The sequence below is a fragment of the Cetorhinus maximus genome, chromosome 7, assembly GCF_964194155.1.
Source record: "Cetorhinus maximus chromosome 7, sCetMax3.hap1.1, whole genome shotgun sequence".
Taxonomy (NCBI): Eukaryota; Metazoa; Chordata; class Chondrichthyes; order Lamniformes; family Cetorhinidae; genus Cetorhinus; species Cetorhinus maximus.
This window is the reverse complement of record NC_135885.1, coordinates 3,268,369-3,481,801: the sequence shown is the minus strand read 5'-3', so window position 1 is coordinate 3,481,801 and position 213,433 is coordinate 3,268,369. Positions and strand designations below refer to the sequence as shown.

Below are 213,433 nucleotides of genomic sequence, written 5' to 3'. Positions count from 1 at the left end.
ACATGGTGTCCTGTCCAGGAGATGGGAAGGAAAATATATATGTCCACGTCAGCCTGGCTACTTTATAAAATTTTTTTTAAAAAACGGACTAATCGCTGGACTGAAAATGGCCACCGCTGACCACACGATGGCAGTTCTGGAAGTTTCTGAACATGAACAAAGGATAACACATCAAATCCCCTGAAATGTAACAGTCCTTGCATTGTAGTAACATTCCAGCCAAGCCAACACAATGGATTAGCAGGCAAGATGAAAGCACCAGCCAGCTATGGACAAAGGCAGAGCTAATTGTGACTCCTCATCTCCAATGTTGTGATAATGGCTCTACAGTTGCCTGCTCAAAACACAATGGGTTTTAAGAAGGGTTCTTGTTAGCTGAATAGCTCAACCTGAAACCACCCTCTGTCACATGACTGGGACTTGAGCTGTTTGATTCCTTTAATTATACAGCTTTTGAATTTTATCTTCAGTTGCGGTTTCACCTCCAAAGAGAACTGGATTCCAGGCAAGCAGCCAGCCTTTGACCTCCATCTCTCTCTAAATCTGATTTCCAGAAAGGACCCTGCCTTTTGCCTGCAGAGTCAAACTAATTTCCAGATACAAGAATACTTTGTTGCATCTTCAACAGAATGGTTCCCTTCCAAGTCACTCACCATCCTGACTTGGAAATTTATCGCCGTTCCTTCATTGTCGCTGGGTCAAAAACCTGGAACACCCTTCCGAACAGCACTGTGGGTGTACCTACACCACATGGACTGCAGCGGTTCAAAAAGGCAGCTCACCACCACCTTCTCAAGGGCAACTAGAGATGGGCAATAAATGCTGGCCCAGCCAGCGACACCCACATACCATGAATGAATTAAAAAAACTCAACCTGCAACCAAGTTCCTAGATCAAGACCAGGAATTCTGCCAGACAAAGCCACCTGAGAGAACCTTCATTGGCCGTTCACTTACTGGATTCTGGACTCATGTGAAACCATAGCTCTTAATTTTATCGTGGTATCTGCCCTGAACCCCTTTCTTTCTCTCATCCCTATTTTATTCTATGAATGCAAAAAGGGATGGACATTGTGAAACCCCCTTTCCTGCATTTTGTTTATGTGTAAAATAAACCAACCCTCTCATTTTACCTTATCTTGAGTTTGCTATGGGGTTATTAATACAGGATAAACCAAAGGGCTGGAGAACATACGCCACTACTTATAAAAGGAGGAAATCAAAAATCAATAACACCTTTCTGTTTACGGATGGGTAGTGGGGGGAGAAATCAGGGCTATTCTAAATTAAACCCCCTCCTGTCTGTAACAGCGGTCTCACTAAAACTCTCCACAACTGTAGCAAGGCTTGTTTATTCTTGTAGTCCAATCCCCTTGCAATAAAGGCCATCAAGCCATTTGCCTTCCTAATAGCTTGTTGCAACTACATGCAAACTTTGAGTTCCTTGTACAAGCACACCCAAGTCTCTTTGAATAAACACTTACAAGTTTCTCATTCTGCTTTTTTATTCTTATGACCAAGGTGATTAACTTCACACTTCCCTACATTATACTCCATCTGCCATCTTGTTGCCCACTCACTGAACCCTATCTATATCTCTTTGCAGCCTCTCTGTGTCCTCCCCACAGCTTACTTTCCCACCTAGCTTTGTATCATCGGAAAACTTTGATACATTACATTCTGTCCTTGTCAGCATGCTCACGTTCCAAGAACAAATGAAAAACAATTAATATCTCTGTAGAGTGTTATCATTGAGTATCTTATAAATCTCTAGACAGGGACCAAATTATCAGAGTTGGGTCAGAGTTATTGCAGTATGATGCCCAACTGTACAGAATCTGATTTATGCCTCATTAAAGTATTGTACATATTTACACAAACTATCTGACAGCCTCCAGCACAGAAAACTTGCATTTGTAAAGCACCTCGTCACATCCTAGGGTTTATCAAAACAAAACTTCCAAAACTTTTAAAATGACTCCAGCTATGTCGGCACACTGCAAAATTCACCAAAAACAGAGAGGTGAATGCCAGCATAATCTGCTTATTGGTGGTGTTGGTTGAAAGGGGAATTCTGGGCAGGACATCAGAATTTCCTGGTCCTATTCAAACAGGGAATCCAAGAGACAGTTTAATGTTCCTCCAAAAGATGGCACCTCCTATTAATTGTATCAGTTAAGTGCACACAGGTGGAGGGCATTGATTGGATGGTCACGTGAGCACATATAAAGAGACACTTACTGACACGAGAGTGGAGTCAGGAGATATATACCTGTAATGTTTCCCTCTCGAATAAAGTAAAAAATTTGTTCTGGCTCCTTCCTTCACTAACTGGCTATCAGGAATATGACACCAGCACTCCCCAAATAACTGCACTGGGAATGTCAGCTTTGATTAGGGGCTCAGGTTTCTGGAGTAGGACATGAGCCTACAGCCTTTTGACTCTGAGGCAAGAGTGCTCCCTACTGAGCCAAGCTGACAGCCTCTTCTTTTTAATTGTTGTTTATTTTGCCATCGCTAAAGTGGAGACCCAGACTGATGCAAATGTTAACCTAGATAGTCTGATCCTCATTACTTGCATGACAGTAATAGTCCATTTGGGTTGCCCCTTGTGTTAAAATGTGAGTGCAGCTCCCACAACACTCAACAAGCTTGACACCAGCCAGGACAAAGCGGCCCTGCTTGATTGGCGTCACATCCACATCATTCACTCCCTCCACCACCGACGCACAGTTACAGCAGTGTGTACCATCTACAAGATGCACTGCAATAATTCACCAAGGCTCCTTAGACAGCACCTTCCAAACCCATGACCACTACCATCTATAAGGACAAGGGCAGCAGGCAGATGGGAACACCTGGAAGTTTCCCTCCAAGCCACTCGCCATCCTGACTTGGAAATATATCGGCCGTTCCTTCACTGTCGCTGGGTCAAAATCCTGGAACTCCCTCCCTAACAGCACTGTGGGTGTACCTACACCACATGGACTGCAGCGGCTCAAGGCGGCAGCTCACCGCCACCTTCTCGAGGGGCAACTAGGGATGGGCAATAAATGCTGGCCCAGCCAGTGAAGCCCACATCCCATGAATGAATAAAAAAAAACGATTAAATACTCAAGTACTGTAACTCTACCAGTGCCGCCTCAGCCCAGAAACACTGGGGCTGGGATTCCTCAGTGCCCTGGGGTGAGGTTTCTCACTCTCCTCTCTGTCCAGCCTTCTCCAAAATCTAAAATTCTTGCATTTATTTATACAAACTAAAGCATATTAATAACTTTATGCAGCAGAAATAAATTCAATTACAATGGAGCCTCCATTGCCCCACTCCAATTATCTGCTAGGATACAGGACTTTTTCACAAGCCTATCATAAGTTTTCATTGCTGTGCTTTACGACACAAGTAACATCAATCCATAGGGACCTATCAACACCCAACTTGTAATATCTGGGGGAGGGGTGGGGGATGGGAAAGATAATGGAAGTTTCAGCTTTTTTGCCACAGAACAATGGAGACAGACACCAGAAAAAGCAAACGAGATAGACTGGACAGAGTCTTTTCTTTATATATATATATATATATATATATATACAGACAGACACAGACCCCTCAGTTCAACTCCCTTTGACACCAATTTCTGTCAAGGTTCAGCATGAAATTTCGCTCTGTGCAAACGTTGGTTATGTGACTGCTTTCTGCTTTTCTGAAAATTATTCTTCAGCAAATTCTTTTCCTTAAAAATTATTATTTTTTATATATATATATATATATATATATCTTTTTGGCAAATATTCCTCCTCGAAAGAATTTAAACGGGTTAGGAGGAGCCTAAGTGCTTTACTGGGTTTAGTAGAAAGTGTATTAACAAAATGTCCACTTGTTTCATTAGTTCAATATTGTTTTCATACAGAAAATCTCTTCATTTTTTTCCACATCGTTACAAAAATAGTTAGCCCTTGTTTTGATTTCCCAATCCAGCGTAGGAGCCAATACAGGAAGTAACTCAAATCGACAAGAGTTTAAATAATGAATTATCACAATACAACAAATACTGGGTGTAAACAAGACACACATTCAAGAGGCAGATGGGGGAAGGAATAAAGTAGGATGGGGGAGGCAATGTGGGGTGTGAACACTGGCATGAACCTGCAGCACCAAATGGTCTGTTTCTGTGCTGTAAAGTTGATATAACCTCATGAGGATAAGTCATGTACACTGACACCTGGTTACCTGCAGGTTCTATCCCTGATCTCCTCCCTCCTTTGATTATTTGCATTCCAAGTTCACATATTAACAGGTTTTGCCCCAGAGAATAGGTGCAGGTGTGACAAGGCAGCAAGTACCAGGATCTTGGCACCTCTTCATGCATCTCGTGTGCCTCAGGAGTCATTGCCCTAGCTGCCAGATCAAAGATAGGCAAAAATTGACCTTTTGAATGGTTGCCAGATTCTCAAGTTGTTCCTCACTTATTTCTCACTCCAGAACACATCCACATTTAGCACCAGAAGGCTGGGATAGCTGTGCAGGAAGGGGAGGGGAAGCAGTAAAGTTGGGGAGCTCTAGGACAAACTGCCAGTAAACTGCTTGAATATCAATAATGGCAAAACTACTGTTTTGTTTTAAAACAAACTCCAATTCTACAAAATGGTGCAATGCTGGGATACAATGAGTAAAGAAAAAAGCATGGCTGCAGAGTGGCAGCAGATGCTGTTATTCTCTGCACATCTGCGTCAAGCAGAAACAGCAAGGACCTCACTCAAAGGAATAGGGAAACAGAGGAAAAGGCAAGTGTCACCCTTCATCCCTGCACCCACCCCCCCCTCCCCTCCCCATTCCCAGCAAGGAAATCAGCAAGCAGCCAATTCTGACTCTCCCTTTTCACTAAAGAGGCATGTATGAATTGGAGAGGGTGGAGAAAGCAACTAGTCTATGTATTGGCCTGAGAGTTAAGAGAATCGGAGAAAGTCAAGCCCTACGTCGATGTACTCAAAACCCAGAGATTACAGAGTGCTCAATCAGTGCCGACAGCTCAATATGTGTACCAGGTTACTTTATCTGCAGGTTTGACAAGAGGCACAATGTCTAAAAAATATTCAAAAGGAAGAACCCTGGCAACTTTCTATAAGCATGGCAAGTACTTATTACACTGCTAGACTTAAAGTATTAAACAGCACAGTTAAGGTGAACTGGACTAAGCCAAAGCTACTCAGCAGGTTCAGTGGAATTTCTGAAAAGTACAAAATTTTAAACAATGTTATGAAAATAAACTCTTCACTCAAAATGGTGATTTAACAACCTTCATGGAGCCAAAAGGTTTAGGGGGAGTTCTGGATACCAGCTCAGTGAGTTGCAGTTCTAGGATTCATTGTACCAAACAAGCTTTTCTAGTTTATCCTTAGTTATTCTCTTGGCTTCAGAGTAGCTCTAGCACAGCCTTACTCGCCTTAGACAGAGAGAATTATACTGGGGAGTGCTGTTATTATATAAATACACAACACATTGGTCAGATACACCCACTCGCAGGAGAGTCCTCGGAATACTAGAGAGTCACAGACGTAAAGGGGGTGGGGCAGCCTCCTATTCGATAGGAGGTCAGGAGGGCAACAAAATATCCGATCATCATCGATAGGTGGGATTCTCAGCCCTCTGTAAGGGTTTGGGAAACGATGGCCTCCCACACAGTTTCCATCATCTTACACAGAGGCTGGGGGACTGTTGGGGAGGAAATATTTCATCATGTTCCTCTGGCCATCATGATATGGGCTGGGGGGAGGCTTTATGGACCTGCTGGTCATTTCCTGCTTGTCAATTTCATCTGTTCGTAAGCTCCAGTTAAGCTTGGAGAAAAAAAACAGACGCAGCATCGGGATACAGAATTGCTGGGGGGGGGGGGAAGAGCAGGAAAGAGGAGGAAAAGGTGGCTCTTGGATGCAAAACAAACCCCTGACACCAGTTGCGACTTGGTGGATGGGGGTTGTGGGGAACGTGGATCTGTGCTCAGACCAACTCTGATGCGTTGTTTGAGTCAGGGACATGTGCTGACAGTGTTAAAACGCTCCTCTCAATATGGTGAGGGACAGATCAGTGAGGGAAGTGGAAACCAGGAGAAGAGGTTACAAAAGCAAAATTCCCCTCTTCCAACCCCAGAGATCTGATCTTTTAAAAGAAAACTATAGATTACAACGAGGTGACTTGTGGGTACAAGACCTGTGATGGGACTTATTCTACAGTCCATTCTCCACCCCCCCCCACCCCCCCATCCCTCTCCACCACCCCCACCACAACAATCTCACTCCAACAACATGGCCACAGTACTGCCCAGGGTAAGGGTGGGGAGAGGGAGGTGCTTGGCCTGGGAAGGGAAAAGGAGCCACCAACATGAATCGTGAATAATTGCATACTGCTCGTGTGATAAAATGGGGCGTTAAGGTTACATCAACCGCTCGGGGTTGGAGCTGGAAGCTTGTGACCTTGACTGATCCGTCGATTAAATTGCTCTCGGTCTCAGGGAGGAGAAGAAAATCAGACAGTGAAATCACAGTTAGCAATTCTGCAGCGACAAAGGATAAAGACCAAGGAAAAAAAAAACAGCAGGAACTGAAGGACTGTATTATTCCTGTATGGGCTGCATATCACAGACTGGGAGCAGGAGGCAAGATGCCCTGAGCAAAGCAGAGCAGAGAGGGGATAAACCATCCCAGTCCAGCTACTTTGCTTTGAAGTTGGTCTTTGTCCGCAGTGCGTAACCATCCTCACTGCCCTTCTGTCGGTTAACCGTGGTCCGCTCCAAATCAAACCGTCGCTGCAGCCTGAGCGCCACCTTCCGGTCTTCCTCCTCCTGCCGCCTGTGGTCCAGAGAAGTGGGAGATGCCAGGTTGGTGCTGCTGGTGTCCCCTGGTGGGTTCCACTTTGCCCGTTTGATTCTGGACGCTGCCGTGTGCTTGGTCTTGTGGTGTCTCTTCCTGCCGCGGTGCGGCTGGGAGGATGAGCCTTTTGCTCCGTTTCCGGCGCTGACGAGTCTTTTGCTGTGCTTCGGGTCAGAGTGGGTGGGAATCGAGCCACTGGGGTCATGGCGAGGCCCATTCTCCTGCCTTGCACCCTCTCGCCAGGCCACGCTCGACTCCACGTGGCTGTCCGTGAAGTTGTTCCACCCCTGGGAAACCTCGAGGCTGGATTCCGGGAGCTCACCAGATTCCGAGCAGTCCATGGGCCGGAGAGCACTTAGCGAGTCTAAATATCCGGGTCTCCTGGGGGAACAGGAGGGTGGAGCCAATTCCATCGCAGTGACCTCACACCCTGCCACCAGCCTGCCAGCAGCATCTTCACCCATGCACTCCCCGTCCTCCTCCTCCTCCAAGGTCAGGGTGCTTTTGGAAGCCATCTTCGCCTCATGACGGTCCTGTAGGATCTGGCCCCACTTCTCCAGGAGATTGGGGTTCACGTCATACGTGGTGGTGGTGGTTGGTCTGTGGAAGCCGCAGCCCAGGTTCCGGGGGGTGGACTTGACAATCTTGGGTTTCATCACTCTCCCATCTGGCAGTTTCTTGGGAGGGGTGCAGGGGGAGCAGATGATGGGCTTGAAATGGTTGAACTCCCCAGAGATGCTGTCATTGCTGTCAGGGCTGGCTGACCGCTCCCTCTTGCCTGGGCCCGATGGCGCTGTGTCGCTCGGGGGCCGCTTCTCCGAGCTCAGGTTGGGGGCAGAGTTGGAGCGGCTGTTTTCGGAGGACGCCAGGATGTTGATTACGTTGTTGGTGCCGAGTGAATTGGCGGAAACCGATGCTACCTGAAAATAAAAGGGAAAAAGACTGGAGAGGAACCATCACAGATAAAATCATTGCATAAAACACATCTGGAAACCGCACCAACACACTTGAAACTCGCCATCATATGGAGCAACTGATGAGAATCATATCAATTCATAGAAGAGGAAGCTGGGTGAGAAAGAGAAGGGTATGCACTAGGGTGAGATGAAGATAAGTGGGAGGAGGTTTATATGGAGCATAAACACCCAGCAGGGAGCTGCTGGGCTGAATGGCCTGTGCTGTAAATACCATGTAAATCCATGATAATCAAAGATATATGGGCCTTGGATGGGGTGCAGTGCATATTCATCAGAATGGTACCGGGGCTAAAAGAGTACAATTATGAGGACAGGTTGCACAGACTAGGCTTGTTTCCCGGGATTTAGAAGGTTGATCCAATAAAGCTCAAAAGGTCATAGGAAATAGGAGTAGGCCATTCAGCCCATCGATAAGATCATGGGTGATCTGATTGTGGCCTCAATTCCACTTTCCTGTCTGTCCCCCATAACCCTTGACTCCCCCTATCAATCAAAAATCTGTCTAACTCAGCCTTGAATAAATTCAGTGACCCAGCCTCCACTGCTTTCTGAGGTAGAAAATGCCAAAGAGAAGAAATTCCTCATCTCTATCTTAAATGGAAGACCCCTTATTTTTAAACTAGGCCCCCAAATAGTTCTAGATTGCCCCATGAGGGGAAACATCCTCTCAGCATCCACCCTGTCAATTCCCCTCAGAATCTTATATGTTTCAAATAAGATCGCCTCTCATTCTTCTCCACTCCAATGAGTATAGACCTCATAATCTGCTCAACCTTTCCTCATAAAATAACCCCTTCATCCCAGGAATCAGCCAAGTGAATCTTCGCTGAATTGTTTCCAATGCAAGTATATTCCTCAAGTAAGGAGACCAAAACTGTACACAGTACTGGTGGAATTGAAAGCTAGTCTCAGTTATGGTGACCATGAAACAATCATCGATTGTTGTAAAAACCCATCTGGTTCATTAATGTCCTTTAGGGAGGGAAATCTGCCGTCCTTACCCGGTCTGGCCTACACGTGACTCCAGACCCACAGCAATGTGGCTGACTCTTAACTGCCCTCTGAAATTAGCCGAGCAAGCCACTCAGTTCAAGGGCAATTAGGGATGGGCAACAAATGCTGGGCCTAGCCCACACGCCATGAAAGAATTTAAAAAATGGATAAACCAGATAATGAAATGCCCTCGTGCCCACTGGGAACTGAATCACCCATGTTTCCAAATGACTGGCAATCACTTCACCACCTTAAAAAAAAGGCGCAGCAAAGGAAATGCGTTGCGTGGCAAGTTGCCACAGCGATGCTATCCCAGTCACTAGGGCCCCGCTGAAACCGTGGATACCTTGGTTCTGCTGTCACTGCGAGGGGTCGGTCTTCGGTTCTGGTCATTTTCCACTGGAGTGCTCCAACTTCGACTCTCTTCTGCGTTGCCACTCAGCATACTGCAACAAGGAGTCAAGAGTGAGGGAAAGGCAGCACGAGGGGTGATAGGTTATCGGGGGTAGGTGGGATGCAGATTTCAGGTTACGATCTTATTAAATGGCGGAGCAGGCTCGAGGGGCTGAATGGCCTACTCCTGCTCCTTGTTCGTATGTTCATCCCAGGTATCTTCAACAACAACCCGCATTGATATAGTACCTTGAACGTAGCAAAACATTCCAAGGCGTTTCACAGGAGTGATTATCAACACAATCTGACACCAAGTCACATGAAAATCTTGGATAAAGAGGCAGGCTTTATTAAGCATATTAAAGGAGGAGAGAGAGAGAAAGAGAGAGAGAGAGAGAGAGAGAGAGAGAGAGAGAGACATGGAGAGGTTAGGGAAGAAATTCCAGAGCTTGGCATCCAGACAGCTGAAGGCATAGTTGCCAACAGTGGGGCGGTCAAAAGTGGGAATCCCTAACCGGCCAGAACTGAAGAACGCAGTGATCTCAGAGGGTTGTACAGAGATAGGGAGGGGGAAGGTGGCCATTTTAACACAAAGATGAGAATTTTAAAATCGCGGTGTTGCTGGGCCGAGAGCCAACGTAGGTCAGCCAGCACAGGGGCAATGGGTGAACAAGATTTGGTGAGAGTTAAGGGACAGCCCGCAGAGTTTCTGTTAATGGCCTGCTCCTTCATTAAAGCCGTGTGCTCGGCCAAGAGACCAGGGCTCTGGTTACCTTATAAATCGACCAGAAGTACTGGAACTCAGCTTGGTGTTGGTTCCTGATCCCCACTGTCGGGTAGTCATGCGTTTGACTGGCTCCTCGTTCTCTGAATCAGACATGTTGTCAGTAGCCTGCGGGAAAACAAAATCTTGAACGTTTCATCTCATATCTCAATGAACAAATAGTGAAACATCCCCATTAAAAAAAAGCCTGATAATCCCTGGGTAATACATTCACTGGAAGATAGTTTCATTTGTAAATTGGCTCAGTCGGTGTCAATCTATCCTCACATTCCAAGGACTTCAGCCGATAATCCAAGCTGGCACTCCCAGTGCAGTACCGAGGGAGTGCCCCGCTGCCGGAGGGCCCGTACCGAGGGAGTGCCCCGCTGCCGCAGGGCCAGTACCGAGGGAGCGCCGCGCTGCCGCAGGGCCAGTACCGAGGGAGCGCCGCGCTGCCGGAGGGCCAGTACCGAGGGAGAGCCGCGCCACCGCAGGGCCAGTACCGAGGGAGCGCCGTGCTGCCGGAGGGCCAGTACCGAGGGAGCGCCGCGGCGCCGGAGAGCCAGTACCGAGGGAGCGCCGCCCCGCCGCAGGGCCAGTACTGAGGGAGTGCCCCGCTGCCACAGGGCCAGTACCGAGGGAGCGCTCCTCTGTCAATTCTGCATTCTTTTGGATGGGATGTTAAACCGAGGCTCTGTCTGCCCTCAAGTGGACAGATCCCAAGACACTACTGAGAAGCTCGGGGGAGTTCTCCTTAATGTCCTGGGCCAACACCATCATTATTTGGACATGCCATCTGCCTGTCAGAGTTTAAGCTTCCCAACACAAATGGAAGACAAATTTGGCCTTTTAGTGAACATTCCTCCTCAGCCAGCATCAAACCAAATTAACTGGTTGTTCATCTCCTTCCTGATTGTGGTGTGCTGGTTTGCTGTCACGTGCCTTGATGTAATGACATGTGGCTGCCTTTGCCTGGGATGGGTTTTCAGGCATTCCAGCTATTCTTCTTCTTCCCCAACTTCCTTGGTCCTGAAGAGGTGATTCACTTTGGTTCTGTAATCTCACCAACACTTGCAGGCCTCCAGTAGCCAAGCACCAGCCCAAATAATGAGAGGTCAGCTATTTGATTGCAAGCGGCATTGCCATGGGGGCTTGTTCTGCGGAGAGACATGAACAGCCAGCAAGAAACTACATTTGGTCAGGGTAAATGGGAGCCAATAACTAGCTTGAACAACAGAGGTGAAATATATACCCCCATGACCCACAGCAGCATCAATATCTCACACCTCTGTTAATATGAGAAGCATCAGGGTCCCTCAGTGAAAGGTTCTGGGTCTCAAGTAGGCCATATTAGTCCTAAACATGGTATAAAACACTCAAAACTTTAAATGTTAGGTATTAGTATTGGGTGGTGCTGTACTTAAGTGCCAGCCATCTTAATCTCTAAATGCAAAGGCAAAACAGAGCCTCCCTCCCCTTACAGCAGAGGGGAGGAAGGGAGTGAATGAAATGGGGTGGGGGTGTAGGGGAGGGGTGGGGGGGAGGGAGTGGCAGGGAGCGAAACAGCGGGGAGGGGGCGAAGGGGTGGGGGTGGGGGGGGGGGGGGGGGGGGGAAGAGAAGGGCCAGAGGATAGGAGGATGGAGGAGAGGGAGAGGGAGAATGACCAAAGGAGAGCAAGAGAAAAGGGAAAATGAAAGGGAAAGACAGAATTTAAAAACACTCACAAATTCGCGACTCCATTTTCTCGCCAGCTCCTCGTCCCTCTTCATTTGCTCCACGATCGTTTTCTTTTTCTCCATTTGTTGCTTCTCTTGCTCCCCCTCGGCCAGAATAATCTGAATTATTTCCGCCGTGACCGTCTCATCATCTTCCTTCAAGCTCTCCTTCTCCGCCTCGTACTGGAAGGGGAAAAGGTTATAATCTGTCACCATAACCCACTTAACCCTCCCCCCAGCCTGCAAAGGGAGCTCAGGAGGGGAGGGGGGGGAGATAAATGGGTGCAATGAGGAGAGATCGGCATGAGGGGCAGCACACATTGTCACTATTAACAAAACGGATTCAAAATCAAGAATCTGTCATTTATCCAGCAACTTTAACCTTGCAAAACACACCCCACGTTGTCAAACGATCACACTCCTGTGAAGCAATGAGTCACATAAGGAGATATTCAGGTGGGTGACCAAAAGCTTAATCAAAAAAGGTGGGAGAGGTTTAGGGAGGGAATTCCGGAGCTTAGGGTCCAGGCAGCTGAAGGCACAGCCTTCAAACGGTGGAGCGATTAAAATTAGGGATGCTCAAGAGGCCAGAGCTGGAGGTGCACAGATATCTTGGAGGGTCACATATCTCGAGGACAACGTACCCTAGAATTTATTTCTGGAGTGTATGGTTGATTTATTCAAGTGCGTGGCCCCTTCAAATTTTTTTGTTCAGCTGCACACCGGCAGTAACTTAAAGGAACCTACTTGGGCATGGCTGCATGGATGCTCTGTGGCTGTGTAGCTAAAGAGGTAACATTGGTTGTGGGACCGGAGGTTACAGAGATTGGGGGGGCGGTGTGGTGGCGAAGGCCACAGATTCCGCCTCACAAAACGTAAAATTGATTTTCAGACCCTGCACTCTGCTAGCTCTCTCGCTGCACCATCAATGACTGCGTGTTGGCTCCATCCTTTTCCACTTTGCTCACTCCTTTCCTCTGACTATTCCCATTCTAGGAGGAGAGCAAACGTGAAATATTAACAGCAGGAATCGCAGAGTATGTAATCTCGGCAGCCACTCCATTATGGAGTGTTGGATTTTGAATGGGACGCTAACCCAAGGGACCTGCCTGAGTGGATGTATAAGATCCCGGGACATGAGTCATACACAGGACAGCTGGTACTTACCCCCCTGGTCTAAGTCCACACACAAAATCATTAAACTGGTCATCTCATTGCTGCTGGTGAGATCTTGCTGTGTGGAGAATAGCTGCAGCATTTTCCTAAATAGCAGTCTACCATCTACAGGATGCACTGCAGCAAATTCCCCTCCAAGCCACACACCATTTTGGAAATATATCGTTGTTCCTTCACTGTTGCTGGGTCAAAATCCTGGAACTCCCTTCCAAACAGCACTGTGGGTGTACCAACACCACATGGACTGCAGCAGTTCAAGAAGGCAGCTCATCACCACCTTTTCAAAGGCAACTAGGGATGGGCAATAAATGCTGGCCCAGCCAGCGAAGCCCACATCCCATGAAATAATTTTAAAAATTCAAAAATTTGAAGTAAAATTTCTATGATGCCAGAACATCCCAAAGCATTTTGTGGTAAGGTAGTCACTGTTGGATTACAGGAAACACAGCAGCTCATTTACACAGAGCAAGTTCCCACAAACAGTAATGAGGTAATGACCCAGATAATCTCTTTTTGTGATGTTGACTGACAGAAAAGTACTAGGCCCAGGACAGGAGTGAGAACTCTCCTGCTCTTCTTTAACATAGTGCCAAGGGATCTTTAAGATCAACCCAAGAGGTCAGACAATGCCTTGGTTTAATGTTTCACTTCTGGCAAAAGGCAGCATTTCTGGCGGCGCAGTCCTCCCTCAGCACCCACCCTCTGATAGCGCGGCGCTCCCTCAGCACCCACCCTCCGGCGGCACGGCACTCCCTCAGCACCCACCCTCCGATAGCGTGGCGTTCCCTCAGCACCCAGCCTCCGGCAGCACGGCACTCCCTCAGCACCCACCCTCTGATAGCACGGCGCTCCCTCAGCACCCACCCTCCGATAGCGCGGCACTCCCTCAGCACCCAGCCTCCGGCAGCACGGCACTCCCTCAGCACCCACCCTCTGATAGCACGGCGCTCCCTCAGCACCCACCCTCTGATAGCGCGGCGCTCCCTCAGCACCCACCCTCTGATAGCGCGGCGCTCCCTCAGCACCCACTCTCCGATAGCGCAGCGCTCCCTCAGCACCCACCCTCCGGCGGCACGGCACTCCCTCAGCACCCACCCTCTGATAGCACGGCGCTCCCTCAGCACCCACCCTCCGATAGCGTGGCGCTCCCTCAGCACCCACCCTCTGATAGCGTGGCGCTCCCTCAGCACCCACCCTCCGATAGCGTGGCGTTCCCTCAGCACCCAGCCTCCGGCAGCACGGCGCTCCCTCAGCACCCAGCCTCCGATAGCGCGGCACTCCCTCAGCACCCAGCCTCCGATAGCGCGGCACTCCCTCAGCACCCAGCCTCCGATAGCGCGGCACTCCCTCAGCACCCAGCCTCCGATAGCGCGGCACTCCTTCAGCACCCAGCCTCCGATAGCGCAGCGCTCCTTCAGCACCCACCCTCCAATAGCGCAGCATTCCCTCAGCACCCACCCTCCGACGGCGTGGCACTCCCTCAGCACCCACCCTCCGATAGCGCAGCGCTCCTTCAGCACCCACCCTCCGATAGCGCAGCTCTCCCTCAGTACTGCACAGGAAGTGGCTGCCTGTGTTTATGGGCTCAAGGACCCCAGGCCCTATTCGCTGCCTGTGTTTGGACTTGACAAATGGCAGAAACTCTACAAAGTTAGAGGTGCCGGGGGAGGTTTTTTTTAAACAAAGCACAGCAAGAAATAGTTCAAACTCATGCACAAGCCACTTATGAAGATCCACCTCTTTGGCATAACAAGCAGAATGGAAGCTTCAAGACGTTAACAGGTCTGACACAGAGGAAGTTCTGTTGTGCGGATGGTTGGGTTCGTTCTGAACAGAGTCCAGTTCCTGGCTCCCTTCCCACCTCTCCTCCCTGTACAGCTAGTCAGCCCTGGCCCCTCTCCAAGGGTGTCAGGAACATGCACAGACTTGTTTCCATAAACAGTCAGAGAGAAATAGAAGAGCAGATATGTAGGCAAATTTCAGAGAAGTGTAAACATAATAGGGTAGTAATAGTGGGGGTTTCAACTTCCCCAACATTAACTGGGTTAGTCATAGTGTGATAGGTTTAGAGGGAGCGGAATTCTTAACATACATCCAGGAAAGCTTTTTAAGCCAGTACGTAGAAGGTCCTACAAGAGATGGGGTGGTCCTAGACTTAATTTTAGGGAATGAAGCCGGGCAAGTGGTAGAGGTATCAGTGGGGGAGCATTTTGCAGATAGTGATCATAACTCCGTTAGATTCAAGGTTGTTATGGAAAAGGACAAGGATGGGCCAGAAATCAGAGTTCTAAACTGGGGGAAGGCCGATTTTAATAAGATCAGATATGATTTGGCCAGAGTGGACTGGGAGCAGCTACTTTTAGGTAAATCTGCGTCAGAGCAGTGGGACTCATTCAAGAAGGAAATAGGGAGAGTACAGGGCCAACATATTCCAGTAAAGACAAAGGATGGGACCAACAAATCCAGGGAGCCCTGGATGTCGAGGGTATACAGGGTTGGATAAAGAGAAAAAGGGAGGCTTATGGCAGATACCAAGGGCTCAAAACAGCGGAAGCCCCAGAGGAGTATAGAATGTGTAGGGGGGAACTTAAAAAGGAAATTAGGAGAGCAAAAAGGGGGCATGAAAAAATATTGGATTTTCCTTTATTTTACCTGCCAAAGTTATTTTACAAGTACATTAAGAGTAAGAGGATAACTAGGAAAAGAGTAGGGCCCATTAAGGACCATAGTGGTAAATTTGCGTGTGGAGCCAGAAGACATAGGTAGGGTTCTAAATGAAAACTTTGTGTCGGTGTTCACAAGTGAGAGGGACGATGTGGGTATGGAAATCAGGCAGAAGGACTGTGATATAATTAAAGAAATTAGCATAGAAAGGGAGGAGGTTCTAAGTGGTCTGGCAGGCTTAAATGGAGATAAATTCCCAGGCTCGGATGAAATGTATCCCAGGCTGCTGAGTGAGGCAAGGGAGGAAATAGCAGGGGCGCTGGCAATAATTTTCAATACCTCTCTGGCCACAGGAGAGGTGCCAGAGGACTGGAGGACAGCTAATGTGGTACCATTATTCAAGAAGGGAGGGATAAAACAGGGAACTACAGACCAGTCAGTCTAACCTCAGTGGTGGGGAAGCTATTGGAAGTAATTCTGAGGGACAGAATTAATCTACACTTGGAGAGGCAGGGATTAATCAAGGACAGTCAGCATGGCTTTGTTAAGGGGAGGTCATGTCTGACCAATTTGATTGAATTTTTCAAAGAGGTGACCAGGTGTGTAGATGAAGGCAATGCATTTGATATAGTCTACTTGGACTACAGAAAGGCTTTTGATAAGGTCCCACATGAGAGACTGGTAACGAAGGTAAGAGCCCATGAGATCCAAGGCAATCTGGCAAATTGGATCCAAACTGGCTGAGAGGCAGGAAGCAGAGGGTGATGGTCGAGGGGTGTTTTTGTGACTGGATGCCTGTGTCCATTGGGGTTCCACAGGGTTGGGTCCCTTGCTGTTTGTGGTATATATAAAACGATTTAGACTTGAATGTAGGAGGGTTGATCAGTAAGTTCGCAGATGACACGAAAATTGGTGGGGTGGTAAATAGTGAGGAGGATAGCCTTAGATTACAGGAGGATATAGAGAGTCTGGTCAGATGGGCTGAGGTAGCGGGACAGGTAGATAAGGTGATTAAGAAGGCATATGGGATACTTGCCTTTATTAGCCGACGCATAGAATATAAGAGCAGGGAGGTTATGCTGGAACTGTATTAAACGCTGGTTAGGCCACAGCTAGAGTATTGCATGCAGTTCTGGAATCCGCATTATAGGAAGGATGTGATTGCACTAGAGAGAGTGCAGAGGAGATTTACCAGGATGTTGCCTGGGCTGGAGAGTTTTAGTTATGAGGAGAGATTGGATAGACTGGGGTTATTTTCCCTGGAGCAGAGGAGATTGAGGGGGGGCATGGTTGAGGTGTATAAAATTATGAGGGGCATAGAAATGGTAGATAGGAAGGAACTTTTCCCCTTGGTGGAGGGATCATTAACCAGGGGGCATAGATTTAAGGGGCAGGTGGTTTAATGGGGCTGTGAGGAAGAATTTTTTCACCCAGAGGGTGGTGGGAATCTGGAACTCACTGCCTGAAAGGGTGGTAGAGGCAGAACCCCTCATAACATTTAAGCCATGGCATACAAGGCTATGGGCCTACTGCTGGAAAATGGGATTAGAATAGTTAGGTACTTGTTTGACCAGCACAGACTCGATAGGCCGAAGGGCTTTTTTCTGTGCTGTAGGCTTCTATGCCTCATAAGATAGGGGCCAGGCTTTCCACCAATTAAAAACCCAGTAGTTGTGTCGGGATAGTTGATAAAGACAACATTGTTGTGGAAGTTTCCAGATCTGTGGCCTTGGAGGAGGCCATTCAGCCCTCAAGCCTGTTCCAACATTTCATTAGATCACGCTGATCTGTATCTCAACTCCATTTACCTATAGCTCTATATTCCATTGTACTCCTACCCAAAACATCTATCAATCTCAGTCAGCAAATTTCCAAATGGCCCTCCACCCTCAACAGCTTTTGGGGGGGTGGTTCTCGGTTTCCACTCCCCTCTTTGTGTGGAAGTGCTTCCTGAAATCACCCCTGAATGGGCTGGCTCTCATTTTAAGGTTCTGCCCCGTTGTCCTGGACTCTCCGCCCACCCACCAACCCCACCAGAGGAAATAGTTTTTCTCTATCGACCCTATCAAATCCTTTAATCACTGTAAACACCTCTATTAGATCACCACTCAGCCTCTTGAACTCAAGGGAATACAAGCAAAGGTTCTGCAAGCTGACCTCACAATTTGCCCCTTAAAAGGCCAGGTAACATTCTGGTGAGTCTGTGCAGCAACCCTTCCGAGGCCAATACACTATATCCTTCCTGAGGTCTAGCATAACTGAAAACAGTTATTCTTGATGCTTCAGACAACTGATGCATACTTTCTCCTCTTTACACTCCAGCCCCATCAAGGGCCTTCATTCTATTAGCATTTTTGATTGATTTTTCTAGGCTAATATCGAAGGACTAGTCAGCCTATCAGTTGGGCAGGAACAGGGTTATTAAGGACCCCCTAACCAGTGCCTCCCACTGGGGAAGAGTGAGACAGACTCCATGCAAACTGAACTGCACCATGATGTTCCTCACCCAACAGCTCATCCAGGGTCACACATGAAGAAATGGAACTTGGTGAGAAGGGGAATTTTTTTTTAGTCATTCACGGGCTGTGGGCATCGCTTGGTAATCCAGCATTTATTGCCCATCAATAATTAGCTTTGAGAAGGTAAGCCACCTTCTTGAACTGCTGCAATCCACGTGGTGAAGTTAGGCTAGGAGTTCTAGGATTTTGACCAAGTCAGTGAAGGGACAGTGATATAGTTCCAAGTCAGGATGGTGTGTGGCTTGGAGGGGAACTTGTAGGTGGTGGTGTTCCCATGCATCTGCTGCCCTTGGCTTTCTAGGTGGTCAAGGTCACGGGTTTGGACGTTGCCGAAGGAGCCTTGGTGAGTTCCTGCAGTGCATCTTGTAGATGGTACACACTGCTGCTACTGTGCGTCAGTGGCGGAGGGAGTGAATGTTTCCGAATGGGGTGCCAATTAAGTGGACTGCTTTGTCCTGGATGGTGTTGAGCTTTGAGTGTGTGGTTGGAGCTGCACTCACCCAGGCAAGTGGGGAGTATCCCATCACACTCCTGACTTGTGTCTTGTAGATGGTGACAGGCTTTGGGGAGTCAGGATGCAAGTTACACGCAGTAGCATTCCCAGCCTCTGACCTGCTCTTATAGCCACAGTATTTATATGGCTGGTCCAGTTCAGTTTCTGCTCAAAAGTAACCCCCATGTTGTTGATGGTGGGGGACTCAGTGGTGGTAATGCCATTGAATGTCAAGTGAAGACAGTGGCTGATGGCTGGGGAGGCGGGCTGTTTGGGAGGGAATTGAAAGAGGGGAGCAAAAACAAAAAGCTCAGCTGGGCAAAAAGTGGGCCCAGAGAAAACAGCAGCCAGTAAATCATGCATCTTCTCAGCTCACTGTCTTCCTCTGCAAAAAAACATACTTGACTTCATCCTCACCAACCTGCCTGCCACAGATGCATCTGTCCATAACAGTATCGGTAGGAGTGACCACCGCAGAGTCCTTGGGGAGACGAAGTTCCGCCTTCACATTAAGGATACCCTTCATTGTGTTGTGTGGCACTACCACTGTGCTAAATGGGATAGATTTTGAACAGATCTAGCAACTCAAGAATGGGCATCCATGAGGTGCTGTGGGCCATCAACAGCAGCAAAATTGGACTCGAACATAATCCGTAACCTCATGGCCCAGCACATCCCCCACTCTACCATTACCATTAAACCAGGTGATCAATTCTAGTTCAGTGGAGAATGCAGGAGGGCATGCCAGGAGCATCACAAGGCATACCTAAAAATGAGGTGCCAACCTGGTGAAGCTACAACTTAGGGCTACTTGCATGTCAAACATCGAAAGCAGCAAATGATTGACAGAGCTAAGCGATCCCACAACCAACTGATCAGACCTAAAGCTGTGCTGTCCTGCCACATCCAGTCATGAATGGCGGTGGACAATTAAACAATTCACTGAGGAAGCGGCTCCACAAATATCCCCATCCTCAATGATGGAGGAGTCCAGCACATCAGTGCAAAAGATAAGGCTGAAGCATTTACAACAATCTTCAGCCAGAAGTGCAGAGTGAATGATCCATCTCTGCCTCCTCCACAGGTCCCCAGCATCACAGGTGCCAGTCTTCAACCAATTCGATTCACTCCACGTGATATAAAGAAACGGCTGAAGGCACTGGATACTGCAAAGGCTACGTATGGGCCCTGACAATATTCCGGCAATAGTACTAAAGACTTGCGCTCCAGAACTTGCTGCACCCTTAGCTAAGCTGTTCAGTAGAGCTACAACACTGGCATCTAACCGGCTATGTGGAAAATTGCCCAGGTATGTCCTGTACACAAAAAGCAGGACAAAACCAACTCCGGCCAATTACTGCCCCAACAGTCTACTCTCGATCATCGGTAAAGTGATGGAAGGGGTCATCAACAGTGTTATCAAGCGGCACTTGCTTAGCAATAACCTGCTCACTGACGCTCAGTTTGGATTCCAGCAGAGCCACTCAGCTCCTTACCTCGTTACAGCCTTGGTTCAAACATGGACAAAAGAGCTGAACTCCTGAGGTGAGGTGAGAGTGACTGCCCTTGACATCAAGGCAGCATTTGACCAAGTGTGGCATCAAGAAGCCTAAGCAAAACTGGAGTCAATGGGAATCGGGGGAAACTCGCCACTGGCTGGAGTCATACATAGCACAAAGGGAGATGGTGATGGTTGTTGGAGGTCAATCACCTCAGCTCCAGGACATCACTGCAGGAGTAGTGGTCAGGGTAGTGTCCTAGGCCCAATCATCTTCAGCTGCTTCATCAATGACCTTCCCTCCATCATAAGATCAGGAGTGGGGATGTTCGCTGATGATTACATAATGTTCAGCACAATTCGCAACTCCTCAGATGCTGAAGCAGTCTGTCCAAATGCAGCAAGACCTGGACAATACCCAGGCTTGGGCTGACAAGTGACAAGTAACATTCACGCCACACAAGTGCCAGGCAATAACCATCTCCAAAGAGCGAATCTAACCATCGCCTCTTGACATTCAATGGCGCTATCATCGCTGAAACCCCCATTATCAACATCCTTGGGCGGGGGGGGGGGGGGGGGGGGGGGGGGGCGCGGTGGTGGTTACCATTGACCAGAAACTGGACTGGAGTAGCCATATAAATAACGTGGCTACAAGAGTAGGTCAGAGGCTAGGAATTCTGCAGAGAGTAACTCACCTCCCAACTCCTCAAAGCCTGTCCATCATCTACAGGGCACAAGTCAGGAGTGTAATGGAATACTCCCCACTTGCCTGGACAAGTGCAGCTTCAACAATACTCAACAAGCTCAACACCATCCAGGACAAAGCAGCCCACTTGATTGCAATCCATCCACAAACATTCACTCCCTCTACCACTGATGCACAGTGGCAGCAGTGTGTACCATCTACAAGATGCATTGCAGGAACTCACCAATGCTCCTTCGAAAGCACCTTCCAAACTTGCGATCTCTACTACCCAAAAAGTCAAGGGCAGCAGACACATGGGAACACCACCATCTGGAAGTTCCCCTTCAAGGCACACACCATCCTGACTTGGAAATATATTATCGTTCCTTCACTGTCACTGGGTCAAAATCCTGGAACTCCTTCCCTAACAACACTGTGGGTGTACCTACACCACATGGACTGCAGTGGTTCCAGAAGGCAGTTCATTACCACCTTCTCAAGGGCAATTAGGGATTGGCAATAAATGCTAGCTTAGCCAGCGACGTCCACATCCTGTGAGTGAATTAAAAAATGCAAATGTGCTAGTGACTGCCATGACAGTGTGGGGCTCCTGAGCTGCACCAGGCAATGCTTAACACAGAGTTGACCACCATGGCACAAACCATCGTCTTATGAGACAGAAGGCTGTCAATGTACAGCATTGAATTGGTCACTGCCTGGCACTTGTATGACACCAATGTTACTTGCTACTTATCAGCCCCAACCTGAATAAACACAGGAAACATCAATGACAAATGGTGATCGTGCAACTTATTCAAGGTTGACTGGAAGGAGAGGGTGTGAAAGTCATTCTTCACCTCAGCAATCCCTGCTCCATGCCCCTCCCGTTTCCCTCCACATTCTGAAAACAGTTGAAGTAATTGAAGTGACAGAAGACAGTACCTGTCGGAGCTGGTTCTCAAACCCCTCCCGGACATCGCCTGCTTTACTCAGCACCAGGGGAGCACGGAACACAGGCTCTGCAAGTACAAAACAAAAAGGCAAACTCAACTCCCTTCTCACGAGGCACCTGAAGTGGCTGTCAGGCTTTGCCCATTTAAGCACAAGAACCATAGAATCACACAGCATGGGGGGGAAGTAAGGTCATTCAACCCATTGTGTCCATGCTGACTCTTTATCAGAGCTATCAAATTAATCACACACTGCTGCTCTTGCTGCACCACCCGGAAAGGTCCCCTATTCAAGTGTTTATCCAATTCTCTTCTAAAAGTCATTTTTGAATCCGTTTCCACATCTTATTTCCCCCTCTGGTTCTTTTGCCAATTATCTTCAATCTGTGTTTTCTGAATACTGACCCTCGTCAGCAGAAATGCTGCTACTCCCCATCATCTCTGCCTAATTCCCTTAGTTTTGAATACAGATAAGGTTTGATATAAACCCAAGCCTGCCTTTCACAGCAGGTTGTGGGGACTCTAAGGAAAAAAGGAAACTATTTCTGTGCTCACTGAGTGCAGAGATCGAAGAGTCACTCCTCGGAACGTGGCAACAGGGAGGAATTGGAGGTGCATCTACAACAACATAGTAAAATGTCCCACAGTGATTCACAGGAGTGTTATCAAACAACATTTGACACTGAGCCACAGAGGGAGGTATTAGGGCAGGTAACCCAAAGTTTGAACAAAGAGGTAGGTTTTAAGGAGTGGCTTAAAGGAGGAAGGAAAGATAGAGCAGTTTAGACAGGAATTCCAGAGTTATGACCTCAACAGCTGAAAGTACGGCTGCCAATGGTATGATGGAAATTGGGATGCTCAAGAGGCCAGAATTAGGAGGGTGGATGCTTTGGAGAGTCGTGGGGCTGGCGGAGGTTAGAGTTAGGGAGGGGAGAGGCCATGGAGGAAGTTGAAAACAAGGATGAGAATTGTAAATTCCAAGCGTTGTCGGACCGGGAGCTAATGTACGTCTACTCCTGTTAGCATCCTGTCTCCTCACCCTGACCCGGCAATGAGTCAGACATCAAAATACACCGAAGGACACCATGTCTGCGTCAGTTGAAAAAGTGTCCAACCTAATGTAGTGCCCAGGTCCGGGACTGCGGCCTGAAATACATCACATACTGAATTCCATTCGCAGTGGAAGATTTACAGTAGTGCAGTGGTTATGTTACTGGGATAGTAATCCCAGCTGGACTAAGAATCTTGAGAATGAGTCCCTTTTTAAGGGTTTGTAAACATCTGGAAATAAACATCTAGTTTCTCTAAGAGTGACCATGAAGCTGGTGGGTAGTCATAACAATCCATCTGGTTCACGAATGAACTTTAGGGAAGGAAATCTGCCATCCTTACCTGGTCTGACATACACGTAACTCCAGCCCCACACCAAGGTGATTGCCTCTAATAGCCTTCTGAAGGGCCTAGCAAGTATCACCACTGCCTCAAGGGGTAACTAGAGATGGCCAATAACTGCTAGCCTCGCCAGCCACATCCCAAGAATGAGCCTGGGGAAACTGCTTGGTTCAGTGCTGAATGGAGCTGATTTAGTGATTTCAGTAGCAATACACTAGAAGGAAAGAAAAATAAATTGCCCCGTATGCTTCCCGTCTAGTGTTTCTATCCAATTCCATAATCACCCAGCAACAACTCCGTAATCACCAACTCTCTCCATAACAACACAAATTTGGAAGGGAAGAATCTATGATCAACTGCCAAAGAGTGGTGGGTGGGTGGGCGGGGCGGGGGGTAAGAATGTGGGGAGGCTGGGATGGGAGGACAGGTGAGATGGGGTTAGAATGGTGTACCAGACATGTCCTGATGCATTTCCCTGAAATGCAAGTGATAACACAAAATGAGCAGCCACTCCTTCCTTTTGCAAATATACTGCATCAGTTCCGGCCACTGCAAGTCAGGATGGTTATATTGGCCTTGGGAGGGGGTGCAGAACAGTTTCACCAGAATAAATATTGAACTAAAAAGGATAAATTATGAAGACTGATCGCACAGATCTGACTTGAATTCAAGGGAGTACAAGTTATGGGGTGATCTAACTAAGGTGTCTAACATGATTAAATCAGTTGATTTGTCTTTACATTCCTTTCCAGGATGTGATTGTCACTGGCAAGGCCAACATTTAGTACCCATCCTTAATTTCCCTCGAGAAGGTTCCCTTGTTCTTCTAGATGGCAGAGGTCATGGGTTTGACTTGTGCTTTATTGATCGTGAACAGGCTTTGGGGAGTCAGGAGGTGAGTTACTTGCCTCAGAATTCCCAGCCTCTGACCTGCTCTTGTAGCTACAGTGTTTATCTGGATAGTGCAGTTCAGTCTCTTATCAATGGTAACACCCAGGATGTTGATAGTGGGGGATCCAGCGATGGAAATGTCATTGAGTGTCAAGGGGAGGTGGCTTGATTCTCTCTTGTTGGAGATGGTCATTGCCTGGCACTTGTATGGCACAAAAATTGTCTGCCATTTATCAGCCGAAACACCAATGTTGACAAGGTAAATAGAGCAAAACTATTTCCTCTGTTGGGCAGGGGGAGGTATAACCTTAAAAATAGAACCAGGCCGTTCAGGGGTGATGTCAGGAGGTGCTTCTTCACATGAAGAGGATTGGAAATCTTGCTTTTAATTTATTCTTTCATAGGACGTGTGCGTTGCTGGCAAGGCTAGCATTCGTTGCCCATCCTGCTAGGCCCATTTCAGAGGGCATTTAAAAGCCAACCACATTGCCGTGGATCTGGAGTCACATGTAGGCCAGACCAGGGAAGGGCGGCAGATTTCCTTCCCTAAAGGACATTAGTGAACCAGATGGGTTTTTACGACAATTGACAATGGTTTCATGGTCACCATTACTGACACTAGCTTTTAATTTCAGGTTTTATTAATTGAATTTAAGTTACACCAGCTGCTGTGGTGGGATTTGAACCCATGACCCCAGGGCATTAGCCTGGGCCTCTGGATTACTAGTCCAGCGACATTACCACAATGCCACCGTCTTCCCCCAAAAAAAGATGTTGTGGGTCGAATGAAAATTCCAAACCTAAGACGACAGATTTTTGTTGGGTAAGGATATTAAGGGTTATGAAACCCAGGCAAGTAGATGTAGTTAAAATACAGCTCAGCTATGATTCAACTGAATGGCAGAGCAGGCTTGAAAGGCTGAATGGCCACCTCCTGTTGCCTCCCAGGTTCCTAACAGAGACCACAGGTTTCATAAATATCTCCTCGATAAAGACACCAGAACAAGCAAGAGGCCCTAACTGACCAATCAGAAAACAATCAATGCTCACAGATCCATAAAGGACATAATGAGAATTCAATATCTCTCCTCTCACTTCAAAAGGAGTTTGACACTTTGTACGACATCACTGCTGAGCAGCTTCCAGCACTGCTCCCTGATTTCCAGGCATAATTGGAGGTCCAAACTATTCAATTTACACACAGATGCACAGAGCTGGGGTAGCACCTTTCACCATCTGAGCAGGTCCCAAAGCACTACACAATAGCTACTTTTATTTTGAAGCATAGCCACTGTTGATAATTAGGAAATGTCACAGCCAATTTGCACACAGCAAGGTCCCACAAACCGCAATGACCAAGTAATCTGTTTAAGTGAGTTGATTGACTGGTAAATAATGGATGGGACACTGGGGAAGAAGTTCCCTGTTCCTCAGGGAATCTAAAAATTGAGGCTGGCCCTCCCAGTGCAGTACGACGGGAGTGGTGCACTGTCTTTTGGATGAGACCTTAAGCCAAAGCCCTGTCTGCCCTCTTAGGAGGGCATAAAAGATCCCATCAAAGGAGAGCAGTGAAGTTCTCCCCACTACCCCCGCCAATATTTACCCCTCAAACAACATAACTTAAATGGATTATCTGGTTATCATATTGCTCGCTGTGGGATCTTGCTGCGTGCAAATTGGCTCCACATTTCCAACATTACAGCCGTGACTACACTTCAAAAGTACTTCATCATTTGTGAAGCGTTTTGGACTCTAAGTGTTTTGTTACACGTAAATGAAAGTCTTTCTTTTCTTCCAATAGTGACATGGGAACTTTTACATTCACCTGTGGAGGAAGGTGGGGCCTTGGTTTAACATCTCATCCAGAACACTACATCACCAACCATGCAGCACTCCCTCATTATAGGCAAAGGAAGAATCAGCCTAGATTAAGTGTTCAAGTCTCTGGAGTGGGGATTTGAACCCATGACCTTCTGAATCAGAGGACAGAATGCTACCAACGGAGCCATGGCTAACACAAAGCAGTAAATTTGAGAGACTGGAGTTAGTGGTGTGGGGCCTGTGCTTTAGGCAAATTTCATACTCACTCCAAGGGTCTCAGATTTGCACTTCCCATGGAGACTAGGCAACGTGACTTCACAAGAAATGCTATGATCTTGCTGTCACAGCCTGCCTCTAGAGACAGGTCACGCTGGGTTACATTGGTTGGGGCACTGGGGAGAACTCCACTGTTCTCCTTCGATGGGATCTTTTCTACCCTCCTAAAAAAGCAGACAAGGCTTTGGTTTAAGGTCTCATCCAAAAGACAGTGCAGCACTCCCGCAGTACTGTACTGGGAGAGCCAGCCTCAATTTTTACATTCCCTGAGGGCACAGGGTAGCTTCCCTCATTTTTAAATAAAGCTTGTATAATATTCAGCACTTTTTAAAGGCACTTATTTTAGCAGAAACTTATTAGTTGATGCATTGCTTTTAATTTTCCAAAACTCTCTGGATTCAGGGAAGATCCCAATAAATTGAAGGAAAGCAAATGTAACTCCATTATTCAAAAAGGGAAGGAGACAGAAAATGGGAAACTACAGGCCAGTTAGCTTAACATCTGTCATAAGGAAAATGTTAGAAACTATTATTAAAGAAGCTATCGCAGGGCACTTGGATAAGTTCAAAGTAATCAAGCAGAGTCAACATGGTTTTGTGAAAGGGAAATCATGTTTAACCAATTTATTGGAGCTCTTTGAGGAAGTAACATATGCTGTGGATAAAGGGGAACTGGTGGATGTACTATACTTAGATTTCCAGAAGGCATTTGATTAGGTGCCACATCAAAGGTTATTGCAGAAAATAAAAGCTCATGATATGGGGGTAACACATTGGCATGGATTGAAGATTGGCTGGTTAACAGGAAGTAGGCATAAATAGGTCTTTTGCAGGTTGGCAAGATACAACAAGTGCTGTTCCACAGGGATCAGTGTTGGGATCTCAACTATTTACAATTTATATAAATGATTTGGATGAAGGAATTGAAGGGATGGTTGTCAAATTTGCTGATGACACAAAGATAGGTAGGAAAGTAAGTTGTGAAGAGGACATAAGGAGGCTACAAAAAGATATGGATAGGTTAAGTGAGTAAGCAAAGATCTGGCAAATGGAGTATATTGTGCGAAAAGTGAAATTGTCCGGTTTGGAAGGTAGAATAAAAGAGAAGCATATTATCTAAATGGTGAGAGATTGAAGAGTTCTGAGATGCAGAAGGATCGGAGTGTCTTAGTGCATGAATCACTAAAGGCCAGTATGCAGGTACAGTAATTAGGAAAGCTAATAGAATGTTATCATTTATTGCAAGGGGAATTGAATACAAAAGTAGAGAGGTTATGCTTCAGTTATACAGAGCACTAGTGAGACCACATCTGGAGTACTGTGTACGGTATTGTCACCTTATTTAAGGATGTAAATGTGTTGGAAGCAGCTCAGAGGTTCACCAGACTAATACCTGGAATGGGCAGATTGTCTTGAGGAAAGTTTGGACAGGCTAGGTTTGTATCCGCTGGAGTTTAGAAGAGTATGAGGCAACTTGATTGAAACATATAAGATCCTGAGGGGTCTTGACAGGGTGGATGTGAAAAGGATGTTTCCTCATGTGAGAATCTAGAACTAAGAGTCACTGTTTAAAAATAAGGGGTTGCCCATTTATAACGGAGATAAGGTGAAATTTTTTCTCTCAGAGGATCAAGAGTCTTTGGAACTCTCTTCCTGAAAAGGCAGTGGAAGCAGAGACTTTGAATATTTTTAAGACAGAGGTGGATAGATTCTTGGTAAGCAAAGGGATGATAGGTTATCAGGGGTAGGCGGGATGCAGATGAGGTTACTATCAAATCAGCTGCGATCTTATTAAATAGGCTCAAGGGGCCAAATGGCCTACCCCTACTCCTTGTTCATGTGAAACATCTAAGCTTTCAATCTTCCAAAGGAATTCTGAGGAAGACTCATATTGGAATCACAGAATCTTAATGGCACAGGAGGTGGCCTTCTGGCCCATCGTGTCTGCACCGGCTCTCCAAGTGAGCGTTATGACCTAGTGCCATTGCCCTGCCTTTTCCCAGTACCCTTGCACATTGTTTCTATTCAAATAATTATCTAATGTCCTCTTGAATGCCTTGATTGAACCTGCCTCCACCACACTTCCAGGCCGTGCATTCCAGACCTGAACCACTCGTTATGTGAAAGTTTTTTCTCATGTTACGCTTGCTTTTTTTGCAAGTCACTTTAAATCTGTGCCTTCTCGTTCTTGATCCTTTTACGAGTGGGAACAGCTTCTCCCTATCTACTCTGTCCAGCCTCATCCTGATTTTGAACATCTCTATCAATTCTCCTCTCAGCTGCCTTCTCTCCAAGGAGAACAGTCCCAACCTCTCCAATCTATCCTCATAGCTGAAGTTTCTCATCCTTAGAACTGTTCTTGTAAACCTCTTCTGCACTCTCTCCAATGTGTTCACATCCTTCCTATATGGTGCCCAGAACTGTACACAATATTCCAGCTGAGATCTAATGAGCATCTTATATAAATTCAGCATAACCTCCCTGCTCTTGTACTTTATGCCCCTATTAGTAAAGCCACTATATACTTTATTAACTCTCTCCACTTGTCCTGCCACCTTCAATGATCTATGCACATATACACCAAAGTCTTTCTACTCCTGCATCCCCTTCAAAATTTCACCCCTTTTGTATTGTCTGTCCATGTTTTTCCTACCAAAATGCATCACCTCACATTTCTCCACATTGAACTACTTCTGCCACCTATCTGACCACTCTGCCAACTTATCCATGTCCTCTTGAAGTTCTACGCCATCCTACTTGCAGTTCACAACATTTACAAGCTTCATATCTTCTGCAAACTTTGAAATTGTCCCCTGCACACCAAGATCTAGGTCATTAATATATATCAGGAAATACCCCTGGAGAACTCCACTACAAACCTTCCTCCAGCCTGAAAAATATCCATTGACTATTACTCTCTGCTTCCTATTTTTCAGCCAATTTTGTATCCATGTTGCTACTACCCCTTTTATTCCACGAGCAATAACTTCTCTCACAAGTCGGTTGTGTAGTACTATGTCAAATGCCTTTTCAAAGTCCATGTACACCACATCAACAGCATTACCCTCATTGACCTCTTCAAAAAGCTGCAGCAAGTTGGCAAAACATGATTTCCCCTTTAGGACTCGAAATGTTAACTCTGTTTCTCTCTCCACAGGTGTTGCCAGACCTGCTGAGTTTTTCCAGCATTTTCTGTTGTTACTTAAGCTTTCAGTCTTTATGGGTTACCTGAGTGTGCGACAGAGAGCCACAGAAAGTTTAAATCCCTGTCCCCATTACTTTTCAACTATCAGATTGTGGGGTCTGTTTTAGGACCACAGCATCTTACAACAGAGGACAAGGCTATTCAGCACAATGTGCCAGTACAGCTCTTTGAAATTATTCCCACGCTTTCTGCTCTTTCCCCACAGCCCTACAATTTTTTTTTGTTTCCAAGCATTTATCCAATTACCTTTTGAAAGTCATTATTGAATCTGCTTCTACCGCCCTTTCAGGCAGTGCTTTCCGGATCACAACAACTCGCTGTGTTAAAAAATTCTCTCCTCCAGTTCTTTTGCAAATTATCTTCAATCTGTGTCCCTCTGGTTACCGACCCCTCCTCCCAATGGAAAGTTTCCCCTTATTTACTCTCTCAAAGCCCCTTATAATATCAGAGCATTGAGCTCAGAAGTAATGCTAAACATGTACAAATCACCAGTTAGTGTACAGTTAGAATATTGTGTAGAGATTTGAGTGTTCTACTTCAGAAAGGATGTTGATACCATGGGGAGATCATAAAAGAGATTTACTAAGATGACGCGAGGCGACTTAGAGAAATAGATGCTCTTTTCATTCGATCAGAGACTCAACATTTGAGAGATTTTGATAACTTCAGGGCATATTTTAAAATCATCACTAAAAGCACAAAGGAAGAAGTTAAGAGAATTTTTTTTTAAACACAGGTCATTGTCAGGACACGCAATGTCTGACCAGAATCGGTGGTGGAAACAGAATCTAAATTGGTCCTTTAAGGGATAAGAAGAAATTATTGGGGGTAAAAATTAAGATGATGTGGGGATCAAAGGGTGGGGGTGCAGCTTTTTCACAGGGGCAGCTAAAATGCGGTGGGCCGAATGGCCTTCTCATTCTGATCTAGCATTGTACACGTCAACTTTAACCCAACCAAAGTGTAGATAGTTACATGCCTGGACAAAGCCTGCATGAGAAAACTCAGATGCAAACGGATCCAGTACATGATTCAGCTTTGGGGCCTGACTGACTCAAAAATCACTTGACAGATTTAAAACAACAGTTTAAAATATTCAGAAATTCTACTGCGGTATGAAGTAAGATTGTAAAAATTCTCAGCTCCCCCATCCCATCCACCCTTTCTCTGTTAGCCCACAAAACTCCCATTTCTTTAACCGTGTAAGACGGCCCCTTTTTCTCTTTCTCCCCCACCCCATCACTTCTCACCCAAAAATCGTACCCATTCCTAGAACATTCCCTTGGTCTCCCTCTCTCATTTCATGGACCTGTTCCAAGCACCAACCCCTAATGTTACCCTGGCAAAGCCTCTTCCCACTCAGCATCTAACTCTCCTTCATGCTCAATATCAGATTCCTGATGCCAGCCTTGTACCCCAATTTCTTGGCAACACATCCCACCCCCCCTCAACCCCTTTCTTCCCACATTTTAGTTTTCAGAGCCACTGCTACCTTTCATAGTGCTGTCCCCTTTTCATTTCTCCCTCCCTAACCGAGGGTGGGGGCAGGAGGTCATCAGGAAAAGTGGTGGAATAAAAGCAGAAACACCGAATATCCAAAATGGAAACAGGGGCAAAGGCAGGTTAACAACAGGGGTCAGAACTCAGCTCTCACTGAAGGTCCATGGCCCAAATCTGACCTCCCCCCATCTCATCTCTGGGGTATGAGGCTGGTGTCAGGGAGAGTGGAGATGTGGTCTGATATTGAACATAAAAGGTGATGAGTGGGAGAAGAGAGCAAATAGACTCGGTGGGGTGGGAGTAATGTGCGCACGCCAGGGTAAGGAGCAGTATCAGGGTGAAGAGGGGGTGTATTGGTGGGAGAGGGTGGTTATTCAGATTTATTGCTGTTTGGGGGTGTTTACTGGAATTCATTGGGGCTTTGGAGGGGGTTCATTGGGGCTTTGGAGGGGATTCATTGGGGGGGTTCATTGGGGCTTTGGAGGGGGTTCATTGGGGCTTTGGAGGGGATTCATTGGGGCTTTGGAGGGGGTTCATTGGGGCTTTGGAGGGGGTTCATTGGGGCTTTGGAGGGGATTCATTGAGGGGGGTTCATTGGGGCTTTGGAGGGGGTTCATTGGGGCTTTGGAGGGGGTTCATTGGGGCTTTGGAGGGGGTTCATTGGGGCTTTGGAGGGGGTTCATTGGGGCTTTGGAGGGGGTTCATTGGGGCTTTGGAGGGGGTTCATTGGGGCTTTGGAGGGGGTTCATTGGGGCTTTGGAGGGGGTTCATTGGGGCTTTGGAGGGGGTTCATTGGGGCTTTGGAGGGGGTTCATTGGGGCTTTGGAGGGGGTTCATTGGGGCTTTGGAGGGGGTTCATTGGGGCTTTGGAGGGGGTTCATTGAGGGGGGGGTTCATTGGGCTGGCTGACCCCCTCTCCCCTTACCCAGCTGTGTATTTGGCGGGCGGGGGGGGATCCCAGAGTCCATGACCAGGTATAACGCCGCCTCCCTTCCACCGAAGTCCCCGGTTCCCCCATCCCGCTCCTACCCGGCTCCAGCCGCTGCTCCGCCGCCTCCTCTTTCTGCCTCCTCCGGCCTTGCTGCTTCCTCCTGCGGCCCCGCTGCTGCCAGAGCGGCGCGGCAGCGGCGGCGGCCCGGGCCCGGCTGCTGTCGCTGTCGGTGCGGCGGCAGAGCGGGCAGGCGAGGCCCAGGTTGAGGCCTATCCCGGCCTTGGGCACCACTCGGCTCAGGCAGCCCCGGCAAAGGCCGCTGTCCCCGGCCTGGGCCGGAGCCTGGAGCCGGACTCCCTGCCGCCCTCTCCGGGCCCGCTCCCCACTCCCGCTCCGGGCCGCCATCTTGTGATGTCGGAGCCCCGCCCCCGCCGCGGGAGCGCGCGGCGCAGTCGCGGGGCCGTGCCTGGCCTTGGGTATGGGTAACTAGCTGGTCCCTTCTCTAACCCAACTCTAACTCCTAAACCAATCTAACTAGCCCCATTCTACTCCAACTAGCTATTCCCTTCTCTAACTAACCCCTACTCTACTCTAACTAACTGTTCTCTTCTCTAACCTAACTACCTCTTAATCTACTCTAACTAGCTGGTCCTTTCTCTAACCTAACATATCCCCTGTTTACAATAATTCCCTTCTCCAACTAATTCCTAACCTACTCTAACTCGCTGGTTCCTTTTGTAACCTAACACTAACTAACCTCTAATCTACGCAAACTAACTGATCCTTTCTCCAACTAGTTGGAATGTGACTCTTTCTGACTCTGATCCCTCCTCTAACCCGGAACCCGGCTCTAACCCGCTGTAATTCTGCTCTAATCTACATTAATCAGGTTTGTAACCTGGCTCTAATTAGTTTATCGAACAAAACCAGCTCTAATCCTAACTCTAAAATAAAAGCAAAATACTACAGATGCTGGAAATCTGAAATAAAAACAAAGTGCTGGAAAAGCTCAGCAGGTCAGGCAGCATCTATGGAGAGAGAAACAGAGCTAACGTTTCAAATCCAATGTGACTCTTCAGACCTGCTGAGTTTTTCCAGCACTTTCTGTTTTTATGTCAGATCTCCAGGATCCGCAATATTTTGCTTTTACTAAAGAAATAACTTGTTTAAACAAACCCACAATTGAAAAAATCTTTCAGAACCGAATATTGAATCTGACCCAAAGCAACACTGACATTAACTAAGCGTAATCATTTGGTCTATAACCCACATTACAAATTACCTCTGAATGAATCTGGTAAATGTGGCATAAGAAATACAAGAAGGATGGAAGCTGAAGTCCCACTCTCCAATCACTTAAATTTTCTCCTAGACCTTTTGCATTTAAATCCTGCCCTGGCCTTGCACCATCACCAACTCCCCCACCCCGCCAAACCCCAACCCACCACCCAAATTCCACAGCCTCCTCTAATTTAACAACCCTCCCCACCCCTAATAACTCCCTGACATGAGCCTGTTGCATACACCCTCCACTCAGTTCACCCATGATCTACCCTTCCTAAACCTCTCGCTCTATCTTTTGAGAGGCGTTTGAATACTGTACTCTTTAACCAAGCTTTTGGTCACCCGTCCTAATAACCCTTTTCCTTGCCTCGGTGTCCATTTTCCCTTATGCACCCACCCCACCTCCCAGCAGCATCTGCGAGATGTTTCTCTACATTAAACGCACCGCGCGAAGGCAAGTTGCTGTTGTTGAGTATCTGTCTCTGAATCTTCTGATAAGACCGTGGCCATATAAGGACTGTATCTAAGCACTCACGGCTCTTCTCCAACTCTTGTTTCCACCCGGAAACGTTGGATAAATGCAGCCTAGGGGCCGATGCCCTGGAACAGCTTTTCACTACATTTTACTCCAGCCACACAGTGGCACACCCTCTCCCTACCCCACCCCACCCCACCTCACCTCACCTCCCCCCATGCTCCTATTCATGATGTCACTGGAGTGGAACATTATACTGTCAGAATGAAGGGGGAGTTTTATTAAATTGTGAAACACAACTAAGAGCCTACAGTGCAGGGCAGTACCATAACTGGAAACTGTTGAAGAGGAGGTAAACTAGATCAACCAAGAATGGTAGCATGGTGATTATGTTACTGGACTAGTAATCCAGACATTGAACTAATAATCCAGAGATATGAGTTCAAATCCTACCATGTTAGCTGGAAGAATTTAAATTCAGTTTATTAAATATATCTTGAAGGAAAAAGCCAACATTAGTGACGGTGACCATGAAACTACCAGATTGTTATAAAAACCCCTTTGGTTCAATAATGCCCTTTAATGATAGAAACCTGCCCTCCTTACTCGGTGTGGCCTTATGTGACTACAGACGCTCAGAAATGTGGTTGACTCCTAACTGCCCTCTGAAATAGCTGAGCAAGTTGCTCAGTTGGTGGTTCACCACCACCTTCCCAAGGACAATTTAGGGATGGGCAATAAATGATGGCCTAGCCAGCGACACCCACATCCTGTCAATGAATTTTTAAAAAATTGTTGCTGAGGCTGGGCTGGGTGTGGATTATGGAGATTTATGGAGTTGGAGATTGTTGTGAAGTGAGGAGTTCCAGAGTGTCCAGGTACTAGGAAGCAGTCAGTTAAGAGTAGATGATTCGCTATTATCTGGCATCTTTAATCTAACTTTGTAGCCAAGCCAGAGACCAGGAAGATCTCATGGTCCAACCCTAGACCATGTTGATCTAGCCAATCTCTTTTGCCAGCATGACAGCAAGTGTTACAACTGGCCAAAATATTTGGGCTGGGGTTTGGAAAGTTTCCTTCAGGTAACCTGTCCTGAAGGTACTGATTCCTTGTTGGGCTTTTGTTCAATAGTTAGGGTAATGCCATGAGAGTTTGCATGGCAAGGAAGTATCTTCAGCTCACCGAGCTCTGGATTCCCTCCCTGCTCTCTCTCTCTCTCTTTTAAGATGCTCTACCTCTTCACCAAGCTTTTAGTCACCTGCCCTATGGCTGGGTCAAATTTTGTTTGATAACACTCCCTGTTTTGGGATATTTTTCATGTGAAAGGCTTGTTGTAACTGTAAGTAATGAATCTGGGATGCGACCTCAACCTAAATCTTAGGCAGGAAAGGCATCACAGATGACACCAATCTTCTCCCTAGCCAATCCCTACAGGCATAATGTTCTAGCAGTGGACAGTGATTGACAGCAGGATCCTGGGCTGAATTTCCCAATCTTAAACTAGGGCATAGAGACTTATTGTTACATAATACTGCTCTCCAGTTGAGATCAGAGATTTACCAGAACGGTATGAGGGATGATGGACTTCGGTTCAGTGGAGAGACTAGAGATGGGATCGTTTTGATGGAGTCAGAGTTATACAGCACAGAAACAGGCCCTTCGGCCCATCATGAGCACAGGTTTAGGGGAGATTTAATGGAATTGTTCAAAATTATGGAAGAGAGTAAATAGAGCGACACTGTTTCCATTGGCAGGAGGATTGGTTAACAGGACGTACAGATTTAAGGTGAATAGGAAAATAACTAAAGGTAAGATAAGAAAGGAAGGAAGGCGAAAGATGGTGGCGTAGTGGTAATGTCACTGGACCAATAATCCAGAGGCCCAGGCCAATGCTGGGTAGGGGGGGCACATAGTTTCAAATCCCATCACAACAGCTGGTGGAATTTAAATTCAATTAATAAAATCTGGAATTGGAAGCAAGTCTCAGTAATGGTGGTCATGAAACTATCAATTGTCGTGATAAACCATCTGGTTCACTAATACCCTTTAGGAAGGGAAATCTGCCATCCTTGCCTGGTCTACATGCAACTCCAGACCCACAGCAATGTGGTTGACTCTAACTGATCTTTGCAATGGCCTAGTAAGCCACTCAGCTCAAGGGCAATTAGGGATGGGCAACAAATGCTGGCCTTGCCAACGATGCCCACATCCCATGAAAGGTGGTGGAAGTAGATTCAATAAATTACAAAAACTTGACGGGAAAGTATCGCAGGATTATGCGGAAACAGCAGGGAAGTGAAGCTAATTGCATAGCTCTATCATCTCAGAAAATTAGGGATGGGACATAAATGATGCCTTGTCAGTGAGACACATTCCATGAATGAATAAAAAGAGGGCTGAATAGCTCCCTTCTGTGCTGCATTGTTCTATGAACAGGAAACTCTATAGAGGTCAGGGATTGAACCCTACACCTTCACTCAAAGGCAAAATTACTTATGCAATACCCTTAAGGTAACGAAGCTTCTCCTCACAGAGGGGCTAGTCCAGCAGAGCAGAGATTGGGAGGTTTGGGGAGCCAACTGCAGATAAGATCAAACAAGTGAGTTTGGAGGACATTTTTGAGAAGGTGAAGAGAGAGGCAGTGAGGGACAAGATGGCTGAAGTCTTTGGCAGCAGCAGTGAAGGGGACTGTAGGGGCATACACAGTATTCCAGAGGAGAGTGGACCTAGATATTAGGACTAAAGGTTGCAGAAATAGGTTAGCATCGAGTCCATGCAGGGATTTTGAAATGAGTTCTCCATTTGCCTCTGTGCCTCAACCATACTTAGGAAATCCCTCTCTAAAGTTGCCTTTCACCTCCCACTCCTTTTAAGACCCTCTTTAAAAGTGCCCTCCAAAACCACGCTTTTAGTTACCGCTCCTAAAACCTAATTCTTTGGCTCAGCATCCATTTCCTTTGTGCTTTTTTTGTTATTTTCAGGTCACATGGAAATTATTGTGTCTGGCAAGAACAAGGACTTGAGCATTACCAGAGTTACGGTGAGTTTACGATGCAGGTGCCAGAGTTTTGGATGAGTTTGAATATATGCAACGTAAAACTTGGGGAATCATTGGTAAAATTGAATTTGGAGGTGACAAGAGGTTCAGCAGTAGTAGAGAATAAGGAGGGATGAGAGTTGGCACAGCTGTGGTCATGTAGGATATGGTTGGTCACTTAGACCAGGGCAATCTATTGGGTTCAAGACCCATTTCCAGGGACTTGAACACCATCTAGACTGACACTGCATTACAATAAGTATATCAAAACACATGTGCTTTGGAGTGAAGGACCTTAGCTGCACAAGTTTACACTGGATAACTTTAGTGGGTTTATTTAAAAATAACTTTTATTCACATATCATAAATTTTAAACAGAAAATGGTTCATAGGGCTATTCAAAAATCTTGAACTTCCTCCCAACTCAACCCGACAACAACCACTCCCTCCACCCATCCCCCAGCTAGCCCAGTTCTGTTTACAAAGCCTAAAATACAAATGAAATGAATTCTTAAAGTCGCATGCCCATAGCATTTAGGACTCCCCTTAGGGTTTGTGAACTCTTCCTTAGGCCAATGACTGCCCCCACCCCGCCCATAGAAACTGCCTATTATTATATATATAAAAATCTGGCACTGGCTATATCTGTCCGGTGATAGACTGGTGAGGGGAGGGACAGGTATCCCAGATCCGTGCAAGGCTGGTTATTTGCACAAATATCACTAGATGCTTGGATCATCTCAAAGTTTGGGCACCCTCAGTCTACACCTAGCCCCAGAGAAATATGATAAATAAGAAAAAATGAAAATAACCCCAAGAACTGCTCGTTTACAAATATGCACCCCGCTCCTCAGGGCCACATCCAGTTTTCACAATTCCCATTGTCGCTTCTTGGCTACTGAGACAACAGGAGAGTTGGTGATCAATACCAGTCCACTGTATCCCATCCCAGCGTTGGAATGCTCAGACCTAGTTGAGAGTCAGGATGAATTGCTCTAATTCGGGCAGCTAAGTGTACCAAGATGAGGACTCAAATTTATCAACCTCTTGTGATTGAGAATTGTCTGCAGTTGTCTGAATACAGTCAATATGTATTTGAAAACATTTCTTATAGCTCGCTTGGAGGGGATCTCAGAGGATAAACGTAACCATCTGGTGCTGACATGGGAGTTGCACAGATTAGGTTGAACCTCAGCATTTGAGTGGGGAGGGGGGGAATGGTGGTTGTTAACTTATTACCTGGGGCAGTAAGTGGGGTGGGCTTAGTGCCTAATGAAGGGAAATGAAACTAAATCAACTGTGTCTGCACTTGCACTCACTGCCCAGTGATTTGTCCAAAGTGCACAACACTGTGATGCCCTTTACAATCTGTAGGCATTCACTACCCCTGCTCACATAGAGGAGGAAGATAGACATGGGTCATTGTGTGACTGTGAATCTGTACCCAGTGTCAAATTTGGGGAGGAGGAGGAGGAATGTTCCTGAAATGATTCTTAAAAGCAGTCCTATGACCTGCTTCTAAGACTTTACAGGGCTATTGAGGGTATTCTACAATGACACAGAACAGTGTGTAAGGCAGTAAAGTACATCAGTAACACATGTTGTAACAGCACAGAGCCCCAGGCAGCCTGCAAAGTAAAGAAGCTTATCCTGCTGAATGAAGAGACTTCAACCCGACTGAAACATTTCACAGGCAGGCACTACTTTCTTCTTTTACAAAACCAGCTGCACTTTGATTCTGATCAAAAACCAGGAGAGAAGGAAACAAACTTTAACATTTTCAGCTGAAACAGACTCAGCCAGTGAGATGGTTAAAGCTCAACACCATGGTTCTGTAGCTATCATGCATACTCAGGTTTGCATTTGAAACGCTATTTATGTCAGTGAATTGAAAAGAGTCTAGTTAGTAGGTATCACCCCTGTGAGCGACCAAGAAGAAGGGTATAGAATAAAGTTTGAAGATTACTCTCAGAAAAGTGAGGGAGAATAAAGACTCCTGACAATACGCGATGTTTAAATGTGCAATGTTAAACAGTCTCTAGAGGTAACTTCACTCTGATTAGAGTATATGAACTGCATCTCTTGGTCTAAGGTGACCTTTCCCAAACATTTGATTTGTCCAGCACCAAGTTTCCTTTAGACCGTTCACCATTAATTTATATTTTAAGTACATTAAGTGTCTATGGTTAGCTTTTCTGAACTCCCATTTAGTTCTCAATGTCTGTCCACGATGATTGATGATGCACATGCAATACTGGGTGAGAGAGCCTGGGTCAACATGATGAAAGCTGGAACTAGGTGGCCTTTTTGAAGAATCCCATGATGGATGCCTGCTTGCCTGCCCTGTTGGAGGCTGCTGCTTTCTTCTCCTTCTGCTCCTTTGGATGGTCTTTGCCGCCTGCCATGCTCTTCATGCCGGCTGCTTTGGGCGCCGAGAGATTTTTCGACTCTTGTTGCTTGGCTGCAAACTCGCTCTCGCTGTCAGTACACGACTCACTCTGGTAAACCTTTTCGGTCACTGATATAGGACAGGGTGGGGGATTGGCGGGGGTGGGAAACAAATGGAGGAGAACAGATGGTTACGCTGTCATAGTCATACATTGGGGAATATATTTTAAACTTAGTTTGCATGAATTTCAACAGCTTCAGTGGACAATGGGTCAGGTTCTACAGGCACATCAACAACACCCAATTCTACACCCTCCCTCAACCCCTCCACTGTCTGTGTCCAACATCCAGCCCTGGTTGAGCCACAAGCTTCTCCAGTGAAATGCTAGAATGGTCTAAGCCATTGCTTTGCATCCACCACCAACTCCCACAACTCCATGCTCTTGCCACCGACTCTATTCCCCTTCCTGGCCACCATCACAGACTAAACAAAGACTCAGCATCCTCTTCAACCCTGAGCTGAGTTTCAGACCCCATACCGTCTCCACTTTGAATCCCCAAACCCTCTCCATCAGGACCCCCCCCCCACCCACCCACCCCGGCAACTCCTAGGCTGTTCCCCCCCTCCACCCATGGCCTCTCCATCAGAAGGACCGCCTCCCGCTTACCTCTAGGGCCTCTCCATCAGGAGGACCCCCCTCCATGGCTTCTCCATCATCACCCTGACTTGGAAATATATCGGTCGTTCCTTCACTGTCGCTGGGTCAAAATCCTTGAACTCCCTCCCTAACAGCACTGTGGGTGTACCTACACCACATGGACTGCAGCGGTTCAAGAAGGCAGCTCACCATCCACCTTCTCAAGGGCAGTTAGGGATGGACAATAAATGCTGGCCTAGCCAGTGATGCCCACATCCCATAAAAAATGACTGAGCAAATGGTATAGAGATGAAGAACCTTGCAGCATTTGGTAAATCTTACCCATAGCGCCATCTTCATCCAGAAAGGTCTTGGATTTGAGAACTCGTCGTCGTTTCCTCCGTTTCACTCCCACTGCCTTCTGGGGGTTGGGGGGGGGAAGTAGAGCAAGATAATGTGAGGCTATAACATTGACCCATCTCTCCCAATCCAGATGACGTCTGACCAACCAGATGTGTATTTCCTGCTTTTGGTTTGGTTTTCAATGTTAGCCCTTTTCACCTTGTGTTACATCTGGAGCCTCAACACATCCCAAAAAGAAACTGTTTCCAGCAGCAAGAGGGTCAGTAACCAGTGGACACAAATTTAAAGTGATTGGCCCAAAAAAAAGTGACACGAGGGGGAATTATTTTTTTTAAGCACAGCGACATATGATAATCACTGCCTGGCAGGGTGGCTAAAACAGATTCAATAGTAACTCTCAAAAGAGAATCGGATAAATGATGGAAAACAATTTACAGGGCCAGGATTCACTGGACAGCTTTAGAAAGAGCTGGCACAGACAACATAATGGGCTGAATAACCACCTGCTGTGATGTGTCATTCTATGATTCCATGAAAGGCTCTCAAGTATTTCCCTCTTCCCAGCCCCAGACATCCTCACTTAATTATTTCCCCATTCCCTGTCTCTGCCACTCGGTTCAAGAGCATTTAGGGATGAGCAACAAATGCCATCCTTGCCAGTGATGGTCACATCCCATGAAAGAATAGAGGAAAAAAATCCTCCACACAAGACAAACACAGTCTTCACCACTTGTAAAGGGTATGTTGACATTACGACAATTTACCCACCTTGAGCCAATCGCCACCCACCGTGATCTCTGTTGGCTCCACTGGTCACTAAAACACTAACTGGATAAGGGGCACGAGAACTGTGAAAGAAAATTAGATTTCCTGATGTGGTGGGGTGCAGCAAGGAGTTGAGTGATACTTTAAAAAACTTAGTTGAGCTTTCCAACAGGCTACAGTCATGGGGTGCAGATCAGCCTGAGGGCATTAAATGATTAAGATATGCCTCAGGTCTGTTCTCATTTAGAGGGGATGTGATTCAGATGTTGATTATTTTGATTTGGGTATTGATTATGAGAGAGATATGGGCCACATTCGAGTGAAAGCACTTGCGGTCATGGTAACAGAACTGGGTAGAATAGAAGGCACCATGCAGCCTGACAAAGTGCCAGGGTAGGGTGCGGGGCGGTGGGGGTACAAGTTTGGATATTTACTTTTCTCACGATTCTGGAGCAGGTGGATGAGACTGTTCCTAAACCTTTACGAAGTTATTAGATAGATTTCTCTGGGTTTTTTGCCCTTCCCATGAAGTTGGAATGGGAGGGGGTAGGAAGGGATGGTTGGCACATGGGGGTGAATTAAAGAGTAAGTCGAACAGACACGAGCTCAATGGCCTTTTCTCATGGGTACATAAACGTTGAAAACATCATATCTTTTATTAAGAGTAGCAGCCAACTACACGAAGCAGATACAGGGAAAAGAGCAGGGCAGCAGACTTAGCGATTGTTCTACTGCAGATCTGATTGGTCAAATGGCCTCCGGCTCCCGGCCCGGTAATGCTCATAGTTAAAATTTTCATCCTGGTTTTCAAATCCCTCTTTGACCTCAGCACACCATCTTCCCACTACTATCCCCTCCCACCCTCCGCCATCACTGTAACCAATTCCAGCCCTACCACCCTCCAAGATCACTACACTCTTCCAATTATGACTCTTGCCCACCCAGGGTTTTCATTGCTCTGCCTTGAGTGGTTGTGTCTTCAGCTAAAACAAAAACAGAATTACCTGGAAAAACTCAGCAGGTCTGGCAGCATCGGTGGAGAAGAAATCAGTTGACGTTTCGAGTCCTCACGACCCTTCGGCAGAACTGAAGTATAGTTAGGAGAGAGGTGAAATATAAGCTGGTCTAAGGTTGGGGGCGGAGGGGAGAGAGAAGTTGAGGGTGGGGTGGTTGTGGGGATAAGCAAGCAGTGATAGGAGAAGATAATCAAAAGATGTCACAGACAAAAGGATCAGAGGAGTTGAAGGTGGTGATATTATCTAAGAAAAGTGCTAATTAAGAATGGAAGGCAGGATACTCAAGGTACAGCTCTAGTGGGGGTGGGGTGGAAAGACTAACAAAGTTTTAGTTTTAGATTTAAAAATAATGGAAATAGGTGGGAAAAGAAGAATCTATATAAATTATTGAAAAAAAAGGGGGGAGGGGGGAGAAACAGGGTGGGGATGGGGATGGGGAGTTTAAGATCTAAAGTTGTTGAATTCAATATTCAGCCCGGAAGGCTGTAAAGTGCCTAGTCGGAAGATGAGGTGCTGTTCCTCCAGTTTGCGTTGGGCTTCACTGGAACAATGCAGCAAGCCAAGGACAGACATGTGGGCAAGAGAACAGGGTGGAGTGTTAAAATGGCAAGCGACAGGGAGGTTTGGGTCTTTCTTGCGGACAGACCGCAGGTGTTCTGCAAAGCAGTCGTCCAGTTTGTGTTTGGTCTCTCCAATGTAGAGGAGACCGCATTGGGAGCAACGAATGCAGTAGACTAAGTTAGGGGAAATGCTGCTTCACTTGAAAGGAGTGTTTGGGCCCTTGGACGGTGAGGAGAGAGGAAGTGAAAGGGCAGGTGTTGCATCTTCTGCGTGGGCATGGGGAGGTGCCATAGGTGGGGGTTAAGGAGTAGGGGGTAATGGAGGAGTGGACCAGGGTGTCCCGGAGGGAACGATCCCTATGGAATGTCGCCGGGGGGGGTGAAGGGAAGATGTGTTTGGTGGTGGCATCATGCTGGAGTTGGTGGAGGATGATCCTTTGAATGCGGAGGCTGGTGGGGTGATAAGTGAGGTCAAGGGGGACCCTATCATGTTTCTGGGAAGGAGGAGAAGGCGTGAGGGAGGATGCAAGGGATATGGGCCGGACACGGTTGAGGGCCCTGACAACGACCGTGGGTGGAAAACCTCAGTTAAGGAAGAAGGAGGACATCTCAGAGGAGCTGTTTTTGAAGGTAGCGTCATCAGAACAGATGCGACGGAGGCGAAGGAACTGAGAGAATGGGATGGAGTCCTTACAGGAAGCGGGGTGTGAGGAGCTGTAGTCGAGGTAGCTGTGGGAGTCGGTAGGCTTGTGATGGATATTGGTGGACAGTCTATCATCAGAAATTGAGACAGAGAGGTCAAGGAAGGGAAGAGAAGTGTCAGAGATGGACCATGTGAAAATGATGGAGGGGTGGAGATTGGAAGCAAAATTAATACATTTTTCCAGGTCCCGACGACAGCATGAAGCAGCACCGAAGTAATCATCGATGTACCTGAGAAAGAGTTGTGGGAGGGGGCCGGAGTAGGACTGGAACAAGGAATGTTCCACATACCCCATAAAGAGACAGGCATAGCTGGGGCCCATGCGGGTACCCATAGCCACACCTTTTATTTGGAGGAAGTGAGAGGAGTTAAAGGAGAAATTGTTCAGTGTGAGAACAAGTTCAGCCAGACGGAGGAGAGTAGTGGTGGATGGGGATTGTTGGGGCCTCTGTTCAAGGAAGAAGCTAAGGGCCCTCAGACCATCCTGGTGGGGGATGCAGGTGTAGAGGGATTGGACATCCATGGTGAAGAGGAAGCGGTTGGGGCCAGGGAACTGGAAATTGTTGATGTGACGTAAGGTGTCAGAGGAATCACGGATGTAGGTGGGAAGGGACTGGACAAGGGGAGAGAGAAGGGAGTCAAGATAACGAGAAATGAGTTCCGTGGGGCAGGAACAGGCTGACACGATCGGTCTGCCAGGACCTGTCTCTGTCTCTGTACATTGGAGAGACCAAACGCAAACTGGGCGACTGCTTTGCAGAACACCTGCGGTCTGTCCGCAAGAAAGACCCAAACCTCCCTGTCGCTTGCCATTTTAACACTCCACCCTGTTCTCTTGCCCACATGTCTGTCCTTGGATTGCTGCATTGTTCCAGTGAAGCCCAAAGCAAACTGGAGGAACAGCACCTCATCTTCCGACTAGGCACTTTACAGCCTTCCGGGCTGAATATTGAATTCAACAACTTTAGATCTTAAACTCCCCCTCCCCCCATCCCCACCCCGTTTCTTCCCCCTCCCCCCTTTTTTTTCAATAATTTATATAGATTCTTCTTTTCCCACCTATTTCCATTATTTTTAAATCTAAAACTAAAACTTTGTTAGTCTTTCCACCCCACCCCCACTAGAGCTGTACCTTGAGTATCCTGCCTTCCATTCTTAATTAGCACTTTTCTTAGATAATATCACCACCTTCAACACCTCTTTGATCCTTTTGTCTGTGACATCTTTTGATTATCTTCTCCTATCACTGCTTGCTTATCCCCACAACCACCTCACCCTCAACTTCTCTCTCCCCACCACCCCCCACCTTAGACCAGCTTATATTTCACCTCTCTCCTAACTATACTTCAGTTCTGCCGAAGGGTCGTGAGGACTCGAAACGTCAACTGGTTTCTTCTCCACCGATGCTGCCAGACCTGCTGAGTTTTTCCAGGTAATTCTGTTTTTGTTTTGGATTTCCAGCATCCGCAGTAGCTTTTAGATTTTTGTTTTTATCTCCGTGTCTTCAGCTACCTCGGCTATAGACTGCTAAACTCAAATGAATGGACTAGTAATCCAGATGCCTGGACTAATAATTCAGAAACATGAGTTCAAATCGAACTACGGCAGCTGAGCAATTTAAATTCAGTTAATTAAATAAAATCTGGAATATAAAGCTAGTCTCAGTAATGATGACAACAAAACTAACAGATTGTTTAAAACCTATCTTATTTCCTTTAGGGAAGGAAATCTGCCATCTTTACCTGGTCTGGCCTACATATGACTCCAGAGCCACAGCAACGTGGTTAACTCTAAAATGCCCTCTGAAATGGCCTAGCAAACAACCCAGTTGTATTCAAGAAGATGGCTCAACCCCACCATCTCAAGGGTAATAGGGATGGACAATAAATAATGGTCTAGCCAGCAATGGCCACATCCTGCGAATGAATTCCCTCCCTAATTTGCTCTGTTAAGACACTCCTTAAAACCTAGCTCTTTGACAATCACTTCGTGGCTTGGCATCAAATTTTATTTGATTACAGTCCTATGAAGTGCCGTGGAATGATTTCCTGAGTTAACGGTGCTATATAAATTCAATTTATTTTTGCAGATTGTGGTTTTAAAATTGCCAAAGATGAACCATTCTTAATGGTACGAAACCAGAATGAGTTATTCAAATCAACAGGAGAAGTCCCAGGTGCATGCTTAAAGACTGATTTCACTACAGTAGCTTGCTTTGTTCCTTTCACATCCAGAGAATTGCCACAGCTCTGGGATAGAACATTCTTTGTGCCATTTTGCTGCAAATTATTCTCTGCATAAACCAGCTGAATAATTTCTGTTGATAAAGACTTCATGCTGGAGAAACTGCCCAGTACCTCAGCTCTGTCTGCACTTTCCCAACACGTTGGCTTAACCTCAACATCTGAAAGGCACTGAGGTGATCTATCCTCTTCCTTGACTGGCTCTTCAGGGGGTGGTGATGGAGTTTTTATATCACAAGCTTCAGGAGAGTCTGGGATTACTGGAACAGAAAAGAAAGAAACCGAGTGACAGGGAGAACAACCCCAAACTGCTCAAGATAAAAAGCAAAATAAATCTGATATTGAGTTATGGTCAGAATTGTTCAAACTGGACGCAGGCAAAACCAAAACCTTCTTCCCTGCCTCCCCACACCCCCCAGTCTCTGAAAACTCTAAACCTTTGCCATCAACAGCACACTCTGAGCTGTATGAAACCTTGGGCACCCTTCTCAAGGCACAGCTTAGCTTTTAACTCTGCATCCTATACCCATCGCCCAAGATCACTTCCCTCCCTCTTGTCAACATTTCTCATTCATACCTTCTCCCCCCAATTCTTCCTCTGCCCCTCACCAAAACCCTACAGACTCAACTTCAACAAGGCCCTCTACACCAGCTCTTTGGACAGGCCACCCAATTTAATTCTACATTGCTGTTAAAGAACATATCTTAAAATGGGTATGGTGGTTATGGCACTGAATTGGCAACCCAGAGTTGAACTATGAAAAGACATGGAATTGTTGGGCTTCATGACATTTTTTGGTTTATAAATATCCTTTAGGTATCCAAAATAGATGACCAGGTGTCAATAAGCAGTCTGCTTGATCAATCTGGTCTCTCGATGTGGGCGCTGCTGGCACATTGATCATTCATTCCTAGTTTCACTGGAGTAGATGGATGATGGGCCACCTTCTTCAATCACTGCAAACCCTGTGGTGATGGTGCTCCCACAGTACAGCCCAGGGCTTTCACCCAGCAACAATGAAGGAACCGCAGCACGTGACCAAGTCCGAATGGTGTGCGACTCGGGAGGTGATGGTGTTCCCATGACATTGCTGCTCATCTTGGAAGTGAAGGTCGCTGGGGGAGGGAGGAGCGGCTGAAACAAGCTCACACAACTGCAGTGCATTCTATAGATCAGTAGTTCTCAAACTGGGGTCCGTAGAGACGCTCTGGGGGTCCACAAAATAATGTGCTTAGTGAGTAGGGCTGGCCTTATGGGTGACCGACCACCCAGGATTCCACGGAGTCAACAGTAAGCTAATGGCCAGCGACCAGGGGGGAGTTGGTGTAAGTCAGAAGGTGGGGGCAGTATAGGGCTTGCTGGCTGTCTCGCACAGGAGGGGAGCGCACAAGGAGAGCTGAAAGCAGCACCAAGATCCCCAAGGTAGACCAGCAGTTACCAAGGCTGGTGGTGAGTGAGTTCAAAGTTGTTCATGAGAGCAGAGCTTTTAAAAAATATAATAATTTAAGTACTACTTACAAAATTCAAGTTTTCCTAGGGCGTTAATTTTCCCTAATTTAGATGGGTTGGTGAGTAATCGTCCAAACAGATGCCACAGTGGTAATAGCTGTTTCTGGATTTGTACCCATCTCAAAAATTAAAACTGAGCAAGAATCATTCATGTTTTTTTAAATAAAAAAAACTTATCCTCTGGCACAGAAAGGATTAAAACAATATTACAAGCTTATATCTCACCTTCGTCATCGCTACTGTCTGACTGAGGCTGTCTGATCCTCCTCCGTCGTTTGCTACAAGGCTCCTCCCCTTGACTGGCCAATGCTGCATTACGTTTGGTTTTCTGGCTGCTGTCCAGGGAAAAGTGGTGTTAGAGGAGGAAGATATATTTTAAATTAGTCCGTGGTTTCTGATAGTTTTTAACGGATAAAATAAAAAGTTTACTGCTACTTTGCTGTGTGCTCAATCACATTAAAGGTGCTATTTAAATGCAAGTTTTTATCACAAGAACATAAGAAATAGGAGCAGGAGTAGACCATGCGGGCCTGTTCCACCAACAGTCATGGCTAATATTGGGTTTCAACTTTCCCGCCTGCTCCCAATATCCCTTGGTTCCCTGGGAGGCCAAAAATCAGTCCATCCCGGCCTTAAATGTATTCAACGATGGAGCATCCACAGCCAGCTGGGGTAGAGAAATCCAAAGATTCACAACCCTTTGAGTGAAGTAATATTTCCTCATCTCAGTCCAAAATGATCAGCCTCTTCTCCTGAGACTGTGCCCCTGTGCTTTAGATTCCCCAGCCAGGGGAAAAAACATCTCTCAGCACCTACCCTGTCAAGCCCCCCTCACAATTTTCTAAGTTTCAATGAGATTGCCGCTCATTCTTCTAAACCCCAGAGAATATAGACTCAGTTTACTCAGGCTCTCATCACAAGATAGGGCCCTCATCCCAGGGACAAATTTAATAAACCTTCACTGTACTGCCTCCAGTGCAAGTATATCCTTCCTTATATATGGAGACCAAAACGGCAGACAGTACTCCAGATATGATCTCACCAAAGACCTGTACTCCAATTTCCTTGCAATAACAGCCAACATGCTATTTGCCTTCCTAACTGCTTGCTGTAGCTGTACGCTAACTTTCTGCATTATCCATATTATTCTCCTGGAACTAGAAAAGGCAGTAGTTATATAAGAGATTCAAAGAAAGAAACAGTTCGCATTTAGATAGCACCTTTCGCAGCATCAGGACATCTCCTGTGCTCAGGTCTCTGCACTGGGCCTTGAAGTTCTTACTCGGACGCAAGGGTGATAAACTAATGAGCCACAGTTGACACCCAGCCAAGCAACCCATTTGCCCTCTCACCCCCACACAACACACGCGCCTACTTATACTCTGCACTAACCTCTGTCTGCCTTTTTGCTGCTTGTCTACCGCTTCTTTCTTTGCCAGGGTTTTCTCCTTCTGTGCCTCGGCTTGTGGCTTCTGTGCTGCAGCCTGGCTTTCTTCATCTCCCCCTTTCTCTGAAGCAGGTTTCACATTATACTGTCCCACCTCAGGGGTCTCCCCTCTCTCTGGGGATTCCTCAACGGGTTTGGTCGGAGGGTTTTCTTCCTTGGTGGTTCGGTTGGATGGGGGTGAACCTTTCTCTGTGGGTTTTGAAGAAGATTTAGTTCTAGGTGCTGACAAGCGGCACCACCTACTTTTTGAAAAAGGATTTATATTTCCTTACATAATAGCTGCTGTGCTCCAATGCACAGCACTCAGCTATGTAAGAGACATGATAAGGTGTTTGCATGAATGGCAAATCTTTACATGGATGATCAAAAAATTATCTAACAGAAAAGAGAACTTCAAGTATGCAAAGTAAGCAGTTCATCTGAATGGTGCAAGGAGTGATGTGAAGATTCTTTTTATTCTTTCACATGATGTGGGCATTGCTGGTGAGGCAGCATTTACTGCCCATCCCTAATTTCCGTTGAGAAGGTGGTGGTGAGCCACCTTCCTGAACCACTGCAGTCCATCCTTCAGGAGGAATTAGCAAAAAACTGTCTCTGGAACACACAGGGACAGTCTACAATTTACTACAATAAAAACGTGCATTTGTATTGTAAAATGTAGAAAAATGTCTTCACAGGAGCAATTATCAGTACAAAATTTGACACCAAGCCACATATGGAAACATAATGCTCAGAAGCTTGGTCAATAAGGTCGATTTTAAACATCTAAAAAAGTGAATCAGACAGGTTTAGGGAGGAAATTCTACAGTTGAGCCCAGGCAACTGAAGACATGGCTGCCAATGGATTTTACTTACTAGCACTGGCTTTCAGGAAAAAGTTGCTGAAGCTGTTTCCTTTGCTTGTTGTTTTACTGCCTGAAGGAGCCTGGAAGAGAAGAGGGTGGAAAATCATTCAATGGCATTACCATCGCTGAATCCCCCACTAACAACATCCTGGGGGAGGGGGTTAGCATCGACCAGAAACTGAACTGGATTAGCCATATAAATACTGTGGCTACAACAGCAGGTCAGGGGCTAGGAATCCTGCGACAAGTAACTCACTTCCTGGCTCTCCAAAGCCTGTCCACCATCCACAAGGCACAAGTCTGGATGAGTGCAGCTTTAACAACACTAATGAGGCTTGACGCCAACCAGGACAAAGCAGCCCGCTTGATTGGCACCCATTCCACAACCATTCACTCTATCCACCACCGACGAATGGTGGCAGCAGTGTATACCATCTACAAGACGCAGAAACTTCACCAAGGCTCCTTTAGCAGCACCTTCCAAACCCACGACCACTACCATCTAGGACATAGGCAGCAGATACGTGGGAACACCACCACCTGGAAGTTCCCCTCCGAGCCACTCACCATCCTGACTCGGAAATACATCACTGCTCCTTCACTGCCGCTGGGTCCAAACCCTGGAACTCCCTCCCTAACAGCACTGTGGGTTTACCTACACCACACGGACTGCAGTGGTTCAAGGAGGCAGCTCACCACCATCTTCTCAAGGGCAATTAGGGATGGGCAATAAATGCTGGCCTAGCCAGTGACGCCCACATCCCATAAATGATTTTTAAAAAAAATCATTTGATCATCGTGAAAACCTCTTTTTTAAAAAACATTGTCAGCTTTCAGGACTGATGTCAGGAAGTACTTCACTCACATGCAACATCTGATACGAAAAAGCAGTCTCTGGATAGGGGAGTGGAAGCAGAAGTATATCACCCAGAAAAGCGAAATGAACATTCTCATCCTACCTCCGCTATCCCCTCAAATCTTACAGAGGGTCAAACCCTGCTTCAGAGACTGAAGGTCAAAATACAGGCTGACACTGCAGTGCAACACTGAGGGAGAGTTGCAACATCGGAGGTATTAAACCGAGACCCCCATCTAACCTCTCGGGTGGATGTAAAAGATACATTAGATACTCCTCTAACATCAGCCTGCAATGGTTCCCCTGGTCTCTCCACTTCACATTTGATGGCCATTCTTTCAGCTAACTCACTTGTGTCCCCTGCAACCCCCTCTGCCACTGACACCTACTTTCCAGCTGCCACATGCCCGTTGAATCAGCTTTTTCACATCCAACTGCAAGAATGAATGTGTGAGCACTCAAAGCCTTGGCTGAATTTGACCCAGAGGTTGAGCTCACCATCCTGTCAAACACTTACAGCATTCTCCCCATCTTTTGCCAGGTCTGGCTCCCCTTTCACCTCTTTGTCCTGCGACTTGGCGGAGGGTTTGGCGGAGAACATCCCCATGATTCCCTTGGGTTGTGGCGGAACATTCTTAGGAGCCACGGGTGCATTGCCATTCACCATAGGCTTGCTGGTGCTCGTTGCCTCACTTGAACTCCGAGAGGGCTGCTGCACCGACTTCTGCAGCTGAGCCAACTCCTCAGCTGACCGAGAAACAGCATCCTCACATCGAATGGCACTGTATCTGCGATCAGAAAGAAAAAGTTTCTCAGTACTCATGGCAAAGTGATGGGAAAATTAGCAACTGGGCGTGATCTATTCCAGGGATTCAGAAAGTCACCACATCTCTAACAAGTCTAAAATGTTAGCCATCATTTGGTGGGTCAGAGGTCGTGGGTTTGAGTCCTACTCCAGAGACTTGAGCACAAAAACAAGGCTGACACTCGTGATACAGTGGTGCTAGCAACACACTAAGTGCCAACTTACAGATAAAACATTTAAGCCTTTTGCCCTCTTGGGGTGGATATAAGGGATCCCATCTACAGGAGTGTAAGTGAAGTCCCAGTTAATGCCTTCCGCCAGAACCCAATTAGACATCACTATACGGTTCGCACTAGTGGAAAATACAAGTCTCTATACTTTGCAAATAATCAACATGCCTCAACAGCTTTTGCTGGGTAAGGGTATCAAGAAACCAAGGCGGGTAGATGGAGTTAAGATATAGATCAGCTAAGACCTAATTAAATGGCTGAACAGGCTAGAGGGGCTGAATGGCCTCCTCCCATTCCTATGTCCTGAAGTTCAGTAGAACATCTGCACTGCTCCAGTTTAGTATTTGAATTTGGCAGAAGTGTCATCGTGGATTAAGACTGCCAATTTAGGGCAGTTTTGTGCTGTGACCTTGCACTTACCAAGAACAAGCTTGATGTTGGCGAGCCTTGAAGCCAGCAAAGGAGTGACCTGGCCTCAGTCAAGGTCAAACTCTGCTCTCCACAGTTCTCAGCAGTCTTTTACATTTTCAATCCTTTAATCAGAGTCATAGAGAATAGTTCCCTGTTGACTTGCCAACTACTCAGCACCATTTTCTCCTGTGGTATAAATTGTTGTGATCATTTGAAATTTGTCATACTTGCATTTGTCCTGAGTGCAAGGCAAAAAGCTCTGGCAACATGTCTCTCTTTTCAGCAATAGTCCTTTAATGATTCCCCCCCACCCCAACCTCACACAAAGGCAATGAATCCTACCGAGAATGTAAAAAGAGCAGAGAGGCACTAGAGAATGTGCAAAAAAAAAAATCAATTATGATACCAGAACTGAGAGGTTATGATATTAGTCCTCATTTCTCTACTGAGGGAAAGACCATGGGTGACCTCACCACTACCTCTCGACTCCTCCACTGTTGCTGAGTTATCAGACCACTTATCTGACATTAGCTGACCTTCATTGGCTCCCAGGCAAGTAACATCTTGATTTTAAAATTATAATCCCAGTTTAGGTTACTCCTGGACAAGCTTGATACCAGAGTGGAACTCAGCTTGATAGATCCTAACTTTTATTTGTTTGTTTGGATACGTGGAGAGTAGTACTGAATAGAGTCATAGGAGTCAGCTGATGAACTTTTAACAAAAGAATAAAACATTTATTAAACAAGAAAAGATGAACTGTGTAACAATAGTCCTTCGCCCACAACTATACCTTTACAGATATATACAGATTTGTAAGGATAACACAAGTTACAAAAGCTATCTTATACTCTGATGTTCACAGTATGTGCACAGTCCATGTACCAATAGGCACCCTGTGGTCAGACACCCAACACTCTGAATCAAATGACGCCTGAACCAAATGCTATGGGTCTCTCCACAACTCCCCCCAGACACTTGTCACACCATGAGCCAACTGGTCTCACTGCACTCCGTCTTTCACATGAGGGTTTCCAATCTCCACTCGCAAAGACCTCACCTTTGAATCTTCTCCCAAACCGACTTTCTCTCAGACGCCTTCTGTAAGGGTTCACCTCCAGGGTTTCAAACTCTCCTTATGTTCCTCTTCCCTGGGTCACCTCATGCTTCAAGCTGTCTTCCACCCACCTCTCTCACCGACTCAGCCCTCAACAGTACCGATGCTTCACATGCCCATAGCAAAGAGTTACAGACCTTCAGTGGTCGCTTTGAACTTTTTTGCCTCTTGCAAGTTGTTCTCACTTTAAATCTGCTTTCTGCACCTTTTGTCTCTTTAAATCTGTAGGTTGGAGCCTTTCTTTCTGCCCCTCACTCTTAACTTCACTTAACAGAACCATTCCCAGATTCCAGTGCTACCTTTGACTAGAAGGTCTGCTTGGGACTTTTCCCTGTTCCACTCCCCTGAATTTTTTGGGTTTTTCTTTAGCTTGGGACTTGTCCCCTTTGCTCCAGTCTCTCCTGGGAGCTACTTTCAACCAATTTTATCTTGGGGCTGGCTATCTGTCCCTTCAAGGTTGCTTCCCTGGCAGCTATCTTCAAAACCAGCTGAACTCCAACAGCTTCCAAAACAAACTGCTGTTTCTCTTCTTGTGTGTGTGTCTGTGGAAGGGACCTGCCTCTCTGGACCCCTGTGGCTAGGCAACAGCACTGTTTTTTTCTACTCGTTTGCTTAACTTAGCTTAAGTTGTAAAACTCTCATTAGAAATGCATGCACCTTTTTAAAGTTAAACTAAAACGGCATTTGACCTTTCTTAACACACAAATACAGAAATACAAATCAAACTTAAACTTTAAAACTAAAACTCATTCCTAACAGCTACAAATACCAATATAACTTAAACTGTCTCTATCTCCTAACAAAATTCTCATCCTTGTTTTCAAAAACCACCTTGGCCTCATCTCTCCAACCCTCCGAGATCTCTGGACTCCTCTTCTGCATTTCCAATGATAATTGCTCCACCACTGGCAGATGTACCTTCAGATGCCTGGGCCCCAAGTACGTCAAATCCTTCCCTACAACTCTTCACCTCTCTACCCCACTTACCTCCTTTAAGACACTTCTTAAAACCGACCACTTCGACCAAACTTTTGGTCATCTGATGTAACAGCTCCTTATGTGGCTTGGTGTCATGCAATGATTTATAATGCTTCTGTGAAATACCTTGGGATGTTTAATTACGTTAAAGGTGCTAAATAAGTTGTTGTTGATTACAATTATGAAGATGTTTGATTGGCAAACATGGAGATGATGCTTCCTGTGGGACAGTACAAAAGTAGGGGCCATAGATATAGTCACTAAGATAGTCAGTAATTGATCAAATAGAAAATTTAGGGCATGCACAGATGCCAGTCTTCAACCAATTCGATTCACTCCACATGTTATCAAGAAACGGCTGAAGGCACTGGATACTGCAAAGGCTATGGGCACTGACAACATTCCAGCAACAGTACTGAGGACTTGTGCTCCAGAGCTTGCTGCACCCCTAGCCAAGCCGTTCCAGTGCAGCTACAACACTGGCATCTAGCCAGCAATGTAGAAAATTGCCCAGGTATATCCTGTACAAAAGCAGGACAAATCCAACCCGGCCAATAACTGCCCCATCAGTCTACACTCGATCATCAATAAAATGATGGAAGATGTCAACAGTGCTATCAAGCGACACTTACTCAACAGTAACCTGCTCACTGACGCTCAGTTTGGGTACTGCCAGGGCCGCTCAGCCCCTGACTTCAGTAAAGTGTTGGTCCAAACATGGACAAAAGAGCTGAACTCCAGACATCAGGTCAAAGTGACAGCCCTTGACATTAAGGTAGCATTTGACAGAATGTAGCATTAGGGAGCCCTAGCAAAGCTGAAGTCAATGGGAATCAGGGGAAAACTCGCCACTGGTTAGAGTCATACCTAGCACAAAGGAATATGGTTGTGGTTGTTGGAGGTCAATCATCTCAAATCCAGGAATCACTGCAGGAGTTCCTCAAGAGAGTGGCCTAGGCCCAATCATCTTCGGCTGCTCATCAATGACCTTCCTTCCATCATAAGGTCATAAATGGGGATGTTCGCTGATGGTTACACAATGTTCAGCACCATTCGCGACTCCTCAGATACTGAAGAAGTCCGTGTCTATTTGCAGCAAGACTTGGACAGCATTCAGGCTTGGGCTGATAAGTGGCAAGTAACATTCATGCCATATAAGTGCCAGACAATGACCATCTCCAACAAGAGAGAATTCAACCATCTCCCCATGACATTCAATGGCATTACCATCACTGAATCCCCCACTATCAACATTCTGGGGGGTTTACCATTGACCAAAAATGGAACTGGATCAGCTATATAAATACTGTGGCTACAAGAGCAGGTCAGAGGCTGGGAATTCTTCAGGCAGTAACTGACCTCCTGATTCCCCAAAGCCTGTCCACCATTGACAAGGGACAAGTCAGGATTGTGATAGAATATTCTCCACTTGCTTGTATGAGTACAGCTCCAAAAACACTCAAGAAGCAGGACACCATGCAGAACAAAGCAGCCAGCATAATTGGCACCCCATCCATCATAATATACATTCACTCCCTTCACCACCGACACACGGTGGCAGCAGTGTGTATCATCTACAAGATGCACTGCAGGAACTCACAAAGACTCCTTAGACAGCACCTTTCAAACCCGTGACCTCTATCACCTAGAAGGTCAAGGATAGCAAATGCATGGGAACACCTGGAAGTTCCCCTCCAAGCCACTCACCAACCTGACTTGGAAATATATCACCGTTCCTTCACTGGCGCTGGGTCAAAGTCCTGGAACTCCCTCCCTAGCAGCACTGTGGGTGTACCTACATCTCATGGACTGCAGTGGTTCAAGAAGGCAGCTCGCCACCGCCTTCTCAAGGGCAATTAGGGGATGGGCAATAAATGCTGGCCTAGTCAGCGATGTCCACATCCCATAAACGAATAATTTAAAAAAACCTATTTACCCAGAGAGTGGTGAGAATGTGAAACTTGCTATTCATATATAGAAGAGAGAAAGAAATAGAGGAATATGTTGATAGGGTGAGAGAGAGGGGTGGGAGGAGGCTCACCTGGAGCATAAAAACCACCATGGACCAAGTTGGGCCGAGTGGCCTGTTTCCCTATTGTAAGTTATACTTGCGCTTGAATAGCTTCCTCCAGCAGCTAGTTTGAAGCTGTGAAACCCACTGTAAACCTGTTGTGTAAGCAGTCATGTTACTTACTTGTTACTGTTTTGCAGGTTTTCCTTGATTGCTTCGTAATCGGTGTTGAAGAGGGGGCTACTATCCTTCAACATTGCCTTCTGAATGCTGTAAACGTGGACACTGGCCGTCACCAACATTTTCAGCTTCAGTGCTGTGAATACATGAACATTCAGAGAATGTAACACCACGAGTATCTGGCTTGTAAGAATTTATTTACATTGACATCTCTATCTCCCCTGAAGCCACAGTCCCTTGCTACCTCATCATTCTGAACAGTGTTGACAGTGTATTCAGGCCCGGTATAGCTCAGCCTGGTTCCCATGCTTGATGAACCTCAGGCAAGGGTGTAAAGGTTATGGGGGGGCAGACAGGAAAGTGCAGCTGAAACCGCAACCAGATTTGCCATGATCTTACTGAATGGTGCAGCAGGCTCGAAGGGCCAAATGGCCTACTCCTATGTTGCTAACATTCACACTCTTTCTAGCAGGAGCATACTGAATAGCAATAAGGAGTGAGAACCTGGACTGATTTTGGCTCCTGCCTCCACCGCCTCTTACTAATCCAACTACTGAATAGCCACAGGTGAACACACAGCATAGCCAGGAATCGAAGCTTATATATATTGCTGGAAAGAGATATGTTGCCGACGTTTTTCATCTTGCACTCATCAGGCATCAGGACAAATGCAAGAATGCCAAATTTGAAACAATCACAACAATACTACATGAGAAAAAGGTGCCGATTGGTTGGCAAGTCAATGATGGTTGGCCAAGGCATTGCCATGGAGAAAGCAACAGGGAACTATAGGATCCCAAGCTCCATGGTAATTCAAAAAAGGTACAAGGCTTGAATATATTCCTTTTGTTTGCAGAGAATGGGTCTCTATGAATGAGTGTGTGTCTCTTGTAGCAAGCTTAAATGAGCCAAACTATGAGCTCAATTGATTATCTTAAATTGGTTGTTAATGTAGCTAATAGCGCACTCAGGATTGTTCAGCAAATGCTGCCCAATCACAGAATCACATCTAACAGTAGATGCATTTTTTTGGGTTTTGTAAGCTCCGGCTGGTTGACTACATAAAACCATAAGACATAGGAGCAGAAATTAGGCCATTCGGCCCATCAAGTCTGCTCCACCATTCAATCATGGCTGATAAGTTTCTCAGAGTCTGTACAGTCTGTACTCTGCCTATTATGAACAACCGAAGGAACATGTTGTTTGATTTGAACTTTAGAACATACGGCCCAGGTACCTGGTATCACACTGGCACAGAAATTCATACACAATGCTGCTCAACTGTGTAGTAGGCAGAATGTCTTTTTGGACTGACGGTAGCATCCAGTTAGCAGAAAGTACAATTTGCATAGCCACTGAATAGTAGCAGCGTGAAATGGCTTGCTCAATTTGTTGTTCAAAATTTTGAGATATTTTGCCTTTCCAGGGTAGTCAGAAGTAGACTGGGTACTTTTCAGGTTTGAAAGTGGTGATCTTTAGCCCATTTGCAAGTTTCTCCTGATGAGTATATGACAAAAAACTTCAGCGACATATCTCTTATTTCAGCAATATTCAAGTTCTGTACTATCAAGCAACTGCTGTTTGCAAACCCAATATCTTCTGCTCTGCAAAACTCATTGCAACAGGGGTGGGCCATTCAGGCCCGCAAGCCTGTTCCAATAATTGTATTTTTTGCATAAAATAAAAGCTAACTGAACATTTTCAGAAGTTATACAATCTCCCAGACACCTGCAAGAGCAAGTGACTGATTCCCAGATGTCCAAGAGAGGCAAGTACAATAGTCTGCTGTCCATCTAGCAAGTTTCTCAATCAACCGCTCCCTCAAATATCCATCTAATCCTCTCTTGAATTTTGCCACTCACTCTGCATCCTATGGGGAGTCCATTACTCACCTTCAGTATTAAACAGTTAAGTCCCAACCAACTTTCCTGATATGTTTGAGCCCATGTGCCTTGGTCCTAGAGCCTGTGCCAATCGCAAACATTATCAGGATTCAACAAATCTAATACCTTAAACTCCACGAATAATCTCTCCTCTGAGCCAGCCGTCTCCACAGTTTTAATAGAAGAAAAATAGAAGAGGATTGTGAGCAGGCCAGACCCCCCCTCTGAACCTGCTTTGCCATTCAATAAGATCACAGCTGAACTTCTACCTCAACTCCACTTTCTTGCCCTATCCCCATATCTCTACATTTCATAGTGTACAAAGATCTATCAATCTCAGTTTTGAATATACTCTACAACTGAGCATCTACATCCCTCGGGTGTAGAGAATTCTGAAGAAATTTCTCCTCATCTCCGTCCTTAATGGCTAACCCCTCATTCTGACACTAGTAAATAATCGCAGGCTTCACCACGCTGCCTTGGAAACACCCATTGTGAACATCTCAACCTGGTTCCGCAGGGCACCTCCAGCGCTGCAGCTAATCAAGCACTACTTAGCAGTGATGAATCATAGAATCCTACAGCACAGGAAGAAGCCATTCAGCAAATTGAGCCTGTGCAAGCTCTTTGAAAGAGCTATCCAAATAGTTCCAATCCTACTCTTTTCCAATAGATCAGCAAATTTTCCCTTTCAAGTATTTATCCAATTTCCTTTTAAAAGTTACTCTTGAATCTGCTTCCACCAATTCTGCAATAAAAAGATTCTCAACTCTCTTTATTCTTTAGTCCTCCTACCATTGGAAACAGTTTTTCCTTATTTACTCTATAAAAACACTTCATGATTTTGAACGCCTCTATGAAGTATAACTTGCATTTGCATTGAATTTACATTTTAATGCAGTGAAACGGCCCAAGGCACTTCCCAGGAGCATTAATCCTGAAGTCATTACGGCACACAGAGGGAGGCCATACAGCCGATCGACTCCATGCTGGCTCTCCATGGAGCAATCCAGTCTGTCCCATTCTTGTGCTCTATCCCTGTAGCCCTGCAAATTTATTTCTGTGTAGTGCCCATCCAATTTCCTTTCTAAATTATTGATCACCTCTGCATCCACCACCCCCGTATGCAGCGAGTTCCAGGTCATTACCACTTGCTGCATAAAAAAGTTCTTCCTCACATCCCCCCTGCATCTCTTGTCCAAAACCTTCAATCTGTGTCCCCTGGTCCTTGTACCATCAGCTAATTAACAGCTTTTCTTTACCTTATCTAAACCTGTCACAAACTTGTATACCTCTATCAAATCTGCCCTCAACCTCCTTTGCTCCAAAGAAAACAACCCCAGCTTCTCCAACTTAACCTTGAAGCTAAAATCCCCCATCCTTGGAAGCAATCTGGTAAATCTCCCCTGGACCCTCACATGCTTCCTAAAGTACAGTGACCAGAACTCAGTGCAATATTCTATTGGGACCTGACCAGAGCGTAATAAAAAAAGTCAGCAAAACTTCCCTGCTTTTGTACTCAATACCTCAATTTATAAATCCCAAGATCCCATATGCTTTGCTATCTACTCCCTCAATAGATCCTGCTGACTTCAAAAATTATAAACATGCACCACACCAGGTCCCTCTGTTCCTGCACACTCTTTAGAGTTGTGCCATTAAGTCTATATTGCTTCTCTCTATCCCTTCTGCCAAAAATGTACCCCTCACACCTCTCTGTTTTAGATTCCATCTGCCCCTTGTCTGCCCATTCTGGTAGCCTATGTGCTGGTGCAGTCGATTGGTATCATCCTCACTGTCCCTGTCACACTCCAGATTTGGTATCATTTCAACATCCAAGTCATTTATCTCAAAAGAATATTGACACCAAGCCACATAAGGAGATATTATGACGAATGGCCAAAAGCTTGGTCAAAGAGGTAGAAGTTTCAAAGAGCATCTTAAACGTGGACAGAGAGATAGAGAATAAGGAATTCCAGACCTCAGGGCCCTGGCAGCTGCCAATGGTGGAGCAATTAAATTCAGGGATGTGCAAGAGGCCAGAATTAGAAGAGTGAAGAGATGCAGAGGAATGTAGGGCTGGAGGAGATTACAGAAAGAGGGAGGACTTTGAAAACAAAGATGTGAATTTTAAAAATTAGAGCATCGCATAACCAGAAGTCGATGTAGGTCTGCGAGCACGGGGCTGATGGGTGAAATCTCCCCTTAGCTTTCTCTGCTCTCAAGAGAACAATCTAATTTCTCTGATCTTTCCACAAAAGGCTCTCATCCAAACACAAGTGGTTCAAGCTCCACAGACAATGTCAGGAGTCAGTGGCCACAAAAGGCAGACGTTGCCCACCTCAGCATACACCAGCCAAAGACTTGAGCAGTACACAGACATAGATGATTTGAATCAACTGCAGATGTCTGCTCTTACCTTCCAGCTGATCCTCCCTCACCACTGCTACCTTGTGACACTGGAACAAAAGAGCACCATAGTTAATGAGCAGCAGGCAAGTCAGCACATTCACATCCCCTAACATTCCGCAACCACCCTAACTGAGAATGCCACAGCCAGCAGGCCATTTCTTGGCATATTGCCCCAGACAACCAACCCTGCTTAACAAAGCCTTTTCGATGACATGATGCCGATTTCATCCTTTGCCAGCTAAGTATGCCTGTTTTCCTAGCGGGTGTTGCTGGAGAGTGACCAGGAACCAAACTTTTCCCAGCGGTACTGAGCCCAACTATGGCATTCAAATCTGTCCTGGCTGAGTTCAGCTAATTCAGTGCAGAGCTATGCTGGAAACTGGACTTTCCAGATCTGTGCAACTGAGCACCACACTTGAGATACATGTACCCACTTAGCTAACATGGGAGTGTATTTGGAAGTAAGAGAAGTGGATAAAATAAGTTGATGTAAAATCAAGAAATTATTGCGAAGGGAATTAAATAATTGGTTAACAATGAGGGGCTGATTCTTGGGCAGAAGCAGTTGTCTTGAGGAAAGGTTGGACCTATATTCATAGGGATTTAGGAAAATGAGAGGCGATCTTATTGAAACACAAGATTTTGAGGGAGCTTGACAGGGTCTTTGCTGAGAGGACGTTTCCCCTCGTGGGGAATCTGAAACAAGGGGACTACAGGGTCTCCCATTCAAGATGGAGATGAGGAGAAATTTCTTCTCTCGGAGGGTCATTAGTTTTTGGAATTCTCTTCCTTAGACAGCAGTGGAGGGTGGGTCACTGAATATATTCAAAGCTGAATTAGACAGATTTTTGATTGATGAGGGAGTCAAAGATTATAGGAGTCATGGAGGAAAGTGGAGATAAGGCCACAATCAGATCAGCCATGATCTTATTGAATTGCGGAACAAGTTCAATGGTCTGAATGGTCTACTCCTATTTCTTATGATCTTATTAAAGGGTACAAGGAGTGAGCAAGAGAGTAGGATAAGACTCCTCCCAGTCTAAAAGGGTTTGAGGAGCGAGTGGAACTTTTTTAAAAATTCAGTCATGAGATGTGGGCTTCGCTGGCTGGGCCAGCATTTATTGCCCATCCCTAGTTGCCCTTGAGAAGGTGGTGGTGAGCTGCCTTCTTGAACTGCTGCAGTCCATGTGGTGTATGCACACCCACAGTGCTGTTAAGGAGGGAGTTCCAGGATTTTGACCCAGCAATAGTGAAGGAACAGATATATTTCCAAGTCAGGATGGTAAGTGACTTGGAGGGGAACTTCCAGCTGGTGCTGTTCCCATCTACCTGCTGCCCTTGTCCTACTAGATGGTAGTGGTCGTGGATTTGGAAGGTGCTGTCAAAGATGCCTTGGTGAGTTCCTGCAGTGCATCTTGTAAATGGTACACACTGCTGCTACTGTGCGTCAGTGGTGGAGGGAGTGTTTGTGGATGTGGTGCCAATCACGTGGATTGCTTTGTCACCACATCCTGTCACAGGCTTGTTGGGCTGAATGACCTGTTTGTTCTAGGACATTTCATGATAGAAAGTGGGAGAATGTGAGGAAGTGGGTCTGACAATTCCTAATCTATGACAGAGATTGCTACTATCACTGATGCTCTGGACACGGAGTGGCAGACGTACCGAAGTCCCATTTTCAACTGCTTTCCCAGACACGAGATAGGTCACATGGAGCTGGGCTCCAGAATTTTCCTTCCGCTTTCGCTCCACATAGTAATAAAGCATCCTGGCAAACACACAAAAAGAGAGAATGAATAGTTACTGAGGTACAAACCCCCTGTGTCAAACCCAACCTTTAACTGAAAGGGGTCCTTCAATTTGGAGGTGGACAACCTGTACAATTTCAAGACTAGTTCCTGGCTAAAAGACCCATATGATCATATCGACGGACCCCATTGAAATCTCAGGAAACTGGCTGTCTACGTTGGTAACAGCCAGTTAGCCATGGGGCAGCCAACATATAGTTCTGACTGAACTGGAACTGAACTCAAAGAAAATCTCAGACTCTACCACCCCCACCAATAAGGTTCAACAACGTGCATTTAAAGTTGACTTTAAGATAATCTTCCAAGGCATAACATTTGAGTTTTATCAAACAAAATTTGACACTGAGCAACGTAAGGAAATATTAGGTGAACAAAAGAGGTAGGTTTTAAGGAATGTTTTAAAGGAGGAAAGTTAGGTAGAGGTTTAGGGAGGCAATTCCAGAGCTTAGGGCCCAGGCACCTGAAGGCACAGCCACCACTGGTGAAGTGATTAAAATCAGGGATGAGCAAGAGGCGAGAATTGGAGATGCTCAGAGGTCTCGAGGGTGTAGGGACAGGAGAATATTAGCGATAAGAAGGGTCTCGTCCTTGGAGGGATTTGAACACGAGGATGAGAATTTCAACACTGAGGCATTACTGGACTGGGAGGTAATGTAGGTCAGCGAGCACAGGGGATGATGGTTGAACTTGGAGCAAGTAAGGATATTGGCAGCTGAGTTTTGGGTGAGTGAAGCTGATGTGAGATGTCAGATGGGGTGGCCATATAAACATTCTGGTTACAAGAGCAGGTCAGAGGCTGTGAATCCTGCGGTGAGCAACTCACCTCCTGACTCCCCAAAGCCTATCCACCATCTACAAGGCACAAGTCAGGAACGTGATGGAATACTCCCCACTTGCCTGGATGAGTGCAAATCCAACAACACTCAAGAAGTTTGACACCTTCCAGGACAAAGCAGCCCACTCGTTTGGCACTCCATCCGCCACTGACGCATAGTGGCAGCAATCTGCACCCACTACAAGATGCACTGCAGCAGCACACCAAGCCACCTTTGACAGCACTTTCCAAACCTGTGACCTCTATAACCTAGAAGGACAAGGGCAGCAGATGCATACAAACAAACAAATACTCATGGGGAGGCGGTGGCACAGTGGTAGTGTCACTGGACTGGTATTCCAGAGACTCAGGGTAATGTTCTGGGGACCTGGGTTCGAATCCCACCATGGCAGATGGTGAAATTTGAATTCAATAATCTGGAATTACAAGTCTGACGATGACCACAAAACCATTGGCAATTGTTGTAAAAACCCATCTGTCTTTTGTCCTTTAGGAAATCTGCCATCCCTACCTGGTCTACATGTGACTCCAGACCCACAGCAATGCAGTCTGAACAAGGGGAATTAGGGATGGGCAATAAATACTGGCCTACCTAGCGACAGCCACATCCCAGGAACGAATAACAAAAAAAATACAAATTCAAGCCCACTTGGCCCATCAAGCCTGCTCTGCCATTCAATAAGATGGCCAATCTGATTATAACCTCAACTCCACATTCTCGCCTACCCCCAATAACCCCCTTGCTTATCAAGAATCTATCTCTACCTTAAAAGTATTCAAAGACGCTGCTTCCACCGCCTTTTGAGGAAGAGTTCCAAAGACTCATGATCCTCAGAAAAAAAAATTCTCATCTGTCTCAAAATAATGTCTTATTTTTAAACAGTGGCCCCCTAGTACTAGATTCTCCCATAAGAGGAAACACCCTCTCCACATCTACCCTGTCAAGACCCCCTCGGGATTTTATAGGTTTCAATCAAGTCTTACTCTTCTAAACTCCAGCAGATACATGCTTAGCCTGTCCAACCTTTCATCATAAGACAACCTTCCCATTCCTGTTCTTAGTCTAGTAAACCTTCTTTGAGTTGCTTCTAACACATTTACATTTTTACTTATATAATGAGACCAATACTGCAGATGTGGTCCCACCAGTGCCCTGTACAAATGAAGTATAGCCTCCCTACTTATGTATTCAATTCCCCCTCCAATAAATGATAACATTCTATTCGCTATGTAGCCTTTTGTGATTCATGCACTAGGACACCTAGATCCCTCTTCATCTCAGAGCTCTGCAATTTCTCACCACTTAGATAATATGCTTTTTTATTTTTCCTGTCACATTTGCCAGGTCTTTGCACACTCACTTAGCCTCTCTCTATATCTTTGTAGCCTGCTTGTCTTCTTCACATCTTACTATCCTACCTATCTTAGTGTCATCAGCAAATTTAGCAAGCATACTTTCAGTCCCTTCATCCAAGTCATTTATATAAATTGTAAAAGATTGAGCCCCCCCAGCACTGATCCCTGTGGCACACCACTCGTTACACCTTGCCAACCAGAAAAAGACCCATTTATGGCTATCCTGTTTCCTGTTAGCTGGCCAATCTTCTATCCATGCCAATATGTTACCCCCACTACACCATGAGCTTTTATTTTACACAATAACCTTTGATGGGGTACCTTATCAAATACCTTCTGGAAATCTAAGTACAGTATATCCACCCTTTTATCCACAACACATGTTACTTCTTCAAAGTGCTTCAATAAATTGGTTAAATATGATTTTCTTTTCACAAAACCATGTTGACTCTGCCTGATTACCTTGAACTTATCCAAGTGCTCTGCTATAGTTTCTTTAATAGTAGCTTCTAACATTTTCCTTATGACAGATGTTAAGCTAACTGGCCTGTTTGTAGCCTCCCTTTTTGAATAAAGGAGTTACATTTGTTCTGTTCCAATCTAATAGAACCTTCCCTGAATCTAGGGAATTTTGGAAAATTAAAACCAACGCATCAACTATCTCACTAGCCACTTCTTTTGAGACCGTAGGATGAAGTCCATAAGGACTTGAGGGCTTGACAGCCCTCAGCTCCAACAATTTTCTCAGAACCACTTCCTTGATATTTGTAATTTTCCCCGAGTTCCTCCCTCCTTTCCATTTCCTGATTTACAGCTATTTCTGGATATTACCTGTGTCCTCCATAGTGAAGACCAATGCAAAATACCAGTTCAATTCATCTGCCATCTCTTTATTTTCCATTATTAATTCCTCAGACTCACTTCCTATAGGACCATCGCTCACTTTAACGTTTTTTTTAAAATACCTATAGAAACTCTTACTGACTTTATACTTCTAGCTAGCTTTCTCTTGCACGCTAATTTTTCCTTCCTTATTACTTTATTGGTCATTCTTTGCTGTTTTTAATATTCTGTCTATTCTTCTGACCTGCCACCCTTCTTTGCACAATTATATGCTTTTTCTTTAAGTTTGATATTATCTTTAATCTTTTCCGTTAACCATGAATGGTGGGCCCTCCCCTTGGGATTTCTCTCTTGTTGGAATGTATCTATTATGAGTATTCTGAAATATCCCTTTAAATTTCCGCCACAGCATCTCTATTGACCTATACCTTAACCTAATTTGCCAGTTCACTTTAGCTAGCTGTGCTTTCATGCCCTCGTAATTGCCCTTATTTAAGTTTAAAATAGTAATCTTGGACCCACTCTTCTCTCCCTCAAACAGAATATAAAATTCGATCATATTATGATCGCTGGTACCTAGGGGCACCTTCAGTAAGGATTAATTAATGACCTCAATCTCGTTGCACAATATCAGGTCCAGTATAACAAGCTCTCTGGTTGTGTCAGAATGTGCTATTCTAAGAACATAAGAACTAGGAGGAGTAGGCAATTCAGCCCCTCAAGCCTGCCCCGCCATTCAATACGATCATGGTTGATTTCATTTTGGCCTCAACTCCAATTTCCCGCCCTCTCCCCATAACCTTTCAACCCATTACTAATTAAAAATCTGTCTATATCTCCTCCTTAAATTTATTCAGCGTCCCGGCATCCACTGCACTCTGAGGTAGTGAATTCCACAGATTCACAACCCTTTGATAAAACTAATTCCTCCTCATCTCTGATTTAAATCTACCACCCCTTAGATTAAAACTATGGCCTCTCATTCTAGAATGCCCCACAAGGGGAAACATCCACTCCATGTCTACTTTGTCTATCCCCTTTAGCATCTTATATACCTCAATTAGATCTCCTCTCATCCTTCTAAACTCTAGCGAGTATAGGCCTAAAACTGCTCAATCTCTCCTCATAAGACAAGCCCCACATCTCTGGAATCAATCTAGTGAACCTCCTCTGAACCGCCTCCAATGCAACTACATCCTTCCTCAAGTAAGGGGACCAAAACTGTGCACAGTACTCCAGGTGCGTTCTCACCAATGTCTTGTATAGTTGCAACAACACTTCCCTATTTTTATACTCTATTCCTTTAGCAATAAATGCCAAAATTCCATTTGCCTTCCTTATTACCTGCATACTAGCTTTCAGCGATTCATGCATGAGGACACCCAGATCCCTCTGCACTGAAGCATTCTGAAGTTTCTCTCCATTTAAAATAATAAGTCGCCTTTTTATTCTTCTGACCAAAATGGATAACCTCACACTTATCCACGTTAAACTCTATCTGCCAAATTTTGGCCCATTCACCTAACCTGTCCATATCCATTTGTAAATGTATTTCTTCATTGCAACTTACTTTCCCACCTATATTGGTGTCACCTGCAAATTTAGCTATAGTACCTTCTACCCCTGAATCCAAGTCATTAATATAGATTGTAAATAGTTGGGGCCCAAGGACAGAACCATGTGGCACCCCACTAGTTACAACTTGCCTTCCAGAAAAAGACCCATTTATCCTGACTTTCTGCTTTCTGTTGGTTAGCCAATCCTCTATCCTAGTTAATATATTACCCCTAACTCCTTGTGATCTTATCTCGTATATTAATCTTTTGTGCGGCACCTTACCAAAGGCCTTCTGGAAGTCCAGATACGCTACATCTACAGGATCCCCATTATCCACTTTGCTTGTCACGTCTTCAAAGAACTCTACCAAATTAGTCAAACACGATTTACACTTCATAAAACCATGCTGACTCTGATGGATTGCATTTTGACTTTCCAAATGCCCCATTACTACTTCTTTAATAATAGATTCCAACAATTTCCCAACAACAGATGTTAAACTAACTGGTCTATAGGTTCCTACTTTCTGCCTCCCCCCGGCTTTTTGAATAAGGGCGTTATATTAGTATTTTTCCAATCCACTGGAACCTTTCCAGAATCCAGGGAATTTTGGATTATAGCCAATGCATCCACTATCTCCGCTGCCACTTCCTTTAAGGCCCTGGGATGTAAGCCATCAGGTCCTGGGGATTTGTCATCCTTTAATCCCAATAGTTTGCTCAGTACTTTTTCTCTAGTGATGGCGATTGTTCTAAGTTCCTCCTTCTCTATACCCTCTGCACTACCTTTTACTATTGTGGTGGTACTAGCGTCCTCCACCGTGAAAACTGAGGCAAAATATTGATTAAGTGTCTCTGTCATTTCTGCGTTCCCCACTATTAACTCCCCAGTCTCATCCTCACTTTAGCTACTCTTTCCTTTTATATACTTGTAGAAGCTTTTACTATGTTTTTACATTTTGCTCTAGTTTTCTTTCATAATTTACCTTTGCTTTTTTATTATTTTTTTAGTAACCCTTTGTTGATCTTTAAAAGTTTCCCAATCTTCCAGCCTGCCACTAACCTTTGAAATTTGGTATGCCTTAGTTTTTGCCTTTATGTTACCTTTAACTTCCTTGCTTAGCCATGGATGCTTTTTCCCCCTTTTACCATCTTTCTTCCTCTTTGGAATATATTTTACTTGGGAGGAATTGAATATCTCCTTAAATATCTGCCACTGTTCATCAACTGTCCTACCTTGTAATCTTCCCGCCCAGTCCACTAGGTCCAAATCTGCCCTCGTGCCTATGTAGTTACCTTTGTTTAACACAAGCTCACTAGTGTGGGACTCAAGTTTCTCACTCTCAAACTGAACTTGAAATTCAGGCATGGTATGATCACTCTTCCCTAAAGGATCCTTTACTATGAGATCATTAATTAATGCCATCTCATTACACAAAATCCTGAAACTATCCCAAACACATTCCATTAATTCTTCATCTACTCTGCCTTTGCCCATCTGATTTTCCCAGTCCATATGCAGATTAAAATCCTCCATGATTATTGCAATACCTTTCTGACAATTTCCCATTACTTCTTCCTTTATACCCCGTACTACTAACTGTACGGTTAGGGGGCCTGTACACCACTCCCACAAGTGACTTCTTGCCTTTATCATTTCTCATCTCTACCCAAATGATTTTTACACCCTGGTTTCCCAAACTTAGGCCATCCCCTACTATTGTGCTCATACCATCATTAATTAACAGAGCCCCCTCCATCTGGATGCACGTTCTTTCACCGTTTCCTACAATTCACCAGTGAGTGCTGTATTAGCTGTAAAGCACTTTGATCCCAGTCATTTTTTAAAAATTCATTCACGGGATGTGGGAGTTGCTGGCTAAGCTAGCATTTATTGCTTATCTATAATTACCCTTTGAGGTGGTGGTGGAGGTGGTGGTGAGCTGCCTCCATGTGGCATATGTACACCCACAGTGCCGGTAGGGAGGGAATTCCAGGTTTTCACCCAGTGACAGTGAAGGAACAGCGATATATTTCCAAGTCAGGATGGCGAGTGGCTTGGAAGGGAACTTGCAAGTGATGGTGTTCCTATGTGTCTGCTGCCCTTGTCCTTCTAAATGGTAGTGGTAGTGGGTTTGGAAGGTGCTGTCTAAGGGGGCTTAGTGAGTTCCTGCAGTGCATCTTGTAGATGCTGCTTGTGCGTCAGTGGTGGAGGGAGCGAATGTTTGTGGATGGGGTGCCAATCAAGTGGGCTGCTTTTTTTTGGATGGTGTCAAGCTTCTTGAGTGCTGTTGGAGCTGCACGCACCCAGGCAAGTGGACAGTATGCCTTCACACTCCCGACTTGTACCTTGTAAATGGTGGACAGGGTTTGGGGAGTCAGGAGATGAGTTAATCGCCACAGGATTCCTAACCTCTGACCTGCTCTTGTAGCCACAGTATTTAAATGGCTAGTCCAGTTCAGTTTCTGGTCAATGGTAACCTCCAGGATGTAGATAGCACCTTTCATGATCCACTTATCCTCTAATTGCAGGATTTACTTTCTTTTTCGCGCTGGGTCAAAATCCAAGAACACTCTTCCTAAAAGCACTTTGGGTGTACTTATGCCACCTGGACTGCAGTGGTCCAAGGAGGCAGCTCATCACCACCTTCAAGGGCAATTAGGGAAGGGCAATAAAATGCCAAATAAAAACACATTATTTGTCCCTCTACCTCATAGATGGTTGTGGTACCTTGCTGTGTAAATTAGTTGCCACAATCCTTAAGTGAGTTTTTTTGTTATTCATTTATGGGATGGGGCATCGCTGGCTAGGCCAGCATTTATTGGTCATCCCTAATTGCCCTCGAGAAGGTCATGGCTACAGTCCATGTGACTACACTTCAAAAGTACTTGATTATAAAGTGCTCTGGGATCTTCCACGGCCCTGAAAGACACTATATGTCCTTTCAAGTGAATATTATCCACCTACTAGCAATGGACTGTTCGATCATGACAGGCATCATCCAAACCCTGATAACCACTCACCCCGGCTAATGTCAGCAACATGCAGACCCTTCCCATTGTCGTTAGATCAGGAGCAAGTACCCAGGCTGATCTATTTCCCATCTGTTCCCACCCCAGGCTACTAGGACAACTACAAAATGCTTTACTACATTAAAGACACTTTTATAAATGCAATTTGTTGTTGATGCCCGCACACAACTGGTACAAGACACAGCATTCCCTCACCCTCCCCATTTCCTCCTTTCCTGTCCTGCAGAGGATGATTCACGTAGGATTGCCCCTCCTGGGTTTCCCAAGAAGCAGTTCTTTAGCTCATACTATTTGATGGTGGGTATAAGGCACAGATGGGATTATCTCAAGTCACCAAACTCACTGTTTCGCCTGGTTGACATGAATGCCCAGGAACTGGCTCAGCATCTTGTAGGTGACCTGGAGAACATAATTTAAAAATAATCTCAGATTCAGCAGCAAGACAGACAAGATATTATATCACCAGAGGAGGCCACTTGTGGAGCTGGATGAGAACCATGAGGGCAGCATGGAAGGAAGATTAGGCTTTATCTCTTCAACACCCCCAGTCTATGTCCTCTACAATCTCAAGGGTTTACGCCTCCACCCATTCTCCTGGGTTTCTTCCCTATTTCCATGGGGTCCATCTCCCCCACCCAACCCCACAAGGGTCCATTTTTCCTTCTACCCCACCACATTCCCCAGGCTTATCTTCTGCCTCCCATCCCACCCCACCATATTCCCTGGGCTTATCATTTCCCCCACTGCCCATATTCCCCAGTCTTATCTTTCTTTTTTTAATTCATTCATGGGATGTGGGGTTCAATGGCTGGGCCAGCATTTATTGCCCATCCCTAGTTGCCCTTGAGATGGTGGTGAGCTGCCGCCTTGAACCGCGGCAGTCCATGTGGTGTAGGTACACCCACAATGCTGTTAGGAAGGGAGATCCAGGATTTTGACCCAACGACAGTGAAGGAACAGCGATATATTTCCAAGTCAGGATGGTGAGTGACTTGGAGGGGAACTTCCAGGTGGTGGCATTACCATCTAGCTGCTGCCCTAGTCCTTCTGGATAGTAAGTGGTCATGGGTTTGGAAGGTGCTGTCTAAGGAGCCTTGGCAAATTCCTGCAGTGCATCTTGTAGATGGTACACACTGCTGCTACTGTGCATTGGTGTTGGAGGGAGTGAACATTTGTGGATGTGGTGCCAATCAAGTGGGCTGCTTTGTCCTGGATGCTGTCAAGTTACTTGAGTGTTGTGGGAGCTGCACTCATCCAGGCAAGTGGGGAGTATTCCATCACACTCCTGACTTGTGCCTTGTAGATGGTGGACTGGCTTTGGGGAGTCAATGAGTTACTCGTTGCAGGATTCCTACCCTCTAGCTTTTGTAGCCACCGTATTTATATGGCTAGTTCAGTTCAGTTTCTGGTCAATGGCAACCCCCAGGATGTTGATAGTGGGGGATTCCGTGATGGTAATGCTATTGAACATCAAGGGGTGATGGTTAGATTCTCTCTTCCTGGAGATGGTCATTGCCTGGCACTTATGTGGTGCGAATGTTACTTGCCACTCGTTAGCCCAAGCCTGGATATTGTCCAGGTCTTCCTCCATTTGGACCTGGACTGCTTCAGTATCTGCGCAGTCGTGAATAGTGAACATTGGGCAGTCATCAGCAAACATCCCCACTTCTGACCTTATGATGGAAGGAAGGTCATTGCCGAAACAGCTGAAGATGGTTGGGCCGAGGACACCACACGGAGGAACACCTGCAGTGATGTCCTGGAGCCTGGATGACTGACCTCCAACAACCACAACCATCTTCCTTTCTGCTGGGTATGACTCCAGCCAATGGAGAGTTTTCCCCTTGATTTCTATTGACTCCAGTTTTGCTAGGGATCCTTGATGCCACACTTGGTCAAATGCGGCCTTGATGCCAAGGGCAGTAACTCTCACCTCACCTCAGGAGTTCAGCTCTTTGGTCCATGTTTGAACCAAGTCTGTAATAAGGTCAAGAGCTGAGTGGCCCCGGCGGAACCCAAACTGGGTATCAATGAACAGGTTGTTGCTAAGTGCCGCTTGATAGCGTGATTGATGACCCCTTCCATTACTTTACAGATGATTGAGAGTAGACTGATGGGACGGTAATTGGCTGGTTGGGTTTGTCCTGCTTTGTGTGTACAGGACATACCTGGGTAATTTTCCACGTAGCCAGGTAGATGCCAATGTTGTAGCTGTACTGGAACAGCTTGGCTAAGGGTGTGGCAAGTCCTGGAGCACAAGTCTTCAGTACTATTGATGAATATTGTCAGGGCCCATAGTCTTTGCAGTGTCCAGTGCCTTCAGCCATTTCTTGATATCATGTGGAGTGAACCGAATTGCTGAAGACTAGCATCTGTGATGCTGGGGACCTCCAGAGGAGGCTGGGATCGATCACCCACTCGGCACTCCTTGCTGAAGATTGTAGCAAATGATTCATCCTTATCTTTTGCACTGATGTGCTGGGCTGCCCCATCATTGAGGATGGGGATATTTGTGGAGCCTCCTCCTCCAGTGAGTTGTTTAATTGTCCACCACCTTTCACAACTGGATGTGGCAGGACTGTAGAGCTTAGATCTGATCCATTGGTTGTGGGATCGCTTAGCTCTGTCCATGACTTGCTACTTATGTTGTTTGGCACGCAAGTAGTCCTGCGTTATAGCTTCACCAAGTTGACAACTCATTTTTAGGTATACCTGGCACTGCTCCTGGCATGCCCTCCTGCATTCTTCATTGAACCAGGGTCGATCCCCTGACTTGATGGTAATGGTAGAGTGAGAGATACGCCAGGGACGAGGTTACAGATTGTGTTCAAGTACAATTCTGCTGGCCTTCCGTGTCCGGTGGGCACCGCGGGGACTGGGGTATTTTGTTGACCCCTTTAACCACATTTTGGTTTAATGTTTGTAAGGTTCCTTTAAAGTTTTTCCTTGATTTTACAGCTGACCTGACTTAGGGGCTGTGCTTGATTTACCCCTTATTTTGTTAATTTAGTTAATTGTTTTAACTCTGAAAGAGATTACAATTCTGCTGCTGCTGATGGCCCACAGTGCCTCATGGATGCCTAGTCTTGAGTTGCTAGATCTGTTCAAAATCTATCCCGGTGGTAGTGCCACACAACACGGTGGAAGGAATCCTCAATGTGAAGTTGGAATTCCTTCTCCACAACGACTGTGTGGTGTTCATACCTACCGATACTGTCATGGACAGATGCATCTGTGGCAGGCAGGTTGGTGAGGATGAGGTCAAGTATGTTTTTCCCTCTTGTTGGTCCCCTCACCACCTGCTGCAGACCCAGTCTAGCAGCTACGTCCTTTAAGACTCGGCCAGCTTGGTCAGTAGTGGTGCTACTGAGCCACTCTTGGCGATGGACATTGAAGTCCCCCACCCAGAGTACATTCTGTGCCTTTGCCACCCTGAAGTGGGGTTCAACATGGAGGAGCATTGATTCATCAGCTGAGGGCGGGTGGTACATGGTAATCAGCAGGAGGTTTCCTTGTCTATGTTTGACCTGATACCATGAGACTTCATGGGGTCCGGAGCCAACTCCCAGGGCAACTCACCCCCAACTGTATACCAGTGTACCGCCACCTCTGCTGGGTCTGTCTTACCGGTGGGACAGGACATACCCAGGGACAGTGATGGTGGTGTCTGGGACATTATCTATAAGATATAATTCCGTGAGGAAGACTATGTCAGGCTGTTGCTTGACTAGTCTGTGTGACAGCTCTCCCAATTTTGACACTAGCCCCCAGATGCTAGCAAGGAAGACTTTGCAGGGTTGACAGGTGCCTAGGTCAATGCCGGGTGGTCTGTCCAGTTTCATTCCTTTTCGAACCCAGGTCCCCAGAGCATTACACTGGGTCTCTGGATTACTAGACCAGCGACAATACCACTAAGCCATTTCCCCCCACACTCATATTCCCTGGGATTATCTCCAACCCCCCCATTACCTGGGTTTATCTCCTCGCCACCCCCCCCATATTCTCGGGCTTAACTCTCCCTCGCCCTACATTCCCCGGGCTTATCTCCCCCCACCACATTCCCCGGGTTTATCTTCCCCCCTGCACATTCCCTGGGTTTATCTTCTTCCTCCACCCTCCCTACATTCCTCTGTCTTATCACCGTCCCCCATATTCCCCTGTCTTATCACCGTCCCCCATATTCCCCTGTCTTATCACCGTCCCCCATATTCCCCTGTCTTATCACCGTCCCCCATATTCCCCTGTCTTATCACCGTCCCCCATATTCCCCTGTCTTATCACCGTCCCCCATATTTCCCTGGCTTATCACCGTCCCCCATATTTCCCTGGCTTATCACCGTCCCCCATATTTCCCTGGCTTATCACCGTCCCCCATATTCCCCTGGCTTATCACCGTCCCCCATATTCCCCTGGTTTATCACCGTCCCCCATATTCCCCTGGCTTATCACCGTCCCCCATATTCCCCTGGCTTATCACCGTCCCCCATATTCCCCTGTTTTATCACCATCCCCCATATTCCCCTGTCTTATCACCGTCCCCCATATTCCCCTGGCTTATCACCGTCCCCCATATTCCCCTGGCTTATCACCGTCCCCCATATTCCCCTGGCTTATCACCGTCCCCCATATTCCCCTAGCTTATCAACGTCCCCCATGTTCCCCTAGTTTATCAACGTCCCCCATGTTCCCCTGGCTTATCACCCCCCTCTTTCCCCTGATTTATCCCACCTCCCACGTTCTTCAGCTTTATTTCTCCCCCGACCCTCACATATTCCCCAGCTTTACTTCCCTCCCCACCCCCCATCTTCCCCGCTTTATCCCTCTCCTTCATCCCCACCAACCCCATCTCTTTCCCTCTCCTCCCCCCCCCCCCCCATATTCCCCGGCTTTATCTCTCCCATCCCCCCATATTCCCCGGCTTTATCTCTCCCATCCCCCCATATTCCCCGGCTTTATCTCTCCCATCCCCCCATATTCCCCGGCTTTATCTCTCCCCCCCCCCCATATTCCCCGGCTTTATCTCTCCCCACCCCCCCCCCATATTCCCCGGCTTTATCTCTCCATCCCCCCATATTCCCCGCTTGATCTCTCCCCCATATTCCCCGGTCTTATCTTCCGCTCACAATCCGGTTCTCATCTGCCACCAGCTCCTCGATGTTCTCCACCAGAAGCTCGAGCTCCTCCATAGCGACGGTGGCGCGAAAGCGGGGTGAAGGGTCACCGGAAGAGAGAGGAGGCGGGGCCCCACCGTTACCTTGGCAACCAAGGCCCAGCGTCCAACTCGGCCTCATAGCCACCGCCTTCCCCCCCAACCCAAAAAAAAACTGAACAGCAAAATTGTCCTTTGTTTGCTCAGCAGAATTTAACATGATTTTTAAAAAATAAACCGGCATGGAATAAAAAGAATTATATGTCTAAGAATTGGGCAGGGTCAAAGGTTATAAAATGGCGGCGCCGACGGTGTCAGGTTATGAAACTTCACTGAGCAGGTAAAATAATCTAATCCTATTTCTGGTTCGATGTATTCCAGAACATTGAAGTATAAAATTTCGGGTATTAAGTTCCACAAACTGCATGAAGGTTTTATGATGGTTGGTAACACAGCATTGAATCTCACTCGGATGACAGCAACGATTTATAGAACGCCTTTAATGCTGTAAGACTTCAGTTACATGAAGAGATTGGAAAGGTTCGGACTATTTTCCTTGGAGGAGAGAAGGTTGAGAGGAGATTTGGTGGATGTATTCCAAATCATTAGGTTGAAGGATCAAGAACCAGAGGGCACAGATTTAAGGTAATTGCCAAAGAAGCAATGGCACCATGCGGAAAAACTTTTACGCAACAACTAGTTAGGGTCTGGAATGCACTGCCTGAGAATGTGGTGGAAGCAGATTCAATTGAGGCTTTCAAAAGGGAATTGGATTGTTATTTGAAAAGGAAAAAATTGCAGGGCTACAGGGAAAAGGCAGGGCCGTGGCATTAGGTGAACTGCATTTACAGAGAGCTAGCACAGACACAACAGCTGAATAGCCTCCTATGCTGTAGCCATTCTGTGACTCAAATGTCTGTGAAGTGCCTTAGGATGCTTTAATGAAACAAAATTTGACACCAAATCATGTAAGGAGATATTAAGCCAGGTGACCAAAACATTGGTCAAAGTGACAGGGGTATTCAATATGTGGCCTGCACTTGTCTTTTCTGTGGCCCTTACTACATCTCTCCTGGCTGTTTTTCTTTACACATTATGATTGGGGTTGCGAGTTCCTTCTCCTCTGAGGCAGCAATGACAACTGTGGAGCAGAGACTTTGGCGGCACAGTTCTGGGCTTTGCTCTAAGGCCCCATGACATGTGCACACGTGTTTTTTTTTCTTACGATTGTTTGGAAGGTGTTTCTTAAGGAAATGGGCTCTGAATCTCCGTCACTGCCTCCATCAGAGACTGCGAAACGACTGTAGAAAAACCATTGTCCCTCCCCCCCGCCCTGCTCTCAGAACTTCCCCCCCCACCCTTATTCTTATGTTGCCCGATCAAAATTTTACATATCCCAATTGGCCTTCACAATTTTTCTAGTGAGTATCTAAAATTTTAAGGAGTAGAGAAGGGAGGGTTAAAATTGGGGATGTTCAAGAAGCCAGAATTAGGAATGCTGAGATCTCGGAGGGTTGTGAGGCTGGAGATTAGAGATAGGGAGAGACTGCATGATGAATTGAGATGGAGATTGATTCACTGAAGATGAGAGGTTTCATGGGAGATGGTGGTATAATGGTAATGTCAGTGGACCAGAGATCAAGAAAACCAGGCCAACGCTCTGAAAACAAAAATAGCTAGAAAAACTCAGCAGGTCTGATAGCATCTGCGGAGAGGAATACAGTTAACATTTCGAGTCCAAATGACTCTTCATCAGAACTAAGGAAATATAGAAATGAGGTGAAAGATAAGCTAGTTGAGGGGGGTGAGACAGGTAGAGCTGGATAGAGGGCCAATGATAGGTGGAGGCAAAGAAAAGATTGCCAAAGATGTCATAGACAAAAGGGTGTTGATGGTGGTGAGATTAGCTAAGGAATGTGCTAATGGTGACATTAAGGGTAGAACGCAGGACGAGCAAGTGACAGATAGCGCTAGTGGGGGTGGGGTGTGGGGAAGGGATCGAAATAGGCTAAAAGGTGGAGATAAAACAATGGATGGAAATAAATTTAAAAATAATGGAAATAGGTGGAAAAAGAAAAATATATTTAAAAAATGATAAATTATTGGAAAAAGGGGGATCGGAAAGGGCGTGGGGATGGAGGAGAGAGTTCATGATCTGAAGTTGTTGAAGTCAAATGTTAAGTCCGGAAGGCTGTAAAGTGCCTAGTCGGAGGATGAGGTGCTGTTCCTCCAGTTTGCATTGAGCTTCACTGGAACATTGCAGCAGGCCAAGGATGGACATGTGAGCATGAGAGCAGGGTGGTGTGTTGAAATGGCAAGCGACAGGGAGGTCTGGGTCATGCCTGCAGACAGACCGAAGGTGTTCCGCAAAGCGGTCACCCAGTCTGCGTTTGCTTCAGTCTTGCCAAGCATTGTTTGAAATTTAAACCAATCACTACCAATAAGTGCAAGACGAAAAGCTTTAACAAACAAGTCTCTTGTTTCAGCAATACTCAAGTTCTGTACTACCAAATTACTATTAAACTAAATTAATAAATTTAAATAATTATTTTTTAAAATCTGGAATTAAAACCTGGTTGCATTAATAGTGACCATGAAGTCACTATCGGTTGTCATAAAAATCCATCTGGTTCACTAATGTTCTTTATAGGGAAAGAATTCTGCTTGGTCTGGTCCGCACGTGACTCCAGGCCCATAGCAATGTGGTTGACTCTTAACTGCCCTCAAAGGGCAATTAGGGGTAGGCAACAAATGCTAGCATTGTCATCAATGCCCACATATTGAATAAGAATAAATTAAAAAAAAAACAAGCTGATTGAGGAAAAGCAATTGATATCTCATTGATAACATTTTATGGTATTTGATTGATATATTTTGTAAAGGTTAAGGCTACATTGACTATCTGTAAGAAACTGGGAGTGAGACTTTATAGTGATTACTTTGAGTGCTTTGTTAGACCATTTTGGAGGACATATGCAGTCAGCAACTTAAAGAATTTGCATTTTAATTATTATGAGACAGCTTTTCGGTAAAGCTGAGTTATTTAAAAATCCCAGAGGGAAACTTTAAACAACTGTCATAACCTATATTTTTAAGTGGTATGTTTGAGATGCAACTCTAAATTCAGGAATCTGACCACCAGTCCTCGAGAGGTTTTATATTAAACTAAATGAAACATTTTATTAAGTTACAACACATTAAACACATTTACATGGCTACAAATTGCTACTATCATAACTTTTAACAAATTCCAAACTAATCTCCATTAAGGCAACAGCAACCCATAGACTTAACCAGACACCAGGCAAAGCATTTTTACCGTAGGAATTCAAAATGAGGTTCCTTTCACTTTGGCTCTTTTGGAGACAGCAGTAGGCTTACAGCTACTTTGATCTTACATTGCCTCTGCCCTGCACTCACAAAACTGCTGAAGTTATACCTAGCACAGCTCATTGAATTTAATTTCTCATTGTATCACCAGCCTCTGAACTAAACCTCTCTAACAATAAAACCCCTTTCATACTACTAATTTTATTAGTAATATAAACATATTGCTTGGTCTCTGTGAGCTAGGTGCCAGATTTCACCCCACTTCTTGAATGTTCTATTCAAAAAATGCAAATGCCCTCTACCTCTCTTACATCTCAAAACTAGTACACATCATCAAAGCACCCAGACAAGCTGGCTTTAATCCAATTAAGACACACCCACAGACTAAACGTCTATTTTAAAAGAAAAATATTTTCCAATAATATTATATACATTAATAGCTTCATGACATAACACCCTTCATAACCTCAAGACATTTGGAAGAGCTTTGTAGCCAATGAAGTAACTTTTGAAGTATAGTCATTGTAGTGTAGGAAATAGATGCAAAGCAAGGTCCCACAAACAACAATGTGATAATGACCAGATTTATTTCTCGTGGTATTGGTCAAACAATAAATATTGGCAGGATACCAAGGGAAGGTTGTGGAAGACTCTCCGCTCTTCTTTGAAATAGTGACTATGGGATCTTTTACATCCTCTGAGAGGGCAGATGGGTCCTCGGTTTAACAGTGTTGTAACAGCTCATCTGAAAGGTGCACCTGCCTAATTACTGCAATGGGGATGTCCACCTGGATTATGGAGTGAAACTTGAACCCACAACCAGCTGACTCAGAGGGTAGACTGTTGGGACTGGGACTGTGTATTAAACAGACTGGGTAGAGGTGGCAGGTTTCCTTCCCTGAAAGTCATTAGAAAACCAGGAATTCTGCAACATTCCAACAGCTTTAGTAGTCATTTTATATGGTGTCAGATCACAAACCATTGAATGACTGAATTTGGTTTTGCAATGCGCCATGGTGGGATTTGATGTCATGAATTCTTAGATTGCCACTTGAAAACCTGAGCCACCGATTATTCATTACCTGTGACTAGTTATACAGAAGCGAGTCTGAAACCAATTGAACATATCCTGATTTGATTCTTTTGCCATTTTTCCCAGATCTGTGGGATGACCGAAGCTGAGCTCCTTTACTTTGTAAACTGTCTGGGTGTGCTGGTCTTTCTGCTTGCTGTTCTCTACCACTGGGTCGATATTGTACACACTGGGTCCCCAGTCTTCAAACAAAATTTCTATGACGCTAGGCCAGCGAGAAGTTTTCACAGCCAGTGCCGAAGGCGGGTGTACACACGTAGCATCTCGATGAGTGACTCAGACTTCCCAGGAGACATCCAACGTTGAAACATCCATGTTACACTAAAATCCTGACGTGTTCAGAACATGTCAGTAAAAAAAAGACATGCAGAACAACTAGCAAGTGGGCAGTTTGTACAGTAAGGACTGATAGGAACCTGCCATTTCACTGACAAACACGAATGTGAAGTGTTACGGGCTTATCCTTTCAGCTCCAGTCTAGAACCTGAGCATGTAACCCAGAGTGCTACTTCAGTGCAGTACTGAGGGACTGCTCCCCCATCGTCTTTAAGGAGAAACGGCCTCAACTGTCTGTCCCAGTAACTCGTGTTCCTTCCTTGGCCAACGTCACTTAAAAATATTTTAACTGGTCGCTGTTCATGGGATTCTGCTTTGTGCAAAAATGGTTGTTTGTTTAAATTGCTAATGGTGATTACATTTCAAATTTTGACAGAGCACTTTGAAATATTTCTGACGGGTGTGAAAGGTATATCATGCAAGCTCTTTTTCTCATCAAACCAGATTGAGAGAGCACTCAGTAGCTTTGTCCTCTGAATTTCATCAGTATGCTATTTTGCTGCAAACAAACAGAGAGCCAAGTGCAGCATAGCACAAAGGAAATGTAAACTGTGGGAACACAGGATAACACTGTGTGGTTTGGTGCCTCAGAAATACTGACCGATCGTTTGCCTTTTTCTGGTGTTGTTGCAACAACTGTTCTCTTCATCCTGCGCCCAGAGACTTGGATCTTTCCCATGTCCGCCACGATCTGAAAGTCGGGAAGGCAACAATCTGCTTTTTCCATATTCCGAATCTTGCAGTTTCCCAATCAGATAGTTTTCAATTAAATCTCACTACGCCCCTGGCAAATTGGAAAAGGTGGACAGTTTAAAGATCGGTCAAATTGTTTTGTTTTGCTTTGAGGGTTAGAAGTTATGGTGCTGGCCATATTTATCCCCTGACATCATCAATGCTGTTTGTGGGATCTTGTTGTGTGCAAAAAAGCTGCTGCAATTCCTGCGTGACAACAGTGATTAAACACCCTCATTGGATGCAAAGCACTTTAGGAGGAGGTCCTAAGGCTGTGAAAGGTGCTATATAATTGCAAGTGCTTCTTTCTTATTCTCTACACCCTGCAGTCTGGGTTTTGTCATCATGACCTCATTGAAGCCTGTGATTGAAGTGGTGAACCTGGGCAGGATTTCATATGTAGATGGGATGCGAGCGCAACAAAGGTTCATCCGGCGTCACCTCAACGCCCTGTCCCAGCGGTCCACTGCCGAACCCCCAGTCAATGCCCTGCTGCTGTGCGAGCACGATCCTGTCTACACTATTGGGATCAGGACAGCACGGTATCCAATCGAGGAGGAGGAGCGATTGAAGCGGCTGGGGGCAGAGTTCTACCGGGCTGACAGAGGGGGACTGATCACCTTCCACGGCCCTGGGCAACTGGTGTGTTACCCTATCCTCAACCTGGCTCACTTCAAAAAGAGTGTGCGATGGTATGTGGGCGAATTGGAGAGAACTGTCATCCAGCTGTGCTGCAGGTTTGGGATCAATGCAGAGACATCACCTGACACTGGAGTGTGGGTTAGAGATGAGAAAATCTGTGCTATTGGTAAGGAGGGGAAATCTTCAACCAGGGCTCGGTATAAAGGAAGGGCTGTAACATGTAGTTTCCAGAAGGCACTTGATAAGGTGACTCATGAGGAACCTAATACAGGCATTGAGGCAGATGTTATAAGAGATAACGTAGCAGCATGGATAGAAAGTTGGAAATATAAGGGTAACATAGAAGCACTGTCATTGCTGGATGTAAAAATGCCTTGTGTGCCTTCTCTCACCCTGGCAGCTGCATGATAACAATGATAATGGAGTTACTGACTAATCATAGCAGTCAATCTCTATACAACATAGCCAGACGTGAATGAGGAAAACCCCCAGTGGTGGAAAACTTTGAGAACCATGGGTCCAAAATCAAATGGGAACAGCAGGAGGCCATTCAGCCCTTCGAGCCTGTTTCACATGGCTGTTGCTCAGATTGGAGAAAAGGTGGGAAGTGATATATCCCAATGGTCACTGTGGGGTCCACTTTTGTTCTCTACATAAATATTGAGAATTAGGGTGTAGGGAAAACAATGTCAAAGTTGGCAGATGACACAAAGGGTGGAAGTTTGTCCCATGTTGAGAAAATCTGTGAAAGATTTTGGGAACACAGATAGGCGAGTGAGATGGGCAGAGCCAATTTAATGTGGACAAGTACAAGATAATACATTTTGGGAGGGATAAAATGGACTGGGAGTATACAGCATGGAAAGAAACTGATAACTGTGGATGAACAGAGAGATCCAGGTGTTCAGAAATATCTTTCTCTGAACATTGTAATGACGAGGACAGAAAATCATTACAAAAAACGTCAGCTGCATTTTTAGATTTAGATTGAGTTTGAACGTTTGATGGGGACAGTGTAGAGGGAGCTTTACTCTGTATCTAACCCCGTGCTGTACCTGTCCTGGGAGTGTTTAATGGGGACAGTGTAGAGGGAGCTTTACTCTGTATCTAACCCCGTGCTGTACCTGTCCTGGGAGTGTTTGATGGGGACAGTGTAGAGGGAGCTTTACTCTGTATCTAACCCCGTGCTGTACCTGTCCTGGGAGTGTTTGATGGGGACAGCGTAGAGGGAGCTTTACTCTGTATCCAACCTGTGCTGTATCTCCCCTGGGAGTTTACTCTCACTCTGTCTCTTTTCTCCCTCAGCATTGAAGAACACAGCCCTGAAGGTGCCAGTTTAAATCTGAGCTAAGTTGGCTGGTTCCTGCTTCAGTGGTGCTAAATTATCCCCAATGCCCAGTTACACCAATGGAAGGGATCAGACTGCGTTGCCTCTCGATCATTAACCAGTGAGCCCCAAGTTGTCGAGTGAGGACAGAATTGTGATGCATTCCATGGTCAATTATATTTGTGATCATGCTTAGGGTCACACATGAAGAATGGACAATTGGGTGAGGGGCTGGACATAACTAGTCATGGCATGTGCAGCCTTTGCCCAAGTAAGAATTGAGTGTTCAGAATCAGCGGTAGTGACAGCTGAAGAAGGGGGAGTGTGGGAATAGGGGAGGTTTGAATTGTTATTCCCCTAGGAAGTTCAAAGATTGTAATGTTACCTTTAATCCTTCTATCTTGTTCTCTTTTCAGGGATTCACTGCGGCAGATACATCACCTCTCATGGGCTAGCACTGAACTGCAACACTGACCTCCGCTGGTTCTCTCACATCACTCCCTGCGGCATCGAGGGAAAAGGGGTCACATCCCTGAGCCGAGCACTAAAGCGGGAGGTGACCACATCAGAGGCTGTGGAGCCTTTCCTGGAGACATTTGCCAAGCAGTTCAACTGCATGTTGAGGTGTTAGTAATGTAATCGTCCTCTTACTGCCATTCCACATAAATGTAGCCCAGCCAAAATGGCTATCCTGGTGGGCAGAGGTGGGAGAGATTGAGGGGGCTCGATGGGGAGGAAGTGGGCCTTGATCTCGATACCTTATTATATCCATCGAATGTAATTATTGGAGGAAGCCAGACATATTGGGAATAACACTGCCTGGTGAGGCACTGAACCATATCGAGGAGACGTCCCAGGTTCAAGCCCTGGCCTGTGTTGGTATTAGCAGCAGATTTACTAAGATTAGTGAGTGGTGGGGCCTCTACTTTTATTTTAATTCATTCCCAGGATGTGAACGTTGGCATTTATTGCCCAGCCCTAATTGCCCCTGAAGGTGGTGGTGATCCGCCTTTTGAATTGCAGTACATGTGGTATAGGTACACCCACAGTGCTGCGAGTGGGGGAAGTTCCAGGATGACCCAGTGACAGTGAAGGAACGGTGATATATTTCCAAGTCAGGATGGTGAGTGGCTTGGAGGGGAACTTCCAGGTGGTGGTGTTCCCATGTGTCTGCTGCCTTTGTGCTTCAAGGTGATAGAGGTTGTGGGTTTGGAAGGTGCTGTCTAATAAGTCTTGGTGAGTTGCTGCAGTGCATCTTGTAGATGGTGCACACTGCTGCCACTGTGTGTCGGTGGTAGAGGGAGTGAATGTTGAAGGTGGTGGATGGGGTGCTAATCAAGTGGGCTGCTTTGTCCTGGATGGTGTCGAGCTTCTTGAGTGTTGTTGGAGCTGCACTCATCCAGGCAACTGGAGAATATTCCATCACACTCCTGATTTGGTCCTTATAGATGGTGGACAGGCTCTGGGGAGTCAGGAGTTGAGTTACCCTCCACAAAATTCCCAGAGTTGTAGTATCTAGCAAGCCTGGTTGCATATAACTGTTTGTGAGTGGGTGGGTGGTGGGGGGTGACGACTGTGCTGCATGGCTGCACACTGTGGTTAAATGCCAAGATGCAATTCATCAAATAGGCTTGCAGATGAAGAATGTCAACTTGTGTAAGTGGAAACATATTCCGCATAAACCATCTTCGGGAGACGGTGAGAGAGATTCTTATCGCCCAGATAAGAATTAAAGCTTGTCTACAATTAAATTGAGATCTACAGAATGTATTTTTTTGTATTCATAATTCTTGGGGAATTATCTCACAATTACACATGCTCCATCGTACATGCTGAAAATCAATACTAGCTGACTTTCATTTTTTGAGGGGGGAAGAAGTATCATCTTGTTAAATCTTTCTGCTGAGGGTGAATGATGATGTTTTTGTTGAGATTACATTGTGATATTTTAACTTTTAATTCTGAAAAATATTCAAGTAATTTCGAAAACAATTTCATACCTGAATATTTAGCATTCCTGAAGCTACAAGTTTACTTCTTATACCCCCCACCTCTCTCTCTCACCATTTCAAAAAGTATTTTGTTTTCACCCATAGTACACGTTCCCCAGCCACAAATCCCAGGCCACTCCTATGCAAGGTTAGGCCAAGGCCCTGAGGTGTTCTCTATGTCTGTGGGTTTCATTTATTCTTCTCTCTCTTTCTGCATCTTGCTTTTTTTCTCTCTCCTCTCACATTTTGCTCTTGTATCTTTTGTTCACATTCTTCCTCTTTCTATTTTCCTTTCTTACTTTCTCTCCTCTCTCTGCACCTGTCCACGCCTCCACTGCTGCCCACACCAGTGGATACTTGGTTGAATCATGATCAGCGGGGCAGAGTACTTGTGCTCCTGTTGCAGTCCCTGGTTACTTTCCAGCGATGTCCCTTGCTGCTGAAACCCATTGCTACGTCTTTGTCACCACCAGACTTGGCTATTCCAATGCTCTCCTCATCTGGCTTCCCATGCACCAACCTCTGTGAACTTTTGAAAATTCTATTTCCTGTACCTTAAGTTTGCCCATTACCCTTATGCTTGCTGATCTATATTGGCTCCCAGTCTGGCAATACCTCCAATATTCAATCGGTGAAAATTAAGAATTGATCATGTACCGCAGCTTATGGTGGCAAAGCCTTTGGTCATCTACCATAATATTTCACGTGTCTATGTTATCGTATTCTGTTTTTAACACTCCTGTGAAGTGTCTTAGGACTTTTATTACATTAAATGTGCTATATAACTAAGTATTTACTATTAGTGTTCCTGGGCCTGGAGATTTGGAAACACTTATTTATTTGCATAATTACTAAAATCAGAAAACCAGCTATGTCGGTATCTGCAAATTAATGGGATGTGAATTTAAACTTTATACAAAGCCCACACAGCTTTGCGAAGTAGCTTCTGAAAGCAAAAAACCTTGGACATAGATGAGTACAAGGAATGGTTACTGTATTACCATGTAGGTGCCACAGGATGGCAATGTATGACCACACTGAAATGTGCACCTTTACGATTACAGAATAATAATATGCACAGAAGGAGGCTATTTGACCCACGGTGCATGTGCCAGATCCCACTCCACGGAGGGGTGTGGGTGGGTGGGGGGGGGGGGGGGGGGTTGTTGGGAGAAGACCGAGACAGAGGGGTTGCTGGGAGAAAGGCGGTTGTGGGGTGTGGGGAGAAGGGCGAGGGTGGGGGGTGTGGTGAAGGAGCGGGGAGAAGGGTGAGGCCAGGTGGGGTGAGGGGAGAAGGGCGTGGCCGGGGGGATAGCCAGGAGAAAGGCTGGGGGTGGGGGCAGGGAGAAAGGTGAGGCTGGTAGGGGGGCCGCGCGGGGAGAAGGGTGAGGTTGAGGTGGATGGGGAGAAGGACAAGGCCAGGAGATGAACAGAATGGAGCAGAGCGAAACTCAGTGTGAGTCAGTTAGAGGCACAGGAGAAAAATCAGAGGTCGCAGTACAAGCAGGGGACATGGGGATAGGTTAAAGGTAAACATTTAATATCAATCCAGCTATCTAATACACTAGATCAAATAATTAGTTTAAAAACTTAAGTCTAAACAATTAATTAAATACATTAACTTTAATTACGAACATAGGAATTAGGAACAGGAGTGGGCCCATTTATCAAATAAATAAAACAAGGTTAAGTAGGAATGGCATTGCAGGTGATGCTTTGCAATTGCAGCATGTGGGAGTTTACCAGTGCTATAAAGCTAGGTGGGAAAGGACGCTGTGGGGACGATGAAAAATGCTTCAAAAGGATATAGACAGGTTCAGTGAGTGGACCAGAACGTGATAATTGAATGTAATATGTTGGCTGCAGCGGACAGGGAAAGGAGTTTAGCAGAAAAGACGGTTGATAAACAATGGCAGACATTTAAGAAAATGGTTCATGACTCTCAACAAAGATATATCCTAGTGTGGAAGAAGGATTCCAGGAAGTAGATAAATCAACCATGGTTAACCAAAGAAGTTAAGGATAATATCAAAGTGAAAGAAAAAACATGCAATGTGGCAAAGATTGGTGGTGAGCCAGAGGATTGGGAAAGTTTTAAAAATCAACAGAAGATAGCCAAAAAAATAATAAAGGGGGAGAAAATAAACTTTGAGGGTAACCTAGCAAGTAATATAAAAACGGACTGTAAGAGGTTCTTTAACTACATAAAAAGGAAGAGAGAGGCCAAAGTCAATACTGGCCCCTTAGAGAATGAGGCTGGGGAAATAATAATGGGGAACCAGGAAATGGCAGAGGAGTTGAATAAATACTTTGCATTAGTCTTCATGGTAGAAGACACCAATAGCATACCAAAAATACTAAATAATCATGGGGCAAAATGGGGGGAGAAATAAATACAATAACTATCACTAGAGAAAAATTACCAGAGAAACTAATGGAGCTAAAGGCCGATAACTCACCTGGACCTGATGGGTTGCATCCTAGGATATTAAAGGAAATAGCTGCAGAGATAGTGGATGCACTGGTAGTAATCTTCCAAGAGATCCTGGAAAAGTCCTAGGTGGTTGAAAAACTGCCAATGTAACACCCTTATTCAAAAAGGGAGGGAGACAAAAAACAGGCCAGTTAGCTTAACATCTGTCATTGGGAAAATGTTAGACTCTATCATAAAGGATGTAATAGCAGAGTATTTAGAAATGCGTAATATAATCAAGCAGAGTCAGCATGAAGGGGAAATCATGCCTGACAAATTTATTAGAAGTCTTTGAGGACGTAACAAGTGAGATAGATAAAGGAGAACCAGTAGATGTAATATATTTGGATTTCCAAAAGGCATTTGATAAGGTACCACACATAAAGCTACTTAATAAGATAGGAGTCCATGGTGTTGGGGGTAGTATATTAGCATGGATAGAGGACTGGCTAACTAATAGGAGACAGAGTTGGGATACAGGGGCCATTTTCAGAATGGCAACCTGTAACTAGTGGAGTGCCACAGGGATCAGTGCTGGGACCACAATTTTTTACAATATATATTAATGACTTTGATGCGGGAAATTAATGTACTATCACCAAGTTAGCGGATGACACAAAAATAGATGGGAAGGCAAGTGGTGAAGATGACACAAAGAGTCTACAGAGGGATATAGACAGGTTAGGTGAGTAGGCAAAAATGTGGCAGATGGAATATAATGTGGGAAAGTCTGAGGTTATGCACTTTGGGAGAAAGAATAGATGAGCTGAATATTATTTAAATGGAGAAAGACTGAAGAAAACTGCAGCACAGAGGGATTTGGGGGTCCTCGTGCATGAATCCCAAAAAGCTAGCACACAAGTTCAGCAGGTAATAGGGAAGGCAAATGGAATGTTGGCCTTTATTTCAAAGGGAATGGAGTATAAAAATAGGAAGTCTTAGTAAAACTATACAAGGCACTTGTTAGACCACACCTAGAATACTGTGAACAGTTTTGGTCCCCTTATCTAAGGAAAGATATACTGGCATTGGAGGCAGTCCAGAGAAGGTTCACTAGGTTGATCCCGGGGATGGAGGGATTTTCTTAAGAGGAGAGGTTGAGTTGGTTGGGCCTGTACTCATTGGAATATAGAAGAATGAGAGGTGACCTTATTGAAACATATAAGATTCTTAGGGGGCTTGACAGGGTAGATGCTGAGAGATTGTTTCCCCTTGTGGGAGAGTCTAGGACCAGAGGGCATAATCTCAGAATAAGGGGGCGCCCACTTAAAACAGAGATGAGGAGGAATTTCTTCTCTCAGAAGATAGTCAATCTGTGGAATTCTTTACCGCAAAGGGATGTAGAGGCTGGGTCGTTAAGTATATTCATGGTTGAGATACAGATTTTTAATTAGTAAGGGCATCAAGGGTTATGGGAAAAAGGCAGGAAAGTGGAGTTAAGGATTATCAGATCAGCCATGATCTCATTGAACGGCAGAGCATACTTGATGAGTCGAATGGCCTACTTCTGCTCCTATGTCTTATGGTCTTCTGGGAGAGAAGCTGGGATGGAATTAGAAGTTAAAACGCTAGTAAGTGAGTCTGGAAGGCAGAGGAATCATAGGCTAGATAAGAAAGAAGTGAGTTTAGCAAGGCTAAATGGAATATATTTTAATGCAAGGAACCTGAGGAATAAGACTGACGAGCTGAGGGCACAGATGGGAGTATGATATCATATCTATGACCGAGACTTGGCTAAAAGAAGGGTAGGATTGGCAGCTCAACATTCCTGGTTATAGGGTATTCAGTTGAGATAGAGACGGGGATAGAAGAGGAGTGGAGCAGGAGCGGAGTTTACCTGTGAGGGAGCCAGTTCTTACCCAGACACTCGGCGATGCTGGAGTTCGAAAGGACCAACATCAGGACAAGGGAGCGAGCTGATTGGTAGGTAGTGGATAAGTGTCTTTTTTTACAGAAGGTAAGAGTCTCAGCATTATTTTAAGAAAGACTAAATAGTTTCTACTTGGCTTAAATTTAAGGAAATAGTCTTTTAATTAAAACAAACAAAAAGTATGGCAAGGGAGCTCAGTCCCGTGTGTTGTACGGCCAGCAGCATGTGGGAATTTTTAGACACTCCTTGCAGTCTGATTGACTACATGTGCAGGAAGTGCCACTGGCTTGACCATTGAGCAACAGGTTTCGGAGCTTGGGCATCAGCTGGAGACATAGTGATGCATCCGCGAGGCTGAGGGTTACGTGGATAGCAGATTTTTAGATTGGTCACTCCACAGCATAAGGAAGTGCAAGCAGAGAGGGAATGGGTGACCACCAGTCAGAAGAAGGGAGGCAGGCAGGTAATCAGGAAAGCCCCAGAGTGCATCTCACTCAAAAACCGTTTTTCTGTGTTGGAAAAGGGTGCGGGTGAAAGTTTCTCTCGAGAGTACAGCCAGAGCCAAGTTCACGGCACTGTGGGTGGCTCAGTGCACAAGGGGGGAGGAGTAAGAGTGCAAGAGCAATAGTATTAGAAGACTCAATAGTGAGGGGTGCAGACAGGTGCTTCTGCAGCCGTAGATAGCCTCCCCTTTAGGGGAGGCAATGGCATAGTGGTATTGTTGCTGGACTAGTAATCCAGAGACCCAGGGTAATGCTCTGGATTTGAATGCTGCCACGGCAGATGGTGGAATTTAAATTCAATAAAAATCTGGAACTAAAAGCCTAATGATGACCAGGAAACCATTGTCGATTGTTGTAAAAACACATCTGGTTCACTAATGCCCTTTAGGGAAGGAAATCTGCTGTCCTTACCCGTTCTGGCCTACACGTGACTCCAGACCCACAGCAATGTTGACTCTTAACTGCCCTCTGAAATGGCCCAGCAGGCCACTCAGTTGTATCAAACCACTACAAAGTTGCAAAAAAGGAATGAAACCGGACGGACCACCCAGCATCGACCTAGGCATCGGAAACGACACCAGCAATCGCAGCCCTGTCAACCCTGCAAAGTCCTCCTTACTAACATCTGGGGGCTAGTGTCAAAATTGGGAGAGCTGTCACACAGACTAGTGAAGCAACAGCCTGACATAGTCATCCTCACGTAATCATATCTTACAGATAATGTCCCAGACACCACCATCACCATCGCTGGGTAGGTCCTCTCCCACTGGCAGGACAGACCCAGGAGAGGTGGCGGCACAGTGGTATACAGTCACGGGGAGGGAGTTGTCCTGGGAGTTCTCAACATTGACTCTGGACTCCATGAAGTCTCATGGCGTCAGATCAAACATGGGCAAGGAAACCTCCTGCTGATTATCATGTATCGCTCTCCCTCAGCTGATGAATCAGTGCTGCTCCATATTGAACACCACTTGGAGGAAGCACTGAGGGTGGCAAGGGCACAGAATGTACTCTGGGTGGGAGACTTCAATGTCCATCACCAAGAGTGGCTTGGTAACACCACTGCTGGCCGAGTCTTAAAGGATATAGTTGGGTCTGCAGCAGGTGGTGAGAAAACCGACAAGAAAGAAAGCATACTTGACCTCATCCTCACCAACCTGCCTGCCGCAGATGCATCTGTCCATGACGGTATCGGTAGGAGTGACCACCGCATAAGTCATTGTGGAGACAAAATCCCGCCTTCACATTGAGGATCCCTCCAACGTGTCGTGTGGCACTACCACCGTGCTAAATGGGATAGATTTTGAACAGATATAGCAACTCAAGCATCCATGAGGCGTTGTGGGCCATCAGCAGCAGCAGAATTGTACTTGAACACAATCTGTAACCTCATGGCCTGGCATATCCCTCACTCTACCATTACCATCAAGCCAGGGGATCAACCCTGGTTCAATGAAGAGCGCAGGAGGGCATGCCAGGAGCAGCACCAGGCATACCTAAAAATGAGGTGTCAACCTGGTAAAGCTATTTTTACTTAGTTCTGTTGAAGGGTCATTTGGACTCGAAACATTGACTGTGTTCCTCTCCGCAGATGCTGCCGGGCCTGCTGAGTTTTTCCAGGTATTTTTGTTTTTGTTTAAGCTATAACAGAGGACTACTTGCGTGCCAAACAGCATAATCAGCAAGTGATAGACAGAACTAAGCAATCCCACAACCAACGGATTGGATCTAAGCTCTGCCAGTGGTGATTGGTGGTGGACAATTAAACAACTCACTGGAGGAGGAGGCTCCACAAATATCTTCAGTGACAGAGGAGCCCAGCACATGAGCCCAGCCCAGTGCAAAAGATAAAGCTGAAGCATTTGCAACAATCTTCAGCCAGAAGTGCTGAGTGGATGATCCATCTCTGCTTCCTGCAGAGGTCCCCAGTGTCACTGATGCCAGCCTTCAGCCAATTCAATTCGCTCTGTGATATCAAGAAACGGCTGAAGGCACTGGATACTGCAAAGGCTATGGGCTCTGACAACATTCCGGTAATAGTACTTAAGACTTGTGCTCCAGAACTTGCCGCACCCAGAGCCAAGCTGTTCCAGTACAGCTACAACACTGGCACTTACCCAGCTATGCGGAAAATTGCCCAGGTATGTCCTGTACACAAAAAGGAGGACAAATCCAACCCGGCCAATTACAGCCCCATCAGTCTACTCTCGAACATCAGCAAAGTAATGAAAGGGGTCATCAGCAGTACCATCAAGCGGCACTTGCTTAGCAATAACCTGCTCACTGACGCCCAGTTTGGGTTCTGCCAGGGTCATTCAGCACCTGACCTCATTACAACCTCGTTTCAAACGTGGAAAAAAGAGCTGAACTCCCGAGGTGAGAGTGATTGCCCTTGACATCAAGGCTGCATTTGACCGAGTGTGGCATCAAGGAGCCCTAGCAAAACTGGAGTCAATGGGAATCGGTGGGGTGGTGGTGGTGGTGGGGGAATTCTCCGCTGGCTGGAGTTATACTTAGCACAAAGGAAGATGGTTGTGGTTGTTGGACATCAGTCATCTTAGCTCCAGGACGTCACTGCAGGAGTTCCTCAGGGTAGTGCCCTCAGCTCTTCAGCTGCTTCAACAATGACCTTCCTTCCATCATAAGGTCAGAAGCGGGGATGTTGGCAGATGATTGCACAATGTTCAGCACCATTCACAACTCCTCAGATACTGAAGCAGTCTATGTCCAAATGCAGCAAGACCTGGACAATATCCAGGCTTGGGCTGACAAGTGGAAAGTAACATTCGCACCACACAAGTATTAGGCAATGACCATCTCCAAGAAGAGAGAATCCATTGGCATTACCATCACTGAATCCCCCACTATCAACATCCTGGGGGTTGCCATTGACCAGAAACTGAACTGAACTAGCCATATAAATACTGTGGCTACAAGAGCAGGTCAGAGATTAGGAATCCTGTGACAAGTAACTCACCTCCTGACACCCCAAAGCCTGTCAACCATCTACAAGGCACAAGTCAGGAGTGTGATGGAATACTCCCCACTTGCCTGGATGAGCGCAGTTCCCACAACACTCAAGAAGCTTGACACCATCCAGGACAAAGCAGCCCACTTGATTGGCACCACATCCACAAACATTCACTTCCTCAACCACTTATGCACAGTGGCAGCAGTGTGTACCATCTGCAAGATGCACTGCAGGAATTCACCAAAGCTTTCCAACAGCACCTTCCAAACCCACGACCACTACCATGTAGTAGGATGAGGGCAGCAGATAGATGGGAACGCCACCACCTGGAAGTTCCCCTCCAAGTCACTCACCATCCTGACTTAGAAATATATCGCTGTTCCTTCACTGTCGCTGGGTCTAAATCCTGGAACTTGCTTCCTAACAGCACTGTGGGTGTACCTACACCACATGGACTGCAACAGTTCAAGAAGGCAGCTCACCACCACCTTCTCAAGGGCAATTAGGGATGGGCAATAAATGCTGGCCCAGCCAGCAAAACCCATATCCCGTGAATGAATTGAAAAGACGTGACTCCAGGATGGTGTGTTGCCTTCCTGGTGCCAAGGTCAAGGATGTCACAGAACAGTTGCATGGCATTCAGAAAGGGGGAGGGTGAACAGTCAGAGGTTGTGGTTCAGAAAAAATTCTGAGGGACAGGATTAATCTCCACTTGGAGAGGCAGGGATTAATCGGGGCTAGTCAGCATGGCTTTGTCAGGGGGAGATCATGTCTAACAAATCTGATTGAATTTTTTAAGGAGGTGACAAGTTGTGTAGATGAGGGTAGTGTAGTTGATGTAGTCCACATGGACTTAAGTAAGGCTTTAGACAAGGTCCCGCATGGAAGAATGGTCAAGAAGGTAAGAGCCCATGGGATCTAGGCAATTTGGCAAATTGGATCCAAAATTGGCTTAGTGGCAGGAAGCAGAGAGTGATGGTCGAAGGTTATTTTTGCAATTGGAAGCCTGTGACGAGTGGTGTACCGCAGGGACTGGTGCTGGGACCCTTGCTGTTTGTAGTGTATATTAATGATTTAGACGTGAATATAGAAGGTATGATCAGTAAGTTTGCAGATGACACGAAAATTGGTGGTATCGTAAATAGTGAGGAGGAAAGCCTTAGATTACAGGATGATATAGATGGGCTGGTAAGAAGGGTAGAGCAGTGGCAAATGGAATTTAATCCCGAGAAGTGTGAGGTGATGCATTTTGGGAGGACTAACACAGCAAGGGAATACACAATGAATGGTAGGGCCCTATAAAATACAGAGGATCAGAGGGAACTTGGTGTACATGTCCATAGATCCCTGAAGGCAGCAGCACAAGTAGATAAGGTGGTTAAGAAGGCATATGGGATATTTGCCTTTATTAGCCGAGGCATAGAATATAAGAGCAGGGAGGTTATGTTGGAGCTGTATAAAATGCTAGTTAGGCCACAGCTGGAGCACTGTGTGCAGTTCTGGTCGTCACACTATAGGAAGGATGTGATTGCACTGGAGAGAGTGCAGAGGAGATTCACCAGGATGTAGCCTGGGCTGTAGTGTTTCAGCTATGAAGAGAGACTGGATAGGCTTAGAGCAGAGAAGGCTGAGGGGGTACCTGATAGAGGTATACAAAATTATAAGGGGCATAGATAGGAAGAAACTTTTCCCCTTAGTGGAGGTGTCAATAACCAGGGGGCATAGATTTAAGGTAAGGGGCAGGAGGTTTAGAGGGGGTTGAGGGTGGTTGGAACCTGGAACACACTGCCTGAGGGGGTGGTAGAGGCAGGAACCCTCACAACATTTAAGAAGAATTTAGATGAGCACTTGAAATGCCATAGCATACAGGGCTACAGGCCAAATGCTGGAAAGTGAGATTAGAATAGATAGGTGCTTGATGGCCTGCACAGACAAGATGTGCTGTAGAACTCTATTACTGTAGGAGGGGTTGCAATATTGATCAAGGAATCAATTCTGGCAGTGAGGAGGGATGATATCTTGGAAGGATCATCAAATGAGGCCATATGGGTAGAAGTAAAAAAACACAAAAGAGGTAAACAAGCTGTTGGGTGTGTACTATAGGCCCCCAAACAATCAGGGAGAGATAGAGGATCAAATATGTAATCAAATTTCCACAAAGTGTAAGAATAGTAGGTCAGTAATAGTAGGGGATTTTAACCACCCAAATATTAACTGGGATAGTTTTAGTGTGCAAGGTAGGGAGGGAGCAAAATTCTTAAGTTGCATCCAGGAGAACTTTTTTAGCCAGTACATAGAAAGCCCAACAAGGGAGGGGGCAGTTCTGGACCTAATCTTCAGAAATGAGCCCGGGCAGATGGAAGGTGTATCAGTAGGGGAGCATTTTGGAGATAGTGACCATAACTCAGTTAGATTTAGGATAGTTATGGAAAAGGATAAGGTTGGGCTGGGAATAAAAGTTCTAAACTGGGGAAAGGCTAATTTTACTAAGATGAGATGCAATTTGGCGTAAGTGGATTGGGAGCAGCTACTTGCAGATAAAACTGTGTCCGAATAGTGGGAGGCATTCAAGGAGGAAACAGCAAGAGTACAGGGCAAATATGTTCCTGTAAAAACAAAGGGGGGAACCAAGTCCGGAGAACCCTGGCTGTGATGTGGTCTACATGGACTTTGGCAAGGCTTTAGCAAGGTCCCTCATGGCAGACTGGTCAAGGAAGTAAGAACCCATAGGATCCAAGGCAAAGTGGCATCTTGGATCCAAAATTGGCTGAGAGGTAGGAAACAGAGGGTGATGGTAGAGGGATGTTTATGTGACTAGAAGTTTGTTTCCAGTGGGGTTCCACAGGGCTCGGTGCTGGGGCCCTTGCTGTTTGTGGTGTACATAAATGATTTGGACAATGAATAAATGAATAAAAATGAAAATAAATAATAAATGGATAAAAAATAAAAATGAACATTGAAGAAAAGGATAAAAAATGGGTGAGGATACAGGAGAGAGTTCATGGTCTGAACTTGTTGAACTCAATATTAAGTCTGGAAGGCTGTAAAGTGTCTAATCAGAAGATGAGGTGCTGTTCCTCCTGTTTGCGTTGGGCTTCACTGAAACATTGCAGCAGGCCAAGGACAGACATGTGGGCATGAGAGCAGAATGGTGTGTTCAAATGACTCTGACTCTAAATGGCAAGCGACAGGAAGGTCTGGATCATGCTTGCGGACAGCCCGGAGGTGTTCCACAAAGCGGTCACCCGCTTTTGGTCTCTTCAATGTACAGGAGACCGCATTGGGAGCAGTGAATGCAGTGGACCAAATTGAAGGGGGTGCAAGTGAAGCGCTGCTTCACCTGGAAGAAATATTTGGGCCCTTGGACGGTGAGGAGGGGGAAGGTAAAGGGACAGGTGTTGCACCTTCTGCGGTTGCATGGGAAGATGCCGTGGGAGGGGGATGAGGTGTTGGGGGTGATGGAGGAGTGGACCAGGATGTCCCGGAGGGAATGGTCCCTACGGAATGCCGACAAGGGTGGGGGGGGTGAGGGGAAGATGTGTTTGGTGGTGGCATCATGCTGGAGTTGACAGAAATGGCAGAGGATGATCCTTGGAGTGCAAAGGCTGTTGGAGTGAAAGTGATTCATTGTTTTATCCCCACCTTTTATCCTATTTTTGATATTTTTTCCCCTACCACTGTCCTTTCCCCCACCCCCACCAGGACCATCTGTCACTTGTTCATGTTCTTTTCAGAGTACTTACCCTTGTCCTGCTATTATCATATCCTGCTTTCTTATCTTAATGCCACTATCAACACCTCATTTAGCCCTTACCACCACCATTAACACCTCCTTTGTCCTTTTGTTCATGATATCTTTGTCAATCTCTCCTTTGCCCCCACCTATCGCTGGCAATCTATCCAGCTTCACCTGCTCCACCCCCCCCCCCTAAACAGGATAAATTTTATCACATTTTTAATTCTCTTTAGCTCTGAAGAAGTCATACGGACTTGCAACGTTAATTATGTTTTTCTCTCCACAGATGCTGTTAGAACTGCTGAGTTTTTCCAGCATTTTCTGCTTTTGTTTCAGATTTCCAGCACCCACAGTATTTTGCTTTTACTTTAGAATAGTATACTTTCTACCAAAATATGGCACCTCATACTTCTCTGCATTGAACTTCACCTGCCACCTATCTGCCCACTCCACCAATGTGTCAATGTCCTTTTGAAGTTCTACACTGTCCTCCTCACAGTTTATAATTCTCCCAAGTTTTGTGTCTTCTGCAAACTTTGAAATTGTCCCCTGCATACCAAGATCTAGATCATTTATATATATCAGGGAAAACGAGAGACCCAATACGACCCCTGGGGAACTCACTACAAACATTCTTCCAGCCCGAAAAATATCCATTACTCTCTGTTTCCTAACCCTCAGCCAATTTTGTATCCACGTTGCTACTGTCCCTTTTATTCCATGACTTTCGTGAGAAGTCTGTTGTGTGGCAATTCACATAATGTGCATGGCAATTGCAGAATAACAGAAACTACAATTCCCGAGAGGCGCCACAGCGAGCTTAGACACCGCCCCTCGCTTTCTGGCCAGCCTCACGTCGTTCCCTAGGTAACCGCGGAGAGCCTGACGCGCGGTGCCTGCTGGGAGTTGTAGTCCGCTCGCACAGCCGCCTCCGCGATTACCGGGGCGGAAGAACTACAAACGCGGCGGCCGCAGCGCCGCGCAGGCGCAGATTGAGACATTAGGGGAAGGCAACAATAAAAAGCTTCAACGCTGGCTGTGGTAGCGTGAGCGCGATGGAGAAGAAGCGGCGTTGTGGTCACTGAAGGACCGGGTGACACGGCGGGAGCTTTTTATTTTTTTTGGTATCGTGTGTGCTTATATATAAAAAGTGTGTCGGTTAGCGCTTCAGTATCTTTCTCTCTCTCTCTCGTGGCGATGGGAGACAGTGCGCAGGATGTGAACGCGAACCCGCTGAAAGGGGATTCCTATCACGATGGAGACCAGGAGCTGGAGCAGGCTCTTTACCGGTGGCTGTTGTGGGACCAGGTCAGGTCTATATCCCTCCCTCTATCCCCTCCGCCCCACGCAGGCGCATACGGTTATTTACCTTAGGATTTAGTCCCCTTTTCGCCCAAAATTCGTTCTGGAAACTATTTGAGTTCGGTCTATTTACATTTAGGCATAAACCCTGCCCCGGCGGAGCGCCTGGTGTTTGGCTGCTGCACGCGGTCAGACTGTTGGTATTTGAACGCGTTGCTATCGGCAACACTGGGTGGCTCGCGATGCTGGTGGGTACCAACTGACTGGGCGGGGGCGGGATGATGAACTAAGCAATTGGAGGTACACTTACTTTTGGTGGGGGGGGGGGGGGGGGGGTTGATGTAATGGGTAATTGGAGGTACCCCTGTGAGGGAGCGGATTGATGGAATTGGAGGTACCCCTGTGAGGGAGGGGGGTGGTTGATGTAATGGGTAATTGGAGGTGCCCCTGTGAGGGGGGGGGTTGATGTAATGGGTAATTGGAGGTACCCCTGTGAGGGAGCGGATTGATGGAATTGGAGGTACTCCTGTGAGGAAGGGGGGGGGGTTGATGTATTGGGTAATTGGAGATACCCCTGTGAGGGAGGGGGGTCGATGTAATGGGTAAATAGAGGTACCCCTCTGAGGGAGGGGCTTGATGTACTGGGCAATTTGAGGTACACCTACTGGGGAGGGAGTTGATGTCATGGGTAAATGGAGGTACACCTACTGGGGAGGGGGTTGATGTCATGGGTAAATGGAGGTACACCTACTGGGGAGGGGGTTGACGTCATGGGTAAATGGAGGTACACCTACTGGGGAGGGGGTTGATGTCATGGGTAAATGGAGGTACACCCACTGGGGAGGGGGTTGACGTCATGGGTAAATGGAGGTACACCTACTGGGGAGGGGGTTGATGTCATGGGTAAATGGAGGTGCCCCTGTGAGGGAGAGGGGGTTGATGTAATGGGTAATTAGAGGTACCCCTGTGAGGGAGCGGATTGATGGAATTGGAGGTACCCCTGTGAGGGAGGGGGGGGGGGGTTGATGTAATGGGTAATTGGAGGTACCCCTGTGAGGGAGCGGATTGATGGAATTGGAGGTACTCCTGTGAGGAAGGGGGGGGTGGGGGTGGGGGGGGGGGGAGGTTGATGTAATGGGTAATTGGAGGTACCCCTGTGAGGGAGCGGATTGATGGAATTGGAGGTACTCCTGTGAGGAAGGGGAGGGTGGGGGTGGGGGGGTTGATGTATTGGGTAATTGGAGGTACCCCTGTGAGGGAGGGGGGTCGATGTAATGGGTAAATAGAGGTACCCCTCTGAGGGAGGGGCTTGATGTACTGGGCAATTTGAGGTACATCTACTGGGGAGGGGGTTGATGTCATGGGTAAATGGAGGTACCCCTACTGGGGAGGGGGTTGATGTCATGGGTAAATGGAGGTACCCCTACTGGGGAGGGGGTTGATGCCATGGGTAAATGGAGGTACCCCTACTGGGGAGGGGGTTGATGCCATGGGTAAATGGAGGTACCCCTACTGGGGAGGGGGTTGATGCCATGGGTAAATGGAGGTACCCCTACTGGGGAGGGGGTTGATGCCATGGGTAAATGGAGGTACCCCTACTGGGGAGGGGGTTGATGTCATGGGTAAATGGAGGTACCCCTACTGGGGAGGGGGTTGATGCCATGGGTAAATGGAGGTACCCCTACTGGGGAGGGGGTTGATGTCATGGGTAAATGGAGGTACCCCTACTGGGGAGGGGGTTGATGTCATGGGTAAATGGAGGTACTAATTTTAAAATTAGAGCAAGGTCATTTAAAATAAAATAAGGAGATACTTTTTCATGGGGTCATGGAAACCTGGGGTTTCTCTCCAATCAGTAGATTGTGGCACTTTGATCGTTCAACACTGATGTTACATTAAATAAAAAAAATATCAATAAGGAATATGGAACAAAGTCAGCAGGAAATGGAATTAGATACAGATCAACCATGATCTAATTGAATGGCTTTAGGGGCTGAATGACCTGCTCATTTTCCTATTTAATGGAACTATAGCATTGATGTAGGGCTCCATGATGTATAGTGATGCTGCTTCATGCTCCAGGAAGGCTGGGGAGAATGTTGGTGGTTGGGTAGGTTGCTTTGAGGATAATAATTAGTTTGTGTTCTTTCTTATTTTCTTTCAATATATGTACAGTACTTGTAATTTTAATTAGTTTGTTAAATTATAAGCTTGTACTTCTGACATCTCTAACATGTGAAGATCAAATAAAAAATAAAGTTGACATCACATTTGAATTGATAAGCGGTCTGTGAGGTTACTGCAATACCATTCTGCAGACAACCCTGTTACATTGGGATAGGAAAAGATCATTTGCACTCTTATAGCAAATTTAAAACACTCTGACGTTCTTGCAAATGCAGAAAGCATTTCATCTGATTGACTCTGGAAACAAAAGCCTATCTAACTTCCTGGTCAGACCATAATCTCGACACCCATTTTGTTTCCTTTTCTTTGATTGTTTTGGTTTTTTTCTCTAATTCTTTTCTTTCACTCAGCACACTGCTCTAGGAACATCTTTTGTTTATTTTCTTGCCTCATCCACCATTTCCTTTGACCTAAAAACAAAAAACTACTGCGGATGCTGGAAATCCAAAACAAAAACAGAATTACCTGGAAAAACTCAGCAGGTCTGGCAGTATCGGCGGAGAAGAAAAGAGTTGACATTTCGAGTCTTTTTTTTCGATTGTTTTTTTTTTACTCAGTTCTGTTGAAGGGTAATTTCCTTTGACCTGGAAGACTAACTCTTTTGTTATTCAGTCTTTTGTGTCTATCATCCTAACATAGACCTTCCTTTTGTCCTTATCCCACCCCTTGCTCAAAACCTGCTACATTTTATCTTTCTAACTTTTCCCACTTCTGATGAAAGGTCATAAGCCTGAAATGTTACCTTGGTTTTTCTCACCACAGATGCTGCCATAACCTGCTGAGTATTTCCAATATTTTCTGCTTTTATGTCAGGTCTACTGCACTATACAGAAAAAGACAAAGAAAGATGGATGAATAGGGTAATGGTTGCTCAGTGCAATTTTTTCTTTTAGATAAAAAGGATCCTAGCCAGAATACAGTGTACACTTCAACCTGTCCTCTATTTAACCTCAACAGTACATTTGTATGGTGGGTATCTAGAACTGTTGGCTATGCTACCTAAACTGATATACTACCTAAGTTGATATACTAGCTCCCCATCACAGATCTTTTATTAAGCAACATGGAACAACAAAACAGACTTATGGGGTGAAGGGAGGCGGGGGGAACTTCTTCTATAAGCATCCTGGATCAGTTGGGGCAAAGGGGAGATTGAGAAAGGCAGTGTGAAAGTAATACTCATTTTAGTAATTAGGGATTTGAAAGACTACTTGGGTTGTGTAATATTTTGGGCTCTAACTATAGGAAGGATGTTAAAGCAATAGGGGACAATGTAGACTCATCAGGTTTGAGAAAACACTAATATGAAGAAAGACTTGGATAATTGGGGCTGATTTTTGTTAGAACTGAGGAGATTGTCAGGTGACTTGATATATGTTTACAATCCTGAAAACATGGGAGGGACTAGATAGACACAGATTGTTTCAGATCTCTCACTGTCTAGATACAAGAGGCCACCAGATAAGGTGAAATGATAATGCAAGAGGTTTGGGGCAGAGAACAGGAGAAACAATTTTACTTAGCAGCTTGTGATACTGTGGAATGCCATGTTTGAATTGGTGACTTAAAGCAGAGACTATGTTGAGATATAATAGGTTACATGCATGGTTGAAGAACAGGGGAATAAAGAGAAATGGGAACTGAATGGCCACATTGGATTAGGACAATTGTTCATCTGTAGGATAAACAGCAACATAGACTGGGCCAAATAGCCTGTTTCCATACTTCTGTTCACGTTCATTAACTGATCTCAGCCAAGGCACTATAATGGGCCCCCAACGACTTGGAGTATAAAAGGGAAAATCACTTCCTGAATTCTGAAATTGCCCCACGTTTGTAGATATTAAACACTGATACTATTGTACTCTTGTAATGCCTCCCATGATGGAATATCTTGCTGTTGCCCTTCAAAACAGATTAGTTGTTGGCCTGGGGTGCTTTTGGGCTCCCAGTATCAGTGAAATTTTTCAATGACATGATTCATTACCCTTGGGAAGGGAGGAAATTATAGGGCAGTGTGGAGCCTATTTTGGGGTATGTTGGGCATATGTTGACGGTGATTTCTCATGTTATCCGGACAATTGTTGATTGTTCACCATCTAAGTTAATATGTAGTGAAGACTGAGGAGGGAAGTGAAGAAAGTATAAAAATGGGATTGGGGTGGGGGAAAGAAGGGGGAAGAAGTAAGCCATTCAAAATAAAAGCATATCTGAAAAGGATTCCATTTCTTATGTTTGGATATCTTTAGCATTTTTCTAATAAGGTGGGTGTTTGATTTTTGAAGGAAGTTTCCTGTCCTGCTAATGTTTTGATGTAAGTTTTCATCACCGTTTTAGACCTTAGTATGGATGAGCTCAACACAGTAAGAGCTCATCTTTGACTTCAGTAACGAGAACTTTTGTGCTGCAGCTGAGTCTTTGGCTTTTCAAGGCAATGTTTACTTTTCAAGATCATCGCTTTTTCAGACTCTGTACATTGGCTAGGATCCATCACCTATTTATAACCTTTCAGTTCAAGGAATCTCACGGAAATTGATTTTTAATGTACTGAACTTTTTTTTAAAAAAGAGTTCTGTGAATCCTTTTCAATGGATTAGTACTCAGACATGCTTGTTCAAACTAGAATGTGGAACTATGTTGGGTGTTCTGATAGTTAATTGGAACTTAATTATTGTAAAACCTATAACGACAGAGCAAATCTTGGGATGAATTTGATAGCATTTGATAACTTGAGTTGCACTGATAATTGACAGGAAAAATAAACTTTTTATCTTTTTATCAAATGTCTGAGATTTGGTGCTTGATGGGCATTTATACGGTAAATTTAGTTATTTTCAGTAAATTTCCTTTATTTGTTCATGATATGTGGGTATTGCTGGCAAGGCCAGCTTTTATTGCAAATTGCCCTTAAGGTGTAGTGAACTGCTTTCCTGAACCGCTCTGGTCTGAGTAGCGGAGGCATTTCCTCAGTGAGGTCGGTAGTTCCAGGGTTTTGACTCGAACAATGAAGGAATACCAAGCCAATGATGGTGTGTGTCTTGGAAGGGCGGTCGCAAGAGGTGGTATTCCCATGCAGTCCATCATCTCTCTAGGTGATAGAGGTCATGGGTTTGGAAGGTGCTGTCAAAGAAGCCTTGGCAAGTTACTGCATTGCATCTTGTAGATTGTGTACACCACATTCACAGTGAACTTGTGGTGGAGGGAGTGAATGTTTAAGCTGGTGGATGGGGTGCTGATCAAGCAGGTTGCTTTGTTCCGGTTGTTGTCAGAGTGGCACATATCCAGGCAAGTGTGGAGTATTCTGTCATACTCCTAACGTGTGCCTTTGTAGATGGTTGAAAGGTAGTTTGGAAGTCAGAAGATGAATCACTTGCTGTGGAATTCCCAACCTCTGACCTGCCTTTGTAGCCACAGTATTTATGTGGTAAGTTTCTGGCCAGTAGTGACCCCCAGGATGTTGATGACAGTTTTGATGATGGTAATGCCATTGCACGTCAAGGAAAGGTGGTGAGACTTTCTCTTGGCTAGAGATCGTAATTTCCTGGCACTTTTGCGACATGAATGTTATTCAACCTGAGCCTGAATATTGTCCTGGCCTTGCCGCACACTTCATTATCTGAGGATTGCAAATCGAACTGAAGAACTGAAAACTGCAATCATCAGTGAACATTCCTTATGTTGATGAAGTAACTGAAGATAGTTGGGCCTGGGACGCTGCCCTGAGGAGCTCCTACAGTGAAGTCCTTGAGTTGATTTGCTTCCAACAATTACAACCATCTTCCTTTGTGTCAGGTTTAACTTCAGCCAGTGGAGAGTTTCCCCCCCTGAATCCCATTGATTTCAATTTTGTCAATGCTGCCTTGATATCAAAATCAGTCACTTTCGCCTCTGGAATTAAGCTCATTTTGTCAATGTTTGTAAGCCTGTAATGAAATCTGGAGCTAAGTGGCACTGGCAGAACCCAAACTGAACTTTGGTGAGCAGGTTATTGGTGAGCAAGTGCTGCTCTACCACTGTTGAAAATGCATTTCAATCCCTAAATAGTTGAGAGATGATTGGGGAAGTAATTGACCACATTGAATTTGTTGTGCTTGTTTGTGGACACAACATACCTAGGCAATTTTCTGCTTTGTCAGAGTTGAGCTGTGCTGTTACAACTTGGCTAAGGACGTGGCTAGTTCTGAAGCATAAGTCTTCAGTACTCTAGCAGCGATGTTGTTGGGACCTATATCCGCTGCTATATCCAGTGCACTTTGTTGTTTCTTGGTATCATGTGGGAGTAAATCAAAGTGGCTGAAAGCTGGCTTGTATGATGGTGGGGATGCTGTATTGTAGCTTCACTAGGTTGGCACCTTATCTTTAGGTATGCATGGTTCTGCAAGCCGTCCTGCACTCTTCTGGTCCCCTGACTCGATGGTGATGGTAGAGTGAGATTTGTTGGGCCATGAGCTTGCAGATTGTGGATGAATTCAGTTTTACTGCTGCTGATTACCCACAGCACCAGTTTTGAGCTATTTTGAGTATCCTATTTAGCACAATAATAGTGCCAAGCAGCATGGCGGAGGATGTCCTAGTTTGAAGACAGGACCCTCTCCACAAGGACTGTAGATTGGTGAGATAAGTTTTTCTCTCTTGTTGGTTCTCTCGCCGTTGCCGTAGGCTTGGTCTGGTAGACATGCCCTTCAGATCAAGGCCAGCTCTGTCAACAGTGCTGTTGTGCCACATTTGGTGAGGGACAGTGAAATTCTCCACCCAAACTACATTCTGTGCCCTTGCTATCTCCAGGGCTTCATTTTTTTTTTCATTTGTTCATGGGATGGGGTTGTCGCTGGCTAGGCCAGCATTTATTGCTCATCCCTAATTGCCCTTGAGAGCTGAGTAGCTTGCTAGGTCATTTCAGAGGGCATTTAAGAGTCAACCACATTGCTGAGGGCCTGGAGTCACATGTAGGCCAGACCAGGTGTGGACAGCAGATTTCCTTCCTTAAAGATACGTAGAGAACACTTGGAAAGCATTAATGGGATTAGACAAAATCAGCATGGGTTTATGAAGGGGAAATCATGCTTAACTAGTTTTTTGAGGATGTAACTTGTAGAATAAATAAGGGAGGATCAGTGGGTGTGGTGCATTTTTGTATTTCAAGAAGGCTTTTGATGAAGTCCCACATAAGACACTTGTGGGCAAAATTTATATCACATGGGATTGAGGGTCGTATACTGGCATGGATTGAGAATTGGTTGACAGACCGGAAACAGGAATAAATAGGCCTTTTTCAGGATGGCAGGCGGTGATTATTGGTGTACCGCAGGGATCAGTGCTTGGCCCCAGCTAGTCACGATATATATAAATGACTTGGATGAGGGAACCAAATGCAATATTTCCAAGTTTGTTGACGCCACACAAAACTGGGCGGAGTTGTGAGGAGGATGCAAGGAGACTTCAGGGCGATTTAGATAAGTTGTGTGTTTGGGTAAACACATGGCAGATGCAGTATAACTTGGATAAATGTGAAGTTATACGCTTTGGTGTGAAAAATAGAAAGGCAGAGTATTATTTAAATGGTGACATATTGGGAAATGTGGATGTACAAAGGGATTTGGGTGTCCTTGTACACCAGTCAATGAAAGTAAATAGGCAGGTGCAGCAAGCAATTAGGAAGGCAAATGGTATGTTGGCCTTCATTGCGAGAGGATTTGAGTTCAGAAGTAGGGATGTCTTACTGCAGTTATACAGAGCCTTGGTGAGACCAAACCTGGAGTATTGCGTGCAGTTTTGGTCTCCCTACTTAAGAAAGGATATACTTGCCATAGAGGGAGTGCAGCAAAGGTTCACTAGGCTGATACTGGGGGTGGCAGAACTATTGTATGAGGAGAGATTGTTTTGACTGGGCCTGTATTCACTAGAGTTTAGACGAATGAGAGGATCTGATTAAAGTGTATAAAATTCTAACAGAGCTAGACAGACTGGATTTCTTCACTCAGAGGGTGGTGAGCCTGTGGAATTTTCTACCACAGAAGGCTGTGGAGGCTGGGTCCCTGAGTATATTTAAGAAAGAAATTGATAAATTTTTGGATATTAGGGGTATGGAGAGAAAGTGGGAATATGGCGTTGAGATAGAGGATCAACCATGATCACATTGGATGGAGGAGAAGGTTCAAAGGGCCGAATGGCCTACTCCTGCTCCTATGTTTCTAAAAGATATTAGTGAACCAGATGGGTTTTTACGACAATTGTTTCATGGTCATCATTAGACTCTTAATTCCAGACTTATTATTGAATTTAAATTCCACCACCTGCCTTTTTTAAAAAATTCATTCATGGGATATGAGCCTCGCTGGCTGGGCCAGCATTTATTGTCCATCCCTAATTGCCCTCGAGATGAGATTCGAACCCAGGTCCTTGGAGCATTACCCTGGCTCTCTGGATTATTAGTCTGGTCACAATGCCACTGCCTCCCCAACAAGTGTTGATTCATCAGCTGAGGGAGGACAGTAGGTGGTAATCAGCTGTAAGTTTCCTCTCCCATTGTTGACCGTTGTTAAGGGACTTCACAGGTCAGGAGTCAATTGTGTCAGTTGTGGTATAGTGCTGCTACCTCTGGTGGGAATGTCCTGCCATTGAATAGGGGATACCTGGGGATGTGTTATTTGTCATTGGCTGAAAGGTTTGATGCTGTGAGGTATAGCTATGTCAGACTTTTGCTTGACTTGTCCAGGACAGCTATTCCAATTTTGGCTCAAGACCCCAGATGTTAGCAAAGGAAGACTATGCATGTTCAACTAGGCAAGGTGTGCCTTTGGGTCTGGATCTAGTACTTAAGTCTGGGTGGTCCGTCCAATTTTCTTCAGCGATTTGATATGACTAAGGTCATGCTTTGTCATTTCAGAAAACAATTAAGAGTCAGCCACATTACAAGATGCCAGACCCACAAGCATAGGCCAGACTGGGTAAGGTTGTTGGATGTCCTTCCCCAAAGGGCATTAGCGAAACGGATGGTTTGTTAATAGCAATCCGAAAGTTTAATTGTCACCATTACGGAGACTAAATAAATCTGGAATAAAAAGTTAATTACTTGAATATAAATTCCCCAGCTGCTATGGTGGGATTTGATCTAACAATTCCAGATCATTAGACCAGGCCTACTGGATTACAAGTTCAGTAATGTAACCTGTATGCTACTGTACTTTGTAGATGGACAAGGAAAGAAATTGTGCTGAGCATATCATGCAGTAGTTTTTTTCTCTCCAAATTTGATCCTCTATCTCTCTCACTGTGAAGACAGTGACCTAGCCTGATGCCAAGTGGCCCTCCAGTACCAATTGGAATATCCCAGACAGTGATGTTTGGCAGGCAGCTTGATGGGCCAGAAACTCACCCTCACCTGACACAACTGGTTATATCTCTCCTCTTCCTCCAGTAATTAGGACAATGGAATCCACTCCATGGCCATTGGTGAGACAAGCTAATTTAAGCAGGTACCAAAAGTGAGACACTCTGTTCTTTTCACGATTCAGTGACTGGGGAAAAAACAGTTTGTCTTCAAGTGGTTTGCACATCCGAGAATTAACAAGTTGGATCAGTGCCTTAAATTCATTAAGATAATGTGTGCAATTGTACAGTACAAACATAATGGTGAAATTTCTTCAAATGTTACAAGAGAAATTAGCGATAGTGCAGATGGCATCTTTTCAGTCCTGATTATCTGCCTGAAAGTTCTGCTGGATACTTAGCAGAAAGAAGGATTGTTATCATTACCTTAAAATATTTTCCTCTTCTTGATAACGTCCACTTATGCAACACTGAATTACAGAAAATATTTTTTGTTATGTGGATGATGTTGCACTACACACTTGCTCTCACTTTTTCCTTTAAAATTATTCCATATCAATTTTACACATCACTTTTACATATTTACCTAATTTTAAAAATTGTCCTACAGCAAACTGAAATTCTGTGTAGTTAATAAACTTGTGTGTGGGTGTGGTGTTTACAGCACCAGATGATGTTTATCATTGTTTATTGCCTGAAAATGCAGACCGAGTTTAGTGTTCCCTTGATCTAGTATAATAAATGGCTGGCAGGATGTTCATTATTTTCTCTGCTAAGTTTCCAGAACTGTCACTCAACTGTCATCTCCTCCAGAGATCTTCCCTCCACAGCTTCCAACCTCAGTCTCCCAAACCCACACAGTCCACTTCTGCCTCCTTCCTAAAATCCACAAACAGGACTGTCTTGGTAGACCCATCATGTCAGCCTGTTCCTGCCCCACAGAACTAATTTCTTCCTATCTAGACTCCATTCTCTCCCCTTGTCCAGTTTCTTCCACCTACATCCCCGATTCCGCTGATGCCCTACGTCATATCAACAATTTCCAGTTTCCAGGCCCTAACTGCCTCCTCTTCACCAAGGACATGCAACACCTCTGCACCTCCAACCCCCACTAGGATGGTATGAGGGCTCTCCACTTCTTCCTTGTACAGAGGTCCGAACAATCCCCATCCACTACCACCCTCTTCTGCCTGACTGAATTTGTTTTCTCACTGAACAATTTCTCCTTTAAACTTGTCTCACTTCCTTCAAATAAAAGATGTGGCTATGGGTGCCGCATGGGCCCCGGCTATGCCTGTCTTTTTGTGGGGTGCGTGGAACATTCTTTGTTCCAGTTCTACTCAGGCCCCCTCCCACAACTCTTTTGGTACATCAATGGTTGTCTCAGTGCCCCTTCGACTCAAAATGTTAACTCTGTTCTTCTCTCTACTGATGCTGCCAGACCTGCGGAGTGTTTCTAGCATTTTGTTTTTATTTCAGATGTACAATATCTGTAGTATTTTGCTTTTATTTCAGCTTAGTAGCATGTTCTTTGTCCAATTTGTCACTTTTTTGCCTTTCTCCTCCCCCACACCCTTGCTTGAAGGGACAGCTCTTGTTCAGGTGCAATCCCATGGACATGACTTGCCTCTCCTACCTTAATGTAGTAGAAAATGAGTTGTGACTTGACTGTTTGGTCTTGGAGAACATTGCAGTCAATTTTGATCTTGTGCTCACCTGATGCATGGGGACAGTTGTGTTCACTTCCAGCAAAGGTTACTGTCCAGCAGTTTATGGCACCTTCAGTGAGACTGGATAACAGCACAGACCAGAGATTAATCCCAGGAACTTCTGGCTTGGTTGAACCAGGAACATGACTTTAGTGGATTTCCCCATGGTAGCTGTTGCAACAGAAGGTTATTAGTTAGACGGCAATAATTCATTCATGATTCTAGCCTGAGTGGTTTTTTTTTAAACAAAAAGCTTTATTTACGTTAACTAATAACAGCATTAGATTTTATATAACTATTATGTATTAGTATTTAAATGACAAGATAACATGCAAATAACATAACCTAGTTCCCAGATAAAAGCAAAATACTGCGGATGCTGGAAATCAAACAAAAACAAAAATAGCTGGAAAAACTCAGCAGGTCTGACAGCATTTGTGGAGAGGAAGACAGAGTTCAAGTTTTGAGTCCGTATGACTCTTCATCAGAACTAAAGAGAAATAGAAATGAGGTTTAAAAAAAAAAAGCTGTTTAAGGGGTGGTGGGACAGGTGAAGCTGGATAGAGGGCCAGTATTAGGTGGAGGCAAAGGAGAGATTGCCAAAGATGTCATAGACAAAAGGACAAAGGGGTGTTGACGGTGGTGATATTATCTAAAAGATGTGCTAATGGGGACATTAAGGGTAGAAAGCAGGATGAGCAGGTGACAGATGGCCCTAGTGGGGGTGAGGTGGGGGGGAAAGGATCGAAATAGGCTAAAAGGTGGAGATAGAACAATGGATGGAAATAAATTTAAAAATAGAAATAGGTGGGAAAAGAAAAATATATTAAAAAATATAATAATTATTAGAATAAAGGGGATCGGAAAGAGGGTGAGGATGGAGGAGAGAGTTCATGATCTGAAGTTGTTGAACTCAATGTTAAGTCCAGAAGGCTGTAAAGTGCCTGTAAAGGAAGATGAGGTGCTGTTCCTCCAGTTTGCGTTGAGCTTCACTGGAACATTGCAGCAGGCCAAGGACGGACATGTGAGCATGAGAGCAGGGTGGTGTATTGAAATGGCAAGCGACAGGGAGGTCTGGGTCATGCTTGCGGACAGACTGAAGGTGTTCCGCAAAGCGGTCACCCAGTCTGCATTCCCAGGCCTGGTTATCACTTTCTGCTCTCTGTTTCCTGTGTGGCTCTTGATCACCTGAAAGAATTCTGTCTTCCCTCCCTGCCCAAGACAACAACACAGTCGCTCTCTGAGGCCTAGAGTGACCAGTTCCAGGCTGACTGCATCACTGTGTGGCCCCTGACCACTGAGGGTTTGGGGGGTGGGGTGGATGGGGAAGTGGGAAACTGGTTCTGTTCTTTACTGTTGATTACATAATGTGTAGGTGCACAACAAAAACAGAATTACCTGGAAAAACTCAGCAGGTCTGGCAGCATCGGTGGAGAAGAAAACAGTTGACGTTTCAAGTCCTCATGACCCTTCGGCAGAACTGAAGTATAGTTAGGAGAGAGGTGAAATAGGTGCACGCTTGCTGTGGTCATGTTGTGAGGACTTTACTCCGCTTCCAATATTTTCAGCCTCCAACTCTGTTTGATAAGCTTTATTTATTGTACTTCAGGTGTGTAGGCCAATCATTATTTTATGGTACATGGCATTTGAGCAGCTAGTCTCTTATCGGGATGGGCCAGTTCTTGATCTGAGTTTTTATCGTTATCTGTCAACGAACAAAGGTGTTTTGGAAACTACGTTCACTAGAGAGCCAAAAAAGCTAAACAAAGCATCCTGGACACTTTGACCAATTTAAGCCATTCTTTTTTAAAGATCGTCTAACACGTCTTTACGACATGAACCATCAGTGAGCTACACTCATAGATATACTCGTAGCTGTAGTAATCAGGCAGAGAACCTAGTTTATTAATTGTTGGGCGAGTGAAAAAGAGTTTTCACCAACCGGCCTTTTGCTATTTTGCACTTATTAATAAGTTTATTTGAAAATATCTTTTCCCCAGAATCCTAAGACTAAAGCTGAGATTGAGAAGTTGCTGCAAGATGGGAAGAGGAAGGAACTGCGTGATCGCCTGTGCTGCAGAATGAAGTTTGGTACAGCAGGGCTGCGTTCTGCTATGGGTGCAGGTTTCTCTTGCATTAACGACCTGACAGTCATACAGTCCTCTCAGGTAAGGCTGTGAATACTTAACTGACTTTTGTGAATCCATGTAGGGCACTGAGGAAAGAGCAGGGGAGTGGGACTAATTGGATAACTTCAACCATTGTTTGGGTGGGGAAACGGAGACGTTGCAATCATGCACGATTCTGTTCTTGTCTCACACTGGTGTTCATATCATGCAGCAAGAGCCACTAAATAGTTAGTTGAAAGGAGCAGGAACTGTTCTTTCATCCATTTTTCCCAAAAATATATTTTATTCATAAAACTTGCAAAGGTGCATCACAGTACAATTCAGATGTGGCTGTTCACTTAGTGCTGAACCCATCAATTTGGTTAAACATAGTACATGACACTCTAGGGTGTCTCAATCCGCTTAAGGAAAAGATTGCAACTACATTTGCATCTAAACATTTTCTGATACATACATTGCATGATCCCTCAGGTTGTTGCAACCCCTTGATATGCAGGGGGAGGAGGTGGCATATTGGTATTGTCACCACTTTGTTCCAGAGACCCAGGGTAAAGCAATGGGGACCTGGGTTTGAATCCCACCATGGCAGATGGTGGAATTTGAATTCAATAAAAATCTGAAATTAAGAAGTCTGATAATAAGGAAATTGTTGTAAATTTTTGTAAAAACCCGTCTGGTTCACTAATGTCCTTTAGGAAAGAAAATCTGCCGTCCTTACCTGGTCTGGCCTACATGTGACTCCAGACCCACAGCAAGTGGTTGACTCTTAAATGCCCTCTGAACAAGGGCAATTAGGGATGGGCAATAAATGCTGGACTAGCCAGTGACGTCCACAACCCATGAACGAATACATTTTTAAAAAAATCAATAGCAGGAGGGCCTGTCCCATTGAACCTTGGCAACAACTGCACATCAGTAACTAAGCTTCAGTAGATCCCTCAACACGTAGTTTTGGACCTTTGTGCCAGTCTGCAATACACGGACAACCAGGCAGCTCTAGATGAGCTAACTCAGGATAGATCATGGATCAAACTGTGGCCTTTTATTGTTAATATGGCTTTGGAGAAGGCCTGTTTCATTCTTCATTCAAGACATTTATATTAAAATTGTTTTTCAATGTTACTAAATTGCTGATTCAACTTCATTACAAGTACCAAACATAGGAAATCCTTTGACCCCACCTCAATGGAAGCTCGTTGTTTTAACGAGTTTTAGAGCCAGTTTGTCCTGGTAGCTGATCTGGAACCACTTTACTACTTTTTTTACGTATAAGTCGTCTTGAACTGTGTGCCATCCTTGGCTGAGTAGATATTTGTTGTTTTTCTAAGTCTCTGTAAACTTGAGCTCATCCAAAACTCTGCTGCCAGTATTCTAACTTACACTAAATCCCAATCCTCATCACCCCTGTGCTTGCTGATCTACATTGCTAGACCAGGAGTCAGTGTCTCAATTTTTAATATTTTTATCCTTGTGTTCAAATCCTTACATGGCCTTGCCTCCTCCCACCTCTAGCTTCTCCTGCCCCACATCCCTCTTGTGATCTCTGCATTCCTATTCTGGCCTCTTGCACATCCTTGATTTTCATTACTCCACCATTGGCGGCCATACCTTTAGCTCCTCTCCTCCTTGTGCATGTTCTCTCGCGTTCCTCCTTTAAGACATTGCTTTAAATCTACTTCTTTGACCAAGTTTTTGGTTTCCTGTACTAATATTTCTTTTCTCATATCTCCCTATTGTCTCAGTGGGTAGCATCTCACTTCTGAGTCAGAAGCTTGTGGGTTCAGGTCCCACTGCAGGACTTGAGCACAAAAATCAAGGCTAAGGCTCTGGTGTGGTACTGAGGGAGCACTGTACCACCTTTTGCATGTGACGTTATGCCTTCTGTCCTCTTGGATGGATGTAAAATATCCATGGCACTATTTAGAAGAAGAGTGAGGGAATTATCCTAGATGTCCTGGCAATATTTATCCCTCAATCAACATCACAAAAACAGATTATCTGGTCATGATGTTTGTGGGACCTTGCTGTGTGCAAATTGGCTGCCATGATTCCTACATTATAACTGTAACTACACTTAAAGAATTTCATTAGCTGAGACATCCAGTGGTCGTGAAAGGGTGATATAAGTGCAAGTCTGTATTTTTATGTGCCTAGGTGTCAAATTTTGTTTGATAACACTCCTGTGAAGCAATTTGGGACATTTAGCTATGTTAAAGGCTCTGTTTAGATGCAAGTTGCTTAGTTATAATTGCTGCTGTTGTCCCTCCCTGTATACCTTTGAAGGTAACTGAGAGTGACTCTACCTTTTTAAGTGCTATAACGGGTTGTGCATTGCTGACTCATTCAGACCAGAAGACCACAGGTTCAATTCTGATTTATGATGAATTAGCTGGACTGGCAGTAGGAGTGATGCAATTGACCTCAGCAACTTTAAATTAAGGTTTGAAAATATCCTTCACCATTTCTGCTGCTGAACACTATGCACTTGTGGCCAGCGGGTGAGGACAAGACAAAACTTGTGTTATGTCTAAAATTCAGCAGATTATTTTTTGTTTTTGTCCAGACTTGTGCATAAAGAATGGGTGAGATATTGAAAAGATGCAAAACACTGTGGAACACACAACCTCGGAGTGGAGAATTTAAAAAAACTCTGTATTGCGGATTTTTAATGTAAACAATTTAAACTTCATTCTATTGGAGATTATCAATAGGGCTCATTACTAAAGTGACAAAGATAAAGTTACAACATCACTTTTTCTTTTACCTTCCACTTCCCTGGAATAATCACATGGTGTTTGCTAAATGTGGTTTCGCTCTGAAAGCCTTTTGGGTCTTTTATTTGGTACCATGAAGTAGGACCTTAGCATCTACATGATTTATAGTTTTGTGATTACAAAACAAGGCAGAAGTCTTTCTCATGGCACTTCTTTTTAACTGATGTGCAGTTGGTGGCAGATAACAGCAGTGGGCTCCTGATCAATTGAAAGGAATCAAACTCCCGACTTCTTACTTTTCATGGATGTCCCAGAGTTGGCTCTGGTGGTGTCAAACATAGGGACATCAATCTTATTCGACTTAATGGGGGTTGGCAACACAGTACCACAGGAAATCCTGGAATAGCCTGCTTGTAGGTTGTGTCTCCTTGCAAGCCCTTGTCTCTTGCAATGCACTGAAAATATAAGGGCTTTAGTGACTTTAATGAGAAAGACAGAAAAGCCACTTTAATTAATGGGACTGCATTGGGGAAGTACATTGACTCCATTGAAAATATGAACTACAAACATTGAAATTCTTCCTGTGGTCATGTTAAACACTGATGTTAAGTAATAGTAAAATTGTAATAGGAACTTCCTTTTGTGCGATTTCCTTTTGAACGTAAGAGGCTCACCCACCCTTTTAGTGCATGACTGGAACATGATTAGGAGCTGCATTTGGTGTGCAATCAATCAACATTTACTTGCCTGTAAAGGAGATGGGTGGCATGAATTTATCAGCAGACAGCAATGCTGCTGTGACAGAGGCTCTGAAATGCCAAGTTCAATGAATCCACAAAACAAAATTGCATATATTGAGTTTATGCCATATCCAGAAATGCACAAATTAATACCTGAATAAATGCAATGCTTAGCATTTGCAGCAGAATAGGGGACAGCACTGGGGAGCCATCCTGACATGGCAGTTGCAGAGAGGAGGGCCAGTGATTGAGGTTTCCCTGAGTGGAGCAGTGAAAGGATATCACCAGAATTTTAGTTCTGGAGACTTTGGGGGTAAATTTCAATAGTGACTGAAAAGGGAGTAGGGATCACAATGTGTGATTAACCTGTGCCCATTTGCTTCTAGTGCATGCAGCCTGCAAACCTCATGCTCCCTGCTCACTTCAGGCAGTGTGCAACCAGATCGGAGCATGTTGCTGAGTGGCTGCATGTCTGAACACTGGGTGCAAAATTGGGAGAGATTAACATGAGATTAAACTAACCTGCACGATTTAAAGCCAGTCTGAAAGACGGGAATTGCATTTTGGCTGGCGCAGGTGCTGGAAGTCATTGTAGAAGTCAATTTGAACCAAGGAGGACCCAGGAATGGCATAACATGGGGAGAGCAGACTCCAAGGTTCTCAAGTACAGCACTGGAAACTTTTGATGCAGGTTTTGGACAAAAGGAGAGAGGCCCTCTATTCATAAGGGGCCAGGAGTCTCTCCAAGCAAACTCTAAGAAGGCAGTGAAACATAGGAACAGGAGGAGACCATTTTGCCCCTTGAGCCTGTTCCTCCGTGCAATGAGATCATGGCTGATCTGTGATCTAACAACATACCTGGATTTGTCCCAAATCCCTTAATGCACTGATTTAAAAATAAAATCTATCAGTCTGATTTTTAAAATTAACAATTGATCTAGCAGTGCAGAGAGCCTGGCCATAATCTTCCAATCCTCCTTTGACACTGTACCTTCCCTGTATCTGAGAATTGGAAATATCACACCCTTGTTCAAAGCAGGGTGTAAGGGAAAAACACAGCAGCTATAGACCAGTCAATTTAACTTTGGTGGTTAGAAATAATAATCTGGGACAAAATTAACAGTTGTTTGGACAAATGTGGGCTAATTGAAGAGAACCAGCACAGATTTGTAATGGGGAAATCATGTTTAACTAATTTGACAGCTTTTTGCTGAGGTAACGGAGGGTTGGTGAGGATGATGCAGTTGATGTGGTGTACATGGGCTTCCAAAAGGCCATGTAACAGGCTTGTCGGCAAAATCAAGGCCCACGGAATAAAAAGGACAGTAACAGCATGGATACAAAGTTGGCCAAGTGAGAGGAAATGGAGAGTAGTGGTGAACAGTTGTTTTGTGGACTAGAGGAATGTATACAGTGGTGTTCCCCAGGGGTTGGCACTAGGACCACTGCTTTTCTTGATTTATATTAATGACTTCGACTTGGATGTGCAGGGTACATCAAAATTTGCTGATGACACAAAACTTAGAAATATTGTGAACAATGAGGAGCGTAGTGAGAGACTTCAAGAGGGTTTAGACAAGCTGGTGGAATGGGCAGACGTGTGATAGGTGAAATTTAATGCAGAGAAGTCTGAAATGCTATATTTTAGTAGGAAGAACGGGAAGAGATAATATAAAATAAAGGGTGCAGTTCTAAAGGGGGTACAGGAACAGAGGGAGCTGGGTGTAATTGCACACAAATTGTTGAAGGTGGCAGGGCAGGTTGAGAAAGCAGTTAATCAGGCATATGGAATTCTGAGCTTTATAAATAGTCGTAGGGCCTGTGGGGGTTTGGACCGGGGTTGGGGTCCAGTAAGATAGCGGGGAGCTGGTTTGAGATGGCTTCCTGATGCTGTACTGCTGGGTAAGATTCCTAGCAGTGGGCAGGGTGTAGATTGGCCACCCCAACCCGTGGAGGTTGACAGCCACTTTGTAAAATTAAAGACCCCAATTAGGGCCTTAAAAAGGAAGGTGGCCTTGTGTGCCTACCAGAGGCTCCATGGCCTGAAAAGGGGGACAGTGGGCAGGGAAGGCAGCCTCTGTGGTTCCCCCACACACCATCCTGCCAGAGGGTTTACCCCTCTCACCCTCAGCCCTCTGATTTTTTAAATTAATTTATCCTGAAGGCACCTCCGAGGTCTTCTAGCTGCCTCAGTAGTGCCCACCTCTCCTGGCTGCTGATGCTGAGGCTTCAGAGCTGCCAGTCCTCTGGGCTAGCAGCTTCAGAAGCCGTCCCTGGACGGCTCTAGCATGTTTCTGTGTTCTCGCCACTCCCTGGGTAAAGAAGTTTCTTTAAATTTCTTATTGCATTTATTGGTAGTCACTACCTTGTATTCATGGCCCCTAGTTTTGATTCCCCATAAGTTTAACCAGCTTCTCTTCATCTACCCTATTAACCCTTCCATAATTTAAAAAACTTCTGTTGGATCATGCCTTGGCCGTCTTTTTTTTTGAAAGAAAAATGCCCCAGACTTTTCAGTCTTTCAGTTGATGTAATTGTTGGCAGTGTGATGGGAGTGATGAGCAGTGGAACCTGACCCTTTTTTTTTTTTGCCCTTGTTTATGTCCATGTGTAGACCTAGCAGGTTCTGTTATATAGCCTAGCAAATTCTAAACTTGTTACAGCATCAAGAATGCTGTTGCAGTCAGCATATTGGGTTGATTGTGTGAAGCTGAATATTGGTGGGAATGAGCTTCTGAGCTACTGGTTGACAGTGTGACTTTCTAATGTTTATTGTCTGACTTTTCTGCAGTCATGAGTCATTTCCATAGCAGGCAGGCTTCCAGGTTCCCTTCTCGTGACATTTTTCTCTTTCCTGGCTTCTCAGTAAAAAATGTTTTAAATGCTGACTTAAACTAGACTCTGTGCAGGGAAGGTGGGAGTGTTCAACCTTCTGGTGTTGCAGTATATCCAGCTATCCTGGGATGGCCACAGTTTGTTTTTGCATGTTGCTGATTTAAATTTACAGGCTTTGGGTATTTCCTCTTTCTCCCTCTTCAGAATACACGCAGAGCTATGTTCTCAGTAGGTTAGTGATGAATTACTAATGAATGGTTAGCTGAATTCAGCATTTTAATATAAAAGCAAAATACTGCAGATGCTGTAAACCTGAAACAAAAACAAAGTGCTGGAGGAACTCTAAGAGTCATATGGACTCGAAACATTAACTCTGTTTCTCTCTCCATAGATACTGCCAGACCTGCTGAGTTATTCCAGCCCTTTCTGTTTTTGATTCAGTATTTTAATGTTTCCTTTATACACCAGTTTGCACAGGGGCAGTCACCTCCAGCTATGCTATCTAGCGAGGGAGGAAGACTGAAATCTTGTTGACTGTAATCTCTAACATGGAAAGTACATGTGAACAAACTACACTATTTCCTTTCATTTTAAACAAGTGGAATCTGGAATAACATGATCAAGTTGAACATATTTCAAAATATTGAATTGTTCTGTTGACGAGTCATATGGACTCAAAACATTAACTGTGTTCCTATCCGCAGATCCTGCCAGACCTGTTGAGTTTTTCCAGCTATTTTTATTTTTGTTTTGGATTTCCAGCATCCGCAGTGTTTTGCTTTTATTTTTGCTTTTATCTTAATGTTTCAAAATATCTAAGATATCTAAAGGGAAATCAATGAAATTATAATGATAATGACTCAAAATAAATAAATCCCCCATGAATAGATAGTATTTATCCCAGAGTGCTGAACATGCCTCTTGAGCCTGCCACGCCATTTCATAAGATCATGGCTGATCTGATTGTGGCCTCAAGTTCACTTTCCTGCCTACCCCACACCTTTGACTTCCTTGTCAATCAAGAATCTACCTAACTCAGCCTTAAAAATATTCAATGACCCTGCCTCCACTGCTCTTTAGGGAAGAAAATTCCACAGACCAACAACTCTTGAGAGGAAACATATAATTCATCTCTGTCTCAAATGGGAGACCCTCCCCTAGTTTTAGTCTCTCTCTCTCTCCTGCATACTGACTTTTTGTAATTCATGTACCAGAACACTAGATCTCTCTGTACTGTAGAGTTCTGTAATCTCTCTCCATTTAAATACTATGCTGCTTTTCCATTCTTCCTGCTAAAGTGAACAAGTTCACATTTTCCCACATTATTTTCCATCTGCATGATATTTCCCCACTCACTTAATCTATCAATATCCCTTTCCAGACTCCTTACGTCCTCTTCATAACTTGCTCTCCTACCTATCTTTGTGTCATCAGCAAATTTAGCAACCATACCTTCGGTTCCTTCATCAAAATAATTTCTATAAATTGTAAAAGTTGAGGCCCCAGCACTGATCCCTGTGCAAAACCACTTGTTACCTCCTGCTAATAAGAAAAACACCCATTTACGCCTAATGTTATGATATGGCAGATGATGTCTGCCAGGCAGACCAAATCCACGAGGGAAACTTGTTCGCGCTATCACAACGATTTTGTATTTGTGGTAATCCGAGGTACAATACACCTTTAAGAGAATGTGAGCAGATTAACAACGTGATTGCATTACCCAATAGCTCTGTAGCGTGGGCTACAATGTCAATCAGTATTTTTAGAATAAGGTGTGATTTGAGAAGCACACGTGTTAGTGCTCTGTTACTTGTGTTAATGAACAGCATGTCCTTCATCTTACATTGGTCTCTGCACCTGCAGTATATTGTTTACCAACTCACTCACTAGTAGATAGGTGTGAAACCTTGTTTGCTGAGCAAAGCGACCCGACAGAAGGAACGTAACAGTATTTATTACGAGATGTGAGCACTGAATTCAGAAGTAATAAATCCACCAAAACCTTAAGATTTTAAAAAATTAAATTAAAATATTTATTAACAAAATAAAAGATGTCAAGCACATACATAAGACTACAATTACTACTACAATAACTCCTAAAATTCCTTATTAACCTGACCCCTAGTTACACTCCCTTTTTAAGGCAACGGTCCAAAATAGGTTTTAGATTTAAAACAGACTCAGCAAGTTAACACAATACCCTGGACATTGGAATTCCAAATGGCTTTTCCTCCACTCCAGCTCCATAAGACAACAGACTTATGCATAAATGCTGGAGGCTTCATTAAGGCTATTTCACACACTCATGTTAAATCTTACATGGCCGCTTTCTGACACACAGCCTTTCATTCTCCTTTTATATATGTTTCTCTCTTTTTAATGTGAATTCTGTTGTTCCATACGTCTTTGAAACTGTATCTCCCTCATAATATAAAAACTTTCATGTTGTCACTATATATTGTTGGAAAAAATAAACACATTCTTATGTCGGGTTGCTTTGCTTATCTGGCTAGTTGTAAACAGACTATAGGATCCCTTTTGAAATTCAAATATCCTTTCATTTATTTAAAAATGCAAATTCCCTTCACACATTGCATGCTAAGCCAGTATCCATGTTTACTCATTAGCATGTCAAGCACCTAGCTCCTTTTGATGATTTAATCTTGCAGTCCACTTGAGTCCAAATGTAATTAAATCACACATAGACAGACCCAACTGCATACAGCATATCCATTGGTGCCCCTTTATCCACAATACGTGACTCCTTCAGAGAACTCCAATAAACTGGTTAAACATGATTTCTCTTTCACAAAACCATGTTGACTCTGCCTGATTGCCATGAATTTTTCTAAGTGCCCTTTCATAACATTTTAAATAATAGCTTCTAACGTTTTCCCTATGACAGATGCTAAGCTAATTGGCCTGTGATTTCCTGCTTTCTCTCTCTCTCTCTCTCTCTCTCTCTCCCCCTCCCTTTTTGAATAAAGGAGTTACATTTGCTATTTTCCCAAACTAATGGAACCTTCCCTGTATCTGGGGAATTTTGGAAAATTAAAACCAACATATGAATCAGGAGCAGGAGTAGGCCACTTGGCCCCTCGTACCTGCTCTGCCATTCAATAAGATCATGGCTGATCTGAAAATAACCTCAACCCCACATTCGCATCAACTATCTCACGAGCTACTCCTTTTAAGACCCGAGGATGAAGTCCATCACGTCCTGGGGATTTGTCAGCCCTCCGCTCCAACAATTCGCTAAGTACCACTTCCCTGGTGATTGTAATTTTCCTGAGTTCCTCACTCCTTCCAATTCCTGATTTACAGCTATTTCTGGAATTTTACTTGTATCCTCCACAGTGAAGATCTTTGCAAAATACCTGTTTAATTCATCTGCCATCTCCTTATTTTCCATTACTAATTCCACCGACTCACTTTCTATAGGACCAACATTCAATTTGTTAACTCTTTTCTTATTTAAATATTTACAGAAATTACGAACTAGGAGCAGAGTAGCCCACTCATCCCTTCAAGCCTGCTCTGCCATTCAACAAGATCATGGTTGATCTGATTGCAACCTCCTGTCTACCCCAATAACCTTTCACCCCCTTTGTCATTTCTCATCTCTACCCAAACTGTTTCTACATCCTTGGGTCATGAACTTGGGTCATCCCTCTCTATTGTATTACTACCATCATTTAATTAACAGAGCCACCCCTTCACCTTTGCCTAGCTTCCCGTCCTTCCTAAATGCCATGTTCAATGTTCAGGTCCCAATCTATGTCACCCTGCAGCCATGTCTCTGTAATGCCTATCGGATTGCATTTATTTCTATTTGCACTCTCTCAGTTCATCTGTTACGAGTGCCATGCACATTCAGATAGAGGGCCTTTAGTTTTATCCTCTTATTTTTGTAAACTCGAGTCTCACTGCTGATGTACTTTGTACTGTCCACCCCTTCTTGTTAAGGTCTGTTTATCATTTCCCATATTAATACCTTTTCTCTCTTGTGTTGTCTCTACTCTTTGATTTACCACATTTTCTCAAATTCGGCCCCTTACCTCAGTATTTAGTTTAAAACTCTCTCTACTTCCCTAGATATGTGACTTGTTAGAACACGGTCCTCAGCACAGTTCAGGTGTAGACTGTCCCAGCTCAACTTGTAAATGACCATTTATGCCAATTTTCTGCTTCCTGTTAGCTAACCAATCCTCTAATCATGCTTGTATGTTACCTGACCACTCGCCCTCGCCCCACCACGAGCTCTTATTTTGTATAATAACTTTTGATATGGGACATTATCAAATGCCTTTTGGAAATCTAAGTACACCACATCTACAGGTTCCCCTTAATCCACATTTCATTTCCTCAAAGAAGTCCAGTCAATTATTCTTGAAAAAAGAGACATGTTGAAGTTTTTCACTTTGCACTCATCAGGACACTTCATAAGAATACCAGTATATGGTGAAAACAAATTTTATTGTATGAAAAGAGAGTGCTGATTGGTTGGCAAGTGGACTCTGGTAGAGGACTTGTCATGGAGAATGCATCAGTGATGGTGACTGACAGTTAATTGCCAAGCATTGTTTGAAATTTAAACCAGGCAGCTTGACCCTGATTGGTCAAGGCATTGCCCTGAGGAACGAGTCAGCGATTGGCTCTCATTTATTTTGTTTAGCTGCAACAGACTCAACGTATGTACATGTTTTTTCTGCCTGCAAAGAACAGGGGCCTGTGTATTAATATATGTAGCTTCCAGTACATGCGAATGCACCACACTGCAAGATGGATTGGCAATCTTAAATTTGTTGTCCGTATGATTCTTGGCACACAAGATTGTTTAGTAAATGTTGTCCAATCATAGAATCACATCAAATGTCAGACACTGTTTTGAGTTTTGCAAGCATGGGCTGGTTGGCTATGGCCTGTACCTTACCCATTGCGAACAAAGGAAGAGACATGCCATTTGATACAATCCACCAGTCTTTGGGATATATGGCCTACATACCTAGCACCACACCAGCACTGAAGTTCCTATATATGCCATATTAATCATTTGAGATAGACAGAGCATCTTTTTGCCTTGACAGCAGCATCCTGTTAGTGGCAAATACCACTTGTGTTGCTACTGTATAGTAGCAGTGCAAAACAGCTAGCTTCACTGTTGATCAAATTTTTGAATTACCTTTCCTTCCAGGGTAATCTAATGTAGACTGGGCACTTTTTGGTGCCAAAAGTGACAGCCCTAGGTCATCCAATTCCAGTATTATTTGTATATCTGAGACAGAAGTGCAACAAAGACCAAATTCGGGACATCAGTAACATAATTTCCCTACATGTCTTGATGGGCTCCATCCTTAACTTATAATCAGTTAAGAACAGATAAGATATCTATCGAATTACTCAGTGTATTAAACTTAAGGTTGTGCCAGTTTTCATTTCCAAATGTATTAACGTAGAAACATAGAAAATAGGAGCAGGAGTAGGCCATTCGGCCCTTCGAGCCTGCTCTGCCATTCATTATGATCATGGCTGATCATCCAACTCAATAGCCCTGCTCCCGCTTTTTCCCCATATCCTTTTGATCCATTTCGCCCCAAGATCTATATCTAACTCCTTCTTGAAAACGTGCAATGTTTTGGACTCACCTACTTTGTGGTAGTGAATTCCATAGGCTCACCACTCTCTGGGTGAAGAAATTTCTCCTCATCTCAGTCCTAAATGGTCTACCCCGTATCCTCAGACCCCTGGTTCTGGACTCCCCCACCATCGGGAACATCCTTCCTACACTGTCTAGCCCTGTTAGAATTTTCTATGAGATTTCCCCCCCCCCCCCGCCATTCTTCTGAACTCCAGTGAATATAATCCTAACCGACTCAATCTCTCCTCATATGTCAGTCCCGCCATCCCAGGAGTCAGTCTGGTAAACCCTCACTGCACTCCCTCTATAGCAAGAGCATCCTTCCTCAGATAAGGAGACCAAAACTGCACACAATATTCCAGGTGTGGTCTCACCAAGGCCCTGTATAATTGCAGCAAGACATCCCTGTTCCTGTACTCTAATCACCTGGCTATGAAGGCCAACGTACCATTTGCCTTCTTTACCGCCTGCTGTACCTGCATACTTACCTTCAGTGACTGGTGTACAAGGACACCCAGGCCTCATTGCACATTCCCCTCTCTCAATTTATAGCCATTCAGATAATTTGCCTTCCTGTTTTTGCTACCAAAGTGGAGAACCTCACATTTATCCACATTATACTGCATCTGCCATGCATTTGCCCACTCACTCAGCTTGTCCAAATCACACTGAAGCATCTCTGCATCCTCCTCACAGCTCACCCTCCCACCCAGCTTTGTGCCATCTGCAAATTTGGAGATATTACATTTAGTTCCCTCATCTAAATCATTCATATATATTGTGAATAACTGGGGTCCCAGCACTGATCCCTGCGGTACCCCACTAGTCACTGCCTGCCATTCGGAAAAAGACCCGTTTATTCCTACTCCTTGTTTCCTGTATGCCAGCCAGTTTTCTATCCATCTCAATACACTATCCCCAATCCCATGCGCTTTATTGATATTGATAATGCTAAAGTGAGACACAGTCCCATGATCAAGCGAGCGTTTATGCGAGATGTGCTTGAACAGATTGGTAATAGGGTTACTAAGTTAGGCCGTGCCCTACACTGCCCTCGGCCTGAGGTGTGCAAATTTCTTTAATTTTTGCTTTGATCTGTCCATGTTGCCATTTTGCTTCAATAAGCACCAGTAAACAGTACCTGTTTGAAACACATCCGCACTATAAATACCCTTAAGCAGAAGCGGTTTGGCAATGCAATTAATGACGCCATTAAACACGTAACAAATCTCTTTGACCATGTACTCTCAGAAAGCGAGGGGTTTGTTCTTGCACATGGTTTCAATTTTGGTGTGCCTTCATTCCAAATCAAACAGGAAGAGGTATTTGCTGAGCTGGAACTCCTCTACTCCCAACTATCCCACCACAAACCAACATCCACTGAAGGCGCTGAATTCTTGAAGTCGTGCCTAACTGATCTAGCGTATGCATATTGCAGGATTCCAAACGACCTGTCTGATTTTCACATGCAATGCGAATGTTCTACAGCGTTACGAGGCCTTAAGACCAACCCGGACATACACATCAATAAACCTGACAAAGGAATGGGAATAGTTATCCTTTAACAAGCGTGACTAAATGAACAAAATGCACGCCATTCTTAATGACGCGTCCAAATTCGTATCCGCTCAACATGACTAGACTGCCTTGCTCGAAAGCAAGCTTAAAAAAAAAAGTGCTTGCTGGCCTTCTGTAAGTTCAGTGAGCTGCCACGGGATATATATGACAGGGTTCATCCTCGTGACTCGCTGCCTCTGCTCTCAAGACACATAAGTGATGTACTTTTACGCCCTATCTTATCTATGACTGGTTCTGCACAACATGAATTAGCCAAATGGTTAGGCGAGTTTTCCATATACATGGCGAAGGATTGCTTGACATTTGCAAAGACCATACAGGACTTACATATCGATAGCAATGCTGTGTCCATGTGCTCATTTGACATTGCTAGCCTATTCACCAATGTTCCACTTCAGGAAGTCATAGATATTTGCGCTGCAACACTATATCATGGCGATCTAGACTTGCCACATTGCGTGAATCAGTATTCATTGAACTTGGCAACTCGCGCAGTCGAGTTCAGTTTCACTGGCACCATGTGTGTTCAAATAGATGGTGTTGCCATGGGATCTCCTCCAGGCCCAGCTCTCGCTAACATCTTTGTTGGGTTCCGTGAGAAACGTGTCTGCGATAGAATGACACTCGACCTCCTACCCCTCGCATATTTCCAATATGTGGATGATACATTTGCTATATTTAAATGCTCAGCTGCATGTAATAATTTTCTTGCACATCTTAATGGGCTCCATCCTGTGCTGACATTCACATTTTAAACTGGTGCAGTCAAATGAACTCCCTTTGCCTGACGTACTAGTGGAAAAGTCTGCCAGGGGGCTCTTTATCATGGTCTACCACAAGCCTACCTTCACTGGTCAGTATACACATTGAGATTCTTATGGTTCCACACGCTATAAGATTGGCCTTATCGGCATCTTAATAAACAGGGCCCAAGCCATTTGCTCACCTTGCAAGCTTGATGCTGAAATAGGGTGCATCAGAGGCATCCCGCTAGATTAATGGCTACCCTGGTCAGATCATGCAAACTCATGAGTGGGCCTAAGGCTGTCATATTTACCCCTGAAAAGTGCCCAGTCTACCTCAGATTACCCTGGGAGGGAAAGATAGCTCAAAAAATTTGAGCAATGCGTGAAGCTGACTATTTCACGCTGCTACTATGCAGTAGCAACATGAGTGGTATTCGCCAGTAACAGGATGCTGCCGTCAAGCCTAAAAGACATTCTGCCTATCACACAAATGAGTAATATGGTGTGTATAAATAGGTATTTCAGTGCCAGTGTGGTGCTAGGTATGTAGGCCATTTGTCCCAGAGACTGGCAGATCATATCAAACAGCATGTCCCTTCCTTCCGCTGTTTGCAACGGGCAAGGTACAGACTGTAGCCAACCAGCCCATGCTTGCAGAACTCAAAACCATGTTCAACATTAGATTTGATTCTGCAATTGAAAAACATTTGCTAAATAATCCTCAATATGCTAAGAATTACGTTGACAACCAATTTAAGATTGTCAGTCGGGCTCGCAGTGTGGTGCATTTGTGTGCACTGGAAGCTACATATATTAATACACAAGGCCTTGTTCTTTGCAGACAGAACATGTTTACACATTACGCCTGTTTCAGCTAAACAAAATAAGTGACAGCCATTCGCTGGTTCATTCCTCAGGGCAAACCTTGACCAATCAGAGTTAAGCTGTCTGGTTTAAATTTTCAAACAATGCTTGGCAGTTAACTGTTAGTCATCACCAACTGATGTATTCTGCATGGCAACACCTCTACCAATCAGAATCTGCTTGCCAACCAATCAACACACTCTTCACATAGTATAAATTATTGTTCCCTTTCCATTTGATATTCTTGCGAATTGCCTTGAGTGCAAGATGAAAAGCTTCGACCCCAAAAAAAATCTTTTTTTTTCAACAATTATCGAGTGCTGTACTACCAAACGACTAAATGCAGATCAATTGAAGGTTGAGCTTCATCCATGTAAGATAATGGAATTGGTCATCTGCAGTTCGCTCAAGGAGCATCTGAAGGTCAATAAACTAGTTAACAGCAGTTGGCATGCACTCAGATGGGATGACCCCGCTTGAACCACTATCACCAACTAGAAGTTCTATAATATGATGTGCCGAAAGGCTTTTCATAAAGTTCCACATAGAAAGCTATTAATTAACCTAAAAGTATGGAAATTCAGATGTAATAGACATGTGAAACAGTGTGAAACTTACAGCATGAACAAATAATTTGTGTAGAATATTAGGATTTCTAATTTCTTTACTCTGGGAGAGACTGCCAGTAGTAGGGCAAATTCAATTCCATTCCTGTTCATTGCATGAACTTCCAGTGGTGATCGGTCATGTTTTCTGTTGAAAATAAGTCATTGGCTGATTTTTTAAAAAAATATTGTTTTTGGGATATGTCCTGTCAGAACAAACCAGTATTTATGCTGAATCACTATTTGCTTCAAGTACATTGTGTGTCAGCCATGTCTCGGTTGGTAGCACTCTTACCTGAGTCAGAAGGTTCTGGGTTCAAGATCCACTTCAGGACTTGAGCACAAAAATCAAAGCGACACTCTAATGTAGTACTAAGGGAGTTGTTTATGTTTTGGATGAGATGTTAAACAAGGCTCCACCTTCCCTCTAAGATGGACTCGAAAGATCTCATGGCACTATTTTGAAGGCCAGCTGGAGAATTCTCCCTGGTGTCTTGGCCAATATTTATCCCTCAATTAACATCAAAATGGATTGGTTATTATCACCTTGCTGTTTGTGGGAGTTTGCTGTGTGCAAATTGGCTGCTACATTTCCCATGTTACAATGGTGACTACACTTCAGAAGTCCTTCATTTGTTGTAAAGTGCTTTGAGAAATCCAGTGGTTGTGAAAAATGCCAAATAAACAGGTATTTTAAATTGCCTTGTAGTATGGAATTGAACTTGTATAAACAGGGCCAGTTCCCTTCCTGGAAGACATAAGTGAATCAGTTGGGTTTCAGTTACAATAGGGTAATTCATGAAGTGCTGTAGCTGTATGATGTGGGAGCTGGCAGATCCCATTGCGAGCTGCAGTGACCACATCTGCAGCAAGTGTTGGTTGCTGGAGGAACTCCGGCTCAGAATTGATGAGCTGGAGTCCGAGCTCCAGACGCTGCGGCACATCCGGGAGGGGGAGAGTTACCTGGACGCTTTGTTTCAGGAGGCGGTCACACCCGGTAGATTAAGTACCTCAAGTTCGGTCAGTGGTCAGGGTCAGCAGGGTGTGACTGCAAGTGAGGCAGGTAGAGGGATCCTGTGTTCAGGAACAGAGGAGCCTCAGCTCTTGGCCTTGTCCAACAGGTACGAGGCACTTGCTCCCTGTGTGGATGAGGAACAGGGCTGTAGGGAGGATGAGCCAGCTGACCACGGCACCATGGCACAGGAGGCCATTCAAGAGTGGGGAGCAAAAAGACAAGTGGTAGTTGTAGGGGATTCTATAATTAGGGGAATTGATAGCTTCCTTTGTAAGCAGGATCGAGAGTCCCACGTGGTATGTTGCCTGCCCGGTGCCAGGGTGAGGGACATCTCTGACCGGCTTGAAAGGATATTGGAGAAGGAGGGGGAGGATCCAGTTGTTGTGGTCCACGTCGGGACAAATAACTTAGGTAAGACTAGGAAAGAGGACCTGTTTGGGGATTATCAGGAACTAGGAACTAAATTAAAGAACAGGTCCTCCAGGGTTATAATCTCCGGATTACTACCCGAGCCACATGCAAATTGGCATAGGGACGCGAGAATAAGGGAAGTAAACACGTGGCTAAAGGAGTGGTGCAGGAAAGAGGGGTTCCATTTCGTGGGGCACTGGCATCAGTATTGGAACAGGAGGGATCTGTACCGTTGGGATGGTCTCCATCTGAACCAATCTGGGACCAATGTACTAGCGAAAAGGGTAAATAGGATGGTCAACAGGACTTTAAACTAGAAAGTAGTGGGGGGAAGGAAGGGTAAAACTCCAAGAAGCAAGACTAATGGGAAACAAAGCAGCAGGTTAGTGTGTGGGGGGGTGGATTCAACTTCATGGAAAATTATGAAAAAACTGATAAGAAAGGAGAGCCCAGGAGAGGCTATTAAAGTCCCCAGAACACAAAATAGGACAGAGTGTTTGGAAAGGGCTAGGAATCTAACTTCAAGCACATCAGATAAAGGGACGACAATGAGAAAGGGGACGGGAAATACAGGACTGAAGGTGTTGTATCTGAATGCATGCAGTATACAAAATAAGGTAAATGAGCTTGTGGCACTGATTGAAATTGGCAGGTATGATGTGGTGGGCATCACGGAGACATGGCTGCAAGGGGATCAGGACTGGGAGCTAAATATCCAAGGATATACATCCTATCGAAAAGATAGACAGGTTGGCAGAGGGGGTGGGGTTGCTTTGTTAGTAAGAAATGAAATTGAATCGATAGCAAGAAATGACGTAGGGTCAGATGATGTAGAATCTGTGTGGGTAGAGTTGAGGAACCGCAAAGGTAAAAAAACCTAAATGGGAGTTATGTACAGGCCTCCGAACAGTAGTCAAGATGTGGGGCACAAGATACACCAGGAGATAGAAAAGGCGTGTAAGAAAGGCAAGGTTACAGTGATCATGGGGGATTTCAATATGCAGGTAGACTGGGAAAATCAGGTTGGTAGTGGATCCCAAGAAAAGGAATTTGTGGAATGTCTACGAGATGGCTTTTTGGAGTAGTTTGTGGTGGAGCCCACCAGGGAACAGGCAATTCTAGATTTAGTGATGTGTAATGAGGCAGATTTGATAAGGGAGCTTAAGGTGAAGGAACCCTTAGGAGGAAGTGACCATAATATGATCGAATTTACCCTGCAATTTGAGAGGAAAAAGCTGGAATCAGATGTAAGGGTATTACAGTTGAATAAAGGCAACTACAGAGGCATGAGGGAGGAGCTGGCCAGAATTGACTGGTAGATGAGCCTAGCAGGAAAGACAGTGGAACAGCAATGGCAGGAGTTTCTAGGAGTAATTTGGGAGACACTGCAAAAATTCTTCCCAGGAAGAAGAAGCATACTAAAGGGAGGACGAGGCAACATGGCTGACAAGGAAGTCAGGGACAGCATAAAAGCTAAAGAGAAAGCATACAATGCAGCGAAGAGCAATGGGAAACCAGAGGATTGGGAAGCCTTCAAAGACCAACAGAGGACAACTAAAAAAGAAATAAGGAGGGAGAAGATTAAATATGGGGGTAAACTAGCCAGTGATATAAAAGAAGGTTGCAAGAGTTTTTTTAGATATATAAAGGGTAAGAGAAAGGCAAAAGTGGACATTGGGCCACTGGAAAATGATGCTGGAGAAGTAGTAGTGGGGAACAAAGAAATGGCGGAGGAACTGAATAGGTACTTTGCGTCAGTCTTCACGGTGGAAGACACGAGTAACATCCCCAAAGTTCGAGAGAGTCGGGGGGGCAGAGGTGAGTATGGTGGCCATTACCAAGGAGAAGGTGCTAGGAAAACTGAAAGGTCTGAAGGTGGATAAATCACCTGGACCAGATGGATTACACCCCAGAGTTCTGAAGGAGATAGCTGAAGAGATAGTGGAGACGTTAGTGGTGATCTTTCAGGAATCACTGGAGTCAGGGAGGGTTCCAGAGGACTGGAAAATCACTAATGTAACCCCCCTGTTTAAGAAGGGAGTGAGGCAAAAGACGGGAAATTACAGGCCAATTCGCCTGACCTCGGTCGTTGGTAAGATTTTAGAGTCCATTATTAAGGATGAGATTTCAGAATACTTGGAAGTGCATGGTAAAATAGGGCAAAGTCAACATGGTTTCATCAAGGGGAGGTCATGCCTGACAAATCTGTTAGAATTCTTTTGAGGAGGTAACGAGTAGGTTAGACAAAGGAGAGCCAATGGATGTTATCTACTTGGACTTCCAGAAGGCCTTTGACAAGGTGCCGCACAGGAGGCTGCTCAGTAAGATAAGAGCCCATGGTGTTAGAGGCAAGGTACTAGCATGGATAGAAGATTGGCTGTCTGGCAGGAATCAGAGAGTGGGGATAAGTGGGTCCTTCTCAGGATGGCAGCCGGTGACTAGTTGAGCTCCGCAGGGGTCAGTGTTGGGACCACAACTTTTCACTTTATACATTAATGATCTAGGTGAAGGAACTGAGGGCATCCTGGCTAAGTTTGTAGATGATACAAAGATAGGTGGAAGGACAGGTAGTATTGAGGAGGCGGGGAGGCTGCAGACAGATTTGGACAGGTTAGGAGAATGGGCAAAGAAGTGGCAGATGGAATACAATGTGGGGAAGTGTGAGGTCATGCACTTTGGTAGGAAGAATAGAGGCATAGACTATTTTCTAGATGGGAAGAGAATTCAGAAATCTGGAGTGCAAAGGGACTTGGGAGTCCTAGTCCAGGATTCTCTTAAGGTTAACTTGCAGGTTGAGTCGGTAGTTAGGAAGGCAAATGCAATGTTGGCATTTATTTTGAGAGGACTAGAATATAAAAGCAGGGATGTGCTGCTGAGGCTTTATAAGGCTCTGGTCAGACCACATTTAGAATATTGTGAGCAATTTTGGGCCCCGTATCTCAGGAAGGATGTGCTGGCCCTAGAGAGGGTCCAGAGGAGGTTCACAAGAATGATCCCAGGAATGAAAGACTTAACATATGAGGAACGTTTGAGGACTCTGGGTCTATACTCGATGGAGTTCAGAAGGATGAGGGGGGATCTGATTGAAACTTACAGAATACTGAAAGGCCAGGATAGAGTGGACGTGGGGAAGATGTTTCCATTAGTAGGAGAGACTAGGACCCGAGGGCACAGCCTCAGAGTAAAGGGAAGACCTTTTAGAACAGAGATGAGGAGAAACTTCTTTAGCCAGAGAGTGGTGAATCTATGGAATTCATTGCCACAGAAGGCTGTGGAGGCCAGGTCATTGAGTGTATTTAAGACCAAGGTAGATAGGTTCTTGATTGGTAAGGGGATCAAAGGTTACGGCGAGAAGGCAAGAGATTGGGGTTGAGAAACTTATCAGCCATGATTGAATGGCGGAGCAGACTCGATGGACCAAATGGCCTAATTTCTGCTCCTATGTCTTATGGTCTTATTAGATTTTATTGAATTAAAATTTACAGCTTGCTACTTGGAGGAAATTTGTTTAAAAGTTTTTTTTTCTTTGCAGGGTTTATTTAAGTATCTTGAGAAGTGCTTCACAGACCTAAAGCAGCGGGGTGTTGTGATTGGATATGATACTCGAGGTCAAGAGACTAGCAGCTGTAGTAGCAAGAGGTGAGTGCTGTTCAAAGATGGGGGACCTTGCAATATCTTTCTTTCCTTTCCTTTCAATCAGATCCAAAAGTGGTCAAAACAATACAAAAATTACCATAAGCTGCATGATTGCTTTCCACTCCAAACTCTGAAATCTAATAATGTTAATAGAAGTAAACAAAGTAAAATAAAGTAAAAGAAGTAAATTGAAGCCATGGCAGGACAGCTCGGTTGTGTGGAATGCGTGTCCTGTAAAATGTGGGATGTTGTGGACGCTCCTGATGTCCTAGACGACCATGTGTGCAGGAAGTGTCACCAGCTGTCGAACCTGGAGCTCCGGGTTTCAGAGCTCAAGCGGCTCCTGGAGTCACTGTGGTGCATCCGTGAGGCTGAAAGCTACATGGATAGCATGTTCAGGGAGGTGATCACACCACAGCTTAGGAGCCTGGAGGTAGAAAGGGAATGGGTGAATGCCAGGCAGTCCAAGAAAACTCAGCAGGTAGTGCAGGGGTCCCCTGGGTTCCTGCTCACAAATTGGTTTTCTGTTTTGGAAACTGGTGAGGGCACTGGTTCCTCAGGAGCGCAGTCAGAGCCAAGTTTGTGGCACCATCAGTGGCTCAGCTGTACTGGAGGGGAGGAAGAAGAAAGGAAGAGCTATAGTGATAGGGGATTCGTTAGTCAGGGGAACAGACAGGTGTTTCTGTGACATGACTCCAGGATGGGGAGTGGGATTAAAAAAAGATGGGGCTGTAACATTATTGGTTAAAGAATAAATTACAGCTGTGAGAAGGGATGATATACTAAATGAGGCATCAAGCATGACCCAGGCCTTCCTGTCGCTTGCCATTTCAACACCCCATCTTGCTCTCATGCCCACATGTCCATCCTTGGCCTGCTGCATTGTTCCAGTGAAGCCCAACATAAACTGGAGGAACAGCACCTCATCTTCCAATTTAGGCACTTTACAGCCTCCTGGATTTAACATTGAGTTCAACAGCTTCAGACCATGAACTCTGTCCTCCATCCTCACCCCCTTTATATCCCCTTCTTTCAATATTCATTCACATTTCTTAATTTTTATTTTTTATCCACTTATTTTTATTTAAATTCATTTTTATTAATTGTTTTATCCTATTTTCAATCTTTTTTCCCACCGCCATCCCCTCCCCCCACAAGGGTCATCTGTTACTTGTTCATATTGTTATTTCCAGAGTGCTTACCCTTGTCCTGCCACTATCACGTTCTGCTCTCCGACCTTATGCTGCCACCAGCACCTCCTTTAGCCAGTATCACTATCATTAACACCCCTTTGTCCTTTTGTCCATGACATCTCTAGCAATCTCTCCTTTGCCTCCGCCTATCACTGGCCTTCTATCCAACTTCACCTGCTCCACCCCCCTTTAAACAGTATAAATTTCATTACATTTTACTTCTCTTTAGCTCTGAAGAAGAGCTATAACGACTTGAAAAGTTAACTCTTTTTTTCTCTCCATAGATGCTATTAGACCCACCGAGTTTTTCCAGCATTTTCTGTTTTTGTACCAAATGAGGCCATATGGGTTGAGCTCAGAAATAAAAAGGGACAGCCAAACTGCTAGGAGTGTTCTATAGACCCCTAAATAGTGGAAGAGTTAGAAGAGCAAATATGTAGGCAGATTTCTGAGTGCAAAAATAATAAGGCAGTAATAGCTGGGGACTTCAACTACCCTAATATCAATTGGGATATGAACAGTGTGAAGGGCACAGAGGGCGCAAAATTCTTAAACTACGTTCAAGAGAACTTTTTTAGCCAACACGTAACAAGCCCAATGAGAGGGAGCACAATTCTAGATTTAGTCTTGGGAAAAGAAGCTGGGCAAGTGGATGAAGTAGCAGTGGGGGAACGTTTTGGAGATAGTGACGCAACATAATTCGATTTAGCATCATTATGGAAAAGGACAAAGATAGAACAGGAGTGAAAGTTCTAAATTGGAGGAAGACAAATTTTACGAAGCTCAGGTGAGCTAGCGAGAGTGGACTGGATACAGCTATTGGAAGGGAAAACAGTGCCAAATCAGTGGGAGGCATTCAAAAGCAAGATTCTACAGGCACAGCGTAGACATATCCCCACAAAAAAATGGATGGTATTGCCAAATCTAGAGCCCCCTGATTATCCAGAAGCATACAGGCCAAGATGAAGCAGAAAAAGAAAGCTTATGACAGTCTCAAAAGACTTAATACTGTAGAAAGCCTAGAGAAGTATAGAAAGTACAGGGGTGAAGTAAAAATGGAAAATTTGGAAAGCAAAGAGGATACAAAAAAATATTTGCAGGTAAAATCAAAGAAAACCCAAAGATGTTTTACCAGTACATTAAGAGCAAGAGAATAACTAAGGAAAGAGGAGGGCTTATCAGAGATGTACATGGTAACTTGTGTGTTGATGCTGAAGATGTGGGCAGGATTCTCAATGAGCACTTTGTCTCCATCTTTTAAGGAGAGGGATGATGCAGACATTCTAGTTAAAGAGGAGCAGTGTGAAATATTAGATACAATAAGCATTGTGAGAGAGGAAGTACTGGAGCCACTGACATCCTTGAAGGTGGATAAGTCCCCAGGGTCAGATGGATTGTATCCCAGGTTGTTAAAGGAAGCCAGGGAGTAAATAGCGGATGTTCTGAGGATCATTTTCCAATCCTCAATAGATACAGGCAAGTTACCAGAGGATTGGAGGTCTGCAAATGCTGTACCATTATTTAAAAAGGGTGCAAGGGATAGGCCAGAAAATTATATACTGGTCAGTCTGACTTCAGTGGTGGGCAAATTATTGGAATCAATTTTGAAAGACAGGATAAACTGTCACTTAGAAAGGTACAGATTGATCAGGGACAGTCAGCATGTTTTTTTGTTAGGGGAACATCGTGTTTTACTAACTTAATCGAATTTTTTGAGGAAGTAAGAAGGAGGATTGATGAAGGTAGTGCAGTGGATGTTGTCTACATGGATTTTAGTAAGGCACTTGACAAGGTCCCATGTGGCAGTCTGGTCAGGAAAGTGAGATCCCATGGGATACTGCGGAAAGTGGCAGGTTGGATCCAAAATTGGCTCAGTGACAGGAAACAAAGGATGTTTTTGCGAATGGAAAATGGTTTCCAGCGTTGTTCCACAGGGCTCAGTGTTGGGGCCCTTGCTGTTTGTTGTATATATTAATGATGTGGACATAATTGTGGGAGGTATGATTTGGGAATTTTGCAGATGTCAAAAATTGGCTATGTAGTTGATAGTGAAGAGGATAGCTGTCGACTCCAGAATGATACCAATGGCTTGGTTGAGTGGGCAGAAAAGTGACAAATGGAAAAGTGTGAGGTAATGCATTTGGGGAGGGCAAACAAAGCAAGGGAATACTCCATAAACGGGAGGATATTGAGAGAGGTTGAAGAAGTGAGAGACCTTGGAGTGCATGCCCACGGGTCCCTGAAGGTGTTATAGGACAGGTGGATAAGGTGGTAAAGGACGCATACGGAATGCTTTCCTTTATTGGGTGAGGTATTGAATACAAAAGCAGAGATATAGTGATGGAATTGTATAAAATGCTGGTTAGGCCACAGCTGAAATTTTGTGTGCAGTTCTGGTCACCACATTACAGGATGGACATAATTTCTCTCGAGAAAGTACAGAGAAGATTTACAAGAATATTGCCAGGGCTTGAAAATTGCAGCTATGAAGAAAGATTGGATAGGCTGGGGTAGTTTTCCTTAGAACAGAGGAGGCTGAGGGGTGACCTAATTGAGGTGTACAAAATTATGAGGGCTGAGATAGGGTAGACAGGATGGACTTGTTTCTCCTGGTTGAGGGGTCAATTACCAGGGAGCGTAGATTTAAGATGATTAATAGAAGGATTAGAGGGGACAAGAAGAAAAACTTTTTCATCCAAAGGGTAGTGGTTATCTGGAATTCACTACCTAAATCCGTGGTTGAGGCTGAAAGGCTCAACTCATTTAAAAGGTACTTGGATCTACATCTGAAGCACTGTAACCTGCAAGACTATGGACCAGGTGCTGGAAAGCAGGATTAAATGAGCTGCTAGTTTCTTTCATCTTTTTCTGTCTGGCACAGACGTGATGGGCTGAATGGCCTCTTTCTGCGCTATAACTTTTCCATGGGGAGAATTTTCTCCCCTCTGTGCGGGAGCGGGCGCGCAGCTGATTGCCACCCGCGATCGGCTGCATGCCCTCATTTTACGTGGGCGGGCCAGTTAAGGCCTGCCCAGCGTGATGCGCACCTGGAAGTGCCTGTGGGGGGCGGAGGGAGGAAGGGAGGGAGAGTCAGGGCCTGCGCTCTTTTGCGCATGCATGCGAAAGAGCACACAAATTTCCCTATGGCACAGAGCTGCCTGAGGGGAGATTAGTTTGATTATGAAGAATTGAAATTTAAAGAAATATTCAGACATGTCCTCTCATGTGACAGTGTCACATGAGCTGGGACATGTCAATGAATTTTAATAATTTTTATTCAATTTAGCCTTCATGAAACCTCATCCCGCCCGTAGATGAGGTTTCATGATAAATGCGAAGGCCAACCTTAAGGTTGGACGGGCAGCCCAGGCAACCGGCTTAATTAGATTATTAATGGCCTTAATAGGCCTTTGACAGTTCGGCGGGTGCACAGCCAACTCCGGTGCGTGCCTGCTGAACTGAAGATTAGAATGATGTGCGGTGACATCGGGACGCATGCCCGACATCACCGTGTGTCATTTTACACATTGACGAGCAGGGCCCACCCCTGCACGCTGACCAGAAGATTCAGGCCTATGGTTCAATAGGCCAAGCTTTTCTTTACTCTGGGAGAAACTGCCACTAGTAGTTCAAGTTCAATTTCGTTCATGTTCATTGCATGACCTTCCAGTGTTGTACAGTAGTCTGTCATATTTTGAACTTGGGAAAAGGAGTAGATCATTTAGCCCCTGGAACCTGTTCTGCCCATTCAATGAACTGATGGCTACCTGCCATTGACACACATCCTTTAATACTTTTGGACAGGACAACAAAATCAATGAATGTGTGGAATAGTAGTGAAGTTCCTGCTTTTTAAAACAACTTAATTCAATCCAACCTGGATCTTTTCTGGTGTGGATAGTTCTGTGACTAGCTGAATCTTGTTGAGCTTTTACAAGACCAGTTCTAATATTAATATAGTGTAATCTGATGGTTGATGCCATGGAAATTATTTTCTTACTGTTTGTTGCAGACTTGCTCAGTTGACTGCTGCTGTCTTCCTTGGAAAGGATATACCTGTGTATCTGTTTTCTACATATGTACCAACACCATTTGTGGTAAGAATTGGCTGTGATTAAAGCAAGCGTGTCTGATTCTGATACACTCATGCATGGATTAGCAGAAAGGACCCCTCATAAATCTAATGTAAGATTCTTGGTAAAAAGCTTCAAGCTTGGAATTTGTGGGAGTTTGTGGCACAATGGTTTAGATTCTGACCTTTCATTGCAGGAATATTGGTTCAAATCTAACCCATCTGATAAAGAAGACAGTCTCTTCTTACTTAACTTATTTCACTGGCTTCATCCAGTACCTTGGGGAGGTGAGGTCATTATATGAAACTATCCCCTAAATTGTAACTGACTGACACTCGGCTAGCAATCTCACTCAGGGTGGTTGATTTTGTAAGTGGGAAATTATTGCACTGACTATGTTCTGCAGCCAGGTGATGTTCTTGAAGCAGTGTATGGGGATCTTTTATTCTGCATCTCATGGCACTATCTGATCTAGGAATGCTTTAGTGTGTTTGAGCTTTTATCCCATCTGGGCTACATACAGCTTTCTATAAACACCCTCCTGGTTCCTGTACACAGAATCTACAGCACACTAACCGATCATTCAACCAATTGGTCTATGTCTGTGTTTATTCTGTACACAAGCCGCCTTTCACCCCTCATCATCTCACCCAATAGCATATCCTTTATTTCTTTCTCCCTGTTTATCTAGCTTTCCCTTAAATTCATTAATGCCATTCACCGAAACTAACCCTATGGTCGTGAGCTCCACATTATCTCCACTTTCTGGGAAAAGAAGTTTCTCCGGATTTTGTCCTTAATAGCACTGTTCAACATTTTTTCTTCCTCAGGAGGAAATGAAGGAACTTACTGTTTCTTAAAGCAGGTGATCAGTAGATGGTGGGAGACAATAAAAGTCCATGATCAAATAATCATATACTGACTTGATTTTGAATGGACAATCTTGATGAGTGAAATGGCATTTTTTCACTCTGGACTTTGCAGCTTTTAATATTTGGAGAGTTCAGACTGGGACTCAGAGCAGGAGCCCTTCCTATCCAACCTCACATTGCTTCCAGGCATTCTACACACTAATCCAAATCACTACAGCCAATGCCAGCATGGGACGCGGCCACAACCAGAATACTTTCAAAGCTCAAAAGTAAAATACTATGTATACTGGAAACCTGGAATTTAAAAGGGAGAATGCTGGAAAAAGGTCAGGTGGCATTTGTGGAGAAAGAAACAGACTTGACATTTCGGGGCAGTGACTTTCATCTGGAGTTCAACTTAGTTCATTCTGTATTACTGCTTTTTACAAATGCCTCATTTCTTTTGTGGGAAGATGCAGGAAGAATGGAGATGGGAAAGCAGGTAGTAAAGGCAGCTAACCATTTGTTGGCAATGACCTGAATTTTTTTTTCTTCCAGTCCTATGCTGTTAAGCAGCTTCGTGTTGCAGCTGGTGTGATGATTACCGCATCACATAATCCAAAACAAGACAATGGTTATAAGGTATGGTGCAGTACATGGCTGATCAGTTTGCAAAGTGCTTTGTGCACGATTTGTGAGTAGTTGACATATATTTTACACCCCTTGACGTACAGAAACAAAAGGCCAGAATTCAAAGCAGAATAGTCAGGTCTTGCTTCAAGTGGTTGTTATGGGGGAAATGTTAGACAATGATTTTAGTCCGGTTGCCCAATTGTAGCTGGGCATGGTGAAATTAAGATATTGAGTCGAGCTAGTGGAATATAGTTTCAGCACAGTTATTTTTGCGGTCTCCCTGCCTGAAATGAGTTTTCAGCAGAGTTGGGCTGCTTTATCCAATACCCCCGCCCCACCACTCCAAACCCAGCTAAGGAGGCGGAGAAAATTCTGGCTACAGATACAGTGTAATGCCCTCGCGTACCTGCCAACATTTCCATAGTTTTGAACATTTTTCTGTTCTTGTGCAGGAAGATTTCTTAAATTCAAGATTTTCATGGCTTGCAGTATGTACTGTCTGTTCTTCCCCAATTTTTGAAAGCGGCAGCTCTCCTTTTCTCTGCCCCACCCTTGCGGCATTTGTCTTCTCCTCACATTTTTATTCTTTTTGTTTCTCTTTTACCACCCCCCCCCCCCCCCGCCCCATTACCTTTATTTTTTCCTGTATATGTAATCTTCCATTCTTCTTTGGCCATTTATGTTCATATTTGATTTGTGCTGTCCGATTCCATTGCTGTAGAATCAGTTTTATCTGAACCTGTTTTCTAATCCTGTTTTAACTCTTGTCTTGTGACTGCCGTGCATGCATGCAAATGGGACAGTAGGTTGTTTATGCCATTTTGAATGACTGCATGTATGGAGTATACATCTTCCTGTGGAGCAGATGGTGGTTTGATAATTCTAGAAATGGGTATGCTGTACACCACTAACTTTTAATTTTAGTGCGGGGCATGCTCTCCCAGATAAAGTGGATGTTTGACACTATATTTTGCATATTTTCAAGATATCCACTGGATATGTAAAATTGGAAGGGTGTAATTGCACCTTGACAAGTTCACAATTACTTGCCATGATCATGGAAATATATAGAAATGAGGACAGAATGTACGACTTTAGAGTTCTCTCCATAGACCATAGTCCAATTTTTCCCCGTCTGCTAATTTGCTTCATCTGAAGATGACACTTGTTCTTGATTGAAAAGTGGTAGAATTCAATAACACCTAATAGATTTTTTTACTACATTTTTGCAAAAGTGAGCATCCCCATGCCTTCAAAAATAAAAATAAAGTGGCCATACCATAACTTGGACCAGGATTTTTTTTTAAACAGTGGTCATTTAGATTGTCAGATGACAGCCCACTTGTAGATTATCAGCTTTTCTTAATGTCCTTCCTGTAAAACTACAGGAATTCCTATAGATAAAGCACTGCCTTTGCTTCATTATCCTTTGAGAAGAACCACACTGGCTGAGTGTTCCCAAATCTGACCTTGAACTAGACAGTCTGATTTGTTATTAAGCTGTCTGGAAATTTCTGAAATAATGGAAAGCTGGCATCAAAAATCACTTTAAATATCAACCTTTTTTTTTCGGAAAAAAATTATAATTAGCTGCTGAAGTTTTCAATAACTATTCATCAGCAGGAAACCAAACTTTTGAGTTTGAGCCCTGGTCTGATCCCGCATCACTTGTGCTGCCTCTGGTTCAGTCTTTACCAAAAGTGACCTGAGGAAGGTGGTGGAGCAGAAAAGAAATGAGACTTTAATTCGGGATGAATAACGCTAAAGTGGTTTTGTGCCTTTTACTAGAAACAGAGAGAAAGGGGGTCTCCCTCCCCTTTCCATAGCCAACAGACGAGACAAAATTCTAACACAGAACATTCTGTAGACTCTTTGAATTTAAATTTAACAGTAAGATGTTATTTCTGTCCTATCTGACAGGTTTACTGGGAAAATGGAGCTCAGATTGGCTCTCCTCATGATAAAAAAATCTTAGCGAGTATTGAAGAAAGCTTGGAACCCTGGCAGGAGTCATGGAATGAGAACTTGCCTGATATTAGCCCTTTGCGGCAGGACCCTCTGAATGAAGTCTGTGCACTCTACGCAGAGGATCTGAAAAAGTTGTGCTTCCACAGGTTAGAGCTGAGTACTTTCTGCTTTGTATAGGGCACATGTGCTAAACCAGGCACAATGGAACAAATTTTATTGCATTATTATTTATTGTCTTTTTATTTCTATAACATTTGTCATAATTGAACCTGATTAATATCTTTCATAATTGAAATTTTGCCCCCATTTTTCTCTTTCATTCTCTTCTTTCTCCCCTCTTCGGAAGTAGCTAGCTGTTGCCATGATACAATTCCACAGGTTTGTTGGCCTTTCAGAACTTCGCTCTTGACAGTGGGTGGGTGTCAGTGGGCTACTCATCATTATGGAGGTGCATCACATCAGATCTTTTTCACTGGTGTCCTATGTCTGTGTTTTTCAGTAGCGAGCGTGGGATAGTGAACAGAAGTAGGAAACATAATCAGATGTGTTTTCTTCCTCTTCAGAGCACAGAGGAAATGCAGCCAGGTGTAGCACCCCAACTACTTCTGTTTTTCATTTATTCAAATGATGTGGACATGGCTGGTAAGGCCAGTATTTATTGTCCATCACTAGTTGCCCAAGAGAAGATGGTGGTGAGTTACCTTCTTGAATAAAATTGAATGGCTTGCTAGGCCATTTCAGAGGGCGGTTAAGAGTTGACCACATTGCTGTGGGTTTAGAGTCACATGTAGGCCAAACCGGTTAAGGCCGACAGATTTCCTCCCCTGAAGGACATTAGAGAACCAGATGGGGTCTTTTTTAACTTAATCTTCCACGGAAGTGGCGTCGCTGGCTAGGCTAACGTTTATTGCCCATCCCTAATTGTCCTTGAGAAGACGATGGTGAGTTGCTGCCTTGAACCGCTGCCGTCCATGTGGTGTAGGTACACCTACAGTGCTGTTAGGAAGGGAATCCCAGGATTATGACTCAGTGACAGTGAAAGAATGGTAATAAAGTTCCAAGTCGGGATGGTGAGTGGTTTGGAGTGGAACTTGCTGCTACCCTTGTTCTTCTAGGTGGTAGAGGTCACAGGTTTGGAATGTGATGTCGAAGGAGGCTTGGTGTGTTGCTGCAGTGCATCTTAGAAATGGTACACACTGCTGCCACTGTGTGTCGGTGTTAGAGGAGAAAATGGTTGGGGTGGTGGATGGGGTGCCAGTCAAGTGGGCTGCTTTGTCCTGGATAGTGTCAAGCTTCTTGAGTGTTGTTGGCGATGCACTTATCCAGCTTGTGGAGAATGTTCCATCACACACCTAACTTGTGCCTTGTCGATAGTGGACAGGCTTTGGGGAGTCAGGTGGTGATTTACCCCCCGCAGAATTCCCTGCTTCCACCTGTTCTTGTAGTTACTGTGTATTTATATGGCTAGTCCAGTTCAGTTTCTGGTCAATATAACCCCCATAATATTGATGGTGGGGGATTCCGTGATGGTAATTCCATTGAATGTCATGGGGAGGTGGTTAAATTCTCTCTTGCTGGGGATGGTCATTGCCTGGCACTTGCGTGGCACGAATGTTACTTGCCACTTGTCCACCCAAGCCTGAATGCTCTCCAGGTCTTACTGCATATGGACACTGACTGCTTCAGTATCTGAGGTGTCACGAGTGGTGCAGAACATTGTGCAATCATCAATAAACATCCCCACTTCTGACCTTTATATTGGAAGGGAAGGTCATTCATGAAACAGCTGAATATAGTTGGGCCTGGGACACTACCCTGAGGAACTCCTGCAGTGATGTCCCGGGGCTGAGATGATTGACCTCCAACAACCACAACCATCTTCCTTTGTGCAAGGTATGACTCCAACCAGTGGAAGGTTTTCCCTCTGATTCCCATCGACTGCAGTTTTGCTCGGACTCCTTGATGCCATATTTGGTCAAATGTGGCCTTGATGTCAAGGGCAGTCGCTCTCACCTCACCTCTGGAGTTCAGCTCTCTTGTCTGTGGTTGGACTAAGGCTGTAATAAGGTCAGGAGTTGAGTGGCCCTGGTGGAACCCAAACTGAGTGTCAGTGAGCAGCTGAGTAAGTGCTGCTTGATAGCAGCACGATGACCCCTTCCATCACTTTTACTGATGGTGGAGAGTAGACTGAAGGGGTGTTAATTGGCTGGGTTGGATTTTCCCTGTTTTGTGAACAGTACATACATGGACTGTTTTCCACATTGCCAGGTAGATGCCAGTGCAGTATCTGCACTGGAACAGCTTTGAATTTCCTGCCACAAAACCATTGTTGAAGCGGAATCCATAAATTCTATTAAGATTAGATAGAGTATTAGATTAAAAACTGGTGAAGTACGATGAGCTAGGAAAGTGAGCAATGGAGCTGCAATGATCATTTTGCTGGAGTGTATGTGTGTGCAGCATACATATACACATTTGGGTTCAGGACTAGGCACAAGCTGGATTTCAATCCCTCCAGGGTCAAATATAGATAGATGCTACCTAGCTTGACACTTACAGAATTACTATTTGAACAAGGTAGAGGAAACCTTTCAAAGCCAGCACAGAGCAGTGAAGCAGCATCTTCAGGAGGGGCACTAAGAATTTCTTTTTAATCACAATTATGCTAATACTTTTTTTAATAGTTAATCAGTTGGATCATTTTGGCGTCAATTTTGGAAACATTTGTTTTGTACCTTTTCAACTTTGAAAATGAATCCAACAGGAAGAAATGTAATTGTTGCCAGCAATCGATCTTGCTGTTTACTTGCAGAATGGGCAAATTATTGCAAGTGAATGGGAAGATCGCTTATTAGTTGGAGGGTGCAAGTCTAGGTAGGATAAAGGAACAAAGGGATCGGCAGAATACACCAATCACCAAAAGTTATGTGCCACAGATTAGCAAGGCCGTTTTAAAATAAAAATAAACCAAGCAGTATGCTTTATTTCTGGAGGGATAGAATTGAAATTGAAATGTAGGGAAGTTATATCAAACTTTGGGCCACACTTGAGTATTGCATGCAGTTCTGGTCACCATGTTATAAAGAAGGATATAGAGGTACTGGAGAGAGTGCAGAGAAGATTGATAAGGATGATGCGTAGGTGTACATATCAGGAAAAAATTGCCAAGTTGGTCTCTTCTGTTTTTCTCTTGGGAGAACAAAGAAGGTTGAGGGATAACCTGATGAAAGTCTTTAAAATTATGAAAGGTTTAACAAAGAATGGGGATAATGTGAAACTTAGTGATTGAAGTGAATAGTATAAATGCATATAAGGGTGGAAGCTAGACAAACATATGAGGGATATATTTTGGGTGAAGAAAGGCGGATGAAGCATTAACACTGGCATAGACTGGTTGGGCTGAATGGCCTGTTTCTGTGCCACATAACATATTTAATCCTATGTAAACCTTCAACGTCTGACAATAAAGGCATTTGATAAGGTAAATAGAAACTATTTTCTCTGATGGGGGGAGTCCAGAACAAGGGGGCAGAATCTTAATTAGCTAGATTGTTCAGGGATGGTGTCAGGAAGCACTTCTTCGCAAAAAGGGTAATGGAACATTCTCACCCCAAAAAGCTTTTGAGACTGGGTGTGTGGTGGGCTGAAATGAAAATTTCAACACTAAATTGATAGATATTTGTTGTGCAGGGAACTTAAGGGTTACAGATGGATGGCATTAAGAAATAAATCAGCCATGATCTAATAGAATGGTGGAACAGGCTTGAAGGGCTGAATGGCCTGCTCCTGCCCCTAAGCACAGGTATCAAGTGAAACACTGACCTCAGTTTTGGGGCTTAGATGGATGGTAGAATCTTTCTGGGAGGCTTACATTGGAAAGTTTATCTTTGGTTGCAATATCTTGTTGTGTCTTTCGTTTATCTAAGCTCAACATACTTGTCATTGTGGACTACTGCTTGTTGGTATTTTTGGACACAGCTCCATGGGAATGGGAAATCAATCATTTTGAAATGATTGTTCTCGATTACAAGTGTAAAATAGGCATACAGTTAGGTCATGTCTGATGTAATACTGAGATAAAAACAAAAAACTGCGGATGCTGGAAATCCAAAACAAAAACGGAATTACCTGGAAAAACTCAGCAGGTCTGCTGAGTTTTTCCAAGTAATTCTGTTTTTGTTCTGATGTGATACTGTTGTGCTAAACCTGCATCAAGCCCTGTTACCATATCATCTTTGTGCTCACTGACGTACATGGGTTCCCAGTCAAGCAACGTCTTGATTTTAAAATTCTCATCCTTGTTTTCAAATCCCTCCATGGCCTTGCCCTTCCCCATCTCTTATCTCCTCCAACAGCACAACCCTCTTGAGATATCTGTGCTCCTCCGCTTCTGGCCTCTTGTGCATTTCCAGTCATAATTGGTCCACCATTGGTGGCTGTGCCTTCAGTTGCCTAGGCCCTAAATTCTGGAATTCTCTCCCTAAACCTCTCCACCTTGCCTTCCTCCTTCAAGACACTTCTTAAAACTGACCTCTTTGAACAAGCTTTTGATCATCTGACCTAATATCGCCTTGTGTGGCTCGGTGTCATACTTTGTTTTATAATGTTCCTGTGAGTCACCTTGGGATGTTTCATTACATTAAAGGTGTCATATAACTAGAAGTTCTTGTGCTTCTCTGATAGTATACGATATTTTATTGGATTCTTGCTTTATTCTGCTGGCAGCTGCAATAGTTTCAGAATGACTTGTTCTAAATGTTGCAACTTCCTGCATTTATTCCTGAAATGTCTATCCACTATCCCATTTTGAGTCTCCCTCCATCCCTGGTTGAGAAGGTGACCTTGCCAACAATAGTCTTTAGACCAGACCTGAACCAATGTGCAAGAGATCTAGTGATGCTGTTCTTTCTGCTCGATTTTTATTTTCCCCTCCAGTCAGGACCTCCCACCGGCTGAGATTGAGAACATTTTGTGTGAATTGTCTATTTTTATTGATTGACTGGATCTCTTTATAAAGCTAAGTGCTGTATATTAAATTTAGAATTATCAAGGAAGTTACATATATTTTGAAATGGAAAAGGAAGGAACTTTAGGATATCCCAAAGCATGTCACAGTCAATGCTACTTTTTGAAGTGTAGTCACTGTTGTGATGTAGGAAATGCAGCAGCCAAATTGCAAACTGATCCCACAAACAGCAGTGAGATAAATTACCTGATGATCTGTTTTTAGTGGTGTTGGGGAGATTTGCTGGTGCTGTAGGGGAGGGTTTAAATTAGCTTGTCAGGGGGCTGGGAACCCGAGAGGGAATTCAGTTAGGAGAAAAACAAAACTGGTAAAAGTAGTAAGTGAAAGTGGAAAGTAGCAGAAACAAAGACCAGTATCAAATAGAGTCAAAATATTGCATAATGTTAAAAGGCAGAATTAAAAGGCACTTTATCTGAATGCAGGCAGAATTCACAACAAGGAAGGTGAATTGATGGCACGAATAAAAGTAAATGGGTATGATAAAATTGTCATTATGGAGGTGTGGCTGCAGGGGACCAGGACTAGGAACTAAATATTCAAGGATCTTTGACATTTGGGAAGGAGATGCAAAAAGGAAAAAAGGTGCAGTAGCGCTGTTAATAAGGGATGAGATCAGTACATTAATGAGAGAGAATCTTTGATTAGAAATACAAGATTTCCAGGTACTGATGACATAGAGATATGGGGGTAGTGTGGGAAAGTGGTGTTGAGATAGATGATCTAGTTGATTGTTGGATTAGGTACAAGAGGCTGAATGGCCTACTCCTATTTTCCTATCCCCATATTGGTCTGAGCATTGTGCTTGCTTAAATGCACAAGCCTGCATTTCACTCTCTATTGTGTAGCCTTTTGTCTGGTTGTTCTGTAAACAGGACTAGCTATTGTGCTAGAATGGGTAACATTACTCTTGATTTAGCTTTCTCGTACTCTTCTGTCGGAGATGCTGGGTCTTAGTTTGGTGCTTCTACCAATAACAAGGTGGAGATCAGAACATGCCATATGGATTCGTTAGCCCCACACACTGAATACATCACGGAATGCCACCACATCATGTAGATTCATAAATTGTGTTGGATGATTTTTTTTAAAAATGGAGATAATGTGCTCATACAAGTGAGTCTGTATGTATTGTGCAATTATGGAGTTTATCCCTCTTGATACTCGCTATCAGACAAAGACCTCTCAGATTAGGTTAACTTCATAGTTTTCCTAAAACAGGCAATGTACTGTAATCTCTCTCATGCTTGCGCTGTCTTGAAGCAAGAAGGGTGCTTGTCACAGAGTCCGTGGCAAGAGCTTGCTCGTGGAGTCTTTTAATGTGGTGATGCTGTTGTGCTGCAGCTACCATGTGGCTCTGGCTGATCAGGAAACTTTCCTGCTCTTACTGTCTGCCATTGGCGTCTCCTATAAGATTTATGGGTTGACAAGCAATCTGCTTGGTCATGCTATGCATGCACCTTGCACTGTAATCTAATCCTCAATCTAATCCTCCACTGGGATGATACTTCCAGTTTATACATCAGCCATTCTTGTGGCTGCTTGAGTAAGGTCATTTGATTGTAAATAATACATTATGAAACCATGCCTCATCTTACTGCAACGAGACTTGGACAACATTCATGCTTGGGCTGATAAGTTACATTCGCACCCCACAAGTGCCTGGCAATGACCCTCTCCAATAACAGAGTCTCTAACCATCTCTGCTTGATATTCACTGGAATTACCATCATTGAATCAATATCCTGGGTGTTACCATTGACTAGAAACTGAGCTGGACCAGCCATATAAATACTGTGGCTACAAGAGCTGGTCAGAGGCTGGGAATTCTGTGGTGAGTAACTCACCTTCTGACTCCCCAAAGCCTGTCCGCCATCTACAAGGCACAAGTCAGGAGTGTGATGGAATACACTCCACTTGCATGGATGAGTGCAGCCCCAACAACGCAAGAAGCTCAACACCAACCAGGGCAAAGCAGCCCACTTGATTGGCACTCATCCACCACCTTCAACATTCACTCCCTCCTCCAGCACCGACTTACAGTGGCAGCAGTGTGTACTATTTACAAGACGCACTGCAGCAACTCACCAAGGCTCTTTCGACAGCACCTTTCAAACTTGTGACCTGTACCACCCAGAAGGACAAGGGCATAGGAACAGGAGTAGGCAATTCAGCCCATGGAGTCTACTCTGCCATTCAATATGATCATGGCTGATCATCCATTTTAAATGCCTTTTTCCCCACACTATCCCCATATCCCTTTATGTAATTGGCATTTAGAAATCTGTCAATCTCTACTTTAAACATACTCAATGACCGAGCTTCCACAGCCCTCTGGGGTAGAGAAATCCAAGATTCACAACCCTCTAAGTAAAAAGAATTCTACTCACTTCAGTTCTAAGTGACTTCCCCCTCATTTTAAAATTGTGTACCCTGTTTCTAGGCTCCCAAACCTGGGGGAACATCTTATCTGCATCTACCCTGTCTATCCCTTACAATATTTTGTAGGTTTCAATGAGATCACCTCTCATTCTTTGAAGCTCTCGAGAATACAGGCCCAGCAGACACCTGGGACCACCACCATCTGTAAGCTCCCCTCCAAGCTATATGCCATCCTGACTTGGGACTATATCGCTGTTCTTTTCACTGTTGCTGGGTGAAAATCCCTTCATAATACTGTGTACCTACACCACATGGACTGCAGTGGTTCAAGATGGCGGCGCACTGCCGCCTTCTTGAGGGAAATTAGGGATGGACAATAAATGCTGGCCTATCCAGCAAGATCCACTGAAAAAATACTTAAAGTAGGCCTCAGTACCTTAGGGGGAAGAATATTTACCCAAGTTCCTTGTGTGATTTAACTGTCCCTGTTGTTTTTTATTTTGTCTGTTTGGTTGAATTGCAACTGAACAGACTAATTTGAGATCAATGCTTCAGGCATTTTTGAAGAGCATCTGTGTGACAGTTGATTATTGTACCCTGCTCCATGTCCCATGAAATTGATGTTGCCTTGTTTGCTCGCAAGTAATTATCTTAATCACATCCTTTTTTTTCAATTAAACTCTCCTTCAGTGCTGTGTCAAATCTAGATTATTAATGTGGTTTCTTTTTCATTTACAAGTGTGCCATGATTTAAATATAGGCGGCCGGTGACTAGTGGAGTTCCGCAGGGGTCAGTGTTGGGACCACAACTTTTCACTTTATACATTAATGATCTAGATGAAGGAACTGAGGGCATCCTGGCTAAGTTTGCAGATGATACAAAGATAGTTGGAGGGACAGGTAGTATTGAGGAGGCGGGGAGGCTGCAGAAGGATTTGGACAGGTTAGGAGAATGGGCAAAGAAGTGGCAGATGGAATACAATGTGGGGAAGTGTGAGGTCATGCACTTTGGTAGGAAGAATAGAGGCATAGACTATTTTCTAGATGGGGAGAGAATTCAGAAATCTGGAGTGCAAAGGGACTTGGGAGTCCTAGTCCAGGATTCTCTTAAGGTTAACTTGCAGGTTGAGTCGGTAGTTAGGAAGGCAAATGCAACGTTGGCATTTATTTTGAGAGGACTAGAATATAAAAGCAGGGATGTGCTGCTGAGGTTTATAAGGCTCTGGTCAGACCACATTTAGAATATTGTGAGCAATTTTGGGCCCCGTATCTCAGGAAGGATGTGCTGGCCCTAGAGAGGGTCCAGAGGAGGTTCACAAGAATGATCCCAGGAATGAAAGACTTAACATATGAGGAACGTTTGAGGACTCTGGGTCTATACTCGATGGAGTTTAGAAGGATGAGGGGGGATCTGATTGAAACTTACAGAATACTGAAAGGCCTGGATAGAGTGGATGTGGGGAAGATGTTTCCATTAGTAGGAGAGACTAGGACCCGAGGGCACAGCCTCAGAGTAAAGGGAAGACCTTTTAGAACAGAGATGAGGAGAAACTTCTTTAGCCAGAGAGTGGTGAATCTATGGAATTCATTGCCACAGAAGGCTGTGGAGGCCAGGTCATTGAGTGTATTTAAGACTGAGATAGATAGGTTCTTAATTGGTAAGGGTTGGTAAATTGGTAAAGGTTACGGGGAGAAGGCGGGAGAATGGGATTGAGAAACTTATCAGCCATGATTGAATGGTGGAGCAGACTTGATGGGCCGAATGGCCTAATTTCTGCTCCTATGTCTTATGATCTTATGGACACAGCCAATGGTAAAATCTGAGTTGTTTAAATCCCGGAAGGAAACTTGAAATAACTGTCATAACCATTTGTATGTTTGAGGTATAGGCTTTGAATTCAGTTATAATTAGTCCACCAAGTCTCAAGAGGTTTTTATAAAACTAAATTAAACATTTATTAATTAAAATATTGTAAGCACATACATTTGTCTACAAATTACTACGATAATAACTTCTAAAAAAATCCTCTAATTAATCTGACTCTCAGTTACATCTCCGTTAAGGCGACAGTAAAACACAGATTTAAACAGACCCCTGGCAAAGCACACTCTGGACAGTCAAATTCAAAATGAGTTTCTTTCAGCTCTGGGTCCCTGCAGACAGCGGCTCGAGGCTTACAGGCTGGAGGCTTTAGATCTTAGAATCCCTCATATTTTACCAACAGCCTTCTCTTCCTTTGTACATATTTTCCTCTTTGAATGCAAATCATTATTGTATCACTAGGTTATTTGAATTTTACCTCTTCTAACAATAAAACCCTTTCATAACACAAATTTTATTAGTAAGCTTTGGAAAAAGTAAACACATTGTTTGGCTTCTTCTGGCTAGGTGTAATATTTTACCCATTCTGTTTGAATGGTTTATTTTAAAAATGCAAATTGCCCCATTTACACTTCACCTATTACTTCCCTATGTTTACCTATTAACATTTCAAACCTACTTTTCTTTTATACATTAAAGCCTCTAGGCCAGCTGGCTTTAATCCAACTAAGACACACAGACACAGACACCTCTAGAACTCTATTTTAAAATAATTTCCAATAATATTTTAGACATTATTATATCTTCTTGACAGTTGTTCAGTTTAAACCTGATAATTGCCAACTATGAGGTTCATTTAATTAAACAAGTCCATTTGTTCAGTTTTAAGCCCCTAGAAAAAGCTTCTGTATTGATTCACTTGCTTAAGGCAGTGAGTTGCCAGTATACAAAAAATCCCAGCTATTTCTTTCCCCCTCCGCCTGAAGGCATTGACTCCACGCTATTACTCTACAGTCACTTATGCAACTCTTGCACCAACTTACGCACTGAATGTCAGCATTGGCCTCAGCACCTCCGTGTTGGGAAGAGGAAGACTGGTCAAGGTTTCATGATGCTATTGAGCAATCCCTGTTGTAGGCATTGGGAAGAATTCATTTGGATTTGAAGATGATTTCACTAGGTTTGAATAGCTTCTAGGCACTTGCAGTTGAGACTCTGATGTGAGCAATGGCCAGTTGGATGAAGTACCAAAGGGAGTTAGTGCCTCCAGGAAAGAAGACAATTGATAGACAAAGGAAGAAGAGGGAAAAACAAACTTGAACAATCAATTGGTGCCTGAGTGCAAGGGTAGTCTGTCCATTATCTACAAGGCACAAGTCTAGAGTGTGATGGACTTGCCTGGATGAATGCATCTCCAACAATACTTGAAGCTTGACACCATCCCCTCTCTCTCTCCCATCTAGTGAACAAATAAAGAAAAAAAGAAAATTACAACAGATGATAGAAATCTGAAATGCAAACAGAAAATATTGGCAAGACTCAGCAATGTCAGGCAGTGTCTAATGAGAGAGAAAGCTGATGATGATCTGCTTGATGATCATTGGTCAGTTCTGATGAGAAGTCATCGACCTGAAACATTAACCCTCCATTCCTCTCTCCACTGATTCTTAAAGACAAGAGTTTTGTGTGGTCCCTTTCAGCTGGTAACCATGATGTTTGTGTGTACGGTGTGTGTATTTCCTTGCCATCAAATAGTTTAAATAAATTCCAGCAGCAGACTTTTTTTGTATATTTTTTTTTAATAAGAGAAGATTTATTGATTATCACACACATGCCCTGGATGTTTGAACGCAACGTATCAATCCCTCGTCTCTCTCACACAAACACACACACAAAAGGTTAGATACTTCAAGTTAAAGCCGTAATTATTATAAATTGAATTTATAACTTGGTCTTTGTTTTGATGCAGGCCTGTTGTTGTCTTAGTTAAGTTGAAACTTGAAAATCTCAATGCAATCAGGCAGCATCAAAATAATTTTGTGAAAGGGAAATTATGTTTGACTAATTTATTGGAGTTCTTTGAGGAAATAACAAACACCATTGGAGTTTTTTTATTCATTCATGGGATGTGAGTGTCCTGACATGTGCCCTGCAGATGGTGGACAGGCTTTATGGAGTCAGGAGGTGAGTTATTGTCTGCAGAATTCCCAGATTCTGACCTGCTCTTGTAGCCACAGTATTTATATGGCTGCTCCAGTTCAGTTTCTGTCAATGGCAACCCCCAGGATGTTGATAGGGGAGGGATTCAGCGATGATAATGCCATTGAATGTCATGGGGAGATGGTTAGATTCTCTCTTGTTGGAGATGGTCATTTCCTAGCACTTACGTGGCGCGAATGTTACTTGCCACTTATCAGCCCAAGCCTGAATGTTGTCCAGGTCTTGCTGCATTTGGACATGGACTGCTTCAGTATCTGAAGAGTTGCAAATGGTGCTGAACATTCTGCATTCATCAGTGAACGTCCCCATTTCTGACCTTAGGATGGAAGGAAGGCCATTGATGAAGCAGCTGAAGATGGTTGGGCCTAGGATACTACCCTAAGGAACTCCTGCAGCAATGCCATGGAACTGAGATGATTGACTTCCAACAACCACAACCATCTCCTTTGTGCTCAATATGACTCCAACCAGTGGGGAGTTTTCCTCCTGATTCCTGTGGATTTCAGTTTTGCTAGGGCTCCTTGGTGTCACACTTGGTCAACTGCTGCCTTGACATTAAGGGCAGTCATTCTCTCCTCACCTCTTGATTTCAGTTCTTTTGAGGGTAGTGAATCTGTGGAACTGTCTTCCCCGGAGAGTGATGGAGGCAGGTCATTGAATATTTTTAAGGCAGAGGTATATAGATTCTTGACTAACAAGGGAGGAGGTAGTCTGAATGTGGAGTTGATGCCACAATCAGATTAACCATGATCTTATTGAATGGTGGAGCAGGCTCAAGGGCTAAGTAGCTTACTCCTGCTCCTAATACCTATGTTCTTATGCTTAGTTGGAATGAAGGTTTTTTAAAAAAAACAAAGGATTCTCATGAAACTATGAAGCCTCTTGTTCTCAGGTGGACTGAGACATTGGAATAAGTACAATACTTTGGCTGCATTTGAAAACTTTCAGCTGTAATGTTTCAGCTGCTGCAGATATTTCTAACACATATACCCAGAACAAAGCAATTCTGTATTATATTGCATTCCCTGACTGTTAATTTCAGTTACATCAATGTTAGCACTTCTGGGACCTAGACCATCATGATACAGTAGCGGCTGACATTGATCATTCAGTTTTATCTCTGTCCCAACTTGAGCTCAAATAGTCTCCTTAGTTCACTATGGCACCTTGATTTCATATTCCTGCAATGCTGGTTTGAGGTGTAAGCTTCACCGATGGCTGCAAATTACCTTATTCAGGTCCATGTTTAACCAAATATTGGCGACAGAATCAAATGCTGTCCATGTTTAATTATCCATTGTCACATGTTTAGTTGCTGCCATCTTAACAGAGTTTGTGGCCACTTTTCACAAAGTATGATCTTACAGTCTATAATGTCCAATATCCTCATGCTTGTACTGAGTGTGACAAGTTGCTGCCTGACCTGGGTATTTCCAGTAGTTTCGATCATTAATTTTGGACTGTAACAATGTAGAAAGGGGGAAATACTTAACCAATCTATTTGTTTTAAACACATGTTCAAAATATCAGGAATGGTTTGCAGAAAATTCTGAAAAATCAATAAAATGTTATGTGCTTCTTTAACCCTAAATCCTTATGCACAGTACAGTGCAGAATAATGAGATGGCTGGCAAGGAAATACAAAGCAGTATTTCTGATGGTATCCTTAACCAAAAAGCTCCAGTGCCATTTAACTACTGTTGAACTTCAAACTTTGAAATACTGCCTTGAGTAAACTGCCAGTTAGGTCTTGTCATTTCAAATACAACCAATAGTTTGATTTTGAAACTTGGTTTAATAAACTTTTGAACAGTGGATACACTGAGCACAAAAGCTGTGGTGTACACTTAGCAGCATTTGACTGAAGTACAATGTACACAGTGCATTAAGTCTCACATTTTGCATTTTACAATGGATATCTGAAGTCTAACCTGACTTAGCGTTAAGAATTATTATGGTCATAATTTTAATCATTTTCAAAATGTCTTTTGCTTTTTAAGTGAAAACTAACACAACACTCCATATGGAGCTTTGCCAATAAGTTGCAGGCATTAAAAACAATAAACTTTCGATTGCGGGTAGAAGCCTTCAAATTGAATTGTAGCTTTTGACTGCCTTATTGCCTGCACTTATGGTGTAACTCTTAATGGGTGACCAGCAATTACATCCATGTATCCTCTAATTTTCATCTTTTAGTTGACACTTACCCATTGTATGTTGATGCAATTCAAATGATACTTCCATCTTCTGTTTGTCCATTTATTGCCATCTCTATTTTACGTAGCTACCCAATCCAGCCAGCTACTTTCTCCAAATTCCTCAAATCTTGATCCTTTCAGGACTTATTGCAGTGCCATCTTTCTTTCTCGGGAACTGTTGGACTCCTCATTTCTCTGCCCAGTCTTCTGCCTATAATCTTTAGACATTTCGAGCATTACCTATATTTCCTAACTTGGTTCTTCTCTCCTACTTTTGGCACTCATTTGTACTGTTGCCCTTGAACTGGTTTCTCAATTTTAAAAAAGAAACTTGATTTGAGCAATTGTTTTTAAATTTGTTCTCTACATACTATTTATGCACTAATTTAAAAATTTCCCTCCTACCCGCCCCCACACAACCCCCCCGACGGAGGGAAACTTAAAAGAATTCCAGTGAATTTGTCCCATGTGACCCATTGCCTCTGTTATTTCCATGCTGAATTCCTTTATGTTAACGTTACGTTACGAAGTGTCTTGTAAAACGTCATGAATCAAATAGCCCATTTTTGATTCTACACTGACTGACTGACTGATTTATAATCCTGAGATTGGCTTTTCCCCTTGAACACCATGGGAAGAATTTTCCGGTCGGTGAGTGGAAGTGGGACTGGGACCCACTCGCTGACGCGTAAAATGACGCGCAGTGGGTGCCCCAAAGTCACCATGCATCATTTAGATTGTCAGTTCGGTGGGTGCGCAACCAACACGGCTGCGCGCCCGCCAAACTGTCAAAGGCCTATTAAGGCCATTAAGAAAGTAATTAAAGTTGTTAAGAATGCTACCCGTCCAACCTTAAGGTTGGCAGGCAGGCGAAGAGCCCAGGCGGCCTTCGCGTTTTTCATGAAACCTCATCCACGGGTGGGATGAGGTTTCATGAAGGGTTTATTAATTAAATAAAAAATTTTGAAAAGATTAATGAACATGTCCCAGCTCATGTGACAGTTTCACATGAGGGGACATGTCCTTTAAAATTTTTTTAACCTTTATTAGATTGCACACGTGAAAAAGCGCAGGCCCTGACTCGCGGAATCCCCCCCCCCCCCCAGGGAGCGCAAAGCGCTTTCGGCTGTGCGTCACACTGGGAGGGCCTTAATTGGCCTGCCCGCGTAAAATGCCGATCAGAGGTACCAATCGGGTTCATGCTCGCTCCTACCCGCCCCCACACAACCCCCCCGACGGAGGGAAAATTCAGCCCCATGGAACTTCCAACTTTCAACACCTGCCCCTTTACTTCCCCTCTCCTCACCATCCAAGGGTTCAAACACTCCTTTCAAGTGAAGCAGCATTTCACTTGCACTTCCCTCAATTTGATCTACTGCATTCACTGCTCCCAATGCGGTTTCCTCTACATTGGAGAGACCAAACACAGACTGGGTGACCACTTTGCAGAACACCTTCGGTCTGTCCGCAAGTATGACCCAGACCTCCCTGTCGCTTGCCATTTCAACACTCCACCCTGCTCTCATGCCCACATGTCCGTCCTTGGCCTGCTGCAATGTTCCAGTGAAGCTCAACGCAAACTGGAGGAGCAGCACCTCATCTTCCGACTAGGCACTTTACAGCCTTCCAGTCTGAATATTGAGTTCAACAATTTTAGATCATGAACTCTCTCCTCCATCCCCACCCCCTTTCCGATTTTCTCCCCGCTCCCCCCCCCCCACCCCTTTTTTCCCAATAATTTATATAGATTTTTCTTTTCCCACCTATTTCCATTATTTTTAAATGTATTTCCATCCATTGTTTTATCTCTACCTTTTAGCCTATTTCGATCCCTTCCCTTCACCCCACCCCACCCCACTAGAGCTATCTGTACCTTGCTCGTCCTGCTTTCTACCCTTAATTAGCACATTCCTTAGATAATATCACCACCTTCAACACTTCTTTGTCCTTTTGTGTATGACATCTTTTGGCTATCTCCACCTATCACTGGCCCTCTATCCAGCCCTACCTGTCCCACCCCACCCCCTTAAACCAGTTTATATTTCACCTCTTCTATTTTTACTTAGTTCTGTTGAAGAGTCATACGGACTCGAAACGTTAACTGTGTTCCTCTCAGCAGATGCTGTCAGCCCTGCTGAGTTTTTCCAGGTATTTTTATTTTTGTTTTGGATTTCCAGCATCCACAGTTTTTTGCTTTTATCTATATTTCAAGTAATGGCCTGCCCAAATATTTGCCTGAATTTTCCCAAGTGTGAAATCTGAACATGATGCTGCCCCATTGCACGGCCTCCGGCAATGCTCTTCCGTCTCGCGCTAATTAACCTCACAACCAAAAAGAGTTCTGTTTCTCTAAGTTTGTTTTTGGTCCTGTGCCTAGCGTATTGCTAAATAAGACACTTAAAACCAAATATCAGCCAAGCCCTCATCTAATTTGACTGACTTCTGTAAGAGTTTTAGAATGCGTTATATCTGCTGGTGCATGGGTTTACTAGCTATTATGTTTTTTGCGTTTACATAGCTGTTCTCTGTGTAGATTTCACAGCCAGGTTGACTCTGTATGGAAGTGATTTGAAGAATTAATTTAGCAGATATACCATTTTCTGCTCCCACTCTCTGTTTTCCCCTTTACTCCCTTCTGAATTATATTTATTCATGGGATGTGGGTGTTGCTGGCTAGGCCAGTGTTTATTGCCCATCCCTAATTGTCCTTGAGAAGGTGGTGATGAGCTGCCTTCTTGAACCGCTGCAGGTGACAGGTCAATGAGAACCCACTCTCCCTAGGTGACTAATCTTTTGTAGGAACCCGAGCAGCAAATGCTGACAGACTATTTCTGCTTGAAATGCAATGGCACTAATTCAGATGCTGTCTTTGCCCATTGTCCTTGTATGTCCACTTCCCAGCAGTCAGAAGTAGAAATTCTGGTTGTTTTCGTGCACTCAACTTTCTTACTGCAAATGTCCTCCTCTCACTAGCTGAGGAGGCTGCAATCAATTGCACTTCCCCAGTTGTTACCTCAAAACTGTGTCCTGCCCAAGCGAGGATTAGCCGTGGTCTGTATGCTACCGTGATGTTTCTACTCATCAATCACTTAACATTAGAGCTAACCCATTTATTTTGATCCTTTTGCTGCTATTTTCTATTTCTAATTATTTTTTTTCAACCTTTTTTGATTCACATCTAAGATTTTAAGCAAAGTATACTTTTGCTTTTACAATTATGTTGATTTCAGTTCCTGTAGTCCTTTTTTATAACTGCAACGTTTAGTGTTCTAAGTTATTCCTGAGGAGCTAGGAATCAATAATTGTTGGATTTTCCTTGTTCATTGAATAATCAGCATGTGTTTGGACTGTTCCTCAATCACTTCTTCATTTTAGCCTTCTTTCCCTCCCATATCCTCTTCTCCTCCACGCACCCCCCCCCCCCAACCCAGGGTGTTGGAAATTTTTTATTTATTTAAATGCTGATGGTTAGCTACTGGTGCCCTGTACAACTTTTTTTTAAAAGCTGAGTTCTAATTTGTTTCTCTAACTTGTGCAATTCAGTCAAGTGCATATAGTGTTTGTTCTAATTTTCTAACAATTTTTAACCTGTTCTCATCCCTAACGTGAGTGCTGTGTTAACCCTCCCCCACCCCCACAATGTTGGACACTGAGGTGCTTGTTTCCTACCATTTAGAGAACTTAACAGAAAGACATCGCTCAAGTTCGTGCACACTTCCTTTCATGGTGTTGGGCACGAGTATGTGCAGTCAGCTTTCAAGGCATTTGACTTTGCTCCACCCATTCCAGTTCCAGAACAGCAGGATCCAGATCCAGAGTTTTCAACTGTCAAATGTCCAAATCCGGAGGAGGGTGAATGCGTGCTGGTAATAAACTTTTCATGCATTTTAAAGCAAATGACTGTTTCCTTGAACTTTTGTATAGCTAGCTGTAGAATTTTTTTTTTGAGCCATAGTGGCAAACAAGTGATAGTGAGTCGGTAGCTTGTTTTACCTTCCTCCTGCACCTGGTTAACTTTAGTAGATATAAAAATCAGGAAAAGATGCAAAACAAGTTGCCAACTTGCTATCTCACATTTTACTGTTTATTGCACAAGATCAAAATCACTTGACGCTAAATATTAGCAGGAGGAATTAGAAAATATCTCTACTGTGTTTCATTGGCATTCTGCAAAAGATGGCAAAGCTCCACTAATAGTGACTTATAGAATCACAGAACGGTTACATCACAGAAAAAGGCCATTTGGACTGTGCTGGCTCTCTGCAAGCTAGGATTGAATCTGCCTCCACCACAATATCTTGGACAGTGCATTCCAGAACCTAATCACTCTCTCTACATTTTAAAAAAAAAAATGTTTTTCCTCATATCCCCTCGGAGGCGAGTTTGCAGGGTGGTGGTGTTCCCATGCATCTGCTGCCTTTGCCCTTCTAGCTGGTAGAGCTCACAGGTTTGGAAGGTGCTGTCAGAGGAACCTGAGTGAGTTGCTGCAGTGCTTCTTGTAAATGGTGCATACTGCTGTCACTGTGCGTCGGTGGTGGAATGAGTGAATCTTTAAGGTGGCGGAAGGGATGCCGATCAAGCGGGCTGCTTTTTTTTCTGGATGGTGTCAAGTTGCTTGAGTGTTGTTGGAGCTACATTCATCCAGGCAACTGGAGATATTCCATCACACGCCTGACTTGTGCCTTGTAGATGGTGGACTGGCTTTGGGGAGTCAGGAGGTGAGTTACTCACCGCAGAATTCCCAGCCTCTGACCTGATGTTGTAGCTGCAGTATTTATGCGGCAGTCCAGTAAATTGACAGACTAGCCAGCTGCCGGGCAATAAATCCAGTGTCAAGAGACTACAGTCAGCAATAGTAGTCCTGTTTCTCCGAACCCATGAGGAGTTTTGTAAAAGGCGGCCACCTTCTTAACCAGACAGACCCCATTTCCCTCTCACTGCTGGGTTTTTCAAGCCTTTGGAAATCCACATGGCAACTATTAAATTTAAATCAGCCTTCCAATTGAATTCTGACAGTCGGATTTAAGTATGTTAATGTGGGACATGACTGAAAAGTGGTCACTGTAAAAATAGCGACAGACACACACGCAGTAAGTTTTTCTTCCCAACTCCTCCCCCACCCTCTCCTGCCTATCGAGGGAGGGTTGATACTGAAGTTTCAGAGTTCATCTAAGGCAGGCTTGTCCAACCTTTTTGCTCGGGGTGGGGGGGGAATTTCCATTATCTTCTCTCTCAAGGAGCTGATGTGCAAGTTTTCAAAAGATGAGGTTTGGCACAATATTAAATGTGAATTACAAGATAAAGTTGTGGCTGTGTGATAAAGAGTGATTAATAAAGATCACCATTAAAGTGCGAGAGGGACAGTCTGTTTGGGAGTGAGCCAGACAATCTCTTGCTCGCTCACTCACTCACTCACTCACCCACACCCACTGTGAGTGTGTGTGGAGGGTAGGGTATGTGGGAATCCTGTGGCTGAGTGAGCCAGACACACACACTCACCCACTCTCTCATACACATACACTCATGCTCTCTCTCACGCTCTCGCATGCACGCACACACGCGCGCCCTCTCGCTTTCTCACACCCCTGCACAGTGAGTCTTCTCTTCCACACCATGTAGCACCATTGCATCCAGCCTCCTCCAGACCAGCAGCAAGTCTGTCCCTCCCCCACCCAGCATATGGCAATCGCTCGCGGTCTCCCGCGCTCTGTTCCCATTATCTCTGTTACCGGAGTTCACTTGCTGCCGCCAGTGTTGCTGTTCCTCCAATCACAAACGGCTTCTCTCCCACATTTATCAGCAGCAAACGTGGGAGAGAAACGGTTTCTTTAAGAATCTCCCACTGCACTTACCGGCATTTGGGAAACTACCTCCGCGGGCCCCATCCGACTCATGGCCTGGACATTGGACAAGCCTGATGCAAGGTTTCTGCTGCAATTTTCAAAAGCCTAATATTGATTTCAAAATGGAGAAATATTACAGAATAATGATATTTCCTTAGTTGGCATTGTAAATATGATGGGATGTGTCATTCTCCCTCATTCCTTGCATGTTTCACACTTGAGAGTGAGGGCCATGAGCACTGGTCTGCGAAAGAAGAAATCGTGAAGGGTGACCACTGAACATCATGGCATATAAACTGAACTATATGCCTCACAATAGAGCCTTGGCTGATCACTTTGGTGTGGCTTAGTTGAGAGTGGTGGAAAATTACATTCTGTCACAGAATCATAGTGTAGAAGAGGCCCTTCAGCCCATCGAGTCTGCACCGACGTGAGAAACACCTGACCAACCTACCTAATCCCATTTACCAGCACTTGGCCCATAGCCTTGAATGTTGTGACGTGCCAAGTGCTCATCCAGGTCCTTTTTAAAGGATGTGAGGCAACCCGCCTCCACCACTTTCCCAGGCAGTGCATTCCATACTGTATCCACCCTCTGGGTAAAAAAGTTTTTCCTCACATCCTGCCCCTAAACTGCTCCTCGTCTTGAACTTGTGTCCCCTTGTGACTGACCCTTCAACTAAGGGGAACGACTGCTCCCTGTCCATGCCCCTCATAATCTTGTACACCTCGATCAGGTTGCCCCTCAGTCTTCTCTGCTCCAACGAAAACAACCCAAATCTATCCAACCTGTCTTCATAACTTAAATGTTTCATCCCAGGCAACATCCTGGTGAATCTCCTCTGCACCCCCTCCAGTGCAATCACATCCTTCCGATAATGTGGCGACCAGAACTGCACACAGTAGTCCAGCTGTGGCCTCACCAAGGCTCTATACAACTCCAAAACAAAAATAAAAATACCTGGAAAAACTTAGCAGGTCTGACAGCATCTGCAGAGAGGAATACAGTTAACGTTTCGAGTCCGTATGACTCTTCAACAGAGCTAAGTAAAAATAGAAGAGAGGTGAAATATAAGCTGGTTTAAGAGGGGTGGGACAGGTAGAGCTGGATAGAGGGCCAGTGATAGGTGGAGATAGCCAAAAGATGTCATACACAAAAGGACAAAGAAGTGTTGAAGGTGGTGATATTATCTAAGGAATGTGCTAATTAAGAGTAGAAAGCAGGACAAGCAAGGTACAGATAGCCCTAGTGGGGGTGGGGTGGGGTGAAGGAATCGAAAAAGGCTAAAAAGTAGAGATAAAACAATGGATGGAAATACATTTAAAAATAATGGAAATAGGTGGGAAAAGAAAAATCTATATAAATTATTGGAAGGGGGTGGGGATGGAGGAGAGAGTTCATGATCTAAAATTGTTGAACTCAATATTAAGTCCAGAAGGCTGTAAAGTGCCTGGTCGGTAGATGAGCTGCTGTTCCTCCAGTTTGCATTGAGCTTCACTGGAACAATGCAGCAGGCCAAGGACGGACATGTGGGCATGAGAGCAGGGTGGAGTGTTGAAATGGCAAGCGGCAGGGAGGTCTGGGTCATACTTGCGGACAGACCGAAGGTGTTCTGCAAAGTGGTCACCCAGTCTGCGTTTGGTCTCTCCAATGTAGAGGAAACCGCATTGGGAGCAACGAATGCAGTAGACTAAATTGAGGGAAGTGCAAGTGAAATGCTGCTTCACTTGAAAGGAGTGTTTGGGCCCTTGGACGGTGAGGAGAGGGGAAGTAAAGGGGCAGATGTTGCATCTTCTGCGGTTGCATGGGAAGGTGCCGTGGGAGGGGGTTGAGGTGTAGGGGGTGATGGAGGAGTGGACCAGGGTGTCCCAGAGGGAACGATCCTTGCGGAATGCCGCCGGGGGGGTGAAGGGAAGATGTGTTTGGTGGTGGCATCATGCTGGAGTTGACAGAAATGGCGGAGGATGATCCTTTGAATGCGGAGGCTGGTGGGGTGATAAGTGAGGACAAGGGGGACCCTATCATGTTTCTGGGAGGGAGAGGAAGGTGTGAGGGCGGATGCGCGGGAGATGGACTGGACATGGTTGAGGGCCCTGTCAACCACTGTGGGTGGAAAACCTCAGTTAAGGAAGAAGGAAGACATGTCAGAGGAACTGTTTTTGAAAGTGGCATCATCAGAACAGATGCGACGGAGGGAAAGGAACTGTAGCCCAAGACACTCAACCTCACTGTTAACCACCCGGCCAATCTTTGTGTCATCCGCAAACTTACTAATCCTACCCCTCACATAGTCATCTATGTCGTTTATATAAATAACGAATAATAGGGGACCGAGCACAGATCCCTGTGGTACACCTCTGGACACTGGCTTCCAGTCACTAAAGCATCCTTCAGTCATCACCCTATGTCTGCTACAAGTAAGCCAATTTTGAATCCACCTTATCAAATTATCCTGTATCCCATGTGCATTTGCCTTCTTTTTAAGTCTCCCATGTGGGACCTTGTCAAAGGCTTTGCTGAAATCCATATAAACTACATCAACTGCACTACCCTCATTTACACACCTGGTCACCTCCTCAAAAAAATTCAATCAAATTTGTTAGGCATAACCTCCCTCTGATAAAGCCATGCTGACTATCCCTGATCAAACATTGCCTCTCCAAATGGAGATAGTTCTCTCCTTCAGAATTTTCTCCAATAGTTTCCCTACCACTGACGTGAGACTCACTGGCCTGTAATTCCCTGGTTTCTCTCTACAACCCTTCTTAAATAGCCGAACCACATTAGCTGTCCTCCAGTCCACTGGCACCTCCCCCGTTGCCAGAAAGGAATTAAAAATTTGCGATCTCCTCCGTTGCCTCCCTCAGCAGTCTGGGACTTTTAAGCCTACCAACACCTCCAATACCTTGTCACTCCCTATATCAATTTGCTCAAGAACTTCGCAGTCTCTCTCCCTGAGTTCGATACCTTCATCCTCATTCTCTTGGGTGAAGATGGATGTGAAGTATTCGTTCAACACTCTACCAATGTCCTGTGGCTCCACCCATAGATTGCCCTCTTGGTCTCTAATGGGCCCTACTCTTTCCCTGGTTATCCTCTTCCCATTGATATACTTATAGAATATCTTGGGATTTTCCCTACTTTTACCAGCCAGAGCTTTCTCATATCCCCTCTTTGCTCTCCTAATTGCTTTCTTAAGCTCCACCCTGCACTTTCTGTTCTCCACTAATGCCTCTGCTGATTTGCTCCCCTTGTACCTGCTAAAAGTCTCTCTTTTCCTTCTCATCATATCCTGAATACCTCTGGTCATCCATGGTTCTCTGGGCTTGTTACTCCTTCCTATCACCCTAGAGGGAACATGTTGAGCCTGTACCCTCCCCATTTCCTTTTTGAACGCCCCCCCATTGCTCCTCTAGATTTCCCCACAAGTAGCTGTTCCCAGTCTACCTTGGCCAGATCCTGCCTTATTTTACTAAAATCCATTCTTCCCCCAATCCAAAACACTGTCCCCTTACCAGAGGGAGTTTGGTTGATTTTTCTAAAAGGAAAGTTAGTTTGGGGCTGCCTCAAGTGAATGCAGAGTGGGACAAGAACACTCTTCAGTTTCCATTGTGAATAACAGTGTTCAAGAAAACATTCAGGGAAAGGCGATAATGTAGTGCTAATGTCACTGGACTAGTCATCCAGAGGCCCAGGCAATGATCTGGGTACAAGGGTTCAGATCCCACTGGCAGCTGGTGGCATTTAAATTTAATTAATTATTCTGGAATGAAAGTAATGGTGACAGAGGTAAGTGGTTCCACAACCAAAGGATTAGATCCAAGCTCTGCAGTCCTGCCACATCCAGTCGTGAATGATAGTCATACTCACGGAATCATATCTTACAGACAATGCCCCAGACACCACCATCACTATCCCTGAGTATGTCCTGTCCCATCGGCAGGACAAACTCAGCAAGAGGTATAAAGTCGGGAGGGAGTTGCCCTGGCAGTCCTCAGCAGGGGCTGTGTACCCCATGAAGTATCATGGCATCAGGTCAAGCATGGGCAAGGAAACATCCTGCTGATCACCACCTAATGCTGCCATCACACACCGTCCCCCTCCCCCCACATTGCTGATGAGTCAGCGCTCCTCCATCTTGAAAAGAAACACAGCGTGGAAAGAGCATAAAATGTACTGTGGTTGAGAGACATAAACGTCCTTCAACAAGAGTCACTGACCAAGCTGGCTGAGTCCTAAAGAACATAGCTGCTACACTGGGTCTAGGACAGGTGGTGAGGGAGCCAAGAAGAGTCAAAAACCTACTTGACCTCATTCTTATCAATCTACCTGTCACAGATGCATCTGTCCATGACAGTATTGGTAGGAGTGACAACACAGTCCTTATGGAGTTGGAAGTCCCACATTCACATTGAGGATACCCTCCATCGTTTTGTGTGGCACACCACTGTGCTAAATGATGTAGATTTCGAACAGATCTAGAAGCTCAAAACTGGGCATCTGTGAGGCACTGTGAGCCATCAGCAGCAACAGAATTGTATTCCACCAGAATTTGTAACCTCGTGACTTGGCATATCCCCCCACTCTACCATTACCATCAAACTGGGGAATCAACTCTGGTTCAGTGAAGAGTGCAGTAGGGCTTGCCAGGAGCAGCACCAGACATAACTAAAAATGAGGTGTCAACCTTGTGAAGCTACGACTACTTGCATGCCAATCAATGGAAGCAGCATGCAATAGACAGAGCTAAGCGATCTCACAACCAAGGGATCGGATCCAAGCTCTGCTGCTCTGCCAAATCCAGATGTGAATGGTGGTGACAATTAAACAACTCACTGGAGGAGGTGGCCCCAAAACCATCCGCATCCTCAATGATGGGGGCGCCTAGCCCATCAATGTCAAAGAGGAGGCTGAAGCATTTGCAACCATCTTCAGCTAGAAGTAGTGTCAGGTGTATGGTTAATTCTCAGTTTCCTCCTGAGGTCCCCAGCGTCACAGATGCCAGTCTTCAGCCAATTTGATTCACTCCACGTGATATCAAGAAATGGCTGAAGACACTGCATACCGCCAAGGCTATGAGCCCTGGCAACATTCGGGCAATATTACTGAATTCTTGTGATCCAGAACTAGCTGCATCCTGAGCCAAGCTATCCCAGTACAGATACAACACTGGCATCCACCTGGCAATGTGGGAAATTGCCCAGGTATGTCCTGTACACAAAAAGCAGGGCAAATCTAATCTAGTCAATTACTGTCCACCAGGGTATTCTCAATCGTCAGCATATTGATGAAAGGTGTAGTTGACAATGCTACAAAGTGGCACTTATTCAGCTATAATTAGCTCACCAATTCTTAGTTGGATTCCAGTCCTCATTATAGCTTTGTCCCAAACAGGGACAAAAGTTTCCTTCGACATCGCACACCATCCTGTCTTGGAAATATATTGCTGTTCCTTTGCTGTAACTGGGTCAAAACCCGGGAGCTCCCTTCCTAACAGCGTTAAGTGTACCTACACCATAAGACTGTAGCAGTTGAAAAGGGCGGCTCACCATCACCTTTTCAAGGGCAGTTAGGGATGGTCATTAAACACTGGCCTTGCCAGTGGTGCCCGCATCCTGTGAACTTTTTAAAAAAAAAAACATAGCAGTGTCACACAAAAACATAAGTTGGAGCAGGAGTAGACCATTCGGCCCATCGAGCCAGCCTGCCATTTAGTATAATCCTGATCTTGGGCTTCAACTCCACTTTCCTGCCTGTTCCACATATCCCTTTATTTCCTGAGACAAAAACCTGCCTATCCCAGTCTTGAATGTATTCAACGATGGAGCATCCACAACCCTCTGGGGCAGAGAAAACCAAAGATTCATAACTCTTTGAGTGAAGTGATTTCTCCTCATCTCAGTCCTAAAATGATCGGCCAGTTATACTGGGACTGTGCCCCCGCGTTTTTGATTCCCCAACCAGCAGAAACAATCTCTCAGTGTCTACCTTATCAAGCCCTTTCAGAATTTTGTACATTTTAATGAGATTGCCTCTCATTCTTCTAAATACCAGAGAAAAACGACCCAGTTTACTCAGCTCTCATCATAAGGCAATCCTTCATCCCAGGGACCAATCTAGTGAACCTTCACTGTACCATCTCAAATGCAAGTGTCTGTCAACCAATGGCCTCATTCTGTGCTGTATTTTTTTCTCTGTGGTCTGGTTATGCTTAACCTGGTTTGTATGTAAAAATTGAAAAACATTGAAAAACATTCAACTGATCTAATTTTTTTCTTTTAAATTCTTCAGTTTTTGTTTTACAACCAAGGATGAGTAGCTATTTTACTTTGAAATATGCATATTTAATGCTCAAATTTCATGAGGATCTATAGAGTACAGCACTTTGTCTTGTCTCTCTCTCTGTCTCATATGATATTACTTGAATAGCACATTTGTGTGCACGTGATTCTGTATTTCAATCATATTCATACATTAAGTGATTAATCTCTGTGCTATGGTGACTGTCAAATGTAGTTTTCAGAAATTCAATCCCTTTCCGGTGCCAGCTGAGCACTTTTCAAATGTCACAGGTCAGACAATCTAGGGAGCAGTTGCTTTGGCTTGTTGCCCTGCCTGAAGAAGCATGCAGTAGTGAAGATCAGGGACTGAATCTTCATCTGGGCTCTAGAAAACCTGCACACTTCTGTGTATCACAAACTGAACACCTAACTTCACACACCATTTTTTACTTTTCACACAGTATCTACCCTGCCACCTTTTTCTAATTTGTAGTGATCTATCAACCCCTTCTGCTACCTGGCCACTAACTGCACGCACCCTGACCCTTGTCATGAATTTATTACATGGCACCTTTTGAAAGTTTATGTATACCATATCCACTGTATTGCCTTTTACTAGTCTTTGTTACACCTCCAAACAATGCAATAAAATTGGTGAAATATAGCATAATCGTTAAATTACTGGACTAAAAATCCAGTGAACAGGAGTTCAAATCCCGTCATGACAGTTTGTGAGCCATAAATCAGTGCAGTAAGACTGCAGATGTGGAGGCAGGCCAGCTTCTGTTCTCAGGGATAGCAGCACTGCTCCTAATGTTGTTTAAGCCCCCCTTAAATCTCACAGCTCACCTGCACCCCCCACCCAACCACACCCATGGCACCTCACTCTCTTATGCTACTCCATGCCACCTCTGTGCCCCCACGTATCCTCCATAGCCACTCACCCAGTGTGCACTATATACAGTCCTCAGACTCCATGCAATATCAATAGAAAAAAAAAACACATCTGTTGGGGGAGAAAAATAAATCTCTCACCATCTAATTAAAAGCATCTATTGAAAACCCTGCCATTGAGGTTGAGGAAAAAAATGCATTCTGTCATGTGAAATAAAACCTTGCAATACTTGTAATCCTTAAAGCTTCTGTCAACAAACCAAAAACCACATCAAAGGCACATCTGTTATTACAACTTCTTGAAACTCATTCATTCTCTGTTGAATGGAACACCTACTGTGCTGAAACCCCTTAGCAGTTGAAACTCCGCCAAACTTTCTTAACGTCTACAGCTGTCCAAGCAATAGAATACTGTCTGAGAAGGGAAGAACAGAAGGTGCTCATTTCAATTTCAAAGCAGTGTGTAAATTAATGGATGAGAGCCCATGGTTAAATTTCTTTTCAAGTGTCAAAAGCAGACTTTTTTAGCAGCCAGAGAGCCATTTAAATCACAGTAGAAAAGATGATAACACAGGCTGATAGGACATCTTGTAATATTTTTCATTGCATTATAGTACGTCTTCCATTGGAAAAGGATGGTAATGGATGTGAACAATGTAAGATGTTTAAAGGAGAGATTCCTATGAAGAATCACTGCATTAAAACCACATCTACATTTCAATACAGCACCTAATAGTGGCATTTGATTTTATGGGCTTCCAAAATGCAAACCACCAGACAAAAACGGTGTCTCTGAGGAAATCCAATTTTTGTCCCCCATTTAAAATAGGGAACTTAAACTCAGTGGGGCAGATGTGCGTTTTTGCACACTAGGCATTCCCAGCCCATTAAAAGGCCAGAGGAAAATGTCATGGGATCGGGAATGCAGTGGGAAATCCTCCAAATTTCATCCAAAAAAGATCAAAGTGTGGCCATTTGCATGTCGGAACATCCCAGATAAAAATTCAGCCGCAGGCTTCTAGTTGATCTGCCTCAGCAACCCCATTTCTTCAATGGAAGCAAAATTCCAAAATAAATAGACAATAACTGACAAGGAGTGAAATCTTTATTACGTTGAACAGAGAGCCAATGTCAACATAAGAGTATATTATGATTGGTAAACGGAGAAATCTGCAAGAGAGTTCTTAAATATTGGTATGGTAGAATAGAGTGGAAAGAACTTGCATTTAGATAGCCCCTTATCACATCCTCAGGACACCTCCAAGTGCTTCACAATTTATGTATTTCTTTTGAAGTAGTTATTTTCTTGTGCATGTATAGAACAGCCCACTCTCTAAGCCTTTTTTTAATGTCTTTCTGTATTTTGATGCAGTCCTCCGCATTATTATCTATACTTCACAATTTGGTATTGTCAGCAAATTTTGATTCTATAATTCCTGAGTTCACTGATTTGTGTTTATGATAAATAGAAGTGTTTCCAGCACAGATACCTGCAGGACACCACTTTCTAAGAAACTTCCCTCAACTCCTAGCATCTTCTAATTTGTGCCGATCTTTCAATCCCTTGTGCAACCTGGCCTTTGTCTGAATTTATTACGTGGCACTTTCTGAAAGCTCATGTATACCATATCCATTGTATTGGCCTTTTACTAGTCTTGGTAGGAGTTGGGGGAAGTTTCTTAGAAGGTAGTGTCCATTGTATTGTCTTTTACTAGCCTTTCTGTTACATTTTATAATATTGGTTAAGCATAGAATAATAGTTAAATTACTGGACTAAACATGAGTTACATGAACATGAGTTAAATCACACCATTAGAGTTTGAGAATTTGAACTCAATTTAAAAGCAAAAAAAATCTAGAATTGTACCACTGGTTTCAGTGGAAGTGACCATGAAGCTGTTGGAATGTTACCCGTTTTGCTAGTTAAGTAATGTCATTTAAGGAAGAAACCTACCTTCATTGCTTGATCTGAAACTATGGGCAGAATTTTCTGTGCCCACTGGCGTTGGGCATGAAAGGTGGCGTGAGTGAACAATATGGTGCTATTGGTTTTATGACGGTGGGAAACCAGTTCACGATCGTCCACTCAGCCCACCAGTGGTGGGCCGCGTTTCCCGCTATCTGATGTTGGGAACCTCATTGTAATACATCAGCATATCATTATCAGGCCAGCCTGCCGGAATCGTCCCTCCCCGCTGTCGGGATGTGTTTCACAACAGCACATAAAAGGTGTGCACTTGGCGGCCTGCACTTTGAGGGGAACTTGGAGGTGAGTACACAGTAACGTTGTGCAGCACTCGCCAGGGTCGCCCATTGAACTTCAAGCTTGAGGGGCGCTGGGGGGGAATCAGGGTTAAGGGCTGCCCTGCTGTTGAGGCGACTTGTGAAGGGGAGGGGGGCAAGAGCAGCCCTGCCGTTGAGGTGATTTGGGAGGCGGGGGGGCGTTGAGGTGGGGTTGGGGGAGTCCTACCAAGTGCCACCCTGTGCTCCAAAGCTTTTCACCGCCCCTGCCCCTGCAGGGCACAGACTGTAAAGTCATGAGCGTTTTAGTGGACAGCAGAACAGTTGGACGACCGCACACATTGTACAATCTCCTTGCTAAAGCTGGCCATGGAGCAGTCACTGCTGGAGGCTGTCACTGCCCCTTGCAATGTCGGCATCCTGGCTTGGTCCAGTCTCCCCCATGGTTCAAGCTAACAGCGCAGCCTTGCAGTGCGGGTTAGGAGAATGCCTGCGCCTAAGCTGTGAGTACAGCGCGCAGTCCAATGGGCAAATCTGCCGCCAATTGGTCAGGTAGACTGGGGCGGAGGTGGTGGGGTTTCAGGCAGCCACACAGCGCGCTGATCTCTGGCCATCCAAGTGGTGGCCAGCACTCTCCGGGAATCGTTAAGGGGCCTTCACACTTAACCAGGACAGGTTCTTAGTACACGCATGCTAACTGCATGTCTCTCTCTTCCATCCTGCAGGAGGACTACATCAGGATCATGGAGCCAGGGGAACTAGCTGTATGCCTGATGGCCTATAGAGAGTGAAGATGATGGAGGAGAGAACAACTGAGGCTCCTGGCTGTGCAGAGGCAGGAGCAGCAACCTCAGGAAGAAGTGGCGGCTGGGGCTCCTGCACACGTTGCCAAAGAGTCACAGCTGTCGCTGGTAGGTGCCTAGCGACACCCAGGGTCTATAGATGCCGCCTGTCATTCCTGCATATGATCAAGAACTGGTGTCGCCAAAGACTGTGCATGTCTAGGGAACTGGTTGGTCACATCTGCCAGCTACTGCAGGATTTGGTGCCACAGGAGGGCATCCACTGCCAGTGACCATGAAAGTGACAGCAGCGCTCAATTTCTATGCCAGTGACTCCTTTCAGGGCTCCACAGGTGACCTCTGTGGCATCTCTCAAGCCTCCACCCACAAACGCATCCATGAGGTCACGGATGCCACCTTTGCGAGGGCACACAACGTTGTGCAGGAAAGCCAGAATGCAAGAGTGATTGGATTCGCCCAGATTAGGGTTTCCCACAGGTGCAGGGTGCAATCGACTGCACTCATGTGTTGTTCAGGTCTCCGTCGCATCATACGGTGGACTACATCAACCGCAAGGGGTTCCTTTCGCTGAATGTGCAGCTGGTGTGCGACCACCAGAAACGCATCCTGCAGGGGTGCGCACAGTTTCCAGGGAGTGTGCACCGACGCCTACATCCTCAGTCAGTCACAGATCCCTGGAGTCTTCCAGGGTCCCCAGAAGCTGCAGGGATGGCTACCTGGGGACAAAGGCTACCCGCAGAGGCTGTGGCTGATGACACATGGTGGCCTCAGACTGCAGCAGAGCGACGCTGTAATGAGGCTCATGCTGCAGCTCATAGCTTGGTGGAGCAGACCATCAGGATGCTCTGGTGCCTGGACCGGTTTGGTGGAGCCCTGCAATATAGTTCACAGAGGGTGTGTCACATCATCGTCACCTGCTACACCCTTTACAACCTGGCACTGCAACAGGGAGAGGAGCTGGAGATCTCCTGCAATGAGGAGGATGTTGGCGGGGATAAGAGTGAGGAGGTCCTTGGAGGCGACGATGACGGTGATGAGGCCCCTGCACTGGCTAGACGAGGCAGGCGCGCTCAGGAGGCCCTCGTAGTTGCTAGATTTGTGGAAGATGATTATGACATGCAGTGAGGTGACCCCATAGATCCTCACATCGCATTTGTGAACGTTTGACTCCAGTCTGGCTTATGACAACGCGAATACCCTCTGTGCGAATGCTCCTGTCATGGAGACGCAGTGGAGGCCCCAATAGTCGCTCGATTGCAGGAGGATGATGACGGCATGCAGTGAGAACTCTCCATAAATCTTCACATATCCTCCAGAGATTGTCTGGCCAAGGGCAGGTCGCTTACGCTCTGTGATCAGGGTCATATGGGGACGCAGCCATGAAACTTTAGAAGCATCTGATCCTTTGTCTGCCTCCAGCACCTGACCCCTTCAGGAACACACTGTCACTGGTCACAGATGCTGAAGGGATGGGGGCCAGCCCCTCCTTAAAGGTGCTGAGAGCACACTGAGAGAATGAGAGAACTCTGTGGCACCTGCCCACTACATTCTGGCAGCAGTAACCAGCACCACCGAGGTGCAGGCATCAGTAATGTTTCCAGGGAGTGAGAGGCCGGACCATCACTTTGGTCTGAAGGCTGCACAGAGCACAGGAAGAGGCCCTGAACTGAGGCACCTGCCTTTATCTTGTGCAAAAAAGTTTCACATCTGAGTGATAAGAACACTGGTGATCAGAACAACGAGTCATAGGCAGGGCGACATTCTTGGGAGTTTATAGACAGTTGTGAACAGTATGTTCAAGTGATTAACACTTGTGCCCAGGCTGTGCAACTAATTCTCATTAGCTTTCCTAACCCTGCCTTGGTACATCCCGGGCATCCACAGCGAAGGTGGAGGCAGTCTGCTGACTGCTACGCCCTGTCTGTGATGACCTTGGTGGGTGCCCCCTGGAGGGCCGAGACTTAGAGAGCCCCAATCTGCTTTCGGGGTCCTCCTGTGTGGCAGTGGCACCCACCTCGGCCTGTGGAGCTGCAGCTGCTGAGGTCACAGAAAGAGGGAGTCGGATGGGCCGGACTCAGGCTCGGAGTCACTTGGATGAATGGGCCCAGAGTGTGCACCTGCTGATCCTCCTCCGTATAGGTGCCCGGGGGCCCCAGGCTGATTCCTTGAGGGTCAGGGGTAGCTGGAGTGAGATCGAGCTGCCTGGCACCCCTTTCACGTACACACTGTTGAAGGCCAACAATGGCATCAGCGATGGAGTTGAGCCCGCACAGCAGTGCAGGAGCAAGGTCTCCATGGCGGCCCCCATCCTACCAGTGTTGACCTCAGTGCGTTGGCATGCCGGCACTATCACCTCAGACTGAAGAAGGATGGACTCCTCCATCGTGCCTTGCAATCTGAGGAGCGCAGCAGACATCCCTTCCTGGTGGTCTGGAGCCTGCCTTTGCAGCTCCAACATGACCGAGTCATTATCTGACTTGTACTGAGCAAAGTTCTGGCCTCCAGCAGTCCTCTGAGTGCCAGAAACCTGGGAAGTCCCTGCCTCCACCTGCTGTGGATCGAATGGTGCGATGTGCTCCCCAGATTGTGATCCCAGGTCTACTCTAAAGCTAGGTCCCAGCGGCGTGTGTGTCTCTGCGCAGGTGGAGGGTGTGGGTGAGCGCTGTGACGGAATTCAGGGAGGGTGTCTTCAGATTCCTCTTCAGAGGTTTCTTCATGGCTTGATTGGAGGCCCTGGGTTGTGGACTCAGTTGGCAGTTTGGCAGATGTGCATGCTAAAGCAAGGAGAGATCATAGGTGCAGTGTAGTGGCTAGGACACATCCCTCACAGCATAGTTGTCTGATGGGTGTTGCACTGCTCTGCTGAATCCTCACTTGGTAGAGCAGCGCCAACCTCACTGTTAGCACAGGAACGGTCCAGATCCTCACCGGCCACCTGGATGGCTCTATTTTCAAAGTCCGTGAGGACCTTGATTTCAGACATTCAACCACTGGCCTGTGACCTATCCCTCTTGTTGTGTGCCAGCTTGTCCTGCACGAATAGAGATTGAAAAGGTGTAAATCAGGACACCTGCCAGGCCAGCTGATAAGTTTGCCTGGCCTGTGTGGCTGGTGAGTAGTCCCATGGACAGGATGAGGACAATGACGGTGAGTGTGAGAGAGTGAACGGTGATGTCCCTTAAACCAGCAGTGAGTGAGGGCCCTGTGGATGTGTGATGGGTTGTGAGTGTGAGTTGAGAGTGATGAAAAAAGTGACTTTGGCAGAACGGAGGAGATCATTCATCCTCTTGCGGCACTGGGTGGCTGTCCTGTTTTGAAGGGCCTTGGTGCTGACCACCGCTGCCACCTCCTCCCAAGCTGGGTTAGTGTTGATGCTGCCCAAACGTCGTTTTACTCACTCGCTACCGTACTTAGTGCAAATCTGAGACGATTCTGTCCTATATGTGACTCCAGTCCCACACTGACATAATTGACTCTTAGTTGTCCTCTGAAGTGGCCTCGCAAGCCTCTCTTGTATCAGACCCTGACAATAGAATATATTATGATGACCTTGCCAGTGATGCCTACGTCCCAGGAATGCTTGAACAAAAATAAAAAGTCCATGTAGACTTTTTATTTAAATTCTCCATTTTTGGATTATTATTCATTCGTTCCTCCGTCCATCCATCCGTTGTGAGTGATGCCGGAAGAGCCAGCATTTATTGGCCATCCCTAATTGCTCTTGAGAAGATGATGATGAGCTGCCGTCTTGAACCACTGCTGTTTGAGGTGAAGGTACTCTGCTTTAATTGCAAGGGGAATTGAGTATAAAAGTAGGGAGGTTATCCTTCAGTTGTGCAGGGCACTGGTGAGACCACATCTGGAGTACAGTGTACAATACTGGTCTCCTTATTTAAGGAAGGATGTAAATGCATTGGAAGTAGTTCAGGGAAGGTTTACTAGACTAATATCAGAAATGGGCAGGTTGTCTTATCAGGAAAGGTTGGACAGGCTAGGCTTGTATCCACTGGAGTTTAGAAGAGTAAGAGGCAACTTGATTGAAACCTTTAAGATCCTGAGGGGTCTTGACATGGTGGATGTGGAGAGTATGTTTCCTCTTGTGGGAGAATCTAGAACTAGGGGTCACTTTAAAAATAAGGGCTTGCTCATTTAAGAGAGAGATGAGAAATTTTTTCTCTCAGAGGGTCGTGAGTCTTTGGAACTGTCTTCCTCAAAAGGCAGTGGAAGAAGGGTCTTTGAAGAGCTAGATAGATTCTTGATAAGCAAGGGGATGAAAGGTCATTGGGGGTAGTTGAGGGTTACAATGTGGAGCTGAGGTTACAATCAGATCGGCTAAAAACTTACTGAATGGCGGAGCAGACTCGAGGGACCGAGTGGCCTACTCCTGTTCCAAGTGCATATGTTCAACAGTGCATTTGAGGAGGGAGTTCCAGGATTTTGACCCAGGAACAGTAATACAGTTCCAAGTCCGGATTGTGTGTGACTTGGATGGGAACTTGCAGGTGGTGGTGCTCCCATGCGACTGGTGCCCTTGTCCTTCTGGATGGTAGAAGTTGTCGGTTTGCAAGGTAATGTTAAAGAAGTCTCGACGAATTGCTGCACTGCATCTTGTATATGGGTGCACATTGCTGGCACAATGTGACAGTGCAGGAGGGAGTGAATGTTTAAGACATGGTGTGCTGATCAAGTGCTCTGCTTGGTCCTGGATGGTGTCGAGCTTCTTGATTGTTGTTGGAGCTGCACTCATCCAGGCAAGTGAAGAGTATTCCATCACACAGCTGACTTGTGCCTTGTAGATGGTGGACAGGCTTTATGGAGTCAGGAGGTGGATTCACAGGATTCCTAGCCTCTGACCTGCTCTTGTAGCCACAGTTTTTATATGGCTAGTCCGGTTCAGTTTCTGATCAATGGTAATCCCCAGGATGTTGAATGCGGGGCATTCAGTAATGGTAACGCCATTGAATGTCATGGGGCGATGGTTAGATTCTCTCTTGTTGGAGATGGTTGTTGCCTGGTACTTGTGTGGTGCGAATGTTACTTGCCACTTGTCAGCCCAAGCATGGATATTGTCCAGATCTTGCTGCGTTTGGACATGGACTGCTTCAATACCTGAGGAGTCGCAAATGGTGCTGAACGTTGTGCAACCATCAGCGAACATCCCCACTTCTGACCTTATGATAGAAGGAAGGTCATTGGTGAAGCAGCTGAAGATGGTTAGGCCAAGGACACTACCCTGAGGAACTCCTGCAGTGATGTCCGGGAGCTGAGATGACTGACCCCCAACAACCACAACCATCTTCCTTTCTGCTAGGTATGACTACAATCAGTGGAGAGTTTTCCCCCTGATTCCCATTACCTCCAGTTTTGCTAGGTCTCCTTGATGCCACACTCGGTCAAAATGCAGCCTTGATGTCAAGGGCAGTCACTCTCACCTCACATCGGGAGTTCAGTTCTTCTGTCCATGTTTGAACCAAGGCTGTAATGAGGTCAGGAGCTGAGTGGCTCTGGCTGAACCTAAACTGAGCGACAGTGAGCAGGTTATTGCTAAGCAGTGCTGCTTGATAGCACTGTTGATGATCCCTTCCATTACTTTACTGATGATCGAGAGTAAACTGATGGGGCAGTAATTGGCCGGGTTGGATTTATCCTGCTTTTTGTGTGCAGGACATACTTGGGCAATTTTCCACATAGCCAGTGTTGTAGCTGTACTGAAACAGTTTGGCTAGGGGCACAGCACGTTCTGGAGCACAAGTCTTCAGTACTATTGCCAGAATATTGTCAGGCCCCATAGCCTTTGCACTACCCAGTGCCTTCAGCTATTTCTTGATATCACGTGGATTGAATTGAATTGGCAGAAGACTGGCATCTGTGATGCTGGGGACCTCTGGATGAGGCAGAGTTGGATCATCCACTCGGCACTTCTGGCTGAAGATTGTAGCAAATCAGCCTTATCTTTTGCATTGATGTGCTGGGCTCCCCTATCATTGAGGATGGGGATATTTGTGAGCCTCCTCCTCCAGTGAGTTGTTTAATTGTCCACTACCATTCACGACTGGATGTGGCAGGACTGCAGAGCTTAGATCAGATCTGTTTGCGTTGGGATCGCTTAACTCTGTCTATCACTTGCTGGGTGGTCCAGTTAAATTTTGGGCCAATGGTCGGGGAATTCAGCAATGGTGTTGCCATTGAAAGTCATGGGGAGAGGGTTAGATTCACCCTTGTTGGAGAGGGTCATTGCCTGGCACTTGATGGTGCGAATTTTACTGGCAACTTAGCGGCCCAAGTCTAGCACATGCAGCAAGCAGGCACAGATTGCTTCATTATCTGATTCGAGAACAGAACTGTACTTTGTGCAATCATCAGTGAACATCCCCATTTCTGACTTTATGATGGGGAGAAGGTCAGTGATTGAGCAGCTGAAGATGGTTAGGCCTAGGATGCAGCTATGAGGAATTCCTAGGACTGAAATGGTTGGCCTCCAATAACCACAACCATCTTCCTTTATGCTGTGTGACCTAAGCCAGTGGTTCCCATTGACTTCAATTTTACATGGGTTTCTTGATATTAAGTAGTCAGGAAAGCAAATGGTCTGTTAGCCTTCATTGCATGGGGATTTGAGTACAGTAGTAAAGAAGGCTTGCTGCAATTGTATAGAGCTTTGGTGAGACCGTACCTGGAGTATTGTGTACAGTTTTAGTCTCCTTACCTAAGGAAGGATGTACTTGCCGTAGAGGGAACATAAGAACATAAGAAATAGGAACAGGAGTAGACCTGCAACGGAGGTTCACCAGACTAATCTCTGGGATGGCTGAATTGTCTTATGGAGCATGATTGAGGAAGCTGGACCTGTATTCTCTAGAGTTTAGAAGAAAGTGAGATGATCTCATTGGAACTTACAAAATTCTTACAGGACATGACAGGGTAAATGTAGATAGGATGTTTCCCCCAACTGGTGAGTCGAGAACCAGGGGATACAGTCTCAGAATAAGGGGCAGGCCATTTAAGACTGAGATGAGGAGAAATTTCTTCATTCAGAGGATGGTGAATCTTTAGAATTCTCTGCCCCAGAGGGCTGTGGAAGCTCAATCATTGAGCATGTTCAAGACAGAAATTGATAGATTTCTGGATACCAATGATATCAAGGGATACAGGGGTAGTGCTGGAAAAATGGCATACTAGGTAGATGATCAGCTATGATCTGTTTGAGTGGCGGAGCAGACTCGATGGGCCGAATGGCCTACTCCTGCCCCTGCTCCTATTTCTTATGGTACCACATTTGATCAAAGGCTGGTATCTGTATATTTCCAATAGAATATTGATGTGAAGAGCAGTCACTCTCCCCACACTTCTGCCCACCTTTGGACCATGTGTGTAATGGTCTGGAATTTAGCATCAGTAAGTAGGTTATTGATAAGTACCACTGGATAGCTTTGTTGATGACACCTTCCATATGTGGCTGATGATTGAGATTAGACTGATGAAATGATAATTTGCTAGATTTGATTTGTCCTGCTTCTTGTAGACAGGACACACCTAGGCAATTTCCACTTTCTCAAGAAGTTGCCAGTGCTGTAGCTGTACCATCATAACGTGACTAGAGGCACTGCTTGTTCTGGAGCAGAAATTTTCATCAGTACAGCCGGGGTGTTGTTGGGGCCCGTACCCTAAGCCGCTATTCCGTATGCTCACTGTGATATCATGTGGAGTGAATCAAATTTATCGAAGACTGACATCTGTGATATTGCAGACCTCAGGAAGAGGCCTAGTGGATTATCCACTCGGCACTTCTGGTTGAAAATGGTTGCAAAATTTTCAGCCTTGTTTTATGCACCCAGGTGCTGGGACATGCCACCATGGAGCCTCCTCTTCCCATCGGTTATTCACCACCATTTACAGCTGGATGTGGCAGGACTGCAGAACTATGATCTGATCTGTTAATTGTGAGATTACTTAGTTTTGCCTTTAGTATTCCCGCAGTCTTGTGTTGTATTTTAATCAGGTTGGCACCTCATTTTTCGATAGGCTTGGCTGAACCAATGTTGGTCCGATGCTTTATGGTAATGGCGATGGTTACACTGAGCATTGAGATAACAGATTGTGGTTGAATATAGCTCTGCAGCTGCTGATGGCCCACAGTACTTCATGGTTGCCCAGTTTTGAGCTGCTAAATTTTTTCTGAATCAATCCCTGATTTTGAGCCAACGGCTCTGTAGTTTTCTGGATTCATTCTATCTCACCTTTTGAATGCAGGAATAGCACTAGCTATCCACCAGTTCTTTGGTACTATTCTTTTCTATCGATTATATATGGATACTACAGTTTCTGCTGTCTCCTCTCTATCTCCAATGTTTCTAACCCTAGAAAATACCATTGTTAATTGTAGCACTTGAACTAGCTACTGTCTTGCAGTAATGGGACAGAAGTGACTTGTTAATGATAAACCTTAGAAAATCTGCCAGGAAGGAATGGTACCTGTATTTTCCAGGTCTTTCATTCTTGTGATGCAAGAACTCTGCATTTTGACCTTCTATTACGAATGTAGACTTTGTAATAATGTAGACAAAAGATTGTAGTTCTGTGCCTGTATGCCAAGGATGAATTCTGGGACAGAGAGTCAGGCACTTTTTGTTATGTTTTCATGGGATGTGAGCATTGCTGGTAAAACCTGCATTTGTTGTCTAATTGTCCTTGAGAAGGTATCATTTATTAATAAATAAATGTAACAAAGACCGACAACCAACACTGAGATCACAAAGGGTGCTTTGCTACATAAATTCTCCCTCCTGCATCTTACAACCAATAGCCATGATTTTACTCCATTTATTTGGTTTCTATCTACCTCAATCTGACAGATCTTGGCATCCTGATCCTGCTCTCAGGCTCAATCTCCATTCTCTTATATCTCAGGTTGTATGGGAAACTATCAATGTGTAGGGGTAGCAAGGCATAAAAGTAGTCATGTTACCAAATCAGCAATTATTGAATCTCCAGCTTAAAATAACAAAGTAAATCTAAACATAAACAGGTGAAGCCTGGCACAGAAGCGGGTTACAGTTAACGTTTGTATAGACTTTTGATGCTGTTATTTGCTTTTGCAAATCCCAAATATGTGACTTCCACTACCTAGAAGGACCAGGGCAATAGGTGTATGGGAACACCATCCCCTGCAGGTAACACGCCATCTTGGTTTGGAAATATACCACCATTCCTCCTCCACCACTGGGCCAAAAATATGCAACTCCCCATATAACACCATCTTCAGCACACATAGTGCAGCTGTCTAAGAAGGCAGCTTACCACCCCTTCTCGAGGAGCGAAATAAAATGATAAAAACAAAACAAAAATAAAATTAATAAACCTGCAATGCAAATTGAACTCAGTTTGTCAAGGTGTCAGTTGTTAGGAATGTATCTTAATTGGAAACAAGGAAGCTACTGAATGTATAGGATGTAAGCAATAAAATTGTACCACCAATTGGGCTCTAAAATCAGTGCTCTAGGTGATCATGTGATTAACTTTTATTTCACTCTCTGAAGAGCTTCATGCCATCAGTTTCTGGGGTGAAGGCTGACCTTGCAACACATTGTCAGTGCAAAACAATTTTCGTGTTTAGCATCAATATAAATGCTGAGTTGTCCTAATTCAATCACAACAACTTGTATTTATATAGAGTCTTTAACATAAAACTTCCCAAGGCACATCAGAAGGAGCATTATAAAACAAAACTTGGCACTGAGCCACGTAAGGTGACATTAAGTCAGGTGAACAAACGCTTGGTCAAAGAGGTAGGTTTTAAGGATTGTCTTAAAGGAGGAAGTGCGGTAGAGAGTAGGGGGGATAAGTTTAGGGAGAATATTTTGAAGCTTAGGACCCAGGCAGCTGAAGATGCCTGCTGGAGTGATTAAATTCAGCGATGTTCAAGAGGTTGGATCCCTGACTCTAGATGAGGACCTGTGCAAAACAATGCAACACTTGCAGTGTAAATGTAATCTGAGACAATTTCCTTATTGGTTTGGCACTTTAATGTATACTTACAACTGTTTGATCTATTTACATCAGCGCTCAGCATAACCTGCAAATGCATTCAAATCTCTTAATTGGTACATGTGCTGTTTGTAAAAGCTTGGACTTGAGAGTTTGGACCCAGTGGCACTAAATATCTTTGGTTTGGGGGTGGGGGTGTTCCTGCCAGAGTCCAGCTGTAATTCTGAAATTGACTGAAAAAAGTTTGCCTTGTAGATAAGACACTCTGCCCACCTTTTAAAAGGCCAGCGGTGTCCGATGGTGTTGGCAGATATAGAGACTGGGATTTTTTTTTTATTCCTTCATGGGATGTGGGTGTCGCTAGCTGGGCCAGCATTTATTGCCCATCCCTAGTTGCCCTTGAGAAGGTGGAGGTGAGCCTCCTTCTTGAACCGCTGCAGTCCATGTGGTGTAGGTACATCCACAGTGCTGTTAGGGAGGGAGTTCCAGGATTTTGACCCAGCAACAGTGAAGGAAAAGTGATATATTTCCAAGTCAGGATGGCGAGTGGCTTGGAGGAGACCTTCCAGGTGGTGGTGTTCCCATATGTCTGCTGTCCTTGTCCTTCTAGATGGTAGTGGTCGTGGTGAGTTTACAGATTTTCAGGCCCATTTATTTAGTTCACACTGAGGTAGTCTCCTATGCCCATGGGATTCAGTCTAGGATTTAAAATTGAGTCTCTGTCTTTCACACACATGCTGTCTGCATGCCAAAGATGACTACTTAACTCTGTATTGAATCCTAACTGTAAATAGGACTCTAGCTGGTGTGACCTTTCCCTGCTCTCTTGTACTAGATTCTTGCAATCGAGTTGGCCAAGAAAGAAGGTGCTCGAGTTGTATTGGCCACAGACCCTGATGCCGACAGACTGGCTGTTGCAGAACAACAAGAGGAGTAAGTATCAGTAAATGCATTTTACAAGAAAATTGTGACACTTAACTTTGTAAAGAATATTTTTTTAAATTCTAAATAAAACAGCCACTGTTCACAGTAAGGTACGTGCAACACTTCCTTTTTTTTATTCATTTATAGGATGTGAGTACTGCTGGCCCAGCATTTACTGCCCATCTGTAATTGCCCTTGAGAAGGTAGTGGTGAGCTGCCTTCTGGAACCGCTGCAGTCCCTGTGGTGTAGGTACACCACCTGTGCTGTTAGGGAGGGAGTTCTAGGATTTTGACCCAGCGATAGTGAAGGAATAGTGATACATTTCCAAGTCAGGATGGTGAGTGATATGGAGGGGAACCTCCAGGTGGTGCTGTTTCCATGTATCAGCTGCCCTTGTCCTTCTAGAAAGTAGCGGTCGTGGGTTTGGAAGGTGCTGCCTAAGGAGCCTTGGTAAATTTCTGCAGTGCACCTTGTGGATGGTACACCATTGTGTGTCAGTGGTGGAGGGAGTGAATGTTTGTGGAAGGGGTGCCAATCAAGTGGGCTGCTTTGTCCTGGATGGTGTCCAGCTTTTTGTGTTGTTGGAGCTGCATTCATCCAGGTAAATGGAGAGTAGTCTATCACACTCCTGACTTGTGCCTTGTAGATGGGGGACAGGCTTTGGGGAGTCAAGAGGTGAGTTACTCGCGACGGGATTCCTAGCCTCTGACCTGCTCTTGTAGTCACAGTATTTTTATGGCTAGTCCAGTTCAGATTCTGGTCAATGGTAACCCCCCCCAGGATGTTGATAGTGGGGGATTCAGTGATGGTAATGCCACTGAATGTCAAGGGACGATGGTTGGATTCTCTCTTGTTAGAGATGGTCGTTGCCTGACACTTGTATGGCACAAATGTTATTGCCACTTGTCAGCCCAAGCCTGGAAATTGTCCAGGTCTTGCTGCATTTGGACATGAACTGCTTCAGTATCTGAGGAGTCACGAATGGTGCTGAACATTGTGCAATCAGCAGCGAACATCCCCACTTCTGACCTTATGATGGAAGGAAGATCATTGATGAAGCAGCTGAAGATCGTTGGGCCTCTAGATTACCAGTCCAGTGACAATACCACTATGCCACCGCCTCCCCGTTGACTTTTAACTGCCTGCTGAGATGGCCTGGCAAGCCACTCAGTTGTATCAAGCCATTACAGAAAAGTTGAATAAAAAGCAAAACCAGTCAGGCCATCCAACATCAACCTAGGCACCAGAAATGGCAATGGCACACCCTGCCCCATCAACCCTTCAAATTCCTCCTCAATAACATCTGGGGGCTTGTGCCAAAATTAGGTCCCACAGACTAGTCAATCAACAATCTGACATACCTTACAGCCAATGTCTCAGACTCCTTCATTGCCATTCATCCCTGATTCAGTGTTGTCCCACGGGCAGGACAGACTCGCCAAAGATGGTGGCACAGTTCTATTCAGTCAGGAGGTAGTGGCCCTGGGAACCCTCAACATTGACTCTGGACCACATGAATGGCACCAGTTCAAGCATGGGCAAAGAAACCACTTGCTGCTGAATAAAGTTTTCCTCCATGTTCCTATTACTACTTTTGTCAATCTCCTTAAACCTATGTCCTCTGGTTCTCAGGCCTTCTGACAATGGGAATAGTTTCTCCCTATCTACTCTGTCTAGACCCCTCATGATTTTGAAAACTCAATCAAATCTCCTCTCAACCTCTTTTCTAAGGAGAACAACCCCAGCTTCTCCAATCCATCCATCTAAATGAAGTCCCTCATCCCTGGAATTATTCTCTTAAATCTTTTCTGCACCCTCTCGTAAGCCTTCACATCCTTCCTGAAGTGTGGTGGCCAGAAATGGTCACAGTACTCCAGTAGAAGCCATTCAAGTGTTTTATAAGGGTTCATCATAACTTCCTTGATCTTGTATTCTATGCCTCTATTCACAAAGCCCAGGATCCTGTATGCCTTTTTAACCACTTTCTCAACCTGCCGTGCCATGTTCAATGTTTTGTGCGTATGTACACTCCCAGGTATCTCTATCCCTCTATCCCTTTAGAATTGCATCCTTTATTTTATATTGGCTGTCTTTGCTCTTCTGACCAAAATCAATCACTTCATACTTCTCTGCACTAAATGTCACGTGTTCACCTATTCCGCCAGCCTATGTCCTTTTTTTCCCTTCACTATCCTTTTCACAGTTCTACGAACTCCCAAGTTTTGTGTCATCAGTAAATTTTGAAATTGACATTCAGCAGCATTACCATTGCTGAACCCTCACATTCAACATCCTGGGGATTACCATTGACCAAAAACTTAACTGGACCCACTGTATGAATATAGTGGCTACAGGAGGAAGTCATAGGCTGGGAATTCTGCAGCAAGTAACTCCCCAAAGCCAACTCCCCAAAGCCTGTCCGCCATCTACAATATGCAAGTCAGGGCTGAATACTCTTCACTAGCCCACAGCCTCACACTCAAGAAGCTCGACACCACCCAGGACAAAGCAGGCTGCTTGATTGGAACCCCATCCACTACCTTAAACATTCACTCCCTTTACCACTGGTGCACAGTGGCAGCAGTGTGTACCATCTACAAGGTGCACTGCTGCAACTCACCAGGGCTCCTTTGACAGCACCTTCCAAACCTACAACCTCTACCACCTAGAAGAACAAGGGCAGTTGATGCATGGGAATACTACTGCCTGCAAGTTTCCCTCCAAGTTATATACCATCCTGACTTGGAACTTCACTGTCGCTGGATCAAAATCCTGGAATTCCCTCCCCAATAGCACTATGAGTGTACCTAAATCACGTGGACTGCAGTAGTTCAAGAAGGCAGCTCACCACCCCCTTTTCAAGGGCAATTAGGGTTGGGCAATAAATGCTGACCTTGGCAGTTATGCTCACGTCCCTAGTGAATGAATCAAAAGTATAATCTGCAATATTACTGAGATGTAAATCTCTCCCTGTAATGTAAACTCCATTGCCTTTTAGAGCAGTGAGTGGAACATGCGAGTGTCACGAGGATTATAGTCTGCCAGCAGTTTACAGTCATGACTGGGCATTTCACTGCTTTTTAGATAAAAATTTTAAATCTAACTTTGCATTTATTGATGTTTCAAAAGTTCAAAGAAAGCGAAGTGGTATTGTGCCAGTTTCATACTAAAGGTCATTGTGAGGTGAGGGGACATTTTCATTGTAAGGTTACATTCCATTGCTTTACATTGCATGAGAATCAGTAACTGACTTGGTCACATGTTTCTTGCTTGCCTCCAGCATGTTCAAAGTAACTCATTTAAAATTAAAATTACATTAGTAAATTGTATGCAGCATTGCCTGCTCCCAAGCTGAATTCTTTTTTGCAAATGAGGTGATGAGACAATTGAGAGTATTCAGAATTCCATTCCACAAAGCCACTTTGAGCTGTGGCAAAATGGAATGGGAAATGTTGCCACAGGAATTTATAAAGATATATATAAATTCAAAAACTGCAACCACAAGAAGATTTGTAATAATAGATTTATTTTTCCAGGTTTCTTTTTGTTTGGATTGGGTAGATTTGTTTACAATTCGCAAGAAATGACTTTCCAGCCTGTTACGACACTCAGCTGTGGGACTAAACAGAAAAATCTCAGGTTTAATCCCAGCTCCATGTCTGATCATCTCAGAGATGAAACATTAATTAGCCATGGGCTAGGCTCAGCAAGAGAAAAGTGGGAATCAGTGGGAATGTTGCTTTTGAACTCTGCCCAACCTCTCATGCTGGACAGAGGGTGTGTGGCAGTGTTGGGTAAAGATAGGATCAGGCTCAATACTGATGCTGCCCAGTTGAATATTCTACTAGTGATCACTGTTGAAACTTGTTCACGTTGAATGGCTCTATGAGTCACCACCTTTAGGAGAGGAGGGATTACCTGTATTCACTCTGTCTCAAAACAAAATGCTGGAAATACTCAGCTGGCCTGGCAACATCTGTGGAGAGCGAAACATAACGCTTCAGGTCTGTGACCTTTCTTTAGAACTGAAGAGAACACTCTGTCTTAATTCTGCACCTCACCCAGAATATACAGGTTTCGAATAATCTGAATAATTTGACAGACTGAAATGGATATTGTATGAATCATTCTGGTCATACCTTTATATCATGAGCTCTGACTTGTTGGCTCCCTGAAAACTCAGTTCATACCTCCAGTGCCCAGACTGCATGGGTTCAAAATGGCAGCCCGCCGTCATGATCTCAAGGAATGGGCCGGCAAGGTCCATATCCCAAGACTGAATAACTTACAATATAATAAGTACAGTTTGCCTATGTTATATAAAGAAAAGAAATGTCTGTGAAGCGTTTCAGCCGATTTCAGTTTTGATTTCAGAAGTTGAATCATTAAACTCAGTTCTACAGATCATGGCGATTGATCACTTAAAAGAATGTCTAGCTCACCCAGTGGCTTAATGACTGAAGGAGTTATATTCTAGTTTTTTTATGTTCGTTCATGGGATGTGGGTGTCGCTGGCTGGGCCAGCATTTATTGCCCATCCCTAATTGCCCTTGAAAAGGTGGTGGTGAGCCAACTTCTTCAACCGCTGCAGTCCCTGTGGTGTATGTACACCCACAGTGCTGTTAGGGAGGGAATTGCAGGATTTTGACCCAGCGACAGTGAAGAAATGGCAATATAGTTCCAAGTCAGGATGGTTTGTGACTTGGAGAGAAACTGGAGATGCTGATGTTCCATGCATCTGTTGGCCTTGTCGTTTTAGCTGGCAAAGATCCTGGGTTTAGAAGGTGCTGTCGACGGAGGCCTTGCTGCGTTGTGCCAGTGCATCTTGTAGATGGTACACACTGCTGCCACTATGTCGGTGGTGAAGGGAGTGAATGTTTAAGGTGGTGAATGAGGTGACAATCAAACAGGCTTCTTTGTCCTGGATGGTATCGAGCTTCTTGAGTGTTGTTGGAGCTGCACTCATCCAGGCAATTGGAGAGTATTCCATCACACTCTTGACGTGTGCTGTGTAGATGGTGGAGAGGCTCTGGGGAGTAAGGAGGTGAGTTACTCTGCAGAATTCCCAGCCATTGACCTACTCTTGTAGCCACAGTATTTATATGCCTTGCCCAGTTTAGTTTCTGGTCAATGGTAACCCCAGGATGTTGATAATGGTGGATTCAGTGACGGTAATGCCGTTGAATGACGAGAGGAGATGGTTATAGAATCATAGAGGTCCACAGCACAGAAAGAGGCCCTTTGGCCCATCAGGTCTGCGCCGTTCAAACAAGTACCTAACTATTCCAATCCCATTTTCCAGCACTAGGCCCATAGCCTTGTATGCCATGGCATCAATAGTGCACATCCAAATACTTCTTAAATGTTATGAGGGGTTTCTGCCTCTACCACCCTTTTAGTCAGCGAGTTCCAGATTCCCACCACCCTCTGGGTGAAAACATTCTTCCTCACATCCCCTCTAAACCTCCTGCCCTTTACCTTAAATCTATGCTCCCTGGTTATTGATCCCTCCACCAAGGGGAAAAGTTCCTTCCTGTCTACCCTATCTATGCCCCTCATAATTTTATACACCTCAATCATGTCCCCCCCTCAATCTCCTCTGCTCCAAGGAAAATAACCCCAATCTATCCAATCTCTCCTCATAACTAAAACTCTCCAGCCCAGGCAACATCCTGGCAAATCTCCTCTGCGCTCTCTCTAGTGCAATCACATCCTTCCTATAATGCGGATTCCAGAACTGCACGCAATACTCTAGCTGTGGCTTAACCAGCGTTTAATACAGTTCCAGCATAACCTCCCTGCTCTTATATTCTATGCGTCGGCTAATAAAGGCAAGTATCCCATTTGCCTTCTTAACCACCTTATCTACCTGTCCCGCTACCTTAAGAGACTGGTGGACATTCACACCAAGGTCCCTCTGATCCTCGGTACTTCCTAGGGTCCTACCATTCATTGTGTATTCCCGTGCCTTGTTTGTCCTGCCCAAGTGCATCACCTCACACTTATCCGGATTAAATTCCATTTGCCACTGATCAGCCCATCTGACCAGCCCGTCTGTAACCTCCTGTAATCTAAGGCTATCCTCCTCACTATTTACCACCCCACCAATTTTTGTGTCATCCGCGAACTTACTGATCAACCCTCCTACATTCAAGTCTAAATCGTTTATATACACCACAAACAGTAAGAGACCCAACACCGATCCCTGTGGAATCCCACTGGACACAGGCATCCAGTCACAAAAACACCCCTCGACCATCACCCTCTGCTTCCTGCCACTCAGCCAATTCTGGATTCAATTTGCCAAATTGCCTTGGATCCCATGGGCTCTTACCTTCGTTATCAGTCTCCCATGCGGGACCTTATCAAAAGCCTTGCTGAAGTCCAAGTAGACTATGTCAAATGCATTGCCTCATTTATACACCTGGCCACCTCTTTGAAAAATTCAATCAAATTGGTCAGACATGACCTCCCCTTAACAAAACCATGCTGACTGTCCTTGATTAACCCTTGCCTCTCCAAGTGTAGATTAATTCTGTCCCTCAGAATTGCTTCCAATAGTTTCCCCACCACTGAGGTTAGACTGACTGGCCTTTAGTCAGGGTTAGAGCCTGAGGTTAGATTCTCTCTTGTTGGAGATGGTCATTGCCTGGCACTTGTGTGGCACGAATGTTACTTGCCAGTTGTCAGCCCAAGCCTGGATATTGTCCAGGTCTTGCAGCAAATGGACATGGACTGCTTTAGTACCTGAGGAATTACAAATGGTGCTGAACATTGTGAATTATCTGCAAATATCCCCACTTCTGACCTTATTATTGAGGGAAGGTCAATGATGAAGCAGCTGAAGATGGCTGGGCCTAGGATACTACCCTGAGGAACTCCTACACCAATCACAGAATCTTAACGGCACAGAAGGAGACCATTTGGCCCATGTGTCTGCACCGGCTCTTCAAATGAGCATTATGACCTAGTGCCATTGTCCTGCCTTTTCCCCATATGCCTTCACCTTGTTTATATTCAAATAATCATCTAATGCCCTCTTGAATACCTCGATTGAACCTGCCTCCACCACACTTCCAGGCAGTGTATTCCAGATCCGAACCACTCATTGTGTGAAAAAGATTTTTCTCACGTCACATTTGCTTCTTTTGCAAATCACTTTAAATCTGTGCCGTCTCGTTCTTGATCCTTTTAGGAGCGGGAACAGCTTCTCCCTATCTACTCTGTCCAGCCCCCTCATGATTTTGAAAACTTCTATCAAGTCCCTTCTCAGCCTTCTCTCCAAGAAAAACAGCCCCAACCTCTCCAATCTATCCTCATAGCTGAAGTTTCTCATCCCTAGAACCGTTCTTGTAAACCTCTTCTGCACTCTCTCCAATGTGTTCACATCCTTCCTATAATATGGTTCCCAGAACTGTACACAATATTCCAGCTGAGGTCTAACGAGGGTATTCTATAAATTCAGCATAACCTCCCTGCCCTTGTACTCTCTGCCCCTATTAATAAAGCCCAGAATATTATATGCTTTATTAACTGCTCTCTCCACCTGTCCTGCCACCTTCAATGATCTATGCACATATACACCCAGGTCTTTCTGCCCCTGCACCCCCTTCAAAATTCCACCCCTTATTTTATATTGTCAGTCCATGTTCTTCCTACCAAAATGCTTCACCTCACACTTCTCCGCATTGAACTTCATCTGCCACCTATCTGCCCACTCCACCAACTTGTCCATGTCCTTTTGAAGTTCTACACCATCCTCCTCGCAGTTCACAACACTCCCAAGCTTCGTATCATCTGCAAACTTTGAAATTGTCCCCTCCACACCAAGATCTAGATCATTAATATATATCAGGAAAAGAAGGGTCCCAATACTGACCCCTAGGGAACTCCACTACAAACCTTCCTCCAGCCTGAAAAATATCCATCGACCATTACTCTCTGCTTCCTATTTTTCAGCCAATTTTGTATCCACATTGCTACTGTCCCATTTATTCCATGAGCAATAACTTTTCTCATAAGTCTGTTGTGTGGCACTGTGTCAAATGCCTTTTCAAAGTCCATGTACACCACATCAACAGCATTACCCTCATCGACCTTTTCTGTTACCTCTTCAAAATACTCCAGCAAGTTAGTTAAACATGATTTCCCCCTTCAGAAGTCCATGCTGGCTCTTCCTTATCAACTCATATTTTTCCATGTGGCTACTAATTCTATCCCGAATAATTGTTTCTAGAATCTTGCCCACCTCTGAAGTTAAACTGACTGGTCTGTAATTGCAGGGCTTACCATTGCAACCTTTTTTGAACAAGGGTGTAATGTTTGCAATTCTCCAGTCCTCTCGCACCACCCCTGAGCCTAGGGAGGATTAAAAGATTATGGCCAGTGCCCCTGCAATTTCTACTTTCACTTCCTTCAATATCTTTGGATGCATCTCATCTGGTCCCAGTGCCTTGTCAACTTTAAGTACCAACAGATTATTCAACACTTCCATATCAATTTTGAACCCTTCTAGTGACAGTGTTTCCTCGTCTGTCACTATGGCCTGGGTAACATCTACCTCCTTGGTAAGGACGGATGCAAAGTATTAATTTAATATCTCAGCCATGGCCCCTTTGTCCATGTACAAATTCCCTTTTAGGTCCCTAATCAGCCCTACTCCTCCTTTTACCACCCTTTTACTATTTATATGCCTATAGAAGACTTTGGGATTCCCCTTTATGTTGGCTGCCAGTCTTTTCTCATAATCTCTCTTCACTTCTCCAATATGCTTTTTCACCTCTCCTTTAACCTTCTGTATTCCTCTTGGTTCTCAATTGTATTTTCTACCTGATACCTGTTATAAGCGCACTTTTTCTTCACCTTAATTTCAATCTCCTTTTTCATCCTGGGAGCTCTGGATTTGTTTGCCCTACCTTTCCCTTTTGATAGAATATATACCTTGACTGTGCCTGAACCAATTCTTTTTTGAAAGTGGCCCATTGTTGAACTACAGTTTTTCCTGCCAATCTTTCGTTCCAGTCTATCTGGCCCAGCTCTGTTCTTGCCCCATTGAAGTCAGCTCTTGTCCAGTTAATTATTTTTACTCTAGATTGCCTATCGTCCTTTTCTATCATCACCCTAAAACGTACAATACAATGATCACTGTCTCCTAAATGTTCCCCCACTGACACTTGATTTACTTGGCCCACCTCATTTCCAGGAACCAGGTCCAACAGTGCATCTTTTCTTGTTAGATTGGACACATACTGCTGTAGAAAATTACCCTGAACACAATCTAGGAACTTTTGCCGCTCTCCGCCCTTTACTCTACCACTGTCACGTCTACTTTCAGGTAATTAAAGTCCCCTATTATAACTACTCTATAATGCCTGCACCTCTCTGTAATTTCCCTGCAGATTTGCTCTTCTGTGGTCTTTAGACTACACTGAGCAATGTAATTGCAGCCTTTTTGTTCCTTAGCTCTAGCCAAATTGATTCTGTCCTTGAACCCTCTGGGACATCCTCTTTCTCCAGCACTGCACTGCTTTCCTTAACCAATACCGCCACCCCTCCTCCTTTCCTATCTTTTCTGAACACCTTGTACCTGGGAATATTTAACACCCAGTTCTGCCCTTCCTTGTGCCAGGTCTCTGTTATCGCACAACATCATATTTCCACATGGCAATCTGCACCTGTAACTTCCCAATCTTATTTACTATACTCCATACATTCACATACATGCATAGTAGCCCTGATTTAGATTTTGTTCCTTTCTCCCTTACCCCAACTTTGCCTATTAAATTACTATTCTCTGTACTAGTGCTATCTGTCCCTCCCTGTATTTTGTGCAATGTCCCAGGACGGAGATGATTGACCTTAAACAACCACAGCCATCTTCTTTTGTGATAGATAAGACTCCAACCAGTGGAGAGTTTCCCCCTGTTTCCTGTTGACTCCAGTTTTGCTAGGGCTCTTTGATACCACACTCGGTCAAATGCTGCCTTGATGTCAAGGGCAGTCACTCTCACTTAACCTCTGGAGTTCTTGAGTATTCCCACCCTAATATCAAGCCACACTGTCCAAACAGTTTGTGCTGAGTTGGCTTATGAAGGCTAGAGATTTACCATTGGGATGTTTCTAGGCTTGGGGCGTTTTCAAAAAAGATGTCAACAAATGGCTAGGGTACCCCTCTGTTACAGTTGTAGACTGATTTAGCTGTATAGGAAGAAAGCCTTCACATTTGAAGAGTGGCCACTTGAGTGAAGATTGGAGCACCCATAAAATTTTACCGCAGCAAGAGACAGCCCTTCAGAGTGAAAAAAAGACAAGATAGTTTTCATGCACATATATGGCACAACTCCAAGGAGTGTGGGAAATTGGTTTGTGTCTCACAATGTCCCATACCTCTAAACAGCCATGGTGAATTATCATGAAGACAACGCTGATACTTGTGTTTCATTCTTCAGTTCCAGCATCCCTCACCTCAAAGCGCACAAAGATTCATACAGAACTGTTATCGAAAGATTTCTGACAATGTAATGTGACCTCCTTCTTGTGCCTTGTTGCAGTGGCTGTTGGAAGGTGTTCTCTGGCAATGAGCTCGGAGCTCTCCTGGGGTGGTGGATGTTCAAGTGTTGGAAGGACAGACATCCAGATCCAGCTGACGTGAAGAATGTGTATATGCTGGCTACCACAGTCTCCTCTAAAATCCTCCAAGCACTTGCAATTCACGAGGGTTTTCACTTTGAGGTGAGATGCCGGCCTACATCAATTCAAAAACTTTGTTGCTATTTTCAATAAAGAGACTTCTTTTTCGACCTTAAGATTTTCAAAAGATGATCTCGGATTAAATTTGAGACAATGTCCCATTTTTACTATGGTGACCGAAGACCCCAATTGTGCTGTTACAGTTATCCCTGAGGGGAGGGGGATGGAATTAGCCAGTCCCCCCCACTGCTATTTAGTAACTTCCTGCAGGAAAGTGCACAGTTAGCAATGGGGATGTGGCTGTGAAGCTGTCAATCCTCTGCTGACTTTTTTTCTGATCTTACATGATGCTTAGGTGCTCAGCATCTATAGAATCATCCCAGTAAGAGTTGATAACTTTAGGCAGTGTTGTGTGGTACGTCAACCACAAGCCACATGGGACTAATTGGGCATCTGGATGTGGTTAATTGTATTTCTGATTAATAAATAAAAAGTGAGCAGATGCAGTCCTTTGACATGTGATCTCAATTAATTGACACACAGCATGTGAACTTTCACCTTTTTTGTGCACTTGTTGGGAAAACAGTAAAATGAAAAGCGAAGCCGGCAACTGTTTTTGATCACTCTGAATGTTTTACTTTCTTGGTTCCTGAATGGCGGGCGATGTTTAAGTAAACTTATCTGCGTTGTCCACCTGTGGCTAGTCAGCAAGTTAATCGGACAATCCAAATCTGCAGTTCTTTAGGAGAGAAGTAGCTGCCTTGTGCAGTATTTTCATACAAAGGAAACTGCTCCTGCAGCCTTTAGGCCAAAAGTGTTCTAGTATGGAGCGGAGTGACTATGATCTTAGTCTCTATTGTATTGCATTGCTTGTAACTGTAGCCTGGTGGCTCCTGTCAGCCTCTAGGACTACTATATTGGTTTTTACCAGTAGTAAGTATTGTCTCATTTTGTGCGTCAAAGTGCCAAGCAAGTTATACTCAACCTGACAATTCATAACTTACAAACACTTCCTTGTAACTTGCTTCTGGTCCCTAGAAGGGCCAGCAGGGACAAGAGCCGCTTCTGATGTTGCTGCTGTTGAAAGCAGCTCCCAGGATCCATGAAGTTTCATGCCCTTGATAAATAGATACAGAGTTTAGCTCTGGAGCTCTAATGGGGAAGGACTGCCTTGAGTTTCACACCATTATTGGGTCTGAAGAGGAGGAAAATAGTGTCTTAAAAATAAATATCTGAGTTGCCTGGTTTACACTGCAGGTGATCAAAGTGGCAACTTCATGCAATTAATTTTTGTGAATTAATAGAACAGTTCACTAAAAATCAAACCTGCAAATCCTTAAAATACTCAGCCTGTTAGAACACCCAAGAACCTGAAACAATCAATGAAAATGGGAGGTGACAAAGTACTTGTATTTTGGTGAAGTTCAACGTCAGCAGGTAAACTCTCTCCCACAAATGACAAGCAACAAGCATATTAGATGGTGAATTCCAAGCTCAGGAATACGGTGTCTGTTATGTGGACCATGCCATCCGTCACAGCATTGCTTTCCCTTATTTACAGGGTGAGGGAAAATGTGACACTATGACAATGGAGCTGTCCCAGCATGTAGAGTAAAAATAACAGCCCTCTATTTTGGCCTGTTATTATTTCTCCCAGGCCCATTCAGCTGTTTTATCAATGACCTTCCCCCTAACTTAAGGTCAGACATGGGGATGTTTGCTGATGATTCCACAGTGTTCAGTACCATTCGTAACTGCTTAGATACTGAAGCAGTTTGTACACTCATGCAACCAGACCCGGACAACAATCATGGGCTGATAAGTGGCAGGTGACATTCACGCAAGTGCTGACAATGACCATCTCCTCTTGCCAACCAGTGACATTATAATTACTGAATTCTCCCATCATCAACACCCTGGGAGTTACCATTGAGCTTAACTGGATCAGCCATAAAAACACTGTGGCTACAAGTGCAGGCCTGAAACTGGAATTCTGAGGCAAGAAACTCACCTCCTGACTCCCCAAAGCCTGTCCACCATATACAAGGCACAAGTCAGGAGTGTGTTGGAATATCCTCCACTTCTCTGAATGAATGTGACTGTAGAAGCTCGACACCATCCAGGACAAAACAGCCCACTTGATTGGCACCCCATCCACCATCTTAAATATTCACTCCCTCCACCACCGACACACAGTAGTAGCAGCAGTGTGTACCACCTACAAGATGCACTGCAGCAACACACCAAGGCTCCTTCGGCAGCACCTTCCAATCTGCAGTCACTGCCACCCAGAAGTACAGGGTAGCAGATGCATGCGCACACTGCCACCTGCAAGTTCCCCTCCAAGCCACACACCATCCTGACTTGAAACTATATCGCCAATCCTTCGCTGTCGCTGGGTCAAAATCCTGGAACACCCTCCCTAACAGCAATGTGGGTGTACCTACACCACATGGACTGCAACGGTTCAAGAAGGCAGCTCACTACCACCTTCTCAAGGGCAACTAGGGATGGGAAGAAATGCTGGCCTGGCCAGCGACAGTCAAAATCCACAAACGAATAAAAAAAAATTCTAAATTTAATAGATGCTTTCTGATCTGAATGCTTAGAGATCCTTGTGTTTATAGTCTACTGATTGTTTTTTGGTCAGATAAGTGGGCTGTAAAGAAAAGGAGGGAAAGCGTAGGATAGAAATATAGTAATGAAACTTGGCCCATGTTACACTGAGCTTGGAAATTTCCAATATGTTTATACTTTGGCAGATACAGCATCTCTGAGATAGATCAAGACTAAAAATTCCAAACTTGTTCATTGAGGGTTTTGCATGCCAAGCTGGATAGTGTGAATCCATGATTAGCATTGCCAGAGAATGCATTGCATCATGGTCACCACCAGTGAAAGATCTGTAACAACCTTTGGCCCATGTCTGAAAGGGAAGACTTTTGAATTGTATTTCTTCAGACGATTACGGTGTCAAAATGATTTCAGTGACCAAATACAAATATTTATTATGAGGAATTTTGATGAAACTAATAGAGAGAAATGGTTTCCTCTGGAAAGTCAGTAACCAGAGATCATAAATTTAAAATAATCGACAAAATAACTAGAGGGGAAACTATTAACATACAAAATGCATTATGGGAGGGTGGCAGTATCAGATGCTACAGGAACTTTGAAAAGGAAATTAAACATACACATGAAGAGAATTTCAGAGTCTTGTGGGGAGAAAGCTAGAATATTGGACTAAATTGAACAGCTCTTTGAAAGAATCGGCCCAGATACAATGGGCTGAATGGCCTCCTATCCTGTATCATTCTATGATTGCGGCTCTTGTTAATCCTTACCATGTTAAATAAGCAGGAATACGATCACTTTTCAAGGCATTTACTCAAGCTGTGGTTTTAAAAGTTGCTCAGGGCATTCAGCATTGAGCAAGTCAAAAGGCAAAACACCAGCCCTTGCTACTCTTGTCTGCTGTACTTTCCATTCCAATTTGACCAACTTGAGTAAAAATACCCAAGACATGTTTTTTAAAAAATATTTTGCTGCTAACTGTGACACCTGTTTTGTTTCAGGAAACTTTGCCAGGGTTTAAGTGGATTGGAAACCGAATTGATGAGCTCCTACAGAGTGGGAAAGAAGTGCTCTTTGCATTTGAAGAGTCTATTGGTAAGCAAAGCTCTGCGCTTTTCTCTGTGCTCTGGTATGGACTTGTGTTTGAGGGAAGGCTCATTGTCTGTGTTTGCTCCAGGCTTGCTGCTGTTAAATGCAAGTGAGTTACGAGAGTGGGACTCAGTTCAGCAGCTCTGCAGAAATAATTAATCATGCGTGAAACAAGAGACATTATAAACATCAGCTGAGCTTCATGATTATATCCCTGCCATGAAATCGCTACTGACCATTATAAATGTATGTGTATTATCTGGTCTATTTAAAAATTTGTTATGTATCTAAACCCATGCTTTTCCCCCACTATCCCATGGCTCACATATAGGTAAGGATTGCAGGTTTTCTTCCCTAAAGAACATTAGTAAATCAAGGTATAAAGGGTACAATTCATGAGGGGGTGCAGGCGGAGATGGACCTGGGTGTATATCTGCATGAGTCATTGAAGGTGGCAGGACATTGAAAGAGTGGTTGATAAAGTATACTGTATGCTAGGCTTTATTAATGGGAGCATAAGAGTACAAGAGTAAGGAGGCTATGTTAAACTTGTCTAAAACACTGGGTCAGCCAGTTGATACTCCTCAACTGGAGTATTGCGTCCAGTTCTGGGACTGTGTTCCTTGGAGAAGAGAAGGCTAAGAGATTTAATAGAGGTTTTCAAAATCATGACGGGTCTGGACAGAGGAAAGGTTGGACAGTCTAGGCTTGTATCTACTGGAGCTTAGAAGAGTAAGAGGCAATTTGATTGAAACATATAAGATCCTGAGGGGTCTTGACAGGGTGGATGTGGAGAGGATGTTTCCTCTTGTGGGAGAATCTAGAAATGTTTAAGAAGAAGGGGTCGTCCATTTAAAACGGAGATGAGGCGAAATTTTTTTCTCTGAGGTTCGTGAGTCTTTGGAACTCTCTTCCTGAAAAGACAGTGGAAGGTCCCAGAGGACTGGAAAATCACTAATGTAACCCCCCCTGTTTAAGAAGGGAGTGAGGCAAAGACGGGAAATTACAGGCCGATTAGCCTGACCTCGGTCGTTGGTAAGATTTTAGAGTCCATTATTAAGGATGAGATTTCAGAATACTTGGAAGTGCATGGTAAAATAGGGCAAAGTCAGCATGGTTTCATCAAGGGGAGGTTATGCCTGACAAATCTGTTAGAATTCTTTGAGGAGGTAACGAGGAGGTTAGATAAAGGAGAGCCAATGGATGTTATCTACTTGGACTTCCAGAAGGCCTTTGACAAGGTGCCGCACAGGAGGCTGCTCAGAAAGATAAGAGCCCATGTGTTAGAGGCAAGGTACTAGCATGGATAGAAGATTGGCTGTCTGGCAGGAGGCAGAGAGTGGGGATAAGGGGGTCCTTTTCAGGATGGCGGCCGGTGACTAGTGGAGTTCCGCAGGGGTCAGTGTTGGGACCACAACTTTTCATTTTATACATTAATGATCTAGATGAAGGAACTGAGGGCATCCTGGCTAAGTTTGCAGATGATACAAAGATAGGTGGAGGGACAGGTAGTATTGAGGAGGCAGGGAGGCTGCAGAAGGATTTGGACAGGTTAGGAGAATGGGCAAAGAACTGGCAGATGGAATACAACGTGGGGAAGTGTGAGGTCATGCACTTTGGTAGGAAGAATAGAGGCATAGACTATTTTCTAGATGGGGAGAGAATTCAGAAATCTGGAGTGCAAAGCGACTTGGGAGTCCTAGTTCAGGATTCTCTTAAGGTTAACTTGCAGGTTGAGTCGGTGGTTAGGAAGGCAAATGCAATGTTGGCATTTATTTTGAGAGGACTAGAATATAAAAGCAGGGATGTGCTGCTGAGGCTTTATAAGGCTCTGGTCAGACCACATTTAGAATATTGTGAGCAATTTTGGTCCCCGTATCTCAGGAAGGATATGCTGGCCCTAGAGAGGGTCCAGAGGAGGTTCACGAGAACGATCCCAGGAATGAAAGGCTTAACATATGAGGAACGTTTGAGGACTCTGGGTCTATACTCGATGGAGTTTAGAAGGATGAGGGGGGATCTGATTGAAACTTACAGAATACTGAAAGGCCTGGATAGAGTGGACGTGGGGAAGATGTTTCCATTAGTAGGAGAGACTAGGACCTAAGGGCACAGCCTCAGAGTAAAGGGAAGACCTTTTAGAACAGAGATGAGGAGAAACTTCTTTAGCCAGAGAGTGGTGAATCTATGGAATTCATTGCTACAGAAGGCTGTGGAGGCCAGGTCATTGGGTGTATTTAAGACCGAGATAGATAGGTTCTTGATTGTTAAGGGGATCAAAATTACGGGAAGAAGGCGGGAGAAAGGGGTTGAGAATCTTATCAGCCATGATTGAATGGCAGAGCAGACTCGATGTGCCGAATGGCCTAATTTCTGCTCCTATGTCTTATGGTCTTAAGTGGTTAAGATCTGGAATGCACTGCCTGAGTGTGATGGAGGTGGGTTCAATTGAGGCATTCAAGAGGGAATTATATTATTACAGTATCTGAAAAGAAAGAATGTGCAGGATTGCAAGGACAAGGCAGGAGAATAGCACTAGGTGAATTGCTCATTGAGAGCCGACGCATACATGACAGGCCGAATGGCCGCCTCCTTTGCTGTAATGAATTTGCGATTCAGTGATTCATTTGGGTTTTTACGAAAATCAAACAGTTTCGTGGTCACTTCTACTGATCCCGGCTACTTATTTCTCATTTTTAAAGCTGAATTTAAATTCAAATTCTCAAACATGGTTGGAATTGAACTTGTCTTCTCTGGATTGTTAGTCCAGTAAATAACCACTACACTACTATACCCATAATTGTCAAATATAGCTAAACAGTTATAAAGTGATGATGTCCTTTTAAGAGATTTTAATGTCCATGATGTTGGACATTGAATGACTCCCTTCTTAGCAATACGTAAGCCTGGCTCACATGAACAAACCTTCATTCCTATTTAACCTTGGCTGTTCATCACTTAATTTGGTTTGTTGTGCAAGTTGTCAAAGTTCAGTATCGAAGATATTTGCTATGTCTCCACCTAGAGTCATAGAATAGTTACAGCACAGAAGGAGGCCATCGGTCCACCAATGGGAACAGTTTCCCTATCTACCATGTCCAGACCCCTCATAATTTTGAACACCTCTATCCTCTCAACCTTCTTTTCTCAAAGGAGAACTGTCCCAGCTTCTCCAAACTATCTTCATAACCGAAGTTCCTCATCCCTGGAGCCACTCCTGTGAATCTTTTTGGCAATCTCTCTAATGCCTTCACATCTTTCCTAAAGTATGGTACCCAGAACTGGACACAGTGCTCCAACTGAGGCTGAACCAGTGTTTTGTACAAGTTTAATATAACTTCCCTGCTTTTGTACTCTATGCCCCTATTGATAAAGCCCTGGATGCTGCATGCTTTATTAGCCATACTATCAACCTCTCCTGCAATGATCTATGCACATATACGCCCAGGTCCCTGTGCTCCTTTGCCCCTTCTAGAATTGTTCCTTTTTTTATATTGTCTCTGTGGATTCTTTCTGATGCAAAATGAATCACTTCACATTTCTCTGCATTAAATTTCACCTGTAGCTTTGGCCAGTGTTGTCTTTCTCCGATTGTTGGTGGACCTATTTTTTCCCTGCCTTCTCAGTCTGTGTTTCAGATTTCCACTATTCACACTATTGATTAGATTATTTTTGCTCTCAATCCCTCAGGGTTTCTGTGCGGTACACTGATGCTTGATAAGGATGGAGTGAGCGCTGCTGTAATAGTGGCAGAAATAGCAGCATACCTGGAAACAAGAAGCCTCACCATAACTGATCAATTGAATAGCATTTACAGAACGTGAGTAATGCTTATTTAACATTGAAAGAATGCGGGAACACAGCTTCATGTGGTGTAGCATTACCTGTCATTTAATGCTCCTGTCTCTGATCTTGTTCTACTTTGCCTGTTGCCTTCACAATACATTGCTTTTGGAAACTCAGGCCTTTCATTTCTGCACCAGCCCAGAGATGGGATGAATATTCCTCTGCTGGCTAGAAGGGTTGTACCTGAAGTAAGAGGGAATAAGTCTCTAGTGCTATGCACTCGCAGTGTTAAATCTTCCTTGGGTTCAACACTGACTTGTAGCACATGTAGCACCCTTGCTTGGAGAAAACACCAGATTAGGAGGGAGATGGAATATTTAACACTGGTGAAGTAAGAAGTGCTCTTGTAAGGATGAAACAGGTATGTTGTAGGTACAATGCAGATGGAGCAGGGCCTATCCTGAGATGCTTACTGGGGATACTGGATGCCTGTCATGGGGAGTGTGAAATCAACAAAATGGCTATTACAAAGCTGTTATTACAGGTTTGCACTTGTACTCTGAAGGCATTTAACTCTCTAAGTAAATATTGGAATTCACTGTCTGTGTTTAGGTATGGTTACCACATCTCAAAGACTTCCTACTTTAAATGCTCTGACCCTGTTACAATTAAGAGAATATTTGATCGACTTCGAAACTATGGAAAAGAAAATCAATATCCAGATCTTTGCGGATCATTTGAAATTTTGCACATAAGAGATGTAACCACCGGATATGACAGCAGTCAGCCGAACAAGAAGTTGGTGAGTTTAAACATTGATTTATCTCGTCTGTGAGCCGTTTGGAAGCAGGAATTTATATTAGTATCAACCTGTAAACTGTACAAGATAGGATGGCAGATAACCCCAAAGGCCCTGGGCCACATTGACGTACAATTCCATTGGTACTGGCCGCTCTATGGTACCTTGCACTCATGTGAGTTTAGACCACCAAAATTTTTTTTATTTGTTCATGGGATGAGGGTGCCATTGGCAAGGCCAGCATTTATTGCCCATCCTTAATTGCCCTTGAGAAGGTGTTAGTGAGCTGCCTTCTTGAACCGCTGCAGTTCATGTGGTGTAGGTACACCCACAGTGTTATTAGGGAGGGAGTTCCAGGATTTTGACCCACAGTGAAGGAATGGGGATATATTTCCAAGTCAGGATGGTGAGTGGCTTGGAGGGGAACTTCCATGTGGTGGTGTCCCCATGTGTCTACTGCCCTTGTCTTTCCAGATGGTAGTGGTCGTGGGTTTGGAAGGTGCTGTCTGAGGAGGCTTGGTGACCTCCTGCAGTGCATCTTATAGATGGTACACACTGCTGCCACTGTGCATTGATGGTGGAAAGGGTGAATGTTTGTGGATGGGGTGGCAATCAAGTGGGCTGCTTTGTCCTGGATGGTGTCAAGCTTCTTGACTGTTGTTGGAGCTGGATTCATCCAGGCAAATGGAGAGTATTCCATCACACTCCTGAATTGTGCCTTGTAGATGATGGACAGGCTTTGGGGAGACAGGAGGTGAGTTACCTGCTGCAGGATTCCCACCCTCTGACCTGCTCTTGTAGCCAGGTCAGAGTCCAGTTCAGTTTCTGGTCAATGATAACCCACAGGATGTTGATAGTGGGGGATTTGGCAATGGTAATGCCATTGAACATCATGGGGCGATGGTTAGATTCTCTCTTGTTGGAGATGGTCATTGCCTGGCACTTGTATGGCACAAATGTTACTTGCCATCTGTCAGCCCAAGCCTGGATATTGTCCAGGTTTTGCTGCATTTGGACATGGACTGCTTCAGTTTCTGAGGAGTCGTGAATGGTGCTGAACATTGTGAAATCATCAGCGAACATCCCCACTTCTGACGAAGCAGCTGAATATGGTTGGGCCTAGGACACTATCCTACGAAACTCCTGCAGTGATGTCCTGGAATTGAGATGATTGACCTCCAGCCACCACAACCATCTTCCTTTGTGCTAGGTATGACTCCAACCAGCAGAGAGTTTTCCCCCTGATTCCCATTAACCCCTGTTTTGCTTGAGCTCCTTGATGCCACACTCTGTCAAATGCTGCCTTGATGTCAAGGGCAGTCACTCTCATTTCATCTCACCTCTGGAGTTCAGCTCTTTTGTCCATGTTTGAAGCGAGGCTATAATGATGTCAGGAGTTGAGTGGCCCTGGTGGAACCCAAACTGAGCGTCAGTGAGCAGGTTATTGCTAAGCCAGTATCGCTTGATAGCACTGTTGATGACCCCTTCCATTACTTTACTGACGATCGAGAGTAGAATGCTGAGCAGTAATTGGCCGGGTTAGATTTGTCCTGTTTTTTTATGTACAGGACATACCTGGGGAATTTTCCACATTGCCGGGTAGATGCCGTTGTTGTAGCTGTACTGGAACAGCTTGGCTAGGGACGCGGCAAGTTCTGGGGCTCAAGTCATCAGTACTATTCCTGGAATATTGTCAAGGCCCATAGCCTTTTCAGTGTCCAGTGCCTTTAGCCGTTCCTTGATATCACGTGGAGTGAATCAAATTGACTGAAGACTGGCATCTGTGATGCTGGGGACCTCCAGAGGAGGCTGAGATGGATCATCCACTCGGCACTTCTGGCTGAAGATTGTAGCAAATGCTTCAAGCCTTATCTTTTGCACTGATGTGCTGGACTCCTCCATCATTGAGGATAGGGATATTTCTGATGCCTCCTCCTCCAGTGAGTTGTTTAATTGTCCACTGCCATTCACGGCTGGATGTGGTAGGATTGCAGAGCTTGGATCTGATCCATTGGTTGTGGGATCGCTTAGCTCTGTATATCACTTGCTGCTTATGTTGTTTGGCATGCAAGTAGTCCTGTGCTGTAGCTTCACCAGGTTGACACCTCATTTTTAGGTATGCCTGGTGCTGCTCCTGGCATGCTCTCCTACATTCTTCATTGGATCAGGCTTGATCCCCTTGATTGGTGGTAATGGTAGAGTGGGGATGTGCCAGGGCATGAGGTTACAGATTGTGTTTGAGTACAATTCTACTGCTGCTGATGGCCCACAGCGCCTCATGGATGGCCAGTCTTGCATTGCTAGATCTGTTTGAAATCTATCCCATTTAGCACGTTGGCAGTGCCACACAACACGATGGAGGGCATCCTTAATGTGAAGATAGGACTTTGTCTCCAGAAGGTCTGTGCAGTGGTCACCCCTACCGATACTGTCATGGACAGATACATCTGCAGCAGGCAGGTTGATGAGGATGAGGTCAAATATGTTTTTCCCTGATTGGTTCCCTTACCATCTGCCGCAGACTCAGTCTAGCAGCTATGTCCTTTAGGACTCGGCCAGCATGGTCTGTGGTGGTGCTATCGAGCCACTCTTGGTGATGGACATTGAAGTCCCCCACTCAGAGTACATTCTGCACCTTTGCCACCAAAGTGCTACCTCCAAGTGGTGTTCAACATGGAGAACCACTGATTCATCAGCTGAGGGGGGGTGCAGTATGTGGTAATCAGCAGGAGGTTTCCTTGCCCATGTTTTACCTGATGTCATGAGACTTCATGGGGTCTAGAGTCAATGTCGAAGACTCCCAGGGCAACCCCCTCCGACTGTATACCACTGTGCCACCACCTCTGCCGGTACAACAGGAAATACCCAGGGATGGTGATGGTGGTGTTTGGGACGTTGTCTGTAAGGTATGATTCCATGAGGATGACTATGTCAGGCTGTTGCTTAACTAGTCTGTGAAACAGCTCTCCCAATTTTGACACTAGCCCCCGAATGTAAGTAAAGAGGACTTTGCAGGGTCGACAGGGCTGAGTTTACCATTGTTGTTTCCGGTGCCTAGGTCTATGCCGGGTGGTCCATCTGGTTCTATTCGTTTTAGACTTTTTAGCGGATTGATACAACTGAGCAGCTTGCTAGGCCGTTGCAGAGGGCATTTAAGAGTCACCCACATTGCTGTGGGTCTGGAGTTATGTGTAATTAGACCAGGTAAGGACAGCAGATTTCCTTCCCTAAATGACATTAGTGAACCAGATGGGTTTTTACGACAATTGACAATGGTTTCCTTGTCATCATTAGACTTTTAATTCCAGAGTTTTGTCTAATTCAAATTTCACCACCTGCCATGTTGGGATTTGAACCCAGGTCCCTAGAGCATTACCCTGGGTCTCTGGATTACTTGTCCAATGACAATACCACTACATGGTAATATGACAATGTTATTATCATCGAACGAGACTAGATACTGATGGAATGATGTGTATAGTTTACTCTTTTTATCTTAGGATATGTCTGTATATTGAATTAATTCTGCTAAATGGTGGCAACAACAGCAACAACTTGCATTTAGAATGGATTGCTAGCTAGCTACAAAACAGAAAGTGGGGTAAAGGGTAGCTATTCAGAATGGCAGAAGGAGGGAAGTGGAGTTCTACAATGATCAGTGCTGGAACCACTGTTTTTCACAATTTATATTAATGATTTGGACTTTGGTATAATCACAAATTACAAATTATGTTTTTTCCAAAGTGGGGAGGTGGTGGGGGGAGGGGGTGGTAGTCAACACCAGGGAGGGCTTCAACAAGACATAACTAAACTTGAAGGATGAGCCTATCATCGACAAATCATTTTCAACACAAATAATTGTGAGGTGTTATGTTTTGGTCAGAACAATAAAGAGGTTGCATACTCCTCGAAAAATAATCTAAATGGAGTAAAGGAGCAAAGGGACCTGGGATTATAAATAGACAAATCGTTAATAGTGATGACGCAGATTAATATGGCTATACAAAACTCAAACCTAGCACTAAGGTTTATTTCTATAGGGACAGAATGAAAAAGTAGGAAAATGTGCCAAATTTGCATGGAACCTTAGTTAGACCACATGGAGTACTATGTGCCATTATCATTGCCATATTTTAGAAAGAATATAGAGGCACTGGAGAAGGTTAAGAAATGATTTACGAGGGTAAAACCAAAACTGCAAGGTCAGGAAATGATGAACAGGTTGAGTGTCTCTTGTTCCTCTTAAAGAGAAGGCTGTGGGGATGACCTAATAGAGATCTTTATAATTATGAAAGATTTTGATAGAGGGAACAATTAGTTTCTAATTGTGGGGAACAGCAGTAGGCCATCAATATAAGATGGTCACCGAGAAATCCAATACAGAATATGTACCATGATAAAAGCAAAATACTGAGGATGCTGGAAATCTGAAACAAAAACAAAAAATGCTGGAAAAACTCAGCAGGTGTGACAGCATCTGTGGAGAGAAAGATAGAGTTAATGTTTTGAGTCCGTATGACTCTTCGGAATATGCACCAACATTCTTTACCCAAAGAGTAGAAAGAATGTGGCAAATAATCTAGATTCATTTAAAGGGAGGATAAATAAGCACATGAAGGGAACAGGATTGTGCTGATAGAATGAGAAGAGGAAGGATGGTTCAAGTGGAGCATAAACGTCAGCATGGACTGGTCAGGCCGAATGGTCTGTTTCTGTGCCATATATTCTATGTAGTTCTATAAAAGCACAGTATATTGACTCCTGGTGCTGCCAAACCAAAGGGTATTCTTTTCCCCATGACAGGTGCTGCCTATAAGCAGAAGCAGCCAAATGATCACCTTCACCTTCCTGAATGGGTGCGTGGCCACTCTTCGGGTCAGTGGCACAGAGCCAAAGATCAAATACTATGCCGAGTTCTGTGCACCAGCAGGCCAGAGGTTAGTGATGCTCTGTTTGTAGCCTCGACTTGATCAGAACGATTGTTCTCACCTTTATTTTCTCACCCTCACATCATAAACACATTAGAATGCTGCATAAAAACTATTGGGATTGCCGGGGTGGAGTGGTACCCACCATCGTGAGTGTTTACATAAAATTATGGTATATATCATCACAGTATAAGAATGGAACTGGAGGCGTTCATTTAGACCTTGGAGCCTGTTCCACCATCCAACTTGATCATGGTCAGTCTGTAACTCAACTTTAGCACCCTCCTTTGATCCATATCATTTCAAATATTTACCTAATAAAAATCTATTGCTTTCAATCTTGAAAATTTCAATTGAGCCCCAGCAGCTGTTTAAAAACTGTTTCCTGAGCTTGGCTTCTTTGTCTCCAAACACTCATCTCTGTTAAACTGATGGAGGTCTTTAAGATTATGACAGCGTTTGATAGGGTAGAAATAGAGAAGCTGTTTGCACTTGCAAGATTGACCAGAACTAGCAGCTATAAATAAGATAGTCACTAATAAATCCATTAGGGAATTCAGGAGAAACTACAGGAGAATGTGAAACAAAGATTAATTAAAGTGGATAGCATACATTGAAGGGGAAGCTAGATAAGCATGAGGGAGAAAGGAGGATATGCTGATAGGGTGAGATGGTGAAGGTTCTGTGGAGCATGAAGACCAACAAGGACCTGTTGGGCCGAGTGGTCTGTTTCTGCGCTATAAATACTGTGTGGCGCAAACTTTGATCCCACAACATAAGTACAGAAATTATTTTGGCATTGTCTTCACTACTCCATCATTCTTATCCTATTGGATTTTGGTGCCATTACTGTGAAAATTACTGTGGTCTGGCAGTGAAGTGGAAGGAAGCTGTAGCCTAGAGTTACAAATTCTGCCCCCTCACCCCGCCACAGTTTTTGGTCAGATTTCATGGGCTTTGCATGATCAGAAAAGACAAACTTCATGCAACAAATTAATCTAAGAACCAATTTTCCCCATTGCATCCATGCCAGCTCTCTGCTAAAGCAATCCAAAATTTAATCCCACTCCCCTTCACTCTCCCCATCGTTCTGTATCATCCTATGCTTCAAATGTTAATCTACTCTTCTCTGAGAAGATGCAATGTTCTGTGCCTCAATCACTCCTGTAAAAACATCCCATGCCCTATCGATCCTGTATGAAGAAATTTCTCCTAACCCCTCGTGTCACTCGTTTAGTGACCATTTTAAGTTGATGACCCCTCCCTCTGCCCACTAGGAGAAATAGTCTTTCTCTATTCATCACGGCAAAATACTCATTTTAAATCTCCTCTTACTCTTTATTCCTCCAGTGAAAATTTCACAGTACAGGTAACTGAAGTCTCTGCTCATAACTAACTTTTATCCCTGGTTTAATCGAATCTAAATTGGAACGTGAAACACAAACAAATCAGCTTGAATGGCAGAGCAGACTCGAGGGGCCGAATGGCCTACTCCTGTTTTGTATGTATGTTCATACACTGTCTGACTTTAATGTCCTTTTTATAATGCAGTACTCAAAGCTACATATAGTGCTGTAAATGTAGCCTAACCATTGCCTTGAACAAGTTTATCCGTTACTCTTGTAGCCTCTGCCCCTGGGTATTAAAACCCAAATGCTGTTCACCTTTTTATGGTTTTATCTAGTTGCTCTTGCACTTAACAAAGAAAACAGCCCTGGAGGACTGTTCTCCACAACTTCACATTTTCATTGAGCATATATTCCCAGTTCCATGTGTTTTTTCTCCTTGGTGTATTGTTTCACAATGCTAGGTGCTTGCTCAGAGCATGATCCAGCTTACAGCTTGCACCTGGGTTTAAAAGTAACTCCAGTTTGCTTTGCATTTCCAGTGACACAGCCTACCTGGCTGAAGAGCTCAACAAACTGATTGATGCAGTGGTCAAGAATTTCCTCGAGCCGGAGAAGAATGGCCTGATTAATCGCGTTTAAATTGAGTCTGCAGTAACAAGTGTGTGTTTGTGGTGTGTGTGTGTCTGTTGTTGGAGTAAGAAAGCGAGGAGCAAATACCACCAGATCTGTTTGCACTAAAGAGCTGGAAGGGAAGGTAAAAAGGGTTATACAAAACTGACATGCTGCGTGTGTGACAACTTTACAATTCAGCGACTTAAAAGCCCTGTGATGTTCCTGGAAAACAGCCAACTTCAACCTGGAGAAGCTGTCTTGCTGGCCAGGAAGTTTTTGTAATTTTATGTCTCTGCTTTCTGTTACTTGGTGTTTTGTGTTCATTCACTGGATGTAGCTGCTATTGTTTAATAGAAACTTCACAAAGTAATCAAGTCCCACTGAATAGCCTGAGAGTAGGTTAATGCAATCAATGTTTGCATCGTGGAGACTCTGTTGGGGCAGAGACAATTGCAAATGCCAGGCACAGCCCCAGTTTGCAGCATAGATTGAGAGAGCTCTAAATGTGCAGATTAACCCGGTTCTACTATAAGTAACGAAAGTCACTCCATGATGTGGCTGTGTTCATATGCAGGGAAAGAAATCATTTAAAGTTTGGAACCCTCCTCCTTTCCTTCAGTATTTCTTTGATCCTTCTGTGAATTTGCACAAACATTTTATCCTGTGAACTATAGAGGTATTTGTGTTAGAAATATTTCTACCTTTCTGTATGCAATTTATTGTAAGACTTTTTTTGTTGACTCCCTCCATGCCAGACACAGCCAAAGTGATCCTTCCTGCCTGCCTTGTGGGGAGCTATGTGGCCCCTATTTAGTTGCTCCCAACAACCATGTCCCAGCCACAGAGCATTGTTGCCTCTTCAACTTGTCAGCCATACTTTCGATTGTTTAAAAACAAATTTCACAGTGAGGTGACTACCCGTTGATGAGGACAGAGGCCTGCCTGCCCTTTGCCCTGTCCAATATCAAATTGTGACTTTCAGTTTAAACAAGACTGTGCCCATCTTCCATTTGCACCTGACTGTGTAATTGTCTAACACATACACAACTGACTATCTCACTTGTGAACATAACCTTTTGTACAGTCCAGGATTGTGTAACAGACTTCATCCAGTCGATCTTCAAATAACACTATTACTGGGTGGTCACCCTGGCACCAGCTGGATGGTTGCTTTATGTAAATATGTGGCCCTGTAAACAGAGGTGTTGACTCAGTGAACTATTGTTTGTAGACAGCTGTTTTTTGTACTTTTTATCCTGCTGTGAAATTGCATGCAAGTGCAAATGTCTGTGTATGAGCAAGTGCATGTATCCATGAGTTGAGTGTGTACTTGTGTCCTTGCATCTGGGTGGCTGAGTGTATGTTTGTGTATGTGAATGCATGTGGCCATGTTTGTGTGAATCCATGAAACCAGAGTGTGTTTGTGTGTATTCATGAAACTGGAGTGTGTATAATACATCTATTGTTTTATTTTTTGCAAACATCGATAGCTTCTGCCGAGGATGTTTGAGTGGAGTGTGGGTGAGATTCTAGTCCCGTATCATGTTCATACCTGTGTCCACTAGCACGTTTTAGGCAGAAGTCTTAACCAAAGGCTTAAGAGAACACACTTAGAATATTTATTTTATTTAACTCGTTGCATAGGTGTGCATTTGGATGAATCAAAAGTCTTATTTTGCATTTGAAAGTTCTTTTTATTTTGCACTCTGCTAAATGGAGATTTCATTCTTCAAGATGTTAATTTTATAAACTGTAATCACCTTTATTTAAAAAGTGAATTGCATAGCTCCATGACTGAGACTGAGACATACAGCCCAGAAGGCCCAAGTTTGGTTCCTACACTGCTGAGAGAGCTAATCCCAAATAGGATAGCAAAAGGGATGGTAAAAATGATCTCCCTCCCTGAGTTAGGGAGGGGAAGATTATCCTGCTTCTGATCTTGTGTCTCCTAACAGAAATGAGTGTGCAGACATTGGGCAAATACAGGATCAGGCTCAACTGTGGTGTACCTCAAGGCTATTCTCCTGCTGACATTGGTTGCCTTGGCACAAATAAAGAATGTCATATGGGTGAGGTTTCAGCAAGTGCATAGTGTCAATGAACCTGTCCATAGTAAGAGCCAGCATTTTAGGTGAGGGGAAAAATTGGAAAGAGCAGGGGATTGGGCTTAATTGGATAACTCTTACAAAGAACTGGCAGAATGGTCATCTCCTGCACTGTATGATTCCATGAAAAGGGAGAGGGAGGAAGAAACTTAACCATGCACTCCATCAACCAGAGTCTTCTCTGCTTGGTGAATTCAAATTGTGCCCAGTCTAAAAGCAGACTCTTTCAATCAGCTGTAAAATAGTTAGTACTTGGAATTAAAGAAAAAAAACATTCAAACGTCAAACTTCTTTCCCTAAAAAAGAAATGGGGAATTCGACTTGGTTCATTGTTATACCTACAATTTCTTCCTGCGCACTGTTGCCCACAGATATATGAACACATGACTGTTTCCAAAATGCTGCAGTGAAGTTATGCGAGAGGACAAAGGGGTTAAGCTGCCACCATACCGTGTAGTGTTTTGTATATGACTTTTTTAAATAAAAAGCTTTAACAGTATTTTATTTCAGGATTTTTAAGGGAGAGGGAAGCAGGTTTGCTTTCAATATTTCAATACCATTGAAGTATAGGGCAGGTCTTGCACTTTGTGAAATATTAGTTAACTTTTCCATTCTCTAGTGTTCCACGTTCCGGTTCTCTTTATTGATCACACCTGCTGGACATTACTTCACTAGAACTGGAATTGTGTTGGGAACCACCTGGTTATTGGCTTGTATATACAAATATTAGGGAAAACAAATGCTTCCAATCATTCTCTGAAATGTCCAGTTCCTGTTTACCTTGTACCCTTGTGGTTGAGATTTATTTTGTGCCAGTGTTTGGAGTGAACATTTTCCTGATCCCTATATTTGAGTATTCCCAAAAATGCAGATTTGCAGAAGGAGCTCAGTTTGGCATAAATTAACCAGTCTCTTTCAGAGCACCTAGAATTGGAGGCTACTGATTCAGGGAGTGGAAATGCTGGGGTGCTTTTACTCTTCAATTCTGAAGCCGCATATTGCCCCTGCATTTCGAAATATTAATGGCCTGGCTTTGACGCAGGTTCTGTGGACAATCTGAGCTGCTGCTGGATTTGCTGACTCTTGCTACTGTCTGCTGGAGGAGTCCAGCCTTGTGCTACTCTCCTTTAAAGCAGCGAGGCAACATTAAAACACCCTGATACTAACCACTAGCTCAGGTTCAGACTTGCACATGAAGAAAAGAGGTATGAGGAAGTCCTACTCTGCCTCCAAACCTACACAGAGCTGTCTGAGGGAGTTCTTGATGCTGCATTGCCCAGGACCCTCCTTCCTCACTAATGGGAAAAAAAGTCCACTCAAAAAAAAACCCTGCCTATATTTTATCAAGATTTGAGTGCACCCAAGGGTACAATTGTTCTATCTTAGACCATAAGACCTAGGAGCAGAAATTAGGTCAATCGGCCCATCGAGTCTGCTCCGCCATTCAATCATGGCTGATAAGTTTCTCAACCCCATTCTCCCGCCTTCTCCCCGTAACCTTTGATCCCCTTACCAATCAAGAACCTATCTATCTCGGTCTTAAATACACTCAATGACCTGGCCTCCACAGCCTTCTGTGGCAATGAATTCCATAGATTCACCACTCTCTGGCTAAAGAAGTTTCTCCTCATCTCTGTTCTTAAAGGTCTTCCCGTTACTCTGAGGCTGTGCCCTCGGGTCCTAGTCTCTCCCACTAATGGAAACATCTTCCCCATGTCCACTCTATCCAGGCCTTTCAGTATTCTGTAAGTTTCAATCAGATCCCCCCCTCATCCTTCTAAACTCCATCGAGTATAGACCCAGAGTCCTCAAACGTTCCACATATGTTAAGCCTTTCATTCCTGGTGTCGTTCTTGTGAACCTCCTCTGGACCCTCTCCAGGGCTAGCACATCCTTCCTGAGATACGGGGCCCAAAATTGCTCACAATATTCTAAATGTGGTCTGACCAGAGCCTTATAAAGCCTCAGCAGCACATCCCTCTCGAAATAAATGCCAACATTGCATTTGTCTTCCTAACTACCGACTCAACCTGCAAGTTAACCTTAAGAGAATCCTGGACTAGGACTCCCAAGTCCCTTTGCACTCCAGATTTCTGAATTCTCTCCCCATTTAGAAAATAGTCCATGCCTCTTCTTCCTACCAAAGTGCATGACCTCACACTTCCCCACATTGTATTCCATCTGCCAGTTCTTTGCCCATTCTCCTAACCTGTCCAAATCCTTCTGCAGCCTCCCTGCCTCCTCAATACTACCTGTCCCTCCACCTATCTTTGTATCATCTGCAAACTTAGCTAGGATGCCCTCAGTTCCTTCATCTAGATCATTAATGTATAAACTGAAAAGTTGTGGTCCCAACACTGTCCCTTGCGGAACTCCACTAGTCACTGGTCGCCATCCTGAGAAGGACCCCTTATCCCCACTCTCTGCCTCCTGCCAGACTGCCAATCTTCTATCCATGCTAATACCTTGCCTCTAACACCATGGGCTCTTATCTTACTGAGCAGCCTCCTGTGCAGCATCTTGTCAAAGGCCTTCTGGAAGTCCAAGTAGATAACATCCATTGGCTCTCCGTTGTCTAACCTACTCGTTACCTCCTCAAAGAATTCTAACAGATTTGTCAGGCATGACCTCCCCTTGATGAAACCATGCTGACTTTGCCCTATTTTACCATGCACTTCCAAGTATTCTGAAATCTCATCCTTAATAATGGACTCTAAAATCTTACCAACGACCGAGGTCAGGCTAATTGGCCTGTAATTTCCTGTCTTTTGCCTCACTCCCTTCTTAAACAGGAGGGTTACATTAGTGATTTTCCAGTCCTCTGGAACCCTCCCTGACTCCAGTGATTCCTGAAAGATCACCACTAACGCCTCCACTGTCTCTTCAGCTATCTCCTTCAGAACTCTGGGGTGTAATCCATCTGGTCCAGGTGATTTATCCACCTTCAGACCTTTCAGTTTTCCTAGCACCTATTCAGTTCCTCCGCCATTTCTTTGTTCCCCACTACTACTTCTCCAGCGTCATTTTCCAGCGGATCAATGTCCACTTTTCCCTCTCTCTTATCCTTTATATATCTAAAAAAACTCTTGCAATCTTCTTTTATATTACTGGCTAGTTTACCCTCATATTTAATCTCCTCCCTCCTTATTTCTTTTTTTAGTTGTCCTCTGTTAGTCTTTGTAGGCTTCCCAATCCCCTGGTTTCCCACTGCTCTTCGCCGCATTGTATGCTTTCTCTTTAGCTTTTATGCTGTCCCTGACTTCTCTTGTCAGCCATGGTTGCCTCGTCCTCCCTTTAGTAAACTTCTTCTTCCTAGGGTTGAATTTTTGCTGTCTCCCAAATTACTCCCAGAAACTCCTGCCATTGCTGTTCCACTGTCTTTCCTGCTAGGCTCAACTCCCAGTCAATTCTGGCCAGCTCCTCCCCCATGCCTCTGTAGTTGCCTTTATTCAACTGTAATACCGTTACATCTGATTCCAGTTTTTTCCTCTCAAATTGCAGGGTAAATTCTATCATATTATGGTCACTTCCTCCTAAGGGTTCCTTCACCTTAAGCTCCCTTATCAAATCTGCCTCATTACACATCACTAAATCTAGAATTGCCTGTTCCCTAGTGGGCTCCACCACAAGCTGCTCCAAAAAGCCATCTCGTAGACATTCCACAAATTCCTTTTCTTGGGATCCACTACCAACCTGATTTTCCCAGTCTACCTGCATATTGAAATCCCCCATGATCACTGTAACCTTGCCTTTCTTACACACCTTTTCTATCTCCTGGTGTATCTTGTGCCCCACATCCTGACTACTGTTCGGAGGCCTGTACGTAACTCCCATTATGGTTTTTTTACCTTTGCGGTTCCTCAACTCTACCCACACAGATTCTACATCATCTGACCCTACGTCATTTCTTGCTATCGATTTGATTTCATTTCTTACTAACAAAGCAACCCCACCCCCTCTGCCAACCTGCCTATCTTTTTTATAGGATGTATATCCTTGGATATTTAGCTCCCAGTCCGTATCCCCTTGCAGCCATGTCTCCGTAGTGCCCACCACATCATACCTGCCAATTTCAATCAGTGCCACAAGCTCATTTACCTTATTTCATATACTGCGTGCATTCAGATACAACACCTTCAGTCCTGTATTTCCCGTCCTCTTTCTCATTGTCGTCCCTTTATCTAATGTGCTTGAAGTTAGATTCCTAGCCCTTTCCAAACACTCTGTCCTATTTTGTGTTCTGGAGACTTTAATAGCCTCTCCTGGGCTCTCCTTTCTTTTCAGTTTTTTCATAGTTTTCCATGAAGTTGAATCCACCCCCCCACACGCTAACCTGCTGCTTTGTTTCCCATTAGTCATACTTTTGCCGCTGCTGTGGGTGTTCTGGTGCTGATGATGCAATTTTAAAATGCTTGAACAAAGGCACACAATTCCATTTGTAAAACCTGGAAAGTTTTGCCTCATTGTGTTCCTTTTGTGTTTGTCAGTGACTGCTGTAGTGATATTACCTCATTGTGTGTACTGCCTGGGGAAATCTGCACACAACCAGTTTTGATTGGAAAACAAACATTTAGATTGTATGACATTACCCCTGCTTTCAAATGTATGAATATTTTAAGAGGGGTTGCTCAGGTGCTTGGGGTTAATAGTGAATTTCGTTGGTGCCATTTACGTCTTAACTTCAGATTTGTTAACGATTACTCACATTTATCCTTGTGGCTGCATGTTGAACACAACATGAAATTAAGAAAGTGCTCCCAATATGACTGGTGAACGATACCTATATCTCTTCAGTAAGTGTGGCGATTTGTATGTACTAGACATGTTTATTTACGCTGCTACAGTCTGATTCCTGCTTGCTGCTTCCTCTTTTGGTTCCTACGTAAGCATCCTCTGCAAATCGGCTTCTGTTCAAGCTATTTTTTAAAAAATTCGTTCATGGGAAGTGGGCGTCGCTGGCTCAGCCAGCATTTATTTCCCCATCCCCATTTGCCCTTGTGGGCATTTAAGAGTCAGCCACGCTGCTGTGGGTCTGGAGTCACATGTAGGCCAGACCAGGTAAGAACCATAGAACCTTAGAACACTACAGCACAGAAAACAGGCCATTCGGCCCTTCTAGTCTGTGCCGAAATATTATTCCGCTAGTCCCATTGACATCCCATTAAAGATGGCAGATTTCCTTCCCTAATGGACATTAGTGAACCAGATGGGTTTTTATAACAATCGGCACTTGGTTTTTACAACAGTCACCATTAGACTATTAATTCCAACTTTTTA

General features: G+C 44.6%; 4 protein-coding genes across 6 annotated transcripts; 2 read left to right on the top strand and 2 right to left on the bottom strand.

Moving 5' to 3' along the window:
• Window positions 1–3,566: 3,566 nt before the first annotated feature.
• Window positions 3,567–32,131, bottom strand: rnf169 (ring finger protein 169). The gene is made up of 6 exons (XM_078544978.1): window positions 31,807–32,131; window positions 21,686–21,762; window positions 11,715–11,888; window positions 10,000–10,118; window positions 9,180–9,279; window positions 3,567–7,783 (listed from the first exon to the last, which is right to left on the bottom strand). Exons 1-6 carry the CDS (start codon window positions 32,111–32,113, stop codon window positions 6,704–6,706), a joined length of 1,857 nt encoding a protein of 618 aa, XP_078401104.1. The 5' UTR covers window positions 32,114–32,131; the 3' UTR covers window positions 3,567–6,703.
• Window positions 32,132–36,812: 4,681 nt separating this feature from the next.
• On the bottom strand, window positions 36,813–74,536 carry pold3 (polymerase (DNA-directed), delta 3, accessory subunit). 3 transcript variants are annotated; one of them, XM_078544982.1, is made up of 12 exons: window positions 74,420–74,536; window positions 69,640–69,695; window positions 61,531–61,633; window positions 59,873–59,912; window positions 55,574–55,706; window positions 50,356–50,626; window positions 48,993–49,062; window positions 48,083–48,326; window positions 46,916–47,025; window positions 45,295–45,440; window positions 39,873–39,951; window positions 36,813–39,022 (listed from the first exon to the last, which is right to left on the bottom strand). In XM_078544982.1, the coding sequence occupies exons 1-12, from the start codon at window positions 74,480–74,482 to the stop codon at window positions 38,799–38,801; spliced, it is 1,539 nt and encodes a 512-aa protein (XP_078401108.1). In that variant the 5' UTR covers window positions 74,483–74,536; the 3' UTR covers window positions 36,813–38,798. The 3 variants fall into 3 exon arrangements, with proteins under 3 accessions (XP_078401108.1, XP_078401109.1, XP_078401111.1); XM_078544983.1 differs by having other exon boundaries at window positions 46,916–47,022; XM_078544985.1 differs by lacking the exons at window positions 59,873–59,912; window positions 61,531–61,633; window positions 69,640–69,695; window positions 74,420–74,536 and adding an exon at window positions 59,710–59,737.
• Window positions 74,537–74,663: 127 nt separating this feature from the next.
• On the top strand, window positions 74,664–84,684 carry lipt2 (lipoyl(octanoyl) transferase 2). Its single transcript, XM_078545012.1, has 3 exons — window positions 74,664–74,785; window positions 78,935–80,744; window positions 82,322–84,684. The coding sequence occupies exons 2-3, from the start codon at window positions 80,282–80,284 to the stop codon at window positions 82,534–82,536; spliced, it is 678 nt and encodes a 225-aa protein (XP_078401138.1). The 5' UTR covers window positions 74,664–74,785; window positions 78,935–80,281; the 3' UTR covers window positions 82,537–84,684.
• Window positions 84,685–96,432: 11,748 nt separating this feature from the next.
• Window positions 96,433–208,655, top strand: pgm2l1 (phosphoglucomutase 2-like 1). Its single transcript, XM_078544977.1, has 14 exons — window positions 96,433–96,757; window positions 109,977–110,144; window positions 130,787–130,893; window positions 136,096–136,180; window positions 137,566–137,649; window positions 139,561–139,754; window positions 156,930–157,119; window positions 180,136–180,233; window positions 190,776–190,956; window positions 194,490–194,583; window positions 198,268–198,397; window positions 198,976–199,165; window positions 203,966–204,099; window positions 205,979–208,655. The coding sequence occupies exons 1-14, from the start codon at window positions 96,647–96,649 to the stop codon at window positions 206,076–206,078; spliced, it is 1,866 nt and encodes a 621-aa protein (XP_078401103.1). The 5' UTR covers window positions 96,433–96,646; the 3' UTR covers window positions 206,079–208,655.
• Window positions 208,656–213,433: the final 4,778 nt, after the last annotated feature.

What these genes read in the sequence shown, in the direction of transcription:
- pold3 (XM_078544982.1), bottom strand. Translation starts at nt 74,482, where the DNA reads ATGGAGGAGCTCGAGCTTCTGGTGGAGAACATCGAGGAGCTGGTGGCA. An exon ending in CATGTCAACCAGGCGAAACA is followed by an intron (nt 61,634 to 69,639) that starts GTGAGTTTGGTG and finishes TGTGTTTGCCAG; the next exon opens with GATGCTTTATTACTATGTGG. An exon ending in GGATGAAGATGGCGCTATGG is followed by an intron (nt 39,023 to 39,872) that starts GTAAGATTTACC and finishes GTCCTATATCAG; the next exon opens with TGACCGAAAAGGTTTACCAG.
- lipt2 (XM_078545012.1), top strand. Translation starts at nt 80,282, where the DNA reads ATGACCTCATTGAAGCCTGTGATTGAAGTGGTGAACCTGGGCAGGATT. An exon ending in TGAGAAAATCTGTGCTATTG is followed by an intron (nt 80,745 to 82,321) that starts GTAAGGAGGGGA and finishes TTCTCTTTTCAG; the next exon opens with GGATTCACTGCGGCAGATAC.
- rnf169 (XM_078544978.1), bottom strand. Translation starts at nt 32,113, where the DNA reads ATGGCGGCCCGGAGCGGGAGTGGGGAGCGGGCCCGGAGAGGGCGGCAG. An exon ending in TTGAGAACCAGCTCCGACAG is followed by an intron (nt 11,889 to 21,685) that starts GTACTGTCTTCT and finishes TTCCCCTTCCAG; the next exon opens with TACGAGGCGGAGAAGGAGAG. An exon ending in ACTTCTGGTCGATTTATAAG is followed by an intron (nt 9,280 to 9,999) that starts GTAACCAGAGCC and finishes TCCTTGTTGCAG; the next exon opens with TATGCTGAGTGGCAACGCAG.
- pgm2l1 (XM_078544977.1), top strand. Translation starts at nt 96,647, where the DNA reads ATGGGAGACAGTGCGCAGGATGTGAACGCGAACCCGCTGAAAGGGGAT. An exon ending in AGCAGCTGTAGTAGCAAGAG is followed by an intron (nt 130,894 to 136,095) that starts GTGAGTGCTGTT and finishes TGTTTGTTGCAG; the next exon opens with ACTTGCTCAGTTGACTGCTG. An exon ending in TGTGCACCAGCAGGCCAGAG is followed by an intron (nt 204,100 to 205,978) that starts GTTAGTGATGCT and finishes TTGCATTTCCAG; the next exon opens with TGACACAGCCTACCTGGCTG.